This window comes from Lissotriton vulgaris, chromosome 4_1 (genome assembly GCF_964263255.1).
Source record: "Lissotriton vulgaris chromosome 4_1, aLisVul1.2, whole genome shotgun sequence".
NCBI classification, from domain to species: domain Eukaryota; kingdom Metazoa; phylum Chordata; class Amphibia; order Caudata; family Salamandridae; genus Lissotriton; species Lissotriton vulgaris.
This window is the reverse complement of record NC_141691.1, coordinates 660505166-660793523: the sequence shown is the minus strand read 5'-3', so window position 1 is coordinate 660793523 and position 288358 is coordinate 660505166. Positions and strand designations below refer to the sequence as shown.

General features: G+C 46.8%; 1 pseudogene; it reads right to left on the bottom strand.

Annotated features, from left to right (window-relative positions):
- LOC147722394 (uncharacterized) overlaps positions 1-4811 on the bottom strand; it is a 17489-nt pseudogene extending 12678 nt beyond the window's left edge.
- Positions 4812-288358: the final 283547 nt, after the last annotated feature.

Genomic DNA, 288358 nt, shown 5'->3' with positions numbered 1-288358 from the left:
GTCGATCAAAAGTATTATAGTCAGTCTGACCACGACCCCTCGCTTCAAACCTACCACGATCACTCGCTCCACCCCTCGCTCCTGAATAACTATTCCGTGTCCTTCCACCTCCTCGACCACGCTGATTACGTTGCTCTCGAAGCACCGGACAGTCTGAGGCCCAATGTCTAAACTGCTTACAGTATGCACACTGATCCTCAGAAATGCCGGTACGACCAGAAGGCGTACCTTACGATCCACGCCTACCTTTATCATTCCCTCTCGGCTGTGTAGCATAAACCTGAGCCAACATCACTTTCGTCTTTAATTCCTTCACTTTCCTATCAGTACTTTCTTTAGCCTCCAATTCCTGTCTCTCATAATACTGAGCCATAGTCAATAAAGAAGCAGGGGTCGCCGTGGTCCAGGAACTTTCACTAGTCTTTAAACATTTTGCAATCTCCGGTAGGAGATTTACTACATATTTGTCAACGAATAAATGCCTACCCGTGTCCTCTGTTAATAATTGCCCACTGTAATCATGAAATGCTTCCTCAAAACGTGAGAAGAAATCAGAAACCGACTCATCCGCCTTCTGCTTACAAGAGGCTAACATAGTCCAATCAATCTTTTAAGGAGGAACAAGCGTTTTTAATTTGTTCAAAATAGCCGCCGGGAGATCTAAAATTAATTGACATGGCTTACATGCGGGTTCCCTATCCAAATCAGCTTGAGCTAGAGTTTTCCAATCCACCCCCAGAATTGTTTGATTATCGAACATACGAATCGCCCTCCACATATCAGGAGGCAGTATTAACCCAAAGAAAAGGTCAATATCAACTAACGTCATAACACACGAAGAAATAGCCCCTTCCACCCCTTTATAGAAGGCTGTCGGATTCTTACGAGGGTCAGGCAGAACGGCTTTAAGTGCCATAACATCTGTTCTGTTCCACGGTGTATAAACCCAATTATATATAAAATAACCCTTTGCATTCACAGACGTTTGTCATCATCTGTACCTTGCCCTTTAGGAGGGACATATAAAGGTGCAGCTTCACGCTTAGGCATAACATGAACTGTAGAGCTCTTATCTGCTCCAAAGATAGGACACTCTTTGGATTTCTCCGTCGATCTCGGCGCAGGCGCATCTGATGCCTTTTTTGCCTCCCGTAATCTTGACGCCTCATCCCGTAGCTGGACCAACCGTTGAAAAAACCGATCCGCATCTGCAATAACAAAAAGACCTTTACGCATATTCTCACGAGCAACTGATACATCCTTATGCTCCAAATCAGTTGAATACTTTCTAAATCGTTCTACAACTTCATCTCCAAAATGGCTCAAGAAATACAACTGTTCTTGCTCAGACCACTTACGCATATGATCATCAATCTCTGAAATAGTTATCGTCTTAAGATTAAGTTTTCGAGCAAAACTACGCAATTCAGCAGCTTCACCAGCACTTAGCCTAGTACAACTACTCCCTTGATCGTCTCCGTCCGAATTCTCAGTTGGGGCCGTAGGTGAAACATATGGAGGCGGGCAACGGTCTAATAATGAAAAATCATCAGATTCATTAGTAAGGACAGGATAAAGAGGACGTCGAATAGGGAATTGACCATTCATTTGCAAATTACGTTCTCGTGCCTCCCTCTCTTTCTTCTCCTGCAACTCTTTTTCCTCCAGCTGTAAAGCTTTATCACAAGCAGCCTTTCGCTGCTCTTTGTCCGCCAAGGCTTGTTCACGCTTCATTCGCTCACGCACCGCTTTCTCCCACATACGTACACAATCAAACATATCTTGTCTAGACCTGCGCTAAAACAAACATTGCTCCACATACTGAACCTTTCGTAAATCAAATGACCCATGTAGTGGCCATTGCAATTCGGGATCAGATTTAGTATACTTGTTCCACAATGTACTGTATATAATAGGGGGAATGCCAAATTTAACGTACATTTCGCGATTAGGTGTCCCCTCTGGGGGAGCCGGCTGAGATTTACCTTTTCCAAGACAACACATTCCTCGAAGTGTGCTTAAAACAGGCATGTCAAAATATCACGGAAACGCAATATTAAAAAAATGGCACTTAATATACTTCACACAAGGTGTGCCGTTCAAACAAATACAAAATTAGAGAAATATCTCTACATTGCCTGCCTATGTGAAGTGCACTGCACATATAACTCAAATCATAGAACCAAATGTTAGCTAACTCAAAACAAATCCAAAAAGCCACAGTAAGCGTCCGTAGACTATCTTACCAATTACAAGCTTACCAAATTCTCAAGTATCCAGGTTCCAACTGCCAAGTTCCTTAATCGAATCAGCCAAACAGGCACTGTACGGCAACTCGAACGATCAGGATCTCAGTCGAGGACCGGCGCCACCTGGAGGGTCAGATCAGAAGGAAAGGAAGAAAACACCAGTGGCAGCGTACGCGTCCATGGCGAGTTTCCAATCCTTCGTCATGACCTCTCCTTCGGGCATCCGAGTCGCCGGTGAGTCCCTTCGTGGTTGCCAATTTGTGGTATTGGGTTCTTCAGACCTACATATCCCGCAAACCCGCTTACATCATAAGACAGAAGTTGGCACGGAAACTGGAAATGCAAAAGACAAGTTTATTAGGACCCCATGGGGTGGTGGTACATTCCTACAGCACCCTTCGGCAATGCAAGAAGTATCACACCGAACATCGGTGCAAGACCTTTTTTATACAGTTTTACAGTAATAAAAAGAGTAGGCGGAACACATTTGCTCAGTTTAGGTACATATAAGGACATTTTTGGAACACAGCCAGCTCATGGGAGGAGTTATAACACTACTGGTCAGTTTTGGGGAACATTCCTAAGTAATGACTGTCCACTAGTACAGAGGGTTAGACTACGCATGTGCAAGCTTGACCAGTACTAAAAATAGCGTGTTGCTGGGCAGGTTAGGTGGTCAGTGGTACAGAGAAAGGACAAAAGGGCATGCTGACCACGAGGCAGCGCGTTCATATAAAATGGACGCCAGTGTTCTCAAAATGGCCTCCGAACATCATGGTCAAGATAAGGGGAAAATCGTGTAGCAAAGCTGAACGCTAACCCGATCACTGTCAAATTACGACACAACGTCTTCTCCATGTTGGCGCAATTTTTGGTGTTGGTGCTGGAGGCATCCTCCACCGCCGATATCCTTGTTTCCGCTTCCACAAGCCTTTCACCGTGTTTGTCCATTTTTGCGGCCATATTGTCCACTCTCTGTGTTAGGGTGTCCAGCTTACCATTCATTTCTTGCAGGCTGCGTTGTATGGCCCGCAGCAACCCCTCCATTCCCGCGCTCGCGTCGTCATCCTCTCCTCCTTCAGCTTCCGACGCGTTGCCAGTGCCTTTATTCTGTTTTCTCGCTTCAAATTGCAGTTTGGTTTGCTGTTTTTCCGGTTTCCCCATTGTACCCGGTGAATTTGATGTGCTAGTCCTGGAGCGCGGGACGGCGTGGAGAGCGTGCCCACGCCTGGTCGCTGTACTCATTCGGTGCGGGGGGAGATGGGAACAGAAGGAGTCACTGGGATCCTATTGTAGTGCTGTCGTTTACTATGCCAGTAGTGACCAGGAATAACGTTAGCAGATGGGTCGCATTTCACTGCTGTGTCGCGGGTGCAGGATCTGTAGAGGCAGCGCGCTTGTAAACTTATGGCAATTCCTCTGTGCAAGCGTACTATCAATCCTTCAGGAGCGCCATGTGCAGGGATTACCGCCGGCTGAGAATCACCAGGCTGCCATCTGTCAGTGCAAGGCTATGAGTGTCTTGGATCATGGCGCCTCCCATTCAAATGAGTGTGCAAGCGATGCAAGCAGCCGCACCCGAAGCAGCCCGGCATGCACTCCTGTCCGCACCCTCGCTTATCCCCGCTGCAGACTCCGTCCAAAGCACCGGCCGGGACAGCCCGGCGCAGCCGACGCTAGGGCACTGTTCTTCGCGCGGCTCGTCTCAGACCCGCACAGTGTCTCCACCACCCCTTATGGGCTCGCCACACCTGCTGCACACAGCTCACCAGTTGATCCGAGAAGCGCCGCGGGCCGCAGCGGACAGCACCGTCGCACATCCACACGCACAGCCTCCGACAGAGCCCGCAGCAGGAACATCTCACCACCGCATCCCGCCTCTCATATTACTGCGGTTCAGCGCGGCCACCATTTTGCCCGTTGCTAGCGCCCTTTGGAACGCACATCAGTTGTGCACTTACATGTAATCGCCGGTGCCATCTGATCACTGTGTTTCGTTGTACCCATGCCGTTCGCAATGGATGGGCCCTTCCGATGTCTGGATTCGCTCGGAGCAGTCGTCTGGTGATGCCACAGCCGAGCCCGGTGTCAAGTCGCGGGCGCCGCCATTTTGGGTCTTCAGCCGCTGTTAGGATCTCTCTAAGTCAATATCTGCATTTATAGCCAGTCTCGGTGCACGCAAAACATTTCCAGTTGAGCCGCTGATGTTCCGCCGTCCGCCGAGTCGAATTAGGGCATTTTTGTTAAGTGTTACACTGCGGTAATTGCGATAACAGTCACCCGCCCGGCGGAGCTGTCTTAGGAGGCAGCCATTCCGCAGTGCGCCCTCTAGCGCCCCCCCACTACCCCATCAAAGTTAGTTTGGTTGAAAATGTGCAGAAGCACCTGTGCAGGGGTAGGTACGGCGACAAGACACGTTGATATCATATCAGCTGTACTCTGAAGATTTCTCATACAGAAGTGGGAAGTGTTCAGCACATTCCCGGCCAAGTAGGCCCAGATGTTATCCGGTTGCTGCAACAATGCTGTTATCCGACTAGGGCGGTTGATCCCCTTCAGCATCCCCGGGCCCTCCCGTACCCCTCAGGACACGCCCAAACACCGACCACACAGCGCAAGCATCGCAGCGGCAAGCCATACTGTGATCTAGAAACAGAAAACAAACTGGTATAATCACTCTCGCAAATAACATTTTTTAGCAGGTACATTCTCCCACTTTTCCTGTCCGGGTTTCATGATGACTAGGATGTTGTCCCTACCCTTAGCGATCAATTCTGCAGGTTCAGGAGGTTTGTTTGGGGACTGCACTAAGCATGGGCGAATTTAGCGAATCTGGCGTTCGCGAATTTGCGAACTCGCAATCCGCAAAATCCGCGAATTCTCGCGAATTCGCGGATTTTTTTTTTGTGTTCGCAAGGATTTCTGCCAGTTCGCGAGGGTTTTGTACCAGTTCGCGATTGCGAACTTACATGTCGGCTCGCAACGGTCACGATTATGTTGTTTCTACGTCTGGTTCATCATCACAGGTTCCAAGAACCCTCTGTTTCACCCCTGCCACCCTCTGTTTTACCCATGCCATCCTCTGGTGCATCAATGCCACCCTCTGGTTCATCATCACTGTAGATTATGGGGGGGAAAAGCAAGCACACCTGCCTGCTTCAACTGACATGAATTAATTTGGGGTTGATTTATTAATGTGTCACTGTTTTAAAATTCCATCCTGGCACCTGCTTCCTTATCTGTAATTTGCTTTCTGTTGCAGTGCAATTTTTTTTTCCAGGACCTTTGTGGCCTACTTGTAGCTATTCTATGAGCCTGCTGTGAGGGTCAGAGCAGGGTCATATAATTGTTGCAACTAGCAACTGAACTCTGGAGGGGCCCTTGTCATGAAGCACTACAGGGAATGGTTACTAATGATGAGTTTGAACTTTTGAACCTGCTGAATGCTTTTTTTGTGTTCGCAAGGATTTCTGCCAGTTCGCGAGGGTTTTGTACCAGTTCGCAATTGCGAACTTACATGTCGGCTCGCAACGGTCACGGTTATGTTGTTTCTACGTCTGGTTCATCATCACAGGTTCCCAGAACCCTCTGTTTCACCCCTGCCACCCTCTGTTTTACCCATGCCATCCTCTGGTGCATCAATGCCACCCTCTGGTTCATCATCACTGTAGATTATGGGGGGGAAAAGCAAGCACACCTGCCTGCTTCAACTGACATGAATTAATTTGGGGTTGATTTATTAATGTGTCACTGTTTTAAAATTCCAGTCTGGCACCTGCTTCCTTATCTGTAATTTGCTTTCTGTTGCAGTGCAATTTTTTTTTCCAGGACCTTTGTGGCCTACTTGTAGCTATTCTATGAGCCTGCTGTGAGGGTCAGAGCAGGGTCATATAATTGTTGCAACTAGCAACTGAACTCTGGAGGGGCCCTTGTCAGGAAGCACTACAGGGAATGGTTACTAATGATGAGTTTGAACTTTTGAACCTGCTGAATGCTTTTTTTGTGTTCGCAAGGATTTCTGCCAGTTCGCGAGGGTTTTGTACCAGTTCGCAATTGCGAACTTACACCGCACGCAGCAAAAAATCCGCTGCGTGCGAATTTGCGGATTTTGCGGGAAATTCGCGGATCTCGCGGATTGCGAATTTACCGAAAATCCGCAAAATCCACGAGCGTAACGGATTTTCCGCCCATGCTTAGACTCCACCCACAATTTTGCCCCTGAGTTCTTGTCAGTAGATCCGAACCCGCCCTTTTCTCGCACAGTTAGAAGGGCTGGGGCCGTCCCCTTCATGACATTTCCTCCATAAACCGGCATGATGACCATTTGGGCAACACGGTCACCGGGTTGCTTAATCAGATCATTGTTTCCACTGTTTAATAGGATAACTTTGATCTCCCCCTGGTAATCGGCATCGACCACCCCTCCCAAAACTTGGATGCCTTTAAGGGCAAGCCCAAATCGAGGGGCGATTAGCCCAAAATGCTCTGGGGGAATTTGAACTCCAATTCCTGTATAATCAAGGTAATGTCTCGTGGTTGCAATCGATAGAGTTTCTAAGCATGTAAATCAAGACCGGCAGCTTCTGGTGTGGCACGATATGGAGCCAAAGCTCCGGGAGCTGTCTCCCAATACAGAATCGTGTTTGTGGCCACATGGGGCTTAATCTATAAAGCTGGGGTCAACATGCGCATCAAAGGAGTCTCTGCATCAGCAAGGGGTCGGTTGTTTAAAATCTGCAATGCATCAGACAAGTGATCCCTCCACCCCTTCAATGACCCATCAGACAACTTTTTCAACTGCTCTTTCAGCAAACCATTCATTCTCTCAATCAAACCTGCTGCCTGTGGGTAATAGGGTATGTGATAGATCCACTCAATGTTATGCTGTACATAAAAATCTTGCACCATCTTTCCTTTAAAGTGTGACCCATTGTCACTTTGGACCTGCAATGGATTTCTGTAGTATAAGATCAACAAATTCAATGTTTTCAGAGTGTTAGACTGGGTTGCTCTCTTGCATGGAAAGGCGAGGAGCTAGCCAGAATAGGTATCCACCACCGTGCATGCATACTGATATCCTCGACTCATTGGCATCGGCCCGATGAAATCAATTTGCCATATTTGCCCTGGCAACTTCCCCCTGCCTAACTGGCCTCTCACTACCTGTGGAACTGGTCTGTGCTGAGTATGCTGACAAACAGGACAGTGAATGATTGCTGTCTTAATCAAATCTAGGGGAATATACATCCCTCTACCTTCAGCCCACCTGCTAGTGGCTCGCTCGCCCAAATGTACACTTTTCTGGTGCGCCCATTTAGCCATGCCCACCAAATCAGAATCCTGCGTCTCCACCTCAGCTTCATGAATCTTCGCTTCTTGGTCTGCAAAGGAATTGCACCAACGCTCTAATGAGTCAGTCGGGCAATGAGCACCGACATGATACACTGTAACTGTACTCTGTGACAACAATTCCCAAATTTCCTGCCACAACTCCTTTCCCCAGACCTCCCTGTTGTGAATCATCCAATTGTGAGCATGCCATGTGGGAAGCCAAGTGGCTAACCCATTGGCGGTAGACCATGAATCAGTGTAAATGTGACATGTACCAGGGAGCTCTTGCTTTAATGCCTGGTAAACAGCATACAGTTCTGCAAACTGACTACTTCTTCCCTCTCCAGTAGTTGACAAAAACTTTTTGGTCACCGGATTATATGACACTGCCTTCCAATGTCTCTTGGTCCCCACATATCTGGCTGAGACATCTGTAAACCACACATGCTTTTTGTCCTCCGCTGACAACTCTGAAAAAGGCCCACCCCATTTTACCGGGGACTCTCGCACTTTAGGTACATCTTGCAACATTTCTGCATCTGCTATGGGAGTCTGCGCCACTTGCTCATGCAGCACTGCAGTCCCCTTAGGACCAACTCGTGCTCTGTCTTGTATGTACCACTTCCATTTTATGACGCTAGCCTCCTGTGCATGCCCAATCCTTTGTGTCTTGGGTGAGCTCATCACCCATTGCATTATAGGTATCTCAGGTCTCAAAAACACATTGTGCCCTAAGGTCAACTGCTCGGTATCCACCAGAGCCCAATAACATGCCAACAACTGCTTCTCAATAGGAGTATACCGCTCTCCAGCATCAGGTGATTTCTTTGTCCAAAACCCTAGGGGCACTTTCTGTCTCCCCTGCTTTTGCCACAGGCTCCAGGTTGCATATTGATCCTGGACAGTTACATTTAAATCAATGCTTCCCTCTCGTATGGGCCATAAATCCAAGGCACGCTGTATAGCCTCCTTCGCGGACTCAAATGCCTTTTGCTGTGCCTCCCCCCACTCAAACTCATGCTTCTTCCGCGTAACCTTGTACAGAGGGACCAAAATCTGACTCAAATGGGGAATGTGCTGTCTCCAAAAACCAAACAATCCAATGAAACACTGCGCTTCCTTCCTATTTTTTGGCACTGCAAACTCTTTGATCTTTTGCCTCACTTGTGGCAGCACTTCCCTGTGTCCCTGATGCCACTGAATGCCTAAACTCTTCACACTCTGAGAGGGTCCCTGCACCTTCTCGGGGTTAATCACCCGCCCTTTGCTTTGCAAGTGCTTTACCACTCTGTCTAGTTGAGCCTGCACCTGTTCTTGGGTCTCTCCTTGAATCAACACATCATCAATGTAATGACAAAGTTGGACTCCAGAAATGACTGACACCTCGTTCAAATGCTCTGGCACCAGCCAGTGACAGATCGTGGGACTATGTAAATACCCCATAGGAAGAGATTAAAACGAGTTCTGCCTACCACCCCATGAGAACGCGAATTGTTCCTGGCACTCAGGGGCAAGTGGAATTGTGAAAAAAGCATTGGCAATATCAAGTGCCGCATACCATGTCCCATTGTGTTTCTGAATTTTCTCAATCAAGGTGATGGTGTCTGGGACCGAGGCGGTCAATGGGGGCGTATGCTTATTAAGCTTGCGGTAATCAATTGTCATGCGCCAGCTTCCGTCAGGTTTGCGCAAGAGCCGGACAGGATTATTCCACGCCGTGGTAATTGGTCTCACCACCCCCGCCTCCACCAAGTCCCGAATGGTTGCGGTAATCTCATCATGTCCCCCTGGAATCCTGTACTGCTTTATGTGAACCACTTTTGTTGCTTGGGGCACCTTTACTGGGGGAATCTTCAAGCGCCCCACCCTCACAGCAGCCACTGAGAAGTACTGCTTTGACCCAAACTGATAGCATCCATCATCTAAGTATAGGGTCATACCTTTCAGAATGTCAATGCCAATAATGTACTCGGGAATGGGCACAATCAAAACAGTGTATGCTCTCTTGGGAAGTCAGCCTATTTTCATTTGAACTACCGTTTGTACTGCTGGTGTCTCCTGTCCTCCCAAACCTGTGACAGTAAAATACTGACCTTTAAATTTTCGTGGATTGCCATTTATCAATGTGGCCTCCGCTCCGGTGTCTACCAAAGCCCGCACCTCCTGAACATTTCTATTTTTCCAATAGATCTCGACCCTCACATGTGGTCTATTATCTTTGCGAGCCCTCCTCATTTCGGTCCCCATCTGAATCTGTGCAATCTCGGTCCCAACCTTTCTCTTTTGTCACTCTCACATGAGATTCCCTCTCTCTCTCTCTCCTGACCTGCTTTTTCGGACTTCTCCGCAGGTTACGGTTCCCTGCGACTTACTTTCTTGTTATCTTTTCTATTCACCTACCTACTCCCCTCCTTCCTATCCAGTCCTCACTTACAGTACATCTCCAACATGCTTTTGGTCTCAATACCATCAATCTCACTTCTTGACACCCCATCCTTTAACAGCGCCAAAAACATATCACGTCTGGTCACTCGGTTGTTATAAGTACGGGACTCTGAGCGTGAAGCTCTGTCTGGCTTGGCCCATTCCCCAAGCTCTCCCAGCTCACGGACTGCCTCGACTACTTCCCCTATGGTATTGCCAGTTTGATTAATTAACAAAGTCATTATCACTGCTTTGTATCCAGGGGGCGCCAAACGAATGATTTTGTTCCGCATTGACACAGTCATCAACTGACACATCAAATTATGCGCCTCACCTAACAGAACAGCTAACTTCATCCCCTCCGCCTTAATTCTTTGTGATACATCTCTTAGGGTGAACCATGGTTTTTCATTCCCAGGCCAATCTGAATCTGTGGGGTACCTGTGGCCACACCCCCGGGCAGCTAACTGAAACAGAGTCGTTTGATCATCACCATGGAAAGTCTGAAAGTATCCCTGCACAGTGGGATCAGTACTGAGAGTACAAAATTTGGCTGCATCCCCCTCATCTAACATGATCCCAGAAGCGCCGTGATCATAAAGGCGCACCATCCAAGCTAATAGCGTCTCACCAGGCTTCTGTCTAAAACTCGCTAAAAGATCACTTATTTCTTGCTGGCTAAAATCCTCCAAACTATTTAACATGACTCCATTCAGGTTCCCTGGAGCGATTTGAAGTTTCCGTCTTAAAATGGGCTGTGCTTCCACTCTCTTAGCATTTTTGCCTTCCTCGTCCTTTCCCTCCTTCTGCAAGGGCTGCTCTCCTTCTGACGATTCCCAGATGCTGGAGTCCCAATTTTATGGGTCAAAATCTAAGCCTGCTTTGGCAATCGCTAAATGAACTTTTCGTTTACTCACTCGCCCTCTCCTTTTTTTGTATCTGTATTCAGCAACACGGACTGCAGCCCGCTCTGCTATCGTCTGATATGTTTCTAACTTATCTTGTAATAGCTTATTCTGACAGGAAAGCATCGTAGAAAGATTCTTAGCTTCAATAAGTTGTTTTTCTAAGCTCAACTGTTCTCGCTGCAGAGCTAAACATTATGTCAAAAACTTGATGGTAGGCATGTAAGAGAGTCCAACCTCTGCGACCCACTGTACATAATTCATTTCCTTTCTCCACAGGAACCTTCTGTAAACAATTTAAAACATCTTCTGGCGTTGCTTCGCCCAGACAGTCAAACCAGCTCTCACTTAATCCTGAGCTTTTAGCATACTCACGCGCCAGCGCGGAGTACGGCGTCGCCTCCCATCCAGGAATTTGCATGGGGGCTAAAGGGATTTCACTCAGTGCCAAAGAACCAAAACTACCTTTCGTCTTTTTAAACATGTTTCTCCCCGCGTAGTTTGCGAATCCTGCCAACTACGCCAAAATGTATTGCTTTGCCCACTTGCGTAAACTGAAATTACGCACACCACTTATTCACATAGAAACTCGACTTAAGGTAAAAATTAGCTTTATTAATATTGGAGGCAAAGGCAATAAGTCACTGAAGCTAATAAATTCTTAGGCACCGAGTGAAAGGCAATAAACAATGAATACACCACACTATATACATAAATATGAAACTGTGAATACAGGTATATAAACAGTTAATGTACAAAGCACCTCACCAGATTCATTTGCAGCACCGGAGAATTCAACATCCCTGGGCCAAGCACTGAACTCCAAGTCGGGAACCCGTAGAGCGGGGCTCAGGGAGTAATCTCTTCGGGCACCAAAGTTGTCCCGCGAGTGCGTCCACTCCAAGACTGAGTTCCTGAGCTCCACCCCACAGACACCGCTTTTTATAGTTTGAATCAATATGTTCGAGAAGCCTCTAGCAGGCGCTCTCGCCCATCTATTCGCAGTGCTGGCCTCATCTCTGCATCAGACCCACCCAGACAGACCTGGTCAGATTCTGTTTGGGCTGTGCCGAGGCAAAAGACATTCCTTTCCAACTCTCCGGCCTTAGAGACTTGCACGGCCATCCTCCCTCTGTCCTCGAGATAAGTATGGAATGCATGAAAACACTCTGAAGGTACAACATAACCTCATGAGGCATCCTCACGAGATGCCTCGCACCTGCTTGTACTGGTTTACGTGAAAAACATGTTTATGTTACTGCTGAAGTGTAACTCTAGGTCAAGGCAGCACAAAATGGAAGTGCGATGCAACAAAATGGAAGATCAGAGCATTGAAGGGAATCGAGCTCAACATGTGATTTAGCATGTGTAAAATGGCAAATGCAGTACACTGTGTAATTTCTTTTTAGTTTTCTGAAAAAAGTCTGTTATTCCCTAAATGCTGTATTTTGGCTAATTTCTGGAACCCCTCCAGGGGAATCCACAAACTCTGGGTACCTTTAGAATCCCCATTATGTTGGAAGAAAAGGACGCAAATTTGGCGTGTTCAAAAAGTTACAGAGGCCTAATCACGAACTACTGCATGCGCTATTATCAGTAAAACTACATGTTAGTGGGAAAGTTTTGTGGCCCATTTTAATGAAAAATATGCTCTCTGTAAATGAATGCACTACCACATTATGCTTTGGTAATATATTTCTGAAAAGTGAGTTTTTAAACATGAACTGGGAATTATTTCTGCCCCTGACCAGATGACGAGGATATTAGTGAACTAAGAGGCAAGCCAGGAATCATGTCTACCCTATATATGGGCTTGATTCTTGTTATACATGGAGCAAACATTTAGTCTAGTAAATAAAGAGTTTTTTGTACAGCAGAAATAGTGAACTTTCATATTTGAAGGCGTTCTCTGATGGAATAATAGAGAATAAGGTGACTCCATAAGACAAAATATTTGCCTAGGATCACACAATTAGAGACTAGTTCACGGGTCAAGTACAATACAGTTAGGTTGAGTCAATTATTAAAGTTACTAGACCTGCAAGTCTAGTAACATTTTAATGATTTTTCGAGCCCTGCCTTCCATCTTGAAATTCAGGTATATAATCAAGGCATAGAAATCTTTCAGGTTTAGAACTAGTTGTGACCCGTCCCCTTTCTTCTCCACCAGGAAGATGGAACTGAGAAAACTGCGAGGGTGAGGAGTAATTAAACCTATAGCCCCCTTCTCTAGGAGAATTTGTATTTATGATGTGAGGAAATCTTACTGTTATTGGGAAAATTCATGTCTTTGGGCAGGGAACTCTGGTATGGGGTGTGGTAGTACTCCAACTTGTAGGGACTTGAGGGCCCAGGAGCCTTGGTTCAACCTTTGCCAATTGTATAGAAAAATACTTTTTCTGCCCTCCAAAGAAATCTCAGATAGAGGAATAAGTCTTACCTGTTGCTCTTGATTTTTGGTAGGATCCTTGTGCCGTCTTCTGAAGCAGCTCCTTCCACCACGGGCATGTGAAGTGTAAAAGGGGAGTTGTAGATTGTTTCTTGCCTACCACCCCTACCTCGTCGGTAGGAACCATGCTGTGTGCCTAGGTAATAACCTCGGCTGGATGCACACTGTAAGAAAATAGGATCTGCTTTCATGGTTGTCCCCACTTGTTTGCTGGTGTCAGTATGTGTTTTCTGACTAGCCTGACTCTGATCCTGCTAATCAGGTCCCCAGTCACTGTGATTCCTCCCTAAATTGACCATGGTAAGTACTGTTGTACATCCACAATTGGCTACTGGTGTACCCTTATAAGTCCCAAGTATATGGTACTAAGGTACCCAGGGCATAGGTACACCAGGGGTCTCCCATGGACTGCAGCATGTATTGTGCCACCTATGAGAGACCACTCAAACTGTGACTACAGTCCTGCCATTGCAGCCTTTGTGAGTTGGTGCTAGCACCCCCACAACAGATATATGTTTTCCTATATCAGAGAACACTACACTTAAACCTATAAGTCACTGTAGTGCTAGAGGCACTCTTGTGGTTTGACAGCCAGTGATGAACTTTGACTACCAGTATTTTAACTGACTTTAGTGTGTTGTTTCATCCTAGCCTGGATGTACGACGGTCTTGCATATGCCTTGCTTCTCTTCTTTCTTATAATCTTGCTGTCTTCCATTGGTGGCTGTCACGGAGTAAGACAGCCTTGCCAAGAATAGAACATGTGGGTTGTACATTTAAAAGCGTGAAAGGGAGAGAGCGGTGTGGAATGCACTGTTGGGGGCAGTAATGCACACATGTGCTCAGTGTTGTATGAGAATTATGAAGCTCTTACTATTGGCTTTGACATGGCCTTATGTCATCTTGTTTCCTGACTTTGCCTTGCTTCAGCTTTTCTGCGTGCACAGCAGCGCTTGCAAGTTGCTTGGGTTATTCACATTCAAAGTCTTTCTGTCTTTGAAAGGGATTATTTATGTACTCTGAAAGGTTTTTGTCAGCTTTGTCAAGATAGAGTCTGGAACATGCTAGATTTGAAGAAGGGGACGTGAGAGCTTCTTCCTGCCGTGGGAATGCTTGCTTGGAACCTGGCCAGTGCTGGTAAGATTCCTCTGGCCCAGGGGGAGGTCTTTCTCGAAGCTTCTAGTGTGTTTAAAGCTGGGGGTTGTGGACTTGGAAGCCAGGAGTTTGGAATCTGAGTGGGGGCGGACGCGTCTTCCTCAGAGTGAACCCTGGTTGCTGAGGCTCTTAATCACATCTGTTTACTTCCCCAGTCTGAGATGCAGTGTTTTTGCACCAGTGATGAGAGAGCGTCCTTGCATTTTGTAAAATAAAACCCTTTTCTAAAGCTGTTGTTTGTTTTATGTTAAAGGTATGGCTGCGCCGGGTGTTTGGCTACCATGTGGAAGATTATTATCTGATAGGCACAATCAAAACAGTCACCCCTCTAGCAGGCCTATCAGTCCTGAAAGCAGGGTGATTGGGTATAAGTGTGAAGGTGTCCCTGTTTAAGCAGGACACCCCTACAAAACCCGGAGTTAATTCTCCAGGCTTTGTAAGTACGATCAGCCATTTTAATACATATGGTGGACATCAGTCATTAGGCTATATCTAACTATATAGTGGCTGCACTGAACCGGTCATGTTTAGTATCAAACATATTGGAATCATACCCCATCTTCGATTCCAGTGTTGTATGATCCCATGTACGGTGGGCTCCCTTGGGCAGCCCCCTGTACTTCCAGTTTCAGCCTTTCTGGATCAGACAGCAAGCAAGTGCTGCTGCTGACCACATGCACAATTCTACCCTCCTGCTGCTGAACTAAGCTCAAGCAGGAGAAGGTAGAACAATAGGTTTCTTGTTGTAATGAGGTGTGACCACCTCCCAAATAGGACTTTGTATTGGGCTGAGGTGGGGGAGCTTGCCAGCGCCACCAGACTTCTTTGAAGGGCACATTGATTGCCCTCCTTGCATTCTCCAGTTGAACCAATTCTGGGAGCCCTTGGCGCCCACTCTGGCCAAGCCTGAAACCACGTCACTTTTCAACCGTCTGGACACTTGGACTTCACTGGACTTTGCCTGGAACTGAGACTGCATCAAGGAAGACTACTGCTGCTCCTGGTCTTGTTGTTTTGCAAGTCTTCATCATCTGTGTCTGTGCTTCTTCTAGGATCTTCAACAGACCTGTGGTGATCAAGGACACTCAAAGTAATCTTTTTTGGAGTAACAGATTCACTCCGGTGCACCTGAAGGCAGCGCAATAAAGCTGACCGGTCAGCTGTTCCTGATGCCCCAAGGACTTGAAAAGGCTCAGCAACACAGGTGGTGGTTAGGCAACAACCTTGAGGACTGACCTGTCCTCCCTGCAATTTGGAAGCCAGTTTCCTTTGTCGGAACCACTGAGACCAAAGCTGTGTGCACTGTATCAACTTGCCATTGCCAAGGCTTGTTGGCTCTGCAGTCCAGAGATCTTCGGGCTACAAGAAGCTCCAGCCTCCAGCATCTCTTCTTGCCAAGTACAGTGTCTTCACTGCATCCTCTGCACCGTGGGCCTTCCTTCTTGGTGAGCTGGGCGAGGTCCTCTTGCAGCTACTGTGCCTTCGACCTGTGGATCCTCTTGAAGGTCTTCTTCTGCTTTAGTGGGCTCCCCTACTTGCTCAGGGCCTGCTCTGACAATCCTGCTTGTGATGAGTCCCTTGGACCTTGCTGGCCCTAACGTTGCTCCTTCTTTGCTTTCCACGCCTGTAGCAGCTGCCAAGGCTTGTTAGTGCTCCAGCCGGACACCAACCCACTGGTTTTCGACTTCTGATGTGGGACAGCTCGTGCATGGCTCCTGAACTTCCTCAGTGCCGCCTGCTCCTCACAGCTGCAGCAGCAAGGTCACCGTCATCACTTCTGAACCACCCATCGGTGGGCATTGTTCTTCCATGCCTTCTGGTCACCTCCGAATGGCATATTCTCTGTCTTCTCTACTTGAGGTTCTTCACTTCAAGAAACCACCCTTGGAGTCCACCAGTCTTTCACAGTCTACACCAACGGCATCTTTCCAGAAGACCTCCATTGTGGTCTATGGCTGTGTCCGACGTCACTTCGCATCTATGCACCCAGCATCCCTTGGGTAGGTATCCTGGTTCCTGGGGTATCCAGGGGTGGGGTGACTCTCTAACCTTCTACCTTTCACAAGGTTTCTTCAGGGTCCACTGGGAATGGTCCTTTTCTCAAAAACTGCAACATCCCCGTTGACTACTATTGGACACTCGGCTGTGATTCCACTCTGGACGTAGCCTTCGTGGGGTCCCTGGGTACCTACCTTGGGTGGTTCCATGTATCCTGAGCTTCTCGAAGTCTCCTGGTCCTAGTCCCGAAGTCGCAATTCTCATTCCATTTTTTAAGTATATGTGTTGGTGACCACTGTAATTGGTGCTTACTTACTTGTTTCTAATTGTAATATTGTTGTGTATTTGTGTTGATATATCTCTGGGTAGGAGATGTACCAATGTGTTAGTGAGTGTTGTGTAATAAGTAGACTTATTTATTTATTTATTTATTTATATATATATATATATATATATATATATATATATATATATATATATATATATATATATATATATATATATATATATATATATATATATATATATACACTGTGTGGTTCTTTTTTGTTTAACTTACTCTACATGATTAGATCTGGTAAAACAGGCTCCTTAACACTCCTTCAAGATAATCCTGAAGCCTGCTCTCCACAGCTACCACATAGAGAGCTTTCTATGGTTGTCTAGACCACTAAAATCACAATAAGTGTTGCCTAGATTAGTGCAAAGTCCTTCACTTAAATAAGTGTGCACCATATACTAAGACAGCCTCCTACACACGCTCTCTAAAACATCAGGCCCTGCCAAAAAGAATTGGTAGAAACTTTCTTGAGGGACCCCTGGGCTTTGTCGAGTCTACTATACGTTGCTACGAACTTGGCCAATTCCTTAAGAAAATATGCCCCACACAGGAGACCCTGGGCTTCCGGACCCACATCAGAAGATGCCAGCTCATTCAGTTTGGGGTCAATCCTCATGAGGATCGATCGCCTGCGCTCTGTAGAGATTGCACACTTTGCGTTCCCAAGTTGACACATGGCTCTTAGAGCTAAAACATCGGGTCGATGGTAGTCGCTGAATCTTTGGCCTTAAAAGGCAATTTCAGGACCTTAGGGAGAGGGCCAGGGACACCCAATGATCTATCCTGACAATTGACCACAGCCCTGTCCCGTCACCTTCTAGGATTCTTGGAATACTTCTTAAGGAATGTGATCATAGTTGAATCCACGTTTGGCATATGTGGAACTCCACATAATCAGCCTTCTCTTGCGGGGAGCTAGTCAGTGGAGCAAGGGTGGATGATGTCACCTGGCTCAAAATCTAGCTCCTTGGGGTGGTTGTGCGACTCATTGTGGTGAGTTTTGAGCTTTCTTTTGCTGGGACCTGGCTCCTCTTCATCATCAGAGCAACTGGAACCTGAAGAATCTGTATCCCCACATTTTTGAGAAGGAGATGAGGCATTGACAGGAGGAGACCTATAGTCATGATCCTCCAAAAGGGAGTCCGCCAGCTTTTCGAAGGCCGTTAAGTGAGGTCCTCTTACTGATTTGGCTTTGGTTTTGCCCTGTCTGGGAGGTGTACAGCTGTCAACCTGAGTTATCATTTTGAAACATGTTGTTTATTTCAGGTAAACTACCAGTGGATCCCTGACAAAGTGGACTTCCACTTCAACCACTGGTTTTGTATTCAGTAAGTTGTTTTTATCACCTTTTTTGTATAATTTTGTTAACGCATAACCTTGCAGAAGCTCCTCTGTTGAGGGTATTAGACTGAAATATGTCAACCTATTTTTAGGTCTCGCGACCTGCGGTGCACTGCGTAGCAGTGCTCACGCCAGTCGCGTGAGCTATAGTAATCAAAAAACGGGGATTGTGAGCTGACCTAGGAATCGCACACACTTGTGCATGTGCGTTTCCTTTTCAGCTCCCCCATTGGCATTTGCATGCGTCTTATTGTAAAAGACCGCACGCAATTGGCCCGAAGCACGCACATAGCTCCTCCCATGGCCTATTAGTGCCTATTACGCGCACCAAGCGCGTAATCGACACCAATAGGCCGTGGGAGAAGCTATGATTGTGCCCAGTGCCCACACAGGCGTGACGTGCGCGCCGCTTGTTTTATTTGGCAGCTCGTGACCGCATGCCTTTTTTCTTTGTGTTATTACAAGCATGGTAATAATCAGGGAGGTTTCCTCTTACTGATTGTAAGGCTTAAATAATAGGACCATTGTAAGGTCTACCATTAATTTAGAACACTAAAGGGGCAACACGGAAGGTCGAACTGCAACCTTTGGAACAGCACTGTAAATTGTTTGCAGAGCAGTTTTATTCCCCGAACCTCCCATCGGATCTAAACGCATCTCCGGGGCCCCTGTACGGAATACCCGGGAGACCAACATGCAGCCTCATTTTGAATACCCGGGAGACCAACATGCAGCCTCATTTTGCAGTCTGATGCTCGAGGATGACATTAACATGCACATCCGCAACGCTGCCAATACATACATTTAGAAACACTTTTCAAATAATGCATCTTAGCTCTGGCACTACACTGTCCAACATGTACTTTTTTTATCAATAGACCTGGTTAATATTTGAGAATTATTAAATCATTTATCGCTCACTTTTTCTGGAGCAAACATGACTGATTAAGCAAGTATGTTAGTATTAGCATAAACAAAGAAATTATTTTTACGAAGAAAAGGGTGTCCCTAGGTGTCCCTGGTCCCGCACCCTTTCCTTCGTGAAAGAAATTCCTTTGCGTACTGCTGGCATACTTTGAAATGGGAAAAAAACAATTAGCATCTGCAATGCCAATCGCTCACATTTACATAATCATCTGATGTCTAACCGCCAGCTTTTGTGAACTAGACACCAAATCCACGTGAAAGTCCAGTTGGCAACCGATGTGCAATGTTTGCATATTTTGTAGTTATTGCGAGACTTACACAAAAATCACAAAAATACTTATGGCTAATTTATATTAGCATTTGCTTAATAGATTAAATTAATAAAGCACATTGAAATGCTTTTTAAAGAGAAAAAAAGGGCATGCCAGTGAGCGTCGCGAGGCTTTGACAAACTAACGCAACACTAGCAAATAGACTCAGCTGAAAGGAAAAATAATGGGATGCTGTTGGTGACGGGAGACAACTGATCTTGAGATAAAGAAGTTCAATTTGTTTTGTTTTTTATTTAGCATTGCATGCCAACTTCACTGGAAGACAACTGGCAAAGTGGCAGCGCCATCTAATTAAGCAAGTGGGTCTATATATGACACATCTCCACAGGGGATGTCCCACCCGCTGCTCATTTTGATTTCTTCAAAATAAGCTCACAGTGTATTAGAAATTGGGCCAGCGACGATTTCATTTACAAACTTATTTTCTGAGTCCGCCACATGTCTCTCTGTTTTTCGCTCTATTTCATCATCTAAAACATGCGGATTCATTGTGCACTGCCACTTTTCGTTTTTCTACATCTCCGCTGCATCAGTTCATTAAAATGCATTGTAAATATGTAAATCGACTCTGATTACAATAGCTTGATTTCTTTATTGTATTAAAGTAGCGTGGCATTTTAGCATTTCTTAAACTCCAATGAGAGGAGCTGGTTCTAGTCCCTATAGTGTGTTCTGTCTGTCACCTCAAAAAAATCACTTCTGGTTCTTGAAATTGAAGGTTATTAGCTTCCTACGCAATGACATATTCACTGCTGCAGCCACACAGGAGGCTGCTCACAGCATTTGCAGTGCAATACCACTCGTATTAGTCAAAATACCAGCTATTGACATTGCAAATTCAAATTTTTATTTCATTTCAAAATATGCCCGTATTAGCATAAACAAAGAAATTATTTTCACAAAGAAAAGGGTGCAGTAACAATGGCTGTCCCTAGGTGTCCCTGGCCCTGCACCCTTTCCTTCGTGAAAGAAATTTCTTTGTGTACTGCTGGCATACTTTGAAATGGGAATTAAAACAATTAGTGTAATGTTGGGGGCCCTGGGCCCTCATGCTAGAGAATGACTGACGCAGACACCAACAGCTACATAGTGCAACTGGCCCAGAGCATGTGCGCTCGGCCCCTTTTATTAAAGCTGTGTCACCTGACCAGTGACATCAGTGGTGGGTGGGTGTTCAGTGTGCTGGCTTACAGAGCACTAGACTGCTGACCGTGATTCTGGATCACTACATCCCTCCCAAACTTGGGGGAAAATGAAAACAAATGAAAGTCCAACCTGTGGGAGAAAAAGTACAATTCGCAAACCCCACGATAAAGTTCAACCTGTGGGATGGAAAATGTACATACAAATGTAGTACTGGACTCTATGATTTGAAGAGTCTCTTTGGTGGATTGCAGTTCGCAGATGGTGTAGTTACTGCATCCAGGACTCATGAGTCACTGTGGCATGGTTTGCCGTTGGTTGGCAGGTCCTGTCTTCTGCCTGCGCCGCCTGGACGTTGTCCTTTGTCTTGCCTTTGCTTGGCACCACTGGTTACAGTTGGTAGCTGGATAGAAGGGTGACGTGATCCGAGTATTGTTTGTCTTCTCGGTTCTCCTCTTCAGTCCTGGTCCTTGGTGATGTCTCTGGGCAGGCTTCAAAGTGTTTCTGGGCAGATGAAAGGAGTAGGTGCATACATCCCTCTCACTAGGATGCCCCTCTTCGCCGGTGTTCTTCTCTCACAAGATGTCCGGGAGGACCTCTTTGCCAGGCTTCCACTGGACTGGTGTTGTCGGTCATGTTGCTCCACCATAGCCACGGTCCGTGAGCGGGGCGCTCCACGATCTTCACCGTTGTGTCCTAGTTCCAACTGAAGGTTACGCTGTTGACTCTTTTCTTGCACGCGAAGCTTCCTTCTCAGTGGGTCTTGCAGACGCACCGTCGTGGATCTGTCTCTCTTGCGGGACTTGCTGCCACCAGAGTCCCTTGAGGCCTTTGCTTCTTGGGCTGCCACGGGTTGGTATGGAGTGGTCAGTTCCTCAGCCGGATGTGTGAGCACTCTCGCCATCCAATCTTCCGCTCAACCCCAAAGGTAGATTGTTGTCAACAGTCCAAACTTGCCCTCTTCTGCGATTGCCACATTGATGGATAGCTTGTAGGTGGATATCTTTGACTTGTGCCGCCGGTGTTCATGCCAGGCCTTGTTCTCCGGTGCACTCCGGTGTTCTGGTGCATGTCGCCATCTTCTCCTGATGTTTGTGTGAGTTGGCTGGTCACATCTCTTCTCTTCTTGTGATCTTCTAGTGACACCGTGGCACTCACTTCCCTTCTTCTCCTCCTTTCCTTTCACGACGTGGTCGGTCCCATTTCTTTTCTTCAACCACCCAGGCCATCTCCGTGTGGCGTGCACTCCACACGAATCTCCCTGGTTGCGTCCTACCCTTAGGACACGCCTTCTCTTCTTCCGATGATCAAGACCAGGCATCGCACCTTTCTTCCTGTCGCTCCTTCTTCACTTCGGGTCGATGTCATCAGACCTCTTCTGGGTCCCGTCCAGGGACCTCTTCTTGATCTATTCAGTTAACATGCCTTTGATCTTCTGGCATGTCATCGCAGTCGTGATCTTCTGACTGCCAACTTCTCCTTCCTTTTTCCGGGTGGCCATCTGACTGGTCATCTTCTCCTTTCCTTTCTGGGCAACCAACTGACTGGTCATCTTCTCCTTTCCTTTCCGGGCGACCAACTGACTGGTCATCTTCTCCTTTCCTTTCCGGGCGACCAACTGACTGGTCATCTTCTCCTTTCCTTTCCGGGCGACCAACTGACTGGTCATCTTCTCCTTTCCTTTCCGGGCGACCAACTGACTGGTCATCTTCTCCTTTTCTTCCCGGGCAACCAACTGACTGGTCATCTTCTCCTTTTCTTTCCGGGTGACCAACTGACTGGTCATCTTCTCCTTTTCTTTCCGGGTGACCAACTGACTGGTCATCTTCTCCTTTTCTTTCCGGGTGACCAACTGACTGGTCATCTTCTCCTTTCCTTTCCGGGCGACCAACTGACTGGTCATCTTCTCCTTTTCTTTCCGGTGACCAACTGACTGGTCCGCATCTGGCGGTGACTTTCTGGTGAGTCATCTTCGCTGTGACCTACTGACAGGTTTCCGAGGACGCGATCCCTGCGTTATTCGGTCGTGGTGGCGTGGAGTTCCTTCACTCCTTGGGCGGTCCTGCGCAATGCTGTTTGGTTCTGAGGTGTGGAGTTCCTTCACTCCTTGCGCGTTCTGCGCAATGCTCTGCTTCTGGCGCGTTCCTGAAGCGTTACTCGCTGGTTCAGTGGAGTTATTGCACTCCTGCGCGTATATGTGGTGGCGCTGCGCCAATTTTGCGTTGCTGCGTGGCGTTGCTATGCCAGTCCTATACTGCCTGTCTGTAGATTGCAGCAGCCTAGAATTGTCCCTGAGCACCCTTAGTGCTCTCCAGGCATTGTGCTCTGATCTGCTGCCCTGTATACGATCAGCGGGTGCATTGCTGCGAGATAACCACTAGGTGGCGATTGAGCGTTTCTTCAAACACCGGCAGTCCTTACCTCAGTGTGTTCCCTCTCTCTATGACCGGTGCTAGGTTTCACTGCCGCTGGGGAAGAGAGGTGCCGGCTTCATGGATTACAGGTAAGGTCTTTATTTGGCAGGGGCTTTGTGTTTTGTTGTCTGGGTGGTGCTGCAGACCCTTTTGCGCTAGGCAGTCATTCACTTTCTTTTCTGCCGAGCTGCGCAAAATGTGGGGGGGGGGTGGGTTTTGGTGAGCTCCACTCACGCTGCGGGCCTCTCCTGGGTGCTGTTGTGCTCAGCTACTTGCAGGGGCACACGTGTGTGTGCAGGCACAGCCGGAGAGTTCCGTTGGGAAACCCTTGCGTGGTTTCTTTTCCTCCCTGGCGGGGAGAGGCGTCGGTGCTGTTCTCTGGGTTGCGAGGAGCAGCCGCTTCCTCCACGTTCTCCGCGCTGGGGCACAGTCAGGCAACCATCCTTCGATGTCTGCCCGCTTGTGGTGAGCATTCTTTATCTGGGCTGAGCAGGCGGGCAAGATGCACGTCCAGTGCTTGGAGTTTCCTGCCCCTCGCAGAAGTCTTCCTTTTGCTCAAGGCGCGGGGAGGGGCAGGAGCTTTCGCCAGGGGTCCGTTGCTGCGGGTGGGCTCCGCTTTAATTATTCGGTGCCCTGCAGCTCTCCTTATGCTGCGGGCGTTCTTTAAAGTTTATTTCCCCGCCGCTGCATTTCACACGCGCTGCGCGGCGGGGGATGCTGCAGGCAGGCCGCGGGTGGGCTCCGCTTCATTGCTTTCACTCTCCCCGTGTAATCTTCACCCCGCCGCCGCACTTCAGTCACTTTGCGCTTTTGATTTGCACAGTCAGGAGGGGGTCGCTTCTCGCTTGCGCGGCCCCCTAGGTAATCTTCAGCGTTCGGGCTCACCTCTGGCCGACGGGTCTCGTCCCGGTGGGGGTCACGCTGTTGCGGCCGGTGCAGGTGGGCTCTGCTCGGCTCCGCTTACTCCCGGGCACATCGGGCTGCGCCTCCACGTGGCGCTCAGTTGCGGTCGGCACAGGTGGGCTCTGGTCGGTCCGCTGTAACTTCTCTTCACGCCGGGAGGCTCACGCTGGGCATGGAGGTGCGGGGTGAGCTCCCGGTCACCTCTGCTGGATGCCTAGGCCCGGGGCACGGCACATGCCCCTCGGGCCTCTCGGCGGCCGGCGCTGCTTCCCCAGAGGGGTGCAATGCACATGGGCACTTCCCTTCTTCTTTCCGGGGGTTTTCAGCTGCGGCACGCGTGGTATTTCATTACCGCCTCGTCGCCAATGTAATGTTGGGGGCCCTGGGCCCTCATGCTAGAGAATGACTGACGCAGACACCAACAGCTACATAGTGCAACTGGCCCAGAGCACGTGCGCTCGGCCCCTTTTATTAAAGCTGTGTCACCTGACCAGTGACATCAGTGGTGGGTGGGTGTTCAGTGTGCTGGCTTACAGAGCACTAGACTGCTGACCGTGATTCTGGATCACTACAATTAGCATCTGCAAAGCCAATTGCTTACATTTACATAACGCTTCATTTAGGATTCATCTCCACTGAGGGAGCATATCTTTCTCTCCACTAATTAACCTCTGGAGTGATTGCATGTTTCACTCTTGGGAGGTGTATGTGTTTCTCCAGAAAGTGGAGCGCTCATCTGATGTCATCAATATGCTTTGACCAGGATAAAAGGAATAGCCGTGTGATGTGTGCTCTTTTAGGCTGTCATTTCCATGAATTCCCTGGTAGTCTAGAATTTCTGGCCGCCTGTCTGCTCGCCAGTCCTTCTGCGTGTGTGTAAAATTGTCCGGAATTATGCGTGTTTACACTTGTGTGTAAGGCCTGCTAATGGATTGCTTTGGTTTTAAATTTAAACATGCTTTTGAGATGGTGTCACCGGTATTTGCGACCGCTGTGACCTGTGTTCTTGAGGCATGTCTCGGGGGTGTCATGCGTGTGAGTGCAGTCTGTATGTGTTGAGGGCGAGGCCAAGACACAGGTTGCACCACTGGGAGTGGCTCAGACTCCGGCACGTTCTCGCCATGCTGCCTGCCACTTGTTTCTAAGTCGGGCTGATGCGTTGTGTGAGAGCAGACAGTGGCGGCTGGTGACATTTGAACCTGGTGAGGCGGAAAATGATTTCCACACTGTAGCTCGCGAGCGCGGCGCGGCGCGGCGCGCGTGCCCGAACACCCCCGCCCAACCCCCCCACCCCCAAACACCCCCCCCTGAGAAAAATTTGAACATCGAGTGGACAAATGGTGCATTTGCAAGCAATTTTGAGAAGGAAGGAAGGTTAATAAAGAAATTGTGAAAGTGCAGTTATGACAGTAACAAAGAGATGTCCTGCCTAATCAATATGTGGCTTCATAACAGACTTTGAGATACAATGCATTTCTGACTACCTCACAATGCACTAACCTATTCGGTACCTTTTTGCTTTAATTGACCACGTGAACGTGTATATTTTGATCAATGATATATGAACATCACGGTGTTTAATGAATGTTACAAGCACATATGTTGCCTATATATAAAAAAAAATCAATAAATGATTTTCAAAGTAACAGAATGTTCATACATGTAGATATGATTTGTCCTAATTTTCTTTTTAAATGGAAGCGTTTTGTGGAGCCGGTGTGTCCAGTTTTTGATGAGCACGGCCACCTGTGTTATTAAAATCCACCGTCTTTTGTGTGGTTTTCATGCGTGTTCACGTGCAATAAGTAGCTGTGTGATGGACTGACCCGGAACGCGCGCCGTGTGTTCTTGAGCAGGTGGTCCACAGACCCCGGCTGCTCCCCCTTTCAATCTTTGAAAGATGAGCCGGGCAGCGTTCCTGGTGAGTGTATGTGCAGGACAGCCAGGCGGGAGCGGACGAGGGCTACTGCAGCGTGCCCAGAATTCTGAATAGTGTTTCACGGAACTCGGACCTTTGTAAAGCAGAGAATGCTGCGTTTTGAGCAAGAAAAAAGCTCAGTGTTGGCAGCTGTTTTAGAAGTGCCATCAACGTGCTGATTAATATGTGTAACCCCTTATCTGTCTTTCATCTATAATCTATTATTTACAGTACTTTAAAAAAATCTACATTTCGAACAGGATTACGCTGCCCCGTCACTGCAATTTTGGTGGTCGCGCCTTTCTAGGGGCAGCAGCAACACGATGAAATGCTGCCCCCTCAATCTCCCTTGAGTATCCAGGGTGATAAACTTTAGGGAGACGGTGAAAACTGTAGAATCAATAAATGATAGAGACTCTCGTACTTTTGAGTGATTCTTTATTCTCAAGACGGAGCGCCGGGAATACACTTCTGCTCTGCTCTAGACGGTAGGCGCCAATGGTTACAACGGCCGCCTTCCGCCAGCGCTTGACGTATTTCCTGTCCCGCCTAGCGGAACACTAGCGCACTGACGCGAGTGCGTCACCACATATCTCCCCCCTTTACACAGCGTAAATCAAAATTAAAGTTCTTACTTCCAGTTCACGTCATAGTCTTTAAATCTCTCGGGTGTCTTCACTTCTCTTCCCCTCCTGGTTCTCACCTTCGTCAGTCCTTCTCTGCACTCCTGTTCCTCGCTCTCTCTGATCAGTGTACCACTCTTGTCCTTCATGTCCTTGCTCCCTTCTCCGTTACCTTCACTCCCTGGTACTCCCTTCTCTCCTGCTACGTTGTTCTCCTCTGCCACTTCCTGCTGTCCGACTTCCACATCCACGTCCATTCCTCTGTTACTTTCATCTCTTCCGTTGTGTTCGACATTCTCCATACCATCTTCCACGTCACTTTCCACTTTTATCCTCCTGCTGCACCTTGCCATCCTGTCCTGTGACCAAACCTTTCCGTCACTTAGCAGGGCAGATCTGTCATACGGTTCCAAGACTTGTAATGGCGGCGAGAACTTGCTCTCACCCTTCTTCTTATGGACGGCAAGTTTGACTCTAACCCAGTCACCTTTGTCCAGCTCCACCTCCTTCACTTTATTGTTCTTATTGAAATGATTAGTGTAGATTTCCTGTGCTCTTTCTAGGTTTCTTCTTACTATTGCCGGGGACCACCTACTTTGTACCACCAGTTTCCTCCATGCCAGATTGTCCTTGGTGAACGCTTCTCTCCCTCGCAATACTTTGAACGGGCTGTACCCGGTGCTGCCCGGGGTGATCCTGTAAGCCCATACCATCTTCTCCAGTTCCTTCTCCCAGTCCAACCCGTCATTTATGGCCGCCTGGATGGTTCCCATTATGACGCGGTTGAACCGCTCCACTTGGCCATTTCCTGCCAGGTGGTATATGGGTGGATGTTGAACTATAATTCCATTCCTTTCGGTGAAGGATGTCCATCTTGTTGACGTGAACTGAGGACCGTTATCACTCACAATGATCCTGGGTATGCCTTCTCTCAGAAATATGGATTGCAGGAAGTTCACCACCGCCTCAGTGTCCATGGTTTCTTTCACTTCAATCTCAGGCCATTTAGAATACTTGTCCACCAACGCCACCACGTACTTCTGAACCCCTGTTTTGTTCTGGACTGGCCCCAAGATGTCTACTGACAGCACCTCCCACGGGCCGTCCGGTATGGGAAACTTCCCCAGGGGTGGTCTGATCATGGTCTGGGATTTGTCTGCTTTCGCACAGGATTCGCATTGTCTCACGTGCCTTTCGATTTGCATGTCCACCGCTGGCCACCAGTAAGCCTGTCTGGCTAAGGCTTTAGTTTTTGTGATGCCCTGGTGTCCTTCATGTAGCAATCCCATCAGACGTTCCAATATTCCTTTGGGTGGTATTATTTTGTCTCCTCTCAGGAGAAAGATGGAATCTTGCGCCAAGGATAGCTCCTCCCTGACCTCCCAATATCTACGGAGTTCCTCTTTCAGATGCCTCTTTTCCGGCCATCCGTGGACTACGTATCCTTTAATGGCCTCCAATTCTTCATCTTCTTTGTACGCCTCCTCCCATTCTTGTCTGCTTATTGCCTTCTCTGTCTCCTGGATTGTGGCTACCACGTATCCTGTCCATTCCTGATCTTCGAGGTCACTCCTCACTTCCATGGCAGCTGCCCTGCTGAGAAAATCAGCTACTTTGTTTTGGGGTCCGGGAATGTGTTCTACGTCATAGAGAAAGTCTAGGAGGCGCAGGGTCATCTTTGCGATTCTAGGCGTGGCGTGTGCATGGCCGCTCGAGGTTAACACCCGGACCAAAGGCTTGTGATCTGTTTTGACCAAGAACCTTGCTCCCCACAGATACTGACGGAATTTCTCCATTGCCCATACCACCGCCAGCATCTCCTTCTCTACCACGCTGAACTTCTCTTCGTTGGGGGCCAGAGACCTGGATGCGAAGCTGACTGTGTGCAATTCTCCATTGCCCGAGCGCTGCGTTAGGACTGCTCCCAGTCCCCGGTCGCTCGCGTCAGTCGTGAGAATTGTCCCTGCCTGTGGATCGAAGCCTTTGAGCGGGATGGCTGTGCTCATTTCCTTCTTTAAGTTGTCGAATTCTCCTTGTTCCGCTTGTCCCCACTGAAATCCGTTCCTTTCCTTGAGTAGCTGTCGTAGGTGGTGTGTTTTGGAGGCGAATTGTGGCACAAACTTGCTATAGTATTCGGCCATTCCTAGGAATGACCGAACATCTTCCTTTGTGCTCGGGGTGGGTGCGTCTTGGATAGCCTTCATGTTGGTTGCTTTGGGCCTGATACCTTCTTCGCTTATTTCGTGCCCTAAGTAGGTGACTGATCTCACTCCCAATCTGCACTTTGACCACTCTGCTGTCAATCCGTTGTCTTGTAGGATCCTGAAGACTTTGTGGAGCTTCTCGTTGTGGTCGTGCATGGACTTCCCCATTACCAATATGTCATCCTGAAAGAATTGGACGTCGACCACTCCTCTCAACAGTTTATGCATCATCTTTTGAAAGACTGCCGCTGCCGAAGCTAGGCCGAATGGCATCCTTAGGAATTCGTAACATCCAAATGGCGTGACAAAGGATGTGAGGTGTGTGCAGGAAGGGTGAAGTTTTACTTGATGGTATGCTGATGACAGGTCTACTGTGGAAAACCACTTGATGTTCTTTGTCTTGGACAACATCTCGTTTATGCGTGGCAGGGGGAATTTGTCCACGAGTATGTTTTTGTTCAGTTCTCTCAGGTCCACGCATAATCTGACCTTGCCATTCGGTTTGTGGGCCACTACTAAGGGGGAAAGCCACTCTGCACTTTCTATGGCCCTGATCACCCCTTCCTTTTCGAGCCTGTCCAATTCTTGCTGCACTGCCTCTCTGCTTCTGAACGGGATGTTTCTTACTTTGTGTATCACTGGCTGTGCGCCTTCTTTCAGTCTGATCAAGTGTTTGTATTTCGCCAACTCCCCTATCTGTCCATTAAACACCCTCGGGTACGCTCTCCTCCACGACTCTACGTCATCACTTTTTTCTACGTCCATCAGAAGGATCTTCTCGATGCCCCCCGGATTCAACTGGATCCCTAGGGCTCCCAAATCTCTCCAGCTCAGGACTGAGGGGCCTTTCTCCGCCACATACAGCTTGCATAATGCTTGTCTGTCTCTGAACTCAAATGACAAAGGACAGTACCCTAACATTGGGATCCTCTGCCCTGTGTACGTGACTGGACGCAGGTCCATGGGACGCAGTTGCTCACCGTGTGTGGAGGCAAATTTGTCTTCCCATACCTTCTTTTGGATGATCGAGATGGGTGCTCCGCTGTCCGCTATCATTTCTAGCGGGATACCCCCGATGTGCATGTCCAACCGGGGCTTGTCGTTGCCTGAGTCATCCATTTCCAACACTTGGACGTCGATATACAGGATTTCCTCCTGGTCGTCAGTGCTCTCGGAGTCAACTGCTTCGTCTTGCTGTTCCCGGTCGACGAATTTCACCGTGGCCCCCTTAGGTTTCCGGCGGCAAACCTTCTCATAATGGCCAAATATTCCGCAGAACGAGCACTTCGCTCGGAACGCTGGACACGCTTTGTCATTTCCCAGGTGGTTACCACTCCCACATCTGTAGCAGCTCGGGCGTCCACCCTTTGCTCCCCTCTGGTCGTTGGAATACGTGGACTTCTGCTTCCTGCCCTCGAGTTTTCTCTGTGGTTCCTTTTGCCTCGGGCGGTCTCCTTTCTGTTGTGCCGATATCTGACACACTGACGGTGTACCTCCTGAGTCTTTCTTGGCTGCTTGGGCACAGCGTTTCGAGAGTTCAGCCTTTTTGACCATGGCCCAAATCTCCTTGAGTGGGGCATCTCCATTCACCCACAGTTTGTCCTGAACGTGGGAGCTTGACGTATGCATGATGATTTGGTCTCGGATGAGTTCGTCGTGTAGCGCGCCAAATTTGCACGAAATGGCGAGCTTCTGTAGGGCGACGACATATTCATCAACTGTCTCGCTGCTCTTCTGTTTTCTTTGGAAGAAATTGTAGCGGTCAATCGCGACACAAACCACTGGTCGGAAGTGCGCATCCAAGTCGGCAATGGTGTGGCTGAAAACGTCGTTGTCCGCTGCGTCTCTTTCTACCTTCACAATGGTGTCGTAGATTCTTATACCCTCCGGGCCCAGGTTGTGAAGCAAGATCTTCTTCCTGCGTTTGCTTGAGTATGGAGCGCCTGCTTCCTCCTCTAAGGCGCCGAGGTAGTTGAGGAAGTACCTCTTCCAGTCCTCCCATTGCCTCTCTGGTTCCCCTGGATTGGTCAAAAATGGCACCAGTTGCGTGAGGGACGACGAGTGCGCCGCCATTTTGTCTTCCCTGTGTCTGGAAGGATGAACTGGGACTGGTTTCCCATGGGGGCTGCCAGGAGTGTCGTGCTTGGTGGAATCCCCTTCTTCTGGGTCACTCTCGCTGTCTGCACGTGGTTGTGCGTTGGGAAGGGTGGGTGATGGTTGTGCCCTGGCCCCTTCTCCCGCCTGCACCGACTCGTCAGGGCGAGTGTTCGAAGACTCTCCCTTGCCTTCAATCTGTTCCGCCAGCTTGCACAACGGTCTTTCTCTCTTTGGGCTGTAGCCCCCTGCAGTCTCTTGTAACGCCTCCGTTGGCGCGGACCCCCTCTCTGCGCCTGCTTGCTATCCTAGTCTTCGTGGCGCCTGGCACCTCGTGTCTCTGCAGGCCTACCTCCGTTGCTGTGCAGTCCTGCGTGCCACGCTAGGGTGTGCGCCGCGTGGAGTCGAGTGTAGGCCTCTGCCACGCTCCGTCTTGCAGGTTGACACGTGGGGTCGAGTCCGCCGATGGAATAAGCGTCTCTCGACCTCGGTAGCCGTCTGCTCGCCTCAGGGTTCTGGGTCAATCCCATATCCTCGTCGCCATTGTAGAATCAATAAATGATAGAGACTCTCGTACTTTTGAGTGATTCTTTATTCTCAAAACGGAGCGCCGGGAATACACTTCTGCTCTGCTCTAGACGGTAGGCGCCAATGGTTACAACGGCCGCCTTCCGCCAGCGCTTGACGTATTTCCTGTCCCGCCTAGCGGAACACTAGCGCGCTGACGCGAGTGCGTCACCACAAAAACCTCGCCCTTTTGTATTTGTATTTGTATTTGTACTGGGTTTTATATCGCGCCAGCTCACCGACAGGTCTCAAAGCGCTACTAACCAAGTGCAGCAACAAGAAGCAAGATGACTATGGAGAGATTCTAGAATCGCGTCTTTCATCGATCATTTCTGTGTTTATGTTTAATAGGGGACAGGAGTTGGCCTAAGGTCTAGGGTGGTCGTCCTCGGAACTGGGTTCGAGTCTCGGCAATGAAGTGCAACATCCTCTGATTTGGGTATGTCTCTTAATCTCCCGTGCCTAGCAAAAATGAATGTGTCCTCATGTAATGCAACTGGTGCTATGTAAAGCGCTCTGATACCCGATTCGGGTCAAGTTCGCGCTATATAAAACGCCGTAAAATAAAAATAGTTTATTTAGACAATTATGTCCGTTAAAATTCCTGCTACAAAGCTTAAATAGTGTAAACATTGGTAAATCAAACTTAAAAGTCTGTACAAATACACATCTCATTATATAATTCAGTCAGGTGCTGTGTGAGATAGTACCAGAGCGACATGTGCAAACTTAACTGGACTGAGATGAAAACTTGAGCAATTGAACAAACTGTGGTTGTGAAATTCTGCACTAATAGCCTGAATTTCATTGTAAATTCAGTACATGTTGTACTGCCTCAGCGCGATAAATGCTTCTCACATTCCAAGAGACAGCTGTCGTGCATTTCTCTAAACGTTCCCCTCCTGAACCTTTGAGAGGAAGTCTGCAAAATCCCTTAACTATGACTTGCAAATGAATTATTTACTCCGCAAGAAAACAGGCACATAAACACGGCACGCGTAGGCATAATGGAAAAAAACGGGTACAGCTGTGGGGCATCATGGGTAATGCTTAACGGGTGGTGGTGGGAGTTTGAAATCCAATACAAAAGGGCGGTAACGGGTAATCACCATTGTGATCAACACCATCACCATTGTGGCTCACCTCCTCGTTGTCGTTGATGTCCGGTTACGTTACGGTAGTAGTCATGATCCACAAGGCCGGATTCCAAGAAGAGTTACTATCAGCAAGGCAGGATTCCAGGAAGAGTTACCATCAGCCGGGACAGGAGCACGCACACCACGTTAGAAGGGGCAGCACTGTGTGTGGCAGTGGCTGCGGCGGGTGGGGGCTGAGAGTGACTAAGGAGGAAGTGACGTCATCAGGCTAGGGGGGTCGACTGATTCCAGCTCAGGATTGGCTGGAGCAGCCAAATTTCCCGCCCCATTAGGTGGCTGGGGGCTGCGGCATGAGGCAACCCCCGGTTTACCAAGGGGGGGGCTAGTGCGCATGTCCCCGCCGGGCAGGAAAATGACCTGTCCGGAAGAGGACACGCCCACTAGCGCGTCTGCACAGCCCCCCCTTTTCCTGATGGTTTCTGGTCCGGCCCGGTGACCGGCCGGCCAGAAACTGCATGCAGAATGTGTGATTTTAAGCACACAGCGGCTGTTCCGGATGGTGGCGGTGCGCATTGGGAGGGCAACGCCCCAACGGACGCACCGCCGCTGAGAGCAGACACCATCAGCAGGGGTGTAGACGCAAATTAATCTGCAAACTATATCACTGTAATCTAACACAAACTGCACAATTGAACGAAAGGCACCCTCAGCGGCCACAAACCGCAGCACAGGTGTAAACTGTGGCACGGACTGGGCACACACACAGCAGCACAGTGACCCTAAAATTACGTGTGTTTAATAAGTGCTCATAGTACAGTAGCAGGCACACGCATGACGACTGACCGCCTTTTAATAAAGAGCTTTAAATATAGCAGAAAACGCTTGGCGCTGCAGAACCACAGCTGATGTCTGCGCGCACACCAATCCCACTCACTGACCAGAACATCAGGCGCAGTACCACAGGCTGTTACTAGGTGTCCCTGGTCCTGCACCCTTTCCTTCCTGAAATAAATGTATTTGTGTATTATCTTAGAGAGAACTCCTGAGGCGGAAAGCCGGGAGCAACGAGCACTTTTAAAAATCTGTTTTCAACGTACCCACCTGGCAACACCCTCGCTACCATTCCCCCCGCACAGCCGATCTAAACGCCGTCGCGGGCCGCCTCACTTTGCGACGTCATTCTGGGGAAGCCTGGTCAGGCCACGCCCCCTTCACAACAAGCCACGCCCCCTCCGCCTTAAAACGCGCCAAACTCCAGCGCTGGCTGATAGAGAGAACTCCTGAGGCGGAAAGCCGGGAGCAACGAGCACTTTTAAAAATCTGTTTTCTTGTGTTTTTATCTAACCCACCTGGCAACACCCTCGCTACCATTCCCCCCGCACAGCGGATCTAAACGCCGTCGCGGGCCGCCTCACTTTGCGACGTCATTCTGGGGAAGCCTGGTCAGGCCACGCCCCCTTCACAACAGGCCACGCCCCCTCCGCCTTAAAACGCGCCAAACTCCAGCGCTGGCTGATAGAGAGAACTCCTGAGGCGGAAAGCCGGGAGCAACGAGCACTTTAAAAATCTGTTTTCTTGTGTTTTTAACTTACCCACCTGGCAACACGCTCGCTACCATTCCCCCCGCACAGCCGATCTAAACGCTGTCGCGGGCCGCCTCACTTTGCGACGTCATTCTGGGGAAGCCTGGTCAGGCCACGCCCCCTCTGCCTTAAAATGCGCCAAACTCCAGCGCTGGCTGATAGAGAGAACTCCTGAGGCGGAAAGCCGGGAGCAACGAGCACTTTTAAAAATCTGTTTTCTTGTGTTTTTAACTTACCCACCTGGCAACACCCTCGCTACCATTCCCCCCGCACAGCCGATCTAAACGCTGTCCCGGGCCGCCTCACTTTGCGACGTCATTCTGGGGAAGCCTGGTCAGGCCACGCCCCCTTCACAACAGGCCACGCCCTCTCCGCCTTAAAACGCGCCAAACTCCAGCGCTGGCTGATAACTCCTGAGGCGGAAAGCCGGGAGCAACAAGCACTTTTAAAAATCTGATTTCTTGTGTTTTTAACTTACCCACCTGGCAACACCCTCGCTACCATTCCCCCCGCACAGCTGATCTAAACGCTGTCGCGGGCCGCCTCACTTTGCGACGTCATTCTGGGGAAGCCAGGTCAGGCCACGCCCCCTTCACAACAGGCCACGCCCCCTCCGCCTTAAAACGCGCCAAACTCCAGCGCTGGCTGATAGAGAGAACTCCTGAGGCGGAAAGCCGGGAGCAACGAGCACTTTTAAAAAGCTGTTTTCTTGTGTTTTTAACTTACCCACCTGCCAACACCCTCGCTACCATTCCCCCCGCACAGCCGATCTAAACGCTGTCGCGGGCCGCCTCACTTTGCGACGTCATTCTGGGGAAGCCGGGTCAGGCCATGCCCCTTTCACAACAGGCCACGCCCCTTCCTGTTTTCCTTCTATTTAAACCATGTGCCTCCCACGTCCGCGCAGCGGACGGGTGCAGCGGGCGCGCCGGCGGCGCACCAAAGGCAAGCCCGTCTGCGCCGGTCCGAGCCAGGACGGGCCTGAGGGCATGCCACGCTGTTCATCCCATCAGATACTCACCTCAAGCACTCAGAGATCTTGAGAATTCTGCCATTGCGCCATCTCCTACGGCTCTGCAACGCATCTCCTCTGCTGGCCTCATGCGCCCCGACCAACCCCCCTTCGACGGTCGCCTACCCCCAGCCATGCCGACTAGGAACACCACGTCCATCCGGGTATCATATTTGAATACCCGCTCGCTAGTAAAACACTCTGAGGACATTTTCATCTTGCTATCCAGTTCTAGTCCCGACGTGCTTTTACTCACAGAGACGTGACTTACTTCAGAATCCCTGCCAGATATTCTGGCGGCACTCCCCCCGATTACTACATTCTCCATGCCGACCGCCCCAGCGACCGGCCTGGGGGCGGGGTAGCGGCCATCATTTCCAAACGCCTGAACTCCATCTCTTCCTACTCTCGCCCCCTTCCTGAGGTGGAGAACCTACTCATTAATGTGCAAACGGACACCGGTCCCCTCACTCTCCTCCAGTTATATCATCCTCCACACTCCATGCCGTCTTTTTCTACCATCATGAGTGAACAATTGTCCTCTCTTCTTACACTGCACTCCCACATCGCTATTTTTGGTGACCTAAATTACTGGTTTGGCGATACTAACGCCGGCCCTCATGCTACCAAGCTTTTCGAGACTCTTAAAAATCTGAATCTCGTCCAACATGTTTTTCATCCCACTCATATTAAAGGACATGTTTTGGACCAGATCTGGACCTGCAACCTGAAGTTGTCACCACCAGACATACTTCCGTGTGCCTGGTCTGATCACCACCTGGTGGACACCACCATCATGGTCGCCGGTCAGACCCCTCTTCCCCTGATGGCCGGTGGCCTTTCCCGTAAATGGAGCTCATACGATTCCCAGGGCTTCCTCACCACCCTGGCCGACTCCTGCCCAGTCATTCTTGACCCCAACGACATCGACGGGTTAGAACAAGATATGGCCTCTTGGCTTGAGTCGGCTAGCGACCGGTTCACCCCCTTAGTTAAATTCCCCTGTACCAGACATCGTAATTCTCATAGGTGGTTCTCTGATGATCTTAAAGCCTGGAAACTAAAAACACGCCAGTTAGAACGCACCTGGAGACATGACTACTCCGACTCAGCCAAACAATCCTACTTGGCCGCTCGTAAAGACTTTAAAACAGCCATCTGTTCAGCCAAAATGGAACATTTTGCCAACAGGATCTCCTCGGCAGTCGATAAATCTAAGGAGGCGTTCAGAGTTCTGAACGAGCTAACTTCTGATGACAGAACCCTTCCAGTCCAGACCCCCACCCAGGAAGCCTGCGATACCCTGAATTCCTTCTTCCTAGAAAAATCTCTACAATCAAAAAATCCATCCCTCCACTCCCCCAATTGTCACCACCGGACAATTCCCTTAACAACCCCTCGACCTTCACTTCCTTTCCTATTTTAGATTCCATCTTCTTGGCGGAACTAGCCACTCTTGTAAAATCTGGCTCCCCAAACGACTGTTGTCCGCCGTTCATCTTGCGGAGCATATGCCTTAATTAACCTGACGATTTAGAAAAGGGGGTGGTGATGAACAGAGTGTCTGAGTTAAACAGACCACTCTTACCCAGTCCAAAGATCAGGGCTTGATCCATCACCGTTATTTATCTGACTGCCCCATCCCAGCTCAGAACCTGGCTATATGCAAATCAGTCTGTCCCTGTCCCAGTGCATCATGGGAACAGGGCAGACTAAACTACCAAGCCAATTCTTCACCAGAAAGGAGACAAGCTACCGGGGACCGGTTTCTGGCATTTCAGCCTTCTTCGGCCCGGCTTGCTTGAATCCTGATGGAGCAGTGAGAAAGGGACTCATGTCTGAGTATACCCTGCCACACCTATAGTGGCCAAAAACGATTTAGAAAAGGGGGTGGTGATGAACAGAGTGTCTGAGTTAAACAGACCACTCTTACCCAGTCCAAAGATCAGGGCTTGATCCATCACCGTTATTTATCTCACTGCCCCATCCCAGCTCAGAACCTGGCTATATGCAAATCAGTCTGTCCCTGGCCCAGTGCATCATGGGAACAGGGCAGACTAAACTACCAAGCCAATTCTTCACCAGAAAGGAGACAAGCTACCGGGGACCGGTTTCTGGCATTTCAGCCTTTTTCGGCCCGGCTTGCTTGAATCCTGATGGAGCAGTGAGAAAGGGACTCATGTCTGAGTATACCCTGCCACACCTATAGTGGCCAAAAACGATTTAGAAAAGGGGGTGGTGATGAACAGAGTGTCTGAGTTAAACAGACCACTCTTACCCAGTCCAAAGATCAGGGCTTGATCCATCACTGTTATTTATCTCACTGCCCCATCCCAGCTCAGAACCTGGCTATATGCAAATCAGTCTGTCCCTGGCCCAGTGCATCATGGGAACAGGGCAGACTAAACTACCAAGCCAATTCTTCACCAGAAAGGAGACAAGCTACCGGGGACCGGTTTCTGGCATTTCAGCCTTCTTCGGTCCGGCTTGCTTGAATCCTGATGGAGCAGTGAGAAAGGGACTCATGTCTGAGTATACCCTGCCACACCTATAGTGGCCAAAAACGATTTAGAAAAGGGGGTGGTGATGAACAGAGTGTCTGAGTTAAACAGACCACTCTTACCCAGTCCAAAGATCAGGGCTTGATCCATCACCGTTATTTATCTCACTGCCCCATCCCAGCTCAGAACCTGGCTATATGCAAATCAGTCTGTCCCTTGCCCAGTGCATCATGGGAACAGGGCAGACTAAACTACCAAGCCAATTCTTCACCAGAAAGGAGACAAGCTACCGGGGACCGGTTTCTGGCATTTCAGCCTTCTTCGGCCCGGCTTGCTTGAATCCTGATGGAGCAGTGAGAAAGGGACTCATGTCTGAGTATACCCTGCCACACCTATAGTGGCCAAAAACGATTTAGAAAAGGGGGTGGTGATGAACAGAGTGTCTGAGTTAAACAGACCACTCTTACCCAGTCCAAAGATCAGGGCTTGATCCATCACCGTTATTTATCTCACTGCCCCATCCCAGCTCAGAACCTGGCTATATGCAAATCAGTCTGTCCGTGGCCCAGTGCATCATGGGAACAGGGCAGACTAAACTACCAAGCCAATTCTTCACCAGAAAGGAGACAAGCTACCGGGGACCGGTTTCTGGCATTTCAGCCTTCTTCGGCCCGGCTTGCTTGAATCCTGATGGAGCAGTGAGAAAAGGACTCATGTCTGAGTATACCCTGCCACACCTATAGTGGCCAAAAACGATTTAGAAAAGGGGGTGGTGATGAACAGAGTGTCTGAGTTAAACAGACCACTCTTACCCAGTCCAAAGATCAGGGCTTGATCCATCACCGTTATTTATCTCACTGCCCCATCCCAGCTCAGAACCTGGCTATATGCAAATCAGTCTGTCCGTGGCCCAGTGCATCATGGGAACAGGGCAGACTAAACTACCAAGCCAATTCTTCACCAGAAAGGAGACAAGCTACCGGGGACCTTGTTTCCTTCCCAGTGTAAGAATTGGCTTTTGTAGTTTGGTTTGCCCTGTTCCCATCATGCACTGGGACAGGAACAGACTAATTTGCATACAGCCAGGTTCTGAAACTGGGATGGTGCAGTGAGCTAAAAAACGGTGTTGGATCTAGCCCTGATCTCTTGACTGGGTGAGAGCTTTCTGCTTAATTCAGAGACTCTGTCCCTCACCACCCCTTGTTGTAAATATTTTTGTCCACCCTAAGCGTGGAAGGGTATTCTCAGATGTGAGACCCTTGCTCATTGCACCATCAGGATTCAAGCAAACCGGGCCGAAGACGGCTGTAATGCCAGAAACCGGTCCCCGGGAGCTTGTTTCCTTCCCAGTGTAAGAATTGGCTTTTGTAGTTTGGTTTGCCCTGTTCCCATCATGCACTGGGACAGGAACAGACTAATTTGCATACAGCCAGGTTCTGAAACTGGGATGGTGCAGTGAGCTAAAAAACGGTGTTGGATCTAGCCCTGATCTCTTGACTGGGTGAGAGCTTTCTGCTTAATTCAGAGACTCTGTCCCTCACCACCCCTTGTTGTAAATATTAATTTACCTGACAGCATTTTATACTTACTGAATAACTCCCTCAGCAGCGGCATATGCCCCACCTCCTTTAAGGAGGCTATCCTGGTACCCCTCCTAAAAAAACCTGGTGCTGATGTGGTGGAGCCATCGAACTATCGCCCCATTTCCCTCCTTCCCTATTTCTCTAAACTCATGGAGGCCCACGTCACCCGCTGCCTGTCAAGCTTTATAGAATCTTCCTGCTATCTTGAGCCGACTCAGGCCGGCTTCAGACCTGCCCACTCCACAGAAGCCGTTATTTTGGCAGTTCTTGACACACTCAGGAACAACGCGGACGCAGGTACCCCCCAAGCCCTCGTCCTACTGGATCTGTCTGCCGCGTTCGACGCGGTGGATCATAACATCCTTCTCCACCGTGCCAAGCAGGCGGGCATCCAGGGCGTTGCTCTTGAGTGGGTCAAATCCTTCCTCACGGGAAGAACACAGGCGGTTCGCCTAGGTCCTTACACTGCAAAAAAGACCCTCACTTCTTGTGGTGTCCCCCAGGGCTCTTCTCTTTCCCCGCTCCTTTTTAATCTTTATCTTCGGCCACTCATCCAGTCGCTTCGGAAATGGGATATCGTCACTTATAACTACGCTGACGATCTACAAATTATTTTTTCTCTCAACTCACCACACGCCATCAAAACCTTCCATGGAGCCATGACCCACATCCAACTCTGGATGAACCAGAACCAATTGAAGCTGAACCCCGGTAAAACCGAGCTCCTTCTCCCCGGACTCAGTCACATCTACTGGGGTCCACAGTTCTGGCCTCCAGAGTTCGCCCCGCCCCCCCACCCCAGCTAAAACAGTAAAGAGTCTGGGCGCCATTATTGACACTGAGCTCTCTCTCAGGGCTCAAGTTGGAGCGGTGGTCTCCTCTTGCATGTATCAACTTCGAAGGATCCGTAAAGTCTGTCACTTTCTGCCCCCGGCGGTACTTACTCAAACGATCATTTCGCTGGTACTTTCCCGTCTGGATTTTTCCAACGCCATCTACCACGGTCTGCCACAATCTCTGATTCAACGCCTTCAAGTTGTCCAGAATCAGGCAGCCCGCCTGATTCATGGAACGCCTAGATGGCAATCAGCTAAGCCTCTGCTCACGAACCTACACTGGCTCCCAATCGATCGAAGGGCCGCCTTTAAGGTGGCATGCCTCACTTTCAAAGCACTTCACTGCCCTAGCCCCGCCTTCTTAAAATCCCTTATTCACCCTCACTGTCCCGCACGCAATCTTCGATCTGCCCACCGCGATTTACTGACCACCCCCAAGAGTAAAACCAAGAGATTCGGCGGCGGCCGCCGCTTCTCCTACCTAGCTTCTGTGCTTTGGAACCTCCTCCCTCTCCCAATCAAATCCTGTTCTTCCCTTCTGAATTTCAGAAAAATGTTAAAAACCCATCTTTTCCCCACCCTTACTTAGAATCTGTCATCTATGCTCCCCCCTCATCTGTTCTGCTCATCAGCGCCAGGAAGCTTTGGTGTCAGTGCGCTATATAAATTACATTTAACATAACATAACATAACATGCTACTGCTGGTTTAAGGTCAGCAATTCCTTCATAAAACATTCAGCTGAAGGGTTGCAGCGGGTGCTATTGCATTGCTTCAAAGGAGCTAGAGTGTCCAAATTCCCCGTGATCCAGGAGGCTATTTGTTTGTTGGCCATCTGTGGACAGGTATCAAGCACATGAGTTTGGCAGTGAAGGCCCCAGGAGTAACTAGTGACCATTTTCGAGTTTTATTATACAAAGGGACTTGGTTTAGAGAATATAGTCTATTCCAGGATTCCAAAATCTGAAAGGAAAGAATAAAATAGTCCGACCAGGCAACATGTTCAGGAGGCAAGACTTTTTTCCCAGTACTATTGGTGAAAATAGTGTCATAGGTATGTCCACCAATATGTGTAGGAGAATGAACTAACTGAATCAGTTCCAAAGCCTTTAGTTCTTTCGTTAACGCCGATGCTACAAGGCAATGTTTGTCTTCAAAATGTCGATCAAGATCGCCCAAGACCATAAGAGTCGAGTAGCAAATAGCATATTGTGGTAAGAAGTCCACCGGAGTATTGACGAAAACCCTAGCAGGAGTTGGAGGCCAATAAATAGGAAAGCCTGCAACAGAGTGCGAACTATTAAATGCTAGGAAAAACAGGCTGCTTCACTGTCAGGAATGGTGGTTTCTGTAAGTTTGACTTGGACACCCCTTTAAAAATAACTTCTAGCCCCCCACTCCTTTGTATGGGCCTATCAATTCTAAATATATCATAACCATCAGATACTGCATTCAACACATCAGGTGCAGACAGAGGGGAGCCAGGTTTCTACTAGGAACACGGCTACTGGTTGTTGGCTAGTCAGCAAATCTGAAATCTGAAATTTAAAATGTATTTTGCAATAGTTTAAGGTATTGGCATTGTAAATGTCAATGTATTTTATTAATGTTGCTGAAGGACGCATCGTGCTTGGTAGCTTTGGAGTTTTGCTCTGTGGTCCTATTATAGACCAATAGCAGCATTATCTGCTCACCTTTCTTCAGCTTCTTGGAAATATTTTGGATTTTGGATTGTCCAATTACAATTGATTCGAGGAAACCACTCCATTGACTCGATTCTTCACTGTTACAGACCTTTACAAATATCGGACACAAACTTGACCTGAATACAACTAGAGCTATATCTTAAGTTTACATACAAGGAGACGAACGGACGCCAATTATGGGCCACACCTTCCATCTTGATCTTCCCAACATTGATTGCTCTCCACATCAATTGTATAAGCCCGGAAGAAGTCCTCTTGTTGGGACGAAACGCGTCGGCTTTATGGTGCTTCAACCGTGGTTTTGAAATAAAGAATATCAAATTGAAGAATACTATCCTTCGTGAATCTTTAATATTGAATACTAAATGTGGTGGTCCACCTTTGCTGTTATAGTTAATGTTCTTTAGTTCCTGAGGGAACAAGCATTGTTGCAGTGGGTGCTATTCAGAGTGCACACAACGACCCATTGATTAACGAAGGGTTTCTTGACATATAAGTGGGGTTATTAGTTGTTAGGTGTTGTTCAAGAAGAAGGTTCCAATGCTAGGTCTCTTATTCTAAAAAGCATTTTAATAATGTGTTTGGAAAACCTGCAAGCAGTGTTTACGTACCACTTGCATGTTTTCAAAACACATAAAAAAATGTATTATCATTTACAATGCCAATTCCTCCAACTCCTGCAAATGCGAGACCTATTGCATTGTAAATTCTTGTTCACTTCGTGGCAGGTTGAATTACCTCCCGTTCTAGCTTGGTGGTTAATCCTGGTCCAGGGACGCCTTATGTGTTGTATTGTTATCTATTCTGCTATGCACAATTTAATCCTGTGATATTATTTATATGTAATGTGTATTCATGCTGTTATTAGTATGTATTGTAATGTAATTGTCATATTGGTTTATTCCATGTCCCCTTCCCTTTCTCTACTTCGGAATGTACTTGTTTGGAATGTTGGGACTTGATAAAAGTTATTGAAGAGTCAGCTGAGACGACTTTCAGTTGTGACCGGAATAAACTCCTATTCAACATTTATCATTTGGAATATATTTTTTCAACTCTGGCGATGATGTTTTGTGGAAATTCTACCAGTTGTGCAGGGCACAGCGTCGCAACCTCATCCCTGTTTGGTTGTCGTGAATACGGAAGACACGTCTCTGGTTCTTATTGTGCTCTGTATGCAGTATACGCATTTGGTAACAACGTTCTCTAATGAAGTAAGTCCTTTCTTGAGGTGAAGTATATTGTGCTACCTGTTTATTTTATATTTAAGTCCTTACGCAAGGTGAAGACGTAGGGTGTTGTAACACTGTGCACCGTAGTGTAAAATCAATGCTATTCTCATTCTGCAAGGGATTGTGAGATTTCAGTGAATAAAATTGTACCGGTTTGCTCTTTTAATTTGTAAGCATTGTTGGAGCGCTCTACTTTGTGGAAGCTGCTCAATGGAATGTGTGGAGATGCTCTACGTGCGCAAAGAAAGAATTTCGGTGTTCCTGAGGAGATTATTCTAATTTGGCCGCGCATATTTTATTAATGATCAATATAGTAAACAAAACAGGTACTTTTCATGATGTGGTGAAGTCCTCGCTTGTTCGGCGAGTTTTCCTAGTTCATCTTGCTGGGAACGTAAACTGGGAGAGGCGCAAGTTATTTTCAGCAGTGTGAAAGGCTACGTGATTCTGGAGGCAGTCACAGCAAGCCGAGAGAGCGGATTTAACTCTGCAGTCCTGTATTTGACAGTGTTTCTGGATGGCCATTGTATTCAGCGTGCAAGTTTAATTAACTCTTTTTCCGTCGTTTACATGCAAGCACCTACAATTCTATACTATATGATGATAAGAGTGTGTAGACAGGAGATTGAAAGCAACAGAGAACAGCTCTATTTTCTTCTTTCTGCCTTATTTTATCAATGTTTTCTAGGAGGCGTTTTGTTCCAAACTACAATACCTGTTATTTGTGCTTCAGATTGATATAAACTGCACTTCTGTGTTCTGCTTGACAGAAGGTAATATTCCCAGTATTAAACATTTATCCCACAGTATAATGAGAGTTTAATTGTTCATATTTTTTAAATGTTTTAAAAAAAGATATATTTTCTGGTTATTCCCTACATTTAGAAGAGTTAAGATTCAAAATTCACTGTGGCCACAGCAAACATGTCACAGCCACTGTCCTTCCTGGATGAGGAGGGGGAGCTGGCTTAGCTATGGAAAGAGTGGGAAACACTGTTTCATTCTTCTTTAATTGCAATAGGAGAGACGTTTTCTTCTGTAAGGAAACGACAAATTCTGTTTAATAAATTAAGGGTACATGGTAGAAGAGTGTATGAGACCTTAGCGGAACCCTCTTCTGAGAGTGAGGATGAAGAAGGTGGGGGGATGATGTGTATTTCGTGACCATGCATACATTACAAAATTATTTCAGGAAAAGAACAAATGTTGTGTTGGAAAGACACAAATCTTTTTGCAGGATTCAGGGTAAAGAAGAAAAAGTGACCCGTTATATGTATATATATAAATTTCTTTATTCAGCTTGTTTCACAGTGGAAAAAACCATAAAAGAGCAAAGAATCATACAGTGCAAAAATACATGTGTTACATAAAATTTCATATAAAATTCATTCCGCAATATAAAAATTAAACTGGGGATGCGAGGGGCCGCTCAAAGTTAAAATTTACGAAGATTTTAAAGGTTCTTTCTATGTCTCAGGATGCATTTTAGAAAACTACTAACAAAATAGCAGACATTTTCCGTTTCCAACATTTGCAGTCTTAAGAGGGCAGGTCTGCATTGTCTTAGCCCCCACGTTCTTAATATCGGTAAAAGCCAGGTCTTTCTGTGGGCTTGATGGTATTTACAGAGTAGGATCACATGCAAGTTAGACTGCGTTGACAAACCGTCACATGGGCAGGGGGAAAGAATGTCACTCCAGCAATTTTGTGTTGGGAAGGTAACCATTCTGAAGAAGGTATTGAGCCTGAATCTTGTGATTAACATTCTCTCATAGGTTGTTATTTGAAGTGCCAAGTACGGGTGGATGTCAGGGGCTGTTTGGATCATATTTGCATGGATGACTGCCGTTTTTGAGGAAATGGATGCAAGTCTTAAAGTTTCCAGGTGTCTTAGTGCTTTCTGTTTAAGATCTTTTTTCGAGATGTCTGTTACTGACACCGGGTCCAAATAGTAGTTCTCAACACCTAAGTCGGTAAAAAAGTTTCTCACATAAGAGAGCCATTTTATTTTTGTGGAGTGATCCAAGTTCATTGTGTCTAAAATAATGGCTTGTGTCAGGGCGTTTTTGTCTGACTTCCAAATGCGTTGCCACAGCATCAACGGCTCAATTTTAATTAGGTCCTCTATATAGGGTATGGCTAGTTCGAGATGAATTGCATAAGTAGAGGTGCCTTTAGGAGTGGCTAGCAAAAATCTTAAAAAGGCGTTTTCAGCTTTCTGGATGGGGCTAGTATTTGTGTAACCCCAGACTCCCGCGCCATAAGTAGCGATTGCCTGGCATTTGGCGTTATAGATCTTAAGGAGCTCTGGTGGTGGTCTTTTGCCTAATCTCTGTGAAAAGGTTGTTAGAGCAGCGATAGCTCTCTTAAATAAGTGTGACCTAGTGATCACTGCTGGCTTCCAGCTAAGTTGGTCGTCTATCATAACCCCTAGATAGGGGTACTGAGGGGTAGCTTCGAGCTTTTGGTTATTGAGGAAGATGGGATTTGTTCTTTTTTGACCTCTACCAACTGTCATTACGAACGTTTTTTTTACGTTCACCTTTAGGTAGAGGTTGCCCATGAATGAGGTGTACTTGATTACTGCTTTCTGCAGTTCTCGGGGCGTTCGCGCAAGGATGACAGCGTCATCCGCGTAGAGCAGGGCTGGAATCAGGCGGCGGTTTATGCGTGGGAGGTCCTGGGCCCCCCTCAACATCTCCTCCTCCAAACCATTGGTATAGAGTGAGAAGAGGAAGGGGGCCAGGACGCATCCCTGCCTGACCCCACGCCCTACGCTAAACGGTGACGTCAGCTCTCCGTTTACCCCAAAGCGAACTCTAGCTGTTGCCCCGGTGTAGAGCTCTCTTAGGAAGTCTAAAAGGGGTTGATCTACTCCCATCTGGGTCAAGACCTTCCACAGCTTTGCGTGTGAAACACAGTCAAAAGCTGCGGTTAGGTCGACAAAGACCATGTATATCTTAGAAGGAGTGGCCTGAGTGTATTTGCTCATTATTAAATGGAGATTAAGGGCCTGCTCTAATGTACCAAAGCCCTTGCGGAAGCCAAATTGGATGTCAGAAATAATGCCCCGGTCCTCACTCCACTGCTGGAAACGCTCAAGGATTACTCTCCCCACTACTTTCCCGAGCGAGTCCAGCAGTGAAATGGGCCGGTAGCATTTTGCGTCCTGACGGTCGCCCTTTTTAAAAATGGGGACCATTATTGATTTGGTCCAGGAGGTAAGGATTCCCTCATTCGCTGCCGCTGTGCAGACTCTAGTTAGGATGGGTGCCCAGAGGTCTAAGTTGTTTTTGAAGAAGTCCACTGGGACCCCATCCGGCCCTGGAGCCTTGCCTGATTTGCTACTCTGGAGTGCGCCTATGAGGTCTGGAATGTCGAACGGAACCAAAATGGGGTAGTGTGGTTTTAAAAGCTTGGGTTCTGTTGGTGAAGTGTTTTTGAAAATCTCTTCAAAGTGAGAGACCCATGTTTTTTCATCAATGGCGACTTCTATTTTTGGGATGCCATTATTAGTAAGGTAAGGGGTTCTTACTGTGCGCCAGAAAAGTTCGCTATTTTTTGAGACTGCACCTTTATGAAGATCCTCCCATAATTTTTGCTTGAGTTGGGCAGTTCTCAGCTTTCTTTCCCCTGTATATTGGCGCCTTAGGAGTTGGATCTGGGCTGCATCTCGCGGTTTACTTTGAAGTGCAGATTTTAGTTTTTTTAAGGCAGCAGTGCAGTTGTGGTTAAACCATTTTGGTTTTGTGGAGGAGTTTGAATTGGGTTTTGAAGTAAGTAGGTCCTTTATAAAATCCAAAATGTGTTCGAAATTTATCAGGACCTCCTTATGGCTTGATGCAAGGTCCAGGCATTTCACAATGTTTGGGTAGGCCCTAGTTATTAATTTTTTCAATATATAAGATGGGTTGATTTTTGCCCACTTGATTGTAAAACCATTGTGTTTGCCAACCTGGATCTTGTTCTGTGTAAGAGTAACCGCCATCTCCAGTTTGTGAGAGGAGTTAGGTGGCATAAATAACTTTATTGCTAGGGCGGAGTGGTCACTGAGGGGGGTGGCAATAACCCTGAAATCTTTGAGTTTGTTCATGAGGTTTGGTGTGAGAAGTATTAAGTCTACTGTGGTTTGATGGCCTCTGCCCACATAAGTTGGAGCAAATTCATTTGGTTCTGCATCTAGGTGGTTTACGATGTGAAGATCCAGGTCGGATAGGACGGTGTTAATAAAGTTTCCTAATTTATTATGGGCGAAGTGCGCCATTGGGACGTTAAGTTCGTCCATTATCCCACAGCGCAATGGGTTAGATGCTGTACAGGGGTGGAGATTGAAATCTCCGCCCCAGATTAGATGGATTGATTTATTTACGGATCTAGAGTGGTGAATCTGTTTTAATTTATCATGAAGGGTGGTGAGAAGAATTATGAAATTTTCTTCCGATAAGTTATTGTAACTATTGGTCAGGATTATTATTTCTTTGTTAACAAGAGTTAATGAAAGAATTTGGTGGTTGGCATCCTGCGAGAGAATAACCACTTTATTAAGCGGTAGGGTATTTGAAATGTAAGTTATTAACCCGCCCTTTGGTCTGCCCATTGTACTAGGTAGTGCTGGGACAGAATAGGTTTTATAGCCTTGTAGATGTAGTTCCTCTACAGACCATGTCTCTTGCAGACAGATTAGTTGGTATGATTTTAGGAACTCCTGCGCGGAACCATCCTCGATTTTATTACGGAGGCCTGCGGCATTCCAGGAGAGTACTGTAATTGATGAGGAATCAGCATTGAGTTCGTCTATGGAGACTGCGGGTTCATTATTTTTGGGGGCTAGAGTGGTTGTAAAAGACTGAGGAGAGGGGGGTACCTGAGGCTCACTTGAAGGGATTTCTGTTGATGGTCAATCGACCATTTCTAGGCCATTATACCTATTGTGTAGCGTAATGTTATGCCATGGGTCCCACCGGGGTTGTTCCCTGTGAGGGAACCATTGGGTATAGGGCCTTCTGTCATCCCAACGTCCACCCTGATGGCGTTGTCTTACCGTGTGCCAGGAGTAATCTGGCTCGTGTAAGTTAGGGGGACCATGGTATCTGGGAATTAATGGTTCATCCTGTCTGGGGAATGGGGCAGACCAGGGAGGCTCCTGCTCCTGTGTGAAGCCCCCTGCCTGTCTAAATGGATAGAAGAAAGAAAGTGGTTTGACCTTGATTCCTCCATTTTGGGTGATATCTTCCCATGAACAGACATAGTCTGTTATTCGCGGGTCCTCGAATGTGATTGTTATACAATCACCGGGAATGGTTTTTCTCGTACTGCACACCCACGGTACCCTAGCAACAGATCTAATTCTTCCGCTCCAAGAAGAAGGAATCGGGCGGTTGGTCTGGAGCCAGTGCTGGGCTTTGTTTTTTAAGGACCAGATGGGTTCTGGGGTAGAATCTGTTAATTCGGGTACTCCAGCCATCACCACCACGTACGGTGAGGCCTCAGGAGGGAAGTCTGCTGGGAGTCTTGGAGGACCAGGATTCCTCGCAGCACTTCTCTTGGGCCTGTCCGCTGGGGTTTTTGGTGGAGGGGGTGGAGGGGCAGGGGTTTTTGTTACTGTTTTAGTTGTATTCTTAGCAGGAGTTTTATTAGTGGAGATACTAGGTGCTGCCTGGGTAACGGCAGCTGTAGATGCCGCACCTGGGGAGGTTGTACTAATTATCTGCTGCGAGTTATTGGCGGAGGACGAGGCTGTTGTAGTGTTTGCTATTTTGGTTGTGTTTGATGTATTTTTATTAACGGGAACATTAGGTGTAGTTATCCGGAGAGTTTTTTGTTGTGGGTTGGGAAGAGCTGGGTTTGCAGTAATGGTTGGCTTTTTAGGGTTGTTTCCTCCTGTTTTCTGTGGGCATGATGGGTAAGCTGACTGTTGAATTTTTAAAAATTTGGTGATTTGTGTCTCTATAGTTATTAACCGGTGTTCTAGGGGTTGTAATGCATGTTTAACTATATTAGCTATTGCGGTGAGGGTTAACTCATTAGTCTCCGTAGCCTTCAGGACCACTTGGGCTTGCTTGTTAGGGTGGGGATCCAAGACTATTGGGGGGGCTCTTTCCTTCTCTGTCTGATGGACTGACGCTAGAATCTCTATTTGTGATGGTACATCATCAAGAATTTGTGGGGTGCTAGAGGGTAATGGCAGGCTTACTAACGTGATGGAATTTCTAGTCGCTCTTTTCTTACTAATGGCTCCCTCCCTCCTGCCCCTTTCTATTCTTTTGTCTATAGAAGAAATTTGTGTGGGTGTTGTAGGAACCAGTTCTGGGGTTTTTTCTAAGTCGGAGCTAAGCTGGGAGTCCGCCAGCTGGGATACTGACAGATCTACTGTGTTCGGCAGGCTACGCCTCTCACGTGTCTGTGCTCTCTCAGCGTTTGAAGCTCCCAGTGCTGGAGATCTGGCTTCCGCTAGGATACCTAATGAAGATCTCCTAGCGAATGCCAGATCTAAAGAAACCCTTTTTTCTATTATTGATATACTTTCATCTATGAGGGTGTTAGCCTTCGCTAGAAAGTCGTCCATGGGGCCAAGTAGTTTACCTGCGGAGGTTGGGGCTTTGGTTTTAGATTTCGAACCCCTCGTATTCACCATTATTATCCTTATGGAGTTCAAAGGAGTGGCGGGTATACGGGCAGGGATATCAGGGGGGTGGCCCAGTCCAGTCTCTACCAGCCTCTAACGGGCTAAAACGGGCCCGCCCTTGGCCCGGGCTTCGCCTCGCGCTTCTCCTCGCGCGCGTCCCGCGTTGCGTTTAATGCGGTTCAATTTAAGGGGAGGTTTATGCACGGGGGCGTTACCGCCGGGGGAAGAGGCACCAGGTGTGAGAAGCAAAGGCTTCTGGGCCTCGCAGTCCCCCGGTGCAGGCAGCCAGTGGCGATGGGGTCAAGCGCTTGCTGGGAGCTAACAGGCACTCCGTCGAGCACGGAAGAGCTCCCACCAGCAGCGCGACCTCGGTGAAATCAGGATGCAGGCTGAAAGCTGAAAGGCTGCACAAAAAGCGCTCCTCGCTTCCGATGCGGTGAGAGTTCCCTTGCAGGCAGTGATATCTTTGTGAGTGGCACCCGCGGAGCGGGTGTCACGAAAGGTTAAGAGCGGCAGGTAGGGGGCGTTACCGCCGGGGGAAGAGGCACCAGGTGTGAGAAGCAAAGGCTTCTGGGCCTCGCAGTCCCCCGGTGCAGGCAGCCAGTGGCGATGGGGTCAAGCGCTTGCTGGGAGCTAACAGGCACTCCGTCGCGCACGGAAGAGCTCCCACCAGCAGCGCGACCTCGGTGAAATCAGGATGCAGGCTGAAAGCTGAAAGGCTGCACAAAAAGCGCTCCTCGCTTCCGATGCGGTGAGAGTTCCCTTGCAGGCAGTGATATCTTTGTGAGTGGCACCCGCGGAGCGGGTGTCACGAAAGGTTAAGAGCGGCAGGTAGGGGGCGTTACCGCCGGGGGAAGAGGCACCAGGTGTGAGAAGCAAAGGCTTCTGGGCCTCGCAGTCCCCCGGTGCAGGCAGCCAGTGGCGATGGGGTCAAGCGCTTGCTGGGAGCTAACAGGCACTCCGTCGAGCACGGAAGAGCTCCCACCAGCAGCGCGACCTCGGTGAAATCAGGATGCAGGCTGAAAGCTGAAAGGCTGCACAAAAAGCGCTCCTCGCTTCCGATGCGGTGAGAGTTCCCTTGCAGGCAGTGATATCTTTGTGAGTGGCACCCGCGGAGCGGGTGTCACGAAAGGTTAAGAGCGGCAGGTAGGGGGCGTTACCGCCGGGGGAAGAGGCACCAGGTGTGAGAAGCAAAGGCTTCTGGGCCTCGCAGTCCCCCGGTGCAGGCAGCCAGTGGCGATGGGGTCAAGCGCTTGCTGGGAGCTAACAGGCACTCCGTCGAGCACGGAAGAGCTCCCACCAGCAGCGCGACCTCGGTGAAATCAGGATGCAGGCTGAAAGCTGAAAGGCTGCACAAAAAGCGCTCCTCGCTTCCAATGCGGTGAGAGTTCCCTTGCAGGCAGTGATATCTTTGTGAGTGGACCCGTTATATAGCTTGTTTGAGGGGTTTAGCCAATTTATGCGAAATTGGTCCATTGTGTAATTCTCTTATAAGAGATCAGTTGGCGAGTTTCACCAAGAATCTCGGGTGCAGGAGAAATTATTGGTACATAATCCAGAGTTAAAGGAAGCTATTGAATTGGCTAAGAGTATCAAACATATGTATTGTATAAAAAAAAAATGAAAGCTAACAGTTTATCTGAAACAGTACATGTGGTAAAGAATAACGAAGAGGTTAACAAACAATCTAAGACAGTCCAGAAAAACCCAAGTACCATTCAAGGAAAAAATAGTGGCAGGTTAAGAGAAAAGGAAAGAAGTAAATGTTTATCATAAGCAATGGCTTTCTGTGTAATCGTCTGACCTCCCTTCATTCGGCATACTTTCTCCTCCCGTATACATCTACGGTTTGCTTCCTTCTGTCATAGGTTTAGGAAATAGTGGCAGGTTAAGAGAAAAGGAAAGAAGTAAATGTTTATCATAAGCAATGGCTTTCTGCGTAATCGTCTGACTTCCCTTCATTCGGCATACTTTCTCCTCCCGTATACATCTACGCTTTGCTTCCTTCTGTCATAGGTTTAGGAAATCAAACATTGACTCTCGACTACGTTTAGAAAACAATCGATCCTGCAGAAAATGTATCTTTTTCTCATCAAAAGACCCGGTTAAGGGCCATTGCAACTCTACATTATCCTTGGCATATTTATGCCATAGTGTATTAAACAGGATAGGTGTAATACCATGCTTTACATACATATCATAACTCGGGCTGCCCTCAGGCGGGGCAGGTTGACTTTCAGCCAAGCGCGTATCATTAGGGCGGCGACAAAATCCAAAACAACTCAATTTGCTAATACATGGCATAGTGATCGTTGTCACGTATTCGTCATTCAATCATAAAAACGTACTTTCAAACATGGCCATGTTCAAACATTCACAACATATTCAAACATACACAGAGCAAAAATATATGTACATACAAAGATATTCAAAAACAACATGTCTTTTTTTTCTTTCCAAACAAAGAACAGAGCCCGTCGACTCCTGTTCATGGAAAATCAATCAATTCAGATTCCTGACCAACAGAATTGTTGTGGTAATTATAACCATTTAGCAAATAGTCCATTCTGTATGTAGGAAATGCAATAAGAAAGGACATTTTACACGCATGTGCAAAAGTGGGGAGAAAGGTATATGGCTGAGATACCCGCCACCCCCTCTCAACAAAATCCCCAAGAATGGGAATACGGAAACATTTCTGAACTTTTGGAAGGCGGGAGGGAGTTACCCTCCCGGCCGTATTTATTAAAATATGAAACAAAATTAAAACATTAAAATAACAGTTTCATATCATGTACAATTTCATTTCCACATTACGATGTTTTGGCTGACCTTAACACATTTCTAATACAAAGGTTCTCCTAGCCGATACTAACATCCTACAAATACTTTCTTAAATTGAAATTGTACATCCTAACGTTAAGGGCCAACGGCAAGGTCGTAACCGGTGTCAGATCCCTAAACCAGAACTACCCCCTCACTTGTGAGGGGCGGCCGCACAGAGGACTGTACCTGATGTGCACATACCAATTTCCCTTGTCTTGACGGGGGCCCCAATTAACTCGACGCCATTTTATGGTCGTCCGAGGACTCGTGTGAGGTGTCTAGAAGGTAGCGTAGACCCCCCTCCCCACCCCACACAACTTACCACATCTGCCGTCGCAGATGTCCTGGCCCCGGGAAATTCCCAGGAGGGGCCCGTAGCCCCTCCTATCCAGGGAGGGGCCTTGACCGCCTTCCCTTTCCTTTCGGCGTCCCATCCTTAGAAGGGACCGCCTCCCCGTTGAGGGGCCAATGGCCACCACCCCCCGGGCGCTCCCATCCGTAATGGGTGACGCCCCCCCCATAGGGATCTTCCAATTACTGCTCACCGATCATGACCTTACCGCCCGACCGAAAAATAAATACGACATTAACCTAGAAAGACTAATTACTAAAAGACAACAGATGCTCAAAGTATGAACTATCGAAACATCACTGATCAACACTGGTGCAAATACTTTATTCGATAAAATATACTGTAAAGAATTATCCACTTTATTACATAATGAATCACAACTTTAATCAAAGCAACCTGTAAGAAAATCGAGTTACCACATCAAAACTTTATTTCAAACCACTTGCTGTCTCCAGGGGCTGGTGGGTCAAAAATGGCTCTTCGTTCCGTCTCGAGCTCACGTGCAGCGGGGAGGTGCAGCTTCAGAGCACAGGAACAAGAGGATGCTACCTTGGCTTGTCGCTCCTTTTATCCTTCTTCGGGCGGGCGTCAACCCGCCTCCGCCCGCCTCCGGGGGCGTGGCCTGGCGGCTTCGGTGTCTAGGACAACCCACTCTAGGGCGGGAAAAAGGCGCGCCCCGGCTACGCCGCTTCGGGCATACCAGCCGAGACTCGCCTCCCGCCCAAGATGGCTTCCCGGGGGGATCGGGGTACTCCACCATACGTTCGGGGGGACCGATTGGTCGCCCCTTTCCACTAGACAAGTTCATGTGATTGAGGGTATTGAAGATAGTAATAACAATGTAACTGCTAACACATTTATTTTCAGGTTTCCTCTGGTTCAGATGCAGCTGGTTCGGATTATTCCACTTGTGAGATATTGTTGAATGGGGTGTCAGTAATGGTGGGAGTGATAAAAAAATAGATTTCCCATCCATAAGGAGTACCGGACCTATATTATGTTAGCATGATGCATCTATATGTACCCTTTTTGCTATATACATACATACATACATATATATATATATATATATATATATATATATATACATATATAGATATATATATATATATGCCTTTGCAGGGAGGACAGCATTTATTTACTCCTTGCGTATCCACTGCTAACAGAGTAGGCCGAAAACCATACAGACGCCATTTTCGAACTTCTGCTCGAACGGGGGCTGTGATCACGTGTTACTCTCCGGCTGTTGTCAAGCCCCAGTTCATCTGAGTTACTGGGAGCAGCTGAACGTAGGCTGTTCACTCGACTGTCCTGAGACTCAAGGTCGCATCTGGCTTTGGGTGCGATAAGCGCATTCCTGGAGGCTTTGTGCCTACACTCCCGGGCACCAAGACGGAAGGGAGTCGCCCCTCCTGACTTTCCCAGTAATAAATAGTTATGCTTTGAACTAATCATGTGTGCCATATATGGTCCTTCCCTGGAGCTCGAGGGCCAACAAGTGTTTTTCCTATTACAGTGATTATATGTGTTGAACTGAAAAGTACATAACCTCATGTTTGAATACAAGCCAACAGTCTTCTTCACACACCTGATGGGTGAAGGTTGGAGGGGCTCCTCTATAGAGTATTTTGCTTAATAAATGATTGAACTTTCTTCACTGCCAACTGACTGATTATTTGGTAATGGGATTGGGGCTATTGGTAGGTATAGCCCTTTATGTTATTTTTCTAGTTCTTCAGTTGGCGACTCTGGCGACTCTGGTGGGACTCCGTGATAGGGTTGTCCTCCCCGTAACCGGGTAGAAAGGACTAAGAAAGGGGAGCTCTAGTCGAGCGGGTGGACAGACCGAAATATTTTTGACTTACTCCGCTCTCGCGATCAGAGTGCCCCAGCTGCTAGTGACACTTCGCCGGAGTCCTACGGGCGTTGCCCAGGAGCTGACCATGTTGGTCTTCAGGAGTTGGCAGTGGAGAATACACAATTGTACCTGCGTGCACCAGGTGAGTGAATTGTTTTGGTGTCTTTTGGAACGCGCTGTTGAGCAGTGCTTTTGAAGCAGTAACTGTATAGGATTTTGTGGTCGGTGTACCATGAAGAATTTTGGGGGTCTGATGGGGCAGCATTGTGGCTGCACGGGTAGATGCTCACCGGACTTGTTTTGTGAACAATAGAGACGCCGATCGGACGCCCTGGTGTGGCTCGTGTTATGCGCATCCGGCCGGACTGGTCTCGGAAAGGCCTGTGGTTGTACCTGGGTAGCCTTGGGGACATATCTGAAGCGACGCTAAGGAAGCGGGCTTAGTCAGAATAGTCCCAAGGGTGAACCAGGAAGACTGCAGGATGGTCTGTAGGACAGTCTGTGGTTATACCTGTCCGACGGTCTCTCGGTAGTCTTTGGACTGCTTGATTTTGGTATCTGTTGGTCAGGAATCTGAATTGATTGATTCTCCATGAACAGGAGTCGACGGGCTCTGTTCTTTGTTTGGAAAGAAAAAAAAGACATGTTGTTTTTGAATATCTTTATATGTACATATATTTTTGCTCTGTGTATGTTTGAATATGTTGTGAATGTTTGAACATGGCCATGTTTGAAAGTACGTTTTTATGATTGAATGACGAATACGTGACAACGATCACTATGCCATGTATTAGCAAATTGAGTTGTTTTGGATTTTGTCGCCGCCCTAATGATACGCGCTTGGCTGAAAGTCAACCTGCCCCGCCTGAGGGCAGCCCGAGTTATGATATGTATGTAAAGAATGGTATTACACCTATCCTGTTTAATACACTATGGCATAAATATGCCAAGGATAATGTAGAGTTGCAATGGCCCTTAACCGGGTCTTTTGATGAGAAAAAGATACATTTTCTGCAGGATCGATTGTTTTCTAAACGTAGTCGAGAGTCAATGTTTGATTTCCTAAACCTATGACAGAAGGAAGCAAAGCGTAGATGTATACGGGAGGAGAAAGTATGCCGAATGAAGGGAGGTCAGACGATTACGCAGAAAGCCATTGCTTATGATAAAGCTAAATCCGAACAGGGATTTGATTGTGCAGACAGGCAATTTAGATTGCAAGTGGATAAGACCTATGTGGCTAGGACTGAAGTGGAGGATTTATTGGATACTCGTCCACCTCCCCCTTATGCTCCACAACGTATATATCCTGTTGTTCCCCCAACTCCAGTACAGGTCCCTTCAGCCTCTGCCCCTGTTGTTTCCTCTTCCCCTGTCTTTCCAGGAACGTCCTCTGTTTTATCCTCCTCTGTGTCTGTGACGGCTACTTTATGGTCTGTTACATTGCCATCTTCTGTTATGGCCACAGCTGTTTCGTCTTCCCCTACCCTTGCATGGGCTTCTCAGTCCGCGAGCACGACCCCATCCCTAGCTGATTTAACTCCATCTCGTGCTGCGGGGGATTTTGGCACACAAAAGTTGTTTACTCGTTCGACTGTAGGACTAAATGAGAAACAGATGGTTGAAAATCAGTCATCCCAGTGGATGCAGCATCCTATTTATACTATAACTGATATATGGAGCATGCTTCGAGACTTTGAGCCCGTTATGCAGCAACATGCCCTGAAACACATGGCCACATGTTTGATTACTTTATGGGAACAGTGTTTTGCCGCAGGGATGGGCCCCCAAGTGATGGCTGATATTCGGGACAGGGCTCATAAGTCTGAAATTAGACCAGAGGAAGTGTACAAAAATGTTGAGGTTTTATTAAGATATCGAGAGCGGATGCACCAGAAAAGTTCCTCATGGGTCTCTCAGAACCCTATGCGAGAAGTCCATCCGATTTTTCATCCTGAAATACCGAAACTAAAAAATGATCAGGATGTGGTGACTAGACCTCGTGTAGAGGCACGAGTGCAGGAACAATGGGTTTACACCCCCTGGAAGAGGAGTGAAGTCCTCTCGTTAAAATCACAACTACCTGACCCCCATAAGAATCCCACAGCTTATTATAAAGAACTCACAGAAGCGGCTTCCTCAGCCGTTATGACCCTAGTGGTGCCCCAATACCCTGTGGTTTCTGACATCACTACTATTCTTACTATAATTCCTCCCACTGCCAAATATTTCTCTGTGATCGATTTGAAGAATGCTTTCTTTAGCATTCCGATACATCCTGATAGCCGTCATATTTTCGGCTTCTCATTATCTGGTCGCTGCTTCCGGTTTTGTCGCGCTCCCCAGGGGTACACAGAGAGTGCTAGTATTTATAGTCAAGCTTTGAAAACATTGTTGGATGATTTGGTCCTGCCCCCTGGTATTGTGCTTTTGCAATATGTTGATGATCTGTGGGTGGCCTCTGACACTGAGGAAGGTTGTAAGGAAGCCACTGTAAAATTAGTGTCTCATTTGGGCGGCTAATGGCAATAAAGTATCTCTTTCTAAATTCCAATATTGTCGACAGGAGGTGACCTACCTACGTCATCTACTGCCGAAAGAGGGGAGGAGACTAACCCCTGAGCGTGTGACTACCATTTTTAATATGTCTGTGCCTCGTACTCAGCAGGATGTTCGTGCATTTCTTGGCATAACTTCTTACTGTCGCCAATGGATCCCTAATTTTTCTCTTCTCATTAAACCTCTCCTGTATTTAACCACTAAATAGGTGCATGAACCTTTACCCTGGACTGATGATTGCCAAAATGCTTTTGACTCTTTGAAATCTGCGCTTTGCTCTGCACCCGTTTTGGGCACCCCTGACGACCAAAAACCTTTTGTGCTTCATGTACACAAGGTGGACGGTTGCTCGCTTTCTGTGTTAACACAAGGATTTGGTGGTAAGCAGAGATCTTGTGCTTATTTTTCGGCTGTGTTGGATAACGTCGCCAGAGCACTCCCTACCTGTTTAAGGGCTACTGCTGCGGTTGCAGTGGCTATTCGTCAGTCGGAAGGGCTCGTTCTGAACACTGACCTCACAGTGATGGTACCGCACGCTGTGGATACATTATTGAACAAAACGAAGAGCCAGAACCTTACGAGTGCGCGTCTTACAGGTTACGAATTGACTTTGTTTGCTTCCCACATAACGATTAAACGATGTGCCACTCTGAACTCTGCTACGTTACTACTCCTCCCTTCGAACAAAAAGAACAATGATGTTCATGATTGTATATTTTGGACGGAGAAAGAGACGAAGGGACGGGTAGACCTGACAGACAATCCTCTATCTGACCCTCAAGGGGAATTGTATGTCGATGGCTCTTGTTTCAAATGACCAGATGGCAGCACAACTGCTGCATATGCGATAACTACTCTACACACTGTAGTTGAGGCTTCTCGAGTACCCTATCAATCAGCACAGGCAGCTGAGTTAGTGGCATTGCTCCGGGCCTGTGAGTTAAGTGAAGGATTGAGAGTAAATATTTACACCGATAGCCAGTAAGCCTTCGGTGAGGCTCATAGTTTTGGCCGACTTTGGGCCGAAAGAGGTTTTCTCACTTCCCATGGTCAGAGAATACAGCATGGCCCTAGATTTTGCGATTACTGACAGCATTGACGTTACCAGAGATGGTGGCTGTAGTTAAATGCAGTGCACGCAATGGTTGTGACTAGCTCTGCTAGGTGGGTGGCTGAAAAAGAGATGTTTAATAACACCATGGAGAATGTCCGAGAAATACAGAAAAAAGCTACCCCTATGGAGCTGGCTCACTGGAAAGAGAAAGTGGGGAAATTAGATGCAGATGATTGTTGGATTGATTTGACAGAAAAACAATGGTGGATGTTGCCCAATGCATTAGTGAATGTGGTGGTAACCATGGCACATGGTTTAGCTCATATTGGGGCAAAAGGTATTTGTGCATTATTAGATCCTGTATTGTACAATCCCAATATTCCAAAGACCACTGCTCATTTGATGCAATACTGCATGGTGTGCTTACAACATAATACTGGGGGCAGGGAGCCTGTCCTGAGTGGAAACTTTACACTACCATCTTTGCCTTTTGAGGTAATCCAAATGTATTATATCCAGCTGGAGCGTGTAAATAATTTTAAGTATGTCCTGGTCGTGGTGTGCAATTTCAGTAAATGGGTGGAAGCCTACCCGACCAAAGAAAATACTGCTTTGGCAACAGCAAAGGCGTTGGTAAAGGAATACTTCCCACGCTATGGATCACCTCGAGTGATCTGGAGTGATAACGGGGGGCACTTTAATGCAGAGTTCATCAGTCACATTTGTAATGGACTACAGATTAAACAGAAATTCCATGCGGCTCGACACCCCCAGTCCCCTGGGTTGGTCGAGAAGTATAATGGAATACTGAAGCTCAAATTAGCAAAAATTCAAGAAAGTACCGGATTGAAGTGGCCAGATGCTCTGCCACTAGCATTGATGTCAATACAAGATACCCCACATTCTCGTTCTGGCTTATCTCCGTATGAGGTCATTTTTGGGCACCCTGCTAATGTTTGAGGCGTCCCGAAACCCAGAGCATTTCATGATATTGAGAGACTCTCTGTATGCTTTGACTAAAGATCTCCATTCCATTCATCAACAGGTATCAGCAGTTTTGCAGCCCCTGCCAGAGGGTCCCGGACATCGCTTGGGGCCAGGATAGTGGGTTCTGGTTCGTAATTATCAGCGAAAATGCAGCTTGGATCCCCGTTGGTCTGAACCGTTTCAAATCTTGTTGGCCACGCAGACGGCAGTAAAGGTGAACGGCAAGCCATACTGTATTCATGTGTCACATCTGAAAAAACGGGGAAACAACACTTACAACACATCTTTTACAATGCCATACCTTTACAACGAAACTTTTAGAACGCAACATCCATTACAAGGCACTCCATTACAACGCAACCATTACAACGCATGTCACTACAACGCATACCACTACAACGCATGTCATTACAACGCAGTCATTACAACGCATACCATTACAACGCATACCTACACTATCCAACACTTACCCTACTGTTGCACCCCCTGGAGTTAGAATAGTAATTTTTACCCCAACACTATCTAATACTTACCCTACTGTTGCACCCCTGGAGTTAGAATAGTAATTTTTACCCCTACACTATCCAACACTTACCCTACTGTTGCACCCCCCTGGAGTTAGAATAGTAATTTTTACCCCTACACTATACAATACTTACCATACATGCAATGTAATGGTATGCGTTGTAATGGTATGTGTTTCTAACAGGGTTGGGGCGGGTGTTGTAAATGTAGTATGCGTTGTAGTGGAATGCGTTGTAAGGTAGTTTCAAAGAATTAGTTGTAATGGCATGGGTTGTAATGGAATGCGTTGTAATGGATGTTGCGGTGTAAAAAATGCGTTGTAAAGGTATGCGTTCTAAAAGTATGCGTTGTAACGACATACATCCGAAAAAAACGACCCCTCCCGCTTCCATATGATCAGCGAATCCAGGAAGGGGATCTGTGCCAGAAAAGTGAGAGGGTTCCTCATTTTCTTCCCTTTTCTGACGCCCAGGTAATTGGAGAAGGGCAAGGAGAAGGTGTCCCGGGCTCAGAAGGGGCTCTGTCATCAGCACAAGTGATTGCCCCAGATTCTGTTGCCCATACAGTCGAACGAGAGGCTCGCAGAACCCCTGTTGCACCAGATTCATCATCCTCTGTTTTGTTCTCTGATCAGGAAGTGCCTGGCCATGCTCGATACAACCTGCGGTCCAGAAAACAACGCGGTATCCCAGGTGAATATGGTAGGAGATAGGGAGAGACTTATGTGATAGGGTACAGACCTGTTCCACGAATGTCTGTTAGATGCGCTTCTGGGGTACCGAGCGAGACACTGGACTGAACACGCTGAGAGCCTTGAACATTTGCTTGCTCTGTTCAGAAAGAAAGACTGAATTTCTTGTTTAAAGAGGCCCAGGTTGTGTTTTCTTCAAGGGTTGTGTGAAAACATAACTCCAACGTGAGAAGCCTGCTTTGGTATTATCTGTGATGAACGATAGGAGCCTGCCTGTGAGGCTCTAAACAGACACAGGAAAGAAGCACCCTCTGGCAGGTTGGACTGCATTGCCCGAGTTTATTTTTGGACGTTTAGTTGGTATGTATCCCTTTGCTCGTTTCGTTCCTGAAGAGAAACGTCCTTTTGTACCGCGTTATTTCCCTGCATATATGCCTGTCTTTTCTAGTTGGACTCAACGTGTCAAAATTGCATTTATAGTTATTATAGCGATATTGCTAATCACATTAATGGGAGTATTTATCTATTTAGAATTTCGCCACCCTATGCATACTGTTTTAGGAACAACTGCCCCACCTCCGGAACATGTGTTTTATACTTTAGCCCCACATAAGGAAAGGCATCGTCAGACTTATGTGAAAAATGTATTCGTTGAAATGCTTCATCAAACACACAGTGCCACCAATACTACAAATTATTGGGTTTGTGGCCTTTTGTCATCTGTTATGCACAAGCACGACTTATTCATATCCCTACCCTTGTCTTATCTGGGGAGTTGTGAGGCTTTCTTTAAATTGCTTTCAATGATATATATGCATATTACTGTGGACCCTCAAAGGTTTTCGGAAAAAGATTATGAAATGATTTTAGCCTATATTGAGGTTTATCAAGGATTCCACCCCGATGGGAATAATGGAGAGGGAATCTTAAATCTGATTGCATGTATGAATATGTATACCACGCATGAAAATACCACTTGGTTGAAAAATTAGATTTTAGATTTTGTTGAGTTTAATTTCACTCAGTATATTTGACACTTTCAAGACCGTAATGTTACTGAAGATAGGGCTATTCCAGTGCCTATACTCGATAGTACCTCTGCGTTCTGTGTTCAGGGAGTAGGGTACATATCAGTAGGAGAAAGCTGATGTAATTACACTTATCAGTTGCGTACTTTTAGTAGCCCTCCCTTGTTAACCCCTCCTAATGTATATTTTGTCTGTGGAGAAAAAATGCATATACTTGGCTTCCACGAGGTTGGGCAAGACGTTGCTACCTGTCCATAATGTACCCTCCAGTCTTTATTGCCCTTCTAATTATCACAAGGATCACCGCTTAGATAAACTAAGTATGTCTGTTAAGAGAAATAAAAGAGTGATAGATACTACGGATATAGATCAGACAGATACTCCTGAACAGCATTTTACCGACATCGTAAAAAGAGTGTTTCCCATCTGGGGGCCTATAATCACCAGCAAAGAAGTATGCTGTTTGTCCAGAGTAGTTGAAGGGGTAATTAACACTACTGCAGGAATATGAACTAATCTGACCGAAGAGCTAGAAGCGACCAGACTCGTTTCGCTTCAAAATCGTATGGTTTTAGACGCTATCTTGGCAGATTGAGGAGGAGCATGCCGCGTGATCGGCAGTTCTTGCTGTGTTTATATCCCTGACTCCGCCCCCTCCGTTCATTTGGCTATCCAGAAGCTACATCGTTTGGCTTCCGAAATACTTGTAGAGACTGGTATATGGTCCCTCTCTGGTTGGTTCTGGGGTCTGTTGTCTACTTGGGGATGGAAAATTCTGATAGTGCTGGCAGGTTTAGCCGATATCATATTCACGTGTTGCCTTTGTGTACAATGTGGACCTGCATGTTGCTCTTACTGCGCAACTAAACTCACCTCCTCCTTGGCCGGTCCATCCCCAGCAGCAGTAAAGGCTCAATTAGTTCAGCAGGAGCTCAAAGATTTAATGCAGATTGATGAGGGAATATTTGAAGATTGAGCTGTTTAGTTAGCTACATCATGCTTAAAGGGCCGTTCTGAGGGATCAAAAAAAATAGATTTCCCATACATATTATGTTAGCATGATGCATCTATATGTACCCTTTTTGATTGGTATGTATATATATGTATATATATATATATATATATATATATATGCCTTTGCAGGGAGGACAGCATTTATTTACTCCTTGCGCATCCACTTCAAACAGAGTAGGCCGAAAACCATACAGACTCCATTTTTGAACTTCTCGAACAGGGGCTGTGATCACGTTTTACTCTCCAGCAGTTGTCAAGCCCCAGTTCATCTGAGTTACTGGGAGCAGCTGTTCACTCGACTGTCCTGAGACTCAAGGTCGCATCTGGCTTTGGGTGCAATAAGCGCATTCCTGGAGGCGCCGTGCCTACACTCCCGGGCACCAAGACGAAAGGGAGTCACCCCTCCTGATCTTCCCAGTAATAAATAGTTAAGCTTTGAACTAATCATGTGTGCCATATATGGTCCTTCCCTGGAGCTCGAGGGCCAACTGGTGTTTTTCCTTTTACAGTGATTATATGTGTTGAACTGAAAAGTATATAACCTCATGCTTGAATACAAGCCAACAGTCTTCTCCGCGCACCTGATGGGTGAAGGTTGGAGAGGCTCCTCTATAGAGTATTTTGCTTAATAAATTATTGAACTTTCTTCACTGCCAACTGACTGATTATTTGGTTATGGGATTGGGGCTATTGGTAGGTATAGCCCTTTATGTTATTTTTCTAGTACCTCAGGTATTTGCAGATTGTTGTTCGCGTTACACTACCCTCAATGGTAGAACTTTTGATAATAAATTGGCTAGTAAAGGGTACAAACTTACAAGGGCTGATGTTAAACCAGGTGGGTACAATCAAGACCCCATACCCTTAATTGGTATGATTGATGTGTGTAATTGTTTTTAAAGGTCGTTCCGCTCAAGGAAAAGTGTACGTTGCAGAAAGGGGTTCTAATTTACTGGGATGTAGATACTAGAAGGATTTGGGCATCAAATCAGATCCAAATAAAAGTGAACAAGTTAGTGTGATAGAACAAATGGAGTTGAAGGATAGAGTTGCGGTGGAATTTCAGGAGGTATTTACAGAAAATATCGGCCATCTAAAAGAATCCAACATAAGATTGTTTTAAAAGAGAATGCTTTGCCAGTGGTCCATAAGGTTTGTTCTATATCTAATATTATGCACAAGCTGTTAAAAGAAGAGATACATAGGTTAATCAATCAAGGAATCATAGAACCTATTGAAAGTTTGCTTTGGTTGGCTCCCTTTGTGGTTGCCCAGAAGTCAGATGGTAAAAGGATAAGGTTATGTGTGGACTTAAGTGATTTGAACCGCAATATTTGGGTAAATCGTTTTCCCATGCCTAAGATAAATAACATGATTAGTATGATTGGTGATGCATGTTTCTTTAGCATTATCAATTTATCTTCGCCGTATCATCAAATTGGGCTTCACCTAGATTGTAAGTCCCTCACTTCTTTTATTACACTTTTTGGGGCTTTCAAGTTCTGCAGAATGCCTTTTGGCCTGGCTTCTGCGGCTACTGTATTTCAGATGGTAATGCATCAGTTGCTAAAAGACACAAAAAATGTGATGTACTTTCACGATGACTTGTTGATTATGATGAATCTGTGCACAGTCATAATTCCACACTTAAAAGTGTAACGCATGTGGGCCTGACTGTCAGACTGGATAAGTGCACATTTTGTGATGATTCTGTAGAATATTTAGGTCATCATGTGTCCAAAGAAGAAATAAGACCCAAATTGGATTTGGTGGCTGCAGTTAAAGATGCCGCTGCTTCCAACTCCAAAGATGAGCTGAAATCCTTTTTGGGTCTGATAGAATACATGGCCAAATTTGTTAAGAATTTTGCAGACTACAATGCTCAATTATGACACCTATTAAAACAAGCATTTGCAATCCAATTGGTCTAGCATTTGCGAGAGTTAGAGCTATGGGCATTGTAAATGAGAATGTGTTATTGTACTAATTACACAACTCAGTTTGTGTAATTTAGTTAAGTTTATTTCAAATGGACATCCTCAGCATTGCAGCACCTTACACGATGCTGCCTCTACAGTAATGCAGCATACTCAGAATACTGAGAATTAAACAATCTGTATTCTGTCTGGACATTCCAGCTCACATACTAATCTCTTGGTAATAGGATAATTAACTCTACATAGATCTATGCATTTTGGTTTGAAGTGGAGTGGATTTATGTGGTTTGGAGTGGAATTGTGTGGTGTTTTGTGTAATTGTGTAGTGGAATTATGTGACATGGTGAACACATAGGGGTGAGAGCTGCACAGAATAGATTGAAAGGAAGATAGAGAAGAATAGGTAGTTTATGCTCGAAGTGGTGAACGGAAAAGAAGAGAAATAGGAGGGACAAAGAGGCATGACTGACAACTAGCAAGAAAGGATTTTTAAAGGACACTGATATAGGCAACTGAAAAGCAATCGCAAGCAATGAGCAGATTTGAACTCTATAAACCATAAACATGCAACAGAAGCTTTGTGCAGAAAGTGGCTCTGCCCCGTTCCTATGCTGCTCTGGACAAACAGTGTGATCCTGGGCAATTATAGCTAGCTATCTAATGATACACTCTCAAGTCGGCAAACGGACACAAGTATGTACGAGTTATGATTAAGCTCTGAAGTTAATGGCACACTGTGGTAATGCGGCAGACATTCCCAGTATCTGCTGGCTTAGACGGTGCTGTGGGAATCACGGAATGTGACAGCTATATTAGGAATCTGTTGTGTGAAATAGAGTGGCAGATGCACAAAGTGAAAGCAAATTGCCACTCTGTAAGCATGGACGTGGTTTGTATGTGTCTGCATGTGTGTATTGAAAAGAGTGTTTATTGATGCATGTTTAAAGTGTTCCAATATAATTATGTACATAGGACCTTTATAATTCTACTTAAGGGGAGCAAGATTTATGTGGGCCGGTCGCTTGACTGCTCACGTTGACATGGCCTTAGGGTATGATATGACGTGACTGTGCCAGCTGATATAGCATTACTGTTTTAACGTACAGGGGCGACAGACACTTATAATGGTCCACTTAAGTTAGGGCTGAAGCAGTGCTCCTATCTAGAAAAAAATAAACAGAAATGCAATATTGATGGTCTGGGAGTTATCCTAGCCAAACACAGGATAGTTATACTTTGGCTGAGATCAAAGGCACCCCACATTTGGGTGAGGGATATGATGAAACGGGCCATGGCGGAATAGGGTCAAATAAAAATGGAGCAGAAAGATGTTAAACTGACAGGATTATGCTGAATAGGTGTCAATGCTACAAACGATTTTGTATTCCCTGAGTACAAGATCCTAGTGAAGCTAAGAGGACTGGCTGAAGTGAGTGTGCTTGGCGTAGGAAATTGGCAGTGGCCTATATCCTTTAGTAATGGGGTAAATTAGGATGTTGAAAAATAAAAACTCAATTCGAGGTCTATAACAAAAGATATTCATGTGAAAGGAATAGTAAAATTTTGTTGCTGTTAATTCAGTACTGCTATCTTTATTATCAACAAGCACTGGCCAACACGTGTTTCACAACTTTAATGTTGATTTTGTTTGGGTCATAACAGTGACTCCTACATTGCAACCATCATATGTACAGATAATAAACACAACCAGATACATAAGAAAAAACTGTGAAACAAATAGCAGAAAAAAATGAAAAAAACAATACTTTAGTTTCGATAATTCACAGTAGAATAGGATGTGTGATGAGGTAAGGATGCTTTGTAATGCCAGCCTGTTGTACGTGTTCTTGCATAGTTGGGCACAGCCCAGGATATGCTTGAAGCTATTGCTGGGAGAGAGTATTTGGGAGAGTAGTGCACACTAGAGTACTTGTGCCTGGTAAGTAAAGTGCAATGTGATTTTGGCTGCCTTTAAACATGTAATGAGATTGCAATCTTTTGGCAAGGATCAAGGTCCACAAGGAAGGTGCTTGGGTTAACTTTATTGTTTTACAAATGCAGCGTTTTAACATGAGCCAGCGTTCATCTGTCAAATAATGCCTCTTGTCCAGTTTAGACAACCCTGGTCTCGTCCTCCGGGTTCTTCTCCTCTTGTCCGGATTTCTCCCTGGGACGTTCTCATGTAATGGTCGGTGAGGAGCTCTGTACGGTCGCGTAGGGAAAAGGGAGTGAAGGACCACCAAATGCTCTATTCCGGTACTAGCGATGTGCAGTCATTAGGTAAGGGAGGGGGTAATTGAACAAGCAGGAGATGCTAGAATCTGCCCACTATTGGCTAGAATCTGCCCACTATTGGCCAGCTTCCTCCCTCCTCCCAGCCCACCCCGTGAGCTGTTCACGTACCTTGGTGAGCCACGCTCCTCCAGGAGCGCGACTTGGCGCAGCACGGAAACGTTGGCCACCTGGCTCTCCCTGTTTTCCAGTCTCCACCGGTGTTACCGTCAGGAACGCAGCTTCCTCTTTGGGATTCGGTCTCTTATCCTTTCGCGATGCTTCATCGAACACCCCACGTCTTCCTGGGTCCGGCGTTTCAAGTCAGGAGCCTGGTCTGTCCCCTTCACTCATTGGCTCCAGAGAAGTGACGTAGGGTCCCGGGGTGGGGCCTTCGGAAGAGGGTTCCGAGTTAAAGGCGTATCGTTGCAAGAAAGGAGTATGGAGCGAAGGAGTGCAATATTGAATTCTATTACAGGACCAGAGGCTTCAGATTATGCTTCTCATTCTTTACTGCAAACATCACAGCAGCCAATGAAAATGCGTATTTTTCATTACATAACGGTAAACAACTACATTTCCCATCATGACTTGTACATAGGCACGCCCCCATAGTCCATAAGAACCCCTTGCGTGCAGCCATCTTCCTCTTTCTTTGCTGCTCACAGCAAGAGATAAGTGCACCTTGTTCCCTCCTTTTTGCTGTAGTGCATTGCCTTATGGTTATACTGTTTAATTGACTGTCTTTGTAAATAGACACTCTTCTGATGATAATTGCTTTTAATTCATTGATCATAGTCTTATCGGGTCATACCTGCTTTGTCAACCGTTGTTGAGGGATTTTGGGTGCTCGGCGGGCGAGCGTGTGACGGCAACGCGTCTCCTCTGCCCGCCTTCAGTGATTCCTCTGTGCTTGTGCGAGCGTCACGCCGACTGCGGACGCCTACAGTTTACGGTCGCTGACCGGGGGCAGACCGTCACCAGTTATTCAATTGAGCCTTGGTCCCGAGTCTTCCCACAGCGATAACGCGCTTCAGGCGCACGCGCAAGGACTTCCCTCATCGCCCTGTGACGCGGTACAGTCGGGGTGGCTCTCGGCTGCGGCGCGCTCCTCAACGCGCTGAATTTGGGCTCCTTTTGGGCTGTTTTTGGTAGCGCTGTGCGGCGCGTTAGAGGCGCGAATCCCCTGCCTTTCAAAACTCGAGTTTCTCATCGGTGATAGCTCCGCCTCTATTAGCGCCTGGAAAGGTTGTAAAATTCTGGCCTTTTGAGAGTGTGCACACGCTCTAAGTATTGATATTGGGCTTGGGTCTTTGACCTGATTGATTACAGCTTTGCTGAGGGGGTTTTATATAGTGGATATTTTTTCTGTGTGCTGGTGGGCTGACCCCCCCCCCCCCCCCCCAATTAACCTCCTTTGTGGCAGTGTTGGAGTTGGAGATAACTTCCCCATTCGTCTGTGACTGAGTTGTACTTCTGATTCAAGGCCACCCTGACAATGGCTGAGTGGGAGCAATACCCTGAGGAGTATGCTGAGGAGGAGACAAATGAGGGACAGCAGGAGGCTGTCTTGGAGGACAATTTAGTAAATGCTTTGGACGCTTCGGTCCAGTCCTCGGTGAACAGGCCTATGGAGACCACGGTCCCACAAACGGTTCAACAAGCCCTAGCAGCAGCCCTACGCCCTATCAGGAAGCAACTGGAGGGCTTTGCTAAGAGACACGCCTATGACAAGCCGCAGAAGAAGAAAGCGGAGGCATCTACATCTGGCAATAGCTCGTCTGACACTGTTAAGTGGCCACATGCACAAGCACTCGCGGAGTTGCCGGCCAGCGAGGCAGCTGACCATTCATATTCAGAAGGCAAGGCTAAAGCCAAGCGTAAGACCCATGCCGATACAGATACCAACACGAACACCACGAACACAGACACCGATACAGATACGTCGGAGGAGCCTCCTCCACCAAAGAAGGCGAAGACACCTCAGCCAACTGGAGTGACACCTACCAATACCCCATTCACCTTCGACCCTTCTGATATTATGCACCCCAGATCCTCTGAATGGGTGCCTCCCACCGCAGTTGCAGCATATCTGCATGAGAACCTTAGGAAGAGCTTCCCTAGAGAAGTGCGCAATCGCCTAAAATCGGAGTGCCCACGGCCAGAACTCCCGGACAAGGTGGCGGAAACGCCAGAGATAGATGCTAGCCTCTTGACCTTTCTTCGCAAATTATCTAAGGACCCTAAACGCGGTCTTGACCGAGCATGGAGAGGATGCCAGGACAAAATGCTGGATGTGGTGGACCCCTTGGCCAAGATTCTGGAGATGGCCTTAGCGGCCAAAGAATCCTCTACCCCAGTAGATCCGGATATATTGGCAGGATGGACCCAGAGGGCCATATGCCTCATCGGCAACGCCAACTGCACCATATCTTCCGAGAGACGAAAATCTCTCTTGATCAAGATGGACAGTAACCTGACCGAATTGGCAGATGCGGAACCAGGATCCCTAGCAGCGGGTCAGCTCTTTGGTGACAAGTTCGTAAAAGACGTCTCCAAATACGTCGGAACTTTCACGGCCTTGGATAAGGCGCAGACAGGGATCAAGAGAGCCCTTAGCCAGGGTGTTTTTAGCAGGGCCGGACGAGACGGGGGTCGATCGTCAGGCCGTGGAAGTCCCCAAGGCACCCAGAGAGGTGATTATGGTCGTGGAAGAAGTGACTACGACTCCACCAGAGGCGGGACCTTCTAACCCTCCCGCAGGATGTTCAACAGGGGACACTACCAGTCTAATAACAACAGAGCGAACTTCAAAGTTCAGCAAAACACAGGTGAGCGTTTCAGGCCTTTCTCTTCTTCCGTTGGGGGGGGTCGTACTCAACACTGCCTGCGGCAGTGGCAGGACTTAACACAGGACGCCTGGGTGTTACAGACAGTGCAGGGTTTTCACTTAGAGTTTTATTCGCGTCCTGTTCAATCTGGTACGCCTGCAGATCTCCATTTTTCCCAACAAGATCGCAGTTTTATAGAGGCGGAGATCGTTGGTTTGCTGCAAAAGCGAGCGATAGCACCAGTCTTCCAAGGGCCTCGCGGCTTCTGCAGCAACATCTTTCTTGTACAAAAGAAGGGAGGTGGAAACAGACTGGTTCAGAACCTCAAGGATTTCAATCAATTTCTAACGTACAATCACTTCAAGATGGAAGGCATCCATCTTTTAACGGACTTACTACAGGAAGGGGACTGGATGGTCAGGTTAGACCTCAAAGACGCTTACCTCTCCGTTCCCATCTTCCCTCCGCAGCGCAGGTGCCTACAGTTCAGGTGGAACGGCCAATGGTACGAATATTTGGCTCTGCCTTTCGGGCTCTCCTCAGCTCCTTGGTGTTTCACCAAGATAATGAAGCCGGTGGTGGCTCATCGGGAGAGGGGGATACTTCTCATAATTTATCTGGACGACATCCTGATAATGGCACAGAGTCAACAAGTTCTTCTGCAGCACCTCGCCCTTACGACGAGGCTGCTTCAAACCTTAGGGTCTGTCATCAATCCAAAGAAATCAGTGATAGTCCCCACTCAAGTAATAGATTTCCTGGGTTTCACGATAGACTCGATGTCGGCCCAGCTGTGCCTTCCAACGGCGAAACTGAAAGATCTCAAGAAAGAAATCCGGAAGTTGTTGAGCAATCAGACAGTAACTCTCAGGGCGATTGCCAGAGTAGTAGGGATTTTAGCCTCATCTGTCCAAGCGATATTCCCGGGCCCTCTTCACTACAGGGCCCTGCAAAGGCTAAAGATCAGACATCTTCAGAAGGGACTGTCCTATTCGGATGTCATCCCTCTATCAGAGGAAGTACGGACCGAGCTACAATGGTGGCTAGGCCATGTAGACGCCTGGAACGGCAGAGCGATTTTCGGCTCCCAACCAGAAAACATAATTGAGCCCGACGCCAGCCGGTGGGTCTGGGGGGCACGCTGCGGAGACATCTCCACAGGTGGCAGATGGTCTCCACAGGAGCTTGCCTTGCATATAAATTGCTTGGAACTGCTCGCAGGGTCGTTTGCCTTGCGGACGTTATCCCCGAGGCAGACCTCTTGTTGTATCCTGAGGTTCTGTGACAATCGTAAGTGGTGTTTTCGACTCGCACGAATATGGTCGAGTCTGGTATCTACGAACCGCAAATGACGAGTTTAGTGGGTGTACGCGTTTTCGCTGTACTAGCCTAAACCGTTCGTTTGTTTCGTGGGTTTCTACATCTGTACCCACGGGTTCCATCTTAGATACGGCATCCATTTTGTTTCTTGCCCTCAAGTAGCCAGCGAACGGACACTGTCCGCTTCGCAACCCTGGGATTCTCAAGACTTTTGCGGAAGACACGTTTCCTTTGAAAGTGTCTTTATGATGAGGGGGATGATACTGTAAGACAAATGGCTCCGCTCGAGGCACATCTTGCCGTGCCGGTCTATTGTCTCAGCCGTGCATCTCATTAGGCACGTCCCTTTGATTCCTGCAGCTCGTGTTTCCCGATACCACCCCTTTTACACCCATTCCGATCTCCCCACTGTTTCTGCCTTCCTCTGCACCTGTTCCTGTTCCTCCTTCGATCTGTTTACTGCCGATTGGAATGTACTAATGGTGGGAAGATGGGTTTTTACAGTTGGGAACCACCAAATGTTTCCGTACTTATGTTCCGGGCCCTGAATGCATGACAGCAACCCCTCTTGGTGATTACGATGGGAGCCAAGTTGTAAACCTTTGTGTACCATGGTAACCTATGAGAGAAAACTGTATAAAAAGGAGCGACCCACAGTAGCAATTTGAATCAGACTCCGCGAACTTACATGTTGTGTACTTCACGTGACTTCTGTGTTCCCTGCAGTAATAAACCTCGAATCTTTGACGCCGAAGGAAGTGTCCTGTGTCTCTGTCATTTGTACGCCGGAACAGGTTACCCACGAAGGTTTCAGGTGTTGTCCCCTGGCACCGCTGGGTCTTAGAATAACCCAGTCCTTCAGTTGGCGCCCAACGTGGGGCTGCATCAGTGGTACCGGTCCAAGCCCGACGATCGTGAGGAACTTCGTGTGAAATCTCCGAGGGAAGGTGCACCCCGCTTCATCGATCCTGTTGTCGAAACAAGTGGCCCGACGACTTTTCCCGCGAAGATTCCCGCCTCCTGACGGCTGCGACGGACTGCTGCCCTGACTGTAGACCTGTTTTGGCGCCTGGCGTAGACCTTGGTACAGCGAGACGATTGACGGGCCTTCCTGGTGACGCCATTGATCTTTGAGTTAAGTATTTGTGGGTCGCTCCCAGAGTTCTTAGTTGTGGGTGCTTAGTTGTTGCATGGTTCCATTGCATTTGTGGTTCTTAGTACTTGGTTCTTTGTTGTGATATTTGACGTCTGCAGTCGCCAAAAACCGAGGGTTTTGCTCTTTGCGGGGACTTGGTAAATCCCGTAACCCTTGAAGTTTGTGAAACTCAGCTAGTGTGCAAGATGCCTGGCCGTAGTACTTTGTTCAGTTGTTTTGGTCGTTGTGGTGCGGATTCCCGACTGGAGGACTCGTGTCCGATACCTCCGGTTGGAACTCCAACTTATGAATTATATAGCAAGCATGGGTTAGGTCCGATTACCTTTAATGAATATTGGATCCGCTACACCAAAAAGGATGGTGTCCTTAGTTGGCCACCTCATGGTAGTTTCGAGACCCCGATTTTAGATAACCTCGAGGCTAAATTGTTTAAGAAAAAATCAAGGCCGGCCATGTTTGATGCCTTTCGGTTATGGCGCAAAGAAGCCAAACAGAAAGAAATCAGACAAACAAAACGTAGTCAGAGAGATGGAGTTGCTACTATAGTAAAGAAAGCAGAACAGTTTCAGCGAGATAAGGAGGAAAAGGAAAAGGAAGTTTTTGATAGGCTTCAGCGTATGTCTATAGATAAATGTTACCCCGCTTTGCCAATAGAGCCGGATAAGAAGGAAGAAGCAGTTGAGGATCCTTTACTGTCCTATCTTCTGAAGTCACCACCTCCGTACGCACAGGGTACCACAGCTCCTGTGGTTCCCCCTGTACCTGTTCCTCAACCTGTACCCGTTCTTCCGACTGTTCCTGCTCCTTTGCCTACGTCTGTTCCTACTGCTCCACCGTTTGTACTTCCTCATACTCCTGCTCCCGCTGCTGCTCCTGTTCTGCTTACTCCTGCTGTATCGTCTGGTTCCGATTCTTCTCTTGTTAATCCTCTATGTTATACTTCTCCATCTACCCGACGTCGTACCCCCTTTGTTGCTGCTAATTTCTTTAATTCTCTTGGACCTATTCTTGAGTCCGCTGGTTCGGACGGTGCTCAAAGACGTAGTCAGCTTCCCGGTAATCGGGAACGTGCTGCGTTATATAATATGGCGATGGGTTGGATGAAACACCCCCTTAGAAATCCTCCATGTGCGGTGCTTGACACGTTCTGTCAATTCAATATACCGACACAAAGATACGTCTTTGAAGAAATGTGTAAGGTTTTACGTGATCAAATATCGGCCGATGCATCTGCCGATGTATTGACTGCTTTGACTAATTTGCAGCTTCAGTTTTCGAGCGGAATGATAGTAGACTCTAATGTTCGACGCGCTGTTGAGCAGTTATTATCTTTTCGTCCCTCTATAATGCCTCGAGCATTGTTTTTGGAAGACATTGAGGGACCACTAGAAGCGCCTGGTCAGTATCCTATGCGCGAAGTTCCACCAGTGTGGATGCCAGGTGATGCTAATGCCGTTCCTATCGTCCTGCCGCACTTTCAGAGAGTGTGGATACACCTCCCATGGAAACGATCGGAAGTGTTACAGGTGAAGCAATCTTTGCCTGACCCTCGCAAAAATCCTGCAGGGTACTATAAAGAATTGTCGCAGCTTGTGGATGCTACGATAATGAATCTTGCTGATATCGATATGCTGTTTGGCAATGTCGTACCGCAACCGGTATGGGCAAAGATTCGTCAAGAAAATCATGCGGCAGAATTAGGTGGTGATTGGGCTGCTCTTATTGCGGCAGATACACGACAAATTGGTGGGGCTAAACCTGAACAGCTCATTACGGCTCTGCCTCAAAGAATTATTACCCTAATGAAAACGCTTATGCCAGCTATGAAGGTAAATTGGGATAAGTTGTCCGCTTGCAAACAGAAGAAGGACGAGAGTGTCTCTGATTTCTTTACGAGATTTGAGGAGGCATTTATCGATCATAGTGGTCAGGATAAGGGTACCGAGGGAGGTCAGAGGTTGTTTGTGGACAAATTTGTTTCTAACTTATTACCTGACCTAAGCAACAAATTAAGAAATTCTGAGAGTGCGTGGGCTGTCTCTATGTCTGCTCAAATATTGGCTACGGCACAGTATTATGAGAATAGTGAGAAAGAAGAGAATGATCGCGCTGACAAGAAGACGAAAGAGCTCAAAACTAAAGTGTTGTTGCAACAGGCGTATCTTCCGCGTTCGAATCAGAATGATTCGCAACAACGTAATCGATCGCAGCCACAGTCTAATAGGTCGCAATCTCGAAATGACTCCTCTTCGCAGAGATCTTCGTTAGGGTACAATCAGTGTGCCTATTGTAGGAATGAGGGTCATTTAAAATGTGATTGTCCAGTTCTCAACGAGCGTAATAGTGGTAATTCGTCTAGAGGAGGTCGTGGTGGTTCTCAACAGACGCCACGTGGTAGAGGACGTGGTGCTCAAAACGATCGTTCCACTAACACTTCTGACTCAAATAATTGTTTTGATCAGCGTGGATCGTCGCGAGGGCGATCTGCTCAGTACAATGTGGATGATTATTACGTCGATCAGGACGCTGACGACGGTAATTACTAGGACAGCCATAGACAAGGAGAGGGAGTAGTATCAGTTCCAGTTGATCAGAGAGGGCCTTACGTCGCAGTTGCCACCTCGGGCGTCGTTGAGCCTTTTCTGTTGGACACTGGTGCAGCGAAAAGTTCCATAATGCATTCGAAACTCCCTGGCGCACCTTTGTTTGGCTTAACAAATGTTTCCGTTGGATTCTCTGGCGCCCCTGTTAGCAATCCGGTTTCGTGTCCTTTGCCTCTTACAATTGGGCCGCATGAGCTGAAAGCTCCGCTGATTTTGACCACCGGTTGTGGTGAAAATCTTTTGGGCCTGGATTTGCTAAAACGTCTGTATGCGACTTTGTATTGTTCTCCTGCGGGAGTCAAGCTTACTTTGGGTGAGAGAGTGATCTCTCCAATGTATTTGTCTCTTGATAAGCTTCCACCGGAATTGAGTTCTCTTCCTGCATCTTTGTGGGCAACAGGTCCCAACGACGTGGGCCTGCTTGACATCTCCCCTTATGTTGTTCACTTGAAATCAAATGTGCGACTGCCACGTATTCCCCAGTATCGTATCTCCCTTGATGGTGAGCGAGCTCTGTTAGTGATCATTTATGATTTGATCGAAAAAGATGTTATCGAGGAGACTCGGGGAAACGTGTGCAATAGCCCTGTACTGCCCATTTTGAAACGTACTGACCCTTCGAAACCACCTGTTTATCGTTTTGTTATCGATTTACGGGAGGTAAATAAAATTGTGATTCGTCAGTTCCCTGTTGTGCCTGACATCACGGCGCTACTGACTCTGATTCCAGCTTCTGCATCTTGGTTTTCGGTGATCGATCGGAAGAATGCGTTCTTCAGCATTCCGATTGCCGAGGAAAGCAGGGACCTTTTCGGTTTCTGTCTCGGAGGTCGCAGCTTCCGGTTTAAACGCGCTCCTCAGGGCTACTGTGAAAGTCCATCGATATACAGTCAAGCCTTGAAGGGCCAACTAGATGCGTTTGTGTTGCCGGCTGGTGCAGCTTTGATCCAATACGTCGACGACTTATTGGTGGCCGCCGATACTCAGGACATTTGCAAAACCGCTACAGTGTCGTTACTGAAACATCTCTGTGACTTACATCATAAGGTGTCTCCTTCTAAACTTCAATATTGTTGTCAAGAAGTAACCTATCTAGGTCACTTATTGTCAAAGGAGGGAAGAAGGTTGACCCCAGAGAGAATTGCAGCGATTGCGCGAATGACTGTGCCAACAACTCAGAGAGATGTGCGTGCCTTTTTAGGTATCACGTCATACTGCAGGCAATGGATTCCAAATTTTTCATTGTTAGCGAAACCATTGGTAGCTCTTACGTGCAAGGATGTACCAACTCCTTTACCATGGACGGAAGAATGTCAGAAAAGTTTTTCTGAACTGTGTGACGCGTTGTGTTCGGCTCCTGTGTTAGGTACCCCTGACTACAGCAAGCCGTTTACACTATACGTTCACGAGAGAGAAGGTTGTGCGTTGAGTGTTTTGACGCAACCTTTTGGTGGTAAGCAGCGTCCATGTGCATATTTTTCCTCGACCTTGGACCCGGTAGCTAGAGCATTGCCGAGTTGTTTGAGAGCAACAGCGGCAGCTGCGGTGTCCATCCGACAATCTGCAGGATTGGTCATGGATAATATGCTAACGGTAATGGTTCCGCACGCAGTTGACACTCTCTTAAATCGTACGAAAACTCAGCACTTGACGAGTGCAAGGTTGTCTGGGTACGAGTTGACGCTTTTGGCGAGTCACATTCAGATAAAACGTTGTAATGTCCTGAACCCGGCGACTTTGTTGCCAATTAGCATGGAGTCAGACGAAGTAACCCCTCACGACTGTTACTTACGGACTGAGGAGGAAACAAAAGGTCGCGTGGACCTTAAAAACACCCCTTTGGAAGATCCCGATGGGACCTTGTATGTGGATGGTTCATGTTTTAAATTTCCGAATGGTGATGTGACGACTGCGTATGCCGTGGTAACTTTGCATACTGTTGTGGAAACTGCGAGATTGAATCAGAACTCTGCCCAAGCTGCAGAGCTGATCGCTTTGACTAGAGCGTGCGTGTTGTCGAAAGGGAAACGTGTGAATGTGTTTACCGACAGCCAATATGCTTTTGGCGTCGCCCATAGCTTTGGACGATTGTGGAGAGAGAGAGGTTTTATGACATCGCATGGTACTAAGATCCAGCATGGACAGCTTGTGAATGATCTTTTGGATGCACTTACGTTACCTAAGCAGGTGGCGATTGTTAAATGTAGTGCGCATTGTAAGGTGACGGATGATGTTGGTCGTGGTAATGCGTTTGCGGATGAGACTGCTAAGGAGACTGCCCGGAACCTTAGCACTAGAATGTATGTGACGAGTTCGGTTAGGTGGCCTACAGAGACTAGTATGTGCGAGGATACTATCGAGAGTGTGAAAACGATACAGAACGAGGCCACCGAGACTGAAAAGACGAAGTGGAAAGAGAGTACGGGAAAGCTGGATGCGAATGGTTGTTGGATTGATTTGTCGGAGCATAAGAGATGGATGTTGCCGGATGCGTATGTACTAGCTGTTGTGACGATGGCACACGGGTTAGCACATATTAGTGCGAAAGGTATCTGCAAGTTGTTGTCCCCTGTGTGGAAGAATGATGGTATCACGAAGTGTGCTGAGAGATTGGTGAAGAATTGCATGATATGTATGATGTACAATCCTAGTAAGGGAACCCCTACGCCTCCTGGCCATTTTGCTCCCCCTTCACGTCCCTTTGAAGTGATTCAGTTAGACTTCATCCATATGGAGCGATGCAATAACCTGAAATACGTTTTAGTTGTGGTTTGCGCATTCTCCAGATGGATTGAAGCATACCCTCTCAAAGACAACACTGCTCTGTCGACTGCGAAAATCCTACTGAAGGAATACTTTCCTCGGTATGGAATGCCACGGATTGTATGGTCTGATAACGGAAGTGAGTTTGTAGGGAGTGTGATGAAGAGTGTGTGTAAGGGCCTTGGAATTACTCAGAAATTCCATAGCGCCAATTATCCCCAGTCTGCAGGTTTGGTTGAAGGGTATAATGGCACCCTTAAACTAAAATTAGCAAAGATTCAGGCTACGACTGGTCTCTCGTGGCCTGACGCTTTACCTCTAGCCCTTTTGTCTACTAGGGCGACTGTACACTCCCGAGTAGGGCTCAGTCCCTATGAAATAGTGTTCGGTCGTCCTGCAAATGTTTGGGGGGTTCCTAGACCGAGTGTGTTTTCTGATCTTGAATACCCAATGCTGATTGATTATCTTCATGATCTGACTGCTAAACTGAGGTTAATTCACCAACAGGTTTTTGAAGCACTGCCAACGCAGACGGAGGGTCCAGGCCACCACCTCCAGCCCGGAGACTGGGTGGTGACGCGGAACTTCGGACGCAAAAGAAATCTTGAGCCCCGCTTTACTGGACCCTACCAAGTCCTCCTTGCCACGAGAACTGCTGTCCGCCTGGAGGGCCGGAAGAACTGGGTGCATGCCACCCACACCAAAAAGGTACCTATACCTTTAGCAGCGGACTCGTGGGTGAGGAAAGGCATTGCTTCATCTGAAACGGAAAGTTTGCAGACCTTCGTACCTTTTAGTGACGCCCAACCTGTCGGAGAATCCTCAGTGCAGCAGAACGACATTGTTGAACATTTGTCACCACAAAGCTCAAGATCTGAACAATTGACTGACCAACAGAACTCTGTTCCCTCATCGGATCCATTGTTTGACGAACAGACACGTCCTGGAAAGAGCCGATACTTTTTGCGATCTAATACCAAGGACAAATAAAATTTGCTTTTGTTCCTCGACATTTACGTTACCCCATTACCACGATCAGTCTAAACACTCGTATAACTGTGATTTTGTAAATATTGAGTTTTTTTCCACATCTGTGTTTTTGCTTCCACAGCTGAGAGACTTTGTACATATTTGTGAATTAAGATACCTTGCATCCAGGTGTACCGTAGGGCCGCGCGTGTACTTCTTTCTGGTTAGTAGGTCTTGACACTAGGTCGAAGGCCGTCGGTTCCTGGGAACTCCTAGGGATTGACTACTGCTACACAGAACGAAGTGCGTCAAGAAACGTTGTGGACGGTTTTAGGGGATGGCGTTTTCAAAGCTTGTGGATTTGGAAAAAGCTCAGGCGTAAAGATTCAAACTCAAACAAATTACTCGTACAAAATGCTTTATGTTTCAGGTGTTCCTTCTGTTTTTAATTGTTTCCTCGTTATTGGCGGGTGGGTATTACTTGATACTGACGTTCTTACCTTCTGCCATACCTACTCCTACTTCTGAACCTAAAACTACCTCCACTGTGTCTCCTCATTCCTTTCATATTCTACCTCAACACGAGCAGGCTAGACGTGCGGAATTCAGAAATAATTCCTTCATTCAACTCCTTCATCAGCATCAGTTGGTTGTAAACACTACCAATTGCTGGGTGTGTGGGTTAATGCCACATACCACGGATAAGGGAATTCCATATTTGGTTCTGCCTTATAGTTCCCAGGGTTCAGCTCGAGCATTGCAAACAATGTTTCGAAGTGCACTAGATTCCTACCCCAATCGAGAGCCACGTCCTCCCCACTTTGGTCCTGGTCCGTACCATAAGTCTTTGGCCATAGCGATTGCTGACTTAGATAGGGATATCTACGAACCGTCGCTCATCCCGGACGAAGAGGTGCGAGCCTATAGGGACCTGAGTGAGGCTGAGTACAGTGCGCTCGTGGGTGAAAGACAGCTTAGAAGCTCGTCTCCGATATGGATCGTACCCCACCTTGGTAATTTCTCTCTAAAAGGTCGTGGCCGAAAACCGAGAGCTCGTCTTGGAGAGAGCGCTTGCTCCGAGACTTATGTCCTACCGATGCTCTCTTCCCCTGTGTTTCTGACTGCCAAGGGTACATACTTCGTCTGTCATGATCGTGCGTATACATGGTTGCCCTCCGACTTCGTGGGCTCATGTTACATCGCAAATTTGCTGCCTCCGACGTTTACCGTTGATGCAGATTATCACAAGACTAGAATTGTGAGGGGCGTGATTAGCGAAGAGGACACTGCCGGTCAAGAGGCAGGAGACTTTTTCAAGGGTTTCTTTCCGTTTTGGGGGCCTATGGTCAATAGTAGGAACCTGAGACAGTTGACTCGAGTGGTGGAATCGACAGCTAATATCACTGCCAGTGCCCTTGGTAACATCACAGCAGAACTTCAGGCGGATAGGCTCATGACGTTACAAAACCGTATGGTTTTAGACGTTGTCTTAGCAGATCGAGGTGGAGTATGTAAGGTGATCCATTCGAGCTGCTGTATTTTCATTCCAGATAATGCTCCGACTGTCTATCAAGCCATCTCAAAGTTGCACAAGATCTCTGAGTCCATACACGTGGACGTAGGGGATTGGACGCTACTTGGATGGTTTTGGGGCCTGATGTCGACTTGGGGTTGGAAGATTCTGATGATGATCGGGGTTGTTGTAGCGTTTCTGTTCACGTGTTGCCTTTGTGTGCAGTGTGGTCCTGCCTTATGTGGCCTCTGTGCTACAACGTGTATAAGACAGCCGCCTGTTACCAAGGGAGCTCAGATGGATAGAGTTATGTTGCAGCAACATCTAGATGGTCTGATGAATATTGAATATGATTCTGACTAGTGCTTGCCTACATGAGGGCAAAAGGAGCGTCTGAGGTTCCGTGACAATCGTAAGTGGTGTTTTCGACTCGCACGAATATGGTCGAGTCTGGTATCTACGAACCGCAAATGACGAGTTTAGTGGGTGTACGCGTTTTCGCTGTACTAGCCTAAACCGTTCGTTTGTTTCGTGGGTTTCTACATCTGTACCCACGGGTTCCATCTTAGATACGGCATCCATTTTGTTTCTTGCCCTCAAGTAGCCAGCGAACGGACGCTGTCCGCTTCGCGACCCTGGGATTCCCAAGACTTTTGCGGAAGACACGTTTCCTTTGAAAGTGTCTTTATGATGAGGGGGATGATACTGTAAGACAAATGGCTCCGCTCGAGGCACATCTTGCCGTGCCGGTCTATTGTCTCAGCCGTGCATCTCATTAGGCACGTCCCTTTGATTCCTGCAGCTCGTGTTTCCCGATACCACCCCTTTTACACCCTTTCCGATCTCCCCACTGTTTCTGCCTTCCTCTGCACCTGTTCCTGTTCCTCCTTCGATCTGTTTACTGCCGATTGGAATGTACTAATGGTGGGAAGATGGGTTTTTACAGTTGGGAACCACCAAATGTTTCCGTACTTATGTTCCGGGCCCTGAATGCATGACAGCAACCCCTCTTGGTGATTACGATGGGAACCAAGTTGTAAACCTTTGTGTACCATGTTAACCTATGAGAGAAAACTGTATAAAAAGGAGCGACCCACAGTAGCAATTTGAATCAGACTCCGCGAACTTACATGTTGTGTACTTCACGTGACTTCTGTGTTCCCTGCAGTAATAAACTTCGAATCTTTAACGCTGAAGGAAGTGTCCCGTGTCTCTGTCATTTGTACGCCGGAACAGGTTACCCACGAAGGTTTCAGGTGTTGTCCCATGGCACCGCTGGGTCTTAGAATAAAACCCAGTCCTTCAATCCTCCTTCGCATGGACAATGTGTCAGCAGTGAGGTACATCAACAAGTTGGGCTGCACGAGGTCGTCGCTTCTTGTGCAGATAGCCAAGGATTTTTGGCATTATTGGCTGACGAATCAAATATCGGTAGTGGCGGAATACCTTCCGGGCCAGTCCAATCAGGTGGCGGATTGGAGCTCGAGGTACCTCAGAGATTACAGCGACTGAAAGCTGTTTCCGGAGGTCTTTCAGTGGATACAGACTATTTGGGGTCCATTCCAGACGGACCTCTTTGCCTCCAGACTAACATGCCAACTTCCGAAGTTCTTCAGTTGAAGGCCGGACCCACTAGCGAATGCCTTTCTTCAGGATTGGTCGAAGGCGACCCAATATGCCTTTCCCCCCCTTCATGTTGATCCCCAGAGTGATGTCACAGGTGATCAGACAACGGACAGATATAGTCATGGTGACGCCGTGGTGGACGTCCCAGTCGTGGTTCCCCAAGTTATTACAGTGGAGTTGCGATCTCCCCAGACTCCTTCCGGAGTCGGAATTGCTATTGCTGGGCCCTCATCAGGAGCGACAACACTGATAGTGGAAGGCAGGCTTCAGCTGATGGCTTGGAGGCTTTCCGGGAACAGTGGCAACTGCCAGGTGTTTCGAACAAGACTGCAGAATTTATCAGGCACGCCTGGGCACCATCCACGAGAAAACGGTATTCCTCGGCCTGGAAAAACTGGGTGGATTGGTGCGTGGAACGACATTTGTATCCCGTGGGGGCAGAGTTACCCCACGTGTTGAACTTTTTATCGGATAAAGCAGCAGAAGGATTGGCTTATAGATCGGTGAACAATTTCAGGTGCGCCATTTCAGCGGGGCATGCCCAGATAGACGGGAAACCGGTAGGCATGCACCCAGTGGTGTGCAAGTTGCTTAAGGGTATTCGGGTGGCCAACCCACCTAAACCCAAGTATACAGGTTTGTGGGATGTTTCTTTAGTTCTCGCATTGTTTAACAGATGGCCTGTCAACACGCTCTTAAATAGGAAACAATTATCGGCCAAATTGGCCATGCTACTTCGCCTTTCAGCATGCAGACGTTCGTCGGATGTGGGAGCTCTCGACGTTACAGGTAGAGTATTTACTCCGGAAGGAGTTTCCTTTACCATTACAGGACGCACCAAAACAATGTCACGTCATATTAGTTATAATGCATTTCATGATAATGAGAAATTACGTGTAGTACAATGTTTGAAGACATATGAGGAATGCACAAAGGCCATCAGGCCTCAGGGCTGTTCACAATTGTTGATTGCATTGCAAAAACCTTTTTAAGGCTGTGGCGGCCGCCACCATTGCCAGATGGCTTCGTTATATTATGAAAGAAGCTGGCATTGACACCACCATATTCGGTGCTTATTCTGTAAGAGGCGCTTTGGCGTCAAAATCATTTATGTTGGGTTCCAGCATTCAGGACATTATGCGTAGCGCAGATTGGTCCTCAGAGTCCACTTTTAAGACTTACTATTATAAGCCGGTGGGGGATATTACCTCTGTTGTTTTCAATGAGCTTTAAACTAGCATAATCTGAAGCCTCCGGTCCTGTAATAGAATCAAAAATTAGCTAGCATTCGCACCAAGAATTTTCAATTCTATTAAGGACACGGAGGCGAGGATTATCCCACCCGGCTTGGTTATGTGTAATAGCTTACCCACCCAGTTGTTTTTCGGTGGTTACAGTTTCATCTCCTTTGTTTCAGGTTCAGACAAGGAATCTGATTAAACGCAGAAGACTGCCAGGATATTCAACCTGAGGAGGACGTTCTTTCTTCCATGTTGGAGGAGTTACGATGTTATTCAAGTTATTTTGGACTTGTTCGCTACAAAGAAAGAGGAAAATGGCCGTTTGCAGTAAAGAATGAGAAGCATAATCCTGGCCTCCGTGTCCTAATAGAATAAAAAATTCTTGGTGCGAATGCTAGCTAATTTTTGATTCCAGTCCACTACGAAGGCTCCTCCTGTTGTGAACAAGCATTTGCAATGCAATAGTTCTAGCATTTGCAAGAGTTTAAGATATTAGTATTGTAATTGAAAATGCCTTTTATTTATGTTTTAAAACTCAAAACATAAATAAAAGGCATTGTCATTTACAATGCCAATAGCTCAAAGTCCCGTAAATGCAAGACCTATTGTGTTGCAAATGCTTGTTTGTTTTCCTTCCCATCCAAAGATGCTCTGTTGCTGTCTGTGTGAAGCATGGTACCATGTTCAAGTACACGACAAAGTGAATTCATGGGTTTGGCAAAAGCAGTATATTTCCCCAAGGGTATATGGCTATGGGAACATTCATAGCACCCATGTCTTTTTCTAGTAAATCCGACACTGACCAAAAAAGTTGGAACTTGGAAAATTAATCCAACTGAGCACTCGTGTTTGCGGTAAGGTAAGGGGGTTGAGGTATAATTGGGATTATTAGTGCATTGAGTGACATCGTTTTTATAAAGAAAGGCGTGCTGTATGCTACTGGAACTGCCACTGAAATTAAACATAGGGAAAGTGAATACTCAAAGCAAACATGCTCTTAACCTGCTTATTACCATTTTTTCTCCTTCTATTATTAATTGTACTCGGTGCTGCAAGTTGTTAATGTCCTTATATAGCACTTAAGGAGTCTGTACAAGGGGAGGAGGAGCTACGTGTTGAGCATGATGGCCGCCTAGGACCTCGTCTCCGCGTAGCTAGTCCCCTAGCTTGGTGATCCTGTTGAAGATCCTGGTGTCGGAGTGTGCCTCCCGCTCTCTTTGGCGCCGCTGAGATCCCGGTCATTTCTCCGGTCCCGCTGCGGTGACGGGGGCCAGAGTCACGGCGAGGAAAAGTTGAGGCCATGGGGCGAACGAGCCTGGGGACCCGAGTGACGTTGGTGCAACAACAGCGGCACCGGCGACCGGAAGTGCCCGGGCCGGCACGCGAGTGGAGCCGAAATAAAGACCTATTGACCGCTGGGTTGCCGCCCGCTGGCCGTGGTGCTGCCGAGGGTCCCGCTTGTGCATCCGGTCCCAAGTGGTGACGGGGACCGGAGTGGTTCTGCAGTGTGGAGCGGCGCCCGGAGGGCTAAGAGGATGAGACTAAACATAGAGTCTGAGTCAGAGGGACTGTGAGTCTGCTGTGGAGCCGACAGGAGGAAATATCCGATCCGACCCATGACAGAAGAGTCACTGAGACCATCGGAGGTGGGGGTACTTGTCACCCCCCCCCTAAAAACTGGGAGCAAGCCTTCTGACAGTGGCCGAGGGTGCTGTATCGGAAGCAGCGCTGGTGGCCGGAGATCCCCAGGCCGGCCCGCGAGGGGGACGACATTGCAGCTAAAGATCGCCACCCGTTGACAGAGGTGTGGCTGGAGACTTGCGCGACTCTCCGGTCCCGTGGATGTGGTGGAGACCAAAGTCGTGGTGAAAGGGAGTGGCGCCCTGGAACATGGGGAGCATCGCTGCTGAGGGTGAGACTTGGCGATCTCACTGGCGGCCTGTAATTGGAGGATCGGACCGCAGAGAGGTGCGGCCGCGCTCGGTGAGCTTGGAGGTGCTGAGACTGGTTGTGTTTCCCCCTCCCCTGCATGGGGGTAGGCTGGGGACGGCTGTGCTGCCGGTGGAAGGTGTGCTGATCCAGTCCACACTGTGGGATCTGAAGGGGGCGAGTCGCATTGGCTGGGCCGCCTGCCCCTGATTTTGATACTCTCAACGGGCCCTGTGGCTCCCTACCCAGAGTGCTCTCTGACAGGACGAGTATAGCTGGAGTGCCCTGCCTGGATGTTCCTACCGTCTCATGACTACTAGGACCGCTGAGCCCTATCAAGCGCGAGTGGGCGCCCCTATATGTTCGGCGCTTGGGTGTAGACCCTGAGGTGCCGAGGCTGCGGCCCGTCTGGGTGCTGTTGGAGTGGCGAGTTGGTGGTCTGCTCTCTGGATTGTTGTTTCCTGTAGACGCTACCGGCGGGCCGGGCCGGTCTGGCTGCGGGCGGGAACTTTGACATACTGGGAGAATGGACATCTTGGTGGGGTCTGACTTACAACTCGGCACACGAGGCGGTGAGGTGACGTGGCGGCGACTTCCGTTGAGAAACAAACACTATGGCGGCCAAGGGAGATAATGACAAGCCTATATCCAGATCATCAAGGGGCCCTAAAGGAATCCAGTCCAATAAACTGGACTGGTACACCATGCCTAGGGGATCACCAGTGCAAGCCAAAAAAGTCCCAAATGACGAGTGGAGACTCCTCAGACGCGCCGATAGACCTAACATTGGCGGATGTGATGGCAGCTATCGAGGGAGTCCAGGCGGCCTTGGGACAGAAAATGGAATCTCTTGATGGCAAATTGGACACGGTGACCATAGAAGTTAACCTCATCCGGGCAGATCTCACAAAAGCAAATGAAAAGGTTGAAACACTAGATATAAAGACTGCCAGCCTGATTGAGGATGTGACGCAACTTCAACAGGAGGTACGTGATCTTAAAGCCTCTCGGGTCCTAGCGGATAGGAAGCTGGACGATTTCGAAGGGAGGGCCAGACAAAATAATGTGCGCATCCTTGGGGTCCCTGAGAAAGCGGAGAATCTGGCCCCGGATCGGTTTGTTGAAGATATAATTCTCAATCATCTTAAGCCCAAGGGATTGGGAACATTTTTCATGGTTGAGCGGGCACACAGGGTGCCAGGGGGCAGGCCCAGGCCTGGTACTCCCCCCCCCCCCCCGCCCAATGATAGCAAGGGTCCTGAATTTCAGGGACTGAGACACGATTCTACAGGCGGCCCGCACGGGAGGATCCCTCCAGTACGAAAATGCCTCTCTCTCCTTCTTTCCAGACTTTACACAACTTGTGCAGAAACAACGCCAAAGCTTCCTGCCGGTAAAGAAGAAACTGAGAGACAAGTGCTTGCGATATGGAATGATGTTCCCGGCGAAATTGAGAGTGGAGGCGAGGGGAAAAACTTGTTTTTTTGATAATCCTGAGTTGGCAGCGGATTGGATAGACTGGTTCCACTCGACTGAGTCGGAGAGGCATGGTCAGGAGAGAGAGGGTGACCGGCAGGAGGCTGAGTGACAGCGAAGGGTGGGATCGAGCCACTGAGTCTATGGTCAACCAGGTGCTATCCCCGCTACAGTATTGATATGCAGACGCGGGGCTGAGGGGGCCGGGGGGGCCTCTTAAACACCAAATTATTGTTTGCTATAGAGCTGGGGGAGGGGCGTGGTACATCAATTCTCCTCCCTGTTACTATATTTAGTTAGTAGTGTGAGTTTGAGTAAGGGGAGACAGGCACACTGCCAGTTGGGGATGGGTGTAAGCCTTAAGCAGGGGTGCAGGGAGGGAGGGAGGGATCCAGGGTTGACTTACCTTTTTGGGGTGAAGCAGGCACAGTTCGGGGTTTGCTATGTTTTTGTTTTTTGAATCAGGTGACAGCACTACAATCCGAAGCTAGCGGTGTGGGGTGATTGTCGCGTACTAGTCAGGGAACAGGGATCCGGGTGTTGAGCTGGAATGTGAATGGTTTGGGCGACAAGATAAAGAGAAGTATGGTGAATCAGATAATCAGAAGGCATTCCCCAGAGGTTGCGTTGTTACAGGAGACGCATCTTGTCTGGAATCGGTGTATGGCCCTCCATAAAGGAGTATATAAACTGGTGGCACACGCTGGGTTTACATCGGGTTCTAGGGGAGTTGGTATCCTAACAAAGAATTCCTTTCCTTTCGACATACATGCTACATGGTCGGACCAGAGAGGTAGATATGTGGGTGTCCCGGGATGGTTGGGAGGTAAGACAGTTACATTCCTGTCAATATATGTACCACCTGGTCTTCAGTCCGATACGTTCAGAGATTTAAGTGCCGTTTTTTTTACACTACCCGTGGGGCTACTGGTGCTGGGTTGGGATTTCAATGCAGTACTTGATGGGGGGCTGGATCGGCACCTGACACGAATTTGCACTCCGCCACAAAGGTGGCTCCCTGAATTCCTAGAGACACTGGGCTGATTGATAGCTGGAGGGTCCGCAATCCGACTCAGAGATACTTTACACATCTGTCCGCTTCACACAAAAGTATGTCCAGTTTAGATTACATATTGATACCGGCTGCTATGGCGGGCACAGTGAGATACGCACGGTATCTTGGCTGGGGCATCTCAGACCATTCTCCGATGTGGTTGCAGGTTAAACTCGGGCAGCCAGTGGTTGGTAGGGTAGCTCCGATTGGTGCTTGGCAGTTGAAAGACCCGGCCACTAAGAAAGAGATACTCCGGGTTTCGGACTGTTATTTCCGTGAGAACGTAGGCACTGTTGACTCGGCACAGTCGCTGTGGGAGGCATACAAAGTTGTGTTGAGGGGTGAGGTCCTCTCCCTGGTTGCCGGCAGGAAGAAGAAACAACAGGGGGAGGTGACTAGGGTAGAGGCGGAAGTGATAAGGTTGGAGGAACGGGTGTCTGAGTCCGCAGTCCCAGGAGACCTCCACCTACTGAAGTTAAAACAAGAGGAATATCAGAGCCTATCTAGAGAGAGGGCAATCTCGCATAACTAAGCCCTACAAAGTCGAATTTACGAGCATGGAGGCAAGTCGGTAAGCGGATTGCTTGGTTGGAGCGTGGTTAAATGGCCTCTAGGTTGGTGCTGGAGATGGAGGGGCCGGGATCCGCCAGAGTCACAGATCCACAGGCAGTGGCAGACGTATTCTCGGAATATTTCAAAGTAGTATATACCTCGGTGGGTGGTTTCGCAGAGGCCGAAAATGCGGACATGATCAAAGATATATACATGCCGAGTCTATCCGAAGACAATAGGGAGTACCTAGACTCCCCTTTCACGGATGATGAAGTCGCGCAGACGATTAGAGGCATAAAGTCTGGGAAGTCATCGGGTCCAAATGGGATACCGATAGAACTATACAAACTAAATGCCCATAAGGTTGCTCTGCATATTCGGGCAATGTTTTTAGAAAGTAGGGAGCTGGGTCAGCTTCCCTACGACCAACGAGTGGCAAACATTGTGGTCATCCACAAGGCAGGCAAGATTAAGACATCTCCTTCCTCATATAGGCCCATCACACTTATCAATGCCGAGCCCAAAATGCTTGCGAAATTACTCGCCACCAGATTGGTCAAGGTCATTACGACCCTGATACACCCCGATCAATCCGGCTTCATGCCACATCGGAACACGGCCCTGAACTTGCGGAGGCTGCATGGTATCCTGGGTGGTTCCCATAAGATACTGGAGCCGGCAGTCTTGGTTTCCTTGGATGCCACTATGACATTTGATAGGGTCGAATGGGCCTATCTATTTGCTGTTTTGGCCAAGTTGGGATTCGGCCTGGTGTTTGTCGGCTGGGTTCGATTGCTGTATGCCTCTCCATTGGCCAGAGTGATTGTAAATAATTGTAAATCAGCGGATTATTCCCTCAGAAGAGGCACGAGACAGGGATGCCCGTTATCCCCACTCCTTTTTGTGCTGGCGTTGGAGCTAGGTGGGACCGGTCGATATGTGGCCTGCGGTGGACGCCCGAATGGGATGACAAAATTTCGTTATATGCGGATGATATTTTGTTATACCTCACTAAGCCCAGGGCGTCCTTGAGTGATTTTTTTAGACGTCATGGCGATTTTTGGCAGATACTCCGGGTTTGCCATTAACTGGTCAAAGTCTGTGCTGTTAGTTTTGTCGGGAGTGCCGCCTGTGATCCCACAGTCATGCCCGATAAAGATTGAATTGGTTAGATTTAAGTATCTTGGTATCTATATATCCCTAGACCCGAAGGTGAGGTATGCTATTAACTCGAGGCCCCCTTTGGATCGGTTTACAATGGATTTGGAGCGCTGGAGGGCTCTCCCCCTCTCGGTATTAGGAAGGACAGTATTATTCAAGATGATGGCCTTACCTTGGTTTCTATACATACTCCAAAACGCAATGGATCCTGTGCTGCTCTCATATTTCAAGGAGATTGAGGCACTGCAACAGCAGCTTCTCTGGGAAGGCAGGCCCCAAATAGCTTTTGTCAAGCTGACCCTTCCGTGGTACGATGGAGGCATTGGTCTCCCGGACTTGAAGAAATATTATTGGGCCTCACACCTAGCGGCGGTGAACCACATGGTTTACGGGCCCCCCGAGGACCCAGGTTATGCTATGGATCGTGGGGGAGCTTTTTGCAGAGGAAATTTACGTTTGCTGCCAGTACCTGCTGTTTGGGGGAACTGTTAGCTGCACGCCCGCTGTGTTCCTGCCGCCCACCGCTGCCCCACTAAGATCTTCGGTGTGGCCGCCTTGAGGCGTGCGGGGACAGCGGGACTACAATCCCCATAATTCCGGGCGGCCTGTAGCCGCGCATGCCCACATCGCGCTAGGAGGCGCATAAATCCTGGGACAGCCCCTGTCGAGTGGGGAGCTTTTTGCAGAGGAAATTGACGTTTGCTGCCAGTACCTGCTGTTTGGGGGAACTGTTAGCTGCACGCCCGCTGTGTTCCCGCTGCCCGCCGCTGCACAACTAAGATCTTCGGTGTGGCCGCCGTGAGGCGTGCGGGGACAGCGGGACTACAATCCCCATAATTCCGGGCGGCCTGTAGCCGTGCATGCCCACATCGCGCTAGGAGGCGCATAAATCCTGGGACAGCCCCTGTCGAGTGGGGAGCTTTTTGCAGAGGAAATTGACGTTTGCTGCCAGTACCTGCTGTTTGGGGGAACTGTTACCTGCACGCCCGCTGTGTTCCCGCCGCCCGCCGCTGCACCACTAAGATCTTCGGTGTGGCCGCCGTGAGGCGTGCGGGGACAGCGGGACTACAATCCCCATAATTCCGGGCGGCCTGTAGCCGCGCATGCCCACATCGCGCTAGGAGGCGCATAAATTCTGGGACAGCCCCGTCTCACGGGACGCCAGGCGAAGCCCGGGCAAAGGGCGGGCCGTCTACGGCCGTCCAGGGCCGGACAAGGCTGGGCTGGGCCAGCCCTCTAAAGTCTTCAATCTTGGGTAAGCCCTCTCACGATCCACCTATTTTGTTCCTGCTTGCTCTAGATATATTCTTTGGGTATGGAGGGGAGGCGCTGCCTTACACCAGCTCACGCAGGGGGAAGACCAACTGGGACCCTCGATGACTTTTTTACTAGAGCAGCCGGAGTTGTGGGCAGAGAAATCGCTCTGACAGAAAAGCGTTTGTCAATGGAACTTTTGAGTGCCAAATGCTCCTCTATAGGTGGTTTGATTAATTCTGTCTCGCCGGCCAACATCGCACCAACTACTCTACTCACGTGTAGCCCTATTGACTTGGAAAAACTTGATTTACAATTTGATTATCTCTCAGGGGGCGAAGCTGCTCCACCTTTGAATGTTTCTTCCTGTAGTAGTGCTTCTTCAGAGGGCTTTTATCCGATTGAACCGAGGAAAAGCCTACAGTCAATAGATACTCCATCGGTTTTAGAAAAAGTATCATCATGTTCAAAGCTAAATGGTAAAAGGAAGAGGAGGGGGGGCCATCACGTGGGCAGAAAACCCAAGGTTTCAAGGTTTTCTAGCTGTCCAAGTGCATCGTTTTAAAAGAAATCTAGTAATACATCTAAAAAGTTTAAAAGGTCCACTAAAGTCCCGCTAGTTTCTAGTACCCAAACCAGACAGACGGAAAAAACAGCCACAAACCCCAAGGAGGAGGATGAGTTAGTGCTATCTTTTTCCAACATGACGCACTTGTTGCGTTCTTTTACTCTTCCTCTGATAGAAAGGTTGAAAATTATAAATAGGGAGATTGATGCCCTGAGTGAACTTGCCAATGACAACACACGCAGGCTTGATACATTAACATTACCTAAGACTACTCCTGACAGGGGGAATATGACAAGTGCCAACATAGATCCTAAAGTTCCAACATCAAGCACCATAAACAAGGACCGCACAGGCCACAAAAGAAATACTGTCCAAACTCTGCTGCCATTATCAAGTAAACCCCCAGAACTTAATCCACCTACCATGCAATCATCTGATACAGATAAGAATAAGGATATGGGGGGGGGGGGAATAGTAGAATCCAGAAGGATAGTACAGGTTTCCTTGCCAGTAATTAATCTTCCGCCAGAATCGGCACCCTTGGTTTTAGTGCTAGTGAACGCCCCTGTTTTGAATGAAGGCACGAGGGAGAACTTTGGCCAATTAAAAAACAAGGCGGTTCATTGGATCACAAACAACACTTCAGAGGGCAATAATATTTGGCAAGATATCATTATGGCTCGTAGAGTGTCATGGATAGGGAGAACGAAAAAGAACAAAGCAGGGGATTGTATCGTTTTGAATTTTAAAAGATCTGACCCTGTTAGACGTATTCTGAGTGAGATCATGTTTAATGCTAAGTCACAAAGGAGGGGTATTGAGATTCTCCCACTTGAATATTTTTATAGGGAGCTGAATAGACCTAACCCAAGCAGAGCAAATAAACAGGGTTATAACAGGAACACGCAAAAACGAACTAGACAAGGCTGGGAATATCCTACTAAATTCTATCCAAATCAACAACGCAGAGCAACAGATGGGAAACCCCCCAGTTTTGAAGGGGTTAATCGCTACTCGGTTTTGGGGGGCTAGACGGAGTCGACTGACGACGAACCAATGAAGACAGGGAGGATTTTAGAATGGGTCTAGAAACTGTGGCAGAACGAGTTGAGGTACCGAGTGAGAGCGACCCCCACAGGGAAAAGCCCTTGCTGGAGACATTGGAGGTACCTCCACAGATTGGGACAGAACATCTAGCAGCAGATAGTTAGGGTGATTGTATGACAGGAAATCTCTCTAAAGATCCACCAGGGGTACTCCCACAGAAAGGAACGAGGGTTACCTTCTGGAATATTGCAGGTCTCCGCTTTAAGATAAACAATCTAATTTGGTCCGATTTTATTAAGGACATAGACATACTCTGCCTCCAGGAGACTTGGTCCCGCGAAGCCATTCACATCAACGGTTTTAAAACATTCCATGTACCAGCAAGCTCTTCTAGACACGGGAGGTGTAAAGGCGGATTGACTGTCTATGTATCAAACCTGTTGGAGGTATTATCATTGAAATCGGAGGGTTCGTCTAGTGAGTATCAAATTATTGTAATTCAGGTGACCCCCAAGGTAGAGGTAATAATCATCAACATGTATAATAACACTGAAAAGGGGTTGGTAAATGACATGATAAATACCCTTAACAAGGAAATTAGAATGTTGGTGGATAATACAGTGAGGGATTCCATTTTGAAATGGGGAGGTGATTTTAACCACCATCTTTGCAAGCAGTATCAGAGTGGTTGTGGCGATCATGAAATGTACAAGTCGGAGAATAAACCCCATTTTGAGCACAACAATGGGGGTGACGCATTTAATGATATGATGGCCTCATTTGATATGTGTTTTGTTAACTTGCAATGTAGCCCCCCGGTGGAATTTAGCCCCACATATGTGGGGAGAGGGCATAGTACATTGATAGATTTTGTCACCATCACCAATTCCCACTCAAACCGCCTAACTGATTTCTCAACATATACTATAGGGGTGAGCGACCATCTCCCTCTCGGCTTTGGTATACAGCTCCCTGTAAATAAAGATTGTTCCATGATAGAAAGATTGGCCTGGGCAAGTAATTGTATCTTAAGCAGACAGAATGGGTATGCTCTTAGGTGGTCCTCGAGTAATCCAGAGGTTACAAATAGTAACATAATTAAACAAGCACTTGTGCCTATCAATAGATGTCTCCAGGATGAGGTCTTACACTCGGAGGTTTTGGATTCCTTTTCTGATATCACAAGGATCATTAAAATGAATCTTCTGCGTCCAGCTAGAGTCAGGAAACCGTCCAAAAATGGGTGGTTTGACTCAACAAGTACGAAAACTCACGTACAACTCAAGAGGGCGCTGAGTAAAAATCCAAGAATTCAGGCAGAAATAACCCAGTGCAGGTGCGAATATAATCTGGCAAGAAAATCCCGGAAACGTAATATAAAGAACGAAGCCTGGGTAAATCTATATGAGGCTTCTTTGAAAAGGGACGGTTCTGCCTTCTGGGCAGTTGTCAAGGCCCCGTTTTTTAATCCAGGAGACAATGCCAGATTGGAAGTGGCAATATCGGAAGATTCATGGATAGACTTCTTTGCAGAGGTCTATAACCCGGGTGGAGTGCACAAATTGGCTGATATGGGGAGTAAAACACTGGGGCATGGTGAGGTTGACTTTATCCCAATTGACCTACAGGTATCTGTAACTGAAATCCAAGATGCCATTGCTCAGAGCAGGGGTAATAAAGCCCCGGGTGCTGACGGTATCCCCATTGATTTATTTAAACATCAGATTGAGCTGTGGTCTCCGCTACTTAAGCGTGTACTTGATGCTAGTTGTGAACTGGGATTTATTGATACTTGGGCGGAATCAATAATTATTCCTATATTTAAAAAAGGGGACCGGGAAAATCACGCCTGCTATCGCCCTATATCCCTCCTGGATTCTTTCATGAAAGTTACAGGGAGGGTAGTTTTAAATCGTTTACAACAATGGGCTGATGATACCAACATCTTATCCCCTGTGCAATATGGGTTTAGGGAGGGTCGGGGCACCTTAGAACAGGTACTAAATTTCCCTATGCTCCTAGGAAATTACACCCAGGCTAAGGAAGGCAAACTTTACACAGTGTTTGTTGATTTAAGCGCTGCGTTTGATTGTGTTATTCATGACCGCTTATGGCAGATTCTGAGGGACATGAAGGTGGAAGAAGTGGTAATCTCCTTTTTAAGACAACTCTACGCTGGTGCCAGGGCTAAAGTGAGGTTTGGCACAAAAGGAGAATGTACCCCAGCCTTTCCATGTAAAGCGGGGAGTGAGGTAAGGGTGCGTACTCGCCCCATTTCTTTTTAATCTGTGTACCAATAATTTAGAAAAAGAACTAGTGGCTGAAGTACGTGACTCCCCACAGGTTAACCACCAACAAATTGTGTCCCTCTTGTACGCGGACGATGCCGTGATCATGTCACGGACCCAAAAAGGACTACAAGCGGCCTTGAACACATATTTAAAGTTCATGGATAGTAGGGGCCTTAAACTTAATGTACCTAAAACCTTTGTAATGACGTGTGGAAGATCTAGGAATAAAGAGTGCCGTCTGTTTGCTGGGAAGGAAAAAATTGCTATAACTAAATATTTTTCTTATTTGGGTATTGTGCTTGAAGAAACTGGGTCCTGGGGGTCAGCCATCAGAAACAGGACTTTGATGTTCAAGAGAGCTACTGCGGCACTTATGTCGTTCTCTAAAAAGATGGGGAAGAGACCCCCAGAAATTTTGCTAAAAATTTACCAGGCCAAGTGCATCAGCACAGCCACATATGGAGTAGGTATTTGGGGAATTGACAATTGTAATGAAATACAAAAGGTTGAGAATGTGTTTTTAAGATTTATTCTGGCAATCCCTGAAAGCTCCCCTGTATTCAATTGTCATGCAGAGCTGGGGATTCGATATATCATCGACTTGATTATTATGCAACCTGTCTTGCTTTGGCACCGAATTTGGACTACTCCTGACCTTCTGTTAAACAGAAATATCATTAAGGACTGCATGGGGTTGGACAAGGCCAGTAAGATGCCTTGGCTGATGTATATTCTTAAATTTACCAGGGATCTAGGAAGACCAGAGTATTACCACCAACCAGATTCACTGCATAAGATTTCAAGAAAGTACTTGAAGCAGTTGTGCTGGTATCATGTTGAATCCCTGAGACTAGGTGTGGAAATGAACAAAAAAACTCGTTATACAGCATCAACTCACCCTAGTCACATATACTATTCAGCCTTACTTAATTTGGTGCCTGGAGGCCTTTGACCGTTATCTATTAACAAGATTCAGGTTTGATGTCTTCTTTCGTTTAATTTCATTCCCTAAAGTAAATGATTGGGGAAGAAATCTGTGTAAATGCCCATGTGACAATTTGTCTACCCAATCTACGCTGCATGCAATTTGTTTTTGCGAATTTTATACAATGGAAAGGTCTAGATGGATCAAACCACTTTTAAAAAAACATGGTACTTGGAGGCAATGCCGCCCAGCTTTACTGTTCTTAGTATCCTTAAATGATGTAACATGTGTGGCCGTTATGCTGGGTTTTTTAAAAAGTATCTTAAAGAAAAGGAAAAGCTTAATTATCTGCTAAAATATATGTATTTTTTAAATTATTTCGTTAATGTAATGAACTTGTTGCTTTTATGATTTTATGTATTTTAAAGTCGAATAAAGCTTTTTCATATCATATCATATGGATCGTGGGCAGGCTCCGGGCAGAGACATTCTGAAAGCCTTGTATGCCAGACCCGGGAGGTTCATGTTGATGGGCCCGACGGCGCACGCTGTACAGGTTTGGCACGCTGCAACTAGAAGTTTGGGGAGGGAGGGAAGATTGACGTTGGCCACCCCACTGTTCTGTTCCTAAAAGCTGGGGAGCCTGTGGAGGACTAAGGGTTTCGATAAATGGGACCTCATTGGGATCAGTCAGATTAAGGATGTGTGGGGGAGGGAAAGTATGCAGTCATTTGAATCTCTAAAACAACAGTATAAGTTGCATAATAATGAACACTTTCAGTACCGACAGATTAGACACGCTCTTCTTGCCCACGTACCCGGGGATGCAGAACTTCCGGAGGCCTCTCCGAGTGTTAGACGGACACATCCCAGACAAGACTATCTCCTTGATCTATAGGAAGATTGTTAATAATATGGAAGACCTGTTGGGGAGTATTAGGGCAGCGTGGGGAGCAGATGGACTGGTATTGGATGATGAAGACTGGGTTGAGGCGGTCTCCTCCCCGAATGTGGTTGCAATACAGATGAGGCTACAACTAGTACAGCTTAAGATCTTGCATAGGTCATACATCACGGGGCCTAGGTTAGTTCACATGGGGCGTGTGATGAGTGGAGAATGTAGGAGGGGCTGTGGGGAACCCGGAACCTATATGCATATACTATGGCACTGTGAAGAGATACAAACCTTCTAGGCAGCGATACATGAGGAGATCAAATGAGTATTGGGGGTGGAGATACGACCAGAGGCCGGAAGGTGTGTCTTGAATTATTTTTTAATAATCACCAAGTAATTTCACTTGTGCCACTCACTCCCGCAATTGCGCGGCAAGCGGCTCCCTTCGCTTTCCCCAGCCACTGGACCTCTCCAAAATGGCGGTTATGCACTGGGCTCTAACCAAGCCTCTATCACGTGCCTCCGGTCACATGACCGCACAACTCAAAACCAAGATGGCTCCTTCCCTGCCCCAGGCTCCACAGCAAACGCGTAAGTGGACCCGCACTGTGGTCCGTTTGAAACCAGACATCGGTCTAATCCTTGGTAAGTGCTCAACCCATAAGAATGCCGGGCGCTCGTACAAATTTTCTTAAATCTAATCCTCACAACCTCCATTCTTTTAGCGGATCGCTGATTTCATCGACCGCCATGCAACGAAGGTTATCCAGCCCACGTTGCCTCCATGACTGTGCTAACTCGACAGTCTGTTACTGCATTGAACCCACGGTATGTCCCGCCATTGCTTGTAAGGGTACAACCGTAACCTTTACCCTACCAGTATTGTAATCCCTCTCCCCCTTGCAGCAGCAGCAGCGTGATCAACTCCGCGCTCTAAGGAATCGAGCCACCCAAGCTCCACTAGCCCATAGCGCAACGCGATCCCTTACGCCCTACGCCCTCCCGGCGGAGGTAAGCAATCGCTCTTCACCCCCATGCCTGCTCCAAAACACCACCGCATGCGTTTTTTGTGTTAAAGATCCACTGCTCGATAACTGCCAGCTGCACAGTACACTACTTAGTTCACTGGCAAGCTGAAGTGGTATACTAATGCCACTCGATAACCTCCTTAGTGGAATCCAATTTCCTTAGCCAGCACATGTTCACACTGGCCGCCTGGGCACACCCACGGAGGACCCAGTTAGCCACCAACTTATCCTTACCTCAATGCTCCGAGCACCAATGTTTTTATTTCAACTACCACGCCCATTGGCAACACATTATAACTGCGATTCCGAAATTGTAAATACAGTTTAGAAATGCGGCTTAGCTGACCTCGTACAACCTTTCTGGAACCAATTTAAACTATGTTATTTCCTGTTTTTTCCCAGTTTTCTTCCCCCAACAGGCGTACATATTATTTTAACCAGACAATTAAATTGTTAAGTCCTGAGGATGATCCCTTTGTACTAGAGCACGGGATCGAAACGTCGACTCTTTTGACTAGACAAACGTTGACCATTGTACATTAATGTGTGTATGTGCTACTCCAGGAAACACTGATAACATTGATTCTAAACAGTGCCCTGTTTGCTCATTTGTCTTTGCCTGAAGCACCTTTTCTTTCCACTACCTTCCTTTCTATCTTTTTCACTTACCTTCTGAGTACGGTACAGGATTGTGCCTTACTGCAATGAAATGTTTTGTTGCTAAATATATCTGAAACTTCCAATACTTGATCGGATTTATACATTCCCTGTCCGGCTGGACAAGGAAAGAATATATAGCAGCCTATTGTGGTCTATATAATAATTTTGTATGATTTTGCTTAAGCTTAGGACCTCTTGTTTTCCTTAAATTTAACTGATACCCATGGTCCATAGCTACCTATTGGGTCCCCCCTTGTTTACCTAATAAGTTGAATGTATGGGAGCCCACAGATTTTAACGGATATTTGAAACAGTGGGTAACGTTGGCATGTATGGTGGCCAAGCGCAATATTGCTCAGCCGTGGGGAACCAGTAGGCCACCCCAGACCACTAAATGGGCCGAAGATCTAGATTGGTGCATGTTCAGAGATTGGGCAGTGCATGTAGCCAGGGGTTGTCCGGAGAAGTGGAGGAAGATTTGTGGGGTTTGGAATAGTTATCGTGGAGAACTATGTACACCCCTGATGCGACAAAGGGAAGTAGATCCACAGGAATCCCCGTGATCCCAAGATAAATGTATATTGTGTTTATTGTTTCTGTACAAATGACAACCTAAACCTTCAATAATGTCAATTATTGCTCACCTGATGCTAATGTTTTTTCTTTTGTTTATTTCAATAAAAAGATTTTCTTTTTTTAAAAGGAGTCTGTACAATGTAACCTTTTATAAACCATTACCCGAAAACAAAGTCAGTTGTTTCTCCCGAGCGAGTGAAGCAATGACTGGTGACCTTTAGTGCCTCAGGAGATTAATTAATGTGCTGGGGTGCGGAGCAGTGCGTCTCGTCGCACTCCGTTATGCAGGGAGAACGCAGAGCAAGAACTTGCGTGGGCGTCGGAGAGGGGGTCTGATCAGTGCTTTAAATGGGCCAGTACTCACCGGTACTGAGTACCGGCACTTCTGAATTTTCTGGCCCTCACTTCTCATTAGCCAGAGAGAGTACCGGTACCCTAATAGACGGGACTGCATGCTCCGGTTATGCCTCTCCTATAGCACAGGGTAGATGCTGCTCTGCTTCTCAGGAGCGTGTAAGTCGCCAAGCCTCTTTGTAGAGTCGCTGCTGGAGATTCCAGCAGCGCCCATGTGAATGGCCTGAGACTGCAGGGGTCTAAGAAGGCTTGCCGTGCATCACGTAGTGATTAACAGTGCAGGGTCTTCACAGACCCTTCACTGTCGATCAGGTGCCAGAGGACTATTCGGCTGAAAGTTCTTTATTCTCACCCGCCCCTCTCCATCAGGTATGTAAATCGATTGGGACGGGCAGTCAGTCAGTAATCCAGTTTTATTTAGGATATTGAGTGACAGCCCAACAAAATCCTCTGCCTTCGCCAAAGCCGTTTTTTCCCCTCATCTTTTTATTCAGGACAGGAGCTGCTTCTCTTTGTGGAAGGAAGGAGTAGGGATGGTGCGGAGTCAAGACATGAAAAAAGACTTAACCATAGCTCCTGAGACCCCTTCCAGGCAATGGTGAATGAGGGCCGTGCGGGGGCATGCCCTGCTTCCCCACAGCCACAAAGCGGCAAACATGTTACTTTACCAACTTGTCCAAGAAGAATCAGGAAGTGCCAAACGCTTGAGGAATGTTGGCATTGAACTTTGTGGTTCAGCGGGAGCCGAGCCTACTATTCACCCCACTTCTCCGGCCATGGGTTTTTAACAGTGCATCCCACACACTCCACCAAACGCTGAAAATCTTAGGTTCTCCTCCCTAGGCGTATAATGCACAGATGGTCAAGGCTACACACGAGCAGGCTACAAGTCATCTTTTGTGGACAGAATCTGAGAATATTAGGCTTACCATCACATGATATGACCAGAAGTGCATTCTGAGGAAGGATGTTTTGAGGAACAGCTAGCCAAAACTACTTACATGCAGGTTACACTAATAATTTCCAGACAAATCCTGCAAATGTTAGATTCTCGCCTGGTGAAAGAGTACATAGTTGGCAAAAAAACATGCACAGAGATTTCATTTATCTTTTTCTAGAAAAAAAAAACATTTCATGCCCCTAGGTTCAAACTCAAGGAGTGAAGAAGAGCTACCCACAACGACATACTTACAGTTACACCTATGTTTTCTAGTCTAATCATGACAATTTGGAGTAAAATCCTATCCCGAGCTCAGGCTTCAATGATGCACAGCTAAAAATAAATTGAGGGTTGAATGCTGTGCGTGCAACAAATCTGTTCATGTAGCTTCAGAACATTGTTACTTAATAATAACTTGTGTGTGTGCGCATGTTTTTCTGTGAGAGAATCAGAACACTCAGTAGATTTTAGAGGGAATGTGTATAGTGTGTGTATGTGCGTGTGTGTGTGTGTGTGTCTGTGTACGCTTGAGAGTATGGCATTAAGAAGCAGCAAATATTACAAAACGAGGATCTGTTCACATGTCATCCTTTTGGGTTTCATTTTGTGTAATGAGTTAACCTGTTTTGTTTGTGTTTTTCATAGTTGCTGCAACTGATATAGAAGTCACTATGTATCATCATATGTTGTCCTAAACCCCGCCCTAGACCCGCCCACTCACCACGCCTCTAGCTGATATTAATGAGTACCTGCACTGCCTGGAAACAAGCATCCAAGGACCGGTTTCAGCCCTCATCAGCCTGGATAGCTTGATTCTAGTGTCATGGAGAGCACGGCACTCACGTCTGAGCATACACGTCCCACTCGGGGGTGACAAATGCAAAAACAACAGCTGATGGACAGAATCTAAAACAATGTCATACATTCACCCCAGTTCAGAGATCTGGGCCTAAATCCATTGTTTATTTGCTCGCCATGCCATTCCAGTTTGCCATGTCTGAACTGGGGTGGCTTGGTGAGAAAAATAACTATGGATTACCCCCAGATCTGTGACTGGGGGGTGAATGTTTTTCCATTGTGCAACATTCCGTCCATCATCTTGTGTGTTTTGTTGTTCACCCTATGTGGGAAGGGTATGCCCAGACGTGGGTCCCGTGCTCACTACGCCACTGGAGTTAAGCTATCCTATTTAAGCTATCCTGGCTGAAGACGGCTGATAGCCAGTAACCGGTCCTAGGATGCTTGATTCCGGTCCAGGGAAGACATGGCTTGGCAGTTCGGACTGGACTGTTCCCATGAGGCACAGGGTCAAGACTGATTTGCATATGGCCATGTCTTAACTGGGGTGGCTTGGTGAGCAAAATTATGATGGATTAAACCCAGATCTGTGACTGGGGGTGAATGTTTTGCCATTGTGCAACATTCCGTCCATCATCTTGTGTGTTTTGCTGTTCACCCTATGTAGGAAGGGTATGCCCAGACGTAGGTCCCATGCTCACTATGCCACTGGAGTCAAGCTATCCTGGCTGAAGACGGCTGATAGCCAGAAACCGGTCCTAGGATGCTTTATTCCGATCCAGGGAAGACATGGCTTGGAAGTTCAGGCTGGACTGTTCCCATGAGGTACAGGGTCAAGACTGATTTTAATATGGCCATGTCTGAACTGGGGTGGCTTGGTGAGCAAAATAACGATGGATTAAACCCAGATCTGTGACTGGGGGTGACTGTTTTGCCATTGTGCAACATTCCCTCCATCATCTTGTGTGTTTTGCTGTTCACCCTATGTGGGAAGGGTATGCCCAGACGTGGGTCCCGTGCTCACTACGCCACTGGAGTCAAGCTATCCTGGCTGAAGACGGCTGATAGCCAGAAACCGGACCTAGTATGCTTGATTCCGGTCCTGGGAAGACATGGCTTGGCAGTTCGGGCTGAACTGTTCCCATGAGGCACAGGGTCAAGACTGATTTGCATATGGCCATGTCTGAACTGGGGTGGCTTGGTGAGCAAAAGAGCGATGGATTAAACCCAGATCTGTGACTGGGGGTGAATGTTTTGCCATTGTGCAACATTCCGTCCATCATCTTGTGTGTTTTGTCTTTCAGAATAAGCCCATAGCCAACCGTGAGGATTTTCTGGCCCCTGGAGACCTGCAGCCCATCGGTGCCTGCATTGTCTGCTACGCCTGGTGCTGCGTTTGCAGGACAGCCCACCCCTTATCTTTATTTACGGGGTATGCGCTGCAACAGAGTGTGCCCCTTCCCCCCCACGCCCCCCCCCAGCGAGGAACATTTTTTATACATCTAATGCCACTGTGTGGCCTCCTGGTGAGGACACAATTGGTCCGCTCTGCAGTGTTGCTGACTCTGGACCTCACAACACGCTCTATAGGCGAGTGTCTCATTCTTTTTTATAATGAGGCATTGAACTGCTGATGCCTCACTATGCACTGATTCCTTTACTCTTGGAGGCACTGAGTTGGAGGCACTGTGCACCCAGGGAACATACTACCTCAATCAACACACTACCTCGCTGAGCTAATCCCACCTAGTGGTAGCAGGTTTGGACAACTATTTCAATATTGTTCATTTATGCTTGGCGTTACCAGCACATCACTTCCACACGACACAGGCGATTGGTGTGGCCCAAGCAACAGTAATATTCCTAACAAGTGCTTTACTGCGTCTGGCTTTCATTGTCCCTGATCCCCTTCTACAGACCAGGGAATAAATACACAGTGTGGGGTATACACCGCTGTCTTGCAAAGCCTGCTGGAGAGTGGCACCTCACAATCCATATGTACTAAGACAGTTGTTGGTATATGGCCTTGGAAACGACCCATTGCCTGGACGTCAGCAGCTAGCCGCCTGGGAACTGTCTGAACTGCATTGCTGGCCACGGCAGGTATTTCCTATATGTGTTTGGCATATCTTACCCATGCAGCATCTCAGGTACCCATCCTATAAAGTTTGTGCTAGCAGATTGTGACTTTTGCTGGACCACCCGCTTATATTACGTGCAGCGTTGGCGGCACTTGGCTTGCACCCACCGCAAAGAAAGATGGTTTGTCAAACAAATGCGAAGATGAATACCCAGGACAAGGGGGTGTTTGGCGCAGGGACGGATGCATCAGAGAAAGGTGAGGACACTACCTCACTGGCTGTGCACACCGCGGCTATCCTGCAGGCTATCAAAGACAAAGATTACCTTGGAAACCCAAATAGCGGGAGTAGTCAGCGAGGTGCGGTTGCTCACTGAGGATCGTAGGAAACTAACAGATAGGTTAAAGCAAGCTGTCGCTTACTAATGCGAGGAGTGCCTACCTCGGTGTGCACATCCTCGTAAACCCCCTCGGCAGAGATCTACATTACCAACAGTGCGTTTTCGCTTGGAGCGCGCGTGCGCATTTAAAAACAAGGGGCGTGTGCTGAAACGCCATAGGGAGAGAAAGCAAATGCACACCATGCGCCAACGACATCCCGAGCTAAGCATGCATGCTGGCAACCTTGCCTGGGATATGGGCGGGGCATGGAGCGCACGGCTAGAAGTGTCCGGGGCTCCCGTGAGCTGAGGGAACCTCTGCGTGTTGCAGCCGGCGTGAAGGAGCCCACCCCACAGAGAGAAGTCGGGCGGGAGACATAAGAAGCCAGCCACGGAGCAGCGCAGAGTCCCCCGGTAAGTGAGGTTGAACGGGAGGCATGCAGCAGATTGCATGGCTCGCAAGGACGGAAGGGAGAGAGGAGATGGGCAGATCGCTTGACTGTACGTGCGTGTTCACTTGCCCGTCCACATTTCCAGTCCGGCCTGCAGCTTGCGCGTGCCCATCTCCTGTCTCCCTTGGGAGGCAAGTCAGGGACAATAGATCTCGCTGGCGACAGTGCTTTCGCTCTGCGTCGCCAGGCGAGACCTAAAATAGGGGACCTTCTTCATGAGGTACACGCCACGCTCAGTCATACTGTCAATACCCTCCTCGGGGCCAGGAACATCATGACAGAGATAGTAATATATACTGATGTTTGTACCCACTTTTGTGTACAGAATGTTCTTATTGTGGTTATTAATTAGATGTTTTTTGTGTTGATAATGGGAAGGTAATAAAATCAACAATTGTTTTTAAATGATGGCCTTCCCAACACTTTAGAAATTGACTTAATTTTAACCACAATAATAGATCCTAATAGAACTGGAATATCAAACGAAGAAAATAATAATCTACTACTCTGTGGTTATATGTAATGCTATGTGTCTTATGTAATATGTGTTTCTAAAGTGAGTCACCACAAATGGTGTTTGAGCTGTTGCAAGGCGTGCATTTTATTGATAGTTTTTAATAGTTAATTGGTGTATTAGTCAATTAATTAATCTACAAACAGTGTGGAATAATTGGATTTAAAATAATTATTCCCCGTTTACTATTAGATAATTACAAATCATGAAGCATTTAAATCAGTTTCTTCAGGGGTGTTAAAAGTTACTAGCTCGTAAAGGAATGCACATACATTTAAAGTTAGTAAAATCTATCGGCCAAACTAAAATAAACAATAGCTGGTAACTGTGCTTGGAAAGTGATTTCCAATTAAGCCACACAGGGCAACAGGATTACTGCCATCCTGACCATAAATAAGCAGGGTTATTATCCCATGACAACCAGTTTCCAATGAGACGTGCAGAGCAGAGAGTCAGGAGCTAGAGTGAGGTAGTAAGTGCTAGAGACGGGCAGCAGGGACACGGGCTACGACTAAGGGCTATATTTGTGCACCTGAGCCAAATCAAAGGGCGAACAGAAGAAGCAGTCGGTGGTTAAACGGGAGCAAAGGTGCTGAAGAGGTGAGTTCGGCAGCAGAGATAGTCAGTCATTATAGACCGGCAGCAAAGATAGTCCAGTGCTAAGAGACTAGCAGCAAAGAGATTTAGAATCTAGATCGAGACAGCAGTGACAGCAGCTTTTAATGGCAAGCGTAGGCTGGCAGGAGCTAAAGATAGACAGCAGAGGAGAGACAGAGGAGAGTGATACACAGAGGCTAGAAACATTCATGGACTAAAACCGTCCTGTTGTTAAAAAACGTATTCGACATGTGACAGACTTACTCTGAACTAGCAGCCTGTCAGAACTATGACTACCATATGACTGACTCTTCCTAATTGGCCAGGCAAAGGTGAAAGTGAGGTGCGATTGGATATGTCCACGCCCTACTGGTATTTCGTACGTGTGCGTCCCTGATATGATACTGGGCTGCTTCATCCCAGCTGGTCTTTCAGAGGTTCACCTGGAATATGACCGAAGTTACAATGACCTGCTAGATTAGCAAGTGACATGAATACATCTGCTCCACTAAACTGCCAGACAGGTTGTCTCACATTTGGTTGACTTTTCGCATAGCCCTCCTGGCACCAGTGGTGCATCTGGCATGCCTCTATTAGAACTCGATAAACAAAGTAATTCTTCCATATAAAACAAAGAAAAAATACCCCTAACAATGTGAACCTCATCTCACCAGTGAAATGCCCATATGACTTTGTGCAATAGCAAACATCCATAGGCCATGAATGAGAGCGATTATTAATCAATTATTTTTAAGTATTTAAAGATATCTCTGCCTAACTTAAAAAGGTGTAACTAGAGTTTAGTATATTTTTATAGGACAAACTCTGTCCACTCTAGTAGGCTTGGACCAACCCTATAGACAAAATCGTTTTTTTGTTGCCAAACATTAAGCAGGTGAATACATCCTGTTGCTGGGATAATACATGCACTTATTTGTATAGTGAGTTTAGGTGAATGTAATTCCCATTTACTTTTCATTTAAAAAAATCAAGCCCTGTAGTTGAGCCAAATAAATATGATGATATCCTGTTAGTAAATTAGCCGATACCAGAGCAGGACATGTGCTGATTGCACGAATCACACATCTGTCAGGCATTTGATGGTATTGCCACTATTATTTTATTTTTATATCACGGCCCATCTGGAGTGCTGCTTTATCTTCTGCGTACAGATTGCTCAAACCAGTAAATGAAAGTGCACTATATTTTATGCCACAGCTTTGATTGCTCTGGGAGTGGGAACCAGTAGATAGAGAGAGAGAGAGAGAGAGACAGAAATAGGCAAAGAGAAAGATAGAGAGAGAGAGAAGGAACAAGTACACATGGGGCCACAGAGAGAGAGAAAACACTGTGACCGTAGGCAAACTTAATTATACTGAAAACAAAACGTACATATAAAAGTTCAAAACATGAAAAGCACAAATATTCCACTTTCCCTTGGAGAAGTTGATTGAAGGGGATAATGGAGCCCGTGGCTAACTTAGTGTCCGGTTGCAGACGAAGTTGCACTTTCAAAAGTGCAGGGCCCTGTAAACAAGTTACGAAAAGACTGGGTGGCACATGCATCAAGGTATTTTGCAATCGCAAACAGTGCGATTCGCAAAAATCAGCCATTTACGATCACAAAATGGCCATTTGCAATGCGTGAAAGTTTTTGAATTTCGCAATTTAGGTAATCGCAATTTCTTGTGATTACTTACATTGAGAATTAAAATAGGGAATCGCAATTTGTGATTCCCTAATGCATATGCAAGAAGCCTTTCCTAAATGTGAACTGTGCATTTAGGAAATGCTAAATAGCATCAACTTCAAGTTGATATTAATATGTGCATAGTTTGAAAAATGCACAAAACTGCATTTGTCAAAGTGCCATTTGGCGCCCACATGCCCCCAGGGCATGTGTGTGCCTTACATGTGCACCTGTTTTTGGTTAGAGGGGCCACAGTGGGGCCTTAGGCCCCCAGGCACCCTTGCCTTTGCATTACTTAAATTGCGATTACTAATTAGGTAATCGCAATTTAGGCAATGAGGTCCATAGAAAAGAATGGAGTCACAATAGCAAATAGCGATTCCCTAATTGTGTTTACAATTCTTAAGGAATCGCAGTTAGAGAATAGCTATTTGCATACTGTTTTGATGCATTGGATTTTGCGATTACCAAATAGCAATTTTTAAAAAATCGCTATTTGGTAATCACAGAATGTAACTTTCATGCTCGCGGCTGGGCGAAGACCCGGATATGTCTAATACGAACTTCAATGCCTGGATGCAGACCTCGCTTGACTCTGTAGTGCCCCTGAAAAACCTACACAAAAAAACTAAGTCTAAAGAAGCACCATGGTTTACTTCTAAACTGAGAGAGCTGAAACAAAAGTGTAGGAAGCTAGAGAGGGAATGGAGACAGGAATCAGGGGTGGAAAGTAGAATCAACTATAGAGAAGCGATCAGGAAGTATAAGGCGGAAATAAAAATGGCGCAATCCTCATTTTATGAGCAAAAGATAAGGGCTGTAGCCAACTCCCCGAGGGAAATTTTCCAGATCGCTAATACACTCATTAATATCCCTCAAAATCCCCCTGACCCCAAAGAGGCTCAAGACCGATGCGACAAGCAGGCAGAATATTTTCACCAAAAAATTCAGCTTATCTCCCTCTCGTTTACCTCAACAAGGAGCGAACCCAATTCCCCTGGGGTCAAGAACATTCCCGCAACTACACACTGCCCTTTAAAGGAATCCCCCCTGCTTGACGAGGATTCACTGAACACTCTAATGCTAAAAGTATCATCTGGTTCTACTACTGACTCAGCCCCTCCGCGCCATCTGTTGCTAGTCGCTGATATAATCAGACCAGTAATTCTGAACATTCTAAATGCCTCTATCACCGCTGGAACAGTGCCGCTGGCATGGAAATGCGCCCAAGTAAGAGCACTACTGAAAAAACCCAACCTCGATCCTGCAATCATGGCTAATTGCCGCCCGATCTCCCTCCTGCCATGTTTGGGGGAGTTGCTAGAGAAGCATATCAATTGCACTCTGGTCAACCATCTGGAGTTCAACAACCTACTCCACGACTCTCAAGCAGGCTTCCGCCCGAAGCTCGGGACGGAAGTTGCCCTTTTGGCAGTGACAGAATCAGCTCGGAGGTATCTGGACCAAGGCGGCACTACAGCAATTATTTTGCTGGTTCTTAGTGCCGCCTTCGACACAGTGGATCATAACATCCTGCTCTCATGCATAAGACACCTTGGAGTCACAGGGCTAGCTCTCACCTGGCTGCAATCCTTCTTGGAAGACCGGGTGTTCCAGGTCTCGGAGGGTGCCACTCAATCCAAACCATAGCCCCTAAACTGCGGGGTCCCTCAGGGTTCTTCCCTAAGTCCCACCCTTTTTAATAATTATATGGAGCCCTTAGCGGAGATAATGCACCCCTTCAGCATCGAAATGTCACCTATGCAGACAACACCAAACTGGTGGTTGCTTTCAACCATCCTGAGGGCTCGTCTTGCACTCTGGGTTGCTGCCTGGAAGCAGTAGCCGATTGGATGGCACTCTCCCATCTAAAATTAAATGGGGACAAGACGGAACTGATGTTCCTGGGTAAGACCCCATCACCCAGAGCAGCCATTGACTGGCTGATCTGTATGGGCACTTTACCAGAACCCAAAGCCCAGATCAAAAGTCTTGGAGTATGGCTCGACAGCACCTTAGGTTTCAACCATCAAGCCACCAAGCTCTCTGCCACTTGTTTCGGCCTGATGAGGATGCTGAGGAAAATTCTGCCTCTCCTCCCTATTTCAGGCCCGGAGGATCATGGTGCAGGCTATTATCCTGTCCCGCCTCGACTACGGGAACGCCCTGTACTTAGGCGCTCCAGCGAACTCCATCAAAAAACTTCAAGTCACTCAGAACTGCAGCACGCCTATTGCTGGGACTGCTTCAGAGACACTCAGGGTCAGCCACCTTGAAAAAACTCCATTGGCTGCCTATACAGGCCAGGATCCAATTCAAGGCGATGTGCATAGCCCATAAAGCTTTGTGGCATGCAGGCCCTGCATTGATCTGCTCCCTAGTCACCCCCTGCCACCCCCCAAGAATTCTACGCTCCAGTACCACTTTCCTGGCAGTAACTCGGAAAATTAAATGAGCTAGATGGAGGGGCCGTTCGTTCTCATGGAACGCGGCCTCCTGTTGGAACTTCATGCCCCTTACCCTACGTAGCGAACCAGACCTACTCAAGTTTCGCAAACTTCTGAAAACCTTCCTCTTCCACTAACTGCATAGTCTGATGGCTGCCTCCACCCACCCGTCCTAAGCGCTACGAGGCCTCAGGGTAGAAGCACGCTATATAAAACTCCATTTAATTCCATTTCATGCATGTGCCCCTGAAAGAGTGCTCTGCAGGAGCTAAAGCAACCCACAGCTGGGTAACCAAAGCTTTCACTGGCTCAGATTAGTACTGCAGTGGAGCAGCGAGCACTAGGATTGGCTGGGGGCTTCTAAGTCACTCCTAGTAGCTCTCCACACAAAGTCCTGGGCAACCATTAGAGGGTGGCACTCCCCTTCATTGGCTTTCACCCAAAATAACAAAATTACAGACAAATGCCTTCGGTTAAAAGAATTCTAAAGGACAGTCCGTTAAAAATAGGAATGGTTAGTTACCCTAGGTGTCGGTGGGATTTGTGGTGAGGGATGACGGACGGAAGAGGGGACAGAACTTACCAAGCACCACTGGCACTATGGTGGTGCTGAGCAGCCAGTTGTTCTTCGGGATGCGCTTGCAGTCACAACCACCTCTGCAGTTTCTTTTGTGTCTTTTTTTGGCCTCCATTTCAGCTGCTATGGTGATGGAAGTGTAAAAGGACACATGTGACGATTAGTATGAGAGGGCCTGGTATGAATGACTGTGCATGGGTATGTGTGGCACAGAAAGGGCAACTATGTTCAAGAAAGCGTGTGTGCGTGCACGCTACATTGCATGCGGGTTAATGTGCATGTACAGGGTAGACTGCATGAAGAGCAGGGGATAGTGGATGCCGGTGTTTTGTGCATGCACGCGAGGAGGGGGCAGAGGAAGATGGGGACTTGAAAACAACGGAATGCTGGCCGTGCGCTACCTTTGTCTCCTTTTGCTTCGTACAGCCCTGTGCTGTGTATGCTTCATCGCCGTCAGTGCTTCTTGAGCTAGCAGCACCAGCAGCAGGCACCTCCTCATCTCTCCCGTCTCACACAGGCACCACCAGCCTCTATGACGTGTGAAGAGGTGGCTACCATTTCTTACTGAGCCAGCGAGCACTAAGATTAGTAAAAAAAAAAAATTTACACAATTTAAAAAAAGCTCCAATAGTGGTCAAATTAAATTTCATGCTCCCATGCGGTGCCCAAACGTTCTGTTTGCACAGAGAAACTTGGCTTGTTTGGCCTATATAGCGCTGTTATTTATTGCTGAAACATCAAGTTACAGTTTGATAAGATTAGCAACAGGAATGACGGCCGTGCGCAGAGCCAACTTCTGGACAATAACAATAAACAGATTCGTAGAAACGGACACCGTGTTGAAACATGAAGCGCAGCGCCCATTTGGAGAAAAGTTATGTTCACGTGAAAATAAAAGTAGTAGTCTCCAAAGGAACATATGTACACCTACAGCATAACAGAACTTTAGTTGGCCGGTGCTGTGGAGAGAAAACAGTAAGTGATGTTACGGGAATGTCAACCAATAAGGAGCCAACAAAGAACAGTGATGGAGGAGTAAACCAATGCAAGCAGAAGGTGGGATTACACTCCCTGTAACGATTACAGCAGGTCTTGCAGACAACGCTTGGCGCTACCTTGGCTCGACCTAAAAATGAACCCATTTTGTGTAGGAGGGCACCTGCAAGAGTGCATTTGAGGATATTAGGCAAGCTACTGTCAAGGCACCTTCACTGAGAAATTTTGACTCCACACATAAAAATATTTTGTATACTGATGCTAGTAGCAAAGGGTTAGGGGCGTCTCTAGTGCAAGTGGTAGATGACAGTGCAAGAGTAATAGCGTTTGCTTTGGGAGTGCTGAAGGATGCTGAGATTAATTACTCAACTATCGAAAGGGAAGCGCTTGGATGCTTTTAGCCTATCACACATTAACACAGACCATAAACCTTTAACATATATTTTCTCCACCAAAGGAAGAGAACACTCCACTCATCGTATAACCAAGTGGATGTTAGGTTTGGAAGGTTATAATTTTAACATTGATTTTATCCAAGGAAACAAGAACTGGGGAGGGGAGAGGTAGATGGAGGATTGTGCCCTCACGGTCTCTCAAAGGTGGTCCAAAAAGAAATTTCAAGAGTTCTTTAGAGGTTTTGCGTGTGTGGTTTTTATATTTTGTTGCATATGTGAAAGAAGAACTGCCGACACGTGTTTCGCCCTGGTGGCCTATTGGCCATGCACTTTTTCAAGGCTGATGGGGTGTTAATGTAAGAGAGTCAAAAGCCGTAGTGGAGAAAATAATGTCAACATGTAGGACAGAGAGACAAAGTCCAAGGATAAGACAAGGAAGGGTAGAGAGTAAACGTGAAGAGATGGTGGGGAAGCAGGTCAAGGCAGAATGGAGAAAATCAGAGAAAGAAAGAAGGAGAGATGAAATATAGAAAAAGCCAGAGTAGGGGAGAGAAGGAGAAATAAAGAAAGAGACGGCCTGTCCAGCGGGCAAGTCTCTCGATTGCAGTGTAAAGGACATGTGGAGAACAATGATATTTGTGATGAGGAACCTGTGTTGCTTGTGACTCAACCGGAATGTCTAAAAAAGCATGGGTTGAGTGTTCCAGTAGCGATCCTGTTATCATTGCGTTAAAAGAGAGAATTGTTCAAGATCTTGTTATCATTGCGTTAAAAGAAAGAATTGTTCAAGGCTGGCCTCCTAAATCCAACTGTCTTCCTGAGATCCTACAAGGGTAATGGCAATTAAGATCTGAATTGTATTTGCAAAATTACATAGTTATGAGAGAGAGAAAAAATTGTTCCCACTAGTAAGCTTTGGTAAAGAATTTTTGGTTTGGCGCAATGCCACTAAATCTAAAGTGCGTGCAATGTATTGGTTCCCTGGAATGGCTTGTCTGGTGGAAAATAAAGTGAAAGAGTGTGTCACATGTTCACTGAGCGATAAAAGAAATAAATGTGCCGGCAAAATCATGGGGCAGACTTGGTCTTGACATAATAGGTCCTCTCAAATGTACTTTATGGTATGAAAAATGTATAATTGTATTGGTGCATTGCTGCTCACGTTGGATAGTGGTTAAAGTGGTCAATCGTATCACTACCCAGGACATGATCAATTTCGTTTCACACTTTTTTGTTGGAGGAAATGCCTAGAACCATCATTACAGATAATGGTGTCCAGTTTGCTTCTGAAAAAATGAAGACGTTTTAGGAAGTTTTATTCATTGTTTATTTAGCCCCTTCGCTGCCAGGCACTCTCCCCCATGGCATGCCCTTTATTGACTATTCGGGGTAATTTGAGCGTAGGCCTCCATAACGTTTTGTCCACATAAGGTATCCACGCCAAATTTGCGTTCTTTTCTTCCAACATCCTGAGGATTCTAAAGGTACCAGAGGTTTGTAGATTTCCCTGGAGAGGACCAATAAAGTAGGCAAATACAGCTAAATATAGTTTTTTGGGGGATGGGAAAAAGGGCTGCAGAAGAAAGCTTATCCTTTTTTCCCTGCAACTGTTATCAACAAAGGGTTTGTGGTACTAAAATCACCATCTTTCCAGTTTTCAGGAACAGGCAGACGTTTTTCAGAAAACCTAAATTTTCTGTACAGTTTTGGTATTTTACTAGTAACATAGCTGTCAGGGTTTAGCCTGTTGCGCCTGCCTGACTGTTGAAAAAACTACGATTCCCATGAGCCTTCGCGACGCTACTCTATTTTAGTGTGGGCGGGGCGAGCTAACATTGTACGTGATTCTGGTTTGGTGATTTCGGGAGCTTTTCCTTAGCTCTTGTACTCCGGTCAATGGATGGGTTCCTGTGTACTTCCATCGGGCCACGCGGATGTGTGGCGTTCTGTCCATTGAAGGTACTGTGTTTTGTTACGCCCTGTCCAGCGGGCAAGTTTCTCGAGTCTTGGCTGGATCCCTGTGTGGTTCGCTCGTAAGGAGAGTCAAACTGCCTGGAGGCTCCGTTTGTTGTCACAGGAAAGGGAGCCTGTTGCAGGACTTCTGTGGAGTGTTTACCAGTGCCGTGTGTGAGCGGAATGCAGTGGGGGCTTCCACGCATTGCCGTTACAAAGCGGGAGAGGAATACTAATGTGCACCCGGATTATAAGTGTCAAAGCGGAAGGCAGTAGTGACTTGAACTATGCTTTACCGTGTTTGGAGGTTGAATATTGGGATTTTTGTGTAAACTAGTCAAAGCGGAAGATAGTGGTAATAAGCACTACGTCTTACCGTGTTTGGGCTATTCAACGAGGAACATTTGTATGTTATTTACTGGATGAAGGAATCCAGGTGAAACCTATGACGGTATCGGAATTTCAGGAAGGGATTACCAGAAGTGGGGATACATTTCTCTGCTTGTTTTATGTGAGAGAAAATTACGTCAAGACTCGATTGTCAGCTCTGGCGAAAGAGTTTTTCCAGTTATTGTTTGGATATCTTTATGTGAGAGGGTGCGTTATAGGATACATACACGCAACATACATATACACCCAAGTACACATACCAGTGGAAGTAACTGAAGTGTTTCTTGTGTTGAATAGGGAAGGAAGACTCTATGTGATGCTTGCGCATCTCTGCTGAAGCAGAAGACATTAAGAGCATGGTTCAGGTGATTACTAGACATTAGTGAGAATGAAAGGAGAGTAGCAGGATTTGTGTCTGTTATAACCTGATGTGTCATTTCTCTTACAGCTCCCCTTCCCCGCAGTCCCCTTCCTTTCCTTCCCTCGCTCGATTGCTTGAACATCCTGTATATTTATATATCTCAGTGTGTTGGTGAGGTCCGGAGGTGGAACATATTAGCTATAATTGTATCCTGCGGAGTGCGACCTGACAATAGCCTATTTTTGATCTTTCAACCTCCTTCCAGTTACTGGTAAAAATGAGTGTGAAACCAAGAATGGATCCCAGTAAGCTCTACATTTCTGAAAAGTAGATACAACTGAATTCAACAGGGGGTCATTTGTGTAGATCCTTTAAGGTTTTCCTATAGAAACTAACAGTTGAAATAAAAAATATTGAAATCGAGTTGAAAAAGCTGCTATTTGTGCCTACAGTTTCACATGTAACCTCTTCTAACTATGGCAGGTTTTTAAAAGCAATATACAGTTACGTCTGTGAGACCCTTCTGGTTGTGGGGATATATAGGGCTTGTAGGCTCACCAAGAACCTGAGGTACTCAGAGCCAACAACTGAGTTGCACCTTGCAATAGTTTTTCATTGTGTACCGGGTATACAGCAATTCTTATGGCAAAATATAAAGAGTGAAAAATAGGCATCATGGAAACCTATGTATTTCCAAAATGGGAACAAGATATGAAGTTTAGAAGCAGTGGTTATTTGCACATGTCTCAATTTGTGGGTAGCCATACTTGCAGGGGAATTAGAGGGCATTTTTCAAAATGTCTTCCTTTGTACCTACTGTCTTACGTTTGGAAGGTAGAAATGCATAGAAAGACAACTGGTAATAACACTTGTTCAACTATTCTGTGTTCCCCTATGTCTCCCGATAAAACTGCTACCCCACTTGTGTGGAGTAGACATGACAGGAAACTGCCCAATACACAATGTGGACCCATCATGTGTTTCCACCGAAAACTGACCCTTTTTTAGCAAAATGCCTAGTTGTGGGTTTTGGGCCCCAGCTCAGCCGGCACCTAGAGAAACCTAGCAAACCTGTATGTTTTTTAAAACTCGACACTCCAGGGAATCCAGGATGGTGTGACTTGTGTGGCTCTCCCAGGTTCTATTACCCAGAATCCTTTGCAAACCTCAAACATTGTTAAAAAAACACATTTTCCTCACATTTCTTTGATGGAAAGTTCTGGAATCCGTTGGGAGCCACAAACGTCCACCCACCCAGCATTCCCCCAAGTCTGCTGATAAAAATGGCTCCTCACTTGTGTGGGTAGGCCCAGTGCCTGCACAGGAAATGGCCCAAAACTTATTGTTGAGACATTAAAATTATTTTCATGAAACAACCTGGTTTTGCAAGGGAGTCACCTGCACTTTTGGTCCTGTTTTCTTACCAAGAATCCCCTGCAAACCTCAAATTTAGCTTTAAAAAAATCACATTTCTGTGTGGGAAAGTTGTGGGATCACCAGGCCAACACAAATTTCCTACCACCCAGCATTCCCCCAGTTCTCCCAATAAGAATGGTACCTTGCTTGTGTGGGTGGGCCAAGTACGCGCGACAGGGAAGGGCCCAAAATGTATTGTGGAGACATCAGAGTTATGTGTCACAAAAAACAGGTTTTTCAAGGGGGGGCACTTGCATTTATGGTCCTCGCCTGGGCGGCCATCTAGGGACACCTACCAAACCCAGACGTTTCTCAAAACTAGACACCTGGGTGAGTCCAGAGAGTTGTGACTTGCATGGATCCCCCTTTGTTTTTCTACCCACAATAGCCTGCAAACCTCAAATTTAGCTAAACAAAGCACAATTTCCTACCACCCAGCATTCCCCTTGGTCTCTCAATAAAAATGATCCTCACTTGTTTGGTTGTCCAATGCAGAATTGCCTAAGAAATATAGCGCTTAGAGCTCGCTGTGCTATCCCCTCAATCTTTTCCCAGCCACAGGCCCCTGGCCCACCCCCACAAGTGAGGTACCATTTTACTCAGGAGACCGAGGGGAATGCTGGGTTGTGCTGGCATGCTGATTCTAGAAGGACATGTGAGGAAAATGTAATTTCTTTAGCTAAATTTGAGGTTTGCTAGGGATTCTGGATAGGAAACATTGGGCGATCCATGCAAGCCACAAGGCTGGGTTTGATAGGTTTCCCTAAATGGCCGCCAAGCCAGGGACCAAAAACGCAGGTGAATCCCTTGCAAAACCAAGCCATTTTGTAATGAATAATTTGGATGCCTCCACAATATGTTGTGGGCAATTCCCTGTCGCCGGTACTTGGCCCACTCACACAAGTGAGGTACCATTTTTATGGGGAACCTGGGGAACGCTGGGTGGTAGGAAATTTGTGCCGTCTCATTGATCCCACAACTTTCCCACACAGAAACATGAGGAAAATGTAATTTCTTTAGCTAAATTTGAGGTTTGCAGGTGATTCTGGGTAAGAAAACGTTGGGGGATCCATGCAATCATATCTTCCTGAGCTCACCCAGGTACCTAGCTTTCTGAAAGGTCTGGGTTTGGTAGGTTTCCCTAAATGGCCACCAAGCCTGGAACCAAAAACGCAGGTGACCTCCTTGCCATACCAGGTCACTTTGTGATCCATAATTTTGATACCTCCACAATACGTTTTGGGGACTTCCCACTTGGCCCACCCACACAAGTGAGGTAGAATTTTTTATCAGGAGACCTGTGGTAATGCTGGGTGGTAGGAAATTTGTGCGGGCCCAGGGATTCTACAACTTTACCACACAGAACTATGAGGAAAACTTGATTTTTTTAGCTAAAATTGAGGGTAACAGGGATTCTGGGTAAGAAATTGTTGGGGGATCCATGCAAGCCACATGTCCCTGCACTCTCCTGGATGTCTACTTTTTAGAAATGTCTGGGTTTGGTAGATTTCCCTAGATGGCCGCTGAGCCCAGGACAAAAAAGGCAGATGCCTCCCTTACAAAAACAGGTTGTTTTGTCATAGAGAGGGGGCACCTGCGTATTTAGTCTGGAGCTTGGTGGCATCTAGTGGTACCTACCACACCCAGACATTTCTGAAAACTAGACACCCAGGTAAGTCCAGGGATGTGTGGCTTGTGTGGATCTCCCAACGTCGTCTTACCCAGAATCCCCTGCAAAATTCAAATGTAGCTAAAAAGTCAAATTTTCCACACATTTCTGTGTGGGAATGTTGTGACATCACTGCGCCAGCACAAATTTCCCACCACCCAGCATTCCCCTCAGTCTCCCAATAAAAATGATACCTCCTTTGGGTGGGTGACGAAAGCAGTGTCACCCTAAAAATGTTTGGGAAAAAACCTGCCGTTTTGGACCCATTTTGGTTCCCCCTCAGTTTTTCATTTGATACGTTTTTAGGTTCTCTGCTTTGGGCACCCACACAAGTGAGGTATACTTTTTTTCAGTGGACTGAGGGAAACGCTGGGTGGTGTGAAATTTGAGCTAGTGCAGTGATCTGACAAATTTCCACACAGAAATGGAAGGAAACTAAAATGTTAGCTAAATTTGAGGTTTGCAGGGGATTCTGGGTAATAAAATGCTGGAAGATCCACGCAAGCCACACCAACAGCCAAGCGCCATCCATGCATACCACCAGGCAAGTAATGGTCCACACACACTGCCAGACATGTGTCGTCCATGCAGACCGCTAACAAGTGACAGTCCACTCACACTGCCAGCCAAGCGCTAGTTCACACACACTGCCAGCTAAGCACAAGTCCACACACACTGCCGGAAAATTGCAGGTTCACACACAGCCAGCAAACACCAGTAAAAACAGACCGCAGTCGAACTCCAGTTCACACACACAAACATAAACCTTTGCTAGTGTCTAGTGGTTTTATGCCCCCCTTGGGAGCAGATGTGCCTAAAAATATTGCTGGTCTGCTCGCATGGGGGGCAGAAGCAGCCAAAATGTCTTCACAAAAAAGAGTGGAGCAACCCTTGCCTAAGGGGCCACATCCTGACATGTCCATACACATCTATGGTGCCTAGTGGGCTTTCTGCCCCTACAAGAGGGGGGGGGGCAGAAAGACTACGGCTATTTTTGTGGGGGTGGGTGGGGGCATTGGCTCCCATTATGGGCAGCCCCACCTCTCTTTTAGGAAGAAAAAAATTCCTCCTGTCTAGTGGGCGTTTTGCTCCGCCAGGGAGCAGATCGGGGGTAATAACACCCATCTGTCCCCATAGTGGAACAGAAAGATTGTCCCTTTTGTTTGTGGGGTGGGGGCATTTGCATGCCCATTGTGGGCAACCCTCACACCTCTTTTATTGAAAAAAAACTATTATCCCTGGTGCCTAGTGGGCTTTCTGCCCCTCAGGGGGCTATTGCCCCCATCTTCACCCCTGGGGGGGCAGAAAGACAGTGGCAAATATTTGATGGGGGCATTATAGTGCCCTTTTAGGGCAGTCCCCACCCCTACGTATACATTTGTTTTTTATCCCTGGTGTCTAGTGAGCTTTGCACCCCCTGGGGGGCATTTCGTGGGTAATGACATTCATCTGCTTCCGGGGGGGGGGGGGGCAGAAAGATTGTCCCCCAGGGGGCAGATCACAGGCTATTGCCCCCCATCTGCATCCCAGGTGGCGGAAATACTGTTGCAAATTTTTGGGAGGTGTGGGGGCATTATAGTGCCCATTTAGGGCATCCCCCACCCTTATGCATTAAAAAAAGAATCCTTGGTGTCCTGTGTGCTCTCTGCCTCGGGAGGAGGGGCACAGATTGAGGGCTACTGCCCCCATCTTCCTCCCAGGGGTGCAGAAAGAGTGACTATGCCCAAATTATTATGGGGTGAGCAAAACCCCTTGCCCAAGGGCCTGCTCCACTCTCCCTAATGTCTAGTGGGTGGATCCCGTCTGGGGGATCACCCTCCTGTGGCGATCCCCAAGCAGGGATCCACTAGGGAGGGGTACCAATGAAAGGGGAGTTTCTCCCCTTTCCAACAATAACTCTCCTATGTGATTCAGTGCTCCGGGGCTGAGCTAGCCCCACGAGCATCGAAGCACTGAAACACATCGATCTGCTCATTTCAGTTTCAATATAATGAGGTCAGCACGCCATACGTGCAATGGTCATTACATTAAAGAAATAAAGAAATGCCTCAGGAGGTTGGGGAAGCTTCCCCACCTCCTGAGGCAAAAAAGGAAAAAAAAGAATCCCTCTGCTGTTTTCCTGTTAGAGGGATTATGCGGTGGTGTCCCTTGGACAGCCTATTATTGCCCTAAAGCCAATGGTCTAGTAGAGAGGGTAAATCGGATGTTAAAAGAATGTATTCCGTCTGCATGAATATCTGAAGTGCATGGAAGTGTGGCTCACTGGTTAGAGAAGGCAGACCTGGAAGCAGAGGTCAGCCCGGGGTCAGGGTTCAATTCCCGGCTCGGTGGGGTCTTGAGTCCTAAAATGTCCATGGACTCGACAATTCTCGCTCCGGTGCCTACTTGATTCACGGGTTCACACTCTGCGACTCTGGGCAATAGCTTGCTTAATCTCCACAACGGCCCCTCGTGGCAGGATGCCTGGCTTTCACCTTGCGGATACCCTGCCGGGGTTATCTCACAGAGGAATACCAGGACAGGTTCCCTAAGCAAGCGCTTAGAAACCAGTGGTGATTTGCGCTATATAAATTCATGTACATTTACATTTACAGTTGACACTGGTGTGAAAAAAATGCTTTGGTCTTATACTGCTTCAAACTCAGTCACAGGAGTTGAGCCTTTTACCATGCTCAAAGGTAGATTACCTGTTACAAAGTTGTTTCCCAATTGGTTGGGTGAACCCACCATGATGAAGTAAGTGTCAAATCCTATCAGGTTATGCCCCTTGTACATGCTGGAACACTGCCATGCGAAATACAACCTAACCGCCCTACAAAGGAGGAAGGAACTACATCTCCATTCAGCCTTCGCAAACAGTAAGTGACACACAGGCATCCACGAGTCCTCCTGTTGGGTATATATTCTCTTCTTGGTCGTCGGATGCTGCAGATTATTTTGAACCTTTCCCGGTGGTGAATGGATGTGGGAGGACTCCAGTCTCTGTGTGGTAAGGGTTCTGTTAGCACTGTTTAGTTCTTCCTCGCACTATTTTGAACTTTGTCCCAGTATACCGTAGTGTTGGTAAAGCTGTGGTATTCCACTTGACTATGCGTTCGTCTTTCCCGGTGGAGAGTTTCACCATGGTAACTCATGCGGGAAAGAGATTTAAAGATGCCTAATTCCGAACTGAGGTGAAAGCATGATTTTTTTTCCTGATTGTTGTGGAGCATTTGTTTCTTTGGAGATTTCCGAGCTGGATTCTTTTCTAAGTTATTAACTCACCTGTTTATGGTAACTTTTGAATGTGACCAAGTTAAATAGCTTTCGTATTACTTATGATGCCTAATAAGTAATGAACTGTTATAGTACAAGAAATCTTTTTCTTTGTGCTACAAGAAGCCTTGGATTTCTTTTGAGCATGTCCTGTTATTTCTTTTGCCTTTTAACAAGGGGTTGTGCACGGACAAATAGAATGAGCTTAGCTCCACCTCCCCTGTGATGTCAGGCTTTTCAGGATTATGGGCATGTAGGGAGTAGAGAGTAGAGGAAAGAATAGAGTTTAATCAAGGTACAAGGTGAGGTGGATATGTCAAGTGTTCTTTTCTTCCTCACAGCTTCATGTAGCGCACTATTCGAATTGCTCCAATAATCTTTGTAACTCTTGCTCATTAGGTGGAATCGTATTTTATTTTGCAGGTACCTTTTTGGTTTCACTCTGGATAGGTTAAGACTGTGTATTAAAGTGTGTCTGCTTTTTCTACAGATCTTCCTCCCTGCTGAACCCTACCTTTCCTTCCCCCACTTAATCACTTCAATCGTCTGTACTGGTATTAGCAAGTCAGACTTGAAGCTATTGAGAGGTGGACCATTATTAGCATCACCCTGATCCCGAGGACGTGAACCAGGACAGTAAGTGAGCATATCAAAAGCCATCAAATGAGGTAGACACAAAGGTACAACAGGAAGCATGGAGTGGAAGCTGGAAGATGGGGGACCAGGTTGTGGTCATGTCCCCTGTTGGTCTAGCAAGCAGAAAAAGTGTATTTTCTAAACTGATTTAAATAAGTTAAGTCAGTACCAATGTGGTGGCGTTAGAGGATGAAAGAGTGTGGCTTACGGACAGAATTTTGAAATGTATGGAGGCCACCATGGGATAAAACTGTGTCCTTGATGATACCTCTTCATAGGGTCATGAGCAACCTGAAGTGACCTGTGGTATCCGTCACCACTATCCTCCTACGTGGCACAAAAATTATGTTTCCCATTTAATGTTTATGGGATGGAAATGTGTTGTATTGATATATTTTTTGCTATGCACAATTTAGTAATGTGATATTATTATTTAAAAAGGACATTCCGGTTGCACTTTTCCTTTTCTTGTAGACCAAGGGGTTCTTTTGTGGCATTGGTCGTGTAATAGGGCCCATAGCCCTAACTAAGGCCATGTACACTGACTGTTGGACACTAGAGTGGGGGGGGGGGGGGGGGGGGGTGATCAGTTATTTGATGTATAGTGAGATTTTAGTTTGTAAGGCGGTTGCCTAGGTTGGAATTTGTGATATGCACCTGTTTCAATGAAGCAGCCTTTTACACACAAAAAATTGGTCTCGGTTTTGGCTTGTCTCCCTCCCACCCTCCCAAAGAGTCATTATAGTAATTATAGTCTGCATGCAACAATACAGGTGCGTGCCTGTCCAATAACATTCATAAACACGCTGCGTCCTGACCATAAATCGCTTAGCACATAGCATTTAAAACATTTAAAAAGCCATCAGTAAAACAGGTTAGGTAAAGCATCATATAAGGAATGGATGAAAAGTTAATTTATTTAAACCATTGCTTTCCGAAGAAACTTCTAAAGTCATTGGTAGTGAGTGAGAACTATGTGATTAAAATGAAGATGGTAATTTTAATTGATGCCAGCCAGGCATCAAGCACTTTTGTGCTTCCTAAAAATGCCCCCCCAATGATATCATCAATGATGTAATTGAACGTGTCACACTTGAGGTCATATTCAAGGTCATAATCAGTTCATAGTGGCAGAGCAAATTATAGTTAAGTCAGTAAACTATAGCTGGTGAATGAGAGTGTTATTTATTTTATAATTTTATTTTTAACTGACAATTTCGCCTAAACATAATGCTGCTATAACTTTTGTTTTTTTCAGTGCATTGCTGAGGTTTAAAAAAAGTAAAATAATATCTTATTACCCTACTGAACTATAATGTCACTCGAATCCAGTTTAATATTCAAAGGATTTAGTTATTTATAACAAGCATTGCTGTATTGTCAATAAACCTTTAACTAAAGCTCATGCACATGGCATGGTGAATTTGGTCAATAAACAAGAAAAGAGTGTCCAATGGTAGTATTTAACCACCGTCAGGAGCAGGTAAACGGTTTCACTTCAAGCGTTAAAGAAAGCCCTCACTCACCACCTAGTGATGACATGCTTCATCATCGGGCCCCACAAAAGAGACAGAGTGTCTCTTTTGTGTCCTACAACGCCAGATCTACTGTGGAGCGGGTTGGTGAGTTCAGGCAGTGTTGTGCAAAGAAAACTAGTGAGTGGTGGATAGTTAAAATTAGTCAGTAGTGTATCAAAATTAACTTTATTCTAATGATCACTAACGACTTATTGATTAAAAATTATGTGTTGGAAATTTGTCCACGGTTAATTAAGTGGTAGTTTCCTAGTTATCAGTCGACATGTTTCAGCCACGAAACGGTATGAATTTACCTGGCATTCATCAGGACTCAGCGTGTACTAAACCCTGGTGGTATGGACTCTCTAAGGCCCACCCTTACCTAGGGACGTGAAAGTGAAAATTAACAAAAAGGTGTAAAGTGCAAAAAAATTAGGAGGAAATAATGTCTTCCTAATTACTCCTGGTTTAGGAGGATTCCGGACTTACGGTTTCTGCACCTGTAGATAAAAAAGGACGAGGACATACATGTAGGACAGAACATACAGTGAATTATGATGCTGATCACTTTATGTCAATCCATTGTGCTCCAGTTAGTGGTTTCAGAGACATTGTGTGGTAAAATAACAATCTAGTTATCAGCACCATGGTCCCCAGGCTTTTAATTGCTAAAAGTGGGTATTGCTGTGTACTATACGTGCTATAGAAAAGTAGTATTACTTAAAAAGGGAGGTTATTTCCTAGATCGCTATCAAAGTAAAGTGCAGACACGATCGCGCTAACAGATTTAAAATTCTCACTTTTTTGGTGTTAAAGATTCGTTTCGTTTCGTTTTTAAAGCTTTATTCGACATTTGTCATAAAAGCATTCACCTAACCCTAATACAATAAATACTACATGTAAAAAATACTTTCTAAAAATACATATTAAACATGAGATGTCGAATAAATACATGATAAAAAACATCAAATTACATCAAGTTATCACACTTCTTAAAAGGTAGATTTTCTATAAAATGAAATACAATAACCCATATGGCAAAGTGCAAAATTAAAAATATGCATAGCTTCATTACGGTGCAATTGCCATTAACGATCGGGTACGAATTAACCATGACCAAGCCAGAAATTTTGCTACCCCAACCACAAGCAATATGGAACAATCTGTTTCAAGTATCCTAAGGGCTTCAGATTGGCTGCGGGTTCCCAAATTTGAGCACACAGGTTTCAACCATTTACGTCTTGGGGACGAGTACAGTGGGCAACAGAATAAGAGATGGGAAATGTGCTCAGTTAGTTCATTACAATGGTGGCAATGTTCATCCCAGGCTGGGGACCAATGCTTCTTAAACGCGTTCACCGGGAGTGTACCTATGCGAAATTGAAAATAAAGATTCCTGTCATGAGGCTTTTCAATGATGTCCCAAAAAGATTCGCAAGAAGGGTACATTTTTATATTTAAGAAGCGAGATGTTAAATTTGGACATGTACTGTCACTAAACATTGTAAAATATACCATTTCCCAATATAAGTCTTTCAGCTTTGCCTTCGTAGGAAAGCTTTGGTGTCCCATAGATGGTCCAATTTCAATTTTTTAAGGAGTCCCCGGAGCTCCCTTAGCCATGGAATACTATGGAAGCGGTCGAATTTAATGACGTCCGCCAATGCCGCCGCATAGTGGCTTAGTTCTGGGGTCACCATGATCCGTCTCCAATATAGTAGAGGGCGTAGCCTCGCTATGTCCTCTATGCCTTTTCTTCCCAGATCCATTTTTAGTGGGATTGTGGGCGTGCTTTGTGGGACCATCACAATCTCTCGTAGAAACCTGTTTTCTGCTCGGCCCAGTTCTCTCAAATTAGAAAACCCCCATAGTTCCGAGCCATATAAACAAGCCCCCAGGACTTTCATAGAATAAATTTCCAACACACAGTTTACTGGCTTTGTCAGCGAGGTGCGGTGTTTTAGGGTGATTGCGCCTGCTAGCTGCCTAAACTTTAATAAAGTTGTGGTTATATGTGGTTTCCAACTCATGTTTTCTTGTAAAGTGATGCCTAGGTAAGAGAAAGAGTCCATTCTTTCTAGGGGTGTACCTTTGTATTTTATTACGCCTTTGAAGGTGGACTGCTGGTTGAGGCACATGAATTTTGTTTTGATGGTATTCAATTCAAGGCCCCTCCCGTCACAAAATACACCAAAGGCATCAACCACTTTTTGGAGCCCACTGGGGGTACGGGAAAGTAAGAGTGTATCGTCCGCAAACATGAGGACAGGTACACGAGAGCCAGCAATTACTGGGGCGTCACTAGCAATCTTCTCTAGGTGTTCAACGATACCATTTATTAAAATAGAGAAGAGGGTTGGCGCTAGGACACACCCTTGTCTCACCCCACGTTCTACCGGAAAGGGATCAGTTACTTCTCCTTGCTTGCCCCATCTTATTCTAGCAAAATTATTTTTGTGTAGGCGAACAAGGAGTGTAAGCAGTTCCTGGCTTAAGCCTACATCCGCCAAGGTCTGCCAGAGTTTTTCTCTGGGGACCAAGTCGAATGCGGCCTTTAGGTCCACAAAGACTGCATACAATGTCCCCTTCTTTAGAGTAACATTTCTCCAATAGATGGTTAAAAAGTGGAGGACTTGATCAACGCTGCTAGTTAGGGGGCGAAACCCCGCTTGGTAAGATGACAAAATATTTTTTCCGTTGATCCATTGCTGCAGTTTACTTTGGACTAATCGGCCCATTAGTTTTTGTGCTGTATCAATCAAACTAATGGGTCTGTAGTTTTTAGCCAGGGTTCTATCACCTTTCTTATATATGGGGATGATTTCAGCTCCCTTCCATGAAGCAGGCACTTTCCCTCCCATTGCCACCACATTAGCCAGCATTGCAAAATAGCTACACCAGGACTTCCGATCCGATAAAAATATATCAGCCGGAATTCCATCCATGCCTGGAGCTTTACCCCCTGCTACACAATACAATACAATACTCACATCCTTTTCAGTAAATATTGGAGATTTATAGTAAACTTGTGGAGGAGGACAATCATTGTTAACCATGGAATTACGGGCATACTGTGGTTGGAAGTATTCTACCCAATTGCTTATCGGGACATGGTTCGTAGGCTGGAGTGCTACGCCACCCTTTGTCCATTTTACTGTGGCCCAGAAGCGCTTTGAGTCCTTGGAGGCACACGCCTCCTTGAGTTCGCGCCAGCAATCCTCATCCCAACGCTTCTTTGCCAATTTTTGAGCCTGTCTATACTGGTTTCTCGCCAGCCTTACTGCTTCTGCACTTCCTGATCTTAGTTCCAGGCTAAGATTATCTCGTGCTACCCTGCAACTCTTGTCATACCACCCTTTAATCTCTTGGGCCTTTTTCTTTTTGTTTGAGACTTCTGCTTTAACAAAGAAACTTTGAATTTTGGAAAACAGTTTCTCGTGGGCAGCCATCATGTAATCTGTGAAGTCAATCATTCCATAATGGGACTTAATCTTAGAGACTTCGTCCACCACTAATTCCTTTAAAGTCTCTATTTTGGCAATATCTTCTAGGAGCATGCTCCACTTCAAGTGGCGGAGGTTGTTTGAACTTACAAGATCTTGCGTCACCATTTGATCCCCTCTTGGATGATCGGGCACTTCATGGTAGGGATGGAGTGTCAGGCACAAAGGATTGTGGTCACTTTCTATCTTGTCCTTCACTTCCATATCTACCAATTTATCCCAGGCCCTTACATCCAGGAGTATATAATCTATTCTGCTGGTAGCTCGGCCATTATCAAATGTATTTTTCCCCATTACATCTGACGGTGCCCGTCCATTGACTGCTCTAAGCCCTCTAGAAAGACAAAAACTTTTCAACTGGATTGCTACTGTGCTCCATTTTCTGATTACTGGGATGTCTAATTGAGGAATTCTCCACTTGGTATCCTCATCTTCGGCCAGGATCCTATCCTCTTCGCCCAAGGGTTCAAAGGTGGTGTTAAAATCCCCGCCTATTATTATGTGAGGAGGCACTGGTAGCATTTCAATATGGTGCTCAAGGGTCGTTAAGGTCTCTGAGGGTTTGCCCCTACCAACTCCCCTGGAATAGAGGTTAAACAGGGCAAGTTGTTGGCCATTTTGCCAGTTAATGTCAAGTGCTAGAATATCATTGGAGGGTATAGACCTTTGCTTAACCGAGCAATTCAAAGCTTGGCGTACCCAAATTAACAGGCCCCCAGAGGGACGACCCACTCGGTTTCTTATGGCTGGGACGTAAAAGTTCAAATAACCTTGCCGGAAAATTGGTGTGGACGACCAAGTTTCTTGCAGCATAACAATATCGTAATGGTCGATAAAGTCAACCCAATCTGGGATATTTATCTTATTTGCGATGCCAGCTATATTCCATGAGATAATAGATAGTGACGGTATAACCATATGATGGTGTATCTGGTCAATATCAGGAATATTTATTGCTTCTACAAGTTCTATGCCTCGGGCTAAGGCTCCACTCAGTGTTGGTGACTTCTCAATTACCTCTAGTGCTCTTGTTTGTTCCATCAGAACTCTATTTGGTTCCTCTGGGACGGAAGTGAAGGATACATTAGGGACCAGGGTCAATTTATCTAATGGAGACTCATCTGAAATAGGAGTCTTAACATGTCCTTGGTGCCGCTGGATTTCAGGAGGGACAGGAGAAGCACATACGAGTCAATCACAATCGTTTAAGTCGGATAACGCGGAATAGTGGTTATCCAAGTTTAACCCCCACTCGCATAATGGATTAGTCCTAGCCCTTCTATTTCCCACAACTGTCCACTTTGTTCTTAATATGCTAGGTTCAGCTACTAGACCTCTTCTACTATAGAAGAAATCAAGTGTCAGTGGTATTATTTCTGCGGTTCTATGTTGTGGAGGGAAGATGTTCCGTAGGACATCTGGCAATACTTCAGGGCCCTTGAAATTCAAAACCACACAGTCCCCTTGGAATTTCTTTGCCTTAGTGCCTATCCACTTAACCCTTCTTGCTGTGAGCAGATCATCAGATAGTTTTTCCTTGCCCCAGGGAGATATGTGCATGTTGTTACTAAGCCACTGTAGAGCCTTATTTCTTAGGGAATCCGAAGACTAAATCTGGCCTGTTTTCAACGGTGGTGTGTTTGCAAGTACTAGGATCAAGGGGGAGGCTTCGACAATTAGTTCAACTGGGCCGGTTTCTAGATTGAGAATCTCAGAGGTAGTGTTGTCTACTGCTTGTACTGGATCTAAAGTTAAAGCCGTGTCAGGGGTGTCACCGTGCCTAGAGCTAGCTTGTTGGACTTGCTCAGATGTTGCTTGCGGGTCTGCATTCATATTTCCCCCGAGTGTTTTCCCTGCAGCCTCTATGTGTTCAAATTTGGTTGTTATTAAATTTGATATTTCCCCCACCCCCTCATTGGTTTTCCTTAGGAGGGTCTCTAGCTTATTAACTTTGTTAGCTAGTTGGTCTGCTTTTGATATGAGGGGTTTCATTAACCCTGATAATTTGGACTCTAGTATGCCCATGAGCTTATTTAAGAGGGTATCCTCCCCGTCTACACTTTCGTACTCTTCCTCCCTTATCCCTTCTTCCACCCTTTTCTTTGTTCTTCTAGGTGGAGTTACAGGTTTATTCTTGCAAGAGCGTAGGCCACCTCTTCTTGGTGGTGCCTTGGTAATCCCTTTTTTAGCTCTTGGTGCAGGGACAGGAGTGGGAGGGGTATTGCTCTCTGGGTCTAGCTCCACAGTTAAATTAGATTTATTTGGCTCTTCTAAGATGATTAGATCTACAAGAGGATCAGGTTGTTGGACAATGGAAGCCATGGATACATTTATTGTGGAGTAATCATTAGGGTCCTCAATCGGGTCGGCGGTAATAATTTCATCACTGGCAGACTGGAATACCCCTGATTGATTAATTTGGGCACAGGGTGGCGAATCCATAAGTCCCAGGGAGGACCTCCGATCATTGTTTATTTTCGCCACTACCTGTACCAGATAATTGTCCATTGTGTTTGCCGGGGTGGCTGGTGTTTTTTGCCTCGACATGATGATCGGTCGAGTGTGGGCAACAGTGCCCTGATGGCGAATATAACAATAGTAGCCCAGATACAAGAAATATATAGGTGTATCGCCTTACCGCAGAATGGATTTGCAGGATAGGGGAAAGGGGGGTGGCCCAGTCCAGTCTCTCACAGTCTAGAACGGGCTAAAACGGGCCCGCCCTTGGCCCGGGCTTAGCCCCGGCGCTCCCGCGCGCTCCCGCAGCGCGGGGAACGTTGTCAGTTATAAAGTGCACGTGGTGAGTAGGGGGCGGGGCTGAGCGGCAAACGCGGACCAGGTGTTGTAGGTCACGCAGGGACTCCTGGTAGTTTGAGTCCCTGCGGCGTTCTAGGCAGCCCGCTCGCAGCCCTTCTCACCCTCCCACACAGCAGCTGTCCCATGACGATGATCTGCACCACTTCAAAGAACGAAGCGGCACCCGCGCAGCGGGTGCGGCAAGGCGTGGAGTCAGTCTTTTCAATCCACCACCAGGGAGTCACGGGCAGCAGGGCTCCTCCACAATCGTCTCAAAGTAACTTTTCCCACAGAGGGGAGAGAGCAGAGCACTTTTCTCTGTGCGGTGAGTAGGGGGCGGGGCTGAGCGGCAAACGCGGACCAGGTGTTGTAGGTCACGCAGGGACTCCTGGTAGTTTGAGTCCCTGCGGCGTTCTAGGCAGCCCGCTCGCAGCCCTTCTCACCCTCCCACACAGCAGCTGTCCCACGACGATGATCTGCACCACTTCAAAGAACGAAGCGGCACCCACGCAGCGGGTGCGGCAAGGCGTGGAGTCAGTCTTTTCAATCCGCCACCAGGGAGTCACGGGCAGCAGGGCTCCTCCACAATCGTCTAAAAGTAACTTTTTATTATATGTCTCACTTAGGTGTTCTTTCAAATCTTTAGATTCACATTTGCCATATTCCCCACACCCTTTCTAGGTTTTCACTCTTCATAGACTGGCCATGGGCCAGTCCTCCCCACCCCTCACGCCCACTTCACTGGCCTGGAACCCATTTCCCCCCCCCCACAAAAGTGCTGTCACTTGTCACCCCCCTTAAAAAGTATGGTTTCATTTTTTCTACTTTATCTCCCCAGCCCTGAAGAGTCACGGGTTTACCCCGGTTTTGACGAAACATGTGTCGGCTGGTTTTTCTTGTGAAACTAATACTTACATTGGATGAATAAACATCTTACAAGTTAAAAACATTGGAGTTGGATCTATTCCTTTTCATTGAACGACTACCAAACTTAATTGATATACTACTGCAGGTTGTGTGCGCTTGACATTGCATTCATCAACAATATAGTTATCACCACCATGGTCCCCAGACTTTTAATTGCTAAAAGTGGGTATTGCTGTGTACTATACGTGCTATAGAAAAGTAGTATTACTTAAAAAGGGAGGTTATTTCCTAGATCGCTATCAAAGTAAAGTGCAGCCGCGATCGCGCTAACAGATTTAAAATTCTCACTTTTTTGGTGTTAAAGATTCACACCATGGGTCACAGGAGGGGGGTGGGAACGTAATTGGCACACCCTGTAAATTGCCGAAACAAAGGGATATTCACCCCCCTTCTTATTGGCCCCAAGAGCAGAAATTCATTTCTTGGGAGATAATCACATCGACATCACCCACATCTAAGAGGAGACTTTTTTCTGTAACAATACCCCAGTGTTTTGTGACAAATCCGTCACACTACACAAGCGCATACCGGCTTAGTCTTTTTTCTATCACCATCTTATCCTTCACCGTCAGAACATAGTTTAACGCTCTAGTGGTTACGGCCATTTCTCGGCGCGATTTTGACGTCATCAAGATTCCGCCTCATAGGGCGCATCTAGTACCTGACTCATTGTCGCAGAAACCCAAACACTCACAGACTTCCTTCTACCTCGCTACTACGACCACAAGGTAAGCAAAGCAACGGGCTCATGTTTTGGGGTTATTCGAGATGCTTTGCATCCCAAACCTCTTTTAAATACCCCTGTCCATTATGCATTCCGGCTAATAGCCTTCCTGTTTTTTTTTATTAAATCTCACTACAGCTTTTATGTGAGGGCAAGCGGATTTGCTTCCCTGCTCCTTCCGACCCTTATCCGGCGTCGGTTTTCCTCCACCTCCCTACACCATTAAGTCGCGCTAGAAGCACCTTCTCCACGTGTCTTCCATTGTTTACACCCGATTAGGACCGAGTTGGAAATATCACCGGTTCGATGGTGAGTCCAGCCTGCCTTCCCTATTTTCAATCATTGCATTGTGCACAGTGAATGATACTTATTATAGTCTCCTCATTTATATTATTCACACCCCCTTTATTTTTCGCCTCCTATACAGACACAGCTCTCATCGTTTTACTCCACAGATATGTCAGTTGCATCTATAAAGATCCGTTAATGTGACTTGCTAAATAATATGACTGCTCATTTCCGTTCCATTGATAATTACGAATCACCCATGCCAATGTAACAATTACATTAAGACTAACGTAACGGAGAAACATATATAGCATATCCAGTGAATACACACGTACTCAGGTTTATATGGCTGTCATGTTTTGTGATGAGTGTACGTATTTAGATAACACAATCTGCAAATTTTCTTTCCTCACTGGCCCAACTATACCATTAGCCAAGGGGACCAATATGATCAGTAAAAATTGTTTTATTCATGACGCAATTCATCCTACGCACACACCGGGCCAATACAATGGTTTCTAAATATTTAACATGTACAGAATTAATACATCACCCAATAATTACCGATGTAGACATGTGACAATTTATTCTCATCAGGATAATTTGGAGTGTACTGTGCATATGTAGATTGCTTGTGATTCATAGCATGTCACATTTTGTGGAGCACCAACAATGTAGAAGCAGTGCATGCCACATACTATCCACACTTTAGCAATGTAAATAATGGTTCATTTGTATATTCCATGCTTTCTCCTTTTCCTCCTCAGGTTACATTTAATCAGATTTCTCAATTTGACTTGTCAGTGATTTTCAGCTTGTGATTTATATATATAAAAAATACTTGTCCGACCACATGACACTCACCATGTGGTTGTTCTACTTACGTCGCTGCATTTGAAGTTAAAATAGTGTAATCAGCAGTTCACCACCACACTTAAACACTCACTTTTTATTATATGTTTCACTTAGGTGTTCTTTCAAATCTTTAGATTCACATTTGCCATATTCCCCACACCCTTTCTAGGTTTCCACTCTTCATAGACTGGCCATGGGCCAGTCCTCCCCACCCCTCACGCCCACTTCACTGGCCTGGAACCCATTTCCCCCCCCCACAAAAGTGCTGTCACTTGTCACCCCCCTTAAAAAGTATGGTTTCATTTTTTCTACTTTATCTCCCCAGCCCTGAAGAGTCACAGGTTTACCCCGGTTTTGACGAAACATGTGTCGGCTGGTTTTTCTTGTGAAACTAATACTTACATTGGATGAATAAACATCTTACAAGTTAAAAACATTGGAGTTGGATCTATTCCTTTTCATTGAACGACTACCAAACTTAATTGATATACTACTGCAGGTTGTGTGCGCTTGACATTGCATTCATCAACAATATAGTTATCACCACCATGGTCCCCAGACTTTTAATTGCTAAAAGTGGGTATTGCTGTGTACTATACGTGCTATAGAAAAGTAGTATTACTTAAAAAGGGAGGTTATTTCCTAGATCGCTATCAAAGTAAAGTGCAGCCGCGATCGCGCTAACAGATTTAAAATTCTCACTTTTTTGGTGTTAAAGATTCACACCATGGGTCACAGGAGGGGGGTGGGAACGTAATTGGCACACCCTGTAAATTGCCGAAACAAAGGGAGTAAACGTACAGTCATTCGTATAGCATTGGTTAGGTACTTAGCTTTAGTGAAGTAATCAGTGGGCGGTTTTAGTCTCTACTCACGCCCTCGACGCTCGGCACCCGCTGTGTACCTGCATCTACCCTCGACTGGACCCCGAAGATGTGAGCGCGAGGCCAGGAGAGCGTTAAATAAATGTGTTACGCTAGTCAGCTTCCGGGTGGGCGAGGTCGGGCTACCTCAAGGCACATGTGTAGGCCAATCAGGGAGTAGTGTCGTCACCTGGCGACTACCGTCACGTAATCACGTGGTAATGTGAGCCAATCAGGGGCGATGTTGTCCGTTGTTAATGAGACAACCGAGTCAAAGACCGAAGGGTTGATTCTCTATAATGTAATAGACGAATGATCAGGTACTCCAATCGGGAGCCCGTTATTATGGAGCCCAGGAGTTTTGTTGACATTAGTGATCACGTAGATGTCAGCACGGTATGCAGCAGAAGTACAAATATGTATTTAGCATATATGTAACAGAGGTTGTAAGTGCAGATGTCTGCACGGTGCGCGGGAGCAGTACAAATATGTATTTAGCAAATATGAAACAGAGAGGTTATTATTGCAGAACACGGAGTAGGAATGATTCCTGGGGATGCTGGGTGGAGCGTTCCCTTTCCTGCCATATGTCAGTGTGTGAATAGACATAGGTAACAGGTGGCAAGTGGAGCGATTGGTGAGCAGTGAGCAATACAGATTAATAACGAAATATCCCACAGATAGGAGGACCCCATGAGTGATAGAGGGCCCCTAGTATTCACTTAATCACAGAGTTCCATGGGATATCGTCGTTTAATCCAAGGATATGGGTCCCAAGTCTGTAGACCCACCGCTGTTCTTTTTCAAAAAGGCGGTGATTGATGTTATTGCCACTACCAATGTGTTCAATGACTGTCCATTGTATGTCGTTTGTTGTATGGTTGAGTTCCAGAAAGTGTCTGCTCATTTTTGTTGTGGATTTTTTACATCTGATATTTGACCGGTGTTCACAGATTCTCTGCTTTACCCTTTTGCTGGTGGTGCCTATGTAGCGCAGTTCGCATGGACACGTAATGAGGTATATTACGTTCTGCGTGTTGCAGTTAGTATGGTCTCTCTGTGTCCACGTCTTGCCAGGTTCGAGTTCTAACATTTTTGAGTGCGTTGTTAAATGGCAGACGCTGCAGTTAGAGCATGGGTAGTGGCCGACCACTTTTGGAAGGCCACAGGTGTCAGTCACCGATCTTAATGTCTCTGTAGTTTTTGGTCTTGGTCGTGTATGAACCAGTGCATCCTTTAGGCTGCGACCTTTCTTAAAGGAGAAAAGAGGTTTCTCCCAAGATTTTTGGTACTGGACAGTATTCTCCAGTTCTTGTTGATGGATTTCTACATAATATTTGACAATGTGCTATGTGTTGTTGCACATGTCAATGGGATGTCCTTTGTATTGTTTTCCCTGTCCTCAAGGAGAGCCTCCCTTGGCTGGTTGCGTGCTCTTTTGTAGCCCTTGTTCAGGATTGCTGTAGGGTAGCCTCTGACCTTGAGTTTCGTTGTTAGATCCGCAGATTGAGTTTTGAAGTCTTGTAATTCAGAACAGTTTCGCCTTAGCCGTAGATATTGGCCGTAAGGGAGGTTTTCTTTTAAAGGACGAGGATGGAAACTGGTGTACTCTAGAAGATTGTTTTTGGCAGTTGGCTTGTGATACATCTTGGTGGTGAACCTAGTCCCGGAGACTTGGATTGTTACATCCAGGAAGGTAGCCTCAGTTTTGCTAGTGGCATAAGTAAATTTTAGATTAGGGTCAAGAGTGTTGACCCAGGAGGGAGGAGCCAAGATGGCGACCGGGTCGGACGTGTAGTCCCTCGGCTCCGCCGACCAATTCTTTTATCGCGCCTATCCTATCCCCGATCCTGCGCCCAGTCGGCACGATGCGGTTGCCGTAATGCATCGTCGGCTTGTGGGGAAATCCTGAAGACCGTGCCCCCCTGCAACCAGGAGAAACACTTGATTGAAGATCGAGACCCCCGGCGGCCCTCAGACCGGGGCCTAGAGTAGATTATGGCGCCGGCTGTGGAGTGAACAACATCGGGCGTCGGCAGCTCTGCCTCGCCGGCCGGTCCAATTGGGTAAATCGCGGACGGCTCCGGCCCTCTCGCTTCATCGGACGGCAGGTAAAGGACTGACTATGCCCGGCGCCTGGGTCTGGAGTGCTTTTCTACGTGCGGGACTCTTTAACGCTTTTGGCCGATTGTTTGCCCTATCACTGCCCTGCTGCCAGCGAGTGGTCTATCTCCATGCCCCACTGACTTCAAGCGGAACGGCTGGCTTATGGGACATTGTCAACTGCTACTTCCAGGTGTCTGCTTGCCACCGTATCTCAGCATAGCCCTATTGTGTACTGTGAGGCGCCAGCCCCTGGTTTGGAGGGCTCCCATGTGCAGTGAGCAATGGCGCACATTCCTGGGGAGTCGGTGCCGTCGAACGGCTACGTTTGTGAAGAGCTGGGGGATGCGAGTGAATGTGAGCGTGGGTATACCCAAGGCTACGGTGCTTTACTGGCGGCCATCGTCTCCTTCCGTCAGAAAATGACTTTCTCCGCGCTCACCCTGATTGGCAAGGTTAACAGTATACTGTCTCTACCGGAGGGCTTGAACATGGCGGACTTGCCGGACCACAGAGCTGCGCCTCCCCCTGGGTTCGACTACCACAAGATGGCGGCCCCACATCATAGTGATTGCCTTGGGACTCCAATATCCGGGGCTGCCTCTAGAATCAGCGACACCAGTCTGGACCGATGTCTGACCCTCGGCTTGCGTTCCGGACATGAGTCTTTTCCCCGTGCCTCGCCCCTTGACACCCAGAACTCGCTTCAACAGGAGCAAGGCATTGTAACTTTTTCCATCTGTTTAACCCTGGAGTCGCCTAGGGGGGTTAAGCACTCCTTTACTGGTCTGTTGCCCCTCAGTGTCCTTGCTCCGGCAGTGTGCGGGAATCGATGTGCCCCCTTTGGATTCCTGCTTACACCTTTCTGGGATACCTTTGTTGGCAGGGAAGGGAGAGTGAAGACGGGACAGGGATGAACGTTCTTTTATGTTGTTGCCTGATGATTTCCCGGTTGCAGGCCGTATTGGACATGGACCGTGTTGGTACTTTGGGTTATCCGGTGTGCTGACTTTGCGCTTTCTCACACTGTATGCTTGTATCGCGATCCTTTTTATTGTACAATATATCCTGGACTATTATGTAACTGTTTGACCGGTGGAATGATGGCGCCGAGGGACTGGTAGCGGGCTCCTCCTCCACCTTTCTTTATATATGACTTTCCTTTTCTTCCTTTCCTACTTTTCTTTCTTTCTATATTTCGGGTATTCTTTTTTGGGCGACAGGCACACTGCTAGGGGTGGGGTAGGCCGTAACCTCTGCATGCGTGTAGGGTGGGGGGGGGGGGGGGATTTCCTTTTGTCCGTTTTTTGTTTCTATGGGCCTTATTTTTTCTTCTTCCGATTTCTTTCTTGTCTTATTTCTGCCTTTGGGTTGTAGTTTGGTTCGTTCTAAGGTGGGCTCTGATCGACTCTAAACATATTGTCTGCTCAATTACCCTGATGTGTATTTTGTTATACCGTTACATTGCTTATTACTTTTCCTTTGCCACTTGAGACTCCCCTACTGAAAGTTGCATACTCGTGTTGTAGCGGGATAGACTGGACTGTGACTCCTCTTGTTTCTATTTCTTTAGTATACAATCTCAACAAAAATTTAAAAATTAACCTTCACTCCTCCTGTCTCCTAGTGGCACGAGTGACTCCAGTGTATCTCTGATCGATAGCTTCTTTGGACTGCCATGCAGCTAGGTTATCGTATAAATTGCGAATGTGCCTTAATTAAAAAAGAATCCTTGGTGTCCTGTGTGCTCTCTGCCTCGGGAGGAGGGGCACAGATTGAGGGCTACTGCCCCCATCTTCCTCCCAGGGGTGCAGAAAGAGTGACTATGCCCAAATTATTATGGGGTGAGCAAAACCCCTTGCCCAAGGGCCTGCTCCACTCTCCCTAATGTCTAGTGGGTGGATCCCGTCTGGGGGATCACCCTCCTGTGGCGATCCCCAAGCAGGGATCCACTAGGGAGGGGTACCAATGAAAGGGGAGTTTCTCCCCTTTCCAACAATAACTCTCCTATGTGATTCAGTGCTCCGGGGCTGAGCTAGCCCCACGAGCATCGAAGCACTGAAACACATCGATCTGCTCATTTCAGTTTCAATATAATGAGGTCAGCACGCCATACGTGCAATGGTCATTACATTAAAGAAATAAAGAAATGCCTCAGGAGGTTGGGGAAGCTTCCCCACCTCCTGAGGCAAAAAAGGAAAAAAAAGAATCCCTCTGCTGTTTTCCTGTTAGAGGGATTATGCGGTGGTGTCCCTTGGACAGCCTATTATTGCCCTAAAGCCAATGGTCTAGTAGAGAGGGTAAATCGGATGTTAAAAGAATGTATTCCGTCTGCATGAATATCTGAAGTGCATGGAAGTGTGGCTCACTGGTTAGAGAAGGCAGACCTGGAAGCAGAGGTCAGCCCGGGATCAGGGTTCAATTCCCGGCTCGGTGGGGTCTTGAGTCCTAAAATGTCCATGGACTCGACAATTCTCGCTCCGGTGCCTACTTGATTCACGGGTTCACACTCTGCGACTCTGGGCAATAGCTTGCTTAATCTCCACAACGGCCCCTCGTGGCAGGATGCCTGGCTTTCACCTTGCGGATACCCTGCCGGGGTTATCTCACAGAGGAATACCAGGACAGGTTCCCTAAGCAAGCGCTTAGAAACCAGTGGTGATTTGCGCTATATAAATTCATGTACATTTACATTTACAGTTGACACTGGTGTGAAAAAAATGCTTTGGTCTTATACTGCTTCAAACTCAGTCACAGGAGTTGAGCCTTTTACCATGCTCAAAGGTAGATTACCTGTTACAAAATTGTTTCCCAATTGGTTGGGTGAACCCACCATGATGAAGTAAGTGTCAAATCCTATCAGGTTATGCCCCTTGTACATGCTGGAACACTGCCATGCGAAATACAACCTAACCGCCCTACAAAGGAGGAAGGAACTACATCTCCATTCAGCCTTCGCAAACAGTAAGTGACACACAGGCATCCACGAGTCCTCCTGTTGGGTATATATTCTCTTCTTGGTCGTCGGATGCTGCAGATTATTTTGAACCTTTCCCGGTGGTGAATGGATGTGGGAGGACTCCAGTCTCTGTGTGGTAAGGGTTCTGTTAGCACTGTTTAGTTCTTCCTCGCACTATTTTGAACTTTGTCCCAGTATACCGTAGTGTTGGTAAAGCTGTGGTATTCCACTTGACTATGCGTTCGTCTTTCCCGGTGGAGAGTTTCACCATGGTAACTCATGCGGGAAAGAGATTTAAAGATGCCTAATTCCGAACTGAGGTGAAAGCATGATTTTTTTTCCTGATTGTTGTGGAGCATTTGTTTCTTTGGAGATTTCCGAGCTGGATTCTTTTCTAAGTTATTAACTCACCTGTTTATGGTAACTTTTGAATGTGACCAAGTTAAATAGCTTTCGTATTACTTATGATGCCTAATAAGTAATGAACTGTTATAGTACAAGAAATCTTTTTCTTTGTGCTACAAGAAGCCTTGGATTTCTTTTGAGCATGTCCTGTTATTTCTTTTGCCTTTTAACAAGGGGTTGTGCACGGACAAATAGAATGAGCTTAGCTCCACCTCCCCTGTGATGTCAGGCTTTTCAGGATTATGGGCATGTAGGGAGTAGAGAGTAGAGGAAAGAATAGAGTTTAATCAAGGTACAAGGTGAGGTGGATATGTCAAGTGTTCTTTTCTTCCTCACAGCTTCATGTAGCGCACTATTCGAATTGCTCCAATAATCTTTGTAACTCTTGCTCATTAGGTGGAATCGTATTTTATTTTGCAGGTACCTTTTTGGTTTCACTCTGGATAGGTTAAGACTGTGTATTAAAGTGTGTCTGCTTTTTCTACAGATCTTCCTCCCTGCTGAACCCTACCTTTCCTTCCCCCACTTAATCACTTCAATCGTCTGTACTGGTATTAGCAAGTCAGACTTGAAGCTATTGAGAGGTGGACCATTATTAGCATCACCCTGATCCCGAGGACGTGAACCAGGACAGTAAGTGAGCATATCAAAAGCCATCAAATGAGGTAGACACAAAGGTACAACAGGAAGCATGGAGTGGAAGCTGGAAGATGGGGGACCAGGTTGTGGTCATGTCCCCTGTTGGTCTAGCAAGCAGAAAAAGTGTATTTTCTAAACTGATTTAAATAAGTTAAGTCAGTACCAATGTGGTGGCGTTAGAGGATGAAAGAGTGTGGCTTACGGACAGAATTTTGAAATGTATGGAGGCCACCATGGGATAAAACTGTGTCCTTGATGATACCTCTTCATAGGGTCATGAGCAACCTGAAGTGACCTGTGGTATCCGTCACCACTATCCTCCTACGTGGCACAAAAATTATGTTTCCCATTAAATGTTTATGGGATGGAAATGTGTTGTATTGATATATTTTTTGCTATGCACAATTTAGTAATGTGATATTATTATTTAAAAAGGACATTCCGGTTGCACTTTTCCTTTTCTTGTAGACCAAGGGGTTCTTTTGTGGCATTGGTCGTGTAATAGGGCCCATAGCCCTAACTAAGGCCATGTACACTGACTGTTGGACACTAGAGTGGGGGGGGGGGGGGGGGGTGATCAGTTATTTGATGTATAGTGAGATTTTAGTTTGTAAGGCGGTTGCCTAGGTTGGAATTTGTGATATGCACCTGTTTCAATGAAGCAGCCTTTTACACACAAAAAATTGGTCTCGGTTTTGGCTTGTCTCCCTCCCACCCTCCCAAAGAGTCATTATAGTAATTATAGTCTGCATGCAACAATACAGGTGCGTGCCTGTCCAATAACATTCATAAACACGCTGCGTCCTGACCATAAATCGCTTAGCACATAGCATTTAAAACATTTAAAAAGCCATCAGTAAAACAGGTTAGGTAAAGCATCATATAAGGAATGGATGAAAAGTTAATTTATTTAAACCATTGCTTTCCGAAGAAACTTCTAAAGTCATTGGTAGTGAGTGAGAACTATGTGATTAAAATGAAGATGGTAATTTTAATTGATGCCAGCCAGGCATCAAGCACTTTTGTGCTTCCTAAAAATGCCCCCCCAATGATATCATCAATGATGTAATTGAACGTGTCACACTTGAGGTCATATTCAAGGTCATAATCAGTTCATAGTGGCAGAGCAAATTATAGTTAAGTCAGTAAACTATAACTGGTGAATGAGAGTGTTATTTATTTTATAATTTTATTTTTAACTGACAATTTCGCCTAAACATAATGCTGCTATAACTTTTGTTTTTTTCAGTGCATTGCTGAGGTTTAAAAAAAGTAAAATAATATCTTATTACCCTACTGAACTATAATGTCACTCGAATCCAGTTTAATATTCAAAGGATTTAGTTATTTATAACAAGCATTGCTGTATTGTCAATAAACCTTTAACTAAAGCTCATGCACATGGCATGGTGAATTTGGTCAATAAACAAGAAAAGAGTGTCCAATGGTAGTATTTAACCACCGTCAGGAGCAGGTAAACGGTTTCACTTCAAGCGTTAAAGAAAGCCCTCACTCACCACCTAGTGATGACATGCTTCATCATCGGGCCCCACAAAAGAGACAGAGTGTCTCTTTTGTGTCCTACAACGCCAGATCTACTGTGGAGCGGGTTGGTGAGTTCAGGCAGTGTTGTGCAAAGAAAACTAGTGAGTGGTGGATAGTTAAAATTAGTCAGTAGTGTATCAAAATTAACTTTATTCTAATGATCACTAACGACTTATTGATTAAAAATTATGTGTTGGAAATTTGTCCACGGTTAATTAAGTGGTAGTTTCCTAGTTATCAGTCGACATGTTTCAGCCACGAAACGGTATGAATTTACCTGGCATTCATCAGGACTCAGCGTGTACTAAACCCTGGTGGTATGGACTCTCTAAGGCCCACCCTTACCTAGGGACGTGAAAGTGAAAATTAACAAAAAGGTGTAAAGTGCAAAAAAATTAGGAGGAAATAATGTCTTCCTAATTACTCCTGGTTTAGGAGGATTCCGGACTTACGGTTTCTGCACCTGTAGATAAAAAAGGACGAGGACATACATGTAGGACAGAACATACAGTGAATTATGATGCTGATCACTTTATGTCAATCCATTGTGCTCCAGTTAGTGGTTTCAGAGACATTGTGTGGTAAAATAACAATCTAGTTATCAGCACCATGGTCCCCAGGCTTTTAATTGCTAAAAGTGGGTATTGCTGTGTACTATACGTGCTATAGAAAAGTAGTATTACTTAAAAAGGGAGGTTATTTCCTAGATCGCTATCAAAGTAAAGTGCAGACACGATCGCGCTAACAGATTTAAAATTCTCACTTTTTTGGTGTTAAAGATTCGTTTCGTTTCGTTTTTAAAGCTTTATTCGACATTTGTCATAAAAGCATTCACCTAACCCTAATACAATAAATACTACATGTAAAAAATACTTTCTAAAAATACATATTAAACATGAGATGTCGAATAAATACATGATAAAAAACATCAAATTACATCAAGTTATCACACTTCTTAAAAGGTAGATTTTCTATAAAATGAAATACAATAACCCATATGGCAAAGTGCAAAATTAAAAATATGCATAGCTTCATTACGGTGCAATTGCCATTAACGATCGGGTACGAATTAACCATGACCAAGCCAGAAATTTTGCTACCCCAACCACAAGCAATATGGAACAATCTGTTTCAAGTATCCTAAGGGCTTCAGATTGGCTGCGGGTTCCCAAATTTGAGCACACAGGTTTCAACCATTTACGTCTTGGGGACGAGTACAGTGGGCAACAGAATAAGAGATGGGAAATGTGCTCAGTTAGTTCATTACAATGGTGGCAATGTTCATCCCAGGCTGGGGACCAATGCTTCTTAAAAGCGTTCACCGGGAGTGTACCTATGCGAAATTGAAAATAAAGATTCCTGTCATGAGGCTTTTCAATGATGTCCCAAAAAGATTCGCAAGAAGGGTACATTTTTATATTTAAGAAGCGAGATGTTAAATTTGGACTTGTACTGTCACTAAACATTGTAAAATATACCATTTCCCAATATAAGTCTTTCAGCTTTGCCTTCGTAGGAAAGCTTTGGTGTCCCATAGATGGTCCAATTTCAATTTTTTAAGGAGTCCCCGGAGCTCCCTTAGCCATGGAATACTATGGAAGCGGTCGAATTTAATGACGTCCGCCAATGCCGCCGCATAGTGGCTTAGTTCTGGGGTCACCATGATCCGTCTCCAATATAGTAGAGGGCGTAGCCTCGCTATGTCCTCTATGCCTTTTCTTCCCAGATCCATTTTTAGTGGGATTGTGGGCGTGCTTTGTGGGACCATCACAATCTCTCGTAGAAACCTGTTTTCTGCTCGGCCCAGTTCTCTCAAATTAGAAAACCCCCATAGTTCCGAGCCATATAAACAAGCCCCCAGGACTTTCATAGAATAAATTTCCAACACACAGTTTACTGGCTTTGTCAGCGAGGTGCGGTGTTTTAGGGTGATTGCGCCTGCTAGCTGCCTAAACTTTAATAAAGTTGTGGTTATATGTGGTTTCCAACTCATGTTTTCTTGTAAAGTGATGCCTAGGTAAGAGAAAGAGTCCATTCTTTCTAGGGGTGTACCTTTGTATTTTATTACGCCTTTGAAGGTGGACTGCTGGTTGAGGCACATGAATTTTGTTTTGATGGTATTCAATTCAAGGCCCCTCCCGTCACAAAATACACCAAAGGCATCAACCACTTTTTGGAGCCCACTGGGGGTACGGGAAAGTAAGAGTGTATCGTCCGCAAACATGAGGACAGGTACACGAGAGCCAGCAATTACTGGGGCGTCACTAGCAATCTTCTCTAGGTGTTCAACGATACCATTTATTAAAATAGAGAAGAGGGTTGGCGCTAGGACACACCCTTGTCTCACCCCACGTTCTACCGGAAAGGGATCAGTTACTTCTCCTTGCTTGCCCCATCTTATTCTAGCAAAATTATTTTTGTGTAGGCGAACAAGGAGTGTAAGCAGTTCCTGGCTTAAGCCTACATCCGCCAAGGTCTGCCAGAGTTTTTCTCTGGGGACCAAGTCGAATGCGGCCTTTAGGTCCACAAAGACTGCATACAATGTCCCCTTCTTTAGAGTAACATTTCTCCAATAGATGGTTAAAAAGTGGAGGACTTGATCAACGCTGCTAGTTAGGGGGCGAAACCCCGCTTGGTAAGATGACAAAATATTTTTTCCGTTGATCCATTGCTGCAGTTTACTTTGGACTAATCGGCCCATTAGTTTTTGTGCTGTATCAATCAAACTAATGGGTCTGTAGTTTTTAGCCAGGGTTCTATCACCTTTCTTATATATGGGGATGATTTCAGCTCCCTTCCATGAAGCAGGCACTTTCCCTCCCATTGCCACCACATTAGCCAGCATTGCAAAATAGCTACACCAGGACTTCCGATCCGATAAAAATATATCAGCCGGAATTCCATCCATGCCTGGAGCTTTACCCCCTGCTACACAATACAATACAATACTCACATCCTTTTCAGTAAATATTGGAGATTTATAGTAAACTTGTGGAGGAGGACAATCATTGTTAACCATGGAATTACGGGCATACTGTGGTTGGAAGTATTCTACCCAATTGCTTATCGGGACATGGTTCGTAGGCTGGAGTGCTACGCCACCCTTTGTCCATTTTACTGTGGCCCAGAAGCGCTTTGAGTCCTTGGAGGCACACGCCTCCTTGAGTTCGCGCCAGCAATCCTCATCCCAACGCTTCTTTGCCAATTTTTGAGCCTGTCTATACTGGTTTCTCGCCAGCCTTACTGCTTCTGCACTTCCTGATCTTAGTTCCAGGCTAAGATTATCTCGTGCTACCCTGCAACTCTTGTCATACCACCCTTTAATCTCTTGGGCCTTTTTCTTTTTGTTTGAGACTTCTGCTTTAACAAAGAAACTTTGAATTTTGGAAAGCAGTTTCTCGTGGGCAGCCATCATGTAATCTGTGAAGTCAATCATTCCATAATGGGACTTAATCTTAGAGACTTCGTCCACCACTAATTCCATTAAAGTCTCTATTTTGGCAATATCTTCTAGGAGCATGCTCCACTTCAAGTGGCGGAGGTTGTTTGAACTTACAAGATCTTGCGTCACCATTTGATCCCCTCTTGGATGATCGGGCACTTCATGGTAGGGATGGAGTGTCAGGCACAAAGGATTGTGGTCACTTTCTATCTTGTCCTTCACTTCCATATCTACCAATTTATCCCAGGCCCTTACATCCAGGAGTATATAATCTATTCTGCTGGTAGCTCGGCCATTATCAAATGTATTTTTCCCCATTACATCTGACGGTGCCCGTCCATTGACTGCTCTAAGCCCTCTAGAAAGACAAAAACTTTTCAACTGGATTGCTACTGTGCTCCATTTTCTGATTACTGGGATGTCTAATTGAGGAATTCTCCACTTGGTATCCTCATCTTCGGCCAGGATCCTATCCTCTTCGCCCAAGGGTTCAAAGGTGGTGTTAAAATCCCCGCCTATTATTATGTGAGGAGGCACTGGTAGCATTTCAATATGGTGCTCAAGGGTCGTTAAGGTCTCTGAGGGTTTGCCCCTACCAACTCCCCTGGAATAGAGGTTAAACAGGGCAAGTTGTTGGCCATTTTGCCAGTTAATGTCAAGTGCTAGAATATCATTGGAGGGTATAGACCTTTGCTTAACCGAGCAATTCAAAGCTTGGCGTACCCAAATTAACAGGCCCCCAGAGGGACGACCCACTCGGTTTCTTATGGCTGGGACGTAAAAGTTCAAATAACCTTGCCGGAAAATTGGTGTGGACGACCAAGTTTCTTGCAGCATAACAATATCGTAATGGTCGATAAAGTCAACCCAATCTGGGATATTTATCTTATTTGCGATGCCAGCTATATTCCATGAGATAATAGATAGTGACGGTATAACCATATGATGGTGTATCTGGTCAATATCAGGAATATTTATTGCTTCTACAAGTTCTATGCCTCGGGCTAAGGCTCCACTCAGTGTTGGTGACTTCTCAATTACCTCTAGTGCTCTTGTTTGTTCCATCAGAACTCTATTTGGTTCCTCTGGGACGGAAGTGAAGGATACATTAGGGACCAGGGTCAATTTATCTAATGGAGACTCATCTGAAATAGGAGTCTTAACATGTCCTTGGTGCCGCTGGATTTCAGGAGGGACAGGAGAAGCACATACGAGTCAATCACAATCGTTTAAGTCGGATAACGCGGAATAGTGGTTATCCAAGTTTAACCCCCACTCGCATAATGGATTAGTCCTAGCCCTTCTATTTCCCACAACTGTCCACTTTGTTCTTAATATGCTAGGTTCAGCTACTAGACCTCTTCTACTATAGAAGAAATCAAGTGTCAGTGGTATTATTTCTGCGGTTCTATGTTGTGGAGGGAAGATGTTCCGTAGGACATCTGGCAATACTTCAGGGCCCTTGAAATTCAAAACCACACAGTCCCCTTGGAATTTCTTTGCCTTAGTGCCTATCCACTTAACCCTTCTTGCTGTGAGCAGATCATCAGATAGTTTTTCCTTGCCCCAGGGAGATATGTGCATGTTGTTACTAAGCCACTGTAGAGCCTTATTTCTTAGGGAATCCGAAGACTAAATCTGGCCTGTTTTCAACGGTGGTGTGTTTGCAAGTACTAGGATCAAGGGGGAGGCTTCGACAATTAGTTCAACTGGGCCGGTTTCTAGATTGAGAATCTCAGAGGTAGTGTTGTCTACTGCTTGTACTGGATCTAAAGTTAAAGCCGTGTCAGGGGTGTCACCGTGCCTAGAGCTAGCTTGTTGGACTTGCTCAGATGTTGCTTGCGGGTCTGCATTCATATTTCCCCCGAGTGTTTTCCCTGCAGCCTCTATGTGTTCAAATTTGGTTGTTATTAAATTTGATATTTCCCCCACCCCCTCATTGGTTTTCCTTAGGAGGGTCTCTAGCTTATTAACTTTGTTAGCTAGTTGGTCTGCTTTTGATATGAGGGGTTTCATTAACCCTGATAATTTGGACTCTAGTATGCCCATGAGCTTATTTAAGAGGGTATCCTCCCCGTCTACACTTTCGTACTCTTCCTCCCTTATCCCTTCTTCCACCCTTTTCTTTGTTCTTCTAGGTGGAGTTACAGGTTTATTCTTGCAAGAGCGTAGGCCACCTCTTCTTGGTGGTGCCTTGGTAATCCCTTTTTTAGCTCTTGGTGCAGGGACAGGAGTGGGAGGGGTATTGCTCTCTGGGTCTAGCTCCACAGTTAAATTAGATTTATTTGGCTCTTCTAAGATGATTAGATCTACAAGAGGATCAGGTTGTTGGACAATGGAAGCCATGGATACATTTATTGTGGAGTAATCATTAGGGTCCTCAATCGGGTCGGCGGTAATAATTTCATCACTGGCAGACTGGAATACCCCTGATTGATTAATTTGGGCACAGGGTGGCGAATCCATAAGTCCCAGGGAGGACCTCCGATCATTGTTTATTTTCGCCACTACCTGTACCAGATAATTGTCCATTGTGTTTGCCGGGGTGGCTGGTGTTTTTTGCCTCGACATGATGATCGGTCGAGTGTGGGCAACAGTGCCCTGATGGCGAATATAACAATAGTAGCCCAGATACAAGAAATATATAGGTGTATCGCCTTACCGCAGAATGGATTTGCAGGATAGGGGAAAGGGGGGTGGCCCAGTCCAGTCTCTCACAGTCTAGAACGGGCTAAAACGGGCCCGCCCTTGGCCCGGGCTTAGCCCCGGCGCTCCCGCGCGCTCCCGCAGCGCGGGGAACGTTGTCAGTTATAAAGTGCACGTGGTGAGTAGGGGGCGGGGCTGAGCGGCAAACGCGGACCAGGTGTTGTAGGTCACGCAGGGACTCCTGGTAGTTTGAGTCCCTGCGGCGTTCTAGGCAGCCCGCTCGCAGCCCTTCTCACCCTCCCACACAGCAGCTGTCCCATGACGATGATCTGCACCACTTCAAAGAACGAAGCGGCACCCGCGCAGCGGGTGCGGCAAGGCGTGGAGTCAGTCTTTTCAATCCACCACCAGGGAGTCACGGGCAGCAGGGCTCCTCCACAATCGTCTCAAAGTAACTTTTCCCACAGAGGGGAGAGAGCAGAGCACTTTTCTCTGTGCGGTGAGTAGGGGGCGGGGCTGAGCGGCAAACGCGGACCAGGTGTTGTAGGTCACGCAGGGACTCCTGGTAGTTTGAGTCCCTGCGGCGTTCTAGGCAGCCCGCTCGCAGCCCTTCTCACCCTCCCACACAGCAGCTGTCCCACGACGATGATCTGCACCACTTCAAAGAACGAAGCGGCACCCACGCAGCGGGTGCGGCAAGGCGTGGAGTCAGTCTTTTCAATCCGCCACCAGGGAGTCACGGGCAGCAGGGCTCCTCCACAATCGTCTAAAAGTAACTTTTTATTATATGTCTCACTTAGGTGTTCTTTCAAATCTTTAGATTCACATTTGCCATATTCCCCACACCCTTTCTAGGTTTTCACTCTTCATAGACTGGCCATGGGCCAGTCCTCCCCACCCCTCACGCCCACTTCACTGGCCTGGAACCCATTTCCCCCCCCCCACAAAAGTGCTGTCACTTGTCACCCCCCTTAAAAAGTATGGTTTCATTTTTTCTACTTTATCTCCCCAGCCCTGAAGAGTCACGGGTTTACCCCGGTTTTGACGAAACATGTGTCGGCTGGTTTTTCTTGTGAAACTAATACTTACATTGGATGAATAAACATCTTACAAGTTAAAAACATTGGAGTTGGATCTATTCCTTTTCATTGAACGACTACCAAACTTAATTGATATACTACTGCAGGTTGTGTGCGCTTGACATTGCATTCATCAACAATATAGTTATCACCACCATGGTCCCCAGACTTTTAATTGCTAAAAGTGGGTATTGCTGTGTACTATACGTGCTATAGAAAAGTAGTATTACTTAAAAAGGGAGGTTATTTCCTAGATCGCTATCAAAGTAAAGTGCAGCCGCGATCGCGCTAACAGATTTAAAATTCTCACTTTTTTGGTGTTAAAGATTCACACCATGGGTCACAGGAGGGGGGTGGGAACGTAATTGGCACACCCTGTAAATTGCCGAAACAAAGGGATATTCACCCCCCTTCTTATTGGCCCCAAGAGCAGAAATTCATTTCTTGGGAGATAATCACATCGACATCACCCACATCTAAGAGGAGACTTTTTTCTGTAACAATACCCCAGTGTTTTGTGACAAATCCGTCACACTACACAAGCGCATACCGGCTTAGTCTTTTTTCTATCACCATCTTATCCTTCACCGTCAGAACATAGTTTAACGCTCTAGTGGTTACGGCCATTTCTCGGCGCGATTTTGACGTCATCAAGATTCCGCCTCATAGGGCGCATCTAGTACCTGACTCATTGTCGCAGAAACCCAAACACTCACAGACTTCCTTCTACCTCGCTACTACGACCACAAGGTAAGCAAAGCAACGGGCTCATGTTTTGGGGTTATTCGAGATGCTTTGCATCCCAAACCTCTTTTAAATACCCCTGTCCATTATGCATTCCGGCTAATAGCCTTCCTGTTTTTTTTAATTAAATCTCACTACAGCTTTTATGTGAGGGCAAGCGGATTTGCTTCCCTGCTCCTTCCGACCCTTATCCGGCGTCGGTTTTCCTCCACCTCCCTACACCATTAAGTCGCGCTAGAAGCACCTTCTCCACGTGTCTTCCATTGTTTACACCCGATTAGGACCGAGTTGGAAATATCACCGGTTCGATGGTGAGTCCAGCCTGCCTTCCCTATTTTCAATCATTGCATTGTGCACAGTGAATGATACTTATTATAGTCTCCTCATTTATATTATTCACACCCCCTTTATTTTTCGCCTCCTATACAGACACAGCTCTCATCGTTTTACTCCACAGATATGTCAGTTGCATCTATAAAGATCCGTTAATGTGACTTGCTAAATAATATGACTGCTCATTTCCGTTCCATTGATAATTACGAATCACCCATGCCAATGTAACAATTACATTAAGACTAACGTAACGGAGAAACATATATAGCATATCCAGTGAATACACACGTACTCAGGTTTATATGGCTGTCATGTTTTGTGATGAGTGTACGTATTTAGATAACACAATCTGCAAATTTTCTTTCCTCACTGGCCCAACTATACCATTAGCCAAGGGGACCAATATGATCAGTAAAAATTGTTTTATTCATGACGCAATTCATCCTACGCACACACCGGGCCAATACAATGGTTTCTAAATATTTAACATGTACAGAATTAATACTTGAAACATCACCCAATAATTACCGATGTAGACATGTGACAATTTATTCTCATCAGGATAATTTGGAGTGTACTGTGCATATGTAGATTGCTTGTGATTCATAGCATGTCACATTTTGTGGAGCACCAACAATGTAGAAGCAGTGCATGCCACATACTATCCACACTTTAGCAATGTAAATAATGGTTCATTTGTATATTCCATGCTTTCTCCTTTTCCTCCTCAGGTTACATTTAATCAGATTTCTCAATTTGACTTGTCAGTGATTTTCAGCTTGTGATTTATATATATAAAAAATACTTGTCCGACCACATGACACTCACCATGTGGTTGTTCTACTTACGTCGCTGCATTTGAAGTTAAAATAGTGTAATCAGCAGTTCACCACCACACTTAAACACTCACTTTTTATTATATGTCTCACTTAGGTGTTCTTTCAAATCTTTAGATTCACATTTGCCATATTCCCCACACCCTTTCTAGGTTTCCACTCTTCATAGACTGGCCATGGGCCAGTCCTCCCCACCCCTCACGCCCACTTCACTGGCCTGGAACCCATTTCCCCCCCCCACAAAAGTGCTGTCACTTGTCACCCCCCTTAAAAAGTATGGTTTCATTTTTTCTACTTTATCTCCCCAGCCCTGAAGAGTCACAGGTTTACCCCGGTTTTGACGAAACATGTGTCGGCTGGTTTTTCTTGTGAAACTAATACTTACATTGGATGAATAAACATCTTACAAGTTAAAAACATTGGAGTTGGATCTATTCCTTTTCATTGAACGACTACCAAACTTAATTGATATACTACTGCAGGTTGTGTGCGCTTGACATTGCATTCATCAACAATATAGTTATCACCACCATGGTCCCCAGACTTTTAATTGCTAAAAGTGGGTATTGCTGTGTACTATACGTGCTATAGAAAAGTAGTATTACTTAAAAAGGGAGGTTATTTCCTAGATCGCTATCAAAGTAAAGTGCAGCCGCGATCGCGCTAACAGATTTAAAATTCTCACTTTTTTGGTGTTAAAGATTCACACCATGGGTCACAGGAGGGGGGTGGGAACGTAATTGGCACACCCTGTAAATTGCCGAAACAAAGGGAGTAAACGTACCGTCATTCGTATAGCATTGGTTAGGTACTTAGCTTTAGTGAAGTAATCAGTGGGCGGTTTTAGTCTCTACTCACGCCCTCGACGCTCGGCACCCGCTGTGTACCTGCATCTACCCTCGACTGGACCCCGAAGATGTGAGCGCGAGGCCAGGAGAGCGTTAAATAAATGTGTTACGCTAGTCAGCTTCCGGGTGGGCGAGGTCGGGCTACCTCAAGGCACATGTGTAGGCCAATCAGGGAGTAGTGTCGTCACCTGGCGACTACCGTCACGTAATCACGTGGTAATGTGAGCCAATCAGGGGCGATGTTGTCCGTTGTTAATGAGACAACCGAGTCAAAGACCGAAGGGTTGATTCTCTATAATGTAATAGACGAATGATCAGGTACTCCAATCGGGAGCCCGTTATTATGGAGCCCAGGAGTTTTGTTGACATTAGTGATCACGTAGATGTCAGCACGGTATGCAGCAGAAGTACAAATATGTATTTAGCATATATGTAACAGAGGTTGTAAGTGCAGATGTCTGCACGGTGCGCGGGAGCAGTACAAATATGTATTTAGCAAATATGAAACAGAGAGGTTATTATTGCAGAACACGGAGTAGGAATGATTCCTGGGGATGCTGGGTGGAGCGTTCCCTTTCCTGCCATATGTCAGTGTGTGAATAGACATAGGTAACAGGTGGCAAGTGGAGCGATTGGTGAGCAGTGAGCAATACAGATTAATAACGAAATATCCCACAGATAGGAGGACCCCATGAGTGATAGAGGGCCCCTAGTATTCACTTAATCACAGAGTTCCATGGGATATCGTCGTTTAATCCAAGGATATGGGTCCCAAGTCTGTAGACCCACCGCTGTTCTTTTTCAAAAAGGCGGTGATTGATGTTATTGCCACTACCAATGTGTTCAATGACTGTCCATTGTATGTCGTTTGTTGTATGGTTGAGTTCCAGAAAGTGTCTGCTCATTTTTGTTGTGGATTTTTTACATCTGATATTTGACCGGTGTTCACAGATTCTCTGCTTTACCCTTTTGCTGGTGGTGCCTATGTAGCGCAGTTCGCATGGACACGTAATGAGGTATATTACGTTCTGCGTGTTGCAGTTAGTATGGTCTCTCTGTGTCCACGTCTTGCCAGGTTCGAGTTCTAACATTTTTGAGTGCGTTGTTAAATGGCAGACGCTGCAGTTAGAGCATGGGTAGTGGCCGACCACTTTTGGAAGGCCACAGGTGTCAGTCACCGATCTTAATGTCTCTGTAGTTTTTGGTCTTGGTCGTGTATGAACCAGTGCATCCTTTAGGCTGCGACCTTTCTTAAAGGAGAAAAGAGGTTTCTCCCAAGATTTTTGGTACTGGACAGTATTCTCCAGTTCTTGTTGATGGATTTCTACATAATATTTGACAATGTGCTATGTGTTGTTGCACATGTCAATGGGATGTCCTTTGTATTGTTTTCCCTGTCCTCAAGGAGAGCCTCCCTTGGCTGGTTGCGTGCTCTTTTGTAGCCCTTGTTCAGGATTGCTGTAGGGTAGCCTCTGACCTTGAGTTTCGTTGTTAGATCCGCAGATTGAGTTTTGAAGTCTTGTAATTCAGAACAGTTTCGCCTTAGCCGTAGATATTGGCCGTAAGGGAGGTTTTCTTTTAAAGGACGAGGATGGAAACTGGTGTACTCTAGAAGATTGTTTTTGGCAGTTGGCTTGTGATACATCTTGGTGGTGAACCTAGTCCCGGAGACTTGGATTGTTACATCCAGGAAGGTAGCCTCAGTTTTGCTAGTGGCATAAGTAAATTTTAGATTAGGGTCAAGAGTGTTGACCCAGGAGGGAGGAGCCAAGATGGCGACCGGGTCGGACGTGTAGTCCCTCGGCTCCGCCGACCAATTCTTTTATCGCGCCTATCCTATCCCCGATCCTGCGCCCAGTCGGCACGATGCGGTTGCCGTAATGCATCGTCGGCTTGTGGGGAAATCCTGAAGACCGTGCCCCCCTGCAACCAGGAGAAACACTTGATTGAAGATCGAGACCCCCGGCGGCCCTCAGACCGGGGCCTAGAGTAGATTATGGCGCCGGCTGTGGAGTGAACAACATCGGGCGTCGGCAGCTCTGCCTCGCCGGCCGGTCCAATTGGGTAAATCGCGGACGGCTCCGGCCCTCTCGCTTCATCGGACGGCAGGTAAAGGACTGACTATGCCCGGCGCCTGGGTCTGGAGTGCTTTTCTACGTGCGGGACTCTTTAACGCTTTTGGCCGATTGTTTGCCCTATCACTGCCCTGCTGCCAGCGAGTGGTCTATCTCCATGCCCCACTGACTTCAAGCGGAACGGCTGGCTTATGGGACATTGTCAACTGCTACTTCCAGGTGTCTGCTTGCCACCGTATCTCAGCATAGCCCTATTGTGTACTGTGAGGCGCCAGCCCCTGGTTTGGAGGGCTCCCATGTGCAGTGAGCAATGGCGCACATTCCTGGGGAGTCGGTGCCGTCGAACGGCTACGTTTGTGAAGAGCTGGGGGATGCGAGTGAATGTGAGCGTGGGTATACCCAAGGCTACGGTGCTTTACTGGCGGCCATCGTCTCCTTCCGTCAGAAAATGACTTTCTCCGCGCTCACCCTGATTGGCAAGGTTAACAGTATACTGTCTCTACCGGAGGGCTTGAACATGGCGGACTTGCCGGACCACAGAGCTGCGCCTCCCCCTGGGTTCGACTACCACAAGATGGCGGCCCCACATCATAGTGATTGCCTTGGGACTCCAATATCCGGGGCTGCCTCTAGAATCAGCGACACCAGTCTGGACCGATGTCTGACCCTCGGCTTGCGTTCCGGACATGAGTCTTTTCCCCGTGCCTCGCCCCTTGACACCCAGAACTCGCTTCAACAGGAGCAAGGCATTGTAACTTTTTCCATCTGTTTAACCCTGGAGTCGCCTAGGGGGGTTAAGCACTCCTTTACTGGTCTGTTGCCCCTCAGTGTCCTTGCTCCGGCAGTGTGCGGGAATCGATGTGCCCCCTTTGGATTCCTGCTTACACCTTTCTGGGATACCTTTGTTGGCAGGGAAGGGAGAGTGAAGACGGGACAGGGATGAACGTTCTTTTATGTTGTTGCCTGATGATTTCCCGGTTGCAGGCCGTATTGGACATGGACCGTGTTGGTACTTTGGGTTATCCGGTGTGCTGACTTTGCGCTTTCTCACACTGTATGCTTGTATCGCGATCCTTTTTATTGTACAATATATCCTGGACTATTATGTAACTGTTTGACCGGTGGAATGATGGCGCCGAGGGACTGGTAGCGGGCTCCTCCTCCACCTTTCTTTATATATGACTTTCCTTTTCTTCCTTTCCTACTTTTCTTTCTTTCTATATTTCGGGTATTCTTTTTTGGGCGACAGGCACACTGCTAGGGGTGGGGTAGGCCGTAACCTCTGCATGCGTGTAGGGTGGGGGGGTGGGGGGGGGGATTTCCTTTTGTCCGTTTTTTGTTTCTATGGGCCTTATTTTTTCTTCTTCCGATTTCTTTCTTGTCTTATTTCTGCCTTTGGGTTGTAGTTTGGTTCGTTCTAAGGTGGGCTCTGATCGACTCTAAACATATTGTCTGCTCAATTACCCTGATGTGTATTTTGTTATACCGTTACATTGCTTATTACTTTTCCTTTGCCACTTGAGACTCCCCTACTGAAAGTTGCATACTCGTGTTGTAGCGGGATAGACTGGACTGTGACTCCTCTTGTTTCTATTTCTTTAGTATACAATCTCAACAAAAATTTAAAAATTAACCTTCACTCCTCCTGTCTCCTAGTGGCACGAGTGACTCCAGTGTATCTCTGATCCATAGCTTCTTTGGACTGCCATGCAGCTAGGTTATCGTATAAATTGCGAATGTGCCTTAATTGTTTCGCGGCCGGCCAAGTGGTTGTGGGCCTGTATCTGTTTGCTGAATCTGCACAATAAAGGTTTAAAAAAAAAAAATTATAATTTAAAAAAAAAAAAGAGTGTTGACCCATGTAAGAAAAGCCTGTAGCTGTTCATCGTCGCCGGTCCATATGACCAGGACATCATCTATGTAGCGCCTCCAGATTTTCATGGACGTTGAGAAAGGGCTATCCGTTGGCAAGATGTATTTTGCTTCGAAATCTGCTACATAGAGGCCTGCCACACTAGGGGCAAATGTGCTGCCCATTGAAGTTCCAGTGCACTGGAGGTAGAGGTTGCCTTCAAAGGAAAAAAAGTTCTCTTTAAGCGCCAAGGTGGCACACTCCAAGAAAAAGTTCTTAGAAGCTTGGTAGTTCCAGATGATGGAATCCAGAGCCGCCCCCAGGACCTTGATGGTATCGTCCTGGGGGATGCTAGTGTATAGGCTCTCAATGTCAAGTGTGACTAGTGTCACTGTGTTTTCAGTAAAACCCAGGTTCTGGAGTAACTGGAGAAGGTTCTTGGTGTCCTTCAGATAGGTAGGAGTACTCTGGACTATCGGCTTCAGGTAATGGTCGCAGAAGCGCAATAATGGCTCGAGCAGGGAGCCAATCCCTGACACGATCGGACGTCCGGGTGGCGGCATCCGATTTTTGTGCGTTTTTGGAAGTGTGTAGAAATAAGGGGTTATGCTCTCATTAGTGCCGAGAAAGTCCGCCTCATTCTTTGAGATTTGCCCGTCTTCTTCTGCTCTCCTTACTAGTGTCGAGATCCATGTTCTCAAATCCTCTGTGGGATCTATCGTCAGAGGTTTATAGTTTTTCTGATCATCAAGAAGCAGTCGACATGCCTTATCATAGTCAACAGTGTTCTGTATGACCAGGCCAGTGCCCTTATCTGCTGGCTTGATTGTAATACTTTGGTCGTTTTGCAAATCCTGTAGTGCATGGTATTCTGCAGTGGTGAAATTATTAAAACATTTTGGGTCTTGGCAAGTTTCAAGGTCAAGAAAAACTGCCTGTTCAAATGCAGTGATAGCCGCCGGCACTGTGTGTGGCGGTGGGTTGAAAGTGGAACTCAATCTGAGTCCAGTGTCACCATTCCGAAGGGCTTCATTGGAGTCTTCCTTACCCTCGAAGAAAGCCTTGAGTTTCAGCTTCCTAAAGAAGGCGCCAAGCTTGCAGTGGAGTCTAAACTTGTCCGGTCGGGAAGTGGGAATGAAGCCTAGCCCTCTTTCCAAAACCTTGGTTTCTACTAGAGATAGGATTATGTCAGAGAGGTTGGTTATCAAGCTCAGATGCCGCTCGTTCCCGGCTGTTGGTCCTTGTTGTGGGTGTGGTTGCTCACCGTGTCCTTGTCTTCCCAGGAGACTTGATTGGACCCTCTTCTCTTCCCCCTTCCTCTCCTGCCCAAATCTAAAAAAGGCTGGAGATACTGGGGAGCAAAATTAGTTGGTGGCATGAAGCCCGGGTCCTTATAATCAAAACAGCTCTGAGACTTTCCGAGACCCTACTGATTGAAATCCAAGAGACAGAGGCCCGTCTTAAAACAACAATAACAGGTTTAAAAAAAAAAGCTGGAAGAAATTAATAAAGATCTAATGAGTACAAAGAAAATTTAATGCAAGCCAAAGTCACCAAGTTTCAAAAAGATTTAGCAAAATTTGAATTTGAGAAGATCTACCCTTATTCAGCGGCATCCTTCACACCGCCCACAAGGAATCCAAGTAATAATGATCAATCGGATGATGATTCATCTAATAGCAGTGGTTCCAGTACCGGTTCCTACAAACAGGGAAGAAGGAGAGGTAATAGAGGAAACTGCAATAACAGAGGGCGGCCTGCATATCACAACCAATCACAGAGATGGCCTGTACCTCCACAAATGGTTGGTATGGGTCAACAATTCCCCTTCCACCAACCACCCTATACAATGATGGGATATAACCCGGGCTTCATGCCACCAACTAATTTCGCTCCCCAGTATCGCCAGCCTTTTTTAGATTTGGGCAGGAGAGGAAGGGGGAAGAGAAGAGGGTCCAATCAAGTCTCCTGGGAAGACAAGGACACGGTGAGCAACCACACCAGCAACAAGGACCAACAGCCGGGAACGAGCGGCATCTGAGCTTGATAACCAACCTCTTTGACAAAATCCTATTGCCAGTAGAAACCAAGGTTTTAGAAAGAGGGCTAGGCTTCATTCCCACTTCCCGACCGGACAAGTTTAGACTCCACTGCGAGCTTGGCGCCTTCTTTAGGAAGCTGAAACTCAAGGCTTTCTTCGAGGGTAAGGAAGACTCCAATGAAGCCCTTCGGAATGGTGACACTGGACTCAGATTGAGTTCCACTTTCAACCCCCCGCCACACGCAGTGCCGGCGGCTATCACTGCATTTGAATAGGCAGTTTTTCTTGACCTTGAAACTTGCCAAGACCCAAAATCTTTTAATAATTTCACCACTGCAGAATACCATGCACTACAGGATTTGCAAAACGACCAAAGTATTACAATCAAGCCAGCAGATAAGGGCGGTGGCCTTGTCATACAGAACACTGTTGACTATGATAAGGCATGTCGACTGCTTCTTGATGATCAGAAAAACTATAAACCTCTGACGATAGAGCCCACAGAGGATTTGAGAACACGGATCTCGACACTAGTAAGGAGAGCAGAAGAAGACGGGCAAATCTCAAAGAATGAGGCGGACTTTCTCAGCACTAATGAGAGCATAACCCCTTATTTCTACACACTTCCAAAAATGCACCAAAATCGGATGCCGCCACCCGGACGTCCGATCGTGTCAGGGATTGGCTCCCTGCTCGAGCCATTAGCGCACTTCTGTGACCATTACCTGAAGCCGATAGTCCAGAGTACTCCTACCTATCTGAAGGACACCAAGAACCTTCTCCAGTTACTCCAGAACCTGAGTTTCACTGAAAACACGGTGACACTAGTCACGCTTGACATTGAGAGCCTATACACTAGCATCCCCCAGGACGATACCATCAAGGTCCTGGGGGCGGCTCTGGATTCCATCATCTGGAACTACCAAGCTTCTAAGAACTTCATCTTGGAGTGTGCCACCTTGGCGCTTAAAGAGAACTTTTTTTCCTATGAAGGCAACCTCTACCTCCAGTGCACTGGAACTTCAATGGGCAGCACATTTGCTCCTAGTGTGGCAGGCCTCTATGTAGCAGATTTCGAGGCAAAATACATCTTGCCAACGGATAGCCCTTTCTCAACGTCCATGAAAATCTGGCGGCGCTACATAGATGATGTTCTGGTCATATGGACCGGCGACGATGAACAGCTACAGGCTTTTCTTACATGGGTCAACACTCTTGACCCTAATCTAAAATGTACTTATGCCACTAGCAAAACTGAGGCTACCTTCCTGGATATAACAATCCAAGTCTCCGGGACTAGGTTCACCACCAAGACGTATCACAAGCCAACTGCCAAAAACAATCTTCTAGAGTACACCAGTTTCCATCCTCGTCCTTTAAAAGAAAACCTCCCTTACGGCCAATATCTACGGCTAAGGCGAAACTGTTCTGAATTACAGGACTTCAAAACTCAATCTGCGGATCTAACAACGAAACTCAAGGTCAGAGGCTACCCTACAGCAATCCTGAACAAGGGCTACAAAAGAGCACGTAACCAGCCATGGGAGGCTCTCCTTGAGGACAGGGAAAACAATACAAAGGACATCCCATTGACATGTGTAACAACACATAGCACATTGTCAAATATTATGAAGAAATCCATCAACAAGAACTGGAGAATACTGTCCAGTACCAACAAATCTTGGGAGAAACCTCTTTTCTCCTTTAAGAAAGGTCGCAGCCTAAAGGATGCACTGGTTCATACACGACCAAGACCAAAAACTACAGAGACATTAAGATCGGTGACTGACACCTGGGGCCTTCGAAAAGTGGTCGGCCACTACCCATGCTCTAACTGCAGCGTCTGCCATTTAACAATGCACTCAAAAACGTTAGAACTCGAACCTGGCAAGACGTGGACACAGAGAGACCATACTAACTGCAACACGCAGAACGTAATATACCTCATTACGTGTCCTTGCGAACTGCGCTACGTAGGCATGACCAGCAGAAGGGTAAAGCAGAGAATCTGTGAACACCGGTCAAATATCAGATGTAAAAAATCCACAACAAAAATGAGCAGACACTTTCTGGAACTCAACCATACAACAAACGACATGCAATGGAGAGTCATTGAACACATTGGTAGTTGCAATAACATCAATCACCGCCTTTTTGAAAAAGAACAGCGGTGGGTCTACAGGCTTGGGACCCATATCCTTGGATTAAACGACGATATCCCATGGAACTCTGTGATTAAGTGAATACTAGGGGCCCTCTATCACTCATGGGGTCCTCCTATCTGTGGGATATTCCGTTATTAATCTGTATTGCTCACTGCTCACCAATCGCTCCACTTGCCACCTGTTACCTATGTCTATTCACACACAGAAAAAAGGCAGGAAAGGGAACGCTCCACCCAGCATCCCCACGGAATCATTCCTACTCCGTGTTCTGCACTAATAACCTCTCTGTTTCATATATGCTAAATACATATTTGTACTGCTCCCGCGCACCGTGCAGACATCTGCACTTACAACCTCTCTGTTACATATATGCTAAATACATATTTGTACTTCTGCCGCGTACCGTGCTGACATCTACATGATCACTAATGTCAACAAAACTCCCGGGCCCCATAACAACGGGCTCCCGATTGGAGCACCTGATCATTCGTCTATTACATTATAGAGAATCAACCCTTCGGTCTTTGACTCGGTTGTCTCCTTAACAACAGACAACATCGCCCCTGATTGGCTCACATTACCACGTGATTACGTGACGGTAGTCGCCAGATGACGACACTACTCCCTGATTGGCCTACACATGTGCCTCGAGGTAGCCTGACCGCGCCCACCCGGAAGCTGACTAGCGTAACACATTTATTTAACGCTCTCCTGGCCTCGCGCTCACATCTTCGGGGTCCAGTCGAGGGTAGATGCGGGTACACAGCGGGTGCCGAGCGTCGAGGGCGTGAGTAGAGACTAAAACCGCCCACTGATTACTTCACTAAAGCTAAGTACCTAACCAATGCTATACGAATGACTGTACGTTTCCTCCCTTTGTTTCGGCAATTTACAGGGTGTGCCAATTACGTTCCCTCCCCCCTCCTGTGACCCATGGTGTGAATCTTTAACACCAAAAAAGTGAGAATTTTAAATCTGTTAGCGCTATCGCGCCTGCACTTTACTTTGATAGCGATCTAGGAAATAACCTCCCCTTTTAAGTAATACTACTTTTCTATAGCACGTATAGTACACAGCACTACCCACTTTTAGCAATTAAAAGTCTGGGGACCATGGTGGTGACAACTATATTGTTATTTTACCACACAATGTCTCTGAAACCACTAACTGGAGCACAATGGATTGACATAAAGTGATCAGCATCATAATTCAATGTATGTTCTGTCCTACATGTATGTCCTCGTCCTTTTTTATCTACAGGTGCAGAAACCGTAAGTCCGGAATCCTCCTAAACCAGGAGTAATTAGGAAGACATTATTTCCTCCTAATTTTTTTGCACTTTACACCTTTTTGTTAATTTTCACTTTCTCGTCCCTAGGTAAGGGTGGGCTTTAGAGAGTCCATACCACCAGGGTTTAGTACACGCTGAGTCCTGATGAATGCCAGGTAAATTCATACCGTTTTGTGGCTGAAACATGTCGACTGATAACTAGGAAACTACCACTTAATTAACAGTGGACGAATTTTCAACACATCATTTTTAATCAATAAGTCCTTAGTGATCATTAGAATAAAGTTAATTTTGATACACTGCTGACTAATTTTAACTATCCACCACTCACTAGTTTTCTTTGCACAACACTGCCTGAACTCACCAACCCGCTCCGCAGTAGATCTGGCGTTGTAGCACACAAAAGAGACACTCTGTCTCTTTTGTGGGGCCCGATGATGAAGCATGTCATCACTAGGTGGTGAGTGAGGGCTTTCTTTAACGCTTTAAGTGAAGCCGTTTACCTGCTCCTGACGGTGGTTAAATACTACCATTGGACACTCTTTTCTTGTTTAGTGACTAATACCGGGGAATAAGAGTGTCACACTACTCTCCCTGCCTCTCTCTTTGTTTGGACATGGTGAATTTGGTGACACATAGTTTACTGGAACACATGCAGGCTGCATTTTTCTTTTTCTGGACTAGAAAGAGATAGCAACTCGAGACAGCTGTCCAGAGTTTTCGATATCAACTGACGATAGCACGCACAGTAGTAAAAAATTGAGGTATTGAATACTGTAGCAGCCCACGTGTCCGGAATCAATGACAAAATTGCTGACCAGAATAAGGTTCTCAAAAGAGTTTAAAATGAAACAATGAAACTTACCCCCAGATGCAAGTCTTCCCCAGTCCTGGAGAAGCTGAGCACACTACCCGAGCTCCTTGGGGATGTAATCGCCGCAGCAAGAAACAAAATAAAATATAAAAGAAGCCAAAAGCGGAAATCACAAAACAAAAACAATCCCAAAAACAAAGTGGCTACGGAACTATGCTATCTTCAAAAAGCCTGGCCACTGACCAGAAGGACACCACAGAGACCCTTCACCTTCGACTGAATCATCTTCAGAACAAGTTACCAATGAATATGTACTGCTCTGTGGAAAACGTGTAATATTTTATTTGGCATATGCTGCAACCATTTGGGCCGTGGTGTCCATTTAAGTTTCTTTCATAATTCTTTTGTCGTTTATTTTTGCCTGTGCTATCTATTTTAGTTGATTTCCTGACTCAGCTTAAAAGCAATGTACATGCTGGGAGGTGTAGCTGCAAGGACATCTGTTAACTGTCAATCATTTGCTGCTGCCAAATGCGCTCCTGCTCGCACTCCCACTTTGCTGGGCAAGTAGTTATTTATGTGCCCATATTTGCTGGTAACTATTTCTAAAACTTGTACTCCCTATTTTTGTTCACATGCTTACACTGCACAAAACCTGTATTTAAAGGGCACTGGTTTGAGAAGCCAGTGTACTACCTCCTCCAGCACTTGAGAGTGCTGTGTGGACATGGTCCTACTCATGAGTGATTAATAAACTTGTTATTTATTCCTACTCCAGTGCTGATCTCTACTTTGTTGGTTTTTGAACCCTTGGACAAAAGGGTGACCCTGCACAAGTGTACCCCTAAAAAGGTATATTTCCACAGTTGGCGCCCGTTGTGGAACCTCATTGGAGATGCGGCCATCCGAAGGAGTGGTCTTGGTGTAGGATTGCAATCTTACTGAGAAAGCGCACTGCATGAAGAGACCTTTGTCTTTGCAGACCGACATGAATTTTCCGGTTTTCCCGATTTGACCCTCCAGGTGGTGGCCGGTCTCAACTGGGTTTTTCTTTAGCGCAATTTTGTAGTGACCATTAGGTCGACCAGAGATCAGCAGGTGGGAGTTGGAGTCTGCTGTCTGGTAAGGTTGATAAAGCGGCACGCTTGATTTGTTAAGCCTGGGGTTTTTCTCCTTTTTAAATATTTTGAAGTAGTAATATTTTAAATACATTTTTGAAGCATGCCTGTTCTCAGCACACTCTGTAGGTGGTGTTGCTGCTCTGGTGGTACCAAACAAAGTTTAGAAAAAAGTCAGCCGGCTCCCACAGAGGGGACACCTAATAGAGACCTGTATGTCAAATATGGTATTTCTTCCATAATGTACGGTCCACTGTGGAACGAAAACACAAATAAAGATTCTGATCTTCAATGGGCAGTGAATGGGTCATTTGATTTTAAAAAGGTTCAATATGTAGAGCAGTGTTCATTTAAAAGAAAAAGTAGACAGGAAATGTTTGATTGTGTGTGTATGTGGGAGAAAGAAGTACGGGAGAGAGTGAAGAGAGTAGAAGCTATAGCAGAAAAAGAACAACGAAAAACGATATATTAAAAAGCGCTAGAATTAAAAAAATAAAGAAAAGAAGGAAAACATAGAAAAAGAAGATGGGGAACATCAATTAGAGGTAACTGGCCAGTATCCTATTAGGCGCCCTATTTATCCCATACTTAATAAACCTCAGGATGACTGCATCCTATTAGAACGCCCCCCACCCCTGTATAAATTTCCCACTCCAAGTGCCCCTGGTGAGGTTTCGGACGACGAGCATTTGTCTTCCGACAACAAAGAACAAGATAAACAAGATGGGCGACAGACTTGCTCTACTTTGACTAAAGTAGACCAAGATAAATTAAAACAGCTGCTAGGGAGGAGGCTCGCCGGCCTCACGCTGCATCACTCATTGTAACTATGGTTCAACAGTGGAACAGTGCAGATCAATTTTATTTTGTAAAAAATTCGGGAGGTAATATTTGATTATAGACACGTTTCTTAGGAGTTAGAGTCAAAGGATATGAATACAGATTATAAATGATTAACAGATAGGAATTTCCCTTTTTCGGCCTTATCTTATATGATTAGACGCGTGGTTAAAATACGAGACGCAACATTGCGTTTATAAAAGGAGCAAGAATTAGATAGAAAACAGAAAGATGTAGAAATAGTTCAATCTCCAGCACAGAAGTAGATGCCCCGGTGGATGAGGTTGCACCTGCCCAAAAAGCCCTACTCAAAAAACCTAAGGCAGACCCAAGAGACCTCAAGAACTCCGTCCCATCTCTCTGCTCCCCTTCCCAGCCAAGGTCATTGAGAAAACCGTCAACAGATAGCTAACCCAATACCTAGAGGAAAACAGAATCCAGGACCCTTCCCAGTCAGGGTTCCGCAGCAACGACAGCACCGAGACTGCCTTCATCGCATCCACCAGGGACATCAGGACCCTGCTGGACAACGGCGAGACCGCAGCACTCATCCTCCTAGACCTCTCTGCTGCCTTCGACACCATCTGCCACCGCACACTACGTGCACACCTCCACGCCGCAGGGATCAGAGACAAGGCTCCTTCTTCTCCGTCAGAACCCAGAGCGTCCGCCTCTCCATTCCGTTCCAAAGCCTCTGAGATCATCTGCGGCGTATCCCAGGGATCCTCCCTCAGCCCGAGGCTGTTCAACATTTACAAGGCCCGGCTCGCACACGAAGCCCGACAGCACAACCTCAACATAATCTCCTACGTCCACGACACTCAGCTGATCCTCTCCCTCACCTGGGACCCCATCACAGCCAAAGCCAACCTCCACGAAGGAATGAAGGCCGTTGCCGACTGGATGAAGACCAGCCATCAGAAGCTGAACTCAGACAAGACGGAGGTCCTCATCCTCGGCTCCAACCCTTCAGCCTGGGACGATTCCTGGTGGCCGAAGGCACTGGGGGCAGCCCCGAAACCCACCGACCATGCACGCAACCTGGGAATAATCCTTGACTTAACGCTCTCAATGACTAAGCAAGTCAATGCCGTCTCCTCCTCCTGCTTCAACACCCTCCGCAAGATCTACAGATGGATCACGACAGATACAAGACAGACAGTGAACCAGGCCCTCGTCAGCAGCAGACTCGACTACGGAAACGCCTCGGTACGACTGATCCTCGACGTATCACGCCACAGCCACATCACCCCCCACCTGAGAAACCTGCACTGGCTCCCCGTCAACAAGAGGATATCCTTCAAGCTCCTCCCTCACGCACACAAGGCACTCCACAAGACCGGCCCAGCCTACCTCAACAGATGGCTCTCCTTCTAGATCTCCAACAGCCAGCTACGCTACGCCGACCTCTCACTCGCCACCGTCCCGCGTATCCGAAGAACAACCACTGGTGGGAGATCCTTCTCCCACCTCGCCGCCAAGACATGGAACACCCTCCCACTGAGCCTACGACAGACCCAAGACCTGCTGACCTTCAGGAGGATACTCAAGACCCGACTGTTCAATCAATAGCGCCCCCCCACAAAGCGCCTTGAGACCCTTGCGAGTATGTAGTACGCTTTACAAATGATTGATTGATTGATTGACTGACTGTTAATAGTACAGTTGCTATAAAGCCTATGCGTGAAGCTGCACCCCTTTATGATCTTCCAAAGGGTGCGGAACAAATGATGACAAAACTTCGGATGATGCAAAGGGATATTTTATATATAATTGGATTTATACTCTTTGGAGTAGAACAGATGTGATGCCTCAAAGCTGCTTTGCCCGATCCCCGGAAAAAAATCCCGCCTCCATCTATGAGGAGGTGGAGGGAGCCATTAGCTCCTGCGCGTATTACCTTGCCAGATATTGATATGTTCCTTTGGGCTTATTTTGCCCCCTGATATATGGAGAACATACTTTAAATAGATGACAATGTAGCATATGGTGATACCTGGGAACGTTTAGAATATATAGATGCGGAAAGGGAGCCTGTGCAGAAACTTCAGAGGTAGATATTAGATCTTCCTAAAGCTACTGTGACTAAGTTAAATATTCTCATACCCCCTAAGAAAATAGATTGGACTACGTTAGCGTCCTGTAAACAGAAAACGGATGAGTCAGTTTCTGACTTCTTTTCAAAGTTTGAGGAAACATTCCATGATTTTAGGGGTCAGTCATTGGCCAATGATACGGATAGGCATTTGTTTGTTGATACATTTGTTGCTAATATGTTACCAGAAATAGCTAGTCGCTTAAAGGCCAGCAAGAGTTCTTGGACCATGTCTTCCCCAGTTTCCCTTTTGACTATGGCTCAATATTATGATCAACAGAAACAGGAAGTGAAAGGCAGGAAGGATAAGAAGGTTAAAAGAATTAAAAGACAAAAGTTATATTGGCTCAAGTATATGGTCCACCGTTTAGGGGAGGTGGAAAAGACGGACGTGCAATGTATGCACCTGAAGCACCCCCTCTCCCTTGAGCAAATTTGTCCTCTGATCAGATACCGCAGGATATAGCAGCATGGATTATCAAATTTAGCGGCACAAATATGGAAATTTAGCTGCATTTTTGGGGAACTTTGTTTTACTGATAATCATTCATTTTCAGCCTGAAATCGCAAAATCCTTGAGGGTCTGTATAGGAATGTAAGATAATGACTATTATCTCATATTAAAAAATAAATTACTCTCCTTTGACTTAGGAACTGAGTACATTTATGTTAGTTCATTACTAAATGATATTTGTTTATTGCATATTCTATTATATTTTGACCTCTCTCGACTTAATATAATTTTATGCATCGTTGATGTGGAATTGAAATCTAACTCCCTTTTTGCCCATCGGAATTATTCATAATTTTGATTTAACATTTACACAATGTTCTAGTTTGTTCAAGGGCCTCTGTCTTTTGGGACTTGATCCTTCACATTAGCCCTTTACATTTATTAATGAAAGCATTGACAATTGCAAGTCTGCTAGTGTATCATAATGCTTATACTGGGACTACTTTCTCACTACCCTTTCCAGCCGAGCTGCTGGAGAAAGTGTAAATTGTTCAAATGCAACAATGCACTTGCCTGAAACACATCTTGGACTATCTGTCCAAACAGAGGAACACAAGCCATACCTCGGTCTAATTACCTTGCACCCAGTTAGTGTCACAAACTTGAAGATGAAGGTCATGGTGTTATGCTGGGTGTACTAAAACAATCCCAGGAATGTCAATCTAATCACGCTCTGAGCCAGTCCCATTGAATAACACTCATAGGAAACATGGCACAGCAAAATGACTATTAAAACTAGAGCTATAAGCTGTTCTTAAATCCAGCTGTCCCACTTGAGTTTGCGCTTAATATGCACTTTTGAATTAGCAGCTTTCCATACATAAAATGTCGGTTCTTCAAAAGGAGTTCTCAGGAGCCCCAGGTAATTGGCGAATTGAGCCCTCGAGCCACCTGGCATCTGACAAGTATGTTTTATGCTCAGGGTGGTACTATCCACTACCAGCACAAAACGTTAATAGTATCAAAAGCAGAGCTGGCTGTGACTGAGCCTCTAAGAAATTAGATAACTCTGGTCGAAGTACGCCCAAAAGGCAATTTTAGTAAATAAAGAAAGTAAATAAAGGAATGTGAGTTCATTGCTTCTAAAAGCACATTCAACAAGGCTCTAAGCCAAACCCGGCAATAGAAAACAGGGGAACTGGGACCTGTAACATTGCAACTCAAAACTATGAACTAAGGGTCGCAGCGCATCACAGAGTGGGGATCAGCATATTTCACAAATCATTGCATCAACAGCACTTATGTAAAAATTGCGGCTTTTTTTTTTTACAAAAGTGACGATTATGCGGGCATTTTTGCAAAAAATCGCGGCATTTTTACAAAAATGCCGATTTCGCATGCATTTTTGTAAAAATCGTGGCATTTTTACAAAAATGCTGATTTCGCGGCAAATCGCGAAATCCTATAGGGTCTGCCTGATCAGTGTGCTTATTGTAAAGAGACTGGGCATTGGCGTTCTGAGTGTCCTCTTTTGCAAAGTCAGCAGTACCAACGGGGCAGGGGTAGTATGAGAAGACATCCAGGGAATTTAGGAAACAGGGGAGGTACAGGAGCTCGCCCCAGATTTGAAGCAGTTGAACAAGGACCAAATTACTCGAACACTTTTGATAGACGAAATCAATATCAAATGTCTGATTATTCTGATGAGGCCCTTCCAGATTCTAATTACGCATGGGGATGCCTAGGACGGGGTAAGGAACCGGTTGAGGTGCCAGTATATCAAATAAGTCCTTATGTTGACGCAAACGTCTTGGGATCTACTGATCGGTTTCTGGTTGATACAGGGTCTACCCGTAGTGCTTAGTCTAAAAAACTGGTTCCTAGAGCACTCCTGTCTGGCACAATGACAGCGTTGATAGGATTCGATGGGACACCTACACCTAGACCACTTTCACAGCCACTTGAATTCGGACTTGACAAATTCACTGCAGCATGTCCATTTTTGTTTTTCCCTAAAACGCAGGACATCATTGTGGGTATCAATATCCTTAAATATTTTCGTGCTACAAAACGTTGTTCTCCGGAAGGTGTGCATGGTTGAGAGATCCTAACTTGTCAATGAGGATGCAGCTTTGGCGTCCTTACCTAGTGTAAAGAAGGAGCACTGTTATTGTTATCATTTCTTGCCACCCATCATCACAAAGCCTCTAGAAAGATATTACAATTTTGTTGACTGCAGGTTACCTATTTAGGTCACCTCCTGTCTAAGGAGGGACGTGCACTCACACCAGGCTGCATTCAGATCATTTTAGATACTCCTGTACCCCGCACTCAGAAGGATGTCCGTGCACTGATTGGCCTCATTTCTTTTTGTAGGCAGTTTTTCACACATTATTAAACCTTTGTTGGCCCTTTTTTGCCTCTCCCATGGACTGCTGAGTGCCAGAATGCCTTCCAACAGTCACGCGAAGCTCTTTGTTCTGCACCAGTATTAGGAACTCCAGACTACACTCACTAACAAGAGCATGTGAGCTTAGTACAGACGAACATGTCAATATTTTTACTGGCAGCCAGTACGCATTCAGGGTGGCACATAATTTTGGTCGCTTAAGGAAAGAAAAGGGTTTCCTCATCTCACATGGGACACAGATAGTGCATGGAGAATTAGAGCATGATCTTCTTATTGCCCTAACCTATCCTGAGAAAGTAGCAATTGTTAAATGTAGAGCACACAAGAAAGTGACTGATAAAATAGGAGTAGGTAAATGCATTTGCAGATCACACAGCCTGTGAAACCGCAATGCAGCGAAGTACCACCTCCATGTATGTAGTGAAGTCACAAGCTGAACGTTGGCATGATGCCAGGCAGGAAGTGCTGGACATGCAACAATCTGTCTCTGCTGATGTACTAGATCAATGGTCTTAGGAGGGAACACTGGATGATGAGGGCTGTTGGAGGAATAAAGATATGACCAAATGGAAGTTACCCACCGCCTACTTATATTCCTTGATTCACATGGTACATGTGCCGGCATATGTTGGTGCATCCTGGCAAAACAACTTATGCAAGTTTGGGATCATCCCGATACTGCCGGCACTGCTAAAAAGATAGTCCAGTCTTGTCTGGTCAGTCTCCGGTATAATCCTGGAAAGTGACCGCAAACTCCAACAGGAGGGTTTGCGACACCGACTGCACCTTTTGAGGTCCTGCAAATGGACAACGGACCTCATTTCATTGGGCGAGTTGTAAAATATGTCATGAAAGGGTTGGGGATTAAGCAGAAGTTTCATGCCGCTTTTTACCCACAGTCAGCATGCCTTGTGGAGCGTTACAACTCCACCCTGAAATTGAAATTGGTTCAAATTCAGGCTTCCACGTCTTTGAAATGGCCTGATGCACTGCCCTTACCTCTGCTTTCCATCAGATCGATATCACATACACAGACTGGTCTTACACCACACGAAATAGTCTTTGGGATGCCCATGAATATTTGGGGGTCCCTAAGCCTCGCCCTATACATGATGTACCTCATGTGTTGATGAGTGACTATTTTTCCCAGTTAACTGGCAGCTTGTCTTCTATTTATCAGCAGGTACGGGAAGCTCTTCTAGACACGTCGCAGGGTGAAGGCCACGATCTGCGGCCTGGCAATTCCATGCTGCATGCCCTCATAAGCCCAATTGCGTTGAGAGATCACCACAACATTCTGATTACCAAGAGAGGACAAGCTGCATCAGCTGAAGGACCTGAGGAAGTCTTCCCGGACCACACGATCCCTGGTACATCTAGATATCTGCTTCGATCCAGGAAGAAAGACATTTCATCGCAGAAAGAGACCTGTTTGAACCACTGTCTTGGGTGGTTAAAGACGGACTACAAAGAGGGGTAGCCTATTATTGACTACTCATCTCAATCTCAACGTTATTGAAGAAACCAACGCCTGCCCAGGACCTTAGGACATCATCTATTTTGTTTGCAGATGAAAATGAGCTTGCCTAAGAAGAAGGAGATCGCTGCGACAATGTGCAATGGCTGTACAATCTGCATCCTTGGTCTGACTTTGACGGCTGCCATCATCACTACTGTAATGTGGGTAGTGGAGGAAGTAATACCTGGAGCCTCCTTACCTAACATTATGTTACATCACTTTCTGCAAAAGAGCCTCATCATTTTGATTTGCTACAACATGAACAGGGATAACCACAAAATCTGAGAAACAATTCATTTCTTCAAATGTTGCATCAAGCACACCAGCTAAGCAATGCTATTAACTGTTTGGTTTGTGGCAAGATTCCTCCTCATCAGAACATAGAAGGAATCCTGTTGTCACTGCTGCCATTTTCTCACAATGGCTCATGCCCAGCTTGGTTCAAACTTCTACATGCCTTAATGAACAAAGTCTGTTACCCCAACGAAGATGGGGACCCACAAACACAAGGGACTGCTTTAGAAATGGAAGAATATAGTAAAAGAAGTGCAGCAACAAACTATGTGTATTCAAATTCTAGGTTGGATAAAGGAAATGGACCCCTTGTTATCTCTGTTGCCATGACCACTGGCCCCCTTTGTGTACAAAGTACAGGCGATGTGCCAGTGGGCCATAGTAACTGTACTGCAGTGTTGCAGATGTCTACGAGAGGCTGAAGCAACTTCCTTGCATTACGTCACACTTATTTTTGTGGAACTAAGGCATACTACTTCCTACCTCCAAGCTGGTCTGGTACCTGTTACATAGTCTTCCTGCTACCACCTGTGTTTGTAGCTCCCCCAACCTACCATCAAGATTTGCAATTGTTCAATCACTATGCAATCGATGACTCTGTAGTCGACTAGACATATGTTTTGTTCCCTCTGTATTTCTACTTGTCTACCATCTAAAACGAATGTCCAAAATGTATATGCCCGTTTAGCAATAGATCAAAAAGTCTGCAACATGATGCTAAGTGATAGGCATAACATTTACCGTACCCCTTTTAAAGCATAAGAAAATGTCTTAGCTTATACAAAAAGGGCTGTCTGTGGAAAACGTGTAATATTTTATTTGGCATAAGCTGCAGCCATTTTGGCTGTGGTGTCCATTTCGTCCTACAAAATCAGTACAATTTCGTACGCGGACGATACACAGCTTATCTTAGTGCTGGACAATGAGGTACCTGGAACTTAAGAAAATCTCAAAAACTGCCTCTCAGCCACCTTTGACTGGATGAGGAATAACCATCTCAAATGCAATTCGGGAAAGACCGAAATCCTGCCATTTGGACAACATTAATTTGTTTGTTCCAAAACAATGGTGGCCGGAGGACGCAGAAGCCCCCCTAACACCATTGATACTGCCCGCAACTTGGGCATCTAGTTTGATGACACCTTGTCATTTAAACAACAGGCTCTGACGGTGGCAGGCTCCTGTTTCAACATCATCAAAGGACTGAGGACATTTTTTGATTTTCTCCCGTTAGCAGCCAGACGAACTGTGGCGGTTGCACTCATAACATCAAGGAGGGACTATTGTAACAGCCTGTATGCGGGATCGAATAAAGCGGTCCTACATAGACTTCAGATGGTCCAACATGCAGCCGCCCGCCTAGTGCTAGGCTGGCCTAGGAAGTCGTCGGCCTCGGCAGCACTCAATGCCCTTCACTGGTTGCCAACACATAAGCGCATTCTGTTTAAAATAATGGTCATCACCTTTAGGGCTTTTCATTGTCAAGGGCCTAAATACCTCCAGAATGCGTTTAGACACTACTCCCCAGTACTCAATCTTAGATCTTCAAATGTGAATCTGCTGATAATCCCAAAGTTTAGGCTGGTCACAAAGGGGTGGAAATCTCTTAGAGTGATCGGGTCTAGGGAGGGGAATAAACTCCCGCCCCAGATTCGTCAAATTCCTTTTGAAAGTCTATTCAGGAAATCGCTTAAGACCTGGATATACAATTTCATGGACTCAGCTTGCAAAGCGTTGGTTTAGTGTGTTCAGACCCCCCAGATGAGACAGTAAGACCAGCCTGTGCCATCTGGCTTTGGTCACAGCACCAAGATGCTCCTTGGAGTGATAGGTGTGCTATAGAAATGGCCCTTACATTACATTACATTACATTTAAGTTTCCTTCGTAATTCTTTCGTCTTTTTCTGCCTGTGCTATGTATTTTAGTTGACTTCCTGACTCAGCTAAAACCAGTGTACGTGCTGAGAGTTGTAGCTGCCAGTACATCTGTTAACTGTCAATCATTTGCTGATGCCATAAGCACTCCTGCTCCCCCTCCCACTTTGCTGACCAAGTGGTTATTTATCTGCCCATGTTTGCTGGTAACTATCTCTAAAACTTGTACTCCCTATTTCTGTTAACGTGCTTACACTAAAGAGCAGCAACAAACTATGTGTATTCAAAGTCTAGGTCGGCTAAAGGAAATGGACCCCTTGTTATCTCTGTTGTCATGACCACTGACCCCCTTTGTGTACAAAGTACAGGTGATGTGCCAGTGGGCCATAGTAACTGTCCTGCAGCGTTGCAGATGTCTCCGAGAGGCTGAAGCAGCTTCCTTGCATTACGTCACACTTATTTTTGTGTAACTAAGGCATACTACTTCCTACCTTCAAGCTGGTCTGGTACCTGTTACATAGTCTTCCTTCTACCACCTGTGTTTGTAGCTCCCCCAACCTACCATCAAGATTTGCAATTGTTCAATCACTATGCTGGTAGTAGGGGGAAAACATGCAATCGATGACTCTGTAGTCGACCAGACAGATGTTTCGTTCCCTCTGTATTTCTACTTGTCTACCATCTAAAACGAATGTCCAAAATGTAAATGCCCGTTTAGCAATAGATCATGAAGTCAGCAACATAATGTTAATTGATAGGCATAACATTTAACGTACCCCTTTTAAAGCATAAGACAATGTCTTAGCTTATGCCAAAAGGGCTGTCTGTGGAAAACATGGAATATTTTATTTGGCATAAGCTGCAGCTATTTTGGCTGTGGTGTCCATTTAAGTTTCCTTCGTAATTCTTTCATCTTTTTCTGCCTGTGCTATCTATTTTAGTTGACTTCCGCACTCAGCTAAAAGCAATGTACTTGCTGAGAGTTTTAGCTGCCAGTACATCTCTTAACTGTCAATCATTTGCTGCTGCCATAAGCACTCCTGCTCCCTCTCCTACTTTGCTGACCAACTGGTTATTTTTCTGCCCATGTTTGCTGGGAACTATTTCTAAAAGTTGTACTCCCTTATACATACTTACACTGCAAAAAAAACCCTGTATTTACAGGGCACTGGTTTGTGAAGTCAGTGTCCTACCTCCTCCAGCACTTAAGAGTGCTGTGTGGACATGGTCCCACTCATGAGTGGTTAATAAACGTGTTATTTTTCATACTCTAGTGCTGATCTCTGCTTTTTTGGTTTTTGAATCTGTGGCAAAAGGGTGACCATGCATCATTGTACCCCTAAAATGGTATTTGTCTACATCTCAAGCCATCAAGAGCATGGTGCTGAGATCCAAAGGGTCCATGCCAGGAGCATGCCCCAGAGACACACATATCAAATCCCCCCACAACTGTCCCTCTAGACATTGTCATTCGCCCTCTAGACCCAAATGGTGACCAGGGCAGGACACCAGAAATCCTCAGCCAGGGCATAACCATCTGTGCCGCCGCGCATAGGGGCAATGAAAAATTCAGAAACAGCATACCCCACCTTACCAATCTTGAAAACAGTGAATTCTGAAAGCACTGTCTCTTTAAAAAGGATGGTCTAAGCATCAAGGCAGGGGATGGCCTCTCTTAAATGCCCCAGGCCCAATGGGACCCAAACACCACACAGCATGAAAAAAGAATTAAGTACACAGGTGGTAACATATAACCTCCTATACTTGAAGCTGTCCACATCATCCGTAGGCAATCACCATCAAGCAGATCCATCCATTTCAAATTCACACAAGGTTCATCTGTCCCCAACAGCGACCGGGCCTATGGAGCCACAACCTACCTGACGCCGGCAGAGAGGAACACATCAGAGAATCCCCCAAAAGAGCCACAAAGCTTAACCCTAGTCCACCCAAAATATCGCTCAATGGGAAATGAAGACATTCTAAACTGAAGGAACATAATCAGACTGCTAAGGTAGATACCTACACTAGCAGGGGTACCTACAGCTGAAATTTAGTCTGTTCAATTAATCAGTCTAGAAGTAGGGCACCACTGTTTCTCAAGCATGGTCACTTGGAGTTGTAATGAAGCAGCCAGAAAGTCTTAAAAGAGAGCAAGCAATTCATGAACTAAGGGATTGTGGTGGAAATTTTTCTTGAACCAGAGTACCCACACCCTCTGAGGAGGCTGCTCAAAGATGCTCAGACAGAGAACGCAACACTCCCATCTATGTCCTACCGACTCCATTTAGAAAGGCACAAACCCATCATCATTTATTTTATTAGTTATGGATGGGATTTGTCCTACCAGTGATTTTTTTTGTGCACCTAACTTGTGTTTGGGGCATGATACTTTTGAGAATGAACCAATGGTGCTATATTGGCATGTAAATGCATTCTGGTTTATTTAACAATAGCTTTACTGCCATTTGACATTCTGAGGAATTTATTATAGAATAAAGCCTTCTACTCTCAAAATAAAAAGGGGCATCGCCATTTAAAGCAGAGAAAGTCAAAGGCCCGGACCTACACATTCACCCAACAATCCAATGCAGAAGGGAGACCTCTAGTAAATGATGGAGGCGGATCATGGGTAAAATCAACCGCAGATACCTTCGAAGTGAACTGATGCCAAAGAGGCAGGACCGGAACAAAGGATACCCACACTAAGACTTTGCTCATGGAACATTCACAGCCTAAGGGACAAGCTAGAAAATCCGGAAATGCTTAGATATTTCCACACCTTTGCAGTCATTGCCTTGCCAGAAACCTGGGCCCTAGAGCCAGTCTCAATCCTGGGCTTCTCCTATACCTTGATCCCTGCGGTTAAGGATGCAAAATTGGGCCGAAGAAAGGTGGTCTAGGAATTTACCTATCGACAGCAATTAAATTTAGGAGCAAGGAATTAACAACAGACTCAAAAAAAGTTCAAATGCTGTACCTAATAGTTGAAAATAGTGGGAAGGAACAGGCAGTAACACTAATACACATTTATGCACCACCCCCCATAAGGCCAGTGGTGAGTTATCGAAAAAAATAATTGAGCACATCCTTAAATTAGGGGGATTCTACCAAAGTTTACTGCTAATAGTAACGGGATACTTTAACACGAAAATGCTCGGCAATTCTACAAGTCACCGAGGTCCAGGACCACCAATGGGAAATACCCAAACAAGCTCAAACAAACCTAGGAATAAAAGACTCAATGGGCCAAATCCTGCTCAGCAAACTAGAGCACCTAGGTCTGCAGGTCCTAAACGGCTGTTTCAGCAGCCCCCCCCTACCCCCATCCCCAGTCCCTTTGTTTCACTCAACAAATAGAAATTCACTGATAAGTTATACATTGGTATCCCTCCCCCTGCTATACGTGGTCCTCTCCTTTGAAATGGGACTAAGATATGAAAGCGATTACCAATCCCAGGAGCTGGAACTTTCCTTCAAACTGACCAAGAACAAATGCACAGCAGAACTTGCTGGGTACATTTACACAAGACTGATCTAAAAAAATCACAATAGAGACTATGGCCCGAAAAGCTGAACAATACCTGCCAAATGCTCAACAACTCAAATGTTCAGTTAGAGGACAATGGGAGGTATTCATCAAAAACTTTATGAAACAGTTTGCCACATAAGTTAACCCAATCAGGGTCCAATTCCAACCCAGTCCTTTGAACAGCCAAAAACTACACGAGGCAGGTGTGCTGAACGAATTAAAGCAGAAAGTCAACAAGGCTCTTCGAATAGTACACCAGTCCCCACTTAATGAAACACACGCTGCTAATCTGAGGGCCGCCAAACAGGAAAACAAATGAGCAATATTGGCCATAAAGAGGCAAAACACAGAGACCTTTCGTGCCAAACTTATCTGGAACTTTAAGCACTATCTCTAATATGTTTTGGAAAACGGTGAACGCCCTGAAAAAATCCCTCCTACTGCAGGCTAGAATCAAGCCTGGGCTGCCTACCTACATGCCCAGTTCAATTCGCAAATCGGCACAAACGCAACCCTGCAAAATCCCAGGGGTTGTTCATTCAGAGGGCACTGATCTGGCAACCGAGACAATGTCGGGTACAGGCATCATGACCATCATCGCTGCCATTGAGGTATTCCGTCAGATAGCAGAGGGGCGCATCACAGGAGGACTTAGCCCAAATGGTATCCCTCAGCCTATCTACAAGACAGACCGGACAAAATGGGCTGAAGTAATGGTACCCCCTTTTAATTACATTCTAACAGGAGCAAAGATCCCAGCCTCTTAGAGAGGCTCCATAATCTCCCCTATTTTCAAAGGAGGCAACAAACTCTAGTCAGGGAACTACAGGTTAACAGCCGTCATTGATAATAAGACAAAGTACTATGCCGGGATCCTACTTGAACATCTCTGCTACTGGGCTAAATCAAACTCTATTACCCCTCCCAATGAAACCGCTTCACAAGGAAAACCGAAACCACAACAACCACAATGGCTCTTACACTCATCTTCAACAACTTCAAAATTTCCTTTTTACCTTTGCTATATCGACTACCAAGCAGCCTTTGATAGTGTTAATTGTAAACTGCTCTGGGAAAAACTAAAGAGCTGGCATATCCCCCCACTTCTTTTGAAAGCAATAGAAAACCTACATTCCAACACTTCGGTCAGAATCACGTTGGGGAGCGGAGCCAATTTATCAAGGGTCATTCCAACAGCAAGAGGTCTCAAACAGGGTTGTGTCTTGGCACCGACTTTATTTAATCTATTTCTGGCTGACCTTCCCCCGCTCTGTCTTCCTTAAACTTGCATGCCCTGAAACTAGGGTCAACACAACTGTCAAACCTCTATGCTGATGACCTGGTACTCCTTAGCTGAACCAGGGTCGGCATGCAGGGTCGGGGAGCAAAGGGAGCATGCTCCTTGGCGCATGTGCTGAAAATAAACAGCAGATAAACCAAAATCATGATCCTCGCTGGGAGTACCCTAAAAGGAAAGGTCAGCTGGTACCTCGACTAGAAGAAGATTGAGGAAACAAAAGATTACAAATACCTTGGCCTCTTATTCAATAACAGTGGCTCATTCGAGCCTCACAAGGAGGAAATCAAAAGGAAAGGGATTGCCTTGACAGCAGGGCTCTCTGTCATGTTCAAGACCTTAAATGGGCACTCATTCAGTCCCATATTGGAAATCGCCAGAGGCAAAAGTAGTCCCAGCCCTGGCCTACGGCTGCAAGGCTCTCTGGGACAGACACACAACTCTGGACATCAGCATAGTATGTATATACAGACAAATCTTTCATCAGCCCAGATTAGGCTGGAGTTTGGGCTAACAAAACAGGCTCACATCAGCTTGCAGCAGTTGTCAATTTCTGCCACAAGCTTAAAACTGTTGAGGAAAACAGAATCAACCATTACATATTGGAGGAAATCTTGAAAAGATCACGCTCACTAGCAAGAAACTACATTGACAAAATGATTGCCCTGTTTGGGTAGGCAAAACTGTGGCCCGCAGCAGAGAACCACAATATCTTCAAAAGAACTGTTAATAAAACCACCAAAATAACATCCTCACTAGGATACAGGGTTAACCTAGAAAATAACTCTCCCACTCCTGGTCAATATTAAACAGCTATAAGGTCCAAACACCACAGTAATAGCTGGGTGACGTTCTAAACTGTAGAAGAAAAAGTAAATATTTGAACTACCTCCTTGGGATCTTGCCATTGCACATACAAAAAAGGCTCTGGCTGAGGGCAGAAGGGGAAGTAACTTGCCAACTATGTGGGCTCGCGACTGAAGACCTGGTGCACACCATCTGCTTCTGCAATTCCACCTTAGGCATTTGATGACAATGGATGCATCCTCTACGGAATCAGTCAGGGGGGGATCTCCTGTAGACAAGCCATTTTGGCATGCCTCATCTCAGCAGACCAATATCTCTAAGGAGTAGAGAGGGCCCTGAAGAAGGCAAACACCACCTAACTGCCACTTGGACATAAATCAAATCACTTCTTCTCCTACAGTACACTTCTGTAGACATTGAACATTTTAGCTGTACCCCAATGTTTTTAAACTGCCGCCTACTTTTAATAATCTGCTTCTAGCTCATGTAAACATACTTTTTAGTGTTCCTTTCTGCATGCCTGGACTCTGTGGCCAGGGCCATGGGATTTTCTTTGACCCTCAGGCATCATGCCTGGCTCAGAACTACTAGATACTCTGCAGATGTACAATCCACCAACATGGACTTCAAGTTATTTGGTGAGAAGGCTGACACTGCATTAGAGTGATTCAAGATGAGTAGGAAAACTGAACAGCGCCTTGGCTTGCAGCCACCTTAACGTGACAACAGACAGTTTCTCAGGTTTTGGGTATTTGCTCAGAGGTTTTATTTTTGCCAGTGTCAGCCACAGCAACCACAGCAGTCTCCAAACCGAAATGCTCTAGCAGTATAGGTGCTGTGGAAAGGGTTATGGTCAACTCACAGAACAACCAACTTCCTGCTCTCCTACCCCCACCCTTCGCCGCAGAAGGCAGCTCTTGTTTTCCCTTATGAAACTGTTTGAAACTGGTGGTAGGCCAGGTGTCCATCTTTCTATAGGCCTAGAAGGCCCTAACGTCAGACAAGTGGGTTCTGCAAATAGTAGAAAGGAGGTATGCCCTATCCTTCCACCAGGCTCCCCCCAATATCCCTCTTCCTGTTCTTGTAAGACAGGGGACCATCAATTCATCATTGGGTAAGAAGTAGCTGTCCTGCTGCAGAGAGGAGCAGAAGAGTTTGTTACAGAGCAGGATAGTGGGCAAGGAGGATATTCTCTGTGTTTCCTGGTACTCAAGAAGGATAGTAGTCTATATCCAATCCTAGACCCCAGGGCCTTGAATCACTTTCACCACTAAGAGAAATTCAAGATGTTGAGCCTCACTCAGGTTATTTTGTGGCTGAAAGCAGAAGACTGGTGGTGCTTAGACTTGATGGACACATATTAACACCTTACAATTCTGTTGTGACACAGGAAGCATCTATGTTTTGTGATGGGGACCACGTATCACAGTCCATCACTTTGGACTAACTTGGGCACCTTGAGTCTTTACAAAGGTGATGGCTACAATAGCTGCAACTCTCATAAGACCAGGAATCATGATATTCACATACCTAGATGTCTGCCTGTTGTAGGTCAACTCTTCTGCGATGGTGTTGCATCACTTACAGCCAACCTGGGTTTTTCAGTCAGGGCACCCAAATCTCACCTGGATCCCTCTCAGTGCCTCCTGTTCATAGAGGCGGTTGTGGACACAACATCCATTCAAGCCTTTCCACCCACTCAAATGATTCAAATCATTCAGTCCTTGATTCCATTGTTTGAGAGAATGACTGATTCCAGTCCTGACGGTTTTATACCTGCTAGGTCTCTAGGCTTCTTTCATTCTCCTGGTCAGACATGCACTCTGGCACATGAGGGCTCTCCACTGGTACCTCTGCAAGCAGTGGTTCCAGCACAGGGCTGACTTTTCAGATACTATCCCAATCTCCCATTAGAGTGTATCAGACCTAGCCTAGTGGGGAGTGGGGGAGAACCTAGTAGCAGGGTTGTCCTTCCTGCATCCACCAGCTGTTACCATGATAGTGATGAAAGCCTCTTCTCTAGGTAAGCAACCTTTACAACGCGGTCAAAACACTGCAGTGCCATCACAACGCCGATTTTAAAACGCAAGTCGTTACCACGACTTGCACTGGAGGGCGCTCTAGACTATTGAATTGTAGATTTACTATTCTAACACCTTCCCTACTGTACGTAGGCTGGAGTTGGAATAGTAAATTATACTATTCCTAAGTCCAGCATCCTACAGCGCAAGTCGTGGTAACGACTTGCATTGTAAAAGCAGCGTTGTGATGTACCGCAATCATTTTGATCGCGTGGTAACATCATACATCCCTTCTTTAAGGTGGGGTGCTCATATGATGAAATGGAGTTCAGAGGCCTCTGGTCTCCAGAAAAGAAGATTCTGCATAACAATCTGCTAGAGCAGTTGGTGCTGAAGGCCTTCCTTCCCTCCCTTCATGGTTGGTCAGCCCAGATCTCGACAAACAATGTGATTGCATTTGGTATATCAACATTCAGGGAGTAGGGTCCCAACGTCTGTCAGGAAGCCCTGCAACTCTAGTCTTGGGCTCACCAGTACAGAGTTTGACTGAACTATCTGGCAGGTCCCTGTACCCCAAAGCCTTGCTGACAACGAGTGCCTTGCTGACTACGAGTGCAGTCTCCACCCAGAGGTGGTTCAGAGTATCTTTGCCCAGTGGGGCATCCCCTCAGGTTGACATGTTTGTCACTCACACCAACATGCATAACCCAAAATTCCAGGCCCTCCAGTATCCACTGGAATTTTCCTCTTCACTACACGTTTCCTCCCTTACCAATGATTCATAAAGTTCAGAGGAAGATTCATCAAGAGCAGGCCCAAAGTTATCTTCATCAGCCCGGACTGGCCAAGAAAGGTGTGGTACGCTGAACTCCTACACCTCTCCCTGTTCCTCCCTCTCAGGGTGGATCTCCTCTCTCGGTTGGGGGTCAAGTTCTGCATCTCAGTCTCCATATTGAGCGGGGCAATTCAGCTAGATTCCAATTGCCACATGGTAGAGGTCATTCTGTTTGTATGCCGTCACTCCACCAAGGCGGTGTAATCTAGAAAGTGGAATAGGTTTGTCACTTGGTGCACGGAGAACAATGTTAATCTGATGAAAGCCCATTTGTCAATTACTGAAATTTGCACGTTCTCTTGCCCAGAATGGCAGCACTGTGGAGACACTCAAGGGATACTGTTGTATCTTATGTCTTCCTGCTGCTTAGCTAGAATGCATGTGATGTGGAATGTTGGATGAATGGAATGTTAGAGGTTTGTGAATGTCAGTTTGGTGAGGGCTGAGCAGCAGGACAGCTGCTCCTGATGGGGTTATCGTTTTATCTTATTCACATCTTAACTTAAATAAAGTAACTTGCTTAATCTATATGGAAGTTCCAGCACTCTTTCTGAATACACCATTTGGCGATGTTGAAGAAGAATCCACATGTGCAACTTAAAGGATATTGATTACATAACGGAAATTGGACTGAAAAAGAGAAGATAAGTCCAAGCGTGTTTGAAACTGAAAGCGGCCAAGTATAGAAAATAGAAGAGAAAAGGAAAAAACATGAGTTAAATGATTTTTAAATGAAAATAAAGTATGTGTGTAACGCTGTTTGGCACTCAAACCCCATCAGTGACCCTGCCATCGGTCGCCCGGTAACCCAGGTGTACCAGATCTTTCAGCGTTATTTCAAGGGCTTGACAGCAGCCGTTCTGTGATTTACTTGTGCTTCGGGAGCCATAAATCGAGCCTCGTGTGAAATTCTCACAACGTAATGGCAGTTATCTGGTGTACTTTTACAGAGATGTTATTTTTATTGGATCAAACACATCGGATTGTACAATGTCGGGGATCGTGCTTTTGTGCTGCCTTATCTTTGTTAAGCAAAAACGGATCTTGTTTGATGTATCGACATTGAACATCGAGGAGGAGTTTGTATGAGTTCTGAGCAGCAGGAAGACATAAGATACAACAGATACCTTGCAGCCTTGTTGGATTTCTTCTGCCTTCCAGACCAAGCATTCCTATGCTATGCTTTATCAAGGGCTTGATAATCATGTTTCTCCCTAATCCATTTGTTATGCCGCAGTAGGACCATAATTTGATTCTAACATTCCTCTTCATAGTTACCAGTTAGAGCTGTTGACTTTTAAGACAGTTGTTAAAGTAGCTATAACTTTGGTGAGATGTGTCAGTAAGTTGCATGTGCCGAGCGTACGCTCGTTTTTTACTACTTTTATCCCCCAAGAAGTTGGGGGCATATTATCAAGAAACAGCGTTAACATTATTGCCTCTTTAGCGGCAGAAAACTGCAGCTAAAGCGGCGATAATGGGCTTGATAATAGCCCATGTTCTGCTGTGAACATGGGCTTCCATGGGAATTCTCTACGGCGTATTATCAAGCCCATTATCGCTGCTTTAGCTGCAGTTTTCTGCCGCTAAAGCGGCGATAATGTCAACGCCGTGCTTGATAATATGCCCCTTAATTCTTCAAAGCAGAGCTGCTTTCCTTCCAAAGGTTGTGACACCATTTCATCTGGGTCTTTACATCACCCATCCTTTTTTCGATTGCCCTGCGCATCCCATCGAGGAAGAGGACAGATTGCACAGGCGGAACTGAAAAGGGCAGTCATTTTCTACCCTGGCCATATCAAGGATTATCAAAATGAATACCAGCACTTTGAAGGGTATGCACGTAACAGAAAAGGCAAAATTGGCCAAAAGAGGACTTTATCGAGGCAGATCATCTTATGCCTTAGCAGAATTTTTTTTCCTAAAGGGCATAAGGGCTCATTCCACCAGAACCAAGTCTTCCTCCCTAGCCAGGTCAAGTTGAGTCCTTGTGATTGACATCTGCAAGGCAGCAACATGGGTTCACACTTGACACATTTACTGCACACTACATCTTGGATTTGGAAGTGTAAAGGAATGCCCATTTTCCCCATTCTGCCCCCAAGAACTTCCTAGCATGCCCATTCTTGCAAGCCCCCCATACCAAGTGGGGCACTGCTAGTTTATATATTCAAAAGCTGAAGAATCTGCAGGTAGAAACGTCAACGGCAAGAAAAAGTTATTTACCTTTTATAACCATCTTTCTGGTGAAAACTCTACCCGCAGATTCCTCATCGATTCCACCTTCCTCACAGATGCGAAGGATGTTCATAGCCAATTACTATTATTAGGTTCCAAGCAGGTTATTGCACTGCACCGCCACCTACATAATAACATTCACCCGACTCACTGGCATGGAAAACATGTAATGGGAAACTGACTTGTGCTGGGTGGGGTGATTGCTTTATAGCTCCAGTGCCATCACAATGATGTTGCTTCCATCAGCACAACCTACTAGCTACGGAAATATTTTGAGATCCAGTCTTGAGTCCGGGATATTCAAAAGGTAAAGGAATCTGCAGGTATTGTATCTATCAGAAAGATTGTTACTAAAGTTAAGTGACTTTTTCTTTAAGAATAATCCTTTTCCGAGCGAACTGGGGCACCACGGGCGGGCGGCCAGGGCGGGGCTGGCCCACGTTATTCTCAAGTAGATTTTCCTCGGTGGGATCTCCCCGGGGTAGGGTTGGGCGACAGGCGCTCTGCTAATTGGGGTGGTGGGTAGTTTGGAACCCACGGAGCAGGGGGCAGGGAGGGGGGGGGGGGGGGGTTTTCGCAGAGGGGGGCAGGGATGTTGGGGACAGATGCGGGGGGAGGGTGGAGTCAACTATTTGCCATAACCTTGAACGCTTGCACTGATTACACCGGCTGGGTGGGAACCAGGGAGGGGTGGGGAGTTGGGGATTCTTTACGGTCACACAAAATATGTTGTCATGGATTCAGCCGAGGTGCCGGGATGTTGGGACGGAGCACCTTACAAAGCAACGGATATGGCTAGGAGGTGGGAGAAGAGTCTGAAAATCCTCAGCTGGAATGTTAACGGATTAGGTGACAGACTTAAACGCACTATAGTCCTACAATTCATTAAGCGGCACCAGCCGGACGCAGTACTACTGCAAGAAACTAATTTGATGGGGAATGTATGTCAGGCCCTCAATAGGTGGGGCTACACTCTTGCAGCTCACTCCGGCTCTAGGGGGGTGGGGATCCTCCTGCGTCGCTCACTGCCCCTCCATATAGACCTCACTAAAACTGACTCACAGGGCCGCTTTACAGCTATATCTGGACGGTGGGAGGGCCGCACACTTAACCTACTCTCTGTCTACATTCCGCCTGGCCTCCAAACTCGGGCCTTCGCGGACCTGGGCAAACTACTCCTTTCCCTCCCCGACGGTCAGTTGGTTCTGGGTGGGGACTTTAACGCAGTAGTGTCGGGGACCCTGGATAGGCAGCCTCCCAGAGACCTGCCCCAGGGGCAGAGGTGGTTGGCTGACTTTCTTGAGGCCTTCGGGATCACGGATGTCTGGCGCCTGCTCCATCCTACAGACAGTCACTTTACCTTTTTCTCTGGGCCACATCATTCCTTTTCGCGCTCAGATTACATCCTTACTTTGCTACAACATGACATTACAATACAGGAAGCAACACTTCTGACTAGGGGCATTTCAGACCACTCACCGGTCCTTACGCACATAACATTTGGAAACAGCCGTGAGGGCTGCATAGCACCAATAAACGCCTGGCATTTGAAACACGAGGACACTAGGAAGAAGATATCCAACTCAATTGCACAGTACTTCGACAATAACGTTGGCTCAGTAGACTCCCCTGTCACCTTGTGGGAGGCATTTAAAACTGTGATTAGGGGGGAGGCGCTCTCATCCATCTCAATTAGACGGAAGGTACAACGTAGTCAGGTCACAACACTTGAGGCGGATCTAGAGGATCTAGAGAGGGAGGCGCTAGAAAATGGGGCCAGGGAAGTCAGACACAAACTGCAGTTAAAGATGGCAGAGTACAGAGCACTGGTTACCCAGGAGGCTCAGACTGTGGCCCGGCATAAGATGGGTAGGCTTTATGATCAGGGCGACAAAGCCGGAAAACGTATAGCCTGGCTTGAGAAAAAACAGCAGGCCAGAAAGGTGGTGCCAGAAATATGCACTGAATCAGGGATTGTAGTTACTGAGCCCCGAGGGATAGTGGAGGAGTTTGCGAGACACTACCAACAGGTCTACAGGCGGGAGTCGGACCGCCCGGAGGAGGACTCTATAGACCTCCTAACCGATATTCGAATGCCTTCCCTATCGGATGAAGATCGGGAGGCCATTGATAGCCCGCTTACGGAGGCCGAACTACAGCGTGCAATAGCAGAACTCCGCCCTGGTAAGGCCCTAGGACCCAATGGCCTCCCAATAGAGCTTTACAAGCTGAAACCTGACGCCATCAGTAAATATTTGAAACTCATGTTTGAAAAGAGTAGGGAGACAGGGGTGCTGCCTCGTGATCAGCGCATAGCGACCATAGTGGCGATAGCGAAAGAAGGGAAACCCAAAGACTCATGCGCGTCATATTGACCAATTTCGCTACTCAATGCGGAGCCCCAAATTCTGGCAAAAATACTTGCCAATAGGCTCAAATCAGTGCTGCCTACATTGGTCCACACTGACCAATCAGGGTTCATGCCCCACCACAACACGGCACTTAACATTAGACGGCGAAATGGAGTACTGGGGCAAGGCCACAGGCTACAGGAGGACGCGGTGGTGGTCTCTCTAGACGCCACCATGGCATTCGAGACCCTAGAATGGCCGTATATGTTCGCAGTTCTACGCAAAATGGGCTTTGGACCTCACTTTATAGCGTGGGTTTGTCTTCTCTATGCAGAGCCCCTGGCGCAGGTACTGGTGAACAACAAGGTGTCTGAGGTTTTCACACTTGAGAGAGGGACGAGACAGGGTTGCCCCCTCTCTCCCCTTCTATTCGCCCTTTCCCTTGAGCCGCTCGCAGCCTGGATAAGGCAGGACGTTTACTTGAAGGGTATAGTCTGGGCGGAAGGATGGGAAGACAAAATATCCCTTTACGCCGACGACATCCTCCTGTACCTCTGCAGGCCGCGCAGGTCGATAATGGTGGCACTTGACATATTTGCAAGCTTCAGTCGTAACTCTGGCTTTCGAGTCAACTGGAGCAAATCGTATCTCTACGTCCTACATGGTGACCCTCCTAGGCTCCCTGACACATGCCCTATCACGGTGGCAGAGGACGGGTTCACGTACCTGGGAGTGAACATTACCACGAACAAGGCCCTAATGTACGATCAAAACCTCAAACCACCGTTAAGTCAGCTTCAAAGGGAGGCCAAATCCTGGCAGCACCTACCACTGTCTCTATTCGGCCGGGCAGCCTTATTTAAGATGCTAGTGCTACCACGATTTCTCTATGCACTACAAAATTATCCAGACTTGGTCCCTAATACCTACTTTGCAGCAATTGAGGCGGCGCAGCGCGACCTCCTTTGGGCCGGGTCGCCCCGAATTGTATTGACCAAACTCACGCTGGAGTGGTATGACGGCGGTATAGCCCTCCCAGACATTCGCAAATATTACTGGGCAGCCCACCTCTCAGCGATTAATCAAGGGACGTATGGCGATGGGAATGATCCCGCCTACGGAATGGACAAATGGCTACTTCCCGGTGGGAACTATGAGATAACACTCTACTCTAAGCGGGGAACACGTTGACTCACTGGACCTACACAACACTCGGTACAGATATGGCATATTGCTCAGAGGAAACTCGGATGGTCGGGAGTCCTTACAGTGGCCACGCCACTTTGGGCCTCCGAAAAACTAGGCAATCTGGGACGCACCAAGGGCTTCCGCAACTGGGACCTGATCGGAATCTCCCAAATCAAGGATATCAGGGGCCCTACAGGGATCCACACATTCGCCCACTTACAGGACACATACGAACTGGCACAAACCGAATACTTTAGATACTTACAGGTGCGACACTCCCTGCAGGCTAATATCCCACCTGAGACTAAACTACCACAAACCTCCCCGTTCGAAGATAGATGACTTGATGGGCACATGACAGAACACGCCATATCACTTGCATATAAAAAAACTAATCAATAACCCCCCCAACATGCTCCTTCCCCTGAGAGAGAAATGGGTTGCAGATGGGTTGGAGATAGACGAAGAAGAATGGATGTATGCTTTGGCCTCACCGCGTGAGGTCGCGATATCAGCCCGATTGCGGCTAATCCAACTGAAGATACTACATAGAATATATATCTCATGTACAAGGTTACACTTAATGGGGAGGGCTGAAACTGTACTCTGCAGGAGGGGTTGTGGTGGCACAGGTACCTTCTTCCATATACTATGGGGCTGCCCGAAGATACAACGGTATTGGAGAAGGGTGGTGCAGTGTATGCAGGAGGTATGGGAGGTGGAGATTCGTCCAGAGGCCAAGAGGTGTCTCCTCAATATCTGGGAGCCAACGGACCTGCCACCGAAAGGGAGACTTTGGGTGACGCTCGGACAAACGGTAGTGAAAAGAAACATTGCCAGAATATGGGGAAGCCCTAATCCACCAAAACTTACAGACTGGCACAGTGATATGGACTGGTGTATGCTACAGGAAAAGACTGTGTATGTAGCGAGAGGGTGTCCCCGGAAATTGGTGGAAGTATGGACCAATTGGAACGATTTCAGGGAGGCATCTGCGAGCCTCCGCCCACCACGCAAACCAGCTCAGAGGATATATAAGGACCCTAACGACCCTATGGTTCCAGGTGCTTGAGCGCGGGGCACTATTGCTGCATCACCGGTACAGAGGTAGACTTTACTGTGCTCAACATAGTGACCGTGTTTGGGAGGGGGGGGGGGGCGGGGGGGGGTTTGTTCTGTTAGCCTTCATTTGACGATATGTTTTGGAAACATGCTCTTGGTTTATGGCTTTAAAAAAGAAAAACCAGACCTTCACTATCCTCCTTCAGACTCTGAACCACTTGCACTTTATAACGCCGCCGTACCCCAGGGTTGACGGCAATGGGCTGTGTACTTTAGAAAGCAATGCATGTGTTACGTATTGTGCGGCCAGCCCGAAGGGTTGTAGGCTGGAAGCTGTGTATTGTGGAATAATGCAATAAAGGTCTTAAAAAAAAAAAAAAACAGGAATAATCCTTTTCATTTAATAACAGCATCCGAGTAGAATTGCTTTCTAAAGTGCATTAGACATGACATATACAGAAAAGACCCTCAATATCTGTTCCTAATGGCACCAAAGTTGTTACAAATAGCGTCATAACAGTTCACAATGCACCTGGCCTGGACAATCGCAAGCCTATTGAAACAATAGACAAAGCCCACCTTTAGACCTAAACATAGGAGGGTCTCCCCTTTCAAGTATTAATGGGAAGGGATCATGCATCTTGGTCAGTTGGGAGTGGGGCTGAGGCTCACAGGGAACCTCTTTTCATAGACCACTTGAAGTTGCAAACTTGAAATGTCCCAGAATGTTGTGCAGGAAAGTTGCAGCCGGGGTGGATTGATGATGAATCACCCTAAGATTGGGCAGAGGTGCCACCTTCCAGAACTTTCCTGGTCTACTTTAAAACCCCTGCACAAGGAAGATACGCTTGAGAAGACACTGACCTTAGGGCTGTGATGCTGGAATATTGTCCATTAGGAAAGAAGAAGACCTATGCAAAGATGGACTTTGGGACTCTGAAACTTCATCTGACACTCATGACAAAGACAGGTGTCTCCCTGGCCAGTGGTGCTGGCCCCCTTGTGCCCTCTGAGGCAAAGTAGGGGGCCCTACTGGGGAACCCTGGAGGATTCCCCAAAGACTGTGTGAACTAGCCTCTAACTCTGCTGAAACACATTCCCGGAATACCGGCGCAAAGTAAAACTGTCCCTGGGACCCTCATCTCCCCGTGACATAGAGCAACTGACTGCACTGCCTCCCGCTGCTTGTGTCTGGGGAGAGCGGGGAGCCAAAGCCCAACGGGAGTCCACCAGTGCAACCACAGGTGGAAAACTAGAATACCAACTCCTGCGTCAGCACAGGTAGATGTCGGCTAGGAACAGAGCTGTCTGGGCCATGTTGAATTGGGCTCCCCCTATGACCCCAACCATGGCTTCAGGTTGAATGTCCCTATCAGATGGGCCCGAACACCCTGCCCCCAAAATAAAAGGAAAGCACACTGCAAGATTGTGCTGTAAGCTGAGAAAAAAGCAAGGCATTTGTATCAGGCATAGCGCGCATTACCTAATAACCACCTTGGGCTGAGGAGCACCCCATAATCCCCTGGGAAGGCTCAGTAATTTGCATATTGTGCTTGGTGGTGCTCCAAGAAAAAAGGTGTGTGTGGTGGTGTGTGTGTTTGTGTGCGTGTATGTGTATGTTGCGCACCAGCGAACTGGAGTTATTAGCCCACACAACCTCCCCTGAGCAGACCTTGGACTGTTCCACTTTGTTACCCTGACAGTAAACGGCTACAATGGGGTACTAGGTTCCTAGTAAAGAGAAAGTTGTGGACTTATTACTTATGAAGGACTTATATCCTTGGCAACTAATAACCCAATTTCTTACACTATTAAGGACATGGAGGTAAGAATCATGCTTCCCATCTTTTACTGGATTCCAATAGCAGCCAAAATACCAAAACATGATAAAACTACAAAAACCATTAGTCTTTGTGGAAGAACTATAAGCCATGTGAACCTAACAGCCATCATGACCCGAAATGCCGTTCATAGCGAGCTGACACAATCTTTATTGCCTCCTTCTTTGCAGCAACTGCTTGATTATTGTGTAGCTGAAACTTCAGTCTTAACGGGAACATAATCTTGCAAAAGTCTTCCTCCTTCTCCAAGGCCTAGTCATGCTTTTGCCTAGTTCCTGCAACAACGGAATACTTGTAACACCATATTTCTGCATAATCACTGGTATAATAATTACAATTAGGGGTGGAAAGCATATGAAGTAAAAGAACCAATATTTGATTGCAGCAAAACTTTAAAATATATTTCAGTAAATATACCACTGTAAAAATCTTTGTGAAATAGTTAATCCTACAAGTGAATGAGTCTGGGTGGGATAATCCTTGCCTCAGTGTTCTTAATCAAATTGAATATTTGTATTCTCGAAAGCCAGAAAATATATATTCAAAGTCAGAACATGGATGTTGAAGATTGTGTTTGTTCATAGACTATTAACCACCAAGGTTTCTAAACTGGTAAATCGGTTAAAATAAAAGGTCTGAAAAGTAGATTCTGAGGACTAATTTGCTGCCCTCAAAATGTACTAGAGTCTAGAGCCGAGTATAAATGAAGTTTGATGCCATAGCCCCTCTCACTCAGTGAGCACCAAATATTTCCACTGCAACCCCAAGAGCAAATTTACCCACCTGGATAATGTGGATGATGACACCTGGTCAAAAACTCCTGAAGTTTCTTCCACTCAAAACTGGTAGTAGGTGTTAAAATAGGAACCTCCGTTCCACCCTTCAGTTCACTTCTCGCCCTGCGGAATGACTGTCAGAGGACTGCCCTGATGCCTGTGACTGCTGTGTATGTCACAGGACTGCCTTGCTCCACCAAGAGGATTGCCCTGCTGCTTGAAGCCTGCCTTGTGCCCTCAGAACACTGCCCTGCTTGAACCCAAGACTTCCAGAGAGACTCCAAGGACTAGTTGGCTGGCCTGTTGAGCAGAGCCTTAGGGACGCAAAAGGCTCCAGCCATCTTGAACCTGCACCTGGACCCAGCCTGAGTGAGTCCTGATCCTCCAAGTGGTGCCCCTCTAGTCCTGAACCCTTGGGTGTGGTTTAAAGGTGCCCAGATAGCCCAAATCCAAAACGTAGGGATTAGAAAAATTTCTGCGAAAAGTGCTTGGAGAACTTAGAGAAGACCGGGACATACCTTCTCACTGATCCGCCCAAGTCACATTGCTGGTTGGCCTGGCTTTGTGGCAGCTCCTGGGGCATTCTTCCCGTCAGCTGAAAACCTTGTTCAGCACTGCTTGCAGAAGGGGTATCCGACTTCTTGGAACCCTCATTGGCTACAGCCTGCAGCTTTGTCCTGCAGATTTGCTACTTTTAACCGTAGAAACCTTCACCACAACTTCGTCCAGTGGCTCCCCGGCGACATCATCTCCTTGGACTCTGTCGGCTGCATTGCTCCCCTGAACTTTACCTTCTCAGAGATTTTTCTTCAAATATTTTTTCAAAGTCTGAAGGTAAGTGGAGACCGGGCCAAATCCACTTCTTGTATCCAAACTATGCTCCATCGCAGTTGGCCATTACTTTAAACTTTTCCCTGGTCTTGTGCAATTATATGTCCGTAGATAGCACTTTGATCTTGTAGATGCTATTTTCCCTTACAACTTAAAAAATTCATGACTCGGGATCTACTGATTGGATTTTAATCTATTTTTTTTATAAATTAGTGTGGAATTTTGCTTGTCTTGTGGTTTTATTTTGTTACCGTTTAAGTGCTGCATAAATACTTTATACATTGCGTCTCAGTTAGATCTGACTGCTTTCATGTCAAGGTACCAGAAAGTTGAGCACAGGTTAATTTAGTGACTTTTTGTGGTTCACACTGACAAGGCTGTTACTTGAGATGGGCTCACAGCCCCCTCATCCAACAATCTAATTTCTCACAAATAAGAAGTGTAAAAAGTAAAACAATAAAACTGCAGTCCTTTTTCATCTATGCATCAAGGATCTGGGACTACATCCCTCTATTCATCAGGACCAGAACAACTCTGCTTCAAATTAGGAAAGAGTTGATGACGCACATCTTTAAAGAACCCTACATCACTCAGCATTAACCAACCACAAACCAGCTACTTCTACCACTTGTTTACTTTATGCTTTTATTTGTTCTTTGACCTACTACAGTGCTCCACTACCAATTCACTAGATCTGTGCTACAGAAATACTACATACGAACATATATAATTAATATAGTGCCAAACATCTTTTAGGATCTCTACTTGCGTCCAATTTGCTGCTGTACTGGACTGCTGTGAAGTTGTCCATTTTCAGGAGTATAGAACTGTCAAACTCCCTTTCAGAGGGCCCTTGGATAAGCAGGGTCTGCTGTGCCTTACCGTGGTGGTTGAGTCCTTTTACTCCTGATGTCGTGGGGCCTAACCTACTATGGATCCTGAGCAACTGGACTTGACTCTTAGTGGTCGCTTGTGGAAGAAAAGTCAAAGGCTCCCTCGGGGGAGGGGAGGGAGTGTAGTGAACACAACTCATTACTCAAAATGCACACAGTAATGTCAATAGATCAATGTCTGAACATGCTTTAGCACCAACGCCTCCTGACCTTCCTGATACCCAGTCAGCATAGCTTTCTGATCGTACTTTTCCTTCATCAGCGCTTGCCTAGCCTGAAGGTTTTTCTTTGCCTGACTATATGATTGACCTCAGGAATATGATGGTACAATATATAAGTCTACCACATCCTTCTGTAGATACTCTGAGGTTCCTTCCCACCTTTCTAAGGGGAGTGGGCCCGACACAGGTTGCCCATACAGAAGTTCAAAGAGAAAACCCTACTCCATTCTCCGGAATCTCTCGGTAGGAAAACAAGAAACATGGTAGCATAAGTTCCCACTTCCTCCTGATGTTCTCTGGCAGAGTTCACATCATGGTCTTCAGAGTTTTCTTAGACCGCTCCATCAAACCATTGATTTGTGAGTGGTATGCTGTGGAGAAGTGGTAGGTCACAGCAGCTTGCTCCTACATTTCTCTCATATAAGAAGAGATGAAGTTAATTTCCCAGTCTGAATTTACAGTCCTTGGAAATCTGACCCTGGAAAAAATCCCTAGTACAGTTTTTGCTATGACCTGTACCTGTGCCAGTCATGCTCCTCAGAGGTACAGCTTCAGGGTACCTGGTGGCGTGATCGACCACAATCAAAGTAAATTTGTTGCCTGACTGTGAGGGCGTCAAATGGACCTACTATGTCTATTTCTACCCCCTCAAATTGCACACTTAACATTGGTAGAGGCACTAACCATGCCTCCGTTTTTCCTCCTATCTTACTACTCAGCTGGCAAGATGGACAGGTTCAACAAAACCTCTCTGTGTCTATATGAATCCCTGTCCAGTAGAACAGAGAGTCCAACCTATCCTGGGTTTTTCTAATCCCCAAGTGTCCTGCTAAGGGTACTTCATGGGCCAGTGATAACAGGAAGCTCATTTGCACTAATGGAACCACTAGCCTCTTGTTAGTTCTTGGCTCAGGATTTCAGGTTCACTGTATTGTAGACAATCCTCCCAGCCAACTTAGGGTTTTCTGACCACTCCTTTGCTGACCTACTCCTGGGCTTCCTTCCAAAGTACCACAAGCATAGGGCACTCTTCCTGTGCCTTGGGGAAATCTTCCAGGGTAGGCTGCCTAGCAGCTAACAAGCCCTGCAAGTAACCCAGACTCCAGCAAATAGCCCTCTTCGGGAGCCTCATCCTCCCCTCCTTCTGGAGCAGAAGTGCTGGCCTCCACGGCCATTGCCTTCCTGGAGTCTGCCCTTTCCTGCAAACACCCTTGTCCTGGTCCCTGCACATCCGAAATTATCCCGGCCTTACTCGGAGACTGATGTGCAGCCTGTGCTTAGGTTAACACAGCCATAAAGGCCTCTGGTCCTGGCAACAAGCCAGAAGCAATCAAATCATTGCTAAAGAGACATCAAGTGCCTTGCTTTTCCCTTACCCCTACATTAATCATGGCTATCTTGCCATGGAGGCTCAAGCTCAATCCTGGCAAGTGGATACTCCATGCCCTCTCCAATAGCTACCAATCCCGTATTCTTGATTCCAATGAATATCTCCTCAGGCTTAAGGTACTCCCTCTCGACCATAATGCGGAAGGCTCCAGTATCGCTCAGAGCAGGCACTTTCCTCCGAATGGTACTAACTCACTGCTAAAATCCCATTGTATTAGGATGATTAACTTCAGAGCATCTGGATTCCTTTTCCAAATATCCATAGTTACTAGGTTCAGTGCAACCGTTCCCTCCTGGATACCTTCACCCATGTGAATCATTCTTGCTATCACAGGTGTCACTGGGTCAAAGTCCTTCTCTTGATAATTTCTATTGTAATCTCCCACCATATGGCACTTAAAACAACTCATCAGCTTGGACATGGAAGGGCTTCCTTGCCTTCCCTTCTCATGATGCACTTTCCCAGTACACCATTACCATTCACATGATTTCTGGCCCCTTCTCGAGTCCCAGGAGAATTATCCTGGCCCTTACCCTCTGGTTTGGAACTAGTCTGTCGAGAGTTCTTCTCTCCCTATGGCTTAGAACCATGCGACTCCAGCCCTTTGTGAACCCTGTTAGCTAACAATGTATCCGCTAACACTGCAATTTTTGTGGGATGCCTCTCGGTAAGATCAGGCCGGTATTGCCTAAGTGGGGTAGAAACTCCTTGAGTCAGTTGCTCTATCACCATCAACTGGTTAAGGAACTGAAAATGCTTGGCCTCCATCCCTCTTACCGACTCATTCAAATAATGCAAATCATTCATAAGTCCAAGTCTCAAACTGAACACCATCTGCTCTCTTGCAGTCATGGAATCTCTGCAGGTATTGAGCTGGCTTCAGCCCAAACCATCTATTGAAAGCTTCCATCTGGTCTGCCACAGGCAGTCTTCCAATGATGGCTGTCCCTTCCAGTGGCATGTGCCCCAATATCTGTCTTTCCTCCCTTTCTTGCAATTTCTCTTCCCAGGCCCATTCCTCTCATTTTTCTTTCTCTCCTCTGGTTCGTGGTAACCTAGTCGTAGTTCCTCTCTCTCAAACCTTCTGGCTTGCTCATCTTCCTCAGCTTTAGCTTTCTGAAGTGGCAACTGCAAGCTCAGAGTCTCTGCTAAATTCAATCCACCCAAGGGATTTACTCCTGGCATTGGGAACAGTGGTACCCTATAAATTCAAGGTGCTATACACACCTGAAATATTCTAGAACCTAAAGGTGGTGAGTGAAACTCTGGGAAATGCATTAGGGTGCACACTTGGTGTGTGTCTGGGATACGTCTATGCTAAAGGGATCCTAGAGCCTGATTCCACAGCACTTTCGCCCTGGGTGCCTACCATGACTCCCCCTGGAGTCAGTTACAGCCTCATCCCATTCAAACAGGATCTCAAACTGGTCCCTAATAAAATTAGCATAGCCTACTCTGTTCCTACTTCTAGTAATTCTCCACCCTCTGTCCCAACATAAATCTTTAATTTCATCTGTGGACATGGTGCTGAAGTCAATTCACAACCCTGTGTCCTCCATTGCCTGTGTGTGTCACCTTTATGCGCAGAAGAAAAAACTGAACTTATGTCGTTTTGGCTCCTAAACATTAGGCACCACACCGCTTGCTGCCAATATTCAGAACCCCTTTCAGAGGGCCATGGGGCATGCAGGAGCTCCTTGGCCCAATTGATGGTTGAGGTCTTTAACTCCGGATGTCCTGGGGCCCAACCTACTATGGATCCTGAGCAACAGGGCCAAGTACCCCTACTGCACTTGACTTTCAGTGGTAGCTGTGGACGAGCAGTCAAAGGCAGTCAAAGGATCCCTCTGGGGATAAGTGCAGATACAGTTTAGTGAACATGACTCATAACTTAAAGTGCACACAGTATCATCAATAGATCAGTGCCCAGTTAAATTCTTGCTTTTATAAGAAAAATACGTATTTTACTTCTAACTCTCTACATACAATTAATTAGCAACAACACAATCCCCATGAAGTGAGAACTCTAGTGTTTGTCAGGCAAATCCCTGTCCCATCCTCTTCCTTGTAAAGTGGTTGGGGTTATTCTCCATTCACTGGTGGACGCATCCAGGGAATGCTTATTACTAGGCCGTATTCAAGAGTTTGTTTCTCTTTGAATCTTTAGCAATTCAGTCAAAAGTATCTATGGTGCTGCAGAACCATCAGCAGTGAGTCACCCGGGGTCCAACAGGCCCAATTCAAGTCTTACCCACTTCAGGAGCACAGAAGCATTCAGCATTGCAGCGAGTGCCCTGCCCACTGTCGTGTTCTTATCTAGGACCCTAATTCGATATTCCTGATTTATGCCCTTGTGAGGTTATAATCAATAATGTCCTGACAAAAGGCATAATGAGGTTCCGTGACGATCGTAAGTGGTGTCTTTGACTCGCACGAATATGGTCGAGTCTGGTATCTACGAACCGCAAATGACAGGTTTAGTGGGTGTACGCAGTTTCGCTGTACTAACCTAAACCGTTCGTCTGTTTCGTGGGTTTCTATATCTGTACCCACGGGTTCCATCTTAGATACGGCATCCATTTTGTCTCATGCCCTCAAGTAGCCAGCGAAGGGACGCTGTCCGCTTCACGACCCTGGGATTCCCAAGACTCTTGCGGAAGACACGTTTCCTTTGAAAGTGTCTTTATGACGAGGGGGATGATACTGTAAGGCAGATGGCTCCGCTTGAGGCACATCTTGCCGTGCCGGTCTATGGTCTTAGCCGTGCATCTCATTAGGCACGTCCCTTTGATGCCCGCAACTCGTGTTTCCCGATACCACCCCTTTTACACCCTTTTCGATCTCCCCACTGTTTCTGTCTTCCTCTACACCTGTTCCTGTTCCTTCTTCGATCTGTTTACTACCGATTGGAATGTACTAAATGGTGGGAAGATGGGTTTTTACAGTTGGGAACCACCAAATGTTTTCATACTTATATTCCGGGTCCTGGGTACATGAAAGTAACTCCTTGTGGTTTTACAATGGGAACCAAGTTGTAAACCTTTGTGTACCATGTTAACGTATGAGAGAAAACTGTATAAAAAGGAGCGACCCACAGTAGCAAATTGAATCAGACTCCGCGAACTTACATGCTGTGTACTTCACGTGACTTCTGTGTTCCCTGCAGTAAATAAACCTCGAATCTTTGACGCCGAAGGAAGTGTCCCGTGTCTCTGTCATTTGTACGCCGGAACAGGTTACCCACGAAGGTTTCAGGTGTTGTCCCCTGGCACCGCTGGGTCTTAAATAACCCAGTCCTTCAGTTGGCGCCCAACGTGGGGCTGCATCAGTGGTACCGGTCCAAGCCCGACGATCGTGAGGAACTTCGTGTGAAATCTCCGAGGGAAGGTGCACCCCGCTTCATCGATCCTGTTGTCGAAACAAGTGGCCCGACGACTTTTCCCGCGAAGATTCCCGCCTCCTGACGGCTGCGACGGACTGCTGCCCTGACTGTAGACCTGTTTTGGCGCCTGGCGTAGACCCTGGTACGGGCCTTCCTGGTGACGCCATCGATCTTTGAGTTAAGTATTTGTGGGTCGCTCCCAGAGTCCTTAGTTGTGGGTGCTTAGTTGTTGCATGGTTCCATTGCATTTGTGGTTCTTAGTACTTGGTTCTTTGTTGTGATATTTGACGTCTGCAGTCGCCAAAAACCGAGGGTATTTGTTCTTTGCAGGGACTTGGTAAATCCTGTAACCCTTGAAGTTTGTGAAACTCGGCTAGTGTGCAAGATGCCTGGTCGTAGTACTTTGTTTGGTTGCTTTAGAAGATGTGGTACGGATTCCCGACTGGAGGACTCGTGTTCGATACCTCCGGTTGGAACTCCAACTTATGAATTGTATAGCAAGCATGGGTTAGGTCCGATTACCTTTAACGAATATTGGATTCGCTATACCAGAAAGGATGGTGTCCTTAGTTGACCACCTCATGGTAGTTTCGAGACCTCGATTTTAGATAACCTTGAGGCTAAATTGTTTAAAAAGAAATCTAGGCTGGCCATGTTTGATGCCTTTCGGTTGTGGCGTAAAGAAGCCAGACAGAAAGAAATCAGACAGACAAAACGTAATCAGAGAGATGGAGTTGCTACTATGGTAAAGAAAGCAGAACAGTTCCAGCGAGATAAGGAGGAAAAGGAAAAAGAAGTTTTTGATAGACTTCAGCGTATGTCTATAGATAAATGTTATCCCGCTTTGCCAACGGAGTCGGATAAGAAGGAGGAATTAGTTGAGGATCCTTTAATGTCCTATCTTATGAAGTCACCACCTCTGTACGCGCAGGGTACCACAGCTCCTGTGGTTCCTCCTCTACTTCCTCCTCAACCTCCTCCTCAACCTGTACCCGTTCTTCCGACTGTTCCTGCTCCTTTTGACGTAAATAATTAATTTACTCTCTTAATTTCTATGCAGGTAAGTACTTAATCAATAATAACTCAATCAGAATGAAAAAAAACAGAGTCCGTGGTGTTAGAGTTTCTAAGGGTTTTATTCCTCATAAAGGAATCAGGATATCATGTTCTGACCACCACAGGGGTGTCAGAAGGGATAGAGCGCTCTCGTTTATTGACAATACATAGCTTATATACTTGATTTATACCATAAAGAATAATGTAAGAGGCGTAACAGCTGAGAGAAGACAAGATAACATTATACACGTGATACCAATACATCATCAAGAGGCGTAAACTAGGCGTGAACTAGAGGTGTGTGCTAGAAATGTCACTGATAGGTGACGCGAGTGGGTGGCACCAAGGGGTGGTGCTAACAGAATGTTGCAATGTCAGCAGAAAATCGGAAGCTTGGATGCGCGCGCAGCTGCATGACGTGTGATTGACGGGGTGCAGGGGACTTGACATTTACACTGACGGAAGGAGACAGAAGTCTGGCATGTCAGATCAACTTGTACTTCTATCATATCTGATATCTGATGTTTAGGAACTATACTATCTGGGCGGAAAGGTCTCTAGGGCAGAAGCTATTCTATGCTAACTGTGGATGCGTGTATGAGCGCCTGAGTGTCTACATGTGAAGCGTGGGGGCTCGGGGCCTTCCATGGAAGCATGGCAACGGAGGCTATGAATTACTTGCATTAAGACAGGTCGGCCCTTTGGCTCTGCAGCTGGGGAGGATGTTTACAGGATCTAGTAGGCAGGAATGCATTCTCGAGGAGCGAAACAGATAACTCGAAGGTTATAGTCAGTCTTGGCAGAAAGCAGGCTTGAGCTGAGCGCGAGGGGCCGCACAGAAAGTAGGACAGAGTTCACGGGTACAGAGGTAGCCTGGGCAGAGTCAGGAGCCACAAAAGAGGTTCAGATGGCAGGAATTCAGGGCCTACTCTTGCTAGAGCAGGAAAAATATGAAAAGTGTACTACAAAAAGACGGTGGCATAGCATACTTAGGAACGGACTACATAATCCATTCATGGTGGATCTGAAAGAGGACAAGTTAACGGTGGACGCAAATGTATTTGCGTCTTCATAGCTGGCACAGGAGGGAAGTTACATGCACTTTAAGCTGGTACATGGAGTCGGTGGGGTACGCGCTAGGGAACACATCATGGCCAAAATTTAATTTTCCTCATTCCCTCCTTGTTCCCTACGGACCCTTCATGAAATATCGATCCTCATGAATCGATCAGTCTGTTCTTGCAACATCATCTGTTCTTCTTTCTTTCGGTTACGTTTTGAGAGGAAACTGGAATGTTCAATACAAGAAGTGGCACACAGTCCACAAATCGCTGGCCCACACTGCAGGCACAGGCAGCAACTGAATACTAGGACTAGGCCAATGCCTAGGAAGGACAGGATCTTCCATCCCCAAGCTGTTAACGTTGTCCAGAACCAACCGGACCAAGTCCAGGTGCCTGGATTCTGGTGTATCTGATTTGCAATTTTATGAAGACGGGTGATAGCTTGATATACAGATGGTGCATTTTGTGGAATGAAAACACAGCAGCTTGACCCGATGACCTTACAGGCTCCACCTCTATCTGCCAAGATGACGTCAATTACAAGACGATTCTGAAGGACAACAACCCGCATAGCGGACTGCTCTTCTGTTAAGTTACCTAAGGCGGAGGTAGTTTCATTTACTACTGCTTCAAGTGTTCTAGTTAATCTGCGTATTAATTTACTATTCTGGACAGGTCCTAAAAAGAAAAAGAATCCTTTATTAAAATCAGTGTACTGTTCCCATGCCGTTTCTGTGTAGTCGACAAGTGGAGCATCTCTTCTGGGCCTATTCCTTACTAGATTGCTATTTCTATGGTAATCAGGAGGAGCTAGAAAAACAGGTGGCAGAAGGAATGCAATGTAACAGGTACCATCCCAATCTGGAGGTAGACGTATGTATGCGGTATGACCGCAAACAAAATAAGAATGACTGATAGCTTTAAAAGATGATTTTCCATCATCACTGAATTCGACCACAGTAGTGCATTTACTATGACCTAAATGTACTGAACCTTTCTTCTTGATACATAATTCACCAGTGACTGGCAGTACTGACATAATGGACAGAACGGGTGTGGCTTCGGATTCGACAGTAAGAATCATAAGGCTAATTGTATAATTACCTAATCCATATACTTCATTTTCTAGATCAGTTCCTATTCTAGTGGGAAGTCCCTCCTTATCTGGGTAACAGACGTCTAGTAGGACCAAGTTCAGGTTTCCCCAAACCCAACCTCCATCGAAAACAGCAATGTCGGGATCTAAAGAATTAATTATTTTAAACCATGCTCCGCAGGAGCCATTGTGAGTGAACGGGTACGGAAAGAGAGGCAGAGCTCCCTTGTAATTCTGGTAGGGAGGGAGTCGGCCACATATCCAGCAATTTGTAGCATTGTTAGTTTGATGAGAATGATGTAACATACTAATGAATGTGTTGTTGCGCAGCGCAAATCTGTAGGAAAGCTCGTGAGGAGGTAACTCACTAAAAGTGTGTTCAGCAGAGGCATTGTAAGCAGATTGTTCACGCTTGAAAATAGGATAGTAGATAGGTAATAAGACGCTAGCAATAATAATTAAAATACTGAGAATAAACATGATTATTAGTGTCACTATGCAGTGACTACGGAGTGATTTGCAATATGTACGTTTCGTTGCTTCTCTCTCTCTATCTCGATCTAGGGGATACATGTCAGAAACTATTTAACCGATTCACCTAGAGGAGGACTTAAACAATTAAACTGTCTGACTTGCTAGATCGCAATTTCATACGATATTGTTCTTGAGGAGTTTTTTCTCGTTTGGATTCGGAAAAGTCTTTGTTAACACAGTCTTTGGTGGGGGTGGGTGAGTCTTGTTCCGGTTTCAGTCCTGGGAATGTTTTGATATGGCTTAGGTGGACCCACCCCTTTCTGCCTTCCAATTTGACTGCGGTCCTTGTGGTAAGAAGAACGGTCTTCGGAGACTTCCAGCGGGGCTCCAACGGACTTTTTCTGTCGAAGTTGCGGACGAGGACAGTATCCCCGGGACGGACGTCGTGAGGCTTCACCTCAGTGTTGTCAGGAAAGGCTGCGGCAACCTGTGAACGACATGATTGGAGTGCAGACATCAAGGAGGCAAGGTAATCTGTCAACATATTAGAATCAACATCAGTAATCTTTTTAGGAATGGGCGTCCCCCACATATTCGGTGGTCTGCCAAAGACCACTTCGTACGGAGATAGCCCTGATCTCGAATGGGCGACCATTCTCATATAGAATAGTGCCACTGGCAGGGCGACTATCCAGTCGACCCCTTTGTCCTGACATATTTTGGCAAGGCGGATCTTTAATGTCTGATTATGCCTCTCAACAAGGCCTGCGGCTTCTGGATGTCGGACACAATGGAACTTCCACTGGTATCCCAGTAACAAGGAAACTTCTTTCATTAAGGCAGACGAGAATGGCTGACCGTTATCTGAGTACACGACACGAGGCATGCCGTATCGTGGGAAAAATTCACGAACCAACTGTTTGGCAGTGGTCGGAGCAGTGTAATCTGGGACTGGGTATGCTTCGGTCCAGCGGGACAGAGCACAGACAACTACGAGAACATATTTAAAACCTCGGCAACGGTCCATCTGGATATAATCCATCTGGAGGACTTCAAAAGGGTGATCGGGAGGATGAAATCCACCTTGCTCTACAGGGACGCTTTTACCTGGATTGAACTGACAACAGATCATGCAAGTACGCACTTTCTGTTTTGCTGCGGCTCGTAAGTGTTTATTGCTCCAGAGATTTTGTAAACTGTCTAGCATTGCCTTTTCTCCTAGATGTGCAGGACTATGTGCTGTATTTATCATGACTTGAACCATAGAGTCAGGGAGAAACCATGTAGATTTTCCCTTCGTCATCCAACCTTGATCTGTCTGGATCCCTCCTAGTTCGATCCATTTCTTTATTTCGTCTGGAGTAGCATGTGTCTGAATGTCAATAACATCTAGTGTGGGATCTCTGACTGTCATACAGTTTGTCGGATCTGTTGTCTTTGTCGTGTCAGTTGTCTGAGTGTGAGTCAGTGCTGTATGTTTTGCTGTCTGATCTGCCAGGTCGTTACCCTGGGAAACAGAATCTGTGACTTTAGTATGTGCTTTACACTTCATGACGGATATGGCTGAAGGCAGATGTATTGCTTCTAACAGTGCTTGAATGAGAGGACCATGCTGTATCTTTGTACCATGAGAGGTCAGGAAACCTCGTTCCTGCCAGAGCATGCCGAAGTCGTGTACGACTCCGAACGCATAACGGGAATCAGTGTATATGTTAACATTTCTGTTCTTGGCTAGAATACAGGCTCGGGTCAGAGCAATGAGCTCTGCTGCTTGAGCAGACAGTGTATCAATACGATGTGTTTCTTTAACTTCTGTTTCAGTGGTCACTGCATACGCGGCCACTAACTCTCCTGTACTTGTTCTCATGCATGAACCATCCACATAAAGTGTCAGGTCTGGATTTGTCAATGGAACATCTGTTAAATCTCGTCGGGGTTTTGTTACTGCATTAATGATCTCTATACAATCATGTGGAGCTGGATCTTTCATAACTGTAGGTAACAGCGTTGCTGGGTTCAAGATACTGCAGCGTCTGATTTCTATGTGTGGCTGGAATAATGTCAATTCGTAACCTGTCAGTCGTGCTATAGTCAAGTGTTGAGTCTGGGTTCTGTTTAACAGAACCTCTACAGAATGTGGAACTTGTACTGTTAACTGATGACCTAGAACAATTGAGTCGCTTTGTCTGATTGCTAACGCTGTTGCTGCTACTGACTTTAAGCACGCAGGGAGTGCCTGGGCTACTGAATCCAATGTACTTGAAAAATAAGCGCAAGGCTTATGTGAACCTGCTTGATCTTGAGTGAGGACAGACAATGCTGTACCGTCACGTTCTGTAACAAAAAGTGTAAACGGTTTGCTGTAACATGGTGTCGCTAAAACTGGTGCTTGGCATAATGCTTTCTTTAATTCCTCAAAGGCTTGTGTGTGTTCCTGAGTCCAAGGGAGGACAGTCGAAGTCGCTGCCTCCTGTGTCGTTAACTGGATGAGTGGTTTAGCTAGAAATGCATATTGAGGAATCCATTGTCTGCAGTACGAGGTGAGGCCTATGAAGGCCCGCACTTCCTTTTGTGACTGGGGTCGAGGCATGTTTACAATTAACTGAATGCGATCGGGAGTGAGCTGTCTCCCCACTTTGGACAGCAAGTGACCCAAGTACACAACTTGCTGAACACAGAATTGAAGCTTCGAAGGAGACACCTTGTGTCCCTTGTCAGCCAGGAAATGCAAAACTGTTAGTGATGCTTGTTCACATTCGGGCTCACTTCGTGCGGTGATCAATAGATCATCGACGTATTGCAGTAAGGCGGTATTAACTGGCATTTGAATACAATCTAGTTGTCTTTTCAGTGCTTGACTATAGATGCTGGGGCTTTCTGTAAATCCTTGAGGTGCGCGGGAAAATTTGAAACTTCGTCCATTTAAACTGAATCCGAAGAGATATTGGCTCTCCGGATCAATAGGTACACTGAAGAAAGCGTTCTTGAGATCGATTACGGTAAAGAACGTTGCTTCTGAATCAATAGCAGTCAATAGGGAAGAGATATCGGGGACCACAGGGTACTGTGGTACAATGCATTTGTTCAGTTCTCGAAGATCAATCACCAGCCGATATACTGGCGGTGCATTGCGGTCTGTACGTTTAAGAATTGGAATGATGGGTGAATTACAGATATTGGAGTCGGTCTCTACGACCACTCCTTGGGCAATAAGCTCTTCAATGATTTTCAGTAAAGCCACTACAGCATCGGGTGGTAACTTGTATTGTCTGATTCTGGGTAGAACAACTCCTGTCTTGAGTGTAACACGATATGGAGTGATATGCATACAACCTACATCAGCTGGGCCTTTTGCCCATAAATGATCTGGTACATTTTTCAATCTGACATCAAAATCACGTAGAACATAATGACCCTTGAAATCCCGTAGAAAGAGTCTGACTCCCTCCGGGGAACAGCATATTATAGCTCCTAGAGCCTTCAGTGTTTTAATTCCTAACAGATTTTCTGGACATGATTTCGTAAGTAACAAATCTGTAACTCGAGATAATGGACCCACAGCTAGTGGTACTGGTTCTGATACTTCATTTACAATAGGCTGTCCTGAAAAACCAAGGGAAACATTCTGTGAGCCTGAGAGGGGTGCCCCTGGGACTTCATTGTGACTGATGGTAGTGCAAGCTATCGGTGGCAGATCTTAATCGTAGTGATGCTAATATCATTAGATCGGTTCTTCCGGGGACTGGATCATATCTGCAAACTGACATTTTCTCTTTAAATGCGTCAAGACGCGTCGAGTGGGGAGACTGGAAAGGATTCTGCGTGTCCCTTAAATTGAGTCTGTGTGTCAATGGCGGGGTCTGAGGACCCCCAGTTGCACCTCCTGAGGCGGATGCTTGGGTATTATCTCTCCGCGGAGTCTGTATCTGGACTTGAATTTGTCTTTTAGTAAGATCAGGTAGTATTGGTTTCGGTAGGTCAGTCTTGAGTGCAGGAAGTGGCGGAGCTGGCGGAACAGGGGAGGTCTGTCGCGGTACCGGCGGAACATTATCTGGGGGTGCAGTGCCACCCCCATCCCTGTCAGTAGGCAGGGCACGAACAGGCAGATTGGTGTAAGCTGGTGCTACATCCTCTAAATATGAATTTAGGAATATGTCTTTAGTACTTTTATGCATTACTTTAGTTGGAACTAATGGTGTCGGTAAGTTTTTCGGTATTTCTGAAATGGCTTCAGATGTGCCATCTGCTGCAAGATACATACCGTTTACTAAATTATTTCGGGCACGGTCTATTTGTTCTGTTTTTACTCGGATCCCTTCAGTAACTAATTCGTTTTCTTGGTCTTTTTCTGATTCTTTAAGTCTGTCTTCTTTACGGAGTGCTTTGTCAGCACGCTTACGTGATTCCTTACGCCAAAATTCTATGGCGTCCTTCTGAGATTGTCTGGCTTTCTTTCTCCATAACGCTTCTTCTACCCTCATGATGCACTCGGCATCCCATGTTCCGGTAACAGGCCATCTGTGTCTTTCGTCTAAGTGTTTGGTGTAATCGGCCCATAAATCTAGATATAATATGGCATCTATGCCATGTTTCTGATACATAAAATTGCCTGGAGTGTCCCTAGGGGGGATAGGAATTTCTTCCTCCAGTAACCCTTTCCTAGTTCCTATCTGTTTTAACTTATTGAAAAACGGCATCCTGCTTACTTATTACTGAACGCTAGATCTTTATTCCTTAATACCCTTGACAGCTAGATTATACGAGAAATACAATAATACACGTTTAAACAGTCACATTCATACCACAACATTAATCACATAAAAAACATTGAAGACATAGCTAACTACCCCCTATACTGGATGTACTGCTCAACAGTACAGATACACTGGTGTAACAGTGCAGAAATTCGGAATACTTGATATACTGCTAAACAGTACAGATACACTGCCTAAAAACAGTGCAGACCGGACTTGCGTACCCAAACCCGTCTAGATACGACCCAGCAATGGTACTCACCGGGAAGCACGGAAACAGAAGGCCTCGGAAAACTCGACTGGACTCGACTCGGAACTTCGGAAAACTTCGGAAAATTTCGGAAAACTTCGGAAAACTTTCGGAAAACTGGTGGGCCTCTTCACACCTCGGACCTTGCTTCTTTCGGCTGGGCTCTGGTCGGGATCCTCCGCACTCCTCACCGCCTCGTCTGGGCACTGATCGCAGTCTTCGTCACCTCCGTGGGTCAGAGGGAGATGCAGGAAATCCTGCCAGTACACGTGTGTTCCATCTAACTGATGGCAGGGGACAGAGTTTGCAACGCACCAACCGGCGCGTGAGGTGGGGGAGGGGTCCCTATTCGGGCGCCAAAATGACGTAAATAATTAATTTACTCTCTTAATTTCTATGCAGGTAAGTACTTAATCAATAATAACTCAATCAGAATGAAAAAAAACAGAGTCCGTGGTGTTAGAGTTTCTAAGGGTTTTATTCCTCATAAAGGAATCAGGATATCATGTTCTGACCACCACAGGGGTGTCAGAAGGGATAGAGCGCTCTCGTTTATTGACAATACATAGCTTATATACTTGATTTATACCATAAAGAATAATGTAAGAGGCGTAACAGCTGAGAGAAGACAAGATAACATTATACACGTGATACCAATACATCATCAAGAGGCGTAAACTAGGCGTGAACTAGAGGTGTGTGCTAGAAATGTCACTGATAGGTGACGCGAGTGGGTGGCACCAAGGGGTGGTGCTAACAGAATGTTGCAATGTCAGCAGAAAATCGGAAGCTTGGATGCGCGCGCAGCTGCATGACGTGTGATTGACGGGGTGCAGGGGACTTGACATTTACACTGACGGAAGGAGACAGAAGTCTGGCATGTCAGATCAACTTGTACTTCTATCATATCTGATATCTGATGTTTAGGAACTATACTATCTGGGCGGAAAGGTCTCTAGGGCAGAAGCTATTCTATGCTAACTGTGGATGCGTGTATGAGCGCCTGAGTGTCTACATGTGAAGCGTGGGGGCTCGGGGCCTTCCATGGAAGCATGGCAACGGAGGCTATGAATTACTTGCATTAAGACAGGTCGGCCCTTTGGCTCTGCAGCTGGGGAGGATGTTTACAGGATCTAGTAGGCAGGAATGCATTCTCGAGGAGCGAAACAGATAACTCGAAGGTTATAGTCAGTCTTGGCAGAAAGCAGGCTTGAGCTGAGCGCGAGGGGCCGCACAGAAAGTAGGACAGAGTTCACGGGTACAGAGGTAGCCTGGGCAGAGTCAGGAGCCACAAAAGAGGTTCAGATGGCAGGAATTCAGGGCCTACTCTTGCTAGAGCAGGAAAAATATGAAAAGTGTACTACAAAAAGACGGTGGCATAGCATACTTAGGAACGGACTACATAATCCATTCATGGTGGATCTGAAAGAGGACAAGTTAACGGTGGACGCAAATGTATTTGCGTCTTCATAGCTGGCACAGGAGGGAAGTTACATGCACTTTAAGCTGGTACATGGAGTCGGTGGGGTACGCGCTAGGGAACACATCATGGCCAAAATTTAATTTTCCTCACTTTGCCTACTTCTGTTCCTACTGCTCCACCGCTTGTACCTCCTCAAACTCCTGCTCCCGCTGCTGCTCCTGTTCTACTTACTCCTGCTGTTTCATCTGGTTCCGACTCTTCTCTTGTTAATTCTTTATATTATACTTCTCCATCTACCCGACGTCGTACCCCCTCTGTTGCTGCTAATTTTTTTCATTCTCTTGGACCTATTCTCGAGTCCGCTGGTTCGGACGGTCCTCAAAGACGTAGTCAGCTTCCCGGTAATCGGGAACGTGCTGCATTGTATAATATGGCGATGGGTTGGATGAAACACCCCCTTAGAAATCCTCCACGTTCGGTGCTCGATACGTTTTGTCAATTCAATATACCAAAACAAAGATAGGTTTTCGAGGAAATGTGTAAGGTTTTACGTGATCAAATATCGGCCGATGCATCTGATGATGTATTGACTGCTTTGACTAATCTACAGCTTCAGTTTTCGAGCGGAATGATAGTCGATTCTAATGTTCGACGCGCTGTTGAGCAGTTGTTATCTCTTCGTCCCTCTATAATGCCTCGAGCATTGTTTGTGGAAGACATTGAGGGACCACTAGACGCGCCTGGTCAGTATCCCATGCGCGAAGTTCCACCAGTATGGATGCCGGGTAATGCTGCAGCTCAACCTCCGATCTTGCCACATTTCCAGAGGGTGTGGATACACCTCCCATGGAAACGATCGGAAGTTCTGCAGGTGAAGCAATCTTTGCCTGACCCTCGCAAAAATCCTGCAGGGTATTATAAGGAATTATCGCAGCTCGTAGATGCTACGATAATGAATCTTGCTGATATCGATATGCTGTTCGGTAATGTTGTGCCGCAACCGGTATGGGCTAAGATTCGTCAGGAAGATCATGCGAACGAATTAGGTGGTGATTGGGCTGCTCTTACGGCGGCAGATACACGACAAATTGGTGGGGCTAAACCTGAACAGCTCATTACGGCTTTGCCTCAGAGAATTATCACGCTAATGAAAACGCTTATGCCAGCCATGAAGGTGAATTGGGACAAACTGTCCGCTTGCAAACAAAAGAAGGATGAGAGCGTCTCTGATTTCTTTACGAGATTTGAGGAGGCTTTCATCGACCACAGTGGTCAAGACATGGGTACCGAAGGTGGTCAGAGGTTGTTTTTGGACAAGTTTGTTTCCAATTTACTGCCTGACTTAAGCAACAAATTAAGAAATTCTGAGAGTGCGTGGGCTGTTTCTACTTCTGCTCAAATATTGGCTACGGCTCAATATTATGAGAATAGGGAGAAGGAGGAGAACGATCGTGCTGACAAGAAGACGAAAGAGCTAAAAACTAAAGTGTTGTTGCAACAGGCGTATCCTCCGCATTCGAATCAGAATGATTCGCAACAACGTAATCGATCGCAGTCGCAATCTAATAGGTCGCAATCTCGAAATGACTCCTCTTCGCAGAGATCTTCATTAGGGTACAATCAGTGTGCCTATTGTAGGAATGAGGGTCATTTAAAATTCGATTGTCCAGTTCTCAACGAGCGTAATAGTGGTAATTCATCTAGAGGAGGTCGTGGTGGTTCTCAACAGACATCACGTGGTAGAGGTCGCGGTGCTCAAAACGATCGTTCCACTAATACTTCTGACTCTAATAATTGTTTTGATCAACGTGGATCGTCGCGAGGGCGATCTGCTCAGTACAATGTGGATGATTATTACGTCGATCAGGACGCTGACGACGGTAATTACTAGGACAGCCATAGACAAGGAGAGGGTGTAGTATCAGTTCCGGTTGATCAAAGAGGGCCTTACGTCGCAGTTGCCACCTCGGGCGTCGTTGAGCCTTTTCTGTTGGACACTGGTGCAGCGAAAAGTTCCATAATGCATTCGAAACTCCCTGGCGCACCTTTGTCTGGCTTAACAAATGTTTCCGTTGGATTCTCTGGCGCCCCTGTTAGCAATCGGGTTTCACGCCCTTTGCCTCTTACAATTGGGCCGCGTGAGCTGAAAGCTCCGTTGATTTTCACCACTGGGTGTGGTGAAAATCTTTTGGGCCTGGATTTGCTAAAACGTCTGTATGCGACTTTGTATTGTTCTCCTGCGGGAGCAAAGCTTACATTGGGAGAGAGAGTCGTCTCTCCAATGTATTTGTCTCTCGATAAGCTTCCACCGGAATTGAGTTCTCTTCCTGCATCTTTGTGGGCAACAGGTCCCAATGACGTGGGCCTGCTTGACATCTCCCCTTATGTTGTTCACGTAAAATCTAATGTGCGACTGCCACGTATTCCCCAGTATCGTATCTCCCTTGATGGTGAGCGAGCACTGTTAGCGATCATCTATGATTTGATCGAAAAAGATGTTATCGAGGAGACACGGGGAACGTGTGCAATAGCCCTGTGCTACCCATTTTGAAGCGTACTGACCCTTCAAAACCGCCTGTTTATCGTTTTGTTATCGATTTACGGGAGGTCAATAAAATTGTGATTCCTCAGTTCCCTGGTGTGCCTGACATCACGGCGCTACTAACTCGGATTCCAGCCTCTGCATCTTGGTTTTCGGTGATCGATCTGAAGAATGCGTTCTTTAGCATCCTGATTGCCGAGGAAAGCAGGGACCTTTTCGGTTTCTGTCTCGGAGGTCGCAGCTTTAGGTTCAAACGTGCTCCTCAGGGCTACTGTGAAAGTCCATCGATATACAGTCAAGCCTTGAAGGGCCAGCTAGATGCGTTTGTGTTGCCGGCTGGTGCAGCCTTAATCCAATACGTCGACGACTTATTGGTGGCTGCAGATACTCAGGACATTTGCAAAATGGCTACAGTGTCGTTGTTGCAACATCTCTGTGACTTACATCACAAGGTGTCTCCTTCTGAACTTCAATATTGTTGTCAAGAAGTAACCTATCTAGGTCACTTATTGTCAAAGGAGGGGAGACGGTTGACCCCAGAGAGAAATGCAGCGATTGCCTGAATGACTGTGCCAACAACTCAGAGAGATGTGCGTGCCTTTCTAGGTATCACGTCATACTGCAGACAGTGGATTCCAAATTTTTCATTGTTAGCGAAACCATTGGTGGCTCTTACGTTCAAGGATGTTCCAACTCCTTTACCATGGACGGAAGAATGTCAGAAAAGTTTTTCTGAACTGCGTGACGCATTGTGTTCGGCTCCTGTGTTAGGTACCCCTGACTACAGTAAGCCGTTTACACTGTACGTTCACAAGAGAGAAGGCTGTGCGTTGAGTGTCCTGACGCAACCTTTTGGTGGGAAGCAGCGTCCATGTGCATATTTTTCCTCGACCTTGGACCCAGTAGCTAGAGCGTTGCCGAGTTGTCTGAGGGCAACAGCGGCAGCTGCGGTGTCCATCCGCCAATCAGCAGGATTGGTCATGGATAATATGCTAACGGTAATGGTTCCGCATGCAGTCGACACTCTTTTGAATCGTACGAAAACTCAGCACTTGACGAGTGCGAGGTTGTCTGGGTACGAGTTGACGCTGTTGGCAAGTCACATTCAGATAAAACGTTGTAATGTCCTGAACCCGGCGACTTTATTGCCAATTAATATGGAATCAGATGAAGTAGCAGCTCACGACTGCTACTTACGAACAGAAGAGGAAACAAAAGGTCGTGTGGACCTTAAAAACACTCCTTTGGAAGATCCCGATGGGACCCTGTATGTGGATGGTTCATGTTTTAAATTGCCGAATGGTGATGTGACGACTGCATATGCTGTGGTAACTTTGAATACTGTTGTGGAAGCTGCGAGATTGAATCAGAACTCTGCCCAGGCTGCAGAACTGATCGCTTGGACTAGAGCATGTGTGTTGTCAAAAGGGAAACGTGTGAATGTGTTTACCGACAGCCAATATGCTTTTGGCGTCGCCCATAGCTTTGGACGTTTGTGGAGAGAGAGAGAAGTTTTATGACGTCGCATGGCACTAAGATTCAACATGGACAGCTTGTGAATGATCTTTTGGATGCACTTACATTGCCTAAGCAGGTGGCGATTGTTAAATGTAGTGCGCATCGTAAGGTGACGGACGATGTTGGTCGTGGGAATGCGTTTGCTGATGAGACCGCTAAGGAGACTGCCCGGAACCTTAGCACTAGAATGTATGTGACGAGTTCGGTTAGGTGGCCTACAGAGACTAGCATGTGCGAGGATACCATCGAGAGTGTAAAAACGATACAGAATGAGGCCACTGAGACTGAAAAGACGAAGTGGAAAGAGAGTACGGGAAAGCTGGATGCGAATGGTTGCTGGATTGATTTGTCGGAGCATAAGAGGTGGATGTTGCCAGATGCGTATGTGCTAGCTGTTGTGACGATGGCACATGGGTTAGCGCATATCAGCGCGAAAGGTATTTGTAAGTTGTTGTCCCCTGTGTGGAGGAATGATGGTATTACGAAGTGTGCTGAGAGATTGGTGAAGAATTGCATGATATGTATGATGTACAATCCTGGTAAGGGAACCCCTACACCTCCTGGCCATTTCGCTCCCCCTTCATGTCCCTTTAAAGTGATTCAGTTAGACTTCATCCATATGGAGCGATGCAATAACCTGAAATACGTTTTAGTTGTGGTTTGCGCATTCTCCCGATGGATCGAAGCCTATCCTCTTAAGGACAACACTGCTTTGTCCACTGCGAAAATCCTACTGAAGGAATACTTTCCTCGGTATGGAATGCCACGGATTGTATGGTCTGATAACGGAAATGAGTTTGTAGGGAGTGTGATGAAGAGTGTGTGCAAGGGCCTTGGAATTACTCAGAAATTCCATAGCGCCAATCATCCCCAGTCTGCAGGTTTGGTTGAAGGGTATAATGGCACCCTTAAACTCAAACTAGCGAAGATTCAAGCTACGACTGGTCTTTCGTGGCCTGACGCTTTGCCTCTAGCTCTGTTGTCAACAAGGGCGACTGTACACTCCCGAGTAGGGCTTAGTCCCTATGAAATAGTGTTCGGTCGTCCTGCGAATGTTTGGGGGGTTCCTAGACCAAGTGTGTTTTCTGATCTTGAGTATCCAATGTTGATTGATTATCTTCATGATCTGACTGCTAAACTGAGGTTAATTCACCAACAGGTCTTTGAAGCACTGCCGGCGCAGACGGAGGGTCCAGGCCACCAGCTCCCACCTGGAGACTGGGTGGTAACGCGAAACTTCGCACGCAAAAGAAACCTTGAGCCCCGCTTCACCGGACCCTTCCAGGTCCTCCTTGCCACGAGAACTGCTGTCCGTTTGGAAGGCCGTAAGAATTGGGTGCATGCCACCCATACCAAAAAGGTACCTATACCTTTACCAGCAGACTCGTGGGTGAGGAAGGGCATTGCGTCATCTGAAACCGAAAGATTGCAGACCTTCGTACCTTTTAGCAACGCTCAGCCTGTCGGAGAATCCTCAGTGCAGCAGAACGACATTGTTGAACATTTGTCACCACAAGACTCAAGATCTGAACAATTGACTGATCAGCAGAACTCTGTTCCTTCATCGGATCCATTGTTTGATGAACAGACACGTCCTGGAAAGAGCCGATACTTTTTGCGATCTAATACCAAAGACAAATAAAAGTTTGCTTTTGTCCCTCGACATCTACGTTACCCCATTGTCACGATCAGTCTAAACACTCGTACAACTTTGATATTGTAAATATTGAGTTTTTTCCATATCTGTGTTTTTGCTTCCACAGCTGAGAGACTTTGTACATACTTGTGAATTAAGATACCTTGCATCCAGGTGTACCGTAGGGCCGCGCGTGTACTTCCTTCTGGTTAGTAGGTCAAGACATTAGGTCGAAGGCCGTCGGTTCCTGGGAACTCCTGGGGATTGACTACTGCTACACAGAACGAAGTGCGTCAAGAAACGTTGCGGACGGTCTTAGGGGATGGCGTTTTCAAAGCTGATGGACTTGGAAGAAGCTCAGGCGCAAAGATTCAAACTCCAACAAATTACTCGTACCAAATGCTTTGTTTCAGGTGTTCCTTTTGTTTCTAATTGTTTCCTCGTTATTGGTGGGTGGGGTGTATTTTATGATACAGTACTCCCTACCTTCTGTCATACCTACTCCTACTTCTGAACCTAAATCTATCACCACTGTGTCCCCTCATTCCTTTCATATCTTACCCCAACACGAGCAGGCTAGACGTGCGGAATTCAGAAATAATTCCTTCATCCAACTCCTTCATCAGCATCAGTTGGTTGTAAACACTACCAACTGCTGGGTGTGTGGGTTAATGCCACATACCACGGATAAGGGAATTCCATATTTGGTCTTTCCTTATAGTTCCCAGGGTTCAGCTCGAGCATTTCAAACAATGTTTCGAAGCGCACTAGATTCCCGCCCCAATCGAGAGCCACGTCCTTCCCGCTATGATCCTGGTCCGTATCACAAACCTTTGGCTAAAGCGATTGCTGATCTAGATAGAGATATCTATGAACCGTCGCTCATCCCGGACGAAGAGGTGCGAGCCTATAGGGATCTAAGTGAGGTTGAGTACAGTGCGCTCGTGGGTGAAAGACAGCTTAGAAGCTCGCCTCCGATATGGATCGTACCCCACCTCGGTAATTTCTGTCTACTAGGTCGTGGCCGAACATCGAGAGCTCGTCTTGGAGAGAGTGCTTGCTCCGAGACTTATATCCTACCGACGCTCTCTTCCCCTGTGTTTCTGGCTGCCAAGGGTACATACTTCGTCTGTCATGATCGTGCGTATACGTGGTTGCCCTCTGACTTTGTGGGCACATGTTACATTGCAAATCTGTTGCCTCCGACGTTTACCGTTGACGCAGATTATCACAAGACTAGAATTGTGAGGGGCGTGATTAGCGAAGAAGACACTGCCGGTCAAGAGGCAGGAGACTTTTTCAAGGGTTTCTTTCCGTTTTGGGGACCTATGGTCAATAGTAGGAACCTGAGACAGTTGACTCGAGTGGTGGAATCGACAGCTAATATCACTGCCAGTGCCCTTGGTAATATCACTACAGAACTTCAGGAGGATAGGCTCATGACGTTACAAAACCGTATGGTTTTAGACGTTGTTTTAGCAGATCGAGGTGGAGTATGTAAGGTGATCCATTCGAGCTGCTGTATTTTCATTCCAGATAATGCTCCGACTGTCTATCAAGCCATCTCAAAGTTGCATAAGATCTCTGAGTCCATACACGTGGACGTAGGGGATTGGACACTACTTGGGTGGTTTTGGGGCCTGATGTCGACTTGGGGTTGGAAGATTCTGATGATCATCGGGGTTGTTGCAGCGTTTCTGTTCACGTGTTGCCTTTGTGTACAGTGTGGTCCTGCCTTATGTGGCCTCTGTGCTACGACGTGTATGAGACAGCCGCCTGTTACCAATGGAGCTCAGATGGATAGAGTCATGTTGCAGCAACATCTAGATGGTCTGATGAATATCGAGTATGATTCTGACTAGTGCTTGCCTACATGAGGGCAAAAGGAGCGTCTGAGGTTCCGTGACGATCGTAAGTGGTGTCTTTGACTCGCACGAATATGGTCGAGTCTGGTATCTACGAACCGCAAATGACGAGTTTAGTGGGTGTACGCAGTTTCGCTGTACTAACCTAAACCGTTCGTCTGTTTCGTGGGTTTCTATATCTGTACCCACGGGTTCCATCTTAGATACGGCATCCATTTTGTCTCTTGCCCTCAAGTAGCCAGCGAACGGACGCTGTCCGCTTCACGACCCTGGGATTCCCAAGACTCTTGCGGAAGACACGTTTCCTTTGAAAGTGTCTTTATGATGAGGGGGATGATACTGTAAGGCAGATGGCTCCGCTTGAGGCACATCTTGCCGTGCCGGTCTATTGTCTTAGCCGTGCATCTCATTAGGCACGTCCCTTTGATGCCCGCAACTCGTGTTTCCCGATACCACCCCTTTTACACCCTTTTCGATCTCCCCACTGTTTCTGTCTTCCTCTACACCTGTTCCTGTTCCTTCTTCGATCTGTTTACTACCGATTGGAATGTACTAAATGGTGGGAAGATGGGTTTTTACAGTTGGGAACCACCAAATGTTTTCATACTTATGTTCCGGGTCCTGGGTACATGAAAGTAACTCCTTGTGGTTTTACAATGGGAACCAAGTTGTAAACCTTTGTGTACCATGTTAACGTATGAGAGAAAACTGTATAAAAAGGAGCGACCCACAGTAGCAAAGTGAATCAGACTCCGCGAACTTACATGCTGTGTACTTCACGTGACTTCTGTGTTCCCTGCAGTAAATAAACCTCGAATCTTTGACGCCGAAGGAAGTGTCCCGTGTCTCTGTCATTTGTACGCCGGAACAGGTTACCCACGAAGGTTTCAGGTGTTGTCCCCTGGCACCGCTGGGTCTTAAATAACCCAGTCCTTCAGTAAGAATCAGATTCGTATTCAGTAATAGCCCATGCAATCCAAAGCACAGCATGGCTACTCCCATCGAGTCCTAGAAAGCACACCGAGTTCTCTAAACAAACCAAACCTCCAGCAACCTGGGAAATCCCCATTTGCTTTTATTTTGATTTCGTCCTAGAACTCCTGTGAAGCACTGTAAGAACGGCCAGTTCTTAGTGACATCTTTATTGAAGTCTTATGTCCAACCTTACGTCAAACCCGGCACCTTTCAGGTATAAATATACCAATGCTGCCTTAAGCAAACACACGGTGGTGGTTTTGGAGCAGAGCAGCTATCTACTTGCAGAGAGCCCAGCAGATGCGAGAAGCCCACAGACACTGTCCCTCCTCATTGACGCGCTGAGAAAGACGCTCTCTTTTCTCCTGCCGAGAAAATCCAGCTCCGGCGTTTCCAGCCTACCCTTGCGGGTGACTGGGATATCGAGTCCTGAGAGAGAGATACCAGACCTCCTACATTCTATTCCCAAGGTACAGTGCTGACTAAACCCTTAGAGAGAATTCTTGAGTCAGATTCTTGGCAAAAACCTACTTAACTCAAACTGCTACTTACTTACTCCTTCCCACGTATTCGGCTTAGGTCAGGTACACCGGGGTAGGCGTATTTTAGAAGCACCAGTTGAGCACGTTAGCCAATGTATATATGTATATATATATTTTATCCATTTTAAAGTGTCTTATGGCTAAGAAACCATATCAATGCTTTTACAGTATTATTTCATAATACTCCTTTTACTGTACGTACTTTACATTAAGTATTGCAATTGTGGGAATTCATTTCTCTTGCATGAGAAGGAAGACTGCTCAATAAATAATACCTTTTATTGAAAACGCCCGTCTCTCCATTCCCTGCTCTCTGGTGAAACTAAGAATGCACATCTGACTGAGTGAAATAACTGTCTATTGTTTTCACACGACTCTAGAGATTTACTCTTATTCTGAGGGAGCAAAGTTGTCATGTTATATGGTTGTCGGAAGCTGAATCCCTTCTTGTCTGAGCCAGGGAAGCTGATCCCTTCCTATTCAGTCAACAAAGTTTCCAGTGACCTCTGAGCTAGCTGGCGCAAACCTAAATTAAGTCTAACATAGTCAGTAGAGACCTAGATGACCTCAGTCCTACGTCTACACTGCTGTTTATGTTATTCCAATGCGCAGGGCCTATAGGGAAAATAGGAACTACACTACACCACATGCACCCGAGAGTTCTGGACCATTTTGAAGGAATCAGGCTGTTTGTTTTACACTCGACAGCAGCAGGCAGATGTGGGCTCTCTCCCCAAGCGGCTCCCTAGTTATCTGAGATGTTCCTAGCCTGCAAAAATGCAGTAAATAATTCCTCCTTACACGGGGTGGGGGCCAAATTTGGTCCTTCAGTTCCCGGCTGGAGCTCAGTTAGGGTGTGATGTCGTTTGTGATGTCCTCCACAGCCAGTCACGGGCAGTTCTCACTGTGCAGGCTCTACCCACAAAATGCAGCATCAGTATTTCCTTAGGCTACTGCCCAAACTTTATAGCACATTGGCACAGGCAGTCCCTCCTCTGTGGTTACATGTCTCTGCACTTTTGCTGCAGTAACTTCAAAGGTGGCTCTCTCTGGCATATGAGGGCACTGCAACATGGTGGTATGGGTTTGGCAAACCCCCCACAACACTTATCACACGGTTCAGTCCAGGGCGCCCTCTCTATGAGATATGGGGTTCACTGAGTCAACACTGCACAAGGACAATGACCTGATCGGTGCACTGCCATTCCCTCACACCTCGCTCAAGGAACCCTCTTGGTAGGGTTCCCCACTGGACCTCCAAATCCTCTTTCTTATAGGGCACACTGGTCTTGGCTAGCAGCCAGTCTTGTGCTCCAGACTCCAGGGCAAGTGGTCCTGGTTTCTCTGGGTAATGTCCCCTCCCCCAGCAGAAAGATTAGCAGACTTTGGTCCCCAGTCCTTGTCACAGGCAGAAGTCATGCAGATCTTCCCCAGCTCACACAGCCCGTCTGGCTGCTTGGCAACTGATACATTTTGGGGGTCTCGACCTCTACTTCTTATAGTCAATTTCCAGACAACATATGTGATTTAGGACTTGAGTCTTCGAAGTTTTATGTTGGGGTTCGTCTTCTTTTGAAGTGTACATTCTTCTTTTTGTCCTTCCCTCTTGAAAGGCTGTGTCACAGAAGGTAAGAATACGAAGCGAATTGTTCCACAACACAGTTCATGGAAGGGGCCAGAGTTCACACCTGGATGTCAGCCACACTGATATGTGCATCAAAAGGTTACTCTTGGGCTCCCAGGCCTACTCCTTACGATTCCTTTAACAGACCCATCTCCTTCCTGAGATGTGTCTAGGCCCCTTACTTTTAATGTATCACTGAATCAAAAGCAACCTTTTGAAGCGTTTCTTCCTCCCTTCATCCAGTGTGTGTGTCCCAGCCAGCTCACAGGAATGCAGCAATACACAAATCTGTCTGGGGAGTCCTCTGCTAGTCATGTTGTCACGAGGTAGACCTGGGCTTCCCAAATAGAACAGAGGGTCCTCCATGTAATGTACCGTTGCAGGAACACTTTACTCTCAGGGTACTTTTCACAGCACACGTATTCTAAAGTTCTGCTAGCTCCATGCATTGTGCCACTACAGGCACCCATACATTTAGAACACACATTCAATGTGTGCACCAAGCTGCTCACCCATGCTTACAAGGCACTACACAACAAAGAACCGGTGTACCTCAACAAATTAGTGAATTTCCACCAACCTACCAGGAAACTCCTTTCCAGATCCCTCTTCTTAGCAGCTACCCAACGCATCCACCGGGCTCACAATGGAGTCCACTCCTTCTCCCACCTGGCGCCCAAGACTTGGAACATCCTCTCCCTGCCCTTTAGAGCCTCAACATCACTCCAACAGTTCAGGAAGGACCTCAAGACCTGGATGTTCAACCAATAAGAACAGACAACATGATCCTGCAGCATGACCCCACAGCGCCTCAAGAACCTCACTGTTGATGCAGCCTCGCCATACAAATCCTGATTGATTAATGGATTGACACTGTTCAGTACTGTAGCCTTTCATTATGTTACCACAGTGTGCTGTTTGCAAACACATATACTGCCAGCACACACAATCACCTTGTGCGTGTTGAACAACACTACGCCCTTCATGTATTGTACTTGTCGCAAGCACACACACATCCAGTACATGCTTCCATTGTGCAGGCACTGCGCAGCACTACATCTCTCATGTGATGTATTCCTCACAGGTATACATGCACTCAGTTAATGCACTAACTATTCATGTACCATAAAGTACTGCTTTATCCCTGTACTGTACCCTTCCCAGACACATATACATCCAGCACAGAATCACTACTCCTGCTCTGCACAGCACTCCACCTCTACCTGATGTAGGCCAAGGGTGAGTTAAGCACACAGCCTCACTCCTAGTTATACAGGTTAAAAAAACATGTTCACTTCTACTGATCACTAAACAGTATGCTGCCTCCACTTCACTTATGCTGCTTAATTCTTTGTGAAGGTGGTAACCTTCCACAAATTTGAGAGTCACGTTTTGGGCACCCTTTCCGGCCCAGCAACTCCACAATGCACGGGACTGGCCTACGTCAAGGCATACACACATAATCCATGTATGCCTACGACAACAAAAATCAACATTAGGGATCCAAACAGTACAGTTGGGCACTCAGGGCTGGGAAACACAACTTTCACAATGCAGAGGACTTTTCCATGCCAACAAGAACACTTTGTCCTACATGCTGACAGTGATTGTATCACACAAGAGCCCACCATCAATTCCAGACAATTTATGTTCAACTGATGCCGACACTAGACCATCTGCTGCTTGTGGTAGGTCACCGCATTTGGCTCCCTAACCCACACTGCTTGCATCCATCTCTATTCTACAACACATCTGGAGAGGGCCCAAAAATTGCCCTGCCTGCCCAGGTTTCCACATGGTCCAACACAAGCGAATTCCCACTTTGCAGTCCTTTGACGAGGTTATTAGATCTGCATAGGAGATTCCCTTGCGAAGGTGTAAGATCTTTAAACTCTGGAGGGCTCTATAATGGAGAGGCTCAGGAACAATAATCAAGATTTAAGATCCCAATAACTCCACAATCCAACATAGCACATGCAGAGAAATCGGACCCTGTAGGAGAAAATTCTTGTGCTCCCTTTTTGTCTCCATTATTTTTGAGTCGCCACTGAATTGAAGCGGAACGCCCAAAAACTCGATCCACATGCTGAGAGTCAGGTCTGGCTTCTCGTCCATGACGAATGCCAACTTAGAAGGAAAGCAATTGTCCATTGAAAGTGAATCTTGAGATCTTCCGGGTATGCCACTGTAACCTAATCTAAACCTTTAGTAATGAATGTGGTAGACAAAATAGTCGCCTGTATAGATTACACTGGGCAAGGTCGAGCCAGGGGGGTAGTATGCCATGAAAGATCTCATTACTGTAGTGTCGTGACCTGACAAACAGACGACAGACAGGGCAACAGGACAGGAGGACGTTAGGACCCTGTGGGTCATGAGGGAGGTGACCAGGTCACCGGACACCACATCCGGTTAGGGGACAGGACGGACGACACACAGAACCAGGACTGACCAGAGGACAGACGTGCAGATGACCGCTCCTGTTATAATCAATAAAAGAAGATTGCAACCACTAACCTGTGTCTAGTGTTTGGTGTGTCCACTGCTACCAGGAACGACACGACACTTGTCGAAGAAGCGACGCACCCATCTGCGGGCTCATCGGCAGAAAACGGCGATTTTAGACCAGGAGCCCACCCTGGATCGCATCGTGCCCAGAAGAAGAAGAGTGGCCCAGAAGACTGCCCAAAGCGCCAACAAAGAAGACCAGCGACGTGGGAGCCCACCCCAATCGCCTCGAGAGAAGAACAGACTCTGCCGGTAAGCGCCGCGCAGAGCAGCGCGAAGTTCAAAGGACTGGCCCGAGCTCACGCGAGAGTCTCAGTGGCCATTTTGAGGTCAGGCGCGAGAGCCAATCAGCAAGCAGCATCGCACGGGCGGCCATTTTGAGGTCAGGCAATAGCGCGATTGGCTGCGAAATATCGCGAGACTATCGGCGGCCATTTTGGGATCAGGCAAACGAGCCAACAGGAAGCCAGGACGACGAGGCGGCCATTTTAAAGTCAGAAAAAGATTGTGAACAAAAGGAAAGTGCCGATTTAGAAGAGGAAGAAAAGAAATAAAGCACAGGCAAAGCCAAAGACAGCAAATAAAGGCTGGGCAAAGAGAAACAAAGAGAAAAAGAAGCAAAAGACTTAAGAAAACAAAGTGATATAGAGAAAAGAAGAAGAAAAGAGGAAAGAAGATAAAGAGAAAAGAAGATAAAGAGAAAGGAGAAAGAAAAGAGCAGATAAAGGCAAGGATGGCAACCCCGAAGCCCAGCGCACAATACAGGAGGCCACTGCCGTTCAACCTATTGGAGCCACAAACAGGAATAAGGTGGGAGAAGTGGATCAGACGGTTCGAAAGATATATGGAAGCAACAGACGTAACAGAAGGAAAGAGACTAGGGTTACTGCTGAACTTAGCAGGGGATGACATCGAAGAACTTCTAGTGACACTACCAGCCGAAGAAATAAAGACATATGAGACACTAAAGAAATGCCTAACGGCCAAATTCGACCCACAACGGAATATTGACTTTGAACGATACACATTCACTATTGCATGTCAACAAGTGGATGAGACGCTGGATGACTTTGCGACAAGGCTGAGGAAATTAGTGACACATTGTGAGTTTGACAAGTTTGACAACGAACAAGCAATAAGACTACGGATCATTGAAGGCTGTCGCGACACAGGATTCAGGGAAAGAATCCTCAAAGAACCGATCTCATTGGAGAACACCCTGTCTCTGGCAAGAGCAGAGGCGAGAGCAACGGCACATGCTAAAGAAATTGAAAGAGGGAAGAACGTGGAAATAGAAACTGCACACTACGTGACGAACAAATATCGCACAGGCCGGTGGAGGAATGACCGGGGAGAACAAACAGAGAGGAGACAACCTGAAGGAACATGCTACAAATGTGGAATGGAATTTCCACACAGAGGTCCGTGCCCCGCGCTTGGCCAGACCTGCAGGAGATGTAATGGGAGGAATCATTACGCCAGTATGTGCCAAAGCGCACTACTCAGAGATGACAGGAGAACAACAGGAAGACAACAAGATTCGACAACAAGACACGTCAGATATGTCGACAGAGAAAGAAGAAGCTCATCGCGAGGATCAGGCGAAGATGAGGAAGAAGAGAAAGTGGAAAGACTATACCACATGTCGGAGGGCCACATAAAACTGAGTGGGGAAAACAGGAGAGACAACAACTCGCACAGGCAGTAGCACCCAGGAAAAGATGGACCAGGCAAAGATAGGAGTCGGAGAACATGAAGCAGAATTTGTACTGGACAGTGGTGCAACATGCAACGTCATGTGTGCATCAGAATACGAGAAAATGGAGTCAAAGCCGACACTGAGAGCGTCCAAAGTGAAGATTTTCACCTGGGGGTCAAGGAAAGAGGTAACAAACTTGGGAAAGTTCACAAGGGAATTGACATATAAAGACAAAAAGAACAAAGAAGACATACATGTGCTCAAAGGCGTCATACCAGGACCATGCCTGCTAAGCAACAACACCGCCCAAACAATGGGTCTCATAACTATGGCGTACAACAAAAAGGAAAATGAACAACATGCTGAAGAGAGAGAAGAAACAGGGACCAGAGAAAGCGGAAGGGCACGAAAAAGAATAACTGAAAGACCAGGCAAACCAAAGGGCGGCCGTAGAAAGAGAGGAGCTGTTGGACTTGGCCCTTAAGGCAGGTTCACCCCTAATCTTTTTGCTTTCTATCCGTGATATGTGTGGATGATTTTCTGGTCTGTGCGCACTTTTTCTCTGTGTCCCAGAGTAAAGTGCGTGCATGTAGTTAGGCTGGCCTGCTCTCCCATAGGGATGCATGGGGAATGTCTGTGTCCCTAGTAGTTCCTGATGTGTGGGGAGTGCATGCTCGAATTTGGTATGTGCGTGTTCGTGGGAATGAATGCTTTGCAATGGTGTATGTGGCATGTGTGTGTCATGAGTAGAAATGCCATTTCTAGGACTTGGCATATTACTGTAAAATATGTCTGCAGTGTGATTGGCTGGAGCTGGCTGGTGAGCCTGGCTCCAGGAAGGCTGGATGGGTCTGCCCGGTGGTGAGTGTGAGATCAGCATGCTTGATGGCTTGGGAGGAGTGCCCCTGGTCCCTGATGGGCCTGGACTTTTCCCGGACAATGCTGGCTCCACCCCCTGTAGTGCGACTGATGGCCCTAGCCCTGCCAGTGAATAGAGAGGGTGGTTGAGGTAAACAGAGTACTTCAGAACCAGCTGCGACTGGTTTTCCCCCCACCCTGCACCCTGAGACAAAGGGGTTTTGCTGTATAAGAAGGGGCTGTGTCCCCATACAATTTGTCCTGTCTTTGGTTCTGTTCCAGGATCCTGCCAGAGGGGGCTGTTGCTGCTGCAGGGGCCAAGAGGACCGCCACTTGGCTGTCTCCCTGCCTGGAGACCCAGTGTGCTGGCTCTGGCCCTGCCTTGCCCCTCTGCCTGCCTCCAGACCCTGCTGGAGCTTTTGCTGTGCCTGGAAGTGCTTTTCTTGGATTTATAGCGCTAGGAGCGCTTTCCTGGTGCCCCAGCGCTCAATAGCGCTTTGCTTATCTTTCTAGCGCTGAGCGCGCTGATCCTGTGCTCCCAGAGCGCTTGGGAGCGCTTTATCGATATTGCCGGTGCCTACCCCGGCATTGGAGCCGATTTGCCGATTTTTGGAGCGAGCGAGTGCCCACCTCGCTTTATTTTTAATTTGAAGGCCGGTGCCACCCGGCATTGCCCCGTGGAGATTTTATTAATTGAAGCCGGTGCCCACCCGGCATTGCCCGTGATCACCGCCGCAGCCGAGGGGGAGTGAAAGCTGTTGCCGGGCCGCCGCGCTGCCTGCAGCGACCCGGAAGTCCCGCCTCCTGACCCCCAGGGCCGCGCTGCCATTGGCGGCCCCGGCGGAAGTCAGGCGGAGGGAGAGCGAGACAAGGCCAGGCGGGAGGCGAGAGGAGCAGCCGGCTCTGTCCTCGAGGCTCCCCGAGTGAAGGAGAGCCCCGCGCCGGCCGCCGAGGAGACGCCTCCAGCCAGCAGACACCCGGTGAGTGCCTGGAAAGGGAGAGGGGCGTCGGGACACATTGCCGGTGTCCGCCCCTCCCCCGTAGCGCGACCTCACGCTCGTGAAGATTGGGAGCCCCGAGGCTCCAGGGGCAAGTTGCGTGTTGTGAGCCTGAGAGGCTTGAGGGGCATTGATTGATTCCTGAGTTCCCCGTGAGGGACTCCAACGATCGTGGGCATAAGTGTAAAGAGCCTGCGAGGCTCTGGTGGCATTTTGAATCTTTAGAGCCCGGGAGGCTTCAGGGGAACATCTGCGTTTGAGCCCACGAGGCTCCGAGCTCCCCATTGTCCTGTGAGCCCAGAGAGAGGCTCATCGCCTGTGTTTTATTTATTTATTTATTTATTTATGGAATTTTTAATGCGCAACTAATACCCTAGGGTGTCTAGGCGCAGTGAGATACTCTGGGATGCACAAAATTCAGGGCGTGAACTTATTGGTTGAATAGCCATGTCTTCAAGGCCTTGCGAAAGGCAATGAGTGTTGGTGCTGTTTTAATGTGCAAGGGGAGTGTGTTCCACAGTCTGGGGGTTGCTACCAGGAAACGTCTGTCTCCCCATGTGGCCGTTCTTGGGGGAGAGCGCTGAAGCTCTTTTTGTGCTTATTTCTTTTAGAGCCCTGAGAGAGGCTCTGGGGGCATTTTGATTATCTTGAGAGCGCTGAAGCTCTATTTGCGCATTTTGCTTTGTGAGCCCCTGAGAGGCTCCTTGCCCACTTTGTTCTTGAGCCCTCCTGGCTCCAACGTTTGCCCAGTTCTATTTAACAACTGTCCAGCACTTAGTGGACAGTTGCCACGTTTAGGCTTTGTGTTCTGTGCTGCCTGCGCAGACCCCCCTGACACTGAGACTCAGGGCATTCCGCCCCTTTCGAGGCCAGTTGGCCTGAGGGACATTTAGGAGTGTTGTGCTTTGTGCACCCCGCGCATTGTAATTTCTTGCTGTGTATGTAATTCTTGCGCATGTGTTCTAATCTGCACCTCTGTGTTTAATGCCTCATGTGCAATTGTTTATGTCCGCTTACCTTTTCTAAAAGTGACCTGATTAGGTATTTCATGTTTATCCCCTTTTGCTAAATGTGACCTGCATAGAGGATTGGTTATGTTGTATTTTATGTTTAGGTTTCCTTCCCTTTGCTAAGAGTGAATTGCTTAGGTGTTGGTATTCCTTCCTTAGGTCCTGCTGATAAGGCCCTAGTTACCTGCGTGATTACCTACAGTATTTTAGGGTTGCGTAGGAGGTCTTGACTCTGTTCCAGTGATTACTGGATGTGTGTTGCATTTATAATTTTGGTGCTACTCATTCTATGTTTACGACATAAGTGTATATCTACCAGTATTATTTTCTGACAAGTGCCTACCCCTGACAGTGGTCCATGTGGCCCTGTCCTGTACATAATTCCCCTTGTAAATTCTGCCCGTGCCTCTGGCACATTGTACAGTTTGCGTGTGTTATCTAATGTGTTTTGTTTTTTATAATACAAAGGCTATTTTTTATATATCCTTGTGTGGAGTCTTTCTTTGTGGTGGGCCTTGGGTGTTGTTGCTGGGGTGCGTGCGCAAATACTTAACTCATACCGCCTCCAAGTTTAGCCTAGACTGCTCGCGCCACGCTACCTAGAGGGCGAGTGGGGGTTGCCTTGGTGTGTGACTCCCCTGCCCTGACTTTAGAAATGGCGATCCCTGACTGACCTCGACGCAAGTCTTGGCCGGCCAGGGTCCCGTTTCTAACATTGGCGGCAAGCGGTGAGGATAAGGATTTGTGTTTGCGCTGTACCACAGTGGCGACAGCCCACACTTCAAAGCTCTGCATTTTTTAGATAACCGCATTTTGGGGATTATTGTTTTTTAGGGAAGTTCAGTTTTGCTTCTCCTGAAAGGTGTCGCTTTGTATTTTGTCCAGTACCTTGTTCCCCGCCCTGCTCCCAGAGTTTGGTACCTGTGTCACTAGTGGTCAGGTTGAGAAAATCAGGGGTGGTAGAAACTGCCTTACCAGTCCGAGGGGAGGGTTGTGTGTGAATGAGTGTGTGTTACGCTGGACAGTGGAGTGCAAGTTCTGAGATAGGAATCTTGCTGAATTGTGCTAATTGTATTCTCCTGTTTAGCTCAGACCCCCAGGTTCCCTGTGTCAAACTTTTCCTGAGAACATCCGCCAAAATGGAGTCAGTTTTTGATCTCTGTAGTCTGTTTAGGTACAGTAGATTAGAGCTGGTCAGATTCTGCGAAAAGGGAGGCATAGAGGTGAGTGAGTTGGTTACTCAGTCCCAGCTTAGGGACAGCCTGATCCTGTGGCAAAAGGGTCAGTGGGAGCTCGAGCACAGAGAGAGAGATAGGGCCCGGGCCGCACGCCATGAGGGTGGTGAGTCTGTGGGGAGCCCTGAGGATTCTGTTGATGAATGTGAGTTGGATGGTGATGACAGTGGATGGATGTCAGCGAAGAGTGAGGACCCCATAGATAGGGAGTCCCTTGCTGGGTCCAGTGTCAGTACCAGCGCCCCATCCCTTTCCCTGTCCCCAGAGGAGTGGTTGGATAGGAAGGAAGAGAGGGAGTATCAGCTAGCGTTGGAACAGCTCAGGTTGGAGCATGCCAAGCTAGAGGCTGAGAGGGCCTTGTTCAGGGAGAAGGTAGCCCAAGAGAGTAGGTTACCCCCTGAGTGCATGTGTAATTGTCTGGATTCCCCAGGGAGGGTGGAGTCCAGTGGTGGCAGCTTTTTAAGTGTTGGTGTTGACAGTCCCACTCCCAGTTCCCCGAGTATGTTGCCTGTTTCCCGCGCAGAAGAGTTTGGGTTGAAGTTCAGGAGACTTAGGAAACTGCCTCATCAGTCTTGGGATGACTTTGAAGATGAGTGTTGTGGAGCACTGGCTGATTGGCAAAAGGCTCACGTGAACGACAAGTCTAGCGGATTGTTTAGCATGGTTGTCACAGAGCACCTGCTCAGTTATTGTGTGCCGGATTTGCGCCAGCACCTGTTGAAGTTTGGATCGTTCATTGCATGTGAGCTTGCAGCGGAAGCAGACCAATGGGAGAGTGCAAGAGGTTCCTTAGCGCCGCTAGTGAGTGATTCCAATAATAGTGGGTCAGGTTTTCTCCAACCCAGCGTGGTGGAGGAGGGTGAGAGTAGCCCAGCTAGGTCTCAGTATAGTGAGGAGGGTGTAGGGGCTTGCTGTCTGTCTCAGTGGAGCGGAAGTGAGTGTGAGACCGAGAGTACCCAGATGCCCGAAGGCCTGCCTCAGAGCCTGGATGGTTTCTTTAGGGAACACCAGGGTGGGGACCTATGCTTACCTGTTAGTCCACTTGAGGGAGATCTCCTAGTGGGTGGAGTACCTGGAGCATCTGTGAGCGGAGCTTCTATAGTTGTGGAGTCTGGCAGTACTGCTCCAGTAGGGAGAGTACAGAAGTCCAGTGAAAAGAGTGATTTGGGAGTGACCTGTGAGTCCTCAGAAGTCCTGGAGTGCCAGGCAGTGATTCCACCGAAGGTTCTAGACCGGAGGTTGGAGGTCCAGGGTCAGGGTTTGCCTGACCTGAAGGGTGGGAGCACTGTAATCAGTGTCCTAACCGGTTCTTTCTACAGAGGTACCGCCCCGGTTGGGAGGGAGCAGGACTCTGGAAGGGGGTGCAGAGGGTGGGAAAGCCCACCTCTGACCCCGGTACCACCTGAGGGGTTAAACCCTAGGTTGGGAGAATGGTGTTTAGAGGGTACCCCTCGCAGGAGGCAGAGGAACCCTAGGAGAAGAGGTAAGGGGAGGAGAGCCTTCCCTGAGACTCCTGGTCCACCTGAGGTTGTAGACCCTAGGCTGGAGAACCAGTGGCAGTCTAGCCCTGTCTTGCAGACAGGAAGAGTGGAGCATGGCTGTTATGTGCCAGGGGTTACTACCCCCCACTTGGTGAGTTGGCAGGAACCAGTGGCACCTGGGTGGCCTAGGGCCTGGTCCTGGCCGAGGGCAGCTGGAGAGTACCAGTGGGGTAATCCAGTGAGTCCCTACCATAGTTTTAGAAAGAACCCCAGGGGTTCACAGTGGCTGGATGTGTGTTGCATTTATAATTTTGGTGCTACTCATTCTATGTTTACGACATAAGTGTATATCTACCAGTATTATTTTCTGACAAGTGCCTACTCCTGACAGTGGTCCATGTGGCCCTGTCCTGTACATAATTCCCCTTGTAAATTCTGCCCGTGCCTCTGGCACATTGTACAGTTTGCGTGTGTTATCTAATGTGTTTTGTTTATTATAATACAAAGGCTATTTTTTATATATCCTTGTGTGGAGTCTTTCTTTGTGGTGGGCCTTGGGTGTTGTTGCTGGGGTGCGTGCGCAAATTCTTAACTCATACCGCCTCCAAGTTTAGCCTAGACTGCTTGCGCCACGCTACCTAGAGGGCGAGTGGGGGTTGTCTTGGTGTGTGACTCCCCTGCCCTGACTTTAGAAATGGCGATCCCTGACTGACCTCGACGCGAGTCTTGGCCGGCCAGGGTCCAGTTTCTAACAGGAGCCAACAGAGGTAGCGCCAGCTGGCCCAGGACATTGGGCGCACGACAAGGTGTCAGAAGTGGAAAAATAGAAGCTGGCCCACGGAGAGCAGCAGGAGGACAACAACCAAACAAAAGAAAAAGACGATGGCAGAGAACAGCGACCGAAAAGGAATGCAAGGAGACAAAGAGACTAAGCGATAAAACATAGGAGTCAGAAAGTAGAGAGACGAGTCGATGATGATGATGATATCTATCTCAACCACTAACCGGTGTCTAGTGTTTGGTGTGTGCACTGCTACCAGGAACGACATGACATGTAGTTTAACGATAAAAGAAATGTTGCCTTTGTTACTTTTTGAATAGGAGCAAGTGAGGAGCCACCCAACTCAGTTGATAAACGTGACAATGTAGCTGACATTGACAATGTTTTTGATATCAAAGTGGATAGATGGAGGCGATGGCTGTCTCTCTCACGTAACTGTATGCCAAGGTATTTATATTTGGTAGCCCTAATAATTGGTCTTATATGTCCAGGAACAATATTTTTTAAGCCTTTTGCTGAATATTACTATAGTCATCTATAGGGCGTCCTCTATCTGAAAATTCTCATCACTATAGGCTTCCTGGGCCATAAACAGGCGTTGCAAGACGACACTGTAGTAAAGTTGTCCACACGTGGTTAATTTCCAGAACGTTTATTAGGTTCAATACAACAAAGGTGCCCCCAGCTTGGCAGGATCATAATCACCAACATTCTACTGCTGCCTTCAGATGACAGCACAGGCCATACCAAGTGGGAGGGGAACGGAGGGGGACCAGAAGGGGAGGGCGGAACAGAGGGATTAGTTACAACACATCATCCTCCCTAGGGAGACCATGAGGAGGGGGAGTGGAAGGAAGGGGACAGCAGGGTGGGAGGGGGTAGGAGAGAAAGAAGAGCGGGGAGGAGAGAAGAAAGAGGTGAGAAAGAGAAAAGCAGGTGAACACGTGAGGGGTAGGGAAATGACAACCTATGCGTTAAGGTGCACAACCCTGGGTCTTGCCTGGAAGACCCTAGCCCAGGTTCAGCGCCTGGGACGGCCTGAAAGGAAACGCTCAAGGCCTCCGCCCAAGCTCGAAGAGAGCCCCCCTGATACATGCAACTATCTACACCAGGACGAGGAGGGAGAAACCAGTGTAGGGTGGAGGGTTCCTGGAGCCATATATTATCTGCCTATTTCCCCCCCCCCCCTAAATTCCTAACAACCGTAAAGAGACTATAGGGCCCCTTTCCCCCTCCTGGTCATACAATTGCAAGAGGGTGAAGTCAGGACTGAACACCCCAACTGCCTGACCATACCCGGCAACCCCTACAATTTATTACAGGGAACTGTAGACAACATGCTACCAAATGTTCAAGAGTCGGACCTCCCGGAATTCCTGACAGGATGGGTAAGAGGTAACTACCCCTGTGTTGCTTAAGTCTGTTCGAGGAATGGCCAAGGTGTCACTGAAAAGATTACAAATCCTCAAAGTCTTTTTCTGCGCTTAGCTAAACCACATCCGTTAGGCTATAACCTCTTCCTCCTTCTTCCATGGTGTTGCTGTGAACCCCGTTAGGTTGTACCATGTGGGCCTCGGCGCCAATCAGTCTCTTCCTCAAAATGGATGAATGGACTAACCAATGATATACGGCTTGTGATTATTTGAAACCGGGGCTAAGCTCCCCCCCTTTAGCGCCCATCTCTGGTACCTCATCTCCCTCCCGGAGAGTGACAACCACCATGGGATTTATTTTATTTATTTTTTTTTTCCGGAAATTTCCTGAACCAAGTTACATTGCTTCCAACCCTTCCTATGCGACCAGCTTCCTTCTCCTCAGCCTCAAAAGTATTGGGTCCTGCAAAGTTTCTCTTGTTACACTCAGTGCCTGAGCCACTCGAACCCCCTTCTGTACATGCCTCTTCGGGTACTAGACTTTCCCCTGACTTCTTCAAACAGGTTCCACCTAAGAACGTGGCTGTGTCCCCAAAGTCTTCAAACACATTCTTTCCAGCCTTCTGTAAGCATCCTATACCTTCCTTCCTGGCCTTTGGAGCGCTGACCTGGTAAGTCTCTGAGTGAATCTTCACTTTCCTTCTCCGACTCTACACTAAATAACCAATCCCAGTACTCTCCTTGCTTGTTATTCTCAGACTTGATCATACCCTGGCCAACCTCTACTTCCAGGTACATGTCCTCAACATATTTTCCACTTGGCCTAGATTTGGGTTCGACCAGTGCCATTATGCTCCAAGCTTTCTCAACTTTTATTCGGATAGGCTTACAAAGCTCCTCCATAGCCATGGTGGATTGTTCAACCACACGCATTTCCTCGTAGACTAATTCTGGTACTTCCAGAATATACTGTTCACTGATCATTTTCCTTATTTCTTTCCTTACATTGTCTCCCACAACGTTTCCCAACAACGCATACTGTTTTTCCTCAAATTTGACAAAGGCTGCTTCTTTTTTTCCCTTATACTTCCAAACCCCTTTAGTCACTGCTTCAATGACCTTCGATGGAGGCGTTTTCCCTCTCACAATCTCCAGCAAGGTAAATTGACTCCTGTAGTTTACAGCCAACCCTCTCCTGGGTTCAGAACTTTTGAAATTTTGCAATGTTCTTATTTTCCAACGTTCCTCCCCTTTAAGTACAGCTAACTCTTCTTCCACATTATAAATCTTATTACTTTTCTTCACTTGACTCCACACTATCTCTCCTCCTCCACTCACGATGCTGTATTCACCCGTTTCTTCTTCTTCTAATTAATTTCCTTGAGTTATAGATAATTCACTCTTACTAAAGTTCTTGTCTACCACAGTACTCTGTGACCCTGAGACAGCGATGAGGCTCTTACATGCTTCCCCTATCATGATGGTATGCCTCTGCTTAACTTCACTCTTGTTCCTCACCATTACGTTATCTCCCTCTTCTCTGTGCATTTTGTTCACTTGTAGATTGGCACTCCCTTCCTGCTGCCAGTGTTCATTAGATTCCTGCACAGTCTCTTCCCCTGCATTTCTGTCTGTTCCTCTCATGTCTCTCTTCTCTCTGTTATTATTCATTTTCCTGGTACCTGCTCCCGATCTGTGTAATAATGTTCCCGCTTTTCTTTCAAGTTTCCTTTACGCCTTTAGTTATTTCACAAAATGTTAGTTTCTCTCAAATTTCCCTCCTATATTCACGAACATCCAATACTTCTATAGGATTGAATATGTTCCTCTGACAGCAAAGTTTACACTCTTCCCTGAATTAACTTTAAGGAAACTGTCTTGGTGCCCTGCTCGCTATTAATACTCCGACGAATGTTGTCGAGTGCCCCCACTGCGCGTGAAGAGCCACGAAGAGGAGTTCCTACACTACCTCATTAACTGAGTACCAATTTTCAACTTTAGCAGTGCTGTACGTACTATACATTGGTGGTAGAGTTCTCAAATACTGACTGTTAATGTAATTATTATTTCTCTCCTTTTCTTATTTTCCTCTACCGCTTAAAGGTCATAAATATCTTTACCTTTCAATCCTGTGACAGGGTCTCAGCATTACGTGTCTTGCACTCAAGATGGCCCCCTTGACGTGCTACGTAAAACGTTAGTTCTTTCAGAGCGGCGATGTTCTGAGGAGACGCGTACGTTTCCTGTTCCACCTCCGGCTTCCCTTCTCGGATTACCGAGTTTGCTCAAAGCAGCTTAACGCCGATACCCGTGTGAGCTGAACAAGGGTCCTGTTATTATTATTATTTTTTTTTTTTTCGTTCGACTCAGCTCACACTTTTCCTTATTTTCACAGGATGGTGGTTATTAACTTGCTACTTTTCTTCACTCACTTCATGAGGCTAGAATAATCACAAATCCTTCTCCACCTTACGTTAAAGCACTGAGGAGATACGCATCACACTCACTACGTGATGCCTCAGATCAATTTCAGATGCTGAACCAGGGGTTTGCTGAACACCCTGTTCTTCTAGAATCTCCTCACGCAGCTCACACACGCTGCCAAAGATCAGTTTCAGACGCGGACACCCAGTCCTGCTCCCGTTTGCTCTGACGGTTTCAAAGGCTCCTCACAAGCACCTGCTCCAACTCTGTGCTTTCCGCCATGGGTTCAGCCTTCGGGTACTTTTCATCTCAAACTCCTCAACGAACATGCCTGAACTCTCAGAGGCTGTTCTCTACTCGCCATCCAATTCAACTTTGTGTTTGGAAACACCACTTCCCAATGCCGTCTTCTTCAATTGCTTCAGTCGCTTGGAGCCCAGCCTCGGGTCAGTTTCAAATGCGCTGTCGGGGTTTTGACTAAATTCCTGCTCCGTACCTTTTCCCAAGGACAGCTTCAATGGCTCATCTCAATCACTTGGGCAGCTCCACTACAACTCCGGCCGGAGTCTTGCTTTCCTTCACTATAGCAATTTCAAAGGTGCGCCAAAGGAAAAAAAAAAAAATCGGACTTACGTCTCCTTTAATCCTTTCACAGCAAGTAATGACAATTACCAACTCCTTCTCATATCATTTCTCCGTTGGGATTCACTGCACCTCAAATCCAAAAGTCCAAGGAAAACGTTTAACTCACTCTTGCTACAGCTGTCAAACTCCTTGGCACTTCATTTCAATAATTCCACCCGCGGGTAGTTTTCCGGTGTACCATTCTACACACTGTTCAAAACGCGCCAGCCTCCTTTCACCTCAGGAAACGACCGGCTCTTCAAGCGGGTGAGTCATAAATCACCTTCTCTTTTTAATTTTCATCCTCGTCCAAGCTCAAAATCATTCCAGGGAAGAGGCACCCCACTGACCCTGGCTCAGCTCCGTTTCCTCTGTCGCCAAAAATGTAGTAAAGTTGTCCACACGTGGTTAATTTCCAGAACGTTTATTAGGTTCAATACAACAAAGGTGCCCCCAGCTTGGCAGGATCATAATCACCAACATTCTACTGCTGCCTTCAGATGACAGCACGGGCCATACCAAGTGGGAGGGGAACGGAGGGGGACCAGAAGGGATTAGTTACAACAGACACCTATCTCTAACAGGAACCTGTTGTCTGCATATTCTACAATTGGCCCTATATTCCCACCGTGTCTTGTCCTTTGGGGGACAAGACCAATCTTTCATAAGTGCTGGTCCTACATCTGCGACATAAAAATAAAACAAGCATTTGCAATAGGTCTCGCATTTGCGAGAGTTTAAGCTATTGGCATTGTAAATGACAATGCCTCATTGCCCTTTATATATTGGTTTTGAAAAATAACACATAAATAAAAGGCGTCATTTAAAATGCCAATAGCTTAAACTCTTGCCATTCCGAAATCGTTTGCATTGTAAATGCTTTTATTCGGTGGGCAGCTGCATGGAGAGTGGAAAATCCGAACGCCATATGGATGGCTCAGGTTATCTTTACAAGCGCGGCGTTCAATGTTTTAACGAGAAGAAAACCATTAAGTGGAACGTAGTTATAAATCACAGCCCTGAGAGGGGGTCGCGTTGCCAAAATATTGAGGCTGTGTGCATGGGCGTCCGCAGAAATGTTTCCGGGGGGGGCAAACGTTTAACTTCATCACTCGCCTTCCAGGGGGGGGCAACATTTTAACTTCCTCACTCGCCTTCAGGGCACTTTTAATGCAGACGGCCCATTGTCATTCTTTAAGTGATGATCAGCAGCAGAGAGAATGACAATGGGCCCGTCCACAGTCTGCTCGAGGTCGGGGAGGGGCTGCTGCAGCCTCTAGAGCTCAAAGAGAAGTGTGAGAGGCCCCAAGTGAGAGATCATTTAAACTCCTGGGGCTTCTCGCAGGGGAAAAGCCTGCTGTAATCTTGAACATTACGGACCAAAAGGAATGGGACCGGTGACCGAGGGGGGGGGGGGGGGCGGGGGGGGCAAGCGCACCCCCTTGCCCTCCCCTGCGGACGCCCATGGCTGTGTGATTCTGGCTGGAAGCCAGTACAGCCGGCAATCTCCGAAGTGTGCACAACATGCAACACTTTTATTGTCTTAGTTATGACTAACATTCAGCAGTGAATAGCGTAAGTTTCAACTCTGTTATATTAAGGTACCATGAAGCTGGCACAGTGTCTGTTAAAAAAACACAAGCCACACAAAGGGCATGGGGGGGGGGCGGGGGCAATGGAGGAAGCATCCAAGGAGATGTCTATCATTAACACAGTTTCTTCTTCGTGTGGCGTCCGTGCGAGGGGGGAATATAATATTTACCATATAAAACAGGCTCAAAGTAATGAAATATTTTTTAACAACAAAGTTAATTAATTCAATATAAATAAAAGATACCCGCTATCAGGCGGGCAACTAGAGCCAAATTGGGGGGGGGGGGGGGGGGGGGAGGGGGCTGAAAAATATTTTGGGGTCTAATTCTTCCAACCATAGACAGAGTGACTGAAAGAAGGGGTGAAAACATAGCAAAAGCCTAATTTACAAGTAAATTGTCTTTTAAAGACCTGTTAAGTACTCGGGTGCGGCTGCAATTATATGCTCGCCAGCCCGCAAAGCACACACGACGGGGGGGAGGGGGCAATGGGTGTTGCGCGCCTGCCTGCTATGCATGCAAAAGCCTTCAGTGTGTACTTTTTAGTTTAATCATATTGTGACCGAAAGTGGTGAAGGCGGGTGTTGGGCAGCTGCAGGAGTACTGCCTGAAACCGGTGGAGAGGCAGGGCTGTGTGTGTGCTGTGGAGTACAGTTTAACAGAGTGTGAGGCCTGCCCCAATACGGCAAAACAAATTCAAACACCATGAAGTGAACACTGCATATGGTAAAACAATAAAATAAAACATACAAGCTACACAAACGGATGGGCTAATTCAGGCAATACAGAAGGGACGCACATAAAGGGTCCAGGCCCAGGGTCGGATTGGGATCACAATTTGGCCCGGGCACTGACGAAAAAAGTGGCCCACATTAAGGAGGCGTGGCCTACATTTAAGGGGCGTGGCCTATATTTAAGGGGCGTTGCCCGCATTCGAGGGGCGTGCCCTTTCATGAAACACCATTTGGTTACTCTTTGAGGTCTGTCTATTTTGTAGAGAAATATTTAGTAAATTAAGCCTTTTAAAGCTTACAGAGCAAGTAACATTGGTAAAGATAGGAGCACTGCAGTTCAGATAACTGAATACTTACTTGCAGTCTTAACGCCCTGCACAATGTCGTTGGATACTCTTTCCTAACCAGCTATGTCCTAGACTCTAATCATCACATAAACCAGAAATCTAGTACAAAGTCAATGAGAAAGGGTAAGACTGGAATCTCTGGGAATTGAACATGTAATAACAAAAGTAAGAATTCACAAACGAGGAAAAGGCAGACTGGGGTGTAAAGAATGCTGAAAAAATGTATCTGTACAATCTAGTCATACATTTATTTCAGAGTCAGCAGGTGATGTCTATATACAAAAAACACAGTTTTATTCATATCTGTTGCTGCCTTTAAGTCTGGGCCATGGGGAGACTGAGGATTACTCAATCAAAAGATCCTGCAGCAATGCACTTTTTTTTGCAACTAAGTCAATAATGTCATCAGTTTTCAACTGAGACAGCACATTCCATTCAACTGACATGAGCATAAAGGCTTCAAGGTTTTCCTGACCAATTTGGTTTCCTAGGCGGGCTTTGATGCACTTCAGTTTGGAAAAACTTCTCTCACAGGCTACTTGTGTACAGGATAAGGTCAAGACATATTTGTATGCCAAATACAAATGCCGATAGGCACTGCTGAAAAGAAGGTATTTTTTCAAGATAGAGTAACAACAGACAGCACAGTCACGGCAAGTATTGCACTTTGTTGGCCCAGCCTCAGGTTTTTGGTCAAATTCTTCTACTTTAAGTGGTTTGTCTTCATTAGTCTGGTCTTCTCTGTCGTACTCTTCAGGTAGTGTCCTTTTTAAATTTGACCATTTAGCAGCAAAATCCTGAAGTTTTTCCTGCAAAGTCTGCACAGTTATGAAGCTATCTATGTTTTGCAACAAGGAGCAAAGTCTCACAAGAGCATTACCTGGGAGAGTCTGATTGAAGTTCTTTGGGTCTAGGCATGCTATATCTGCTACCAAAGTTAAGTGTGTCTTGAAACGAGTGTTCAGACTTTGAATAACTTTGTCCATTACTGTATTATGCACCCCAATACGAAATCGATCTTTAGCTAGGGTTATAGGCTCATCCTTTGTGCTCATCCCAGGCATCTTTTTAAAGGACAATCTCCCTTCTGGAAGTGTTGTTTGTACTTCTTGGTCACAGTTCCTTTCTTCTAAACCTTTGTTGGCCCACTCTGAAAATGTTGTGGCAGTAGAGTATACGGCATCAAAATTGCGGGAATCTGTGGCAAGGAGTTTAACAGTGTCTGACACCATTCTCTGCTTGCAGGATATCCATTCCACTTGTTTGGAGATACTTAGACAGTGGTGTGGTTGAAGCAAAAATGCGAAGATACAATTGGGCTGTTAGGACTGTTAGAAATTTACATAGTCCCTCAGCAAATTGTAAGGCTTGGCACCGTACGTTTGGAATAAATCTAAGATTGTCAGATGAAATCTTATGAAGGACTTTGACCAAATCAATAAACATATCGGAAAAGCTGTGTTAAAAATATAGACATGTTTTTATAAAGTGTCCTCTTTAATTATCATGGTCCCTTTGCAGAATCATAAAGCATGAACAAATGGTTATTTTTTATAATTTTCTTACCATTTGACAGTTTTACATAGTCTAAATTCAGCCCAAGACAAAGGCTATTTGAGTTCCAATTACCAATTACAGTACACATGATCCGATTTTTTATTTAAGGGCCTGGGCAATGAAGTGATCTGCCCAGAATCACAGGCTGTTGAGCAGACCCTGGGATTCAAACTTGAATCCCCATCTCTGCAACTCTGGCATCAGGCCACATATGCCTATGCACACACAAGGAATGAAAGTGGGAGGATACTGTTCTTGCGCAGGACACAGGCCCAAGGTGACAATGGCCTACATGCTGAGCAACTAAAAAACCAGCAAGGCCCCTTTCTGTCACAAAATTATTCAAGCCCTTCAGTGCAGGAGCACCTGAAAAGAAGGGAAGCCCCTGCTATTACTAACCTAATTAGCTCAAGAGCACATGAACAGCAGTATGGCCCCTGCAATTAGTAAATTAATCAGCTCTCCCCAGCCCTCCAGGCCCCAGGGCAATGTCCTGGCAGGGGAACCCAAAACCCAGCTGCTGGGTCATCCATGGTAGCCAGGGGAAGGCTGAGGTGAAGATGGTGCGAGTTCAAAACATCACCTAGCCCCACAGCCAGACCCATTCTTCCTCGCCCACTATGCCCTGAATCCGAGGGGCTGTGGGCGAGGTGTTAAGATTAACACCGTTTCTCGGCTGCGTGGGCCCCAGGGGGGCCGAGGTGAAAATGGCTCAAGGCCTGAGCAACACCTGGCCCCCAGGGAGGCCGATTTTCGCAAACAATCACCCCTCCCAAGCCCTCCCTTGGCGTGATTGCTTTGCAGGGGCAGGGGGGGAAGTGAGGCCACAGCTAATAATCACTGTATGACGCACAGTGAAGCGCTTTCATTTCTGGCTCTGTCTACGTGCCCTCTGTGGGCCGTTTTTTTTCTCCCCTTTCCAAGTCCACAGAGAGCATATAGCAGAGAGCACTCTCTGTGAACTGGGAAAGGGGAGAAATAAACCGGCCCACAGAGGGCACTGAGACAACGGCCCTTCGGCCGATTCCCGAATGCCCGCCGTGCCAATCCGCCCCTGTCCAGGCCTGATGGGAGGTTACAAAAGACGACAAGGCGGTACTAAGGTGGAACAAACAAGCCTATTAATGAATCAGAAGCAAGCATTTAGGAAAGACAATGACATAAGACAATAAAAAATATGGGTGGAGAGTGAACAGGGCTTCAAGTCCATTATTAAGTACAGCTTGCCTCGCAGAGCAGTGCATGCAGTACCCAGGCTCAACCTAAAAATAAGGGGGCTAGCACGCAGCCAAGCGTTAGGACCATATTGGTTTCATTGGATCTGAAATAGATTTGTCCCACTCTAGTTTATCATAGGCCCAGGTGACATTATATAAGCACTGTATAGCCCCTAGTTAAGCAGGGATTTTCCACTGCTACAGTTTACTCCATAGCAGATTTATATTTATGCTATCAAAAGCTGTTTGAAAATATATACAGTATGCATAGAACTGTGTTCTCCCAGGTATGAGCTTCAACCAATATTGCTGGGGCAAGTATATTGTAATATCATTGCAAAAGCCGGTCTGAAACCAGGGGAAAAGATGGTTTTCGTTGACCAAATAGTTGTGCTAGTAGCCCAAAAGCATAAAATATTGTATCTACATCAATCAAGGCAACCATTCTATAAAATGTAGAGTGTGCTCGAAGACACTTTTGTTTAAGGGTTCTAAAAATAAGCCCATCCAGGATTCATGTAGATTTGAGGTTTTAACACTCATCAAACAACATGCTAAAAACAATGCTTGAAAAGCATGGTGGCGGCCACTGGGGCAAGGACCACCACCAGACCTGCACTTTACCATGATCTTACAGACGCTTTCCTTGGTTGCCCGTGGGACCGAATATAATAAGATGCTCTGAATATGTTAATCGCCTCTTCAGGAGTAACATACAGGTTTGTTGTGCTACTGTCTCTATTCTAGGGGGACATAACTAGCCACATGTGCTGGTTATGTTTGATCTAGTTCATTGATACAGCTTTTGCATCACCTAAAGATGTCATATATATTTTTATCATTGGTTACCCTTTTGGCCTCCGATATTGCTCCCTTGTAAGCATGCCTAAGGACAACGATGTTAGCCCCGATAAATCCAGGATGGTTGGTCTTCCTTGGTGTCCTTGAGAGTAACCCCTTGGACACTGGTTTGGATTGTGACTTAGCAGCAGGTTAGTTGAGCTCTCTAACTTTTCAACCAAATGCCTCACCATTATAGACCAAGATATTGCTGGCAAGCTTTATCCAAGGAATGGCCCAAATGAAATGTCAGCTTCTTTACTAAGGGCGATTCCAACCAATGGACTGTTCTAGGACTTACGTGATAATTCCATTTGATTCCCACCTACTGGGCGAGACCATTTACATCTCCAAGCCACTATGACTTTTGAAGCTCAGGACAGAGTGGACTGATGAAATATTTGAAAAAAATTACTTCTCTCTGTTCCCAGTTTTAATAAGTAATTGGCAAAAGCCTGAAACAACTGAACAGAGGCGAATATATGGGTGAGGATGGACATTTTAAGACAACGAATAAGGGTCATTCGCACGTGTCAATCTGTGTGAATAAAATCATCATTCAGAGCTGGTAAACCTAATGCATGCACAGAATGGAAGACATGCAAATCAGCACATGAATGTTTATTGAAAGGCGGGTCTGCCTGAGCTGAGATGCGCCTAAAAATAACTTATTCTAAATACTCAGCATCCCCCACCCCCCTAGGATAGCGTCAAGTTAAAATCACCGGTTCCCAATAATGAAATCCCAGGAAAGCAAATTTATAGGTCCTGTAAAACATCAAGTAATTAGTATATTGATTGTATTTGTCTGTTAGTGATGATAGTTGATGTAAATGTATACTACTATGAAGCTTGCTGTCTTCACCTTAGTTTATAACTGAAATTACACTGTTGTTCAATAAACCAAGTCTAATAGAGACAGATGATATTGTAATTAATAAAATAAATAAATAAATGGATGGTGTTGCTCTCTGACACTAGAAGACTCCAGCCACCCACATTTCAGGAGCTGAATGAAAGCCCGAAAGAGACTCAATGGGTTCGGTTAGGAGCACTGGACAAAGTCTGATTTACAGGTTGAGGACTGGGTACTTGGGTAGATGCCAAACTGGTACTGAACCAGGACCAATCTGCCCTGTCGTCCTAAATGTAATCTCTCATTATACAGCAAGCACAACCTGTCTTGTTAGGTCTTGTGTTAGTCAAGACCTTTTGCTTTTTCTAAATTATGTATAATATAGTTACATATAGGAGCTTTGAGCCACCTCCCTTCATCCATTGGTATGTCACTATGTCATTCACATGTTGCTTCCACCCACCACAGCATTTAGAATGGGGCAGTGGGTCAGCCTATTTAAGCCACTGGTTAACTTCACTTTGAGTGACTGCATTTTGCTCTCTCACAAGGAGCACACAAGCTAGTTTCCTACAGTTCCAGTGTCTTGTTTTTACACTATAATTACTTTAGTGTTGTCTTTGTGTTTAGAGCCTGGTGTGATCGCTTCTGATGCACATTCCAGATTTATCAGATCTCATACCTGCCAATGCTTTTGTAAATTCCTTTTGGAGTGTTTTGTTTTTCTCACTGCTGCTATACCACAGCATTCCAGATTGTGTCCATTTGAAGAGGTTCTGTATTTTTGTATATTATATCCTCTTTTTACTTTTTTCTTGGTCTCCTTCCTTCTGTTTTCCTTTGGTTTTCCTTCTTTCTTAATTTGTTCTTTCATTCTTGCCTTTTCCTTCTCTCTTCTTTCATCTTGCCTTTTTTCTTTCCTGCTTTCTTTTCTTCTTGCTTTCCTTTTTCCTTCTCTCTTTGTTAAATTCTTTCTTGCCTTCTTTCTATTATCTTTCCTTTGCTCTTTTTTCATTCTTGCCTTCTATAATTTCTTCTTTCTTTCCCTTACCTTCTTCTCCTGCCTTCTTTTCCTTTTTCCTTCTTTCGTTCCTTCTTTTCCCTTCTTTCTTACATTTTCTTTCTTGCTCTTTTCTTTCTTTAACGCTAGGGTCTAGGAGCCAATAAAGACTGATTGACTTAAGTAGTTCCATTAAGTGCCAGTGAGTACTGATGTGTGTGTTTTTTTAGACCTGAAAAACTTTGTCTGTAGCAAATATATATATATTTTTGTACATTGACGAGGGCCAAGCATATTCCCTAAGAATAACGTTTTGCAAAAAGCATAACAAAGCAAGGATTGCCAGAAGGCTGGCGGCCAACACCAGACCTACTAGCCTTGCCAATGCTTATTAGTATAGGTGTCAAAGCTGTTGTGCCAGTGCTGCATTAATGAAATGTTGCACATATTCATTCAGTCTTTCCTATACTCATTAATTTGCGGATTCCCTCGTGTAAACTTACTTCTTCCCTTCTGTAGTTATTTAATGGATGCATGTACTCAACATTCTTGTACACTCACATTTATTTCTGTACTCGGTGTTGTATTCCAATGAGCACATGAATGGATGAAAGTCAGAAATGTGTCAGCACTTCTAACTATGCATGCACTCGCTCATCTCTTCATTCATTAGCCGATTTTCCCATCTACCCAAATACGAACTAAAATCACCACTCAGTGCAGAAGCACTTGTATATAAAATGCCAGGTATATTGGTTTTGCCAATGTTTGTTTTAATAATATATTCTTAATTGAAGGAATGGTTGAAGATTCCCAGTTCTGGGAAGCAACACTGGTATTCCATTTTGAATAGAGAAACGTTTGCTCTGCTTTTTAGGTCGAGGACCGTAGGCTGCGCTTGCGCAGTCTCGGTCAGAAATTTAATGTTTACCAGTATCGCAGTTTCGGTCAGAGATTTAATGTTTACCAGTATGGGAGCTTGAACCCGCCCCTCTTCTCCATTGGCTGGCTTCCTAAACGGAGGCCAGCCATTGGAGGAGAGGGGCATCACTCTGTTCAAGCCCCGTCTTTTTCCGATTCGGGGGCTTGTTTTTTGCAGTTTACTCGCCGTGACGTCATCCATCACTCAACTGCTAAAACCACGCCCCTCAGTCTGAAAAGGACAGGGCTTGTTACTCAGTCCTATCAAACCTTTCTCCCATTGGTCCGGCCATTTTAGTCCTTCGTTAGCTTCACCTACTTTGCTGCACCACTCGTGAAAGGATCCTCCCCCCCCCCCCCCCCTGGACCCCAACGAGGGGTGCTGCCCGACGCGGTTTTCGAGTTGAGGTGAGTGGCCCGGTCTCCTCCGCTCCCCTCTCCTGGTCCTCGCTTGCTGTGTGCTGCCTGAAAGAGTTGCGGGGGCAGGTCGCGGGGCTAGGGTCCGGGGAGGGGTGGGCCAAGGAGTCTTTGCGGGTGTCTCGTGTTGCGGGGAGGGGGGTTGCGCCTTTTGTACTGGGGTTGCCTCGGCTGGCGGGGAGGGGCAGCAGGGAGTGAAGGGTGTCAAAAATGTGGTCATCTGTGCACTTGGGCGTACTGTTGTCGCGCGTTTTGTCCTTTCATATATCGCTCTCCCCTTGCCATGAGAGCCTACTGCCGAGTTGAGGTGAGTGGCCCGGTCTCCTCCACTCCCCTCTCCCTGTCCTGGTCCTCGCTTGCTGTGTGCTGCCTGAAAGAGTTGCGGGGGCAGGCCGCGATCGCGGGGCTAGGGTCCGGGGCGGGGTGGGCCAGGGAGTCTTTGCGGGTGTCTCGTGTTGCGGGGAGGGGGGTTGCGCCTTTTGTACTGGGGGTGCCTCGGCTGGCGGGGAGGGGCGAGGCTGGTGCTGGCTGGCTGGGGGGGGGTGGGGAGGAGGCGCCGCTCATGCCTCGTTCATGCAATCGCTTGTGGGGAAGGTGCACAGCTTCCCTTGCTTCGAAGTAGGAGCTGTAGATCATATTTTGCTAGGAGCGCTATACCCGATTTTGTTCAGGCAAGGGGGAGAACATTGCAAGGCGATGGTGTGGGAGCGCTTGTCAAAAGAACCAGGGGTGATTTTGTGCAGGCAAGGGGGAGAACATTGTAAGGGAACGCATTACTTAAGTAAATGGGAGGTTCAAAATACAAGAGGTTGTGGGTTCGGTCCCACCAGAGTCGTTGAAGGGGCCGGAGCGCATTGAGAACGAACAATTTGTAGTTATGCAGCTATGTTTATAGCCTCCCATGAGATGTTGACCAGCCAAGCCCGGCGTCTGAGAAAAAAACACATGACCGTGCCGAAGTCAGACGGGGACCTCTCTCTTTACGGAGGCATCATCCATCAGCCTCCAGGCGGGTCACCCTACCTTGAATGGAGTCTGAGCAGCTCACAAACATGTTCCCTCTGCGGCCTATCCCCACAGGTCTGCCACAAGGGGGGGCAGCTAGGGCTCGGTGTCCCCAGGCCCCCTCTAACCCCATTCAGGGCCCGGTGCTGGGAGTGCTGCCTGCAGGGGACGGCGGGCACCCCCGAACCTGAGGAGGGTGCCCTGGAGGCCTGGCACCGGGAGCTGCTGCTCTTCCGCCGCTTGATGCTCATCGCAGTCTGCCCGAGGAAGTGCAAGAAGGCCGCTGGCCGCCACCGTGCCTTTCTGCAGGCAGCAGTCGGCGGGACCCGTCGCCTGCTGGAGCCCGGAGCAGCTGGTGGGAAACGTCACCCTGGAGTTGCAGCAGCGGTCTCGGTGAGTTGCGCACCTCCACTCTCGCTCTGACAACTTCAGGTAATGTTCGCACTATATAAAATCGCATTAAATAAATAAATAAATAAAGTCCCTTCCTCGACTGAATGTTGGAATAGAAATGGCTGTTTTGTTAATAGCGAGTTCTAGCGACCGATGAGGAATAGCGACGGGTCAGCCAAACAGAGTGTTGAGCTCACTAGGGTTGGGGTCAGTGAGTGGAAACTTGCACACCCATCTCTTCATGAGGTCAGAGGTGTATTAGTTTACTGAGTATAGCGCTGAAAAAAAAAGTTCTCGCCCGACATGCTTTCCAGTCTTTACCATCCGGACCGCTCCGCTCCTTTCTGTCCCCACCCACCATCACCCTCCCCGGTTTTCTGTTTACTTCTTCCACGTTGAACTCCCGACAGCTTCACTTTCGGTGAGGGCTGGGAGAACAGTCACAAAGGACACAGCTGGCTGCACGCACTTTTCATGGCCCTGTTAGATCTCTTCCAGGGGTCCCGGGAACTGGACCCTGCTCCAGGACAGCAAGGAGAACGAGAAGCGACAGGAAGCTGCTTGGGGGCCACATGGATCTGCCTAGGGGAATGGAGGAGAGGAGAGGTGGGGATTTTGCGGCGGGGCAGGAGCTCTCGGCCAGCTGAGCTGCTGCCAGGGCGCACGGAGGATGCCACCCGCAGGCCTGGCTGTGTTTCTGGGATTGCAGTATGTACATACATTGTAGAACAAGCATTTAAATATATAGGTTTTCGTTCCTGGTGTATCTGTATTGTAACACTATACGCATTTAAATGAAATTTGCGTTTGCTATGTTCATTTGGGTTAGATTTAGAGTTCTTCTCTTCCATAATTATCCTAAAGCTTTATCTGGCTTGATTCTGAGAAAATAAGCAGGGTCTGTGTGCAACCCTTTAGAAGCAGAGCCGCCTTCCAGTTACCACAGCTGGTTCCAACCCGTCAGCACCACCGCGCCATCCTTCTACAGCACCAACGCGCCATCCTTCTACAGCACCACCGCGCCATCCTTCTACAGCACCACCGCGCCATGCTTCCACAGCACCACTCCCCCATGCTTCCACAGCACCACCACTCCATGCTTCCATAGCACCATCACTCTATCCTTCCACAGCACCATCCTTCCACAGCACCACCGCGCCATCCTTCTACAGCACCACCGCACCATACTTCAACAGCACCACCCATCTACAGCACCACCGCACCATCCTTCTACAGCACCACCACGCCATCCTTCTACAGCACCACTGCGCCATCCTTCTACAGCACCACTGCGCCATCCTTCTACAGCACCACTCCCCCGTGCTTCCACAGCACCACTACCCCATGATTCCACAGCACCACCACTCCATGCTTCCATAGCACCACCACACTATCCTTCCACAGCACCACCTCTCCGTCCTTCCACAGCATCACTGCGCCATCCTTCCACAGCACCACTGCGCCATCCTTCCAAAGCACCACCGCGCCATCCTACCACTGCGCCATCCTACCACTGCGCCATCCTACCACTGTCTGTGTGTGTGCGAGGCTCTGTCTGTGTGTGTGCGCGCAGCTCTGTCTCTGGGTGTGTGCGCGCAGCTCTGTCTCTGGGTGTGTGCGCGCAGCTCTGTCTGTGTGTGTGTGTGTGTGCGCAGCTCTGTCTGTGTGTGTGTGCGTGGCTCTGTCTGTGTGTGTGTGTGTGTGTGTGTGTGCGCGCGGCTCTGTGTGTGTGTGCGCGGCTCTGTCTGTGTGTGCGCGCCTCTGTCTGTGTGTGCGCGCCTCTGTCTGTGTGTGTGGGTGGCTTTGTGGGTGTGGCTCTGTGTATGGGTGCAAATGCAATAGGTCTCGCATTTGCGAGCGATTAAGCTATTGGCATTGTAAATGACAATGCCATTTATTTATATGTTTTAAAAACATAAATAAAAATAATGTCATGAGCAATGCCAATAGCTCTAACTTTAAAAATGCCGAGACCATTGCATTGTAAATGCTTGTTCTTTTTTTACAACTGTAAAGACGTGCATTCCTCAAGCACTAAGTATTGTGATTCTGTGTCATGATCGAAGGCTCCGAGAACCACACCACTTCGGACTACAACTCACTTCTCCGTTGCTTCCTATCCATCTCTCCCACTCCCATAATGAACCCCACATGCCCTTCTAGTCCCCTCGCTAATTCCCATAGTCAACAAATATTTTCATTATTTGCCATGTTACACTGACCATCTACCTTACCTAATCACTGGTCCGTACTGAAGGTAATAGTTATTATTGTATGTAAAGATCCATCTTGCAGCCCCACCTTCAATTGCTGTCCGACCTCGATTCTCCCCTTCTTCAAAACCACCTTACCGATCTTTTCCTTTTCACCAACAACCTATGCAACCAAGCTTTTGCAGAATACACTCAGCTGAGACTGCTCTGAAACATCTGTAACGTATTTTGCATTCAGTCTGACAGCAAATTGGGGCTTTTTTGTTTCGACCCACTATCGCCTGCTCAGTATCTATCCCTTTCAAGGCCGTAATTAACATCTGCTATCTGCAATGCTGTTAAAGACTCCTCTTAGACCATCCGAACTACTTTTACGGTCTTAAAACATATCTCATAGGTTATGCTGACCCAGCTTGCACAGCAAAATCCATATTAATTTTTCATGTCTATCCACAACCTTTCACCACAAACTGTTTTCAAACTCACCCTCCTTTTTGAGATGGGTGGTTTAGGGCCTATGTTTAGATCCTTCCTAATCCAATCTACCCAATATTGTGATCACCTCTTTGTTAAATTCATTTTTTGTTAATAAGAAAAGGACCTTGGCTACCATCGATTTATTCTCTGTACAACATTTCTGTTACACAAACTCTCACACAGGGAAGTCAGATGTGATGTTAAAATTTGTACAGCGCACAAATAGCAAATGGTGTCTAGGCGCTAACAGTCCGGAAGCAAGCTGGAGCACTATTCGTTTAACAGCTAGGTCTTTTTTTTTAAAAGTAATTTTTATTAATTTTAAACACATACAAGCCCCCATTTACAAGGCACATTTTCAGTGGGAGGCACTTTCCTCGGAACATTGCAAGGATAGTCATTGTCCACAAATGAACTAGCATCTTCATCTCAATCAGTATCATGTCACCATTCCGTACCCTGATGGCTTCCAGACTAGGTGCCTCCCTCATGGTCATGCCCCTCCCACCTCCCACCCCCCACCTCCTTCTACTGGTGTGCTCCAAATAATGTACGCAAGGATAATCAATAATCTTCCTTGTGCTAGGGTGAACAGGCCTCCGATTGTATTTGGGATGGTCCCCTATTCCCACTAGCTCCACACCTGCTCATGCATTATCCTCTCCGACATTAACCCCAGGAGCCTCCTGGGAGTCTGTGTCCGAATCAGACTCTGGGAGCTTCAACAAGGTCATCAATGCTTCCCATGCCTGTGCTGTTTCCATCACTTTTCTTTATTCGCTCTCCTATCTTGTTGGAGCCTAACCATACTCTCACTATCTGCCCAAGTAGTAAACTCCACCTTCCATCGCGCTACGCTAGGGCCCTGCTTCGATTTCCACTGTCTAGTTAGCTCCCGCTTAGCTAGTAAAGGCCCTAAATCAATAAATTTGCTAGTGATCTTAGTTCGCGCTGTATGTAGAAACCAGTGTAGAATACATGCTCCCATGTCGGGCTCTATCTGTCTGTCTGTCACCCCACACAGGACCTCCATCACCTCCTCCCAGTATGTACCGAGCTGTGGGCAACCCCACACCATATGCTGAAAGACTGCTGCTTTCGTGTTGCACCTGGGACAGCACGCCGATTCCACATGAAAATACTTAGTTATACGCCCTGGGGTTAAATATGCTCTATGTATAATGTAAAAGTGGATACGTTGGAATCTGGCATTCCGTGTGCCTTTCCATGCCCTCTCCATTACTCTGGCACATGTCGTCTCTGGTATATCCTTACCCAAGTCCGCTTCCCACTTTTCGCGCAGCTGGTGTAGTGGCTGAAGTCCCTCCACCATTCGCCTGCATAGGCATGTCACTGCCTTCACCGTACCCGCTGCCATTACAACATATTGACATGTCAGGGATGTCTGTGGCTCCAATAGCCCTGTCCCCAAATATTTCTGAATCGCCGACAGCAGAGCAGCATGTAGTAAATAATCGCCCCTAGGCAAGCCATACCTTTCCAGTAAGGCTTGGAAAGGCAGGAGAACCCCCTCCTCGTACAGGTCGCCAATCATTTTGCAGCCCTAGGTCTTCCCACTCCGCCAGCACAGACCAGTCTCCCCCATGCGGGAAGGCCATACACATGCCCAGGGGAATCTCTGGCGCGTATGGACGACTAACGCCACTCCTGCTCTTGTAACTTTTCCAGCACGCTCTCAGCGTTCTCTCCTCATTCGACAATGAATCAATTCGCAAGCGCTGGCCAAGAATTACAAATGAGAGGACATGCCTCCCTAGCCATTGGTCTGCTGGGCCAACCGGTCCCCTAAACTCCTAAGCAACTGCCTGCGTGAGCCACTGTAGCTGGGCTGATAAATAATACACTTCATAGTCGGGTACCGCCCATCCTCCCTCTCCTCTAGGCCTCATCATCGTGGCCAGTGCCACCCGCCGCCTGCCATTCCCCCATAGAAATCCCCCTTCCATGGACCTACGTGTCTTAAACACCAAGCCTAGGATCCATATTGGCAGGGTACTGAAGTAATAGAGTCTAGGCAGCGCTATCATTTTCAGCAGTGCTACTCTTCCTGCCAATGAAAATGGCAAAGTACTCCAAAACGCCATGCTCCCTCTGATCCCTCGCACTGCTCTATTCACATTGCCCTCTAATAGATCTGCCTGCTCATGATATAGGTTAGTCCCCAAATACTGCAGGCAACTGGGCTCCCACCATATTCTCCCCAGTCCAACAGAGGGCGCCATGGCCCTAAGAGATAGGAACAGGCAGGACTTCTAATCCACACACAAACCTGACACCTCCCCAAACACCCGCAGCAACTCTGTCGCTCCCGTGAACACCTCATCAGGGACTGCTAAAAACATCAGCAGGTAATCTGCATAGAGCAAAATGTAATGCACTTCTCCGCGCACCTGCAACCCAGCATAGTGCTTCCCTGACCTAGCTTGCACCGCCAGTGGCTCAATCGCCAGCGCAAACAGAAGCGGAGACAACGAACAGCCCTGGCGCGTCCCCCTTCCCACCGAGCAGGGCATTGACACAGTCCCTCCAGTTCGCACTGGGCCGTCGCGGAGTCATATAATATCTGGGTCCACCTCACAAACGTTTCACCCAGGCCCAGCTTGCACATTACCTGGAAGAGATATGGCCATTTCAGACTATTGAATGCCTTCCCGATGTCCGCCGAGAGAATCACGGCCATCGAGGCCAGATCCTGGCACCCCTCCAAGATTCGCATTAACCGTCTTACATTAATAGACATGTTGCGTTTTGGTATAAAACCGGATTGGTCCCGGTGCACTAGCTGCGACATGTAGGGGAGTAGACGGGACGCCAAGATCCTACTCAGTAGTTGGTTGTCAACATTGAGAGTGGGTGGTAAGCCTTCATATCCGTAGCCTCCCTACCAGGTTTTAAGAGTGGAATGATAATGGCCTCCCTAGTTGTCACAGGCAACCTCCCTACTTTATGCGCCTCCTTATAAACCACTTGCAGGCATGGAGCCAGGCAGTCCGCGTACTTTGAATAGAGTTTGGAAGACCACCCACCCCAGGTGTCTTATTACAGGCCATGTGTTTAATCGCACTCCTGATCTCTCCCACCGTAATCTCACCGCCCAACAAGTCTCCCTGCTCCTCATTCAAGCTTGGCAGGGCCATCTCCTCGAGATACTACTCTATGCCCTCAGCGTCTTTAGTCAGTTGGGTGCTGTAGAGCTCAGAATAATATTCTAGGAAAATTCTGTTAATCCCAGTCTGTGTGTGCACAACCACCCCTGTGGGCGCCCTCAGGCCCAAGATTGACTTGTCCCCCTCTTCGTGTATCCGTGCTCTATAATTCTTATAATCAAAGGAGCGCAATTTCTCCATCTGTACTGCCACTGCCTCTTTAGCCTCCAACATCTCATCCTGTGCCCCTGGCCTCCCAGACCGGCCCCTTTCCACGTCCCGCAACCGTTTCTCCGCAATCTCCAGGTCCGCTAACAGCGTTTTCCTTACTCCCACCACCTTGCTAATGCAGATGCCCTTGACCACAACCTTAAACGCATCCCATTCTATTGCTGATGTTGTCGCAGCTCCCTCGTTCGTTTCAAAGTATTGATCAATTCCCGCCCCCCATCTCTACACCAAAGACCGGGTCTTCCAGCGCCTCCGGATCGGTATCAGTGTCCTCTCACGGCTCTCACATATCCGCAATAGTAGCGGATTATGGTCTGATAACGTTCTCGCTAGATACTCGCTATCTACTACCCTGGCATGAACGTCAGGGGTACATAATATTGCGTCTAACCGCACATGCAGGTCATGGAGGGCAGAATAATAAGAGTAATCCCTCTCCTCCAAATGCTAGGCACGTCAAGTATCTACAAGTCCCCAATTAGTTTGCCACGTTCTCCTCACTTTGGAGATCCTATGGGCTGGCGCGCCTGAAAGAGGAAGGTGGGATCTGTCTCTATCCACGTCTGCTATGGAGTTAAACCCCCCCCCCAGTATTGTCGCCCCAGTCAAGTATGGAGCCAGGCTCCTCGATAGATTCTCAAAAAATGATGGCAACATTGGGAGTGTACACACTGCACAGTGCCACATCCACTCCATTTAGCCTCCCAAGACCGCTACAAACCGTCCCTCTGGATTAATCGACTGCTGCATAGGCTGAAAGGGAACACCAGCTTTAAACCCACACCAGAACACCCCTGGAAAGGCCAAATAAGTTGTGTAAAATAGCTGCCTCCTCCATCTCTTCAAAGCTGCCCCCTCAGATCGGTTGATATGTGTTTCCTGAAGGAGCGCCACCTGTATCCCCGTCTCACCAAATAAGCATGCACCTTATGGCGCCTTTGCAACCTTATGGCGCCTTTGCATTGTGTGAAGCCCCCGTACATTCCAGGTAATACATTTCAAATCATGTAACGCCCCCATTAGTCAGACAGGCCCTCCCCGGCGCACATCTCCTACCTAAGAGCACACCGGCGTCTCTAACTCCCCCAAACCCCCTCTCCCCAATTCCCTCCGCCAGAACAGGCCCTACAACGTTAGAACCCATCCAAACTACTGCTCAACAGCTCCCTCTATGCCCTCAAGGAGCTACGCCCACCCAAACTTACGGAGGGTAAGCCCTCAGCTTCAGGGAATCAGACACCAATAGGTCTCCAACATGCGCCCAACCCCTGTAATTTCGCACCAGCCCCTTCCGGGGTCTCATCTGCAAGGCCTTTTTCACACATATTTCACAGCCCCCGCAGTTATCCCAATCCACGTTACTCCCATCCTAGCCAACTTGTTCCTCATCTAGTTCCCTCCCTGGGCCCCTCCCCAGTCCCAAGCCCTTCCAGTGTCCAGCCAGTCTACATCACCCATCTACGATTTCGTCCACCGTCCCAGCTGTCACATGTGGGAGTTTCGTACTGCCAGCATCCGATCGACCATCGTCTTCTTCCAAGGACCCCCCCCGTCCGTGTCCGTTCTCACCGGAGAAGTGCCCCCCTCCGCTTGGGAAATAGCCGCAACAGCTTGCAGGACAGCCAACCTTTCCTTCTCCGTTTGTGTCTGTCGGCTTCTGGGCTGCTGGTTGCCGTCGCCGATTGCTTCTCAGTCTGCGCGGGCGAGGTCTTTCCGCTCCCTCACCCACGTCGCTCCCTGCTTCTCCAATACCCGCTTTATAAATCTCCAGCCAGACCCAAGCCTCCTCTGGGCTGTCATGGAAGGACATCTTGCCATCCACTATAATCTTCAAGCGCGCTGGGAACATCAGAGAGTATCGAATACCCTCATCCCGAAGTGCCCTCTTGACTGCCACAAACGACACTATGCGGCGCTGAACCTCAAGCGTATAGTCCGGGAACAATGTCACCTTGCTATTGTCCACTGTGTATGGGCCAGCAATCCATGCCTTGTCAAATAGGAGATCCCTATCTTTGCAATGGCGAACCCTGGCCACCACCGGCCTCGGCTGTCTCCCAGGGGCCAAGGGCCTGGCCGGCACTCTGTGGGCCCTCTCTAGGGTGAAGAAGGGCGACAGTCCCTCCGGCCCAACAGTCTTTCAGCCATTCCTCCAAATAGTCCACCATGTGGGTTCCCTCCACCCCTTCAGGCAGCCCTACCACTCGGATGTTGTTCCTTCGATTTCTCCCTTCGCATCCTCTGCCCGCCTCTCCAGGGTCTGCAGCCTATTTTGAAAATCTGCCATCTGCGCTACCATCGACTTCTGAGCTAGCTCCAAGACTTCAATGGCCGTCTCCCTATGTTTCACCCTGTTAGCCAATTTGGCGTGGTCTGCCCGGAGCAGCCCCAGGCCCTGTGTCACATGCGCAATGTCCAGCTGCAGGCCCTCCCTAGTGTCCGATGTGGCCTTTAGTATTTGGTCGACCTGTTGCTGGAGCATCCCCTCCTGACGCATTTGCGGGCCTTGCTGCACTACTCCAGAGGCCACCTCCTCTTCCTGCTCCGCCGGGGCCCATGTCTGCTTCCCTCTCGGCTTACCCATACTCCCTCGGGTCGCCATCTCCGTAGAGCCTCCGGATGGCCTCTTATTAGTCGCAGCCTCTCAGCAGGGTTCCAACTTGAGGCCACACCTCGGGCAGAGACAAGCCTGCCTCCCGCCCCTTCTGCACAGTCGTGCAGAATCACACCCCCAGAAGGGTCATCTTCCAAGGTCGGCCCCATCACCCTGCTTCCACTGTCTCAGCCTTGGGATCTAACCATTGCCCAGCTGTGCGTGAGTGGCTCACCTCTAATAATGGGCCCCACTCCGGGCCAGCTGACGTCCGCCACTGAGTCCCTCGCGTCACAGGTGTCCGCGGGCCCCTCACCTCAGGGGTCAGAGGCAGCAGGCCAGCCCTCCAACACAATGTCCACCCTTGCCAGTCCTTCGGCGCAGCAGTGCATCCAGGTCGGCTGCCGGGATACTCTGCCTGCTATTCGTGCCAGCCCGTGCCATCTCCTGTGGTCCCGCACCACTTATCTCCCGCCAATGCCATCCACCGGCGGTTCTATTTGCTGCCTCTGTCAGCTACTTGTTCGCTTGTCCACCCCTGCTAGGGCACACTGACTTGCTAGGTACCCTCCTATTGCCAATCTTCCCTGCTTAGCGGCTTCCGCTGTCAGATCCCTAGAAAAGGGAGGGCAGGGGGATCCTCCGACATGCACCCTCAGCTCCTCACAGTGGTCAGTACCCTTCAGGCAATGGAGGCTCTGCTATGGCAGGCTGTCTTCAAGCGTTCCTCCTCCCCATGGACAGCCTCGGGCACTTACTGCCCGAGCGTCTCGCCGCTTCCTCCACAGGGCTGGCTCCTCTCATGTATCACACCTCTGAGATCTCGCTCTGCCGCTGTCCGTCCCCCCCCCCCCCCCCCCCGGCTTTCAGCACCATCATGTGTATATGTAATCCCAGGGCTCCAGCTCCTGTGCAGTCTCCCCAGGTTCCACCACTTGCTGCCTATTCAATTGCCCCCTGGGCCCGGTCTGCTCTAGGTCTGTCCAATTCACCTCCTGCAGGGTGCCTCTTCAACCCAGTTCCTCTGCCAGCTCCGCCGCAATTATCAGCCCGCAGGTCCATCTGTTTACTCGAGGCCCATTGTCCTCTCTCCCTCCAGGGCCTTCACAGTGCTGTTAGGCTGCCAAAATCACTCTTGGAGCCTTTCGCGCCGCTCACAGCTCACCGGGGTGCCCAATTTTCTGCCAGCCACGCCCGCTGGTCTACCCGGGTCACCGCGATGTTGCCAATGCGGGCCCCGGGGAAAGCAGGTCGGCAGACCAGTCTTTTCCCCGGGGTATTCGCGCGGGAGGAAGTTAGGCAAGGGGGGAATTAGGGGTGGGGGGGGGGTTAGGAGGCTACTTAAGGGGACAGGAGGGGAAGGACTTCCTCTTCCTGTCCCCGGTGCCTCAGGGTTGAGTTAGTTTGTGGGTCTGTCAGGTGTAGTGAGTTAGTGTAGGCAGAGGTGCATTTGAACGGAGAAAGTCGCCGCTGGTGCCCCGGTGTGAGACACGAGAGCGGAGCTTTCCTTTGACGGCGATTTCGGCGGTGAGGCAGTTAGCGTTTCGGGAACCATGGCGATGCCCGATGCTGCGGCGGTGCGGGCGGCCTTGCAGGTACTTGGCCGACCTCCTTCAGCCCGGTGTACTTGACCAAGTTTGGGTTGGGATGGCCCGACCTAAGAGGGCGGCCTCGGCCGGCGTTTTCGCGGCAGTTGCCGCGTGTCAGGATGAGCCTCAGGGGGCTCGTGGGTCGGGAGCAGGGAGGGGGAGGGGCAAGAAGGAGCAAGATGGCCCCAAATGCTGGGTGAGGCGGTTGAGCCTCCCTGCTCGTGTATCTAGCAATGATGTTGGGCTGGAGGGGGAGGGTGGGCCTGGGGAGGGGCTGGGGGAGCACGGGCAGTTTGTGGGGGACGTACACAGCAGGTTTTGGCCCCATTGCCCACATTGGGAGGGGGGTCGGGAGGGGGAGGGCAGCTGGTTTATTATGGGGAGAGCAGTGAAGGCAGTGGGGGGAGGACCTGGGTGAGTGGGAGCAGGTGGCTGGAGAGGATTTCGCCCTCATGTTAACGGAAGGGGAATCTGGGGATGAGGAAGGGGGCCTTGCAGGGGGTCAGCCTTGGCAGCCTGGGGATCTGTCTACGGGCAAGAAGGGCGTGGTCAGGGCGCAGGGGTCCAAGGGCAAGGGACCGAAGAAGGCCAGGCAGGTAGGGGGAGTGGGGCCGGGAAAAGGGGCGTCTGCAGTGCCGCCACCTGGGAAGAGTCCCTTAGGGGCCTCGGAGAAGCAAGGGTCATGGTACACCAGGTGGGCACTCATGTCTACAGAGGAGCGGATCCGCGACCAGCGTCGGATTATTGAGGAGGCAGAGGGTGAATGGCAGCGTTTGTGTGCTGCCAGAGAGGCGAAGGTGGGTGGGGTGTCTGGGGGCAAAGGGGCCCCGGCACCTGCGCGAGGGGGGAGACCTGCCACAGGCGCAGAGGTAAGGGTTCCTGGGGCGTCAGGGGAGTGGGTCTGGGTAGAGGGGTCAGGGACTGCTTTGGCGGCGCAGAGACCTGGTGGCACTGGGGCCTCCCTGAGCGCATACGGCTCGGCGGGGGGGGTATAGGCCAGCAGGTGCAGCTGGCAGAGGCCGGGGTGGGCCGGCGGGGCACAAGACAGCCTCCAAACGCCGGGACGAAGAAGCAGGGGGTCCGCGGTGGCCTGCCCTCCACCGAGGGAGCGGGCACCGGCGATGTTGGAGTGTGAATTTGTGCCGGGAGTGAAAGGGAAAGGTGAGAAGAGAGTGGTGACTGAGGTGTGTGAGTTGGAGGACGGAGTGTTGGACTACGATGATGAGGAGGATGAGTTGGAAGAGGGTGAGGTGCGAGAGCCTGTGAGTTGGGGAAAGGGCAGATCTGTGATGGACAGGCCAGGAGTTGTCCCGGAGGAAAGAGCTGGTGCTAGTCGGGCCAGCAAAGGGACAGCGAAGCCATCGGACGCAAGGAGGACTGAGCGGGACGGTCCGGCACTTTTATCAGGTGAGGGCGCTTGGTGGGATGCTTGGGGGGATGAGGCGAAAGGAGGGAGGAAGAAGGCCTGCCGGTCGGTGGGTGTGGGGGATGGGTCTGTGCGGGAGTTTGGGGCCACAGGGGGAGCGGAGAAGGCTCCGGTGGATGGAAAGAAGCAGGTTATGACGGCCAGTGCTCAAACGGACAAGGTGGAGGATGATGGGGGAAAGGATAATGGGGTTGAGAAAGCTCGAAAGAAGCTTCCTTACATGGGTATGGCTATGCCTCTGGGGTCTCATTTATCTGAAAAGACAAAGTCGAAGATTTGGAGGCACGAATATGTTGATTTTTTAAGTTGTTACACAGAGAGATTCAGGCGAAAGAAGGGTCTAGGGAGGAGGAATGGGAGTTGACCAGGCGGCCGAGAGTGCCGGTGACGATGGAGAATTGGACGTCGGCCTTTTTGATTTATGCGAGTGTATACTGTGAGAAACATGCAGACAGGGCGATTGCGTTGTTTAAGTATATGGACGTGATTCGGAAGGCGCAGTTGCATTTTGGTGATTTTGCCTGGTTGAGCTATGATGAGAACTTCAGGGCCAGGATTAGTGTGAACCCGGACAAGCCGTGGGGGGACGTCGACCAGGAACTCTGGGTTCAGTGGATGTCATAGACGCAGGCGGCGGCTTCCACGCATATGGCCAGTGGCCTTCCCGTCACCTATCGGTCTTTTCAGTCGTGCTCCGCCCAATCTGGGGCGTGTGGGTCAAAGCTTTGCCGGGGGACAAGGAGCTCAGGCGGTGTGGACAGGGGCAGCTGGACAGCAGTACAAGCCGGGATCCACTGGAGCCTGTTGGGGTTTCAATAAGGGTTTCTGCAACCGACCGTCCTGTAAATTCAAACATGAGTGCTCAAAGTGTGGGGGACGGCACGCAGTTATGCAATGCCTCACGTTGGCTACCCCATCAGAACAATGGAAGTTTGCAAGAGGCAGAGGGCAGGTTGGGCCGAAGGGCCCATACTCCGGTTAGGGTGGAGGCCATGTGTCCATGGCTCTCCACGTATCCGGACAAAGAGGCTGCGACTAGACTGTATTGGGGGTTTGTGGAAGGTTTTCGGATTGGCTATCAGGGACCGAGAGAGCAGCGTTGGGCGGAGAACTTGCTGTCTGCCAGAGAGTTGCCGGAGGTGGTGTCGAAGAAATTGGAAAAGGAGGTTTGGGAAGGCAGGATTGCGGGCCTGTTCGAGGAGTGGCCGATGTCGGAACTCATGGTCTCTCCGCTGGGGGTGGTCCCCAAGAAGGAACAGGGGGAGTTCAGGTTGATCCATCATTTGTCATGGCCAGAGTGGGGTTCGGTGAATGACTTCATCGCGGAGGAGGACTCTAGGGTCTTGTATGCGTCGGTGGATGATGCCATTGGTTTGGTTTGCGCTTGCGGCGTGGGGGCAGAGTTGGCCAAGTGTGACATCAAGTCGGCCTTTCGCCTCCTTCCCATTCATCCGGCGGACTTTTCTCTGTTGGGGATGCAGTTTGGGGGGGCCATTTTCATAGACATGGTGTTGCCAATGGGTTGTGCGGTTTCCTGCGCGCTCTTTGAGACCTTCAGTTCCTTTTTGCAGTGGGCTTTTGTGGACCGCAGAGGGCACCGGCTGGTGTCTCACTATTTGGATGATTTCTTGTTTGTCGGACTGGGACAGTCGGGCGAGTGTGGAAAGGCCTTGTGCCAATTTCAGCAGATGGCACAGGAGTTTGGGGTGCCTTTGGCACCAGAAAAAACAGAACGACCTAGCTGCTGTATTACCTTTTTAGGGATCGAACTGGACTCGGTGGCTTGGCAGGCGAGGTTGCCATTGCAGAAGGTGGCGGAGATGCAGGAGGTTTTGAGACAGGTGCTTGTTGCTCGCAAAATTGATTTGAGGTTGGTGCAGCGTTTGCTGGGACTGTTGAACTTTGCTTGCAGGGTGGTGAGGGCCGGAAGGACATTTTGTAGACGCCTCAGCATGGCCATGTCGGGGGCGGTTCTCCCTCATCACAGGGTCAGGGTCACGCTGGGAGTGCGGTCTGATTTGCGGGTCTGGCTGGTGTTCCTGGAGGACTTCAATGGTGTTTCTTTGGACTTTGCGCGGGACAAGATGGTGTGGCAGGTACAACTCTACTCTGATGCAGCGGGAGCGGCTGGTTTTGGGGTGTTCTGGGACGGCCGCTGGTGTGCAGAGCAGTGGCCGGCTCACTGGCTGCGCCAGGGCAGGAGCATTGCTTTCCTGGAATTCTTCCCGCTGTTGGTGGCTTTGTTGGTTTGGGGCTCGGAATTTCAGAACAGGTCGGTGTTGTTCCACGTGGACAACATGACAGTGTTGGATTTGGTGAACAATCAGAAAGCAAAAGACCTGCGAGTGCTGCGCTTGCTGCGAAGTTTCATGCTGCTGTGTTTGCGTTTCAATGTGCTTTTTCGCGTGCGACATGTGCCTGGCGTCAGTAACGAAATTGCGGATGCGTTATCTCGTTCGCAGTGGCAGCGCTTCAGGAAGCTGGCTCCGGGAGTGAAGGCTTGCAAGACCAAGGTGCCGGAGGGTATCTGGGCGTGGGGAGAATGAGAGTGGTGAGGTTGGTTGAAAGATCTATAGCAGAGTCCACTAGGCGTTCATACAGGTTGGCGTGGTCTGACTTTGGGGCCTTTTTGGGTTGGAAGAAAGGTGCTTGGAGGATGTCCAAGGATCCATGCGAGCAAGGGGTGGTGCGTTTTGTATTGGACTGCATGGACAGAGGTTTTTCTCAGACAACGATTGCCGGCAAGTTGGCAGGTGTTTCCTTTTACAGTATGGTCTACATGGGATTTGATCCGGCTAGGACGGATCTTCTGAGTCGAATGTTGAAAGGTTGGGGACGTGTGAGGGGAGAGGGAAGAGGGGGGGAGTTGCCTCGGGAGGCGATTAAGTTTGATATGTTGGGTGGGATTCTGGGTGAATTGCAGTCTTGTTGTTATGACCAGGGGCGGTGGGTAACATTTCAAAGTGGTGGGCGCCAAGTGATTTGTATACAGCACCGTAGCGAGCAAGAACATTTTGAAAAAAAGAAGAAAAATCGTGCATTTTCAAGCAAATTTGAGAAAGCAGGAAGGTTAATAAAGCAATTGTGAAAGTGCAGTTATTACATTAATAGATGGCATAACATAGGTAGCTGCTTATTCAGTATAACCACAGAGCTTCATTCATTCCGTCCTATTACGCTCAGGTGCTGAATTCACACTATAAGACTTTCATGAAAATCTCAGCTCTAAGAGTAGAAGAAGTTGCACAGCAGTTGGGAAAGAGCCTTCACAAAGCATTAGGAAAATGAGAGACAATTACTTGAAAGCAAACTGAAAGCAATGCATAAAGTAGTAACTTAAAGCAATGCATCCAGCAAAACAGTGCATGCAGTCAACCATACAAAAGTAAACTAAAGCAAGTGTGAACCTGTGAACCTTCACTTTGAAAGCAGGGTGCTAGTCAACAGGCCAGTCACATACATTTAAACTGAAGAAGAGTACACCTCAGCATGCAGGCACCAACATAAAAGCACCAAGCAAGTCAAACAGTTTAATGAAAGAAAAATGACTGGTCTGGGTCTGGATCTGACTTGGTACGAGCAGGATACAAAAAGTAAACGAGTAGGTGGTAACCCACTTCAAGTGAAGGAGCTGTAAGGAACCTAAGCGCACTGGTGTTGATACCAATAACAGGGCAGCTCTGGCTTTCTCAGGGTGGGTGTCAGCTGTGTGATGAAACCAGCATGTGAAGCAGTTACCTCAAACAAACTAAAACCAATGCACTCATCAAGACAAGGAGTTACATGAAATCAAATAGAAAACCACCATCAAGCCAGGTAGTCACCTAAAGGCAAATTGAAGTGACTGCACACTATGGGAAGTGCACTTCACCAGCCAGCCTATTACACTAAAGGAAAATAAAAGCAATGCTCCCAGTAAACAAGACAACATAAATTGAAAATGGTTCCCCGCAGGACCAACAGTCACAAAAAGTAAAAAAACAGAACGAAGTCAGAGGCACTCCAGGAATCCAGGAGAGTGGTCTGGTGGACTGTTCATGAAGGCTGAACCTGGTTCCCCAGAACGAAATTCGGCAGCTCTGGCGTAGTGCCATATCCCCCAATGAACACCATACTATCCCACTGAGACACCCACACTGCCTTCAGCTACAACCCAGTTGTGCCCTGCTAGGCTGCTACATATACCTGGATGCGGCTCAATTCAAATTATGCACAAGAGTGATATGCTGCCTGGAAAAAAGTACCTTCCTGGAAAAAGCAAACCCTCATATGGATGCAAGATTAAGTAAAGCATATGAAATGTAAGTAGAACAACATGGCTACCTTAACACTTTTATACTTATTATTCAGAAATCAAAAGTGTTTTTTACTGAAACTTTAAGCACCACTACAGATCCCTGGGGGGACCAGTATCACGGTGTATTGCTTATATCCTGCGAACCGTGAGCAGTATGGTTTAAAAAGACTACATTACTCAACACAGAGCCACTGCTTGTGTTTCTTTTTTTTTCCTGTTTCATTATTCTATGTGTACCTTAAGTATAACATCTGTGCTGCTTTGCAGGAGAATCCAGACAGCTATCACTGCAGAGTCAAGGAAACAATGGGACACTTGGGTAATTTTTATATGTGATAGTATCTATGGCCCTGGGACAGAGACTAGAAAAGGCAATGGCAGATAATGATACTACTTAGCACGATCTGGTGAACTGGTGTGACCAGGAGAGAGCCTATTAAAGATGGCAATAAGCAACATCGGTGCAAGGCCATAGAGACGGGAGCGCCAGGACTGAGTTAGCAACAGATGGGACTATCAAGGCAGGAGTACCAAATCTAACGCTGTGAGAAGGAGCAGGACTGGTGTGCTGTGAACCATTCCTCGGAGCCACGGGTAGGAATTGAATGGGTGAAAGAGCTTTGATGGTTGTGCGACTGCAAGCGCCCCCTCCCCTCCCGTGATAAACTCATGCGGCCTTAGGTAGGCATCGAACATATTGCTTACAGGAAGTATACAGATTAGGTACTGTATTTATGCATGTTTTAAATGCACATTCCACCTTTATATTTATCAGGTAGACCAATTAGGTTAACAAGGAGTGGTTAAAGGGATCTCACTTTGGTCCTGAAGAAAAGCCTTGGGGAAGGCTTGAAACATGTAGACCAGGGAGGAAACCACTCCTCAGTGTACATTTCTCTTCTCCCCTTTTTAACAATACCAGCCACAGGAATTAATAAAGTGTAGGTTCCACATAGCCAGGTATTTGTAACAATTTTTCTGACTCTTCCACTCTAACAATAACACATAGTATCACTTCACAAAAGTGCTCCCACGTCTTCGGCGGTCGCAGCACGCCCCGTCCCGGAGAGGGTGGGAAGAACCCTATGATGAAGCTTGCCACCAAGGGACTTTTTGGTGGGGGGAGGTTTATTTTTAGAAAACTAATCATTTTCTTTGACAAATTTAAAGAAATCACTGGAAGGACAGTTTTTTTCCATGAATGATGGGTGGACTTTTTGTTTTTTCTTCATTTCTAAAGGAGGCGGAGCCCACAACGTACCCAACCTCTTTCTTCCTCCCTTGCTCTTTGTTGGAAATAGGGATCCTCAAGCTCCACTGAGCGCAGCCAGTCACTCTATAGAGCTGCCCATATTAAAGCTAAAGTGAGCATCTTGAACTTGTGCAGGAGCGGGATCTGGCTGACATATAGCGTCGAAGCAGGTACTCTGTTGTTACTTTAAACAAGGAAATAGTGAGAGTAAAGGTTCTGCTGCCCTTTCAAGAGTGGGAACAGCATGAGTTATCCAGAACGGAGCAGCCTCCAGTTCCTGCAGAAGGCATTTGAACCTTAAACAGAAGGTCTCACTGCATCGCCCGCAGTGTGGGGCACCGAGCTGGGCAGTCAATACCCTGCACTACTACTGAGAATGAAGAAGAACCTGGATGTTACCGTAAAAAGCCTTACCATTGTGAAAACATATTGAGAATCTGTATATTTTATGTTCATATATTCCTAGGAAGTGTCATGTTAACCACATATGTAGTGATTAATGTATTAACTAATAATCAAAAATAGCTGTTGCCTTCTATTTGTTTGAGGCTTCTTATGACATTGAGTTGTTTGCTAGACTTTTACAGCCTTAGCAGAGCAGGAAGCCACAGAGCTCAGTATTGCACTTTGCACATTTTCAAACCTGGCAAGGGAAGAGGTATTTTGAGAATAATGGGGCCAGTATTGTAAATATAACTTCCCCTCATGACCATTCTGTGCTCCCTTGAGGCGAAGATTCGGACACAAGCACATTAGTCAAGTTTTTGCTGAGTGTTAACACCTTCTGTAACTTGGCCACATTGCATTGAGAGAAATTGTGTATATCTACTAGGTTGATTTTACATTAATTTTAGCTCTTTCAACTCGCCGTTTTCTAGCAAGAACCAGGGTCACTTGAAAAAACAATTGCCTTTTAAGTTTTGCTTTGCTTCTTGCTGTGTTGCATTATACGCTACTTGGACTTTAGGCTACCAACGTGCTGTGTTTTTACTTTTAACACCAATTTCCATACCAGGGTAACGTGCACTTAATTGTCTTGCAGGCCAGAGGCACGCATCACAGGGACTAGGAACATTCACACATCACAAGGAGAAGAGCTGCGCAACCGTCATATAAAACATGTTTGAATGTTGAATAAAGGTGGCAAAGCGAACTTTAATAAAAGACAACACATAAATAAGCGAGCCAAATGAAGGTGGCACATGCTAAACAGTGTCAAAATGTAATGAAATTCTTGCAATTATTTACATGATTTTCATTTATTTACATGATTAATAAAAAATATTCTACCACGGCAGTATTTGCAGCACGAGTTTAAGGCATATTTACAACGCATCTTTCATAAAGTATTTCACAAGATGCCCAATGAGAATCGCTCGCATCAAGCATGTATTTATAGCCTTAGACATTTGAAAATTAATTAATCTACGTTTGATGGCGAACTGCAACAGCGTTACTGCCTGCAGCATTATTTCACAAACAAAATAAACACCATTTAAAGACTATCATAAAAACTCGTTAATGTTGCACAGCTTATATATCCCCTTCTATAACGGTCAACATATCTAAGTAGCATTGTCTTCCATTAGAACGGCAAATGCAAATGACATCTGGGAAAGAGTTTCAAATGTTAATAAGACAACTGTTTACTATGAACAACGTTCTTTCTTCTAAGCCATCTGTAAACAAGTTTTAAATTAACAATGTGCGGATATCGGAACAAATCATGGAACAGTTGGACTTTTCCTTAAAACAAAGTGACGGCTTGCTTTGAACATTCGTTTCTGGTAATCGGATTTAAAAGCATTAATACGATCTTGTAGGCTTGCTGATATCAACCACTAGCTTAGAAATGTTTGTGAAATCAAACTGAGCAAAATTGTCCTGAGGGCAGGAGAAGGTTTTTAGGAGTAGACTGGACACCCGCAATCCTGCAACACAAACCTACGAGGCTTCACTGTGGACTCGGAGCGACAACAGTCGTGGCGGGAGGGGGGGGGGGGGGTCTCGTAGGGTTGAGGGCCTGGGGGGAGCTTTAAAATAACAGATCCTACCTGACCAGGTCCGTGCCGCCTCGGGTCCGTTGGCTCTGAGTCCTGAGACGAATGCCGGGCCACCCCCACGCGCGGCATCCAATGGGATGCTGCGCCGGTGGACCAGCCAATCCTGGCGCTGCATGCAGCGCCAGGAGCGCCAGGATTGGCTAGGGTGGCACATTTGCTGCTCGCCCTGTCGCCCTTAGGAAACCCGGGCTGTGGCAGGCGAACAGCACGGTGAAGCACCCCTGGGTCCCACTGGGGAACTTACAGTGCGCATGCTTGAGAAAGTTTTCAACTTTCTCAAGCATGCGCACTGTAAGTTCCCCAGCGGGACTGCGCACTACGGTCTGCTGCAGCCTGAGTGTGTGGACTGTCACTCAAGCTGCAGCAGGCCACTCCCCCCCCCTGCGTAATGTATTTTATTTGGAGATACGGCCGACGGCCGCGATGCGGGTCCATGGTGGCTGGTGGGGCTACGCCCCTTCGCCCCAATGGACGCACCGCGGCTGGTTATGACGGGGATGAAGTGGCATTGTTCCGTTTATGCATGGTATGGATGTTCTTTGGGGCATTTCGGGTGTCAGAGTTGTTGGGGGCTCGAGGGGCGCGAGTTTGCGACTGTGCTTTTGGATGGGGTCCGGCTGGGCATTTGGCTGGGTCGTTCAAAGACTGACCAGGTTGGTCGCGGTAAATGGGTGTGGTTGGCAGAGGGTGGCTGTGCGGGCGTGTGCCCGGTGCGTGAGTGGCGGGGTTTCTGTGGACGAGTGCGGAGTTTGGAAGGGGAGATCTTCATGCGTGCTTCTATGAGGCGCTTGACGGCTTTCCAGTTGTTGGCGGTGTTGCAATTGGCTTTGCGAAGGCTTGGCAGGGATCCGGCGCGTTTTGGTACGCACTCGTTTAGAATCGGGGCGGCCAGGGCAGCTGCAGGGCTGGCTTGTTCGTGGGAGGAGATTCGGCGGATTGGTCGCTGGCGGTCTCGCTGCTGTGAACGCTATGTGCGCAGGTGAAGTGGGGCGCAGGTTGTACTTGGCGGCTGCGGTGGTTGTGTCCATTTTGTTTTGCTGTGGTACTAATCTCTTTCTCTTCGTAGGTTGCGTCCGGGGACAGGGGCCAAGACGGTCACTTGGATTGTGGGACACTCTTTTGTACATTGGGCCTCAAAGTTTGCGGACAGGCAGGTAGCCTGGGCCAGAGGAGCAGTCATCATGAGGTCCAATGGTGGGGTAAGAGCGGAATGCGTTGGGGAGAATTGCTGCCATGGCTTACAAAGAAGGTGTCACAGCTGGGCTGTCCGGACATGCTGGTGATACATTTGGGCGAAAATGATTTGGTAAGACAATCGGGGGTGTCATTGTTACACCTGATGCAGCGGGACTTGGAAGCGTTGAAGCGCAATCTGGCTGGCGCATGTATTGTGTGGACTGAATTTATACCACAACTGATCTGGAGGGGGGCTCTTAAGCCCGCGGCCATTGAAAGGGCCCGTAGGAAACTGAACAGGGCAATGCGGCTTTTCTGTGCTGATCATGGACTCAAAGTGCTGGCTCATGGCGGGCTCAGGCTGGAGGAGCCACTTCTCTTTCGAGAGGATGGCGTGCACCTTTCGCACATGGGAAATGGCCTTTACCTTATGGAGCTGCGGGATCTGCTCAGTTTTCTTTGGAACGAGAGGATCTGGTGTAGGTGTGATTGAGCGCGAAAGGTGCACGTTTGGTGGGGCAGGTAACCGCCCTCCGGGGGTTCCCTGGGTGGCGTCCTTGACGGGCAGAATCACCCTTCCGGGGAGGGGGTTACAGGTGCAGGATGGAGGTGTGGTAGACGGGAGTGCGATGGATGGAGATGATGGAGGAGTTTGGAAGTGCAAAGGGGAAGTGAATGGGATACGTGAAGAGGCGTGGTGTGAATTGGGAGTGGCTATTGGAGTACGTGAGTGGATGATGGTTGAGAGGCAGGATGTTTGGAGGATTGTTAATTGTTATTGATGTTATGTTAATTTAGCGGTCATGCCTGTCCTAATAAAATGGCCTTTTACGCTAACTGATGCGTGGAGTGGTTATTGCGCGATGCGGGCCCCGGGGAAAGCAGGTCGGCAGACCAGTCTTTTCCCCGGGGTATTCGCGCAAGAGGACGGTGGGAGGAAGTTAGGTAAGGGGTGGGAATTAGGGGTGGGGGGGTTAGGAGGCTACTTAAGGGGACAGGAGGGGAAGTACATACTCTTCCTGTCCCCAGTGCCTCAGGGTTGAGTTAGTTTGTCCACCCACCCACCCTACAGGTTAAAGGAGTGGATTTGTGGTGTTTGGTTCAACGTTGTTATAAGGCGAGCCAGTTTAGGACAGGATGGCGCAGGGGAGTGTGTGTGAAGCATGGGGGGGGGGGGGTAGGGCGTCCTTGACGGGCAGAATCACCCTTCCGGGGGGGGGGGGGTTACAGGTGCAGGATGGAGGTGTGGTAGACGGGAGTGCGATGGATGGAGATGATGGAGGAGTTTGGAAGTGAAAAGGGGAAGTGAATGGGATACGTGAAGAGGCGTGGTGTGAATTGGGAATGGCTATTGGAGTACGTGAGTGGATGATGGTTGAGAGGCAGGATGTTTGGGGGATTGTTAATTGTTATTGATGTTATGTTAATTTAGCTGTCATGCCTGTCCTAATAAAATGGCCTTTTACGCTAACTGATGCGTGGAGTGGTTATTGCGCGATGCCACCAGTGCTCTCAGCGAGAGAGGGGGCGCCAGCTCAATCTGCCTCAGCAGGCAACGGCAGCACTGCCCACCAGCACCTCCCGCGGCCTCAGCTCGCCTCCGCTGCGGGATCTATGCCGGCTGCTCCTGCCACCCTTTTAACACCTTGCAGCCCTCGAGGTTCACGGCATTCCAGGTGGATCGAGCTACGTTCTCCCCAATCTCCCTCAGCAACGCTCACTCCAAGCCTGAGATAGGCCTGTCCTGCGTCCCCAATAGCCTCTGTTAGTCCTTGTTGGCCGCACCGCCTCCCTTAGTCTGCCAGAACTCGGTGCCCTTATACTGCCATCGTGGGTCCGCTCCTCGGCTCGTCTGCCGTTCCTCGAACTCCCGGTCTGCCCTGCTGCAGGCTCACTTCTCGACAAGTCGGTGCCTCTAGGCCCCCTCTATGTCCTCCCCTGAATTAGGGGGCTTTGTTTAGTGCCCCTATGCAGGATTAATTACGGTGTTGGCGCGGAGCTCCCTGCTCACGCGTCCATTCCCATCAGCTTCGTGGCCATGCCCCCGTTAAACAGCTAGGTCTTATGTGCTTTTCGAAAGGATGTTAAGGATGGAAGATTTCTGATGGAGAAAGGGAGGGTGTTCCAGAGTTTCGTAGCACCCACAGTGAAGCTTCTGCCACCCCCAATCAGCCTTGCAGCATCTCTGAGAGAGCATTAGTTTTGCCCCTTCAGACCAAAGGCATCTGTTTGGGGAGTATCAATTTAATGATTGTCTCAAAAACCGAGGACCGGTACCATGAAGTGCCTTATGTGTGACACATAAGGCCTTAAACCTGATGCAACACTTGACTGGAAGCCAATGCAATCTCCGAAGATGCTTACCTACTGATTGAAACTTGATGATCCCCAGCAGGAGCCTTGCAACAGCATACTGGATCATCTGTAATCTATGTAACTGCTTTTCTGGCATTCCGAGATAAAGCCCATTGCAGTAGGCCAGTTTAGCCATGACTTAGGAAGTAACCACTATTTTCCAGCTCTCTACTGGGTTCAAAGGTAGAATTTTCCGGATCATCTTGAGCAGAAAAAACTGGCTGAATAGACTGCTTTGACTTGAGCTTCAAAGTTTAGTTTCTCATCTATAATCACTCCCAGATTTTTAGGTCTCGCTTACCCAGAGCTCGGAATTGGAATTGCTCAAGACTTTTTGGGAAACTTGTGCATGTACTGCACTGTTCCCAATGAGCCCTCGTGCATGTGTGGCATTTACCTTGCGGGAGCGAGCAGGGGCACCATCTTTTTGCAATTATCGTGCCTGCCGCTGCTCGCTACCGTAAGGTAAACACTGTAGATTGCAGCTGCGGGGCCGCGCTTGTTTACTTTGGTGACCGGGTTGAGTACTGCTCCCAATTCGTCCAGCCACCAGATCTGTGACCAGTTAGGGGAGTCATTCACAAACCACATTACCTCAGTTTTTCCTGAATTAAGCTTGAGGCAGTGCGAGCTCATCCATGAGTCGTCTGCCAGCAGGCAATCTATAAATCTTTCTCTTGGCGGCAAGGCATTTTTACAGATGAACAGGACAATTTGAGTGTCGTCCGTGTAAGATGTTAAAGCCATCCCAAAGAATCTGATTAAGGCGGCCTGTTCAGATGCATATACATTGAACAGTATAGGGCTAATTGAAGAGCCTGAGGGACACCACATGGAAGAGTGAAAGACGGGGAATCATAATTATGGGCATTGATATAGGATATGCTTTTGGAATATTTACTGTGAGACTTGTCTTTGCGCACCATGATTTTCCAACCTAATATATGTTGTGTGTGTCTAGTTTCTGACCTTCCTTAAAGACCTTAACATCTAGGTGAACACATGTGCTGTGATGACCATGTCCACAATCTGGCCATTTACATGCATGACTTGGTAGGAAAAAAACAATTAGGATAGGTTGTCCTGCTAAGGTTGTCTGGTGGCATTTTGAGGGAAGAAGGATCCCAGGTTGGTATGGGGTGTGGAGTATGTTGTAGGATGCAGCCTCTAACAGGCCGCCATGACAGTTTAACAAGAGGCCTCAACCTAAGTATGTTGGGAAACTGACATGCACGTTCACTTCTGGAGCAAGAATGACAGCATGAGCATACAAGTCTGCAAAAACCAGAAGGCAATGCCTGACAACATAGCGGTATTCTGTCCCCTCTCTCTCAGCTTGAAACTCACTACCTTCTTTTCCTCATTCCCCAGCACCTGCTGTCCACGGTTCTTTTTAAATTTTGTATTTGTGTAAACTCTAACCAGTTGTAAAAACCTACAGGTACCTGGTCCTTTCTGTACTCCTAATGAACAGATAAGGCAAGTTGTCTCACACTGTTCATATCCATGATATATTACTCTTCTTATTTACTTGTATATGATAATCCTGTACATTGTCTTTTACTAGCCTCGATTCTCTCTTTCCCCTTGCTCTCCAACCTTCCTCAAAGCCATGGCCTGAATTAGAGAGCCTGAAACAGAGACTGAAAGTACTGTATAATCCTCCGAAAATCAGTGATGATGTAATTAACACCACAAGTGTAATTTCCACTGGAGGATTCCAGACCGATGAATGACCACCCTCATGCAATCCCATGGCAGTCATCATCCTTCCAGTGGAGGAACCTAGGCTGGAAATTATATCCATTTCCAATGTATCTAAATATTGTTTTTTCTTTTTGAGTCAGCTCTTTCCATTTGCCGCTGACATCTCACGACATCTCACGCCACCTTCTCTGATGCACCCAATGTCCCAAATTTTAGGAACGTCTTCCTGGTCACCAATCCACAGGTTCAAATAAATGAAAGATAATTCTTCACTTTTTTTCAGGACCAAAGCCAAAAGCCCAGGCTTCAGTGGTATTAGACAGTCCTCTCCAGGTGGCTCACTAAGATATACATTTACAAGTACAAGGATTCGAGGCAAAGGAAGAGTTTCTGCTCATCTCTTTCAACAGTTAAGCTAGAAATCTAAGCAGGTTGTCTGCTCTCTTACTTTCTAGTTAGATCTCTGCCTTGAGAGTGCTGTGCAGTAGCTCCTTGAATGTTAATTGCGATTGGTGAGAATGCCTAAGCTAAAAAACATCATTAGTTCTAGCACAATCTCTTCTTAGCTTTTACTGCCTTTACTTGGTTCCTTTGTTACATGAGATATTCCAGGGTTCAGAGTGTTAAAGAACAAGTTACTTACCTTTGGTAATGCCTTATCTAGAAAAGACTCAGTCGAGCCACAGATTCCTTACCTTAAAACTGTGGTTCCCAACCTTTTGACACCCGACGACCCACCACTGAATCACTACTGTAAGCAAGGGAGCAATTTAAATTTCAAACATTAAAACAGTTATTCGCAAAAGATACACAAACGAGTACACACTAAACAAATACTCAAATTACTAATGCTTTTATTATTTTATATTGAAAAAATATTAACCCTAAATCCTCTTGGCAGCTCCAAACCTACACATTTTCCTAAACCAACTATTCTTGCCTTTTTGTGGACTGCACCTTGGGGGGCACAGGCAGTTTAATTGGTCCTCTGTTACCCCAAAAGTTCCTTCCATATGAGGACCACAGGGTATTAAGAGGTTATGGGGCAACTGGCATTTATAAGGCAATACTACCTCCCAATTGGAAATGGTGTGTGCTTGCACTTAGCTTCCACAGTCTGCCATCACCAGTCAGGCCAGTGCATAGGGTGATGGATTGGGACTTTGACAACAGATGACTGTGCTCTTCCTGCACCAGCATCAACATTGTAGCACCAGAAGGCAGATGACCAGGGAGCTAGAAAGCATGCCTTACCACCATTAGTATACTTACTGGAAAATCTGCTGACTAGAGGGGCAGATCTCTCCTGAGTGCCAGGGAGCCTGGGTGTCGATCTGTACATCAATATGCCCCTGTGCAGCATTAGATCTGGTGGAGAGCCATAATATGAGTCCCAGTGGAATTCCAGTCACCTTCCATCCAGAAAGAAACTTGGGGGCCGGTAGGGGATCGATCAGCCAACCATGGATGGCTAGATTCATTAATTTAGGCCTGGCTGGAAAGTAGCTCAGATGAGGGTAGGCCTAACACTTTCTCAAGCAGACAGAACTATGAGAAAGAGTTCTAAGCCCCAATTTATTATCATTGCTACGTTATCCTGTTGAGACTCCACACCACGACAGTGGGTGCTCTCTATTATGAGGTGTGAAATCCATTTTTCAAAAAATTGCCCATCACTCCAGACAGACTGTAGGATTGGATGCATGCTTCCCGAAGGTGATTTTTTTCCTAGGCCCCTCCCCGAAAACACATGGACCCGAAGCTCAACTGTATTCTGAGCCCCCAAAAGTAAATACAATCCTGTATGGTCACTTTTTTCACTAAATCTCACTTTTTTCCACTCGTTTCAGTGAAAAGAGAATTTTTTTTAAAAAATCGTCCTAAGTTAAAAAAAAAGAGTCTTGTTGGAAGTCTTTGGACATTAGGCGACAAAAACAATAGGAATATTTCAAAAATCTATTTCCCTCACTTTTTTATGGCTGTTTGAATATTTAAACTTAACCTTCTGCATTTTAGGTGATGCATGCTTTTATCATTGGGCTTGGGAAAAATGGGAACACAATGATTTTAGGGATTGTTAACTAGAGAAAGTGATTTCTCAATTTAAGACGCATATTGAACTGAACCTCAAGCTGATAAACAAAAACAAAATATCATTAAACTCACTTTTTTATACACGATTTTTGCAGTTGTTTAGCTATGACAACAAACCAAGGCAAAATGGTAAAATTTTTAAAAAGAGGTTTTTGCAAAGTAATATATTGGTTTGACTGGTCTTCACATTAGGCTTCATAAACAAAAGAAAAAAACATCTCGGTGTTCTTTTCACTTTTTTATAATATATTTTCCGTTTAAGCCTAAGTAGCTCGTTATGCACTTGTTATAGAACAATTTTATGCATTATTAGCTAAATAGCATAAAAACACACAGAATTGTAAACAATATTCACTGGGACATCTGGACGCTCAATTAATTTCTATGGTGCGACCAGATGACCAGAAATTGAATTTCACCACATATGACATCAACTCGATTTTTGTGTACCTTCTGTAAAGTCCAAGAGCATATGAAGTGGCACACTGAAGTGTGTTGATGTTTATATTATGTTGCATTTAAATTAAGTTTCTATCCTTTAGAGTTCATGAATTATGACACAATATATAGGACATATTTCGCAAAAACTGTAGTCAAAATTGAAAAAAAAAATGCATATAATCAGAGCAAGATTCATACAACTTCCAAACATGCCACAGGCATGTCATTTCGTACATAGCAGTGAACATATGTTAGCATTATGCTGCACTTTCAATTATGGCTCTAATATTTATGGTTCCAGAACTACATGACGTAATATAAGGTATACTTTTTCAGGCATGGAACGTAATTGAAAAACATATAATTTAAATTCTGTCTTTATCATATGTGGATTATGAATTATAGGCAAAAATGTAAACTGTTCTTCAACCTACCTGACAGCTAAAAAGCAAAATATACCCGAGTTAACTTCCCCTACATGCCACAAGCATCACAATTGGTAAAATAAAGTGTACATGTCTTAGCTACATTCTGCATTTAAATTAAGTCTGTACCTTATAGGCTTCAAGAGTTATAGGACACCAAGTACTGTGTATTATGTCCTATCCATTTCAATGGGTCGACCAGATGGCCGAAAATTGCCTTGTAAGCAATCGATCTGCATTTTATGTACCTTGTGTACAGACCATATGCATGTAAATTGGCACAATGCAGTGGACCGTTTACAGACTGTTTTGCAGTTTAAAATGAAGCTCTATCTAGTATGGATCATGAATTATAACACAATACATATGACATATTTCGCAAAAGCTGTAGGCAAAATTGAAAAACATGCATGTAATTAGCCAAAGATTAGTACTACGTCCAAACATGCCACAGGCATGGCAATTGACACAGGACAATGGATCGATGTCAGCATTATGCTGCATTTGAAATTATGGCCCCAACTAATAAGGTTTCAGAATTATGTGACAAACTATAAGGCATACTTTACCAAACACAGAGCATAATTGAAAAACATCATATAATCAACTTCACATTTTGGCAATTTTCCAATAGGCCACACACATGATCATTCACATGGTTAAGTGCAACAATGCTACAAATAGGTTGTAGTTTAACTTCTCTCTCTGTCTTATATTGTTTAAGAATTATAAGCTAACTTGAAAGTCTTCTTTAACCTACGTGAAAGGAAAACTTACCTGGACACAACACATTATTTGTGCCATGCTCCTATACGCTACAAACATCAGAATTGGTATAATAAAGTGTAAATGTCTTATCAACATTCTGCAATTCAAATTAAGTCTCTACCGTATATGCTTCAAGAATTATAGGGACCCATATACTGTGTGTAGTATGTCCTATCTATATAAAGATGATAACCAGATGGCCAGAAATAGATAATCATCTATATGAAGTCAATTTGAATTGTATGTTCCTTATGTACGAGCCACATGCATGTTAATTGGTACACTGAAGTGGGATGTTCTCTAGAATGTTTTGCAGTTTAAAATGAGTCTCTATATGTTATTCATCATTAACTATGACACAATGGTTGACATTTTGCAAAAGCTGTAGGCACAACTGAAAAAACATGGATATAATCAATGATGGATTTATTAAACACCTAAACATGCCAAAGTCATGCAAATTGGCACAGAACAGTGGATCAATGTCGGCATTATTCTGCACTTTGCATTATTGCTCCAGCAAATATAGTTTCAGAATGACATGACATAATATAAGGCATACTTTTCCAAGCACGGGACATAATTGAAAAACATAATCTAGTCAACTTCACACTTTAACTACTTTCCAATAGGCCACATAATTGATAATTCACATGGATAAATGTACCAGTGCTACAAGTAGGTCATAGGTTAAATTCAGTCTATCATATATGGATTATGATTTATAGGCAAACATTCAAAGTTTTCTTCAAACTACTTGAAAGCAAAAAAGGATAACGTATCTAAAGTCAAATAAATGGTACATGTCTTAGCTATATTCTGCAATTTAAATTAAGTATGTACCTCATACGCTTCAAGAATTGTAGGGCACCAAGTACCTTGTAGTATGTCCTATCCATTTCAATGGCACCGCCAGATGTCCGGAAATTGAAAATCGCCTCGTATGGAGTCAACTTGGAGTTTGTGTACCTTATGTATGGGTCACATGCATGTAAATTTGCACACTGAAGTGGGCTGTGCTATAGAATGCTTTGAAATTAGAATGAATCTCTACTTGTTATGGATCAGGAATTATGACGCAATAAATATTAAATTTGGCAAAAGCTGAAGGGAAAATTGAAAAAGCATGCATGTAATCAGTGATAGATTCATACTACTTCAAACTTACAAACATGCCACAAGCATACATATTGGCACAGACAATGACTGAAGTCAGCATTATGCTTCACTTTGAATTATGGCTCCAAATATTATGGTTTCAGAATTACATGACAGAATATGAAGCATCCCTTTCAGAGCACAGGAAGTAACTGAAAAACAATGTCAAAACTCCCTTTTACTCATCCAAAAGCCTCCTCCTACTGCTAAAAAAAACATATTTCACTCTTTTATCCCTCTACTATCATTTTCAATCAAAATTGACAGACTAACATGTTCACTTCTCAAATTTCATATTCAACTATACTAATTCACCACTAATCCCTGATGGGTTCCGTAGTGGTGTGCTACTTGCCAGAAAAGTGCTTCAACACCCATCAGTAGTAACAAGTGCTATATGCATGCAAACCTTTCTTCCTCTTTTATCCCTCCGCTATACTTCTCACTCCAAATAACTGACCAATATCCACCACTGAAATGACTTCATATTTCACCATATTAATTCACCACTAATCCTTTATGGGCTTCCTGAATAGCGTGCATCAACACCCCATCAGGGGTAACAAGCGCTATATAAAAAAAACCTTTTCCTCCTCTATCCTTCTGCTATCATTCCAAATCCAAATATCTGACTAACCTATCCACCGCTTAAAATGTACTTGCATGTTTCACTATACTAATTCCACACTAATCCTGTGTGGGTCCCGGAGTAGCGTGCTACTCGCCGAAAAAGCGATTTGACACCTCGTCGGGGGTAGTAAGCACTATATAAATGCAATTACAATACAATACAATACAATATAGTCAACTTCACATTTTGACGACTTTCCATTAGGCCACAAACATGATAATTCACATGGATGAGTGTACCAATGCTACAAATAGGTTGTACTTTAAATTCTGTCTCTATCATATATGGATTATGATTTGTATCATTACATATTTGTTGGGTCATGGGATTGCGCCATTCATTTGCAACTAGAGGACCAAAAATTGAAGTTGGTTCCTTGGTTGTGTTGTATGTTTTTAAAGGACTGATTGCACTAAGTAGACAACTGTAGACAGGGCAACACCCTAAGCCAGTGCCTAGGGCCTGCTCAATGATGTGGAAGGATGATCTAAACTTGGTCACTGCACCCTGGACAAGGGTATTAGACTTGCAGAACTCTTGAACTCTCTCCTTCAAATCTTTCTGCTGCACAGAAGCTGCGGAGTGTCTGTCTTCTGCAACTCTCACTTGGGTACAGAGGAGTGCTCACACCAAAATTAAGAATCATCTTTTGGGTACTAGCTCTAGTTACAGCTTTGTGATCTTTCAAAGAAAATCGATCAACACAACACAATATCATTCAAAGAAAGTTGTTATTTTTCAAAGTAGATACACAAATTAATAATACATGAAATATACAAATTTAGTACAAGAACAGAAAACCAACAACCAGTTGGGTTATCAACCATTATCACAGCTTTTTGGACAGTCAAAGAAAATCAATAAAGACTCAATAAGGGAAGACAGAAGTAATTATTTTTACTTTACTTTACTTCTGGGGCTAGGCCACTTACATATTCATTTTAAGCACACATATCAAAATAGTTGTTCTATCTTTGAAGAAAACCGCGTGCGATTCCCACATACATACATTGTTCTAGTGAAATAAAGGACATATTTATAGAGGTTTAAAGGGTTAAAAATTATGTATGACTTCGTATAATGCAGTAGATATGAAAATAGATTTGGTGATTCTAATGGTAGCAAACTAACAATAATGATGGAAAAAATATTTTACTTTCATAAGAACTTGATCAACAGGCTTTCCAACAACAAAACACCCATTTGATTCTAGCATATTGATGACAGTTTGTCTGATCTCGTCATTGAAAAGGAATTTGAGATTATCATAAGTGCATATTCTTCCCCTTAGTAGATGAGCAATCATTGGCTCTCTTGCCTACTTTACTACTGCTGCAATCTCTTCAGGAGTGCTTTTCTTCATGCAGACTCTGGCCAAGTAAACTGACAACTGCTCACAATTTTTAAAGCACTTTGTGGAAACCAACGGAATGCAATTTGCTTTGCTGGAAAGAAAATAAAAAGGCCATGTAATGAGAATAACACATTGTAAGACAAAATGTCATTGGTTATATTGATATAACAATACACTAGAAATAAGAAAATCTAAAGTATTAAAACACATTTATGAGACATATAAATGTTAAACATTTAGAAAGTTTAAATTAGGTTTCTATCAGTTTTGGTTCTTTAAATATAAAACGATTTGTATGGTGTACTTTAAAGACTTTGCCGCCAAAAGCTGCAAAATACAAAACATTCTCCTGTTTTTTAGAAACTTCTTTTTATCCTATAGACATGGAAATTGGTACACTGGGTGCATTTATTTACTCTACATTCTGAAATTTAAATTATATGGCGCACATTGAAGACTTTGCCACTAGAAGCTAAAAGAAACAAATGATTGCCGGATTTATTTCAGCAAATTCCTGATGTACTATTGGCACGAACATTGGTACACTAGTGCAGGTTTATCACCCCTACATTCTAAAATGTAGGCATAATCCAGGCATATCGACTTACCTCAGAGGGGAATCCATTCTAAAGGTTTTAAGGAAGAAAGGTATCTGGGCAGCATTAAACAATCCGGACGACCTGTATCCACCTCTACTCAGCAGAGCTGTTCAAGTACTGTATTTTAGTGGTAAAAAGGCCTGCTATAAATACAGACATTCAGAGGGGTGGAACATTACCTGCAAGGATTTAATTGGCTAATCACCACTGCGGTTGCAGAGTAGGGTTATACCTCCCATGTGTCAACTCCTCCCAACGGCAGCCATCTCCCAGCCCAGGTTTGCAAAATGGGAGGGATTTTACCTCTGCCCGAAGAAAAGGCATACAATCTCAGTGCAAGAGCAGAGATATGCTAAATACATCAGTTGCAGTTTGAAAACAACATTTTATTACAATGTAACATTTTATTAAGCCTAATCATGATAAATATGCAACTAAGCTTTCAAAATGAGGGTGCGCAATGAGTAAATTAACGATAATCAGAAATGCACAGTGCTAAAAGATGCTAGTGGCATGAAAATTGATACACTGGGGTGAATTTATCCCTCCTACATTCTGAAAGTTCAGCTAAGTTTTTATCATTTGTGGTTCTTGATATATGGAGCAAATTGTATGGTTCAGTGTGAAGACTTTGCCACCAAAAGTTAAAAGATACATACATTTTCCTGATTTTTGTCATCAACTATGTTATATGCTATATGCATGTACACTGGGGCAGATTTACCTCCCATACATTCTGAAACTTTTGGGTCTTGAAATATAAAGGGATTTGTATTATGTGCTTTGGAGCATTTGCAGCCAAAATAAAAAATGCAAACCTTTCCAAGAGTACTTCAGTATATTTCCTTGTAACACAGGCAAATACATTATTTTTTATTAGATATAAACAACCTTTAATAGAATCCCATATTGTAGTAAAATTGCCTGCAAGTATTTCATTTGCTAATCCCCACTGCTGTTGCAGAGTAGTATTACACCTCTTTAGTGTCAACTCCTCCCACCAGGTGCCAGCTCCACGATCAGGTTGTGCAAATTGGATTTATTTCACACCTCTTCAGCAGTGGTCATGTCATAGCTCATGTTGTGCATCTGGGAGCAATGTCGCACTTACCTAGTGTCAAATCCTCTCAACAGCTACCTTCACCCAGGTCAGGTTATGCAAATAGGGGGAATTTCACACCTGCCTAAAAGGAAAGAAACACGCTTTCAATGAAAGAGCAGAGATGTGCTAAAGACATCCCTTGCAGTTTTAAAGCAACATTTTATTACAATGTACCATTTTATTAAGCTTAATTCTGTTAAATATGCAACTAAGCTTTCAAACTGAGGGTGCTCAATGAGTAAATTAATGAAAATCAATATTTCAGTCACAGTGTTAAAAGATGTAAACAATTTCCCGATTTTGTTGAGCAATTTCCCTATATGCTACGGACATGAAAATGAATACACTAGGGTTGAATGATCTCCCCTACATTATGAAATATCATATGTGGCTTAAAATATAAAGCAATTTGCATGGTGTACTTTAAAGACTTTGCTGCTAAAAGATACAAACATTTCCCGAATTTGCAGCAACTTCCCTATATGCTACTGGCTTGACCATTAACACATCAGGGTGGATTGATCCCTCTACATTCTGAAATTTAAATTGAGTTTCCAGCATTGGTGGTTCTTGAAACATAAAGCAATCTGTATGATGTACTTTAAAGACTTTTATGTAAAAAGGTAAAATATATAAACTTTTCCCTGAATGTTTTCAATAACTTCCCTATATGCTACTGCCATGAAAATGAACACACTAGGGCGGAATGACCTCTCGTATATTCTAGTACTGGACATATAAAGCAATTTGTATGGTATACTTTGAAGAGTTTGCAAATCCAGGACATACAAATCTGTCTAAGAGTATTTCAGTACCTTGTTCTATACTACAAAAAAAAAAGAAAACCCCAAAAACACCAATTCAATATATTAAAATATCAAACATTGCAAAGACAGCACAGGCATATAGACATAACTCAGACGGGAAGCCATTCTAAAGGTTTTAAGGAAGAAAGGTGGGGGGCGCTAGAGGGCGCCGGGCAAGATGGCCGCACTCGTGTGAGGCTCCGCCAAGACCATTGAAAATCCGCTCATTTATCCTGCTTTACCCGGCGCCTTTGCCCTGCACTCTGGCTGAGCTTGCTCCGCTGACATCGGGGGCTCCCTGGGGCGTTCTGTGCCTTGGTTGAGGCTGTGCTGCGTGCGCCTGGAGCTGGACTGTCCCGGGCCGGGAAATCGAAGACGGAGACTTCGGCGATAGCGGAGGAGACGTCCCGCTGCGGCCCGGGCCCTTGTCGCCACTGCTGCCTGTGGGAGTAGCGCTTTGGAAGCGGCGCTTGGTGCCTGTGGAGGCGGTGTAGCGGAGGTGTCTGCGGGATCTCCCCGGAGCGGCACCAGAACATCGGGCGGCCTGGACTCGGCCCTACTGGTCTCGGTGAGTGGGGCGGGGCGCTACGCAAGCCCGGGGCTGCGGAGGTGGCGCTGGGCCGCGATAGCCCGTGCCGCGCGAGCTAGGGCTGGGGGGGCTGGGGAAAGGGTCGGCTGTGAGGCAGAGTGGCCGGATCGGACGTTTGCTTCAGCGGGACCACGATCTGGGCTGCCGGGGAGCAGTCTCTCCACCGCGCACATTTCACTATGAGGCCCGGCGCACTGGGAGTTGCTGACCTGCGGAGCGCCCGCCATTTTGAGGCTTCTTCCCTCCTAGCTGCTGGACATTGAGCTCCGGTGATCGGCGCATATCCAGCGCTGACAATCCTGACCATCGGTGCTGCCGGGGAGGGGACTCGGACCCGGAGGCCTTCTCAACGCGGCCACTCCGTTACTTTGGGTTCTGCGCATTCCTGTCCATAATTGTACTGTGTAGCTGCTCAGGGATCGATTTGGCGCGCTTTACCCGCCGGGAGTGGCGGTGCTGCCTGGACTAGACTGGAAGTAACTGTGGGGCCTGGGCCTACTCTACGGTGAGGAGCAACTGGTGGGTGCTCTGCTGCAGTTTTGGGAGCCTTATCTGGGGTTACTGCCCTGCATAGCTGTGCCTTAGACTGCGCTTAGCTCGATCGCAGACATGGGCAGGCCCGAGAGAAACCAGCCTAAAATCAACTTCGAGGCGAAAAAGACTGCGCATATGTCCTCCCAGGCGCCCACGGACTCTGACCAGGGTGGGGCTGTCGGGAGTACACCTAATTTGGAATCTACACTGGTGGCTATGCAGAAGACTCTACAATCCATTGAAGGCACCATGGAGTCAGTAAATCACCGACTTGACCAAATGGCCACGCAATTTGACCGTCAAAACGAGCGGATGGGAGAGGTGGAACAGCGGGTTTCCGCCAGGGAAGATGGCCTGGCCACGGTCTCGTCCAAAGTATTCAGTATGGAAAGAGTGCTGGCGGTCATACAAGCGAAGAATGAGGAGTTAGAAGGGAGGTCCAGAAGGAACAATGTTCGCGTCACGGGCTTGCCGGAGTCCACGAACGTTGGACACATGGACGATTACATGGAACGCATGATCGTCGACATATTTGGGGCTGACCAGCTGTCTCGTGTCTTTATAGTGGAGCGTGCACATCGGTCTCTGGCTAAGAAGCCTCCGCCGGGAGCGCCGCCGCGACCTATCGTGGCTAGGATCCTGAACTACAGGGACCGGGATACTATTCTGAGGCTTGCCAGGGAAAAGGGCTCCATAGAGTACCAGGGTAACAAACTGGAGTTTTATCCCGACTTCACCATGGCGGTGCAGACTGCACGTAAAGAATTTGCTGCGTGAAACAGATATTGAGGGCTGAGAACATAGCTTATGCCATGTTGTATCCAGCGCGCCTTCGGATTGGGCCTCCTTCGGATAACAAGATTTTCTCTTCGCCCAAGGCAGCCATGGACTATGCTAAAAGACTGAAAAAACGTGCTAAAGAACCGACTGGGCGTCATGAAGGGGATGATGAAAGACTGGACGAGGATGCCTGAACTGCTTTGTACTGCTAGCTGCGGTGGTGGTGGAACTGCGGAGTATTGCACTGGGTCGCCTCTATTATTGCGCATTTATTGCTTGCTGAGAGCCGTCCAGGCGTTTTAGCACCTGGTCCACTTTGTACTGTTGCTATGCATAATGTGGGGGGGGGGGGGGGGGGAGTGCTCTGGTTGGCGCTGACCCTGCTAATGTCGACATGTTGCTTTAATGGGGGCTCTCTTCCATTTGAACTTGGCTGGACATGGCCCAGTAGTGCTTTGCGCGCCTATACGCTGGCTACGGTGGGCATTCTTGGATTCAGGTGCTGCTCTTGTGGACGCCTTCAGGGGCGCCCAGTTCAATGTACTGTTATATGATTACCACCATGTTTACTGCTTTGACCATGGGTGTGGGGTAGAGGGGTTGGGGTTGTTGTTAACGGCAATGGTCTGCGCTCTCGTCAGTTCTGGCGAGAGTGGTGCGCCACTACGCCCCCAAATATGGGAGATCCCCAAATATGGATGTTTGCATTGTTGGGGGTTGCAAAGGGGGGGGACACGGGGAGGCTTTGGCAAATAGGGAGTGCTGAAGTGGGCGGCGGGTTGGGGGAAGGGATGTTGGGATCTGTTGGGATGATGTTTTTTTTCCTGGTCAAGGGGAATGAGTAAGAAATCTACGGGCTGTGAATGGGGCTTCAGATGGGGGTTTGAGACCTTTAACAGTGCCACTGGTGTTGACCCCGGGTCGATGAGAGTTGAGGACTGGTCTAACGGGTGGGGGCTGCCGAGGACGAACTTACTTTTGGGTTGCTTGAACCTTTGGCGATATGGATAGGGGGGGTACTCTCACGTGTTTTACATGGAATGTGCGAGGACTTAACAAGCCACAGAAAACTCGTCAAATGCTTGCCTTTCTAAACAGACATGGTGTACAGGTGGTGTTTCTGCAGGAGACGCATCTCAAGGGTAAAGCGGCCGAAATGGTGGGCAAACAGTGGGCGGGGGCGAGGTGGGCCACGGCATACTCTTCCTATGCCCGTGGGGTAATGATTCTGATAAAAAAAAATGTCCCGTTTGAGGTGCTGCACAAGGAGGTTGATTCAGAAATGGGGGTGGTGATGAACAGAGTGTCTGAATTAAGCAGACCACTCTTACCCAGTCCAAAGATCAGGGCTTGATCCATCACCATTTTTTAGCTCACTGCACCATCCCAGCTCAGAACCTGGCTACATGCAAATTAGTCTGTTCCTGTCCCAGTGCATGATGGGAACAGGGCAAACCAAACTACCAAGCCAATTCTTATACTGGGAAGGAAACACGCTTCCGGGGACCGGTTTCTGGCATTTCAGCCGTCGTCGGCCCGGCTTGCTTGAATCCTGATGGTGCAATGAGCAAGGGACTCACATCTGAGTATACCCTCCCACGCTTATGGTGGACAAAATGATTCAGAAATGGGGGTGGTGATGAACAGAGTGTCTGAATTAAGCAGACCACTCTTACCCAGTCCAAAGATCAGGGCTTGATCCATCACCATTTTTTAGCTCACTGCACCATCCCAGCTCAGAACCTGGCTACATGCAAATTAGTCTGTTCCTGTCCCAGTGCATGATGGGAACAGGGCAAACCAAACTACCAAGCCAATTCTTATACTGGGAAGGAAACACGCTTCCGGGGGCCGGTTTCTGGCATTTCAGCCGTCGTCGGCCCGGCTTGCTTGAATCCTGATGGTGCAATGAGCAGGTTCTGAGCTGGGATGATGCAGTGAGATAAATAACGGTGATGGATCAAGCCCTGATCTTTGGACTGGGTAAGAGTGGTCTGCTTAATTCAGACACTCTGTTCATCACCACCCCCTTTTCTGAATCGTTTTTGGCCACTATAGGTGTGGCAGGGTATACTCAGACATGAGTCCCTTTCTCACTGCACCATCAGGATTCAAGCAAGCCGGGTCGAAGACGGCTGAAATGCCAGAAACCGGTCGCCGGTAGCTTGTCTCCTTTCTGGTGAAGAATTGGCTTGGTAGTTTAGTCTGCCCTGTTCCCATGATGCACTGGGCCAGGGACAGACTGATTTGCATATAGCCAGGTTCTGAGCTGGGATGATGCAGTGAGATAAATAACGGTGATGGATCAAGCCCTGATCTTTGGACTGGGTAAGAGTGGTCTGCTTAATTCAGACACTGTTCATCACCACCCCCTTTTCTGAATCGTTTTTGGCCACTATAGGTGTGGCAGGGTATACTCAGACATGAGTCCCTTTCTCACTGCACCATCAGGATTCAAGCAAGCCGGGCCGAAGACGGCTGAAATGCCAGAAACCGGTCCCCGGTAGCTTGTCTCCTTTCTGGTGAAGAAATGGCTTGGTAGTTTAGTCTGCCCTGTTCCCATGATGCACTGGGCCAGGGACAGACTGATTTGCATATAGCCAGGTTCTGAGCTGGGATGATGCAGTGAGATAAATAACGGTGATGGATCAAGCCCTGATCTTTGGACTGGGTAAGAGTGGTCTGCTTAATTCAGACACTCTGTTCATCACCACCCCCTTTTCTGAATCGTTTTTGGCCACTATAGGTGTGGCAGGGTATACTCAGACATGAGTCCCTTTCTCACTGCACCATCAGGATTCAAGCAAGCCGGGCCGAAGACGGCTGAAATGCCAGAAACCGGTCCCCGGTAGCTTGTCTCCTTTCTGGTGAAGAATTGGCTTGGTAGTTTAGTCTGCCCTGTTCCCATGACGCACTGGGCCAGGGACAGACTGATTTGCATATAGCCAGGTTCTGAGCTGGGATGATGCAGTGAGATAAATAACGGTGATGGATCAAGCCCTGATCTTTGGACTGGGAAAGAGTGGTCTGCTTAATTCAGACACTCTGTTCATCACCACCCCCTTTTCTGAATCGCACGAGGAGGTTGACCAGGATGGTAGATATATCATAGTACAGGGTCAATTGTGTGGTACGTTGATCACTCTTCTAAATGTCTATGGCCCTAATATAGATGACCCTGATTTCTTCATTGCACTCTGGAACAAACTGTATAGCCTGCCACCATCGGCTATTCTCTGTGGGGGGGACTGGAATGTTACGTTAGATTCTGAGTTGGATAAGAGACATAACCGGCCCTATGAGCGTAAAAGAGCGGCGGATGCGGTGTGTGAGGGTATGAATGGGCTGCAACTGTTGGATGTTTTGCGCTTGCGGAATTCTGGCAGGCGGGAGGGAACTTGCTACACATCAGCGCATGATATGTGGTCGAGATTAGATTATTGGTTGTTGAACCGAGATGTGAGTGGATGGGTGCTGGGTACAGAACATCTGCCCCGCACGATTTCCGACCATGCTCCTGTTACATTGAAGTTGCAGATACCTACGCATGCCCCTGCTCCATTTACTTGGCGACTCTCCCCTGGAGTGTTAACTGATCAGGTGTTGTGTGAAAGTCTGAGGCAGATAGTTGAGGAGTTCTTCGTGACCAATGTGGGCTCTGTCGACAGTATGACCACAGTGTGGGAGGCCTTTAAGGTCTCCGTGAGAGGTGCGTGTATTGGGCTGAGGTCCGGGGTGCTCACGTCCATCAGGGACTCTATGTCCAAGCTAGAAAGGGAGTTGTTGGTTCTAGAGCGCCGACTGGAGGAGGGGGCGGAAGTTACGCTACTAGCGGATGTTAGGGCAAAGGTCACAGAATATAATGAATTGGCCGACCAGGAGGTAAAATTTCTGTCCAAACGTGCTACAGCCAGATATTATGGAGAAGGGGGTAGGCCGGGTAAGGGACTTGCTGATCGGATTAGGGACCCTTGGGCACGGCACTGCACGGTATTGGAAATTGAAGATCAGGGAGATGTGGTGACTAAAACGGATGGTATACTTGCTTGCTTTTCGAGACATTATGCGCAGCTCTATGAGCACAGGGAAACGGCGGAAGAGGAAGAAGTAACGCAGTACTTGGAGGATGTGGCGCTGGTATGGCTTTCCAGGGGTCAACAGGAATTCCTAATGCATCATGTTACTGAGGCAGAGTTTAGAGATGCAATAGCAGCTCTCCCGAATGGGAAGGCGGCTGGCACGGATGGCTTGCCCGCCGAATTCTATAAAACATATGCAGATTTGCTGATTCCGCAATTGGCAATGGTCCTGGAAGAGGCTTTTGAATGCGGACGGCTTCCGGGGACTATGAGGGAGGCGCTCTTGGTGGCGCTCCCTAAGCCGGGGAAGCCTCTGAATAGGTGCAATTCATACCGTCCCCTTTCACTCATGAACACTGATGTTAAAATAATTGCCAAAGTGTTAGCCACGAGACTGCGTCTCCTCCTGCCGGTTATGGTACTACCAGATCAATCGGGATTTATCCCCTTCAGGTCCACCACTCACAACCTAAGGACGCTATTTGCTGTCCTGCACCTCCTTAAGCCAGAGCTGGCCGCGGTGGCAGTCATGCTTGATGCCGCCAAGGCCTTTGATTCAGTAGCATGGAAGTATATGTTGGCCGTTCTACATCGGATGGGAGTGCCTTTCTTTTTCACGTCACTGATTGCCCTGTTGTACACTGCACCCACGGCAAGAGTTAGGGTCAATGGTCATGTCTCTTCCTCCTTTCCGATTCAGAGGGGGACGAGGCAGGGCTGCCCTCTTTCGCCCCTGCTTTTCGCCATCATGATGGAGCCGTTGGCCTGTGTCTTGCGGCAGAGGTATGCGGAAGCAGCTTTGAAGTTCCCTCTCAGATCGTTGGCTGTGTCAATGTATGCTGACGACATGGTCCTATATGTCAGGGACCCGGCGCTCCACCTAGAAAACATACTTCGAGAGTTCATTAAATTTGGCCGTCATTCAGGACTGACCATAAATTGGGACAAGTCTGTAGTGTTGCCTCTCACGGATGTTACTCACCGGGTTCCATTGGAATTCCCGCTGGAATGGGCGACGGAGTCGGTTAGATACCTGGGCGTCTGGGTACATAGGGATTGTCAGGAAGTCATACGGGCCAACTACGGCGTTGCCATTTCCAACTTGGAAGACCAGGTGGCGAGATGGACTCGTCTCCCACTAACCCTGGCGGATCGCGTGTCTTTGATCAAAATGGTAGTGCTACAGAAATTTCTTTATCTTTTCACAAACATTCCAGTCCCGCTGAGGTCACATTTCTTTGCGAGACTGAGGTTCCTTTTGATATCTCTCACCTGGGCCGGCAAGAAACCACGGGTAACTTGGGAGGTGCTGATTAAGCCATATGACCTGGGTGGGTTCGCCCTGCCGGATATGAGGCTTTATTATCTTTGTGCACAGGCACACTTTGCGAGTTACTGGATGAATGCTCCACCGTACACCCCGCACGTAGCACTGGAAGCGAGCGCGGTTCTGCCGTATCCATTAAGGGCTATGATTGTAAATAAGCACTCGGTGTTTGAGAAGGGGGAGATTGATACTGTGCGACTCACGGCGACTGCATGGGAAAGCCTGGGTAGACGAGCTGGCAGATTACCGCTATACGCCCCGGCTATGCCACTGCTTTATCACTCGGATATCTCCATGTCGGGCGAGCCTGGAGGGCTGCAGATCCTGCGGGAGGCTGGACTGCAGACTATGGGGGACCTATTTCCGGAAGCGTCGTTTCTCTCTTCCCAGGAGATGACAACCCGCTCGACGAATGCTACTATGTCCACCTTTGTGTATGTCAGGCTTCGGGCTGCCGTGCGTGATTTATACCCAACATATCCGGAGGAACCGTTGGCCCTAGGGGCCTTACAGCTGCTATACACGGCCAAGGACCGGAATAAATTGCTGTCTAAACTATATAAGGCTTCGCAGGAAGATGAGGGTGGGGGTGCGGCCCTAGCTAGAGCAAGGTGGGATAGGAGTCTCCCAGAACCATTGAGTGATGACGAATGGAATGAATGCTGTGCTATGACCGGGGGGTATGTGATCAACGGCAATTTCCGCCTTCTGCATTATAAATTTCTGCAACAGTGGTATTATACGCCGGCTCAACTGGTACAATATGGTCTCCGGTCCACTGCTCAATGTGTCCGGTGTGGAGCCGAGGACGCTGACTTTGTACACCTGGCCTGGGGATGCTCACGTGTTTATGACTTCTGGAAGGAGGTGACTGACAGGCTGATTGTCATGGCATCGACTGAGGTGAAGCTGGATGTGCGCCTGTGTCTTTTGGGCATTGCTTCTGGTGTGGCTACGCCGTCGCGGCGGCTGGTGGTACTGGCGCTTCAATTGGCTAGAAGGAGGGTCGCTATGGTATGGGGAGGGAGGAGAGCGCCTGATGTGCAACTGTGGCTGAAGGATATGGCCTACTGCAGGGACCAATTGAACTGTTACTATGACGAATTACCTGCGGCATCTCGTCCGAGGGATGTGTGGGCTCCGTTTACACTTTATATGTTGTCTTTAACTGACACCGACAGCGACGAGAGTGTGGCTGCTGCTCTGTCAGACGGTGAGGGTGGAGCTGCCTGAGATGTTCCTATGCGAGGGCAATATGATTGACCTGTGTCTTGTGTAGGGTGACTGTGCGGTGGACCTGACAGGGGGAATGTCGTGGGTCGCAAAGATTGGTGTGGCATGAATCCCTTACCGAGCCTCGCTACGGCTTCTGGACGGCTGCAAGATGGGGGTGAAGGTTCCCTATCCAGGGGATGCACTGTTGGACATCTGTTGTATTGGCTGCCCCTATCACACTATGCCTACCGGACTTGGACTACTCACTGAAACCAGGATAAGAAGGGAGGGGAGGGGTTGGGGTTTGTTGATGTTACCTTTCTTTGTGAAAAACTTAAAATTAGACCGAGATCACATGGGGGCGATACGGCCACAATCTAAGGGTGTGCTATAAATATTGCATCTGGATCAACTTTGGTGCCTTCGTGAGCTGTGACTTTTGGGCTCCTGCACTTGTGCCACTGGCGTACACTGACAAGCTCGTATGATTTGTATGGTACACCGATTGCGGCCGGCCCCTGCAGTGGGTTGTAGGCACACCGCTGTGTATATGTATAATGTGCAATAAAGGTCTTCCAAAAAAAAAAAAAAAAAAAAAAAAGGAAGAAAGGTATCTGGTTAACACTAAATAATCTTGACCACCTGCATCCACCTGTACTCAGCAGAGCTGTTCAAGTACAGGATTTTAGAGGGAAAAGGCCGCTATTTATAAAGACATTCAGGGGGTGGAACATTACCTGCAAGGATTTCATTAGCTACTGTAGAGTAGTGTTACGCCTCCTTAATGAATGCCTCTGCCACCAGCTGCTAGCTCCCAGCTTAGGTTGGGCAAATGGGAAGAACTTCACATCAACTCCTCCCACCAGCTGCCAGCTCGTAGCTCAGGTTGGGCAAATGTGAGGAATTTCGCACCTGCCTGAAGGAATGGCACAAAATTTCAATGCAAGAGCAGATATGTGCTCAAGACATCCCTTGGAGTTTTAAAACAACATTTTATTACCATATAACATTTTATTAGGTATCATTCTGATAAATATGCAACTAAGCTTTCAAAACGAGGGTGTGCAATGAGTAAATGAACGAAATCAGAATTTCACAGTCACAGTGTTAAAAGATGCAAACATGTTCCCAATTTATTCCAGCAATTTCCCTATAGGCTACTGGCATGACAATTAACACACTAGGGCAGATTAATCTCCCCTACATTCTGAAATTTAAATTACGTTTCTTTAAATATAAAGCAATTTGTATAAAAACATTTCTCTGAATGTTTTCAGCAACTTGTCTATAAGCTACTTGCATGAGCATTAACACATTAGGGCAGATTGATCTCCCCTACATTCTTGAATTCAAATTAAGCTTCTAACATTTGTGATCTTGAAATAGAAAGCAATTTGTAGGGTGTACTTTGAAGCCTTTGCAGCCAAAAGTTAATTATACCAACATTTCCCTAAATATTTGCAGCAACTTCCCTGTATGCTACTGGCATGGCCATTAACAAACAATGGTGGATTGATCCCCCCTACATTGTGAAATTCATATTACGTTACTAGCATTTTTGGTTTTTAAAATATAGAAAGCAATCTGTATGGTGTACTTTAAAGACTTTGCCATCAAAAGGGAAAAATACAAACATTTCCATGAATCTTTTAAATAACTTCCCTACGCTACTGGCATGAAAATGACCACACTAGGGCGGAATGACCTCCCGTACATTTTAAAAGTTACATTACGTTTCTATCCTGTATAGTACTGGACATATAAAGCAATTTGTACGGTATACTTTGAAGAGTATGCCGCCAAAATCCAGACATACAAATCTTTGTAAGAGTATTTCAATATCCTTGTTATAAGATACAAATGAAAAGAAAAAAATAATTCAATATATTAAAATATCAAACATTGCAAAGACAGCACATGCATATACACCTAACTCAGAGGGGAATCAATTCTAAACATTTTAAGGAAGAAAGGTATCTGGGTGGCACTAAACAATCTGGACCACCTGTATCCACCTTTACTCAGCAGAGCTGTTCAAGTACAGGATTTTAGTGGGCAAAAAGGCCTGCTGCTATACAGATATTCAGGGGGGTCGTACATTACCTGCTTAGATTTCCTTGGCTAATGTAGAGTGGTATACTTTGAAGACTATGCCGCTAAAATCCAGGACATACAAATCTGTCTAAGATTTCAGTATCCTTGTTTTATGCTACAAAATAAAAGAAGACACCAATTTAATATATTAAAATATCAAACATTGAAAAGACAGCACATGCATGTAGACTTAACTCGGAGGAGAATTCAGTCTAAAGGTTTTAAAGGAGAAAAGGTATCTGATTAGCAACTAACAATCTTGGCCAACTGTACTCAGCAGAGCTGTTCAAGTACAAGATTTTAGTGGGAAAAGGGCCTGCTATTTATAAAGACATTCAGGGGGTGGAACATTACCTGCAAGGATTTCATTGGCTAATGTAGAGTAGTGTTACACCTCCCTAATGTCAGCCCATCCCGCCAACTGCCATCTCCCAGCTCCGGTTGGGCAAATGGGAAGAATTTCACAACTCCTTTCATCAGCTGCCTGCTCCCAGCTCAGGTTGGACAAATGTGAGGAATTTCGTACCTGCCTGAAGGAAAGGCACAAACTTTCAATTCAAGAGCGGAGATGTGCTCAAGATATCCCTTGGAATTTTAAAGCATTTTATTACATTATAACATTTTATTAAGTATAATTCTGATAAATATGCAACTAAGCTTCCAAAGTGGGGGCGTGCAATGAGTAAATGAAAGAAAATCAGAATTTCAAAGTCACAGTGTTAAAAGATGCAAACATGTTCCCAATTTTTTCCAGCAATTTCCCTATAGGCTACTGACATGACAATTAACACACTAGGGCGGATTAATCTCCCCTACATTCTGACATTTAAATTACGTTTCTTGAAATATAAAGCAATTTGTATACAAACATTTCTCTGAACGTTTTCAGCAACTTGCCTATAAGCTACTTGCATGGGCATTAACACATTAGGGTGGATTGACCTCCCCTACATTCTTTAATTCAAATTAAGCTTCTAACATTTGTGGTCTTGAAATAGAAAACAATTTGCACGGTGTACTTTGAAGCCTTTGCAGCCAAAAGTTAATTACACAAACATTTCCCTAAATCTTTGCAGCAACTTCCCTGTATGCGAATGGTATGACCATTAACAAACAAGGGTGGATTGATCTCTCCAACATTGTGACATTCAAATTCCGTTTCTAGCATTTTTGGTTCTTAAAATATATAAAGCAATCTGTACGGTGTACTTTAAAGACTTTGCAGGCGAAAGGTAAAATATACAAACATTTCCATTAATGTTTTCAATAACTTCCCTATATGCAACTAGCATGAAAATGACAATACTAGGGCCGAATTACCTCCCTCACATTTTAAAAGTTATATTACATTTCTATCCTGTTTAGTACTGGACACATAAAGCAATTTGTAGGGTATACTTTGAAGAGTATGTTGCCAAAATCCAGGACATACAAATCTTTCGAAGAGTATTTCAATATGCTTGCTATAAGATACAAAATGTATTTATTTTATTTATTTAGTGTTTTATAGAGCGCGAACCAGACCCGTGAGGGTATAAGAGCTCTTTACAGTAGTATCAGGTGGGATACAGGACAAAGGGGGAGGAGAGCCAAGGGATAGAGAAACAACTAGATACAGTATATGGCAAGACAAACAATCATACTATCAGACTAACTTATGGGATAGGAGCAAAACGATACAATAAGCTAAAATAAAAGAAAACACTAATTGAATATATTAAAATATCAAACATTACAAAGACAGCACGTGCATATACACCTAAATCAGTGGGGAATCCATTCTAAAAATGTTAAGGAAGAAAGGTATCTGGGTAGCACTAAACAATCCTGACCACCTGTATCCACCTTTACTCAGCAGAGCTGTTCAATGACAAGATTTTAGTGGGAAAAAGGCCTGCTATTATACAGACATTCAGGGGGGTGGTACATTGCCTGCAAAGATTTCATTGGCTAATGTAGAGTGGTATACCTTGAAGACTTTGCCGCTAAAATCCAGGACATACAAATCTGTATAAGAGTATTTCAGTATCCTTGTTTTATGCTACAAAATAAAAGAAAACACCAATTCAATATATTAAAACATTAAAAATTGCAAAGACAGCACATGCATGTAGACTTAACTCAGAGGGGAATCCATTCTAAAGGTTTTAAGGATAAAAGGTATCTCAGTAAACAATCTTGACCACCTGTATCCACCTGTACTCAGCAGAGTTGTTCAAGAGCAGGATTTCTGTGGGAAAAAAGCCTGCTATTTATAAAGACATTCAGGGGGAGGATCATTACCTGCCAGGATTTCATTGGCTAATGTAGAGTAGTGTTACACTTCCCTAGTGTTACACCACCCTATTGTCAGCACCTCTCACAAGCTGCCAGCTTAGGTTGGGCAAATAGGAGGAATTTCACATCAACTCCTCCCACCACCTGCCAGCTCAGGTTGGGGAAATGTGAGGAATTTCGCACCTGCCTGAAGGAAAGGCACAAACTTTCAATGCAAGAGCAGAGATGTGCTCAACCCATCCCTTGGAGTTTTAAAACAACATTCTATTACAATATAACATTTTATTAAGTATAATTCTGATAAATATACAACTAAGCTTCCAAAGTGATGGTGTGCAATGAGTAAATGAACGAAAATC